The 288,358-nt window shown below is 43.2% G+C and overlaps 1 protein-coding gene across 6 annotated transcripts; it reads left to right on the top strand.

Moving 5' to 3' along the window:
* Positions 1 to 111,140: 111,140 nt before the first annotated feature.
* aifm3 (AIF family member 3) lies at positions 111,141 to 241,602 on the top strand. Of its 6 annotated transcripts, none has more exons than XM_043716016.2 (22): positions 111,141 to 111,437; positions 146,261 to 146,531; positions 182,405 to 182,621; positions 184,292 to 184,401; positions 186,716 to 186,825; positions 190,557 to 190,601; positions 193,040 to 193,136; positions 196,859 to 196,971; positions 199,980 to 200,066; positions 202,288 to 202,379; positions 205,855 to 205,985; positions 208,361 to 208,476; positions 210,268 to 210,339; positions 211,786 to 211,849; positions 212,525 to 212,601; positions 212,972 to 213,089; positions 219,617 to 219,715; positions 225,433 to 225,508; positions 226,935 to 226,973; positions 234,651 to 234,755; positions 236,700 to 236,720; positions 240,731 to 241,602. In XM_043716016.2, the coding sequence occupies exons 2-22, from the start codon at positions 146,501 to 146,503 to the stop codon at positions 240,768 to 240,770; spliced, it is 1,860 nt and encodes a 619-aa protein (XP_043571951.2). In that variant the 5' UTR covers positions 111,141 to 111,437; positions 146,261 to 146,500; the 3' UTR covers positions 240,771 to 241,602. The 6 variants fall into 6 exon arrangements, with proteins under 6 accessions (XP_043571951.2, XP_087856445.1, XP_087856447.1 ...); XM_088000319.1 differs by having other exon boundaries at positions 182,387 to 182,621; XM_088000323.1 differs by lacking the exon at positions 111,141 to 111,437 and adding an exon at positions 180,863 to 180,881 and having other exon boundaries at positions 146,512 to 146,531.
* Positions 241,603 to 288,358: the final 46,756 nt, after the last annotated feature.

Here is a 288,358-nt window from a genome sequence, read left to right as displayed (position 1 = left end):
TCAATCGTCAACTTATTGGACCACACCCTTCAACTGGATGAAATCAAAATTCTCAGCTGAGGGGTCAATTTCTGCTCCACCACTGAAATTGGGCTTGTGGCAGACACAGACAAATTCATCCAAAATGTCAGCAGTGAACCCAATGAGACAACTGACAAACCGGAAAAGTCGTCCGAAGGATTCGTGGTGGAGCAACCAAAGGAGGAGTCGATTTGGACCCCTCTGGAGGGCCAATGCACTGGATTTGACATGTATGCTCAAACCGTCAGGGATCGTGTAAATGTCAGATTCATCAGCCGCACCCACAAGATAGCACAAAACATCACCTGATCACAGCGCAACGCCATCCATACTCTCAAAATCAATCACCACATTATCATCAAATCAGCAGACAGAGGAGAAGCCATCACCATACAGAATAGAACAGACTACTGTGAGACTGTGTACCAACAAGTGAACACCTATGAATACTACCAGCCAGTCTGACCAACTACATCCGTGAACTAAGTAGATTGATCAAGACTTGTGATCCAGTCCTTCACATTACCCTATGCACTCTCATCCCACATAACTCTCGCGCAGGGGACTTCTACTGCCTTCCAAAGATACACAAAGCTACAACACTTGGACGTCCCATCATATTAGACAATGTGACCCTGTGTGACAACCCCTCCGGCTATGTTGAGGGCATCCTGAAACCCATTGTACGTGGGACCCCCAACTTCTGTCGCAACACTGCAGATTTCTTACAGAAACGAAGCACCCACAGACCAGTTGAAGCAGGAACATTCCTCGTCACAGTGGACGTTTCAGAACTCTACACCAGCGTCCTGCATGATAACAGCATCACAGCAACAGCCTCAGTATCCAACACCAACAACTGCCAATCTCCAGGCACCATCCTACAAGTCATTTGCTTCATCCTTGACCACAACGCCGTCATCTCCGACAACCAATTCTTCATCCAGACACATAGAACAACCATGGAGACTAAATTTGCAATGCAATATGCCAACATTTTCATGCACAAGTTGAACAAGGCTTTTTTGATACACAGTATCTCTGACCAATACTATACACCAGATGCATAGATGACATTTTCTTCCTCTGACCCATGGCGAGGAGTTACACAGTGATATCATCCCACCATCAGACTTACCATGGATTACTCTTTAGTATCTGTCTCATTCTTGGACACATGCATCTCCATCAAGGATGGGCACTTCAACACTCACTGTACTTCAAACCCACAGATAATCTCACGATTCTGCACTTCTCTAGCTTTCGCCCTAAACATATCAGAACAGTCATCCCCTATGGAGAAGCCCTACGCATCCACAGGATCTGCTTGGATGAGGAGGAACTTGATAGACACCGGAATGTGCTGAAGGATGACCTCATAAAAATGGGATATGATGCTGTACTCATCCATTGACAGTTCTGACGTGCCACAGCAAAAAACCGTAATAACCTCCTCAGGAGATAGATACGGGATACAACCGAAAGTATGTCCTTTGTTGTCCATACATCCTGGAAGTGGAGAAACTATACCATGATCTTCACAGCCTGCAACTCATTATCGATGAGGATGAACACTTTGCCAAGACCTTCCCTACACTTTCAATTCTTGCTTTTAGGATATAGACAGACTTTAACCCTGCACCTTTAATGCATTGTCTTAGCTGAGAAGTCATCTTTATTGTACACTGATAAAACCTTAAGTTATCACGGGGCCGTGACTTGAAAGAAATTCTGTGACTTATACATTAATCAATTGAAACCTGCATGCCCATTCTAAGTGATTAAAGACTTAACAGCCATCTCAGTTTGTCTAATACATGCATCAGTTGTATGACACTTTGATCTTTTAGAATAAATTCTGTGTCCTATGTATCCTGCCCCACTAATTACCTGACAAAGCCTTCTGAAAGCTTCTACTTCCAAACAAACCTGTTGGACTATAATCCTGGTATCATGTCATTTTTATCATTTAAAAGGCATCTGGATGGCGACATGAATAGGAAGAGCTCAGAGGGATATGGGCCAGTCAGTTTCAGATATCTAGTTAATACAGATGAGATGGACTGAAGGATCTGTTGCTGTGCTGTATGATTCTATCTGTAATATTTACAAAAGGTTTTCTGAGTGGATATAGCATTGCTTTTTTTAAGAATCCCTACAGTATGGAAACAGGCCTTTCGGCCCAACAAGTCCACACTGACCTTCTGAAGAGTAACCCACCCAGACCCAGTCCCCTATCCTATATTTGCCCCTGACTAATGCACCTAACCTACATGTCCCTACGGGCAATTTAGCATGGCCAATTGATCTAACCTCCACATCTTTGGACTGTGGGAGGAAACCTGAGCACCCAGAGGAAACCCACACAGACAATGGAAGAATGTGCAAACTCCACACAGACAGTCACCTGAGGCTGGAATCGAACCCAGATCCCTGGCACTGTGAGCCACCGTGCCTCCTCTGGTGAATCTGACTGTGCAGTTATTGGTTCCTGCATTTGCTTACTTTGGAAGAAGTACTTTTGGCTAAGAAGGGCTTTGAGATGTGCTGAGGATGTGCAACGTCCTATATAAATTCAAGATATCGCTTTTGGTAGTGTCTGTCTTTAAGTTCTTTCCCTGCAATCATTAAGTGATCATTCAATGCTAACTGTTTGCTAAACTCTGTCCTTGATACACAACTGGTTTCTGTCCTTACAAGAGAATAGGTCAAGAAAATACAATACACAAGAAGCTGCTGATGTGAAGCATTTGTGTTTCTCAGTCCTACCCAGCAACATTGAAAGGTTTGTTTGGAATGTGAAAGGTGTGTTTTTCAGGAATGTGAGTTGCTTTGTGAGGTTGCTCAACAGGTTGAGGGGCATACCTGGGACAAGCAGGGCTTCCATGTGAGAATGCACGCGATGGAGATTTAAGTGTCTGTTGCTGCCATGATATTCCATCAGCCTGTGTTAGAAGAACTTCAATGCACTCTCAACTTGGAAATGTTTTTCAAGGTGTTGAATATTCTTTGCATTATGGGTTGCTGATTTAATGAATGCTTCGACCATAAGAAACCCAGGCAGCTGTCTTCTAACTAATGTGGGGTGCGCCCTCTGTGTTCAAGGTGCTGGTTATCCTTCAGCTCAACTTTCTGTTAACAAGGGAGCAGACCTTACCTCCCCCCAACCCCCAATACCCCTCCTCCTGAGGGCTTCACAATTCCCTCAGACATCTCGAGGGATGCGACCTAAAAGCACACTGGCATGGGTACCTATGTTGGAAACAGCTCGGTTATAGCTAGTGTGATGTCACTGACAGCCTATTGGATGATATGACCCTTCTGGCCTAATCCTAACTTAACTAACTAATCCTAACTCAATTTAGGACCATGCAGGTCCATCCATACACTGGCTCATTGCTAACCAATGTCAACCATCCAGCCATAGAAGGGGCTAGGCAGGAGGGCTTTAGAAAGGCATACAACTTTCAGGTAAGGTAGTTTTGAATATTCTGGAAATATTCTTGGGAAATTTGACATTTTGTCAGAAAGCATTTCTTTAGTGGGTAAGGGCACAGTGACCATTTCATTCATAGGACACTACAGGAAGATGACTACAGTTACAGAACCTCTGGGACTCCAGAAAGACGGAGCAGCGGACATCGAGAGGGATATTCCTGCTTGATGCCCTCTGCCAACTAGCAGCTAGACTTCTCCATGCTACTTGACAGTGACTGTAAGGTCAATCAATGCAACCTGTATATTGCTGTTCCTGCTCAACCAGCATTCTCCTATTTACTGCCCAACTGAGGTGTTCAAGTGAGATCACTGGAGGCATAATTTGACTTGGAGAAAGTGAGGACTGCAGATGCTGGAGTGGAGCTGGAAAAGTACAGCTGGTCAAGCAGCATCTGAGGAGCAGGAGAGTGGATGTTTCAGGCATAAGCCCTTCATCAGGAATGTGGGAGGGCCAAGGGGGAGAGATATATAAGAGGGGGTGGGGCTGGGGGAAGGTAGCTTGGAAGGTGATAGGTAGATGAAGTTGGGGGGTGATGGTGATAGGTTGGAGCGGAGAGTGGAGCGGTTAGGTAGGAAGGAAGATTGATAGGTAGGACAGTTCAAGAGGGTGGTGCTGAGTTGGAGAATTGGATATGGGATGAGGTGGGGGAAGGGAAATGAGGAAACTGGTGAAATCAATATTGATGTGTGTTGTTGGAGGGTCCCACGGTGGAAGATGAGGCGTTCTTCCTCCAGGCATTGGGTAGTTACGATTTGGCAGTGGAGGAAGCCCAGGACTTGCATGTCCTTGGCAGAGTGGGAGGGGGAGTTGAAGTGATTGGTCACAGGGTGATGGGTTTCTGGAACGTTTCAGAGAATATCTCCAGGAACAATCCCACCATCCTGTGGTTGACCATGTTAACCCCCCCTCCAACTCTGCCAAGGCTGTGCAAGTCCTGGGTTTCCTCCTCTGCCAAATCCTAACCACCCGATGCCTGGAGGAAGAATGCCTCATCTTCCACCTTGGGACCTTCCAATCACACGGCATCAATGTTGATTTCACCAGTTTCCTCATTTCCCCTCTACCTACCTCATCCCAGATCCAACTCAGTCCCACCCTCTTGAACTGTCCTTCCTGTCCGTTTTCCTTCCCACCTCTCAATTCCACCCTCCCCTCTGATCTACCCCTATCACCCCCCACCTTCGTATACCTATTGATCTCCTAGCTACCTTCCCACCAGCCCCAACCCCATCTATTATCTCTCAGCCACCTTGGGCCCCCCCACCAACATTCCTGATCGAGGGCTTATGCCTGACATGTCGACTATCCTGCTTCTTGGATGCTACCTGACTGGCTGTGTTTTTCCAGCGCTGCACAGTTCGGCGCAATTTGTCTTCACAACCTTGAAGTATGGTGAGCTGGTAAACCAAAAATCTTTTCCCCTGGTCTAGCTGTAACTCCCTCATTCTAAGTTCCCAAACTCAACACACACCTCCAAGGGTAGGTGCAGTGAGACTATCTGGGTTGGTGACAGTGGTCCTCTGTTAGTGCTTTGCTGGAATGTTGCTGTCATTCCTCCTCCTCATTCTTGGGTTGTTCTGAAAGCAGAAATTTGCATTGACAGGAGCAAGTGGTTGGGTGCAAAGAGGTTGTACCATGTGCAGTTTGTTCAGCTTGCCAAATGATAGGGTGAGGTTAAGATAGGATTTGAGAAGGAATGTGAATCAGGAACATCGAGCCATTCTCAAAGTTGTCACAAATGCCAGGTACCCCAGACGCACTCACAGCTGGCCCTGTCATACAGAGGGCGATGCCCTCCAGAAAGCTTAGGAGACTCAGGAATTCTTGTTGCCCAACTCCCCATCAGTTCTCCTCTGTTCTCCTTAATTCCTGAATCACCTTGTCCTAGAAGAGAGAGAGAAGATTGTCAGTGTTGCACTAAGTGTGGGTGATGTCCCTGCCAAACTGATTAGCTGGAGGCTTATAGAGGCAGCCCAGAGATAGATATAAGGCTGATGTTGGTGAGAATGAGATGGATGACATTGGGTATAAGTTCTGAGATGGGGTTGAGGCGCATTTACAGTAGGGATAGCAGATACATTTTCTTGACATTGACCATCCACGTGAGGTCATTTTCTGGAGTACCGTGACCAGGTCCTTGGAGACAAAAGCCAGGAATTAACTTCCTTGCCACTCACTTCTGAAGGTAATTTATTTTCATTCATGTGATGCAGGCATCCCTGGCCATGCCAGCATTTATTGCCCATCCCTAAGTATCCAGAGGGCAGATATGAGTTAACCACATTGCCATGGGTCTGGAGTCACATGTAGATCAGAACAGGTAAGGATGGCAAATGCCCCTCCCTAAATGACATTAGTGAACTTGAGGGTTTCCTGGCTGTTTCTCCTCATATCCACCTCCACCACTAAGGCCTCCAAATTCTTAGTATGGCCCTTGGACTGTCTATTTACCTTAGTGTTTCATTGTCCTTGCTTCCATTTGCTGCAATCATGTTCCGAAGCTTCCTGTGAGTTTAATACACCTTCCCTGTTAGAGGACAGAAGGCGGACTACAGAAAGCATGTAAAAGTACAAGGTGATAAGACATAGGAGCAGGAGTAAGCTTTACAGCCCATTGAGACTGTTCTGCTCTTCAATGAGATCATGGCTGATCTGATAATCCTCAACTCCGCTTTCCTGTCTTTTCCCCATAGCCTTTAATTTCTTTACTGATGAAAAATCTGCCTTTCTCTGCCTTAATGATGTTTTGTTCAGTGGTGTTTGTAGAGGTGGCTAGCAGTCTGGGAAATACCAAACCCTGCTGGGATATGGACATCATGGAACATATATTCGGCCTACCTACACCACAATGAGTGCAGACAGGTTTAGAATTATGACCATCAGGTTCAACAATTAGTGCGGTCCAATTTTTATCCCCTATGCAATCACACCTGGATTACATCCATTCTTTATGAGAAAGGATGTGCTTATGTTAGAGGCAATGAATGAAGGTTCACTAATTTGGTTCCTGTATTGCTAAAGGGAGTTGAATAGAAAGGATTCCCTGCAGTTTGGAAAAATGAAAGTGGATATCATTTGAACATATAAAACGTCTTCAAGACTTTTACAAACTCAGACTTTGTTTCCCCTAGGTTAAGGAGTCAATCATTTAGGACAGAGATGAGGGGATGTTTCTTCTCTTGGACTGTTATTAATTTTTGGTATTCTCTATTCTAGAGGGGGCCATGATTTGTCATATGACTGTGACTTTGGACACCAAAGGAGTCAAGGAATATGGGGATAGTGTGGGGAAAGTGAAACTGAGATGATCTTGTTGAATGGAGGAGTGGATTCGATGGGCTGCTGTGTTTCATATCCTGTGGATGTAACCACTGTACCTTCAGTCCCAAGGATAGGTACTGAGCCCATTGCTAGCTGGGGCCTAGTCAATCAGGAAATACATGCTTAAATATGGCAGATCTGACTCGGGGCAAACTGCAGTAAGCCTGTTTCACCAAGATCTGTAGCATCTCAAAAGTTGTTATCAGACAACATTTTTTTCATGGTCGGGACTGTATATAGGTTCTGACCGCAAAGCTGTTCTATTTGCAGTCCTTTCCCACGATTTATGGCGCAAAGTTCCATTCAGTTTGCTTCCATTTTTAGACTGAGCTGCTGGAAATAGCCTGTCTGAGGATGGCAGGCGACTGCACAGGGCTGGGAGTTGGGAACAGACCTTCTTTGGGACTCACCGCAAGTCAGAAGTTTAATCTGCTGATTTGAGGCCAATTATTTGATTTTTTTTTCAAAGAAAAATTACTCTTTAAAGGGCAAAACGAGCAATCACTTGCACCAGAGATTCCTGCAAAGAAGAGAGACTTCACTTTTAACAGTGATGTTGCGTGTTTTTAAATAAAGCAATTTCTGGAGATACAATTGACAGTCTTTTACTGCAAAGTGATGATTGATCCTCAACACTCTGATACATCAGTGATGGGATTGCAACACCACAGAAGGTGTGAAACTTAAAAGGGTTCAGAAAAGATTTACAAGGACGTTGCCAGGGTTGGAGGATTTGAGCTATAGGGAGAGGCTGAACAGGCTGGGGCTGTTTTCCCTGGAGCGTCGGAGGCTGAGGGGTGACCTCATAGAGGTTTGCAAAATTATGAGGGGCCTGGATAGGGTAAATAGGCAAAGTCTTTCCCCTGGGGTCAGGGAGTCCAGAACTAGAGGGCATAGGTTTAGGGTGAGAGGGGAAAGATATAAAAGAGACCTAAGGGGCAACTTTTCACGCAGAGGGTGGTACGTGTATGGAATGAGCTACCAGAGGAAGTAGTGGAGGCTGATACAATTGCAATATTTAAGAGGCATTTGGATAGGTATATGAATAGGAAGGGTTTGGAGGGATATGGGCCAGGTGCTGGCAGGTGGGACTAGATTGGGTTGGGATATCTGGTTGGCATGGACAGGTCGGACTGAAGGGCCTGTTTCAATGCTGTACATCTCTATGACTCTATGACATTTCTATTGAGTACCAGCTCTCACTTGTGGAAATCTCACTTGCACGTTCCTGTCTTTGAGCACTTACCCAACAGCAGATTTCAAAGTGGGAAACATCGACAATGCTAGGACTGAGCACTCTTTCGATTCCATCATACTTGGCTACAATCCCTGACAAATAAGCACCCCCTAGTAATAACCTCCAGTATCCTCACTTGGAATATACCTTATGTTGTTTTTGAGGCACATCTGATTTTCCAATTTTCATCGCTGCCAGACAGGCAATGACAACTTTCTTTTCTTCATTTTAAGAGAACACCCCTCCCCCACCAGACCCTTCACAGGAGTGTTGGATTTGATTGATTTATTGTCATGTGTAACTTGTTACAAAATAAAGTGAGAAGTGTTGTATAGTTTCACCAGTCTCTGGCGCCATCCGAAAACACGAAAATAAATGAAAACATTGAATACAAAGGTAGAAAAATGACAAAATTTTAAAAAATTTTCCACCTTTACAGTCCTTTTTCTTAAGAGCTCCATTATGGGTCATGGGCCTGGTGGCTGGGTACACGTCCCCTTTCACCATGCCATCACTGGAACAAAAGTCGCCAGTGTGAGTCCTCGCTGGACCTAACCAATGCAGATGCCACCAATGCCACTTGGGTACCAGCGCTGAAAATGTGTTGCTGGAAAAGTGCAGCAGGTCAGGCATCATCCAAGGAACAGGAGAATCGACGTTTCGGGCATAAGCCCTTCTTCAGGAATGAAGAAGGGCTTATGCCCGAAATGTCGATTCTCCTGTTCCTTGGATGCTGCCTGACCTGCTGCGCTTTTCCAGCAACACATTTTCAGCTCTGATCTCCAGCATCTGCAGTCCTCACTTTCTCCACTTGGGTACCAAACTGGCCCAAATTGACTCCACCAATGAGGGCGCTTCAGATCCACCTCACTGATGCAGCCACTGGTGATGCTGCCGGATCTTGTACTGGTCTCAAACTCATCTCCTCCACCACCTCCATGAATCTCATCATACATTGCATCCTTACAGGGCAGAAAGAAACCATTCAGCCCATTACATCTGCATTGACCGTCCAAAGAGCATCCCAGCACTCCTTTCCTAACCCTGCATTTACCCTGGCTAGCTTGTACAATCCAGGACACAATGGGACAATTTAGTAGGGCCAATCCACCTAACCTGCACATCTTTGGACTGTGGGAGGAACCCAATGGCACAGAAAGAGAGCTCAAGCTCCACACAGTCACCTGAGGGTGGAATAAAACCCAGGTCCCTGGTGCTGTAAGGCAGCAATACTGATCACTGAGCCACTCTGCCAACCATACATTACATCACACCAAGCAACACCATGAATTAAGAGGACAGGTGAATTCAGGGCTGGCTTTTAAGAAGCATAATAAAGAAGGAGGAGGAAAGAGTAGGGTGAATAGGTTTAGATGGTGAAATCATCACCTGAAAAGCGAAAGGCATGGCTACCAATGGTGGGGAGGTACAAATGTGGCCCAAGTTGGAAGAATCGTGGTTCTTGGAGGAATCACACCTAGAGATTTTGGAGATAGAGAGGGGCAAGACCTTGGAGGGATTTGAAAACAGGGATGATTATTTTGAAGTTAAGGCATTTGTGGACCAGCGGACAATAATAACACTACATAAATAAGGAGAATTTATACAATAACTTTGAAGTCCCAAAGCCATTAATGGGAGTAAATTAACACCAAACCACATTACGGGATATGAGGACAGGTCAAATCTTGGTCAGAGGTCGGATTTGAGGACTGCCTTTATGGAGGAGAGAGAAGTAGAGAGAGAGAGGTATAGAGGTTAAGGATGACTTTCTAGAGTTTGAGCCCTTGTGCTTAAAGCACAGCTGCCTACAAAAGGGTTAAAATTGTGTAAGCAAAAGACCCAAATTGGAGAGGCACAGAAATCTCAGGGAATGGTAGAGTTAGAGAATGGGTCAGACTTGGCAGCAAGTCCATGACTGGGATTGAAAATAAGGATGAGGATTTTAAAATCAATGCATTAGCAGACTGGGAGCCAGACAGACAGTATGGTTTTGATGGGCGAACGTGACCTTGTGCAAGTTAGTATCCAAGTTTTTGATAAGCTCATGTCTACAGAATGAAAGATAGGAGGTTTAACAGGAGCTATTCTTCTGCTAGTAGTATTTTAAAGTGAGGAGGACACTTGTTACAGAGTGCAGCCTGTGGCAAGACCACTGATGTTTCACAGCTACCAATGTGGGCTTTTAGCTGAGCAGCAGACTCTTGTGCTGTTATTACCTGCTGTAGGCATATTGAAAAGATTTGCACCTAACACTCAAACTGTTAGACCAGAACATTAGCACACCTTCTTTGGTCATCAAGTGTTGGAGTGGTTCTCAAACAAGGCATGTCTAGCTCAGAAGTAGGGACACTACCAACCACCCCACAAGAAGCCTGCGAGTGATTTTACAGCATTAGAGTGAATTGATGTATTTGAGGGGCCATTGAGAATCTATATGGTGAACATTAAAGAACAATAGAGAAGTAATGATGCTGATGCATGTTGATGCTAACCAAATAATGGGAAGAATACAGAGGAACAAAGTTTCAGGAAATTTACAGAAAGATACACAAACTCCAGATTTCCACTATTTTGCCATAGACTAGGATAACAATCAAAAGGACAAAGAAAGGGATAAACTCTGACATATATGTAAACAATCTGTCTTGATTCAGCATGTTTTCAAGCTAATGAGAAATCAAAGCTGTTTTTGGGGTGGAGAATGAAATGGGGCAAATGGAGCATGTCAGAGAACATTTGGGAAACAGTGATCATAATAATGTTTGATTTGAAATAGTTATAGAAAAGGACAATGTTCAATCAAGCATAAAAGTACTGAAGTGGTAAAGCACCAGCTTTAGTGATTGAAAAGAAACCTGAGCTAAGTTGATTGAAATTAAAAATCTGGACGTAAAATTGAAAAGTGAAGCAATTATCCAGGTAGGGAGGAAAGGCATTTCCATGAGGAGAAATGGAAGGGTATTCAATGCTAGAAAATGCAAGATGTCAAGTTTGAAATGAGACATAGTTGTAAGCTTCATTAGAAAACTAAGTTGTAAATAGAAATTACAGAAATAAAAACAATCAAATGATTGTGTCAATTAGCTCAGTTGAGTGGACAAATGATTTGTGATGCTGAGTATTACCAACATTGTGGCTTCGATTCCAGCACTGGCCCTGAAGGACTGTCCTTCTCAATCTCTCCCCTCACCTGAGGCATGGTGACCCTCAGGTTAAACTGACAATCACCTATTTGTCTCTAATAAGAGAATGGGATGATGGTGACTTTATTTTAACATAAATGGGAATGTAACAATAATTTATAAACATACAAATATTTAAACAAAATAGTCCAAACAAAGATGGAGATGATTAAGGATTAAAAATATTATTTTGTGGAGGCGGAGGACAATGTTCTAAAACAGAGGACAATTTGAAACAAGTTTCACTAGAGAAGAGGTTTCAGAAGGAACCAGTCACTGAGGAGGATATCTTTTTTTGTAGAAAAGTTGAGAAGGTTGTGAAAAGAAACATATGGAATCTTGAATTTATTAAGAGAGAAATTAATTACAAAGGCAAGGAAAATATGTAAAGTCTTTATAAATCATTGGCTAGGCCTGGGCTGAAATATTGCAACAATTTATCATATTTTGCAGGGAAATTAAGCATTAGAGAGGGTACATTCAAGAGATATATTGAACTTGTAAGAGTTTAGAGTGAAAACAAAAAATGCTGGAGGTAACAGCAGGTCAGGCAGCATCCTTGGAAAGAAAGCAAGCTAACGTTTCAAGACTGGATGACTTCTTTCGAGCTGATGGCAACTGTGGAAGAGACATCATTTATGCAATAGTGGGAGTGCTGGGAGAGAAACGGTGTTGATAGTTCAGATGATGTGATTGCAATGTGAGAAGGACAGAACAATGGTGTGTCTAACTGCCAGACTGGAAAGAACAGGCAGACCCACTGGAGTGGGGGGAGGGGAGAGAGGACATGGTGACAGAGAAAGTAACAAGTAAAGTTACAAGAAAGGAAAGGAGTTGGTTCACAATTTGAATGTGTTTAACTCAATATTAAGTCCAGAAAGTTGTAAAATGCCGAATCTGAAGCTGTTGCGCATTGCAGCATGCTGAGGACAGGCAAGTGGGCATGTGAGCAGGACACTGTGTTAGAATGACTGTCTATAGGAAGGTAGGGTTCATCCTTGCGCACGTACTGGAGGTGTTCTGTAAAATGGTCATCCAGTCTGTGTTTGAATTCACCAATGTACACATTAGGTGCAACAAATACATAGCCCTAGTCCATTCGTGACCACCAACACCACCCCATCTTCCCACAGCACTTTTCCACGAAACTGCAGAAGGTGCAACACTTGCCCTTTCACCTCCTTCCTGCTCAACATCTAAGGGCCAAGACCCTCTTTCCAGGTGAAGCAGCATTTCACTTGTCCTTCCTCCAATCTTGTGTACTGTATTCACGGTACTGTATTATGAAGAAGCATTTTTTTTGTCTCCTTTACCTAGGCTGGACATGAAACCAGATGTCAGAGAGAAAATAAAGTGCTGTCCCTGCTTCCCATTCATTACTGTCTGACAATCCTTTGTGCGCTGTTGTCTTCGTAAACTCGAATTTCTTGTTTGAAGTCAACAAATTCCTGACAATCCAGAGATTTGAAGTGACAAAGCATCTGTGGAAAAAATAGCATTATTTATGAAATAAGCAAAAGAAGCACTGTGACCATACCAAAGGCAGGCTTGTTCCTCAGAGAGGGGAAACTAAGTGACTTAAGGGACATGTGAAACATTTTTGGAAGTAGCCGGTCAGATTGACATGCTCACATGGTGTTGCTAGCTAGTTCTGAAGGCAAAGGAATACAGATTCAGCCTATTTCCTTTGGCACTTGAATGATTGTATTGCAAAGCACAATTGGACGTCCATGAAGTGCAAGATCTCAGGAGAATCATCAACTCAAGCAGTTTCTGCCCCATGACCTGTTGCTTTTCATCTCACCTCTGCTCTGTTTCTCCTTTAGTCGAGTGTCTCTATCAGCCTACACCTACAGCTCTTCCAGTGCCATCTTTAACCTCTTCCAGCTACCAGGCCCTAACCATCTCCTTTGTATCATGGGTTGTTTCAGCCCACGTTCACCTCCCTTCTCCAGTGAGCTGTTTAATTGTTCACCACCAATCTCGACTGGACATGGTAGGACTGCAGAGCTTATCTGACCTATTATGTCATATTGCTTCACTCTGTTGCACATATGCCATGCTAAAGTCTAGCGCTATAATTTTACCTGGCTGCCACTCTTTTGTCAGGCCCATGAGGTCACACCTGTGAGTTTGGATTCAAAACAAACTGTTCAAGATGAAGACAAGGTCAAGTACTGTCTTCAAGATTAAGCGGTTCAGGTACATAATTCTTTGAAGTATGTGTCAGGTGGTTAAGAAGGTGTTTAGCATGCTTGCCTTCATTGCTCTGTCTTTTGAGTATAGGATTGAGGATGTCATGTTGAGGTTGTACAGGACATTGGAGAGGCCACTTACAGGGTCCAGTTCTGGTTGCCCAGTTACAGGAAGGATATTATAAAGCTGGAGAGGACTAAGAAGAGACATACGGGGGATCTAAGATGGCGGTAATCTGAGAAGATAACACTGCAGAGCTTCGCATCGCAGCAGGAGCAGGACGGTCCTTTAACCCACCCAACCCAGGTCATCAGGATTTCTTGGGGTGTTGGAAAGATTATGGAGCTCCAAGAAACATTTAAAAATTGACTTACCTGTATGTTCAGCTGTCCAGAAATGTCTAAAAAGAGAGGAGGAGCATCTAAGGTTGGACCTGCAGCTCAGCCTGCAGCAGCCTCGGAGCCGATTACTCTCCAGGACCTGGTGAACCAGCTCTCAAAATCTCATGAAATGTTGGGGAAACAGATTGAAGAGAAGCTGGCTCCAGTCTCTCTCATGCTGCAGAAGCATGAGCAGCAGCTGGGAGACCTGGAGAAAAGGACGGATGAGGTGGAGCACAGGGTCACAGTGGTGGAAGCTGATGCCAGTTCATTCAAGGAAGAGGTCCAAGCCCTGAAGATGCAGGTTCATAATTTGCGTGACCAAGTGGATGATCTTTAAAACAGGGGCAGGAGAAAAAACATTTGGATCATCGGTCTGCCTGAGGGTAAGGAAGGTGAGCGGCCTGCGGAATTTGTTGAAGATTGGCTTCTGAAATTCCTTGACTTGGAGACTGGCATGAGAGGATTGAAGATAGAGAGGGCTCACCGGGTCGTAGCACGGAGGTCGGGTCTGGGTCAACGCCCTCGTCCTTTCCTGGTGCGATTCCATCATTACCGGGATAAGGAGAGAGTCATGGAGGCTTCCAGACTCCAGGGGAAGGATCCAAAGGCCCTAATTTATGAGGGGTCTAAGATCATGCTTTTTCAGGACTTTTCAGCGGCGGTGATCCAGAAACGAAAATCATATGATGGTGTCAAGAGAAGATTGAAGGAGCTTGGGATTCAGTACTCCCTGAGATATCCGGCAGTGCTTCGGATCACCTTAGATGGATCCATGCATCTCTTTGACACATCAGAGAAGGCAAGAGACTTTGTGGACAAACTAACCTAATTTAAAGAATTGAAGTTTGTATAAATATCGTTGCTTGGGTATGCGTTTATCATTCTGTAAATGAAATGGAGGAAATCTGGTTGGAGCTTTGTTTTTCCCCTTTTTTTTACCTCTATTGATAATAATTTGGTTCAAACTATGTCTGGCGGTGGTTAAGATGTACATTTTAAATTTCTAAGTTAGGACATACCAAAGGATGGGTGGGGTATTTATTCCCCTTTTTTTTATAAAAGAATGTTTTTTTAATCATATTGATAGTCTATGGGGTGTTTATTCTTTTTAGCTTGTGCTTGCGATGCGGCTTTAGCTGGGAGAAGTGAAGGTGGTTGAGATGATTAGATGCCTATTTATGGGCAGTTCGGGACGGGTAGTTGCCCCCTCCGGGCAGGGGGTGAGTTCCCCTACTCAGCGCTATTGGCGCTTTATATGTTGGTTTGTTTTCTGGTTTTTGTTGTTTTTTATTTTTAATAATTTTGTATTTTTGTTAAATGTAGTGGTTTTAGTTTATGTAGTTTTTATATTTGGTGGATCATGCGATATTCAGGCTCAGTAATTTGTGGTTCAGGTTCCTCCTCTCTGGAATTTAAATGTAATTGCAGAAGATTATGGCTAATGATTTGATTAAATGGTGTACCTGGAATATCAAGGGAAGTCACTCACCAATTAAGAGGAAGAAGGTACTCTTGAGTCTTAGAAAGGAGAAGGTGGATATTGCTTTGTTACAGGAGACACATTTCGATGACAAGGAGCATCTGAAATTACAGCAGATTGGCTTTGACCGAGTTTATTTTTCATTACTTAATACCAGAAGTAGGGGAGTGGCTATATTGGTTAGGAAAAATCTAGCATTTAAATTATTGGAATGTGTTAAAGACACATACAGGAGGTTTGTAATTCTTAAAGCCTTGATAAATGGGGACAAATATGGCATTTTAAATGTTTATTGTCCCCCAGCTCATCCTCTTAAATTCTTGGTAGATGTTTTTTCTAAACTGATAAGTCTCAAGTCTCGGCACATCATTATAGGGGGAGATTCTAACTGCCTCATGGACCCCACTTAGACAGATTGCCTAATGGTCCCTCGATACCCTCTGCACAAACTAAACAGTTATTGGGTTTGTGTGGGGAATTAGGATTGGTGGACGTCTGGAGATGTCTCCACCCTACAGGTAGGGATTTCATGTTTTTCTCCAATCCGCACAGATGTCACATGAGGATTGATTTTTTTCTGACTCCTGCGGTAACCCTGAATCTGGTGGCACCCTGTACAATTGGTATTATTGCCATCTCTGATCATGCTCCAGTGTACCTCATGGTTAAAATTAAGGATGTTACAGTGGATTCAAGGTACTGGCGAATTGACCCCTTTATTCTCATGGACAGCAAGTTTGTGGAGTATTTCTCTCGGGAATTTCAGGCATTCCTAGACATCAACATAGGCTCAGTTGATAGCTCATCTGTTCTCTGGGAAACTGCCAAAGCTTATGCCAGAGGGTTAGTTATTTCATATTCCACAACTAGGAAGCGACAGAAGGGTGAGCAGCAATGTCTCCTTGAAGCACGGTTGAAGGCAGCAGAGAAGGCCTATTTTGACAGACTCTCATTGGTCAAACTACAGAGGATTATGGCACTGAGGTCTGCACTAAATTCTGTGCTCATGCAGACGGCAAAGAAGGAGCTGGCTTTTGCAAAGCAAAGGTTATACGAGCATGGTGACAAGCTAGGCAAATACTTAGCATACCTTGCCAGAAAGAGAAGTGCCCCACAAACCATTACAGCAATTAGGGAAGGGCCTGGGAACCTAACATGTGATTCTAAAAAGATTAATGTGGCGTTCCAGAGATTCTACTCTAAGTTATATCAGTCTGAGAATTGTGAGGAGGGGCAGGCCAAAATGGAATCCTTTTTTAGAGATCTGAAGCTCCCGGGTGTGACTCCCGAACAACAGTCCTTTCTCATTGCCCCATTATCAGAGCAAGAAGTGCAGGAAGCTGTGAGGCAGCTTCAGAGTGGAAAGGCACCTAGTCCTGATGGACTTCCCAGTGAATTCTATAAGGAATTTATAAGTATACTGTCAGGCCCGATGCTGAATATATTTAATGATTCATACAGTCATGTTTGTCTCCCACCATCTCTGAGAGAGGCCAATATTTCACTTATCCTTAAAAAAGGGAAGGATCCGGAAGACTGTGCTTCATACAGGCCCATCTCGCTCTTAAATGTGGACTTTAATATCCTCTCTAAGGCTCTTGCGTTAAGGCTGGAGACTGTGTTACCCTCTATTATTAAAGGGTAACACATAAAGGGTCGCAGATTCTCCAATAATGTTAGGAGGCTGCTTAACGTAATTCAAGCATTCCAACAGCTGTCAATACAGGGGTTGGTGATTTCTTTAGATGCAGAGAAGGCATTTGACCGAGTTGAGTGGCCGTACCTTTTCTATACTCTAGACCGGTTTGGTCTGGGCGAAGTTTTCATAAGATGGGTAAAGGTTCTCTACAGTGAACCTCTCGCTGCAGTCATTATCAACGGTGTACGATCAAGCAATTTTAATATTTCTAGGGACAGCCGGCAGGGCTGTCCCCTTTCACTATTACTTTTTATGTTGGTGATTGAACCATTGGCAGAGGCCATTCGTGGGGATCTCAATATATCAGCTCCAGAAGTGGGGTCAAAATTACATAAGATCTCGCTGTATGCAGATGATGTTCTAATTTTCTTGACAAATCCAGCAGTTTCAGTGCCTTGCCTGATACAATGCGTTCACACGTTTGGCGCTTTTTCAGGGTATAAGATTAATTTTGCTAAATCAGAGGCTATGCCTATGGGTGGTCTTATGAAAGAGTTAGCTCTTGAGAGTGACTATAGATTCCCATTTAGGTGCTCACAGGGGAGTTTTGTGTATTTGGGCATATTCATTACTCCAGTTCTGGATTGGCTGTTCAAAGCCAATTTTACTCAATTATTTGAAAAAATTAAACAAGATCTCCAAAGATGGGAGGCACTTCCAGTCTCATGGTTGGGTTGGATAGCGCTTATTAAGATGAATATTCTCCCTTGTTTGCTATACCCTATACGATGCTCCCCCTGATTTTCAAAGAACAAACACTGAGGAGACTGAATGGTTGGTTCAGCTCCTTTATCTGGCACCGTAAACGGCCCCTCATTAAATTAGCCAAACTGCAGTTGCCTCACAGATTGGGGGGAGTAAACCTTCCGGACGTTAAAAATTACCAATTAAGCTCGCTTTTGACCTACGTAAGTGATTGGGTTTGTGGGGACCCTCTTTCAATATGGCTAGATATCGAAGCCTCCCAGGCAAGGTGCCTCCTTCCAGTTTGCTGTTTTTGGACAAGGTGAGGACAGTTAGGGAATATTGCCATAACCCAATAGTCATCAATACTGTTAAAGCATGGAGAGCAATTCAGCAGAGGGAAGGTAATATTGGCAAAACATCTTTGTTTGCACCTTTCGTGGGTATGCCGAGTTTTCAACCAGATATGATAGATTCAGGATTTAAACGTTGGGCAGCTAGGGGTATATCTTGCATGGGTGATTTATTTGAGGGAGATGTAATGATGTCCTTCAATCAGTTAGTACGGAAGTACGAGTTACCTAACAGAGACTTCTTCGTTTTTTCAAGTTAGGGATTTTATTCAAAAAAGGACCACACTTTTGACTGATCCCTACAAATCTGACATAGAAAGAGGGGTACTAAGGGCTAAGAGTACACTCTTATCACCAATTGGGGGGGGGGGGGGTGCCACCTCAGATGAGTCTGATCGACTCTGCAAGATGTGGGAAAGAGAGCTGGGTGTTGAAGTTTCTTCAGAGGCATGGGAGGATATTGGGGAGAATGCAAGAAAGATATCAATTTGCAATAGGACCCATGCTTTACAGTTGAAGATTCTCCACAGGGTCCACTTAGCCCCAGACCGTTTGTCAAAATTTAAACCAGGGGTATCTTCAGCATGCCCCAAGTGCAAGGTCTGTACGGGCACTCTTACCCATTGTCTTTGGTCTTGTGACAGGCTTCAAACATATTGGTGCGCTGTAGTGGGTGCAATGGAGAGGATTTTAGGTGTAGGGGTGGGGAAGGACCCTATTTCGCTCCTTTTGGGCTTACCCATTGTATTTCCTGCAGACGCGCATAAGGCAAAACTTTTCAATATTCTTACATTCTGTGTAAGGAAGAATATCTTGCTCGGTTGAATATCAGAAAACCCCCCAGGCCTGTCGGGTTGGCGGAATATTGTTATGGAGCATATTCCCCTGAATTTTCTCACAAATACGGTACACCACAAAACTGAGAATTTTTACAAGACATGGCAACCCTTTTTGAAATACCTGGACACAGATTTATCTAACAAGGGTTTTTATATAGCCATAATGATTGTGTTTCATGAGTCCAATATCCAGGGAGGAGGAACTGTGAATGTATGAGTGTTTTTTTTGGCTGGGCTGAGTTATTACTATTTATTTGTTTGTTGTCAGGTATTTATTTGTTAGTTAAATAGCTAGTTTAGGGTTTTTTTAATTTTATACTTCTCTATATATGTTTATACATTCGTATAGGAGGGTGGGTTGGGGAATTATTTTAAATTATTTGGGTTTAGTTTTGTACTATTTTTGTACTGTTTTGAATTGCATTGTTTTGTATTTGTTGTAATATTTAAAAACCTATTTTTTCTTAATAAAAATATATTATAAAAAAAGAAGAGATTTACCAGGATGTTGCCGGCTATGGAAGGTCTGATTTATAAAGAAAGGTTGGATAAGCTGGGACTTTTTCAGTGGAGTGTAGGAGGTTGAGAGGTGACCTGATAGAAGTTTATAAAATAATGAGGGGTCAATAAGGATAATGGTAGTTGTCTTTTCCTAGGATGAGAGATTTCAAGATTAGGGGGCATAATTTTAAGGTGAGAGGAGAGAGAGTTAAAAAAGACATGCTTGTGGACCGAAGGGTTTCCGTGCTGTACATTTTTATGACTCTATGAATCTAATTGTGGTTTTAAGCCTCGGGTCACAGACCACCAAATAACACAGTAGGGTTTGGAACTCCCTCTTCCCAAATGGTTGGTGTGTTTATATATTCTGGCCAATTCCAATGCAATCATTTCAGTTTTTTTTTACACAGAGGGTAATTTGCATGTGGAGTGAACTTCCTGAGGAAGTGCTGGATGTGTGTACAATGACAACATTTAAAAGACATTTCGATAAGTACATGAATAGGAAACGTTTGGAGAGACAGGGGCCAGGAGCAGGCAGGTGGGACTGCATTATGTTGGGATTATGTTCAGCATGGACTAGATGAACTGAAGGCTTTGTCTTTGTGCTTTATGACTCTATAACACTATGACACTTCAATAATTACTTATTACCTATTCAGATTAAAAACAGCAATACATGGTAATCAGATATATGGGGCTCTAATCTGAACATACATTATTGAAAGACTGTTCCATAAACTCTATTACCTGAGGCTAGTCACTCCATTTCACAGGTTTCTCTGCATGTGTTTTCTCTCTCTCTCCAAACTCATCTTATCATACACAACTGACTCTGCCCACCATGTGCTACTTGTGCCCAGTGAGCAACAACTCTGAGACATCATCAATCGATTACTTTGGGGTCCTAAATCCCTTTACTACAGACACCTCTGTTTTACCTATACCTGCTGCTGCTCCAGGCATCTTCTCCTGTATTCTTCATTGAATTCAAGTTGATTCCTAATGATAATGTTAGAGTGGAAGATATTCTGGACCATCACATGTGGTTGAAGACAATTCTGCTACTGATGGCCCACAAGATCTTGTTGATGCCCAGGTTTGAGTTTCTAGCTCTGTTCTAAACAGCAGCAGAAAGTGAGGACTGCAGATGGTGGAGATCAAGTCAAAACATATAGTGCTAGAAAAGCATAGTCGGGGGGTTCAGGCAGCATGCGAGGAGCAGGAGAGTTGACGTTTCAAGCATAAGCTCTTCATCAGCAATGAGGGAGTGGCCCAAGGGGGCTGAGAGATAAATGGGAGGGGTGATGGGGCTGGGAGGAAGGTCACTGGGAATGCGATAGGTAGATGAAGGTGGGGGTGAAGGTTGGAGAGGAGGGTGGAGAGGATAGGTGGGAAGGAAGATGGACAGGGAGGACAGTTCAAGAGGACGATGCTGAGTTGGAAGGTTGGATCTGGCATAAGGTGGGGGGAGGGGAAATGAGGAAACTGGTGAAATCCACATTGATCCCATGTGGTTGGAAGGTCCGACGACGAAAGATGAGGCCTTCTTCCTCCAGGCGTCAGGTGGTTAGGGTTTGGCAGTAGAGGAGGCCCAGGACTTGCATATCCTCGGCAGAGTGGGAAGGGGAGTTGAAGTGTTCGGCCACAGGGCGGTGGGGTTGTTTAGTGGGTGTCCTGGAGATGTTCTCTGAAATGTTCCACAAGTTGGCATCCTGTCTTCCCAATGTAGAGGAGTCCACATTGAGAGCAACGGACACAATAGATGATGTGTGTGGAAGTACAGGTATACCTCTGTCAGATTGGGGCCTTGGACGGAGGTGAGTGGGGGAAGTGTGGGCACAGGCCTTGCACGTTTTGGGGTGGCAGGGAAAGGCGCCAGGAGTGGAGGGTGGGTTGGTTGGGGGGCATGGAATGGTCTCTCTGGAATGCAGATAGGGGTGGGGAGGGGAATAAATCCATGGTGGTGGGGTCTGTTTGTGAAAATGGTGGCGGAAATGGCAGAGGATAATGTGATGTATCCGGAGATTGGTGGGATGGAAGGTGAGGACCAGGGGGGTTCTGACCTTGTTGAGGTTAGAGAGGTGGGGTTCGAGGGCGGAGGTGCAGAAAGTGGAGGAGATATGCTGGAGGTCATCGTTGATCACATGGGAGGGGAAATAGCGGTCTTTGATGAAGGAGACTACATGGGCTGTTCTATGGTGGGATTGGTCCTTCTGATAGCAGGTGCAGCGGAGGCGGAGGAATTGGGAATAAGGGATAGCATTTTTACAGGAGGCAGGGTGGGAGGAGGTACAGTCCAGGTAGCTGTGTGAGTCGGTGGGTTTGAAGTAGACGTCTGTGTTGAGTTGGTCACTGGAAATGGAGATGGAGAGGTCCAGGAAGGGGAGGCAAATATTTGAGGTGGTCCTGGTGAACTTGAGGTCAGGGTGGAAGGTGTTCATGAAGTTCTTGAGCTGGTCAACCTCCTTGATGGGAGCAACAGCTGGCGCTCCCGGCACCTTCCCCTGCCACATCAAGAAGTGCAAAACCTGCGCCCACACCTCCCCTCTCATCTTAATCCAAGACCCTAAAGGGTCCTTCCTCAGCTGACTTGTTTTTCCACACACGTCATCTATTGTGTTCGTTGCTTTCGGTGTGGTTTCCTGTACATTGGAGACAGGGTGCCTACTTGCGGAACATTACAGAGAACATCCCTGGGACACACTCACTAAGCAACCCCACCACCCTGTGGCTGAACACTTTATCTACTCCTCCCACTCTGCCAAGGACATACATGTTCTGGGCCTCCTCCACCGCCAAATTCTAGCAAAAGCAGAATGGTGTGTTGCTTCCCTGGTGCCAGGATCAAGGATGGCTCAGAGAGGATTCAAGAAGAGGGGCCAGCAAGAGGTCATTGCCCACATTGGAACCAATGACATAGGAAGGGGGGGGGGGGGGAGGGGGGTGGGGGGTGGGGTGGGGTGGGGGGGAGGGTGGGACCCGAGGAGATAGTGAGGAAAGAGATCAATCTGAGACTGGTACAGTTGAGAACAGAAGCGAGTCAAACAGTCAGGGCAGGCAGGGACAAGGTAGGACTAATAAATTAAACTACATTTATTTCAATGCAAGCGGCCTAACAGGGAAGGCAGATGAACTCAGGGCATGGTTAGGAACATGGGACTGGGATATTATAGCAATTACAGAAACATGGCTCAGGGATGGGCAGGATGGCAGCTTAATGTTCCAGGATACAAATGCTACAGGAAGGATAGAAAGGGGGGCAAGAGAGGAGGGGGAGTAGCATTTTTGATAAGGGATAGCATTACAGCTGTGCTGAGGGAGGATATTCCCGGAAATACATCCAGGGAAGTTATTTGGGTGGAATTGAGAAATAAGAAAGGGATGATAACTTTATTGGGATTGTACTATAGACCCCCTAATAGTCAGAGGAAACTTGAGAAACAAACTTGTAAGGAGATCTCAGCTATCTGTAAGAATAATAGGGTAGTTATGGTAGGGGATTTTAACTTTCCAAACATTGACTGGGACTGCCATAGAGTTAAGGGTTTAGATGGAGAGGAATTTGTTAAGTGTGTACAAGACAACTTTCTGATTCGGTATGTGGATGTACCTACTAGGGAAGGTGCAAATCTTGACTTACTCTTGGGAAATAAGGCAGGGCAGGTGACTGAGGTGTCAGTCGGGGAGCACTTTGGGGCCAGCGACCATAACTCTATTAGATTTAAAATAATGAAGGAAAAGGATAGACGAGATGTAAAAGTTGAAGTTCTAAATTGGTGAAAGGCCAATTTTGATGGTTTTAGGCAAGAACTTTTGAAAGCTGATTGGGGGCAGATTTTTGCAGGTAAAGGGACGGCTGGAAAATGGGAAGCCTTCAGAAATGAGATAACGAGAATCCAGAGAAAGCATATTCCTATTAGGGTGAAAGGAAAGGCTGGTAGATATAGGGAATGCTGGATGACTAAAGAAATTGAGGGTTTGGTTAAGAAAAAAAAGAAGCATATGTCAGGTATAGACAGGATAGATCGAGTGAATCCTCAGAAGAATATAAAGGAAGTAGGAGTATACTTAAGAGGGAAATCAGGAGAGCAAAAAGGGGACATGAGATAGCTTTGGCAAATAGAATTAAGGAGAATCCAAAGAGTTTTTACAAATACATTAAGGACAAAAGGTTAACTAGGGAGAGAATAGGGCCCCTCAAAGATCAGCAAGGTGGCCTTTGTGTGGAGCCACAAAAAAATAGGGGAGATACTAAATGAGTATTTTGCGTCAGTATTTACTGTGGAAAAGGATATGGAAGATATAGACTGTAGGGAAATAGATGGTGACATCTTGCAAAATGTCCAGATTACAGAGGAGGAAGTGCTGGATGTCTTGAAACAGGTAAAGGTGGATAAATCCCCAGGACCTGATCAGGTGTACCCAAGAACTCTGTGGGAAGCTAGAGAAGTGATTGCTGGGCCTCTTGCTGAGATGTTTGTATCATTGATAGTCACAGGTGAGGTGCCGGAAGACTGGAGGTTGGCTAATGTGGTGCCACTGTTTAAGAAGGGTAGTAAGGACAAGCCAGGGAACTATAGACCAGTGAGCCTGACCTCGGTGGTGGGCAAGTTGTTGGAGGGAATCCTGAGGGACAGGATGTACTTGTATTTGGAAAGGCAAGGACTGATTAGGGATAGTCAACATGGTTTTGTGTGTGGGAAATCATGTCTCACAAACTTGATTGAGTTTTTTGAAGAACTAACAAAGAGGATTGATGAAGGCAGAGCGGTAGATGTGATCTATATGGACTTCAGTAAGGTGTTCGACAAGGTTCCCCATGGGAGACTGATTAGCAAGGTGAGATCTCCATGGAATACAGAGAGAACTAGCCATTTGGATACAAAACTGGCTCAAAGGTAGAAGACAGAGGGTGGTGGTGGAGGGTTGTTTTTCAGACTGGAGGCGTGTGACCAGTGGAGTGCCACAAGGATTGGTGCTGGGTCCTCTACTTTTTGTCAATTACATAAATGATTTGGATGCGAGCATAAGAGGTACGGTTAGTAAGTTTGCAGATGACACCAAAATTGGAGGTGTAGTGGACAGTGAAGAGGGCTACCTCAGATTACAACAGGATCTTGACCAGATGGGCCAATGGGCTGAGAAGTGGCAGATGGAGTTTAATTCAGATAAATGCGAGGTGCTGCATTTTGGGAAAGCAAATCTTAGCAGGACACATACACTTAATGGTAAGGTCCTAGGGAGTGTTGCTGAACAAAGAGACCTTGGAGTGCAGGTTCATAGCTCCTTGAAAGTGGAGGCGCAGGTAGATAGGATAGGGAAGAAGGCGTTTGGTATGCTTTCCTTTATTGTTCAGAGTATTGAGTACAGGAGTTGGGAGGTCATTTTGCAGCTGTACAGGACATTGGTTAGGCCAGTGTTAGAATATTGCATGCAATTCTGGTCTCCTTCCTATCGGAAACATGTTGTGAAACTTGAAAGGATTCAGAAAAGATTTACAAGGATGTTGCCAGGGTTGGAGGATTTAAGCTATAGGGAGAGGCTGAAGAGGCTGGGGCTGTTTTTCCTGGAGCATCGGAGGCTGAGGGGTGACCTTATAGAGGTTTACAAAATTATGAGGGGCATGGATAGGATAAATAGGCAAAGTCTTTTCCCTGGGGTCAGGGAGTCCAGAACTAGAAGGCATAGGTTTAGGGTGAAAGGGGAAAGATATAAAAGAGACCTACAGGGCAACGTTTTCACACAGAGGGTGTTACATGTATGGAATGAGCTGCCAGAGGAAGTGGTGGAGGCTGGTACAATTGCAACATTTAAGAGGCATTTGGATGGGTATATGAATAGGAAGGGTTTGGAGGGATATGGGCCGGGTGCTAGCTGGTGGGATTAGATTGGGTTGGGATATCTGGTTGGCATGGACGGGTCGGACTGAAGGGTCTGTTTCCATGCTGTACATCTCTGTGACTCTATGACTTGACACCTGGAGAAAGAACACTTCATCTTCTGCCTTGGGACCACACGGGATCAATGTGGATTTCACCAGTTTCCTCATTTCCCCTCCCACCACCTTATCCCAGATCCAACCTTCCAATTCGGCACGGCCCTCTTGAGCTGTCCAACCTGTCCATATTCCTTCCCACCTCTCCACTTCACCCTCCTCTCCGATCTATCACCTTCACCCCCACTGTCATCTACCAATTGTATTCCCAGCTATCTTCCCCCCAATGCCAACCCCTCTCATTTATCTCTCAGCCCCCATGGGCCACCCCCTCATTCCTGATGAAGGGCTAATGCTTGAAACATCGACTCTCCTGTTCCTCAGGTGCTGCCTGACCGTCTGTACTTTTCCGGCGCCATACTCTTCAATTTTTAATCTAAACACCAGTTCACAAATAGATCATTTCTAACCTTTGTATTACGATAAGGAAATTGGCTTATTGAAAGCAATGAGTTAAAATTCTACGAGGCATTTGTTGTTGACAGTCTGCTGTCTACTGGGAAGGAAAATATTTGGTACCAGAGGGATTTCTTTTTTTAGTGTTTCTTTGGTTTAGTATTGCTGACTGGGAAAGCTAAAACCTTGACTCGATATTATATTGTCATTCCTTGCCAACAACTGCATTCCCTAAGGAAAGTTTAATCTCTCCACAAGGCTATATCGAGAGGCTGGGTGAAAGGTCTTATTGTCTTCACACATTGCTGGGAGTAAAACAATTGTAGGTTTCTTTTCTGTGACTTGTCAAAAATGTGACAATTCCACTTTGTGTGTGTTTGTGGTTGGGAACTGTGATTTTAAGCCCTGGGTCATAGACAATCAAATCACACAGTAGGTTTGGAGCTCTATCTTCCCAAATGGTTAGAGTGTTTATACATTTTGGCCAATTCTAATGCAATCATTTCCTTTGTATACATGGGGCAGGGGAATTGTTACTTCCATAGTAGAATAACACTTGGGGATAATTTTGATTATTGGGGGATAGCGTAAAGTACAGTAAATAATACTGGAACAGTTGCTGTCTGTCCTGATTTTCATTTCTATTGACTTTGGTGGAACTGACAACCAGGTGGATGGCAGATAATTTCTAATTAAGCTCTTCAGAGATGTGACTGCACACCTCTTATGCAGGTGGGACTTGAACCACAGTCTCCTTGTCCAGAGGTAGGGACTCTGCCTCTACAGGAGAAAGTGAGTACTGCAGATGCTGGAGATCAGAGTTGAGAGTGTGGCGCTGGAAAAGCACAGCAGGTCTAGAAGTATCCTAGGAGCAGGTGAATCAGTGTTTCGGGCATTAGCCCTACATCAGGAATGAAGCTTGTGGGCCCGGGGGTGGGGAGGCTGAGAGATAAATGGGAGGGGGTGGGGCTGGGGGGAAGGTAGCTGGGAATGTGGTAGGTAGATAAAGGTGCAGCTGCAAATGATAGGTCGGAGGGAAGGGTGGAGTGGATGGGTGGGAAGGAAGGAAGATAGATAGGTAGGACCATTCAAGAGAGGCAGTGCCGAGTTGGAAGCTTGAGACTGGGGACAACTACAACAAGGCATCTACTAGGGAAATGTAATAGCAGGCAACTGATTTGATACAATTAATCAATAATGTTTTTCAATTGACCTGGCATTGCCTGTTTGCTTCTATCACCCAAAAGCAAAATTAACCCCACTGGGTAGAGGTTTTTGGGAACTGCAGGAGGGTTGTGGCTGCTACTGGGTTGTTGGGATGTGGTGGGGTGGGGGTGATATTGAGTCAAAAGCTTAATTGTCACTGGGATAGGCTGTTGGACTCAGCCGCAGTATGACCAAACCACCTCTGAGATTCTTTGACTCTTCTCTAGGGACCCTGCCTCAGGCTGTGAGGGCCCGAAGAGAAACACGGTTTCCCATGGACAGGAGGAAGATGCCAGCTTCTTGTTCGAACAGTTGAGGCTGAAAGTTCCGGACTCTGTCAGCAGCAGGAGTGCACTCCTGATTCAGTGCCACCAGACAGTCAGTGATCTCTTGAGGGCAGGTGAGGTGACCGGTGCTGCACTTTCACCCTCACTCTCTAACGTCCCAGCATTAATCTGTAGATCAGCTATATCTTGTCGAGAGCACCTCCTCACATAAAGCCTAACCCTCAGCTCAGGAACATAGGGGTAGGAGTAGGCCAATCAGTCCGTTAAGTCTGCTCCATCATAAAACACAATTATGACTGATTAAAGCCAGGAGAATGGTGAGTGCAGGAGGTCTCTAGTGGCAGCGGCTCACTCCCATCCCAAGGTCTCCCAGTGAACAAGAAGCAGGTAATGTTCGGGCTGAGCCTGACTGCTCCAGGTTGTCACAACTTTTTCTCTATCACTCTCTTTCTTGTGTTTTTTTCCTTTCTCTTTTCTGCATCTTCCTGTTGTTGTGGGGAGGTCAGAGTAGTGTTGACGAGGACCCCTGGCTGCAATAGGCCCAGAGTATGGTCTCCTGGCTTTGTAGGCCCAAAGCGGGGACTCCTGGCTACGGAAGGCCCACAGCATGGACTCTTTGCTACAGTAGGGCCTAGACTGTGGACTCCTGGCTGCGGTAGGGCTGAAGCATGGACTCCTGGCTGCAGTAGGCCTAGAGCATGGACTTCTGACAGTGGTAGGCCTAGAGCGTGCTCTCCTGGCTGCAGTAGGCCTGGAGCATGGTCTCCTGCTGTAGTAGGGCTGGAGGTGGACTCCTGGCTACAGTAAGCCCGGAGTGTGGACTCATGGCTGAGATAGGCCCAGAGTGTGGACCCCTGGCTGCAGTAGGCACAGAACATGACCCCTGGCTGTGGTACGGCCAGAGCATAGACTCCTGGCTATGGTAGGGCCTGGAGTGTGGAATCCTGGCTGCAGTAGGCCTGGATCTTGGACCCCTAGCTGTGGTAGGTCTGGAGTGTGGACTCCTAGCTGCAGCAGTGGGTTGTCAACATCAGTGGTGTCAGTGCCCGAAGGGGGCCTCCTGGCTGCTGTAGGCCTGGAGCGTGGACCCCTGGCTGCAATAGGGCTAGAGCACGGACTCTTCGCTGCGATGGGCCTGGAGTGTGGCCCCCTGGCTGCGGTAGGGCTGGAGCACGGACTCCTGGCTGCAGGAGACTTGGAGTGTGGGCCCCTGGCTGCGGTAGGCCTAGAGCCTGGACACCTGACTGTGGTAGGCATGGGGCGTGGACTCCTGGCTGCGGTAGGCATGGAGTGTCACCAGAGATATGTGACAATAAATAAATCAGTCAGTCACTTCAATGCCTTTTATCTGCACAACCCTTCACACCTTTAATAATTAAAAATCTATCAACCTTGCTTTAAACATTCTCAAAGACTGATTTCCGGCAGCCTTCTGTTGTAGAGAATTCTGAAGATTCACCACCTTCTGAGTCAAGAAATGCCTCCTTATCTTGCTCCTAAGTGGCACCCCCTTTATCTTTGTACGCACAATCCATTCCACACAGTCAGCCTAGACAAATGCTGCCATTGTCCTTCCACATGGTCCAATCCTCTCATGGCCGACTGTCTGCTATCTCTCCTCGCAGGGCAGAGAACTCAGAAATCCAGGCAGAAACAGGGAACAGGAAGACAAAGAGAATACTGGAGGAACTCAACAGTTTTGGCAACATATCTGTAGCGAGAGACCAGAGTTGACATTTTGAGTGCGGTATATCTCTTCTTAACTTAAAAGTGACTATTCTTCAAAGAACGTGGGTGAGTGCTCATGCTCCCAACTTTGCAGAGGGAGCGGGGGACGGTGGAATGTAAGGAAGAATAATCACCTTCCCCATCTGAATCGTTCCTAAAGATCTTCTCGTGACTGGCTTCCAGAATAACGAGGGTGCTGGATTCCAAAATGTGGAAGGTGTATTGTCTCGAATTGAAAAGAGAAACAAAATTGCAAAAAATGTCAGTAAATTCTCTATGTGGCTATTGAACCCAACCCTGTATTCTGCACAAGGAAGCCAATCTGAAACTGCTCGCAGAGATCCCACGGTGATGACTTTTGACCTTATCGCCTGCTTAAAGGTTAATTAATCACTCAGCTGTGCAGGAACAGTACGTAACATTTCAATAGCTTTTGACAGCTACTAAAGGCCAGTGACCCGTGCAGTGAGCAGTTTGTGAAGGTACTTTGGTAAGGTCACTCAACAGTGGGTGGGATTGACACCTGCAATTATCTGAATGTATCAGATGGAGCACATTTCGGAGGACATTCAGCCCATAGTGCCCATACTAGCTCTCCATTGGAGCATGTTATCTAGTGTCACTGCACAGTTCTGCACACTCTTCCTTTTCAGACAATATTCCAATTCCCTCTTGAAAGCCTTAATCGAACGTGTCTCCAACGCAATCTCAAGAAGTATATCCCAGATCCTGACAGTACCATCTTATTTCAATCTGAAACCTCATCTGCTCCTTTTTTTTGAATGGGAAGAAAGCTTACAAAAGTGCAGCGCAAAGGTACATCAAATTAGGAGACTGTCTATTCACTCTTCAGACCATGACTTTGTCGTATGTGGAGAATGTGCCTGGTTAGTTGAGCTGATTTCTTCTCTCTAGTGGCTATGAGACCCTCAGCAAAATGATTTTGGAGTTGTGATAACCCCTTTAAGGTCCTTAAGGAATCAGTAATAAGCCTCCCCGTGGAGCTTGTTGAGTAGGAGTTTTCTTGGCAACAGGCAATTGTCTATGAGCTGGAACTCATCACCTGAGCCCTGGTGCTTGAGGGGGCCCTCCTGTGGCGCAGTGATAGCCTGCAGCGGGTGGCTTGGGTTCAAGTCCCACGTGCTGCAGAGGTGTACAATACATCACTGAACAAGTTGATTAGAAAAATAGGTTAAATTAAATAAAGCAGACTAATGTGTTTACCAGTTACAAAAGGAGTCACAATTTTGATGGTGGGAAGGTCATTCAGTTGTGCATAATAGCACTTCTGGGTAGAGGAGAAAAGAATGAGGGGAAAAAAACAGACTCATGGATGCAATGAGCAGTGGCTCTACTTTACTGTTCAATAATAAATGACGCTCCTTTCCAGTTGGGATTCCTGAGTTGTTATAGTGGTACTCTTGATTTCAGTGCTGGTGGAAATAAGGTCACAGTACAAAATGCCCGATTGTATCGCACGGTTGCAATCATTTGCAACATTTGGAATCATAGTAAAATAATTACAGTTTCTCACTGTAACTAGAAGATAGCTGAACTCCTGAAGAATCACCAAAAAAGAGTACGTCTGCGTCTACGATATCTGGAAGGTGTAAGGACTGTCTGGGATTCATCGTAAACGCTTTCTATTCTGCTCACCCAGCTCTCTCCCTCACGTGGGAAGAGATCAGTTAATTTTAAACACTTGGACAAGGTCCTCAACTCAATAATGTAGATGGTCAGTAGTGCATCAAAACCAACAGCTGTACAATATCTCCCAGTCCTGACTTGTGTCAAAATGCAAAAACACAAAGAGTTGGATTTCATTGAAGCCAGTCTGTGAGTCAAATCATGCAAACCTCTTTGCCTCTGCAAATGCATGGAACAATGTAGACTTTAACATAAGCTCAAATGATGCAACCTTGGAGCTGAGGAGTGAATAAACAGTGTATCTTTGCTCTGCGCATTCTTCCCATTTACAAAACACTATTTAAGAGAGGTGGTAAGGAAAAGCCAGGGACCTATAGACCAGTGAGCCTGACACTGGTGGTGGGCAAGTTATTGGGGAGACAGGAATCACATGTATTTGGAAAGGCAAGGACTGATTAGGGATAGTCAACATGGCTTTGTGCATGGGAAATCATATCTCATAAGCTTGACTGAGTTTGTTGAAGAAATAACAAAGTGGATTGATGAGGGCAGAGTGGTCGACGTGATCTATATGGACTTCAGTATGGCGATTGAAAAGGTTCCTCATGGTAGACTGGTTAGCAAAGTTAGGAGTCATGGAATACAGGGAGAACTAGCCATTTGGATACAGAACTGGCTCAAAGGTAGGAGGCAGAGAGTGGTGGGTGGAGGGTTGCTTTTCAGACTGGAGGCCTGTGACCAGTGGAGTGTCACAAGGATCGGTGCTGGGTCCACTGCCTTTTGTCATTTATTTAAATGATTTGAATGTGAACATAGGGGTATAGTTAGTAAGTTTGCAGATCACACCAATACTGGAGGTGGAATGGACAGTGAAGAAGGTTACCTTAGAATACAATGGGATTTTGATCAGATGGGCCAATGGGCTGAGGAGTGGCAGATGGAGTTGAATTTAGATAAATGCAAGGTGCTGCATTTTGGAAAAGCAAGTCAGATCAGGACTCATACGCTTAATGGTAAGATCCTGGAGAGTGTTGCTGAACAAAGAGACCTTGGAGTGCAGGTTCATAGCTCTGTGAAAGTGGAGTCGCAGGTAGATAGGATAGTGAAGAAGGCGTTTTGTCTGCTTGCCTTTATTGGTCAGAGCATTGAGTATAGGAGGAGTTGGGAGGTAATGTTGTGGCTGTACAGGACATTGAATATGCCACTTTTGGAATATTGCATGCAATTCTGGTCTCCTTCATATCAGAAGGATGTTGTGAAACTTGGAAGGGTTCAGAAATTATTTACAAGGATGTTTCCAGGGTTGGAGGATTTGAGATACAGGGAGAGGCTGAATAGGCTGGGGCTGTTTTCCCTGGAGCGCGGAGGCTGAGGGGTGACCTTATAGAGTTTATAAAATGATGAGAGGCATGGATAGGCTAAATAGACAAGGTCTTTTCCATGGGGTGTGTGAGTCCAGAACTAGAGTGCATAAATTTAGGGTGAGAGGGGAAAGATTTAAAAGGGACTTCGGGCAACATTTTCACACAGAGGGTGGTACATGTATGGAATGTGTTGCTCGAGGAAGTGGTGGAGGCTGGTACAATTACAACATTTAAAAGGATAGGAAGGGTTTAGAGGAATATGGGCCAAGTGTTGGCAAATGAGACTAGATTAGATTGGGATATCTGGTCAGCATGGACGGGTTGGACTGAAGTGTCTGTTTCCTTGCTACACATCTCTATGACTGTTTGACTCTAAAGATCTTCACCAATGATGATCTGGTGAGTGATCCAACTATACAGACTCTGGTGCTGATCCTTTCTCAATCGCAATGATTAACATCCTACAACATCTGTATTGTTCATGCAATGACATCATACCTCCATCACAATTCAGGAAGGGAGACTTTTAAAATTAACCTTGTCACGGCTAACCAAGGGATGGCTGGATAACCAGAGGACCCAGTTCATCGCACCTCACCTTGGAGCTGAAAGGTTTGAGGCATCCTGACAGGAAATCTAGCAAATTAGTAAACAGACTAGTTATAACGTTTCAAAGAGCATGGTTCACCAAGTAAACCATCGCAAGACACCTCACAGGGTTGTAGTCAGGTGGAATTTAATACTGAGCCACATAGGGAGATAAGTCACCAGAAAGTTTGTCAGCTTGGCTTGAGCTCTAGCTTGCCACCTTGGGTTCAGTCCATGAAATTTCCCCCCGGGTAATTTGCAATATGTATATCCATATCGACTAGTCCTCACTGTACCTGAAATCGGACAAGTTTGGAGGAATGAGCAAGTGTCATTGTCGACTGTAGAGATTATCTCTCACTTTAGTCCCTTCCCTGGGCAGATTCTGTTTAGAAAGCTGTACGTAGTGCCTCATAACAATGCTGACTTTGTTAATCATAAAAGGAAAGGCTGAACTGCGGATTGCATGAAGCAATTGAACTGTTTCTGGCAACTTCTCAACTCTCCTGGATTAATGATCAATACTCTTGATGAAGGAGACTCCAAACAAGCAAATAAAGCAGAAAGCAGAATCAAAACTTGGCTTTATGCATCTTTAATGGTGGAGGTTCAACTCTGAGAAGCTGCAGTCAGTTGCTGAGCCAAAGCGTATGAGGTGCTGGAGAAACTCAGCAGGTCTGGCAGCAACTCTGGAGGGAGAAACAGAGTTAACATTTTTAAAGCCTGTGTATGGTCAGGAAAGCTGTAGAGAGAGGTTTGTTAGGCTGGGGCTTTTTTCCCTGGAGTGTCAGAGGCTGAGAGGTGACCTAATAGAGGTTTATAAAATCATGAGAGGCATGGATAGGGTGAATAGACAAGGTCTTGTCCTCAGGCAGGGGAGTCCAAAACTAGAGGTAATAGGTTTAAGGTGAGAGGGGAAAGACTTGAAAGGGACCTGAGGGGCAATCTTTTTACACAGAGGTTGGTGCAAGTATGGAATGAGCTGCCAGAGAAAGTGGTGGAGGCTGGTACAATTACAGCATTTAAAAGGCATCTGGAGGGATATATGAATAGGAAGGGTTTATAGGGATATAGGCTAAGTGTTGGCAAATGGGATTAGGTCAGATTGGGTAATCTGGTCAGCACAGATGAGTTGGCCAGAAGGGCCTGTATGTGCTGTATGACTCTATAACTAGAGACGTCATGCCCATTTTAAGCAAAGATGGCACAAGATTGCTAACTAACCAAGTGGAAAGCCACTTCAAGAAGTCCTTGAATGTTTTTCAGCATTGCATGCTGATGCGTTATATGATATATTGCATCTGTTTGGAGAAACTCAGTTTGACATCCCACCTGATCAAGCTAGAATCCAGTTTCAATCAAGCAAATGTTAAGTGGAGAAGTTGCTAGCTTCAGAGATCTACAAGCACGGGGTTACAAGCCTAACAGAAGACCCCTCACCCTTGTGTATTAAAAGCTGGGAATAGTGATCTGTTGTGGTTCAGTCAGATTGTATCATATGATGATAGTTGCCAGGAAGCTTCGCATTAAGTAGCATCACAAGCATGCCATCCCTATCTTTCTGCATTCCAGAACTCTAGTCCAAACCTTCAGCCAATCCCTTACTCCTGTTCCTACATCTACAAAGCCCTCCCATTTCCAGAACACTCAGATCCATCTCATCATTGCCACATTGAGATGCCGTTCCTTAGAACTCACAGATGCTGAGAATTTATTCCCAATTCTCCTCTGGTCCATTTGCCTCTCCAGTTCTGATATACTGTACCCAACTGGACCAGCCCCTGCATCTAGCCCCAGAGAGCTCCCTATTGTTAGGTTTTATAGAACACATGATGCTCCCCTAGAGTTCAATTGAATCTCTACAAACCAGTCAACAGAAAACTCAGAAACTGATTCGAATTCCATAGCTCAGTTCTAACAAGCCTCTAACTACTTGTTTCCAGCATTGCTAAAGGTCATTGTTCCTGTATTTCAGTGCTTTTCTACACTTACCAGTAACTTGACATCTCTTCCTGCATACCTTTATGCTTATCCTTCACTTTGAAAGGTGCATAAGATGAACTGGACTATTTAACCAACATGTATTAATATTCAAGGCTGGATGATTTACATTTTTAACGAAGAAGGTACAGAATTATAGAAATTAGTTGCCAATGCACAGACTATCAACAGTCATTATAAATCAGGGGTCTTTATAATAATCTGTTGCATGGCATATTAACATTGGAATGCAGGGTTACAGGGATAGGGTAGGTGGGTGGGTCTGAATGAGATGCTCTTCAGAGGCTCAGTGTGGACTCAATGGGCCAAATGGCCTGCTTCCACTCTGTAGGGGATTCTAATCCTGCTGTTATGGAATCATAGAATCGTAGAGCCATACAGCACTGAAACAGACCCTTTAGATGAACCAGTCCATGCCGACCATAATCCCAAACTAAACCAGTCCTGTCTGCCTGCTCCCGGCTCATAAATCACTGGAATCCAGAAGCATGAAGCAGTTGAAAATAAAAAGCTCACCCCCATCTACCCAACTGTCATTCAGATTCTGGCTGGCAAATCCAACCCAGCTTTATCATCTTTCTGCATCGACTTTGAACTGTTAACCATTTGATGGAAAAGACAGTAACATATAGCCCCTCAATGGATCTAACTTTGTTCACAAGATGCTCATATAGTAGAACGTCGATTGGCATGGAAACTGTATGAATGAGGAAGTCAACGTGAAAGAGGTGAAATGCTAACTCTGTTGTTCTTTACAGATGCTGCCAGACTTGCTGAGGTTTTCTCGTTACTTTGTTTTTATTCCAAATTTCTGACATCTGTAATATTTTGCTTTTATGAAAAGGGTATGGATTTGTCAATGGCTGTCAAGTCCAATATCAAGCCTCTAACATTGAGCCACACTGTAGACCTGCAGCTAATATTAAACCGTTTACAGAAAGGGCACATCTCTTATGTTTGCTTCCAAATGTACTGATCTAGTGTTTTTTATCACAATTCCCTATTTTCCTTCATTTACCTCAGGCTGGGTCACTTCCACCAGCAAATTTCCAAATGTTTTCTGTCAGGTGTCAGTTTATGCGATTTGATGGGGCTGTTGTGTCTATTTCAGGAGGATGTGGGATAAAGCCTCAGTTAATGTTAATGTTTGGGGGACATAAGTTCAAAGCCCACCATTTGGAGAAATTTGAATTCAATAAAACATTCCAGTATCCAAAGCTAGTTCAGTGGTGACCATGTAGCCATCATTAATTGTGACAAAATATCCTCTGGTTTACTGAAGTCCTTTAGGGAAGGAAACCTCTCATCCTTACCTTGTCAGGCCAATATGTGACTCCAAGCCCACAGCAACAGTGTTGTCTCTTAACTGTCCTCTGGGTAATTAGGGATGGGACACTAATGTTGAATGATTACATTCCATGAATGATTAAGAAGAAAATCCACAACTTGAGCGCATAACACAGGATATCACTTTAGTACAGTGCAGAGGGTGTCATCCTTACAATGAAACATTGAACTGCAACTCTGTCTACCTAGGGTAGACCACAGGATTTTACATGGTATCGTGACCATCATTGATCCCTCACCAATATAATCAAAACAAAACAAATCAACTGCTCCTTTCTTTACTGGCTAAGGGTGAGACCTTGTCATTTGAAAGCTGACTGCCTGAAAAATGTTGAGTTTCAAGCAAATTTCTTCCAATCAGTCTATGAAATGCCAGGAATGTTTGTCTGTACTGCATGTCACAGTATTACACAAGTCAGATGACAAACTTTGACCATCATTTATGAGGGTGAGATCTAATCTCAATAATAACCCCCACAGGGTGAGAGTACATGTCATGAAAAAAACTGAAATATCTCGAGCACTACAAATGGCAACAAATATAGAATCCCTAAATAAACAAAAATGTGCAAAGGATCTTTTACTCAAACTTGCAGTAGTGTCAATCTCAATTTATCTTATTTTCTCTCTTACCCCTTGGTGTTGTCCTGCATTACGCTTTCCCCCAGAATTTCTTAATGAAAATATAATCATTTTGTTTTCCGTTCATAGTTGATCCGATCTATTCTGGTTCACAGAAGCACTGCCCTGTAAAAGATTTGCGATTAACAGAGTAGCTTCTTTCTTCATGCTCTCTGTTCAGAGAAAGTAGGCAAGATTATTTTTCATCACTGCAATTGTTAACTGGCAACATGGGTTAAGAGGGAATGTGATGAAAATTGTGATGGTGTCCATCGTGAGATGATGGGCTGTTCCTGGAGTGTATGTCACCTTTGGATTGCATGTTGCCTGTTGTGTCAGTAGGGGTGGGTTCATGAATGGCATAGTCTTCCACAACTGGCACAAATGAAGAGGGTTGATCCAAGGTCAACTGATGATCTTTCCTTTCAGTGGGTTCTTTTTCGTGCCATCTGACCATTTCTTTTATCCTCTGCTTTATCTGTGCTGTGCTAGTCTACTCATCTCTAGTCATCTGGTCCTGGGCATGGATCCTATGCACCACCTTCCGGCCTGACCAAAGGGAAGCTCATTTAGGCATCTTATCGAATTGTAGTTGTGGACGACCTGTTGGTCTCGTGCCAATGCCAATCTCACTATGACGCATGTTTTTGGGAGTTAAGCCATCGTCCATTTGACTCAACATGACTTAGCCAAAAGGGTCACCAAGGGGGCAAACACATAGGGGGTCATTGCTTACTATCTGCTTCCTTGTTCTATGTGCTTACTACGTGCTTTGCCTGGAGATGCCTAATACTCATTGAAGTCTTGAGATGGATCCTCTACAGCCTCTCCTTTTAGCTTCAATAGGTTGCCCATGTTTCACTGATATAAGTAGAGATTTTTAAAAAATATCATTCATGGGGTGTAGGCATCATTGGCTGGGCCATCATTTGTTGCCCCACCCCTAATTGCCCTTGAGAAGGTGATGGCGAGTTGCCTTTTTGAGCTATTGAAATCAATCAGTTGTAAATATACTGTGCTATTAGGAAGGGAATACTCCCCTTTTGAACCAGCAGCATGGAAGGAACACCAATATAGTTCCAAATTGGATTGAGGTTTGGTTTAGAGGGTAATGCTCCTGTGCATCTGCTGCCCTTGTTCTTCTGGTTGGTAGAGGTTGATGGTTTTAAATGTGCCGGCAAAAAAGACTTGCTGCGGTGCACCTTGTGGATGGCACAGAGTACTGCAACTGTGGCTCAGTAGTGACGGGAGTGATGCTGAAGGTTGTGCATGGGATGCCAAAAGAGCAGTTACTTTGTCCTGGATGGTGTCAAGTTTCTTGAGTGCTGCTGGACCAGTACTCGTATCAGCAAATGGGGAATATTCCTCACATTCCTGACTTGTATCATGTCGATGGTGAGCAGCCTTTGACGATCCAGAAGGTGAACTATTCACTGTGGACCTAGGATACTACCCTGAGGAACCCCTGTGGAGATATCTTGGAGCTGAGATGATTGAAATCTGACACCCACAACAACCTTCCTGTGTACCAGGTATAACTCCAATCGGCAAAGAGCTTTCCAACTGATTTCAATTCACTCTTGTTTTGCAAGGGCTCCTTAATGCCACAATTGGTCAAATGCTGCCTTGATTCTCACCTCATCTATGGATTCTTGTTTTTTTTTCCATCTTTGAACCAAGGCTATAATGAGGTCAACAGCTGACTGGCCCTGGTGGAACTCAAACCGGGTGTCAGTAAGTAGGTAACCATTGAGCAAGTGCCACTTTGCCAGCACTTAGTGATGGTCCCTTTCATCACTTTATGGATGATTAGGAGCAGACTGATGGAAAGTAATTGACCAGATTGGATTTTTTTAGCTTTTTCTGTACAGAATGTTCTAGGCAGTTTTCCATATTACTGGTAGATACCGGTATTATGGCTATACAGGAACAGTTTGGGTAACGGCATGATTAGTTTTGGAGCACATGTCTTCAATACAATTGCTGGGATATTATCAGAGTCGATAGCTTTTGCAACATCCTCATTTCTTGATATCATGTGGAGTTGCATCAAACTGGCTCATGATGATTTATGACGGTGGGTACTGCTGGAGGAGGCCAAGCTAGACCATTCACTTGGCCGTACTAACTGAAGGTGATCAGAAAAGTTTCTGTCTTGTCTTTCACACTGATGTACTGGGATTTCCTATCATTGAGGATGGGGATATTTACAGAGACTCAACCTCCTGTTAGATGTTCAGTTGTCGACCAAAACTTGATGGTTGAAAGTGGCAGAACTGCAGAGCTTATATCTGATCCGCTGGTTGTGGGATTGGTTAGTATGGTCTACTGTAGTTTGTTTCTGCTGTCTGACATGCACCAGGTTATTTCGGTATACTTGGTGCTACTCCTGGCATGCCCTTCTGCACTCTTCCTTGAGAACTCAAACTTAGTACATGTGAAGATTTGTGTTTCTGAGCAGATTCAGAGTATGAAATCATCCACAGATGCATTTTTTTACAAGTAGCCCCCACCCCCAAAAAAAGCTAAAATTGCCCAAAATGCCCAAAAGGAGAGGGTAATCTTTGGATCTAGGTAAATCTCAGTGAAAAAGCTTCATAACTCAAAATTGCATTTTCCATTCTGAATTTGATGACATGAAAAAAAATCACAACATGTATCTGCTTTACTTAATTCAAAGGTAAACTCAACCACTTTATGGAAGAAGTTAAGTTTAACGGGACAAATAGCCTTTTTTAAAATTACATTCTGTTTATTTTCTTATGAGCCAAGTATGGATTGATGTTGATTTTAAGACTGAACAACTGCAAAAGGAGTAGCTGTTTCAGTCCCTGGACCAGGTTACTCCAACCAATTAGGTAATTGCTAACCTACATCTTAATTCTGTCTTGGATTCATAATCCTTCATCTTCTTGCCTAAGAAACATTTATCAATCTCAGTTTAAAATGTTCAGTTGTGAACTACTAAATGGTAATAATCAAACTAAATGCAAGACATTCAAAGACAATGAATACCTCTTTTCCTTGCACCTATATTTATCATGTTTGATGCATGAACTGTTACCTACCATAAAATCACATTCATCTCAATAAAGCTACATGTTAAGCTGGCAAAATGATTAGGGAACAGACTGAGATTATTGTTGCATCCACCTGCCACTATGACCACCACTGTAGTCCTTCCCAGCTCCCAAAACCTCACCGTAAGTCATTATCTGCTTGCCCATGTCACTGTAAACACTCAGCTAGTGTCATTACATTAAAAGCAAAAGATTTATGACCTCGGAACATCTCAAAGTGCGATACCTTTGAAGTTTGTCACCTTTGGAATCATCTGTCACCATTGGAAAATTCTGATTCATCAGAATGTGAATTATGTCATTTGCACAAGCTTCTTTTACACTTTTGTTATGGCAACAGAAATATTATCTCAGCCAGAAGCTCAGATAATGTTGATAGTTATTATGGTTTGTCTCAGTCAACTGGCTGACATGCTTTTACCTTTATTTAAAATACACCAACTTTCTAACTCATATAAAACCTCAGCTCTCTATTTAAATATCTGCAATTCAAACCACAAAGAAATTTACACAAATAGTGATAAGGAGACATCAAAACAACAGATCCCGGTTATTTACACCTAGAGAAAGTAGACCCATATATGTAAGGCTCAGGTTCAGGTTACATGTGTTCAGTAACACAAATAATGTTTTCCCAGCTAAAAACACTGCCTTGTATAAGTAAGGTTCCTGCATTTTGTTAAAAAATCACACAACACCAGGTTATAGTCCAATTAGTTTATTTGGAAGCACTAGCTTTCAAAGCGCTGCTTCTGTGACACAACCACCTGATGAAGAAGCAGCACTTTGAAAGCTCGTGCCTCCAAATAAACTCATTGGACTATAACCTGGTGTTGTGTGATTTTTAACTTTGTCCACCCCAGTCCAACACCGGCACCTCCAATTCCTGCATTTTGTCCAGCTAGAACTGGCCTACCTATAAATTAGATTGATTGCACAGCAGGTAAACAGAACATTTGGTCCAACTTGTCTGTGCTAATCTTTACATTTCAAAGTGCAGCCCTTGACTTCATATAACTGTAACATTATCCCCATATCCTTATTCTTTCACCTTCATGTATATATCAAACTGTTTGTCTCAACTACTTTATATGAGGTAGTAAGTTGCTTGCCTGAGATAAAGAGATTTCTCCTGGATATTCTATTGAATTCAGTGACTGTCTAACGTTTCTGACCCCATTTGGACATTGAACTGGAAGAACCTCAATCAGGCCAAGCCTGATAAAATATCAACAGCTCAGTGGTGCACAGCGAGCCCGTCTGGCTCAGGTATCAGAGTATTGAGACTGTCACAGAGATCAATTCAGTTCCAGTCTCCCAACACCAGGCAGGTCAGCCAGAAACCAGTTTGATACAAAAGACACAAAAGCAAAATGCTGCAGGTGGTGTAAAGCTGAAAGAAAACAAGAGAAAGTAGGAAATACTCAGCTGCAGAATCTGTGGAGAGAAGCAGAGTTAACATTCTGAGGACCTTTTGTATTTGTCTTTAATTCATTGGCACTTCCCATTCAACAATGGCCACTTTTAAAAAAACTGTGCTCCTCTCTCAGATAGGATTTCTGTATAGCCCTTTTATCTTGCTTACCTCTTTGGTTTTGATTTCTCCTTTTGTGTTTGATCGGGTACCTACAAAAACTTGCTTCCTGTCTCACAACTTCCTCCTTAGTCACCATCTCTGACTCCAACTTATTCCACCTGCATTCTAGCTGAAATTCCACCTCTTCCTGTTTCAGATCCACTCAGATCTCCTAGACGTCCCAGATTCAACGAACAGCAGTGCACGCTACTTTCTGAGGTCATCCATCAATTGGAGATGCTAACTCCTGACCTTTTGAACATTTCCAGCATTTTCTGCTTTGTTGCAAAAAGGTACTGCTTTCCCTCCTACAAGCCTTCTATTTGTGGTATATACTCCAAATTGTTATTTAGTGTGTACCCGTGATTAGTTGGGTCAGAATGGGCAGTATCGTATTATTGCAGCTGACTATATGATAGTTTGGGGCTTATAAGTTAGTTGTTGGTTCAAAGTGAAGTTAATTATTCATTAAGGTGGAGGAATCCATTTCTCTTTTGCAAATCTGTCCAAGAAAACAGAGATGTGCAAGAAGATGTGTAATGTCAATCAAAATGTGTTCTGAATCTTCTAATTCCTCAGATGACGGTGCTATAAACAGCTATAAGGAGGCACCAAAGTTCAGTAGCACCTTCACTGAAATGTGTTGTGCTCCTATTGAGACATAGTTAAGCATCCTTTTTCTCCATTCAATAAGCTCGATTCTCCGACATTTTGACATTTGCAGGTCAAGGATGAGTTCCAAGTGGCAGAAGTGTGAAATTATATTTCATGCAGCGATAACATAGATTGCTGTAATAATTTGTAACAATTCATAAGCACACAGTTCTCATTGTTTGCATGTAGGAATGTGTATGTGGTAACAAAAATGAAAAGCTAAAAAAAAAGTGCCTTTCTTTCGCAAACTAATGCATGGATGCTCTCAGTTTACATCACTTTGTGTTGGAGAAGGAAAATGGATGATAATTTGCTGGTTTTAAACATAAAACCAAACATCTTTCAGAAGCCTGCTAAACTGCTGATTTTGCTAAATTGTGTCAGAGCTTTGGATAGGAATACAAGGGTTAAAAAAATTTGAGGTCCAGGAATGCAGTCAAATTATTTTCCTTAAAGCCACTTGTTTCTGAACAAGATAAACTGGTCGATGGAGACAGTGTAATTGATACCCTGCAGGCAATGGCACAACAAAACAACCAATATTGTGTGGAATGTGACATGAACATAAGGGAACATTTATCAAAGATTGAACAGGGCTGTCACTCAATATAAAAATAGTGATAATTGTCAGCAGAATTTTCATGACACTGCAAAAAAAGTGACTTCACATTAATGTTTCCTTCAGGTTGCTGGATTTATTAACCCTTGTGGACAGAACCTTCTGTCTGACAGTTGTGGTGGGTCAGCTTTGACCATAACTGAAGGAGAATTGGAAATGTTTGGGGTAATGCAAAGTGGATGTTTTCTTCTTTCGCAATTCTAGACAACAAGGGTGATCGCAAAATTGGCTGGACAGCTATACAGTGGGAACAGACAAAGAATGGGAAAGAATCTGCTGAAGTGTCACAGTGGGAGAGAATGGTCAGAATTGGCCAGAATTCATCAGAATCATATACAAGTTAGAAAGTTTTAATTGAGATTCTACTGACGGTTACTTAAGCTAACAGCTTTGCTGGCCTGGCTTATATTGTACAAGGAAAATTAAGAAAACAAGCCATCATAATTATTGTTTCATTATTCATGGTCTCATTTCAAACCCATTTAATTAACATTCCTCCCTGTGATGGTGGAAGGTCTTTTCTGAAGAAAGAAAAAGAGAAAATAAAATCTTTGCATTTATATAATTGTCTATCATGAGCAGTGGATGTTCCAAAAAGCTTTTCAGATGGTGAAGCACTTTTAAAAAGTGCTCACTGTTCTGTCGGAAACATAAGAGCCAGTTTATGCACAGCAAGCTCTCACAAACAGCAATGGCCAGGCAACAAAAGCAAAAATAGCTGGAAAAGCTCAGCAGGTCTGGCAACATCTGTGGAGAGAAATCAAAGTTAATGTTTAGGGTCTGGTGACCCTTCCTCAGAACATTGACTCCACCTGACAAAGGAGCAGCACTCCAAAAGCTTATGATTTCAAATAACTATAAGCTGGTGTTGTGTGACTTCTGACTTTGTCCACCCCAGTCCAACACCGGCACTTTCACATCATCTTTAAGTCCACTATTTTGGAACTAGCAGTAGGCTATATCCCAGTAGCTGGTACTGCAGGATACATCATGTCCGGGAATGAAACTTGGCTTGATTTTTTTTTGTTTAGTCAAATAATGTGATGGTTATTTGCTGGAGCATATTCCAATGATTCTCTTTAACATCGAAACAGAAATGAGAGCAAAACAAACTGTCTAAGTATGATCTTAAACATGCAACACTACAAAGTTACAACCTGCTTTCCAACACTCTTTTACCAACTCAAGTCCAGAGAAATGACATCCTTATTTCAACACTTTAAGTGCCTACTCCAGTGACTTCTTACAGGTTCTTTAACTGTAGACTGTAGATAGAATTTGATGAGTCCTTCTCAAGTCTGCTAATAAGAGCTATTCACAGAGTCTAAACTTTATCGGTGTTAATAAGCTGTTAGTTTCCAACCAACTCTTCTGCTTTGGAAAATTCACAAAACATCCACTCCGCTGAGATCAAACTACCCTGAACACTTTCTAGGAGAGAAACTAAACGTGCTTCTAAATTTAACCCTAGTGCTTTCTGAACTGAGTTAATAAGCCTACTTAGATATCCTCATGTGATTACTCTCCCTGTCATAAACCCAATAGCACAAACATCATTCCATTAGCACCACAGGGGGCTGCTGTCACCTGCTTTCTGGATTGAGGTCACTATTCTTGAAGAACTCTCTGATCTTACTTTTTAAAATGAAAACCCTTCACGGATGTTTTCAGGATATGGGCATCATTGATTAAGCTAAGTATTAATTGCCTATACCTAATTGCTAGAGGGCAGCTAAGAGTCAACCACATTGCTGTGGGTCTGGAGTCACATGTAGCCCAGACTAGGTAAGGATGGCAGTTTCCTTCCCTAAAGAGGGATGGGATTTTGACTTCTGATGATCAACAATAGTTTCATGATCATCATTAGACTTTTAACTGCAGACATTTATTGAATTCAAATGTCACCATCTGCTATGGCAGGTTTTAAACATATGCCCCCAGAACATTACCTGGGTCTTTGAATTAATAGTCTACAGATTATACCATTATGCCATTACCTCCAAGCCACAAGATTCCCCAATTTTGAACAACCAATAATAGACATTAATGCACAAAGTGAGAACAGTCATATGATCTACAATATCTACACAAGAATAGGCTAGGGCTGTTTTCCCTGGAGCGTGGTGACTGTGGGGTGACCTTATAGAGGTTTATAAAATCATGAGTGGAATGGATAAGGTCGATAGGCAAGGTATTTTCCCTGGGTTGGGGGAGCCCAGAACTAGAGGACATAGGTTTAGGATGAGAGGGGAAAGATATAAGAGGGTGGTGCGTGTATGGAATGAGCTACCAGAGGAAGTGGTGGAGGCTAGTACAATTACAACATTTTAAAGGCATCTGGATGAGTTTATGAATAGGAAGTCATGATTTGGAGATGCCGGTGTTGGACTGGGGTGTACAAAGTTAAAAATCACACAACAGCAGGTTATAGTCCAACAGGTTTAATTGGAAGCACACTAGCTTTCGGAGCGACACTCCTTCATCAGATGGTAGTAGCACTACCATCTGATGAAGGAGCGACGTTCCGAAAGCTAGTGTGCTTCCAATTAAACCTGTTGGACTATAACCTGGTATTGTGTGATTTTTAACTATGAATAGGAAGGGTTTAGAGGGATATGGGCCAAGTGCTGGCAAATGGGACTAGATGAAACGATGAATTAAGAGGGCTGAAAGAGGTCATGAAATATCTTTAGCAAACAGAGTTAAGAAAAATGCCAAAGTCTTTTATTTGTATATAAGGAGCAAATATGGGTGAGATTCTTAACGAGTACTTTGCATTGGTATTCACTGAGGAGAGAGACATGATGAATGTTGAGGTTCGGGATAGATGTTTGATTACTCTAGATCAAGTCGGCATAAGGAGGGAGGAAGTGTTGGCTATTCTGAAAGGCATTAAAGTGGACAAGTCCTCAGGTCCGGATGGGATCTATCCCAAGTTACTGAGGGATGAGAGAGAGGAAATGGCTGGGATCTTAACAGAATCAAGAGCAAACCATTTGGTAAATGGAAAAGCCCTGTGGAAAATTGATGTACAGAGAGATCTAGGTGTTCAAGTCCATTGTTCCCTAAAGGTGACAATGCAGGTCGATAGAGTGATCAAGAAGGCATATGGCATGCTTTCCTTCATCTGATGGGGTATTGAATACATGAGTTGGCAGGTCACGTTACCGTTGTATAGGATTTTGGTTCGGCTACATTTGGAACACTGCATACAGTTCTGCTTGCCACATTACCAAAAGGATGTGGATGCTTTGGAGAGGGTGCAGAGGAGGTCCACCAGGATATTGCCGGTATGGAGGGTGCTAACTATAAAGAGGGGTTGAGTAGATTAGGATTATTTTCATTAGAAGGACGGAGGTTGAGGAGGGACCTGATTGAGGTCTACAAAATCATGAGACAGGGTGGATAGCAAGGAGAAAGTGAGGACTGCAGATGCTGGAGATCAGAGCTGAAAAATGTGTTGCTGGAAAAGCGCAGCAGGTCAGGCAGCATCCCAGGAGCAGGAGAATCGACATTTCGGGCATAAGCCCTTCTTCCTGAAGAAGGGCTTATGCCCGAAACGTCGATTCTTCTGCTCCTGGGATGCTGCCTGACCTGCTGAGCTTTTCCAGGGTGGATAGCAAGATGCTTTATCTCAGAGTGGGAGATTCAATTACTAGGGATCACGAGTTCAAGATGAGAGGGGAACAGTTAAGGGAGATAAGCGTGGAAAGTTCTTTATGCAGAAGGTGTTGGGTGCCTGGAATGCGTTGCCAATGGAGGTGGTGGAGGTGGACAGGATAGCCTAGGTCATTTAAGATGCATCTAGACAGATACATGAATGGGCAGGGAGCAAAGCGATACAAATCCTTAGAAAGTAGGCGACAGATTTAGACAAGGATCTGGGTTGGTGCAGGCTTGGAGGGCCGAATGGCCCATTCTGTAATTTTCTTTGTTCTTTGTTGTTCTTAGATTAATTTAGGATATCAGGTTGGCACGGATGGGTTGGACTGAAGGGTCTGTTTCTGTGCTGTATATCTCTATGACTCTATAACTTATAGTCGAACATTCAATTAGAATAAAACTGAAGTAAATATAAGAAACAGATACCACTTGATTGAACACCCCACACAGCAATCACCTAGCAAATCTAGTGAAGCCAGATTCTGTGAACTTCTCAGTAACACACCCTGTCCAGCCAGCGCTCCCTCTAATTGTCTTGCTAGCATTAACCTCCGAGACCTGGGAACATGGCAGCCACTTCTGGATCTGGTTGGAGTGCCATCAACGATCTCCACATACAGGCATCAGATTGGCTGTGCAGAGGAGATTTTTTTAATAGATTCTATACAGTGTGGAAACAGGCCCTTCAGCCCAACAAGTCTACACCGACCCTCTGAAGAGTAACCCACCCAGACCCATTTCCCTCTGACTAATGCACCTAACACTATGGGCAATTTAGCACGGCCAATTCACCTGACCTGCACATCTTTGGACTGTGGGAGGAAACCGGAGCACCTGGAGAAAACACACGCAGACACGGGGAGAACGTGCAAACTCCACACAGACAGTCACTCGAGACTGGAATCAAAGCCAGGTCCCTGGTGCTGTGAGGCAGCAGTGCTAACCACTGAGCCACCATGCTGCCCCACCACCCCTCCACAGATCATAATAGCACTTTGGGCCACCAAATGTCATTCAAATTTTATGAGGGATTCCAACTTCTTCTTTTCCAAAGTCTGAGTTTTCTAACTCCGTCAAAAGTCACTCCATTACAGGCTGTCACATTGACTGCTCACATTCTGATATGATTTGGAGATGCCGGTGTTGGACTGGGATGTACAAAGTTAAAATTCACACAACACCAGGTTACAGTCCAACAGGTTTAATTGGAAGCACACTAGCTTTCGGAGCGACGCTCCTTCATCAGGTGATGGTGGAGGGCTCGATCGTGGAGAGCCCTCCACTATCACCTGATGAAGTAGCGTCGCTCCGAAAGCTAGTGTGCTTCCAATTAAACCTGTTGGACTATAACCTGGTGTTGTGTGAATTTTAACTTTGTACACATTCTGATAGTTCACTTTCCCAAGTATAACTGCGCTCCCCTGAACTCTGGAGACCAGATTCCAGCATCTACACACAGGCACAGTTTCAGCTTTTTGCAGACAGTTAACTTCAGCAGGCTGGTACTGTTCCTGCATTCCTCAAAGCTGTAACTTTGCTCAGCTGCTCAAAGCAAATGCTGCCCGTGGGTTTCCTTCACCCTCACTCTCAGCTACACGGAACTATTGATGACACCACGCTTCCTCCACAACAACTAGGTCCTTTCCTGAACCCCTAACCCCAACACTTAACTGCATTTCCTGCCTCCCTGGACTCAGATGTCTTCTGATTCCTAATGACTCAGAGCTTGCTATTATAGCACCTTTTCAGAATGGAGTCTGTTCTCATTGCCTCTAATTACGTGATGAAACATCTGCCTGAAGATCATAGCCTTCTCCTGTGATTGCCAACTGACTAAGTTGACTGTTTAGTAACTCTTAACCTGTTCTGACCAACTTGATGAAAACCTCTCAACTCGCTCTGTCTTGTCTGTGTTGATTATAACTAATATTATGGAACAGTCAAATGCAGCAACACACATTGGAACTCTCTGATCCCTGAATGAACATGCAAACAAGGAGCTGGTACAAACCATTCAATCCTTGGGGATTGTTCCACCGTTTAGTGAGACCACAGAGTCATAGAGTAAACAGCAGGGAAAACAGGCCCTTCAGCCCAATGCGTCCATGCCAACCAGGTTTCCAAAACTGAACTGTTCCATTTACCTGCTTTTGGCACATATCCCTCTAAATCTTTCCTAACCACTTACCTGTCTGGCATTTAAATGTCTGGTAGCTTGTTCCATACACGCCCACACTCTCTCTGAAAAGGTTGCTCCTCAGGTCCTTTCTAAATCTTTCCCCTCTCACCGTAAACCTAGGACCTCTAGTTTTGGACTCCTCTCCCCTGGGGAAAAGATCATAGCTGTTCACGTTATCTATGCTCCTCATGGTTGAATTGGTTTATATTTAAAAATTTGTATCCCCCCACCGACCTCTGACAACCTTACAGTGTCTTGCTTAATAAGAAACTATCCACCTCTGCATTAAAAATATTCAAAGACTCTGCTTCCTCCATCTTTTGTGGAAGAGAGTTTCAAAGACTCATAACTCTCTGTGAGAAAATATTTTTCTGCATTTCTGTTTTAAATGGATGATCCCTTATTTTTTAAACAGCGATCCCTAGTTTCAGATTTTTCCAAAAGTGAACATATCCTCTCTACTTATACTCTGTCAGGCCCCTTCTAGATCTTATACACTTTACTCAACACTTCTGAACTCAAGCAGATAAAAACCTCGCCTGTCTAACCTTTACTCATAATAATTCCAGGTATTAGTTTAGTACACCTTCTCTTAACTGCTTCCAATACATTTACATCCTTCTGAAAATAAGGAGAACAATACTGTGCATAATACTCCAGATGTGTCTCACCTATGCTCTGTATAACTGAAAATATTTGCAGATTACTGGTAGAATTTGCACACAACAAAGTGTTTTACATCACTATACTCTCTGATCTTCGTTGTTTTACAGGACACTGCTATTTATCCTCCATTCTCCTCACCTCCTGAGCTCACCTATTGTAAAGTCATTCAGATGCCAATTTTTCATAGATTCATCTCTACAGCTCCTTCTTTTATCAGATTCCCAGATCCACACTCCTGTAATGGACGTTCCTGAATCCCTCAGTCTTTCCACAGAGACAATATTATCCAAACCTTTCAATATCACAAATAAAGCTCAGAATTGCATTCATTCAAAAGCAAAAGAGCATTCCCACTGCTCATGATTTGTAAATTACAGGCTTAACTTCCTTATAGAGGTTTGTAAAATCATGAGGGGCATTGATAAGGTGAATAGTAAAGGTCTTTTCCCTTGGGTTGGGGAGTTCAAAACATGTGGACTCAGGTTTAAGATGAGAGGGGAAAAATTTACAAGGGTCTTGATAGGCAACTTTTTCAGACAGAGGGTGAATGGAGAATGAACATTCAGAGGAAGTAGGAGATGCAGGTACAGTTACAGTTTATAATACATTCAAACAGGTACAGGAATTGGGAAGGTTTAGAGGGATATGGACCAAATACAGTCAAATGGAATTAGTTTAGTTTGGGGAGCCTGGTCAGTGTGGACAAGTTGGACCTAAGGATCTGTTTCCATACTCTATGACATAGTAATGTTAATTTGTGAACATTGATGAATCTGCAGATGAATGCATCTAGAAATGGTCACAATCCTTTGGAAAGGAGTGATGGGGGATGGGTGACAGCAGTCTCAGTGATGGACATTACTTAAGGTTTGAAATGATGAAGGCAGCCTGTAGAGAGGTGTGTTTTAAACCAGGTCAAAGAACCAGAAGGTAACAGACAAGATGAAGCGAGATAGAAATCACTCATGCATTGCCAGACGCCTGCCCGTGCCACTATTGTGAGTTGGGATTTGCTATGGCTTTGCTGTCCTTTGACTGTGACGGGTAAGTGAATGTTAACAACCTGCACCTAGATGCCCACATGTTGTCACCTCTGTTGAGGTGGCTTAAACTGCTGTCTGTCGATTTCTGCACGGTCTTTCTGTAAGCTGATATGTCAGCTGCATGCATGGTAAACATCTATCTGAGGTTATGTTGTTTGGAAACAGTGACTGCATTGACTGGCACAGTATAGGTAGAAAACTGCTCGCATCCAATCTTTAAAAGCTGAAGGACTCTGCAACAAAGACAAGGTTGGTACATCTGGTGTAATGTGCTTATGACTGTTCGACCGATGACCACAGAAGCAGGGCATCAGTAAGTTCAAAGACAGATATCGGTGCGCTGTGAAACATTTGCATGCCTGTGTCAAATGGCTTCAATGGTGACCCAGAAATTAAGGCCTCAAAGGGAAGGTCAAAGCTATGTGATGGTATAATAGTCATGCCAAGAGGACAAATGAAGCTCAGAGCCCAACGCAATGGAAGAAGCAAAATCTGTAGTTCCAGAGAGTGGGCATCAAGCAAACTTCACTCACCTCAGCTGAAACAAGCCTAAAACCTGAGCTGGTAACTGCCAGAGAGATTTGTAGCATTTTGCAGTGCAACAAACCATTGAGTCACAGATTCATGCAGCACAGAGGCCCTTCGGCCCATCAAGACTGCACTGAACTGCTGCAGAGTCCCTCAACGAACACAAAGGTGGGTCCAGGGATCTTCCTGGCTTATATCAGTTTGAAGTCAATGAGAATGTTAGACCAGCTCAGTGAGGAGCACATCTGCTCAAACCCAGCCTGGAAGACAAAATGGAAGGGCTGGAAAAGAAAGGAATAGATGAGAAACTGACAACCTCTTTGGACTGGATTAGCCGCATGGTATTGGAGAAAACAATCCCTAGATTATAGAACCATAGAATCATACAGCATAGAAACAGACCTTCGGTCCAACCAGTCCATGCTGACCATAATCTCAAACTAATCTAGTCCCACCTGGCTGCTCCTGGCGCATAGCCCTCCAAACCTTTCTTATTCATGTACTTACCTAAATGTCCTTTAAATGTTGTAAAAATGCCCACATCCACCACTTCCTGAGGAAATTCATTCTACAGGTGAATCACCTTCTGTTTAAAAAAATTGCACCTCATGTCTTTTTTTAAATCTCTCTCTTCTCAACTTAAAAATATGCCCCCAAGTCTTGAAATCCCTACCCCGGGAAAAGACACGTACCACTAGCTCTACTTATACCCCTAATAATTTTATAAACCTCTAGAAAGTCACTTCTCAACCTCCTACACTCCAGTGGAAAAAGTCTCAGCCTATCCAGCCTCTCCTAATAACTCAAACCTTCCATATTTAGCAACATCCTGATAAATCTCTTCTGAACCCTCTCTAGCTAAATAATATCCTTCCTATAACTGGACAACCAAAACTGGACACAATACTCCAGAAGAAGCCTCACCAATGTCCTGTACAGCCTCAACATGACTTGCCAAACCCTATACTCAAAGGACTGAGCAGTAAAGGTAAATGTGCTAAATGCCTTCTTAACCGTCCTATCTATGTATGACTTGCATAAATCCATAGGATCTCAATAAAGACTTGAAGAGATCTTATTACACCATGCCATCCATTGAAGAAATTATGCCATGTCCTGCTAAGGCAAAGGTCTCTGCATAGGCAAGTTATGGCTGTTTTCTGGCCATCATTTGGGAGGTAGAGAGGCTGCACATTATATTTGGCTTCTTCGTGGCTCCAGGAGAGTATCGACACAAACAGTATGAGATAGTCAGTGATCTTTTGAGGTAGATTGTGTATGATCATGTATCGTGGATGATGCATAGGTGGACCTATGATGGTCTATAGAGTCAGGAAACTGCTTCAGAGAGCTCACTCGATAAACATTAGGCTGAACAAGGAAACAATGCATTTGAAGATGCTTGGAGTCAAGTCGATAGGTCAGGCATTGACAAAGAAATGACTTCACCTTGATTCTGATAAAACTAAGAGTTATAATAGAAACCGCAAATCCAATTGATGTCCAATCTGTGCAACAATTTCTTGAATTTGTGAGCAACTTAACAAAATTCTTGCCTATTTTGTCATCAGAGTGTGAACCTCCGAGCCAGCTCAGTGCTCTTTGGTGTTCTTTGGTATTGGGGTACAGAACAAGGGGCAGTTTTCATTTGCATCAAACTACGAGAAATGACAATGGCAGAACTGAGGTACTACAATTGCAGCAATGAAGGCACCTTGCAATGTTATGCCAATGGAACAGAGCATAGAGGAAAGCTTATGCAGCAAGGACAATTATTTTATGAACGAAAACCCAATCAGAACTGCATTCCCCAGAATTGGAGATGAAACATCAACTCGGGAATGATCAGAGAATAGGAGAAAGTGAGGACTGCAGATGCTGGGGATCAGAGCTTAAAAATGTGTTGCTAGAAAAGCGCAGCAGGTCAGGCAGCATCAAAGGAGAAGGAGAATCAATGTTTCGGGCATAAGCCCTTCTTCAGGAGGGCTTATGCCCGAAACGTCGATTCTCCTTCTCCTTTGATGCTGCCTGACCTGCTGCACTTTTCCAGCAACACATTTTTAAGCTCTGATCCCCAGCATCTGCAGTCCTCACTTTCTCCTAGTTGATTTTAACCTACTGCGAATTCTCTTGCAAGGATGCCTTCCTTGAAGAAGCTCTCTTCCTCCCTCTACAAGGATCTCAGTGAGTCCCTCTCTCACTGCACCCCCCAGGTCATCTCATCTGCCCTGAAGCTCTTCAGCCACATCCTCAAACAGACTCGCTACCACAGCCACATCTCCTTCCTCAGCACCTGTCTACGGAACCGACTGACCCCGCACGGACTCTGGACTATGTTCAGACCAACAAAATTTGGACCCAACCAGGACAACCAGTACCTACAACAAATCCGAAGCCTCCGGCAACAGACTTCCCTCCGGATCCTCCGCTCCACGCTTGCAGCCATGCGACACTACCTACATTCCCTACAGTCAGCCCTACCCCAGCGCAGGACAACACTCTCACAGAGCTGCAAAGGTCCTTTACTCTTCTTCATGATCAGAGAATAGCCAATAACAACTCATGCGCGTACCATTAAAAGAGCTGAATACTTTAGAGGTGATAGATGAAATGCATGTAAAGGGACAGATAAAAGTGGTCTAGATTGGAATGAGCAAACATTTTTTGTTCATGAGTGATAATTATCTTTATTAGCTATGTATATTGAGTAACTTGAAGCTGCAAATGATGACACATGCATTTCTTTGTTTTTTAATAGTAAGGAGGATGTCTGGAGAAATGCAATTGTAAGGATGTTGTACACTATGACTTTCCATAATTATGTGACCCCTGCTGTAACTGCTTTCACTTTTAGTGAGAGAAGCCATTAAAGCTGAAACATGAAACAGATTTGGAAGAAGCCTAGGAGACTTCTAAAAAAGAAACATATTCAGTCAATGCAGGGCAACAAATCTAATAGGATATTGGACTACACAACCTCAACAATACAATATAATTTAAAACAGTTAACAATCAATATATACAAAGTTTTGCTCAGATTACACTTTGAATACTGTTTCCATTTCCAATCATCAAAAATGACATGCAGTCCAGAGAAGACCCAGAAGGTGTATTCCCAGTTTCTGGGCTCCAGATTACAAGGAAAGTCTGGGAAGTGTAATTCGATAGGGGGATATAATATTTCAGGATACATCAAACGTTCATCAACAAAATGCATTGGAATGTGAAAGCTGAAAACTGGTTTAAACCAATAAAAGTTAGGACTGATATCAGGAAAATTATTCGCTTAATGAATGAGCAGAATGTGGAATAAACAAAGTAATGGATCAGAAAACAGTTTGGAAACAATTGAATCATACTTTTGGGTTGCACCCGGATCTCTCGGGATCTCTCTGAATGACACAATCGCCCTCCTCGTCTGTAATTATTTCATGATATTGGGGCAACTGAAAACTTGTGTTGAAATTACATAAAGTGGATGTTACACTGTGTGGTGATTGTGTGCTTCCTGGGCTGTGGGCATCACTGGAAAGGCTGGCATTTATTGTCCATCCCTAATTGGCATTTTGGGCCAAATCTGTGGGTCATCACAGTGCAGTGTTATGAGTACTTTGCAATTTATCAAGATGTTCAGTTCACCAGGGCAGGTTGCTCCAGAAGGGGATGAAAAGTTGGCATAGTTTTGATGAACCCTAATAAAGAATAATAATGGGGATGGTGCTCCCAATGTCTGTTTGTTAGCACCAGATCTTCAACATTGATCTCAAGTGACTTTGACATCGACACAAATGTTTCTGTTTGTGGGGAGGTGAAGCAGTCAGCATTCATCCTTGTTTCACTGCAAAACTACCAGCAATTTCTAGCATTTGTACATATGCAATTCAACTCAGAAATCCAGAAGTCATTGCTGGGGATACCCAGTTCTACCGAAAGATGCACTGGTACAATGTTTGCAGAAGCAATCAACACAGATATCATTTACTGACATGAACATCTCTTTTTAAATTATTATTCTATCAGTAAAAGCTACTTAAACTAATGTGTGACTAAAATTCTTGTGAAACATTAGTTCCTGTTAAGTGCCTGAAAAGCAGATTTTTCTGGATTCTCTTCTCTGTATTTCATCATAAAGGTTCAAGATATTTTCATTGAGCAAGCTTAACTTTTATTTCATATTACTGAATGGTCATTTATGATATTTTAACATATACCTTAATTCCATTATTATGGCCAGAACTTTGTTTTGTTGTCCGTAAAATGGTAAGTAAAGGATAGTCAGTGCCATCTGTGGGGATTCTTCAAGCTGATTGGCTACTCGAGCTATTTGATGACTTAACTGTTCTCGATGCCAGAGATATCCTATAACTGACACCCAAATGAAATTGACACCTAAATAGGGGAGAGCAATTCCACAATGCTCACTAGATGCTTATAAACAGACTTAACCTAATCAGCAGCACCAATGTCCCTTTGTTTTGAATCGCAAAATCTGAGATATTAATCTGTCGGCATTCCTGTTTGGAATTCTGATAAAAGATATTGACTAGAAATGTTAACATATGCTGAAAAACACAGCAAAAGACTTTCAGAGATTTATATATTTTTTAAATCTCTTGTTTAGCACAAACACCAGCTTTGACCTTTATCTTCTAGACACTACCCCTGTTCGGAAGGGGAAGTGCCCAGTTTTATTTTAGTTTGAAAACACATCACGAACTCACTCAATCAATTAATATTAATAAGTGTTTTTCTATTTTAAACACCCAATCAACTAGTCAAAACAAAAACAAATAGTAGGCACTCTCCATCGCTCTTCAGCAGTGCAACCATAACAAGACATAAAACAAAACAAGGGAGGGAGATACATCAAAAATGTATTGGAGGGGGAGATATTATACTTCAGTTCCCATGGTGCTCACTGAAGTGACTCCACAGAGCCAGCTGTCAGAGTGAACAGGGTGTCTAACACTTCTATTTTTTTCCCCTCAAAGCTACATTTATTCACAGGAAGGTTTGCAATGCAAAAATGGGCATAGAATGGCCTTCAGGTCACGTATGGGATCCTGTCAGCTCCTTACCGTAACACTCAGCACCATCCTCAAGCAGCAAAGCAGAGGCACAAAGAGGTGGGTGGGGAAAAGACTGGAGAATGTAACAGTGACGTAGGACAGCACTTCTCAGGTATTGGAAACACAAACCAACACCAGTCTTAGCTCCTTGTCAAATCAAAAATACTCAGGATACAGGCTGCATGTTTTGCTCAAGGATTGATTTATTGAGGTGCTTGCAATTGGTCTTTGCTTTTGATTATAGAGATGGCCACTCAGCCCATCATGTGAGGCACCAGTGCTCTTTTGAGTAAAATGTCTGTGACCTCATTCATTCATTCTTTACCTAAATCTGTCCCATTTATGATCCACTATTTAAAAGCTGACAACTATACCTTAAGTATGTGACTTGCCTGACTTCTTCCAGGATATTCATTTACTCACTCGTTGGTATTCCCACTGAGTGGGAATGTGGTGAACTCGCTCCACTCCTATTTTTAATCTGTCACCTGGGACACCATAATTGGACCAGATTAACAACTCCCATCAGGGTACTCCTATTCTATGAGGTCCATCTGGCTAACCTTGTTACAATCACTACACTCACCCCTCTCTAAATGTTCTGTAAGTAGAAACCCAGCTCCTAATTGAGCATAACTGCTCTCAATCAACTCAGGAACTCTCCTATTTGACCTGAGTGACAGTTTACTTAATTTCATTGGAACCCTCCACATTCTCTTTTAAGTGAGTATCTTTTGGAGAGTTGCAAGCCAAGAGGAATTGTGTCAAGGAGTATGTAACAATGGGGTTCTGCCCTGCTCTCAGGACAACTCCATACAACCCTGTCACGGTGGATGCTGCAAAACGTGTCAGATTGTGGACATAGATACCACTATTACGCGTGGGAACACCTCCCACCGTGTACATGGCAGGTACTCATGTGACTCAGCCAACATTGTCTATCTTATACATTGCAGGCAGGGATGCCCGGAGGCATGGTACATTGGGGAAACTGAGCAAAGGCTACGACAACGGATGAATGGGCACCGCACAACAATCAACAGACAGGAGGGTTCCCTCCCAGTTGGGGAACACTTCAGTGGTCCAGGACATTCAGCCTCGGACCTTCGGGTGACCATCCTCCAACGTGGACTTCGGGACAGGCAGCAGAGGAAAGTGGCCAAGCAGAGGCTGATAGCTAAGTTCAGTACCCATAGGGAGGGCCTCAACCGGGACCCTGGGTTCATGTCACATTACAGGTGATCACCATTGCACTACACACACACACACACAGATATTCCTACACACACACACTCTCACATACACACGGACACAGATACACACAGACGTGCACACAGACACCCACACACACCCTTATAGACACACAGACTCCCACACATGCACCCCTCACAGACTTAAGACACTCTGCACTCACTACACACACACTTTCTCACACTCACAACCCCCACCCCAGACAGACACACAGACAGACAGGCAAAGACCCACATGCACACATATATTTTGTGTGGTGAATTTTTATGGTACTTTCAGAGTTACATTGCACTTTGCTCAAAAACCACATACATTCATGTAGAACTCTGAGCTCAAAAACTGCATGAATTTATGTAAAACTCTGTTATCTCACTTTTTAGATTGGAATCAATCTAAACATCAGGTCATAGACAAAGAACACAGGGGGCTAACACCTTCAACATATTGTCTAGCTATCACCATTGTTAACAGCTAACCCGAGAACTTTAAAAAAAAAGGGTTTTGTGATTTACACATGAAAGAAGTGAAACTATCACTGTATTCTAACAGATGAAAGGCTTAACAGACAATCAATTCTTCAATGTATAATTTCAGTTACATCACACTGCAAATTTTTGCTATAAATTCTGTGTTACGATCGAGCCCTCCGCAATCACCTGATGAAGGAGCGTCGCTCCGAAAGCTAGTGTGCTTCCAATTAAACCTGTTGGACTATAACCTGGTGTTGTGTGATTTTAAACTTACTGTAGAATTCAATCTTATTTTGATCACTATTTTGCAGAGAACCTTTTCCTATGACATTACTAACCAGCCCTGCTTCTTTACGCATTGGCTGATTTAGTTGTATCCCTTACCCTTTCACAATGTATTGCTCAAAGAAACAATCATAAAAATATTCTACAAACTAATCTTCCAGAACACTTTTTTCAATTTGATTGTAGATGTGAGGGACAGCGTAATGCACACTTGTTGAGTAATATTTTCAGTTCAGTTAAAAATAAAAGGTAGACATTATGTTCCATAGTTTAAACAGAATTTGCCTACAAAATTATCATCTTGACAAAAATACTTTTAGTCTGTTTATTACATTAAACATCTTTTAGATTAGATTCCCTACAGTGTGGAAACAGGCCCCTCAACCCAAAGCAACCCTCTGACAAGTAACCCAGCCAGACCCATTTCCCTCTGACTCATGCACCTAACACTATGGGCAATTTAGCATGGCCAATTCATCTAACCTGCACGTCTTTGGACTGTGGGAGGAAACCCACGGAGACACGGGGAGAATGCGCAAACTCTACACAGTCGCCTGAGGCTGGAATCAAACGTGGGACTCTTGTGCTGTGAGGCAGCAGTGCTAACTATTGAGCCACCATGCCACCCTCATCTTAAAGCTGAAAATCATGTTGTGTCATCTTTTTGCAAATCTGAAAGAAATGTACCTCCTAGGACAATACACAGCTGATGTAAGAAGTCTGCTGAGGGGTAGGAAACATTCTGAAAAGTAAAATTAAAATGTTTGCATACCTCCAAATATCACTGTTAGGTGTTGTACTGTGATGTCGATATATTCTAATGTAGTGGTACATCAAAGGGCTCTGTCCCACAAAATAAATTAACCACTCAAGTGACCACAATTGTGTAATTTGCCACCAGAGAAAGTGCTATAATGTATTCAAAAATCAGAAAAGTATATTAGTAAGTTCTCCTGCTCAGTTTTTTCACTGCGATTTTAATGAAAAACCAACTCAGATAGGTACAGTCCCTCATAATGACTGTGTCTATTATGATTATTTGTGTAAATGAGTAAGCATGAATATATATGGGATTATAGAATTCCTACAATGTGGAAACAGGCAACTTACCTCATCAGGTCGACACCAACCATCCAAAGAGCATCCCACTCAGAACTACCCTATCCTTGTAACCCTGCATTTCCCATGGCTAATCAGAATAGATTGGAATATCCTTTCATTGTCATGTGTAATCCAATACAAATCCACCCAACTTGCACATCCCTGAACACTGCAGGCAATTTAGCATGGCCAATCCACCTAAACTGCGCATCTTTGGACTTTGGGAGCAAATGGGAGCACCCAGAGGAAACCCACATGGATACAGGGAGAATGTGCAAACTCCAAACAGGTTGGAATCGAATCTGGCCCCCGGCGCTCTGAGATGGTAGTGCTAACCATTGAGCCACCCATGGATGTACACGAGAAATTAACATAAATTTTACTTTTCAGCAAAGCATGCAGCAAGTTGCATTTTCCTAAGGACAAAAATTACCAGTATGGCAAGATCATCTCTCTTCACAGCATTGTGAAATATCTGACAAAGATTACTCCCACTGTCTTTGGAGTCCTTGGATGATAGCTCATACTAATCCGCAAGGCCAGTTCAAATAATCAAAACCACAATCTAATAAAAGCACACTAATCTTAATATCTTACTTAAAGTGTACCTTGACCAAACAGATTGACCAATGTGATTCTTAAATATAAATTTGAAAAGGATTTCTTGGAGATTGAGAGGGCAACCTAATTACAATGAAGGCCCTCTCACCTAATACGGGATAATGATTAGAGAATGATGATTATTGATCGAATGAGTCTCTGCCGTGCCAGCATTTAATAATGCAATACTAAATATCATTATTAATATCGCAACATAACGAAATAATTAGATTCATTGAGGAGACACAGGTATTAGAAATCTTCACATCAGAGTCACCCTGAACCTATCGGGTCTCATACTGTTGGGGATCAAGGTAATAGGATGGTTATATTTGATGGATATCCTCACTTTCTTTTAAAGTCTGTATTCATAGGAAGTGGAGGTTGAAATTTGAAATCTCTCATAGAAATAGGAGCCAGTTATTTTCTCTTTTCAGCATATTATTTTCCTTTGCAAAACATGCTCTTTGTATAGCTACCAAAATTGCTCGCTTTCTTAAAATAATATCATAGAATCTCTACAGTGTGGAAGCAGGTCATTCAACCCATACTGGCCCTTCGAAGAGTGTCCCACCTAGTCCCTGTAATCCTGCATTTCCCAGGGCTATCCAACCTAGCCTATGTAGCCCTAGATGCTATGGGCAATTCAACATGGCCAATCCACCTAACTGAAAATCTTTGGACTGTCGGAGGAAGCCAGAGCACCCGGAGGTAACATGGGGAGAATGTACAAACTCCACACAGACAGTCACCCGAGACTGGAATTGAACCAAGGTCTTTGATGCTGTGAGCCACCGTACTAACCATATATCTCATATATTTGCTTAAAATTTAAATTACTCATCTATTCTTCTCTATCAAACATTCAGTGAACCCAAATCCTATTCTTTTTAGTGTCATAGAGTCAAAACAGCACAGAAATGAGTGGAGGAATATTTTCTGAGGATTACCACCTGTCCCTCAGAGTATCAGATAAGTACAATCTAGTTAATAAAGAATTGTATTGTTGACTATCAGGAAGAAGTTAACAGTCTTGAATGACCTTTGGGGTGGGTGATATTTGGACTCTTTAGGCCTAATGTACATATCCTGGAGTTTAACTTTCTTTGGCTGAAGTTGAGGGAGATTAATTGTGAGATACGTTGAATTATGAAAGCTCCAAGTGAAGGATTTGTGATCCTAAAAGCATGACAGCTGAAGAAAAAAGACCAACCAGCCCACACCTGCACTTACGCCCCTTGTAGTGGCTGGAAAAACTGCATTTCCAACTTCACAACAAAATAAAAAATTCTGGGCAAAGTCACTTTCCATAGAAGTTATCATAGAATCCCTACAGTGTGGTAACAGACCATTTGGCCCAACAAGTCCACACTGACCTGCTGAAGATTATCACACCCACACCCATTCCCCTCCATTTGTCCTGACTAATGCACCTGGCCTAGACTTCCCTGAACACTATGGGCAATTTAGCATGGCCACTTCACCCAACCTGCACATCTTTGGATTGTGGGAGGAAACCTGAGCGCTTGGAGGAGACCCACACAGGCACGGGGAGAATGTGCAAACTCCACACAGACAGTCGCCCGAGGCTGGAATTTAACCCAGGTCCCTGACGCTGTGAGGCAGCAGTGCTAACCACTTTTTTGGTTTGTATGCAGTTTGGAAGCTACTAAAATGTGCCAATTGTTTATTTCCCGAATCAAAAATATTTGCTAAGGTTATTACGAGGAATTTATGATGGTCCCTATTTTCTGTGGCTAATTATGTACATTTGAAACCAATGTAGAGGTAGAGTTTCCCCTGACATGCAGTCTCAGAAAACAGCCCTCATGGAGCAGGTCCCCAGATCAGTCATCCCTCTGGGATCTCTTAGCAAGAAAATGCTCAGTATCGTTCCAAATTGGCTCAGTTTCCTTCGTTGGATCCATGCCCAGCAAGAACTGGCCCGAGGCTGCACAAAATGATTTCACATTGACCTTTAGAAACAACACAGAGCGCTTTCATCAAATTAATTGCTATCTAATTCAAGCCCCTATTGAAGAAAACATTCTGTTAGAAAACCCTTTTGAAAGAGGCAAGCTCAATGTGAGTCTGCAGGATGCCAGCAGGGAAACTGCTCAAACTCTCACAATGTGATAGGAGTCTATGGATGAGGTGTTAGTAGTGGATGGGAGAGATTGGCGGAGCACAGTTTCCTGGCAGTGCATCCCTTTTGGATCAAGAGAGCAGAGTGAATGGAGGACTGTGAAAAGCAGCAATAGACACTGTCTCATTTTCTTTGCTCATTACTTTAAATGGGTAGTAAATTGCCTGCTCCATTATGAGTGTTCACTTCTCCATAGGAATGCTACAATGCAGTAAGATGCCCATCATGTCTGTGATGGTGAAATAAACTAGCCGCCCAATCTAATCCCATTTCCCGGAATGGGTCCGTCACCTCGCAAGCTCCAGTGCTTCAAGTACAGATCCAGGTTCAAGGTTTCAGCCTCAACCACTAATCTGGGCAGTGAATTCCAGTCACTCACCACCCTCTGGGTGAAAAAGATTTTTCTCATGTCATAGAACATCTACAGTGCAGATGGAGGCCATTTGGCCCATTGAGTCCATATCAAGCTTCTGAAGAGCATTCCAGAAACTACCCCCCACCCCTATGCCAACACTATAAGCATGCATTTCCCATGGCTAATCCACGTGGCCTGTACATCCTGGACACTACGGAGCAATTTAGCATGGACAATACACCTAACCTGCACATCTTCGGACGGTGGGAAGAAACAGGAGCACCTGGAAGAAACCCACGTAGACCAGAGAGAACCCATGCAAACTCTGCACAGAGAGTAACTCAAAGCTGGAATTGGATCTGGGTCCCTGGCATTGTGAGGCAGCAGTGCTATCCACTGTGTCACCCAATGTCCCCTCTAATCTTTCTATTGAGTGCCTTAAATCTGTGTCCCCTGGTAAGTGAACTCTTGGCTAGGGATGGAGGTCTTCCTTTCCACTCTATCCAAGGCCTCCTTATTTTATACACCTCGATAATGTCACTCTTCCTCTGGTTGAAGGAAAAAACCCCTCACTTTTCAATCTTTCCTCATTGCTACAATTGTCAAGATCTGGCAACATTGTTGTAAATCTCCTCTGTACTCTCTCTGCCTTGACTAATTATATCCTTTCTGTAATGTGGTCAGCAGATCTGTATACAAACCTGCAGTGGTGGCCCAGCTTGTGTCTCAAACAGTTCTAGCATTGCATCAATATTCTTGTCTGAAAATGTGTTGCTGGAAAAGCGCAGCAGGTCAGGCAGCATCCAAGAAGCAGGAGAATCGATGTTTCGGGCATGAGCCCTTCTTCAGGAATTCTGAAGAAGGGCTCATGCCCGAAACGTCGATTCTCCTGCTCCTTGGATGCTGCCTGACCTGCTGCGCTCTTCCAGCAACACATTTTCAGCTCTGATCTCCAGCATTTGCAGTCCTCACTTTCTCCATCAATATTCTTGTGTTCAGTACTTCAACCAATGATGGAAAGCATCCTATTTACCTTCTTTCCCACCTTCTGTACCTGTTCTGCCACTCTCAGAGACATGCACTTCAATGTCACTCACTTCCTCTAGCCCGTCTCAGTACTCTCCTGTTTATTGTGAATGCCCCCGTGTTAACAGGCCATCCCAAACACATAACCTCACACTCATCCAAATTGAATTCCATTTGCCACTTTTCCAACTACTCAACGCAAACCATAGTATCATCCTGCAGTTATCTGCCATTCTCTTCTTTATCATCTATCCAGCCAATTTTTGTGTTCTCTGCCAATTTGTCAATTGTGCCTTTCATTTTATGTGTAAATCATTAACACAAAAAGCAAAGGATCCAACATTGACCACTGGAAACTGCTGTCCATTCACCCACCAAATCCATTGATGTCTACACTTTGTTTCCTGATTTTCTCATAGCACCATTTTCTCCAGTAATTTTTATGACCAGTCTACCATTTGGGACATTGTCAAATTTCTTCCTAAAATCCAGACAAACAACATCCACTAAATTACACACATCTGACTTTTACATATCTACAATTCAGTTAGTATGATATGGCCAACCCTAAGCAAAACATATTGACTATCTCTGACCACTCTGTGTCTTTTCTAGTAACAGTTCATCCTATTTTGCAGTGTGAACCCTAGTAAATGCCCACCATAGAGATCAGACTGGCCGGCCTACAGTTATTTGGCCTATCTCTTGGAGTTTTTCTGAAACAAAGTACAATGTATGCAGGCCTCTGATCCTCTGGTACCTCGCCTCTATCTCGTAAGGATTAGAAAATGATTCTCAGGCCATCACTATTTCCTCCTTGGCTTCCTTTAACAGACTAGAGTATAACTCATCTAGCCCTGGTGATTTATCTACTTGGAAGGAGGTCAGTTATTCCGGTGCTTGTACTTATATTATCTAATATTTCACATTCCTCCTCAATGTCTGCATCATCCCTCTTCTTTGTGAAGACAGAGGCAAGATACTCACTGAAGACTCATTGCATGTCTTCTACATCCATGTACATGTCTGACAGGCCAGCCCTTTCCTTAGTCGTCCTTTTACTCTTTATATACTGACATGTTTGGATTTTCTTTAGTTTTAATAGGCAATTTTTTTGTATCCACTCTTAGTTTTCCTAAATGCCTTTTTCACTTCCCTCCTGTAATTTCTATGGACCTCTAAGCTTCCTGTAGTATTACCTTTCTGAGGTTGTTAAAAGCTCAACATTTCTGCTTTATCTGACCCTGCATGTTTCTGGATAACTGGGGCCTCTAGATTTAGAATACCTCCCTTTATCTCTGTAAAGATGTGTCTACATTCTGCCCATAGAATCTCACTTTTGAATGCTTGCCACGGATTGATCAGTGACTTTCCATTCAAATTTAACGAGTCCACTTTTGCCTGATCATCCTCTCCTGCAGTTTTTAAAAATTCATTCACAAGATGAGGTAATTTCTGTCTAAGTCAGCATTCAGTGCCCATCCCTATTTGTCCTGAGTGCAATTAAGAGTCAACCATGTTGCTGTAAGTCTGGAGTCACATGTACACCAGACCAAGTAAATATGGCAGCCCCCTTCCCTGAAGGACGTTAGTGAACCAGATGGGTTTTCCCAACAATCGTCAATGGCTTCATGGTCATCGTTAGACTTCTAATTTGAGATTTTTATTGAATTCATATTCCACCATTTGCCATGGCAGGATTTGAACCTGCGGTCCAGAACATTACTTACATCCCTAGATTAACAGTCTGGCGATAATACCACTAGCCATTGCCTCCCCATCCAATTGTTGGATAATCTGATATCCTGAGTTGGAAAATGTGAAGCTACTACAGCTAACAGCTACACTAGTTCCTGATTCTCAAAGCCCACCGTTTTAAATTCTCATTCTTCTGTTTAAATACCTTGATGGTATTGCCAGTTCCTATTGCTGCTCCCTATCCCTCTCCCTCAATCCTCGATTTTTCTGACCATGACTCCTGAACATCTTCGCCCTTTGACTCAACATTTCTGACTCTGCCTTCAGCTGCCTCATTTCCACACATTAGAGTACCTTCATCAAAATTCTCCTGTCTCTCTCCCCAGAAAGACCCTCTTTAAAGCTCACCTTTAGCCTACAGTTCTCATGCACACCAAATGTTAGTCACCATCATCTCAGTTCTTACTGACTTCATTTGATTTCTGATTCTCAAACCCTATGCTTACCCCTCCTTCCTTCTTTGCCTCAGAGCTCTTTTTGTTTCCGGTTCACTCACTTCACTGTTGACTACCTTTTATTTACATTTATATAAATGCAGATGTCATTTTCAACTGATATTGAGCTAACTGGTTTACAATTCCCTGTTTGCTCTTTCCCCCATATTCGAGAATAGTTATGTTTGCAAAATTCCAACCCACAGCTACTGTTCTCAAACGTAGAGCACGCTGGAAAGGCAAAGCCAATACTTTCATTGTCTGCTTAGCCAAGTAGGTTAGACCATGGAAACCCAGTGGATGTTATCTACCTAGACTTCCAAAAGGCCTTTGATAAGGTGCCACACGGGAGGCTGCTGAGCAAAGTGAGGGCCCATGGTGTTCGAGGTGAGCTACTGGTATGGATTGAGGATTGGCTGTTTGACAGAAGGCAGAGAGTTGGGATAAAAGGTTCTTTTTCGGAATGGCAGCCGGAGACAAGTGGTGTCCCGCAGGGTTCAGTGTTGGGGCCACAGCTATTCGCATTTTATATTAATGATCTGGATGAAGGGACTGGGGGCATTCTAGCGAAGTTTGCCGATGATACAAAGTTAGGTGGACAGGCAGGTAGTACTGAGGAAGTGGGGAGGCTGCAGAAGGATCTAGACAGTTTGGAAGAGTGGTCCAGGAAATGGCTGATGGAATTCAATGTGAGCAAATGCGAGGTCTTGCACTTTGGAAAAAAGAATACAAGCATGGACTACTTTCTAAACGGTGAGAAAATTCGTAAAGCCAAAGTACAGAGGGATCTGGGAGTGCTAGTTGAGGATTCTCTAAAGGTAAACATGCAGGTTGAGTCCGTGATTAAGAAAGCGAATGCAATGTTGTCAATTATCTTGAGGGTTGAAATATAAAAGCACTGTTGTGCTACTGAGACTTTATAAAGCTCTGGTTAGGCCCCATTTGGAGTACTGTGTCCAGTTTTGGTCCCCACACCTCAGAAAGGACATACTGGCACTGGAGCGTGTCCAGCGGAGATTGACACGGATGATCCCTGGAATGGTAGGTCTAACATATGAGGAATGGCTGAGGATCCTGGGATTGTATTCATTGGAGTTTAGAAGATTAAGGGGAGATCTAATAGAAACTTACAAGATAATACATGGCTTGGAGAGGGTGGACGCAAGGAAATTGTTTCCGTTAGGCAAGGAGACTAGGACCCGTGGACACAGCCTTAGAATTAGAGGGGGTAAATTCAGAACAGAAATGCGGAGATATTTCTTCAGCCAGAGAGTGGTGGGCCTGTGGAATTCATTGCCACAGAGTGCAGTGGAGGCCGGGATGCTAAATGTCTTCAAGGCAGAAATTGATAAATTCTTGATGTCACAAGGAATTAAGGGCTACGGGGAGAATGCGGGTAAGTGGAGTTGAAATGCCCATCAGCCATGATTGAATGGCGGAGTGGACTCGATGGGCCGAATGGCCTTACTTCCGCTCCTATGTCTTATGGTCTTATGGTCTTTTAAAACCCTAGAGGGCAGTCCATTGCATTCGTGGGCTAGTTAACTTTTAACCTGATTTCTCCAGCATTATTTCTTTACTCATAATGATTAAATCCCTTATTTTCCATCGGTTCTTGGATCTCTATCACTGCCAGAATGTGCTTTGAGTCTGCTACTCTGACACAAAAATTGCTTGTTTAATACAAAAACGAAATACTCCGATATTGGAAATCTGAAATAAACACAGAGAATACTGGAGAAACTCAGCAGGTCTAGCAGCATCTGTGAGGAGAAAACAGTGTTTATGTTTTGAGACCAGTATAACTCTTCAAAAAACTTCATACAGTTTTGAGCAGGAGTCATAATGGATTTTAAATGTGAACTCTGTTTCTCTCTTCACAAAAGCTGCCAGTCCTGCTGAGCTTCTCCAGCAATTTCTGTATTTGGTTGCTTAATATTTCAGCCAATTCTTTACTATTCACTGTAATATCATCAGCTTCTTCATTTAAGGGACCTAGATTTACTTTCAATAATTGCTTCCTTTTCACACAATGTTTTTAGAGTGATATCTCTAACAAGTTGACATTCACGTCCTATTTTCTCTTTCTGTACTAGACTCTTTGCCATCCTTCGTTGAAGTTAAAATCTTTCCAGGACTTGAATAACAGGCTGAGGGTGAGGTGGAAGGACTACCTAGATCCTTGACCTTATAGAGTCGTACAGCCCGGAAACAGACCCTTCAGTCCAACTCATCTGCACCAACCAGATGCCAAACTGACCTAGTCCCATTTGCCAGCATTTGGCCCATATCCTTGTAAACCTTTCCTATTCATATATGCTTCAGATGCCTTTTAAATATGGTAATTGTACCTACCTCCACCACTCTGACACCTTACAAATTAACAATAAGATTTATGTTAGCAATTCACAATAAAGCTTTCAGCCCCATCCCTAGCCCCAATGCTATGAGAAGAAAAGGGCAGGGTCTGCAGCACACCAGTGGACACACGATCAGTTTCCCATGACGAAGGACTATAGATCTCAGAATTACTCTGTCAAGGACCCAAGTGCAAAATAACTTGTTCTCCAGAGGAAGGAAAATTCAAAGTGATCTTTATTCCCAATGGCTTTTATCAGTCAGATCTAGCCAATCTTAGCAGCTCCATCAGATTTTGTTCTCCAATACCCAAACTGCCTACTATTCCAGAATCGAGCTAGAAGATACATACATTCCAGTAAAATGGCGGTGGAGTAGCACTTTTGAGGTTGTGGCTTGTCTGCTCTGCCTACTTTTCATTTCTTTACTTATTTTTCCTCTCTCTTTTCCCTTTTCTTTACTCTTTTATTTTACCCACTTCTTGTTGAAGACCTTGTTCGAGGTGACGGCATCGATGGCAGTGAGCGAGGCTAGCATAGATTCGAGTGGGCGCAGCATAGACTCGAGTAAGCCCAACAACGTGGACTCAGGCAGGCCCTACAGCTGAAAAGATTTCTTCAGAAACGACTGGGGTTATTTTCCCTGGAGCGTCAGAGATTGAGGAATGACTTTATAGAGGTTTATAAAATCATGAATAGAGTGATGGACAGAGTGAATAGTCAAGGCCTTTTCTCCAGGATCGGGGAGTCCAAAACTAGAGGGCAGAAGTTTAAGGAGAGAGGAAAATCTAAGAGGGACCTAAGGGGCAACTTTTTCACACAGAGGGTAGTGCGCGTATGGAATAAGCTGCCAGAGGAAGTGGTGGAGGCTGGTACAATTACAACATTTTAAAGGCAGCTGGATGGGCAAATGAATAGGAAGGGTTCAGAAGGATATGGGCTAAATGCTGGCAAGTGAGACTAGAGTAATTTAGAATACCTGGTCAGCATGGACGAGTTGGACCAAAGGGTCTCTTTCCGAGCTGTACAACTCTATGACATGATCTGGTGAGAGAAAATAACTGGCTTTCTTCCGACTTCAGTCTTTATTGAAGACAGAGAGGGAGAGAGGGAAAAAGAGAGAGAGAGAGGAGACAGAGGAGAGAGAGAGAGAAAGAGAGAGATGTCGCAACCATTGGAAAACAAGTTGCCACTCTTCAGCATCATCTCTCCTCTACCAATGCCCTCGCCATAATGAGCCATCACCAATGCTGACACCACCACTGCTTCTGGCATCCCAAACCCGACTCCACCACCACCATGAATCTGCTTCAGGGCCGCCTCACCGATGCAGCCGCTGCTGATGCTGTTGAGTCTCACAAAGCCCCTCCTCCGCTGCCTCCATTAATCTATGCTAGACACAAACGCTGCCAAGAACCCAAACTCACCTCCAATGGAACAGCCATTAAATAGCACAAGGACTGCCTCATCAATGCAGAAGTGCCGGGAACCCAAATTCACTTCAGATGCTGCTGCCACGAGTCAGCACTGCCATGTCTACCCGAGTCCGTGCTGTTGGGCATACCTGATTCCATACTGTTGGGCCTACCCGAGTCCATGCTGTTGGGCTTACCCGAGTCCGTGCTGTTGGGCTTACCTGATTCCATACTGTTTGGCCTACCCGAGTCCATGCTGTTGGGCCTACCCGAGTCCATGCTGTTGGGCCTACCCGAGTCCGTGCTGTTGGGCTTACCCGAGTCCATGCTGTTGGGCCTACCTGAGTCCGTGCTGTTGGGCTTACCCGAGTCCATGCTGTTGGGCTTACCCGAGTCCATGCTGTTGGGCTTACCCGAGTCCATGCTGTTGGGCCTACCCGAGTCCATGCTGTTGGGCTTACCCGAGTCCATGCTGTTGGGCTTACCCGAGTCCATGCTGTTGGGCTTACCTGATTCCATGCTGTTGGGTCTACCCAAGACCGTGCTGTTGGGGCTACCTGAGTCCGTGCTGTTGGGCTTACCCGAGTCCATGCTGTTGGGCATACCTGAGTCCATGCTGATGGGCCTACCCGAGTCCATGCTGATGGGCCTACCCGAGTCCATGCTGTTGGGTCTACCCAAGACCGTGCTGTTGGGGCTACCTGAGTCCGTGCTGTTGGGCTTACCCGAGTCCATGCTGTTGGGCATACCTGAGTCCATGCTGATGGGCCTACCCGAGTCCATGCTGTTGGGCCTACCCGAGTCCGTGCTGTTGGGCTTACCCGAGTCCATGCTGTTGGGCATACCTGAGTCCATGCTGTTGGATCTACCCAAGACCGTGCTGTTGGGGCTACCCGAGTCCGTGCTGTTGGGCATACCTGAGTCCATGCTGTTGGGCCTACCCAAGTCCGTGCTGTTGGGCTTACCCAAGTCCGTGCTGTTGGGCCTACCCAAGTCCATGCTGTTGGGCCTACCTGAGTCCATGCTGTTGGGCCTACCCGAGTCCATGCAGTTGGACCTACCTGAGTCCATGCTGTTGGGCCTACCTGAGTCCATGCTGTTGGGCCTACCCAAGTCCATGCTGTTGGGCCTACCTGAGTCCATGCTGTTGGGCCTACCTGAATCTATGCTGTTGGGCCTACCCAAGTCCATGCTGTTGGGCCAAACTGAGTCCATGCAGTTGGGCCTACCCAAGTCCATGCTGTTGGGCCTACCTGAGTCCGTGCTGATCGGCCTGAGTCCATGCTGTTGGGCCTACCCGAGTCTACGCTGTTGCGCCTACTTGAGTCTGTGCTATTGGGCATTCTTGAGTTTACACTGTTTAGTCTACTCTAGTCTGCAGTCTTGCACCTTCTCGAGTCCACTCTGCTGGGCCTACTCGAGTCCGCGCTGCTGGGCCTACTCGAGTCCTCACTGATGGGCCTACCTGAGTCCCAGCTGTCTGAACCTTTTCAAGTTTCACAACATCTTTCCTGTACAAGAGAGTCTTGAATTAAACGTAGTATTCCAAAAGTGGCCTAACCAATGTCCTGTTGCCCTTAACTAGCAACTAGGAGACTTTGCAGTTAGTATAACAGTATTCCGTGTTTCCTCCGAAAATGTGAAGGAACCTGGAGAAAAGAACTTGAAGTATAAAAGCCTTTGCAAATCAAAAGCACCATCACTGGACTAGACTCTGTGTAGATTATAGAAAAGTGAATGGCATCACGAAGACAGACCGGTACCTAATTCCACAGCTGGAAGACTGTATTGATAGAGTTGGTAGTGCCTCACACTTTTCTATGGAGGAATACTGACAAATGCCATTCAAGGGCTATAAAAGTATCCACTTTTGTGGATAAACTACTAGCATAGATTGAGGTTTGGTAAAAATGCAGAAGACAGAGCTAGGATTAATAAGTCTTTAACAGATTGGTAAGACATTACTAGAGTAATGCCACAGGGATCAGTCCAAGGGTCTCAATTATTTACTATTTATATTAACATGGGGGCAGAATGTAATGTATCTACATTTCTGATGATACAAAATTAGGTGGGAGGGCATTTTATAATGGGGACATAAGGAATCGGCAACAAGTTACAGTCTAGCTAGGCTGAGTGAATGGCCAAAAATTTGATAGATGGAGTTGAACATAAGAAACTGTGAGGTCCTGCACTTTGGTAGGGAGAATCAAAAGGCAGACTATAATTTAAGTGGATTAAACAGATTTAAATTCCATTTCCAATAAGAACATAGAATACAAGAAATAGGAGCAAGAGTAGGTCATCTGGCCCTTCAACCCTGCTCCGTCATTCAATAAGATCGTGGCTGATCTTTTCATGGACTTTGCTCCACTTACCTTCCTGATCACCATAACCCTTAATTCCCTTACTGCTCAAAAATCCATCCAGCTTTGATTTAAAAGCACTCAACAAGTTAAGGAGACAATCTAACCTCCGCCCCTTGACATTCAATGGTGTTGCCATCAATGAATTCTCCAACTGCAACATTCTCGGGATTACCATTGACCACAAATTCAACTGGACTTGCCGACTAAATACAGTGCCCAAAAGAGCAGGTCAGAGGCTAGGAACACTGCGGCTAGTAACACATCTCTTGATCTCCTACAGCCTGTCCACCTTCTAGAAGGCACAAATCAAGAGTGTGATGGAATACTTCCCACTCACCTGGATGGGTGTCGCTCTAACAACACTCAAGAAGCTGGACACTCTCCAGGAGAAAGCAGTCGCTTGATTTTCACCACATTCATTGGCATCTATTCCCTCCACCACCATTGTTCAGTAGCAGCAGTGTGTACCATTGACAAGATATAACGCAGAAATACACATTTTCCAAACCTAGCACTGTTGATGACTCCTTCTAAATCTTTGCTGATGATCAAGTGTAGAGTGATGGGAAGCTAATTTGTCAGATTGGATTTGTGCTGCGTTTTGTACACCAATACACCTGGACAACTTTACACATTGTCAAATAGATGCCAGTATTGTAATCGTACTGGAACAGCTGGCTTAGGAAGCAGCAAGTTCTGAAGCACAAGTCTTCAGTTGCTGGAATGATTTCAGGGCCTAGAGCCTTTCCAACAAGTGGGGAATATTTCATCACACTCCTGAGTAGATGGTAGACTGGCTTTGCGAGACAGGAGGTGAGTTACTGTTTATAACTCTAACTGTTTATATATGTTACATGGAGTAAATCAAATTGGCTGAATTGACATCATGGTTGTTTTTGATTGAGTGCGGTATCAAGGAGCCCTAGCTAAACTGGAATCAGTGGGAATAGAAGAACTTCTCCACTGGTTGGAGTCACATCTGACACATCGGAAGATGGTTGTGGTTGTTGGAGGTCAGACATCTCAGCTCCAGCACACTTCTGGAGGAGTTCCTCAGGGTAGTGTCCTCAGCCCAACTATCTTCAGCTGCTTTGTCAATAACCTTCCTTCATCATAAGGTCAGAATTAGGAATGTTTGCTGATGATTGCATAATGCTCAGCACCATTTGGGACATCTCACAGTCCCTGTCCATATGTAGCACAACATGGATAACGTCCAGTTCTGGGCTGCTAAGCAGCAAGTAACAACTACATCACACAAGTGCCAGGCAATGGATATTTACATAATGGAAAAATCTGACCATTGCTCTTGCCATTAAATGGCATTAGCGTCGCTGAATACCCCTATCAGCATCTTGGGGGTTACCACCGATCAGAAACTGAACTAGATCTATCATATAGATGTTGTAGCTACAAGAGCAGGTCAAAGGCTAGGAATACTACAGTGATTAACTCACTTCCTGTTTCCCAAAGCCTTCTACCATCTACTCAGCAGTGTGATGGAATATTCACCACTTGCCTGAGTGAGTGACAACTGAAATAACTTGGCACCATTCAGGACAAAGCAGCCTTCTTAATTGGCATCACCTTCCCTATCCCCTGCACAGTGGCAGCAGTGTGTGTTCTGCCTGCAGTAAGGCTCACCAAGGCACCTCTGACAGTGGCATGCGTGATGCTGGGGACCTCTGGAGGTTATTGCAAATGCTTTAGCTTCGTATTTTGTAGTGACACTCTGGACTCGTTGAAAATTGATTTATTTGCAGAGCTTCCACCTCCTGTTCATTGCTTCAATTATTTGATGTACTTATTTAATGGTCCACTATCATTTACAGTTCCACCACTACTCTGTGTAGAATGTAAGACATTAGGTCTTGTACTCAGCATCATGCAGTTTCATGTGTATGCATTTCTCAAGAAGTAAACCATTGAAACAGATCAAAATCTACTTGAAATGATCTGCTCTAACTAGTGCACCACTATTTATTCAGTGTTTACTGGTTCAAGGTCCAAGGAAAAGAGTTGGAAGTGAGATAGAAGATAGATACCAGGATGAAGAGAGCTAACACACTGAGCAGATTATCCAACCCATACAAAGACTAAGATATTCCTCTTGACCCACACAAGGATTCTCCATATTGCAAAGTTTAAGTTGTTTCCAAGGTTGATGTGTTATACTTTGAGCAGAGCCTGGGTGAACAGTTACAATGTGGTAACAGCTGAAGATGAGCTCCAAGTGTTACAAAAGGTCATTATCCAGGAATGACCCGGCAGTAATAAAGAAATACCTGAGAAGATTTATTCATTTTGGCCATAAATGTCAGGCGAACTTGATATTTCACAACAAGTCAATTTCAAGGGCAATAAATTCTGATACTAAAAGCGTTATGTCAAAATATTATGACCATGTTACACCAGGGGCACAGAGATACTGAACACACAAAAAGGCTAGCACAAGACTCTGGATACTGACCAGGGATGAAACAGGATATGCAATGACTTGTGAATACATGTGAGACATGCCAAACATCAACCTCAGCAGCGGATTGAGACTTTACATTTACGCAATATTCATCCATTCCTTGATAGGATCTATTTGCACTTTGTAGCGAAGATGACATCCTTGTAATGGATTGCACTCTAAGTTTCCTATAGTTTGACCACTTAGCATCGAACCAGTGCAACAGCCATTGATATGATGATTTGGAGATGTCAGTGTTGGACTGAGGTGTACAAAGTTAAAAATCACACAACACCAGGTTATCGTCCAACAGGTTTAATTGGAAGCACTAGCTTTCGGAGTGCTGCTCCTTCATCGACCTGATGAAGAGCAGTGCTTCGAAAGCTAGTGCTTCTAATTAAACCTGTTGGACTATAACCTGGTGTTACGTGATTTTTAACATTGCTATGATGAGCACCAATTTCAGTTAATTTGGCATCAGGATCAAATGATGTCCACTATTGGATCACAGTACAGTGGCATCTCATTGCAAGACAAGTTTACTCACGAGGAGTGACCCTTTTCACATCATCACCCCACTGCAAATGCTCAATCATTCTAGAACCTATGATGCTACAATTAATTGATTATCAAGCAACAAAGCAAGATTGCGTTGCTTCATTTTTGTGCATCATTGATGGAGAAAGGATTATTATCCCAACATAAATGATTCTGGGAAAGCAAGTGTGAACAACCTTGCCAAATATCTAATCTTTTCAAAATGCAAGATGCTCTTCTTCAAAGATAGAAGTGAAAGAAAGAGATACACAATGAGTGACCAGATAGAGAGATAACAGAACTATGCACTGGATAGAGAGTGTAATGTAGAAATCTAAATACATATACTGGGAGGATACCAGTAAAAGTGTCTGGAATATTTAACCACCTCAGATCATACAAAATCATTACTGAACATGGTGCTACTTTGCAAAGGGACTGGAATCAGCTTAGCCCAGTGTACGGCTCACCACTCATGTATCAAGGGGGTGAGGAAGAACACTCTGCTGATGGTGATTATTCAGCAACTAGTAGCAAGATAACCAAACTGTCAAACAAGTACAATAGAGAACAGTGTGTCCCTCTCCAGATGGGTATATGATCACCAGATCAGGTTGAGTTGCCCAACCTTGAAAGCATTACATTGAAATTTGGAATTTTTGTCTGTTATAAGAAGGATATTATTAAGCTAGAGAGGGTTCAGCAGAGACATGCCAGGATGTTGGGGATATGGAAGGCTTGAGTTATAAAGAAAGGCTGGGACTATTTTTATCTTGAGTTTAGGAGGTTGAAAGGTGACCTTATAGAAGTTTATAAAATCATGAGGGGTGGAGATAGGGTTAATGGTAGGAGTCTTTTCCCTAGGATAGGAATTTCAAGACTTGGGGGTATATCTTTAAGGTGAGAGGAGAGAGATCTAAAATAGCCATGAGGGGCAAATGTTTTACACAGAGGGTGGTTTGTCTGTGGAATGAACTTCTTGAGGAAGTGATGGATGCAGGCACAGTTACAACATTTAAAAGGCATTACATAAGTATATGAATAGGAAAGGTCTGGAGGGATATGGGCCAGGAGCGGGCAGATGAGACTAGTTTAGTTTGGGATTATGTTTGGCTTGGACTAGTTGGACCAAAGGGCCCATTTCCATTCTGTATGACTGTATGACTCGAAAAGCACTTTTTAAAAACCTTATTGTAAAATTATTGATTTATCAATATGTGTTTATTTAGTTAGGATAAAATTTTATTTTTGGAAGAAAGGAGATGTTGTGTTATGACTTATAGTCAGTACATCAGTATACCTTTAAGAGACATATTCATGATATCAGAACTGAATCATAGTATTTGATCCGAGGATATAGAAGTCTCATATCCTATTTTACCTGGTGTTCATACTATGGCAAGGATGCCACTCTGTGTAACTTAGTAGCTTCATACTAGCTCGAATACAATGGGCCTGAGAAATGGAATGTTGCTATATCATTGTTAATTGTAATAACCATCGGTCAGATTCTTCAATACCATGGTATCCATGCCCAGTTTCCTATGTGACTGGAGGCAACAAAAGCATTGCCAGATTAACTAAAACAAATTGCTGGACACAAAATTGAACATAAAAGGAGGGATGTACTTTGAGGCTCTATAAAGCTTTGGTCAGACCACATTTGGAGTATTGTGTACAGTTTTGGGCCCTATATCTCAGGAAGGATGTACTGGCCTTTAAGTGTGTTTTCAGGGGAGATTTATGAGAATGGCCCCAGGAATGAAAAGCTTAACATATGAGGAATGTTTGAGGACTCTTGGCCTATACTCAATGGAGTTTAGAAGGATGAGGGGGGATTTAATTCAAACACACAGAATACTGAATAGTCTGGACAGAGTAGCTGTTGGGAAGCTGTTTTCATTGGTAGGAGAGACTACGACCCAAGGGCACAGTCTTAGAGTAAAGGGAAGACCTTTTTAGAACAGAGATAAGGAAAATCTTCTTTAGCCAGAGAGTGTGAATCTATGGAATTCATTGTCACAGAAGGCTGTGGAAGCCAGGTCATTGAGTATATTTAAGACTGAGAAAGATAAGTTCTTGAGTATCAATGGGATCAAGGGTTACGGGGAGAAAGCGGGAGAATGGGTTTGAGAAACTTATCAGCCATGATTGAACTGCAGATGCTGGAACCCAAGGTAGACAAGCAGGAGGCTGGAAGAACAGAGCAAGCCAGGCAGCTTCAGGAGCTGGAGAAGTCAACGTTTCGGGTGTAACCTTTCTTCAGGACAGGGGGGTGAGTTTGGGGGGAGCTCCAGAGAAAGTGGGTGGTGGGGGCAGGGTTGTGAAGTGGGTTTAGCTGAAGACAGGCAGAGGGTATGACCTGTATGGTCAATGGGAGGAATGAATGTGGTGGCTGGGAGCAATGAAAGGGAAGGGGAGGGTTTGGGATTGGAGATGGGGGAAGGGAAGGGAGGTTATTTGAAATTGGAGAAGTCAGTGTTGAGTCCTCCATGCTGTAAACTGCCCAGGCGGAAGATGAGGCGTTGTTATTCCGATTTGTGATTTGGCTTGTTGTGGCAACAGAGGATCGTGTCAGAAAGGCAGTGGGATGGGGACTTAAAATGAGCAATGACTGGGAGGTCCAGTCAGCCCTATGGACACGGCTGTGATGCTCAGCGAACCATTCCCTGGTGTAGAGAAGACCATACCGGGAGCACCTGATGCAGTAAACTAGGTTGGAAGAGAGGCAAGTGAGCCTCTGTCTCACCTGGAAGGAGTTAGGGGCTCTAGATTGAGGGGAGGTGGGTGGCGTGCCAGCAGGTTTTGCAGGGTACCTGGGGGTTCTGGAGTGTCGGTGGGGAGAGTGGCACAAACCAAGGGCTGGCGAGGTTAACAGTCCTTGCAGAAGACAGAGAGGACTGTGGAGGGGAAGATATTCTTGGTGGTGGGGTCTAATTGGAGTTGGCAGAAGTTTTTAAGAATGATGTGTCGGATGTGGAGACTGGTGGGGTGGTAGGTGAGGACTAGGGGGGCTTTGACTTTATTGCATTTGAAGTGGGGCAGCTTTATAGTAGTGGTGGACTGTCTGGATGACAGAGGAGGTGGGTGGGGGAAACCGAACTAGTCCTCACTCTTAATATCTTTTCCTTTAACTCCTCCCATTTCCTCCAAACCAAGGGGGTGGCTATGGGCACCCGCATGGGCCCTAGCGACTCCTGCCTCTTTGTTGACTATGTCGAACAGTCCCTCTTCAGTACCTACATAGGCACTGTGACCCAACTCTTCCATAGTTACATCGATGACTGCATCAGTGCAGCGTCCTGCACTCATGCTGAACTGGAGCAGTTCATCGACTTCATCAACAACTTTCACCCTACCCTTAAATTGACTTGGTTCATCTTGGACACCTCCCTCCCCTTTCTTGACCTCTCCATTTCCATCTCCAGTGACAGTCTCCAGATAGACGTTTACTAAAAACCCACAGGCTCCCATAACCAACTGGACTACACCTCCTCCCACCCAGTATCCTGCAAGAACTCCATCCCCTTTTCCCAATTCCTCTGCCTCTACCTCATCTCCGCAGATGAGGAGACATTCCACTCCCAAGAATCCCAGATGTCCATCTGTTTTGAGCAACATGCTTTCCTCCCCTCTGTCATCCAGACAGCCCTCTGCCACACCACCTCCATTCCCCATTCCATTGCTCTAACATTGCCCCCCCCAACACAATAAAGACAGGGACCCCTTGTCGTCACTTACCACCCCACCCTTCTCTGCATCCAACGTATCATCCTTAAACATTTCCATCAGCTCCAACTAGACCCCACCACCAAGAACATCTTCCCGTCCCCACATCTCTCTGCCTTCCGCAGTCTTTGGTTTGTGCCAGTCTCCCCACTAATGCCCCTGAACCCCAGGTACCTTCCCCTGCAACTGGAAAAGATGCAAACCTCCTCCCCTCCATCCAAACAGTCCTTCCAAGTGAGACAGAGGTTTACCTGCCTCTCTTACAACCTAGTTTACTGCATCAGGTGGTCTTCTCTACAATAGGGAGACCAAATGTAAACTTAGGGAACAGTACACTGAGCTTCACAGCCGGGCCCACAGGGGCCGGCCGGAACTCCCAGTCACCGCCCACTTCAATTCCCCATCCCACTCCCTTTCTGACATGGCCATCCTTGGCCCCCTCCATTACCACAATGAACCACACCGCAAATTGGAGGAACATCTTCTGCCTGGGCAGCCTACAGCCCGATGGACTCAACATTGAGTTCTCCAATTTCAAATAACCTCCTTTCCCATTAACTGACTCCCTTCCCAGCCCCTCCTCCTCCTCCCTTCCACTGCTCCCTGCCACCAACCAGATTCATTCCTCCCATTGACCAACCAGGTTGTACCCTCTACCTGTCTTCACCCATCCCCACTTACACCATCCTGCTCCCGCCACCCCCTAATCTGCAGTTCCCCCCAACACCCACCCCCAGTCCTGAAGAAGGGCTACACCCAAAGCATTGACTTGTCCACCAACTGATACTGCCTGGCTTGCTGTGTTCTTTTAGCCCCATGACTGAATGGCAGAGCAGACTCAATGGGCTGAATGGCCTAATTTCTGCACCTATGTCTTATGGTCTTTTGATCTTAAATCACACCAGAACCAGGTAGCACAGCCTCGGAATATGAGGTAGCCATTTAGGATTGAAATGTGGAAGAATTTCTTCACTCAGGACGTGGTGAATCTTTGGAATTCTTTGTCCAAGAGGGCGGTGGAGACTCAGCGATGTGTATGTTCAAGACAGAGATCTATAAATTTCGACATATTAAAGACACCAAGGGACTTGAGAGCAATGCAGGGAAATGGCATTCAGGTAGATCATGATTGAATGGTGGGGCAGACTCAAAGGGCTGAATGGCCTACTGCTGCTCTTATTCCTTATGTTCTTATGCTTCAATGGGATTGCCTCTCCAGTTTGAAAATACAGACCTAAACTCTCCTTAGAGACAACTCCCACTCTCCCAGGATTCAGGTGATGGACCTGCGATCCACTCCAGTCATCTTATCCACAGCACTCCCTCAATTCTGTTCCCACAAAACCACCGGCCAGCTTCCTTTCCTATCTGCATTCTGGGATTCCAAGTGAGGGAGTCCTGTAGGAATGCAGACAATAAGAATATGATCTCTCTCCTCTCAGATCTGAAGCAAATCTGGCCCTAAACAGGAGCAGCAGCATGTGATTGTATGAAATCAGAGCTTGTTCAGTAAGATCCTGGCTGATCAATTTCCTCTCTTGAATATAACATTGTGAAACCTGCAAATGTGACCCTCAGACAGATGTGAACAGACCTCCAGATTCTATGACAACTCAAATGAATGCACGCAGATCCCACTTGACGTTATTCTGCAGCACAAAATTGTCACCACTGATGTCCAAAACAGCATATTGTCTCTTTAAATATTGATAGTGGAAAAACCCAGCGATTATTCAATGATGAAAACCAAGCGGTAGCCTTCATTTGGCACCGGTTGTTATTTCACACTCCTCTGCTGACATAAGCGGTGTTGGGTTCCCTGTACTGAGACTTCGTTTCTCTGTAATGGCCACTACAACTCTTGGTCAACTCCTCAGAAGTTCCAGGTATGTGTGTCCTGATCAACCAGACAATGCTATGTGTTGTTGTGTAATCAAATACTGGTTATTAAAAGTCACAAGTTAATCTGCTCTACACTGAGAACACTTGTTTGTAGCTCTCTGCAAGTTCATCTGGAAAAGGAGTTTCAGAAGTGACTGTTACAGAGGAGCCCCATTTCTAGAGAGCTTCTTCCAGCATCACTGTTCTGCAAATGAATAGCAGCAGTCTTCCAAGTGTTATCCAATACACTCATTCAGTTAACTTATTTCCCTTTCTATATGACATGAAGCCCACAGACAACAAGGCCTCCCAGTCCTTCCTGTCCTCTATCATGGAGGTCTTAGAGGACAGCACCTGGGAGAAGCTGGACCGGCTGTTACCTTGGGACGAGCTGACCGAGGCCCTGGAGTCCTTTGAGGAGAGTAAAGCTCCCGGAGGTAATGGATTACCAGCCGGGTTCTATTTTGCTCAGTGGGACTTGTTTGGCCAAGACCTGCTGGAGGTGGACAGCATTATGCTACTAGGTAAAAACAATGACTGCAGATGCTGGAAACCAGATTCTGGATCAGTGGTGCTGGAAGAGCAGGCAGCATCCGAGGACAGGCAAAATCGACGTTTTGGGCAAAAGCCCTTCATCAGGAATAAAGACAGAGAGCCTGAAGCGTGGAGAGATAAGCTAGAGGAGGGTGGGGGTGGGGATAGAGTAGCATAGAGTACAATAGGTCAGTGGGGGAGGAGATGAAGGTGATAGGTCAGGGAGGAGAGGGTGGAGTGGATAGGTGGAAAAGGAGCTGGGCAGGTCGGACAAGTCCGGACAAGTCAAGGGGACAGTGTTGCTGGAGGTTAGAAACTAGGATGAGGTGGGGGAAGGGGAAATGAGGAAGCTGTTGAAGTCCACATTGATGCCCTGGGATTGAAGTGTTCTGAGGCGGAAGATGAGGTGTTCTTCCTCCAGGCGTCTGGTGGTGAGGGAGCGGCGGTGGAGGAGGCCCATCACCTCCATGTCCTCGGCAGAGTGGGAGGGGGAGTTGAAATGTTGGGCCACGGGGCGGTTTGGTTGATTGGTGCGGGTGTCTCGGAGATGTTCCCTAAAGCGCTCTGCTAGGAGGCGCCCAGTCTCCCCAATGTAGAGGAGACCGCATCGGGAGCAACGGATACAATAAATGATATTAGTGGATTTGCAGGTAAAACTTTGATGGATGTGGAAGGCTCCTTTAGGGCCTTGGCGGATGATTTGGTTTATGTGAAGGTTGGTAGGGTGGAAGGTGAGCACCAGGGGCGTTCTGTCCTTGTTGCGGTTGGAGGGGTTGGGACTGAGGGCGGAGGTGTGTGATGTGGACGAGATGCGTTGGAGGGCATCTTTAACCACGTGGGAAGGGAAATTGCGGTCTCTAAAGAAGGAGGCCATCTGGTGTGTTCTATGGATGAATTGCTCAACCTCCTCGTGGGAGCACGAGGTGGCGCCAATGCAGTCATCAATGTAGCGAAGGAAGAGGTGGGGAGTGGTGCCGGTGTAATTACGGAAGATCAACTGCTCTACGTAGCCAACAAAGAGACAGGCATAGCTGGGGCCCATACGTGTGCCCATGGCTACCCCTTTGGTCTGGAGGAAGTGGGAGGATTCAAAGGAGAAATTGTTAAGGATGAGGACCAGTTCGGCCAAACGAATGAGAATGTCGGTGGAAGGGTACTGTTGGGAACGTCTGGAGAGGAAAACACAGAGGGCTTGGAGGCCCTGGTCATGGCGGATGGAGGTGTAGAGGGATTGGATAACCATGGTGAAGATGAGGCGTTGGGGGCCGGGGAAACGGAAGTCTTGGAGGAGGTGGAGGGCGTGGGTGGTGTCTCAAACGTATGTGGGGAGTTCCTGGACTAGGGGGGATAGGACAGTGTCGAGGTAGGTAGAGATGAGTTCAGTGGGGCAGGAGCATGCTGAGACAATGGATCGGCCAGGGTGATCAGGAGATCTCCCACCCACAGCTTCCAACCTCATAGTCCGGGAACCCCGCACTGCCCGGTTCTACCTCCTTCCCAAGATCCACAAGCCTGACCACCCTGGCCGATCCATTGTCTCAGCATGCTCCTGCCCCACTGAACTCATCTCTACCTATCTCGACACTGTCCTATCCCCCCTAGTCCAGGAACTCCTCACATACGTTTGAGACACCACCCACGCCCTCCACCTCCTCCAAGACTTCCGTTTCCCCGGCCCCCAACGCCTCATCTTCACCATGGATATCCAATCCCTCTACACCTCCATCCGCCATGACCAGGGCCTCCAAGCCCTCCAGACGTTCCCAACAGTACCCCTCCACCGACACTCTCATTCGTTTGGCCGAACTGGTCCTCACCCTTAACAATTTCTCCTTTGAATCCTCCCACTTCCTCCAGACCAAAGGGGTAGCCATGGGCACACGTATGGGCCCCAGCTATGCCTGTCTTTTTGTTGGCTACGTAGAGCAGTTGATCTTCCGTACTTACACCGGCACCACTCCCCATCTCTTCTCCGCTACATTGATGACTGCATTGGCGCCACCTCGTGCTCCCGCGAGGAGGTTGAGCAATTCATCAACTTCACCAACACATTCCACCCTGACCTTAAATTTACCTGGACCATCTCTGACACCTCCCTCCCCTTCCTGGACCTCTCCATCTCCATCAGTGACGACCGACTTGACACTGACATTTTCTACAAACCCACCGACTCCCACAGCTACCTGGATTACACCTCTTCCCACTCTACCTCTTGCAAAAATGCCATCCTGTATTCCCAATTCCTCCGCCTCCGCCGTATCTGCTCCCAGGAGGACCAGTTCCACCATAGAACACACCAGATGGCCTCCTTCTTTAGAGACCGCAATTTCCCTTCCCACGTGGTTAAAGATGCCCTCCAACGCAACTCGTCCACATCCCGCATCTCCGCCCTCAGACCCAACCCCTCCAACCGCAACAAGGACAGAACGCCCCTGGTGCTCACCTTCCACTCTACCAACCTTTGCATAAACCAAATCATCCGTCGACATTTCCGCCACCTCCAAACAGACCCCACCACCAGGGATATATTTCCCTCCCCACCCCTCTCCGCCTTCCGCAAAGACCGTTCCCTCCGTGACTACCTGGTCAGGTCCACGCCCCCCTACGACCCACCCTCCCATCCTGGCACTTTCCCCTGCCACCGCAGGAACTGTAAAACCTGTGCCCACACCTCCTCTCTCACCTCCATCCAAGGCCCTAAAGGAGCCTTCCACATCCATCAAAGTTTTACCTGCACATCCACCAATATCATTTATTGTATCCGTTGCTCCCTATGCGGTCTCCTCTACATTGGGGAGACTGGGCGCCTCCTAGCAGAGCGCTTTAGGGAACATCTCCGAGACACCCGCACCAATCAACCAAACCGCCCCGTGGCTCAACATTTCAACTCCCCCTCCCACTCTGCCGAGGACATGGAGGTGCCGTGCCTCCTCCACCGCCGCTCCCTCACCACCAGACGCATGGAGGAAGAACGCCTCATCTTCCGCCTCGGAACACTTCAATCCCAGGGCATCAATGTGGACTTCAACAGCTTCCTCATTTCCCCTTCCCCCACCTCATCCTAGTTTCTAACCTCCAGCAACACTGTCCCCTTGACATGTCCGGACTTGTCCGACCTGCCCAGCTCCTTTTCCACCTATCCACTCCACCCTCTCCTCCCTGACCTATCACCTTCATCTCCTCCCCCACTGACCTATTGTACTCTATGCTACTCTATCCCCACCCCCACCCTCCTCTAGCTTATCTCTCCACGCTTCAGGCTCTCTGCCTTTCTTCCTGATGAAGGGCTTTTGCCCGATTTTGCCTGTCCTCGGATGCTGCCTGAATTGCTGTGCTCTTCCAGCACCACTGATCCAGAAGAGAGCATTATGCTACTGGCAAGGAGCATGTGCGAACCTATGAGGAAACCCAGTGGAAGGGGAAGTGAGAGGAAATTAGAAATTGGTGATTAGTCTCATGGCTGAATGCAGATTACAGAATCCTTTGACAGGATGTTGCATACCTACATGTGGGACATGCTCCCAAAATGGGCTTTGGGGAGCGAATTTGCAATTGAATCCAACTACGCTACACCAGCATTGTCAGTGCAGTTCTCAATCTATGTGTGGGAAGCAGAAAGCTTCCCGATCTGATCTGGAGTCAGGCAGGGCTGCCCACTCTCTCTTGGTTTTTGTAGACTTTTTGCTGAGTCCATCAGGAAGGATGCAAGCCTGAGAGGGGTGACTATTCCTGGCAATGGGGGCCTGCAGGTCAGAGACTCCCTGCACTCGGATGACGTCGCTGTTTTCTGCTCAGATCTACTGTCAGTGCACAGACTCACGTTCATCCGTGACCAGTTCGAAGTGGCCTCAGAAGCCATGGTAAATCAAAGCAAGAGCGAGGCCATGTCCTTTGGGAATCAGGCTGACCGATCCTTTATGCCCTTCACTATCAGGACCGGTTACCTGAGATGCTAGGAATATGGTTCAGAAGGGCTAGGATATGTGCTAAAAGGAGCATACCACCAAGGTGAGGCAGAAAATGGGCTATTGGGAGCACCATTCCCTCTCCATTGCAGGTAAAATGGTGGTCTTCAGGTACTCTCACCGGTGTTGTACAATGCGCAGGTCTGGCCCATCCCCCAAACCTGACCCATTGCAGAACTTGTACTTCATCTGGAGGTCTAAGGTGGACCGTGTCCACAGGGACTCCATGTACAAAGCTCTGGATAAGGGGGGGGTGAACGTACCCAACGTTGTCCTCATCCTGATAGCCACCTTTGTGTGCCGGCTACGTCAAGCTGTCCGTAAACTCTTGGTACACAAACACCAAGTGTCGGTACGCACTGAGGGTCTACCTGTCCCAGGTGTAGTGAAAGGTCGGACTGGCCTCATTGCGGTGGAACGCTGCAAGTAGTTGGACCTGTCCCTCATGGAAACATTTATAAAGAACACCACCTTTGACCACAAATCCATCAGGCAGCTCATAGCTTTAACGGGAATGTAAATAGTTTCCTTTCATGATTAGAAAATGTCTTTTTTGTTGCAACTGGATTGAAGTTGTAATGTGGAATGTCAAAAATTGCACTGCACTTTCTGCATTTTCTGTGAAGTGCCTGTTGTAGTTACTTACTTATGAATAAGGTATGGCATTCAAATAAAAGGAATTTTCCCTTCCTTTCTGAATGTCCTGATTGATATGAGCCATTGTCGGTACCTTGCTGATGTAGTCATGATTCACACAGTATGACGAGATTGTCAGCAACACTGAGGATACTGGATGCCATTGTCTTCATCCACTGTTCACACATGCGCGCCAACAATCCAACACTGCACTGCAAACCCAGAAAGTGGAAACCTTGGCTGATCTGATCTTTTCCTGCTCTTACCACAGCGATATAGCATCAGCTATTACACTGCTGAATCTGGGATCACAGACCTCATTAACCACACTTTAGGCACCTTTCTGGCTTCATGGCTCAATTACACTTGTGGCCTTTCAGGCAGCTTCTAATGTGAACTTTACTAACCTAGATTAGTTCAAAAGGGTGTACAGTGAGGACCTCCTAATGTCCTTAAATGTCCTGGAAGTGGTTAGATGTCTTTGTGAAATAGACATGGGAGTGTGAGAAATGACTGAGCATTGAGGAATGTGGCTTTGAGATGTCTGTTGATGTTCCTTTATGGAGATAAGCGAGACACAACAACTTTATGACTATCAGCAGTTTTACAATAAAAGAAGCCTTTGTCATAACCTGAAGTTGTTTCAAAGCATTTCTGATTTTTAATGTGTTACATTAATGTGTAATTTAGAAATCGGGGAAGGTCAATTTGTACACAGCTAGACCCCAAAACTATATATTACAGTAACTTGTTCTTTTAAAAAAATAATTTCAGTGGCAAGATAATAATTGGTGAGGCCATTGTTGAGAATTCTAACACTGTCATCGAGTCAAGGAGGTCTATAGAATGGAAACTAGCCATTTGGCCCAACTTGTCCACGCCAATCTGTTTTCACAATAAACGAGTTCCATTTGCTCTGTATTTGGTCCATATCCCTCCATGTACTTGTCTAAATTCCACCACTGCCTCTGGCAGCCTGTTCCAGACACTCACCACCCTCTGTGTGAAGAGCTTGCCCCTCCAGAGCCTTTTGTATCTCTCCTGTCTCAGTTTAAGCCTATGCCCTCTAGTTTTAGACTCCCCTACCATGGGGAATAGCTATTGGCAATCTACCTTGTCTGTGCCTCTCATGATTTGATTGACCTCTATAAGGTCACCTCTCAATCTTCTACACTCTAGCGATAAAACTCCCAGCCTATTCAACGTCTCCTTATAAACCTGTTCATCAGAACAGTATCATGAGATCTTATATCTGGCTGGGTGGACAGACAAGGACTCTGTCTAAAACCTCATGTGAAAGATGCTGCCTCTGAATGCATTGCTCAGTTGCTGGAATCTAAGGCTATATTTTATACTCAAGTCAATGGACGGTGTGGGGGTGGGAGTTTAAAAAGGAGGATTTGTATTCAAGACAACCATTGTTTTTGTGTTACGATTTTACAAACGAAATGATGCAACATCTAAAATCACTTTTTCTCAGTTAAGAAGAATCTGAAGATTTAATTTTCTCATTTCTTCTGTTTCTTTGCACAGCAGTCAGGTTGAATGTTTAATAAAGATGTTTAGCCAATATTAATGGAAATCTCAATTGCTCAGTGAATTTCAGCCCCGCTGTTTTGACTGGACAAAAGGAATGCAGGTTTGAGCCACTGGAGATTAGCTACATATAAAATAAATCCTCTTTCTTCCTTCTCATTGTCCTGGGCATTAATCCTTCTCCTGCCTGCTTGATTCAAACTGAAACTGAACACAGTGTGGAGCTTAGCTTCTGATGTTAATACTGTGGCTGAGCCAATGAATAACAACATATGAACTAGGAACTGAAGTAGGCTATTCGATCCATCAAGGCTGCTCTCCCAATCATGTCTGATCTGTTTGTGTTCCGTTCGATTCTTTGCCTGACAAGAGTTGATTTACCTTTATATATGCAAATGGAATATTGTGCTTCATTGCTAGAGGGATGGAATTTAAAAACAGGGAGGGTATGCTGCATCTGTATAGGGTACAGGCTACACCTGGAGTACTGTGTATAGTTTTGAGATAGGATGTACTAACACTGGAGGGGGTGCAGAGGAGTTTCACTAGGTTGATTCCAGAGGTGAGGAGAGATTGAATAAACTGGGATAAAACTTAGTGGAATTTGGAAGAATGAGGGGGGATCTTATAGAAACATATAAATTTATGAAGGGGATAGATAAGATAGAAGCAGAGAGAATGTTTCCTCTGTTGGGTGAAACCAGAACGAGGGGGCATAGACTCAAAATAAGGGGGAACAGATTTAGGACTGAGCTGAGGAGGAACTTCTTCACCAAAAGGGTTGTGAATCTGTGGAATTTCCTATCCAATGGTGCAGTTGAGGCTACCTCATTGAATGTTTTTAAGGCAAAGATAGATAGATTTTTGAACAATGAAGGAATTAAGGGTTATAGTGAGCAGACGGGTGAGTGGAGCTGAGTCCACAAAGAGATCAGCCATGATCTTATTGAATGGCAGAGCAGGCCCGACAGGCCAGATGGCCTACTCCTGCTCCTAGTTCTTATGTTTTTATGTATTCAATGAGCCCATCTTTACTGTTACTGTGGCCGAGTTCTGAAGTCACACAATCCTCTGAGAGAAGAAACATTCCCTCTATTTCTATCCTAAAAAGGTGACTCCTATGTTTAAAACAGTGCCCCCTTGGTTCTGGACTCATCCATTAGAGTAAACATCCTTTTCATGCTCATCTTCTGCAGAACCATTCAGGACCTTTTGAACTTCAATCAAATCACCCCCTAGATCTACAAATTCCAGTGAAGCCAAACGCATTCGTCCAACATTTTCTTATTTGGCAACCTACTCTTTCCTGTAAACCACCTCTGAACTGCCTCAGAAAGATATACATTCTTCTTTCAGTAATAGTATTCAATCAGCTTGCTTACCTGCATACTAATTGTAGTGATTGGGACCAGGATTATTTCATTAATTATGTTAAAAATCATACAACACCAGGTTACAGTCCAACAGGTTTATTTGGAAGTACCAGATTTTGGAGCACTGCTCCTTCATAAGGTAGCTGTGGAACAAGATCATAAGACACCCATATACTGCTCCACAGTTACCTGATGAAGGAGCAGCACTCTGAAAGCTACTGCTTCCAAATAAACCTGTTGGACTATAACCTGGTGTTGTGTAATTTTTAAATTTGTCCACCCCAGTCCAACACCAGCTCCTCCACATCATGATTTCAGTAACTGTGATGTTCTTGTTTGGAGTTATTAACCTTGGTCAGTCAGGAAAGCCTTGGCTGACCAATATAACCAGGAGATCAGAATCTCCTCAGTGTGGCTTGACTCTGAGCTGGCTAGTGTACTATGCACAAGTAAATAAAGGGTGATTTGGTGACAGGACCTGGCCTCTGTGTAGTTATTTCACTCATGTTTTGTTCACTAGAACACCTAGATCCCTTGGAATTCTTCTCCTAAATAACTTGTTCGTTGTTTTAAATTCACTCATGATATGTGGCTTGGCCAGTTTCAAATTGCCCAGAAGGCAATTAAGAGTCAACCACATTGCTAAGGATCTGGAGTCACATGTAGGCCAGAACAGGTAAGGATGACAGTTTCCTTCCCCGAATGGCATTGGTGAACCAGTTATAACCTCTTTAAAGATCATTTCTAACAACTTCGCAATGACAGGTGACCAGCTAACTATAACTTCCCATTTTTTTGCCTCCATCCTTTCTTGAAAGAGGAGTTTATTTCTTTCCTGGGGCATTATGCTGAGGTTTCGTGGTGCATGGATAAGATCACAGATTACATTGAGTTCAGTTTGAGTCGATACACCATAAAATATAATACCTCAGAAACAGTATTGTAGAGAGCAACAGGTCTGATCCCATGAATTTTCAGGCTAGAATAGCAAGTACAATCTAGAAGGACATGAAATATAAATCAAATGTTTAAGTGTAGCTCAGATAGTATCAGGAAAGCAAGGTGGAAGGGGATAACATGGAAAGTGATGAAATGCAAATTTGGTTCAAAATAGGGTGGCACGGTGGCTCGGTGGTTAGCACTGCTGTCTCGCAATGCCAGGGTGATTCCAAGTTTGGGTGACTGTCTGTGTGGAGTTTGCATATTCTCCCTATGTCTGCATGGGTCCCCTCTGGGTTCTCTGGTTCCCTTCCACAATCCAAAGGTGTGCAGGTTAGGTGGATTGTCCATGCTAAGTTGCCCATAGTGTTCAGGGATGTGTAGGTTAGGTGCATTAGTCAAGGGTAATTGGGTTTGGGTGGGTTACTCTTTGTAGGGTCAATGGGGACTTGTTGGGCTGAGAGGGTTTCATGATTCTAACTTACATGCTCAAAGAAAAAACTTACATTTATTTTGCACCTTTTACATCTTTATTTCACCCCATACATTTGCTTTTGAACAGTATTTGCTACTTTTTCAAAGGCAAACTTACAAGCAGCATGATACCACAGAACACAATGAGATAAGTGATCGAAGATAAAATGAATTGTAGTTATTTAAAATGCAGCTAAATGCCATGACAAGCAGATTAATACAACAGAAGGCAAATACCAACAGACCACACATCTCTTTTCCTTTTTCCCTGACTTTTAAAATGGGCTGACAATAGTGAATTATGCTCCTGAGTCCTTTAACGGTCACAACACTGACTCCTTAAATTGCTAGTTCACTTCAAAGGCCACCATTTTCAACAGAATTCCAAAAATCACATAATTTGCGATTCAATCTATGGAATAAAAATGATGAATAACTTTCTTGAAGCTTCTCACTTAGACTCTATCACATTAAGGAGAATGAATATATTAATGATGTTGATGTACGTGCTGAGGTAACTCATTCAAAAATGTTACTGAGACTTTAAGTAGAGATGAAACATGCTAGAGAGTTGTAATCAGTATTTTGTATTCTAGAATGTAAATGAAGCATTTATAGGATCTGCTTACAGTCAGATCCTCACTTTTAGATAAGGCGGAGACAGAAATGCAATGGACCAATGTGTTAAGTTCTGGTTGCCACATTAAGGAAGAATGTGGAGGCTTTGGTGAGGGTTCAGAAGAGGTTTACCGGAATGCTGCCTGGATTAGAGGGTATAATGAGAGGCTAGAAAAACCCGGGTTGTTTTCTCTGTAGCGGTAGAGGCTGAGGGGAGACTTGACAGAAGTCTGTAGAATTAAACAGATAGGGTTGACGGTAAAAGTATTTTTCAAGAGTTGAAATGTCTAAAATTAGTGGGCATGCATTTAAGGTGGAGGGAGGGGGAAGTTCAAAGGAGGTGTGAGGGGTAAGTTCTATTTACACAGAGAGTGTTAGGAGTCCGGAACATGCTGCCAGGTGTGGCGATGATGGTAGATACGATAGGGGTATTTAAGGGACCTTTCGATAAGCACATGAATATGCAAGGAATGGAAGGATATGGACCATGAGCAGACAAAAGAGATTAGTTTAATTCGGTGTCATGTTCTGCACAGCATTGTGGGCCAAAGGCCCCATTTCTGTGCTGTACAGTTCTATGTTCTATGGACTCAGGGTAGAGACAGTTTAGATAAGTAGAGCAGCTTCAGGCATGTAATATAGACACCCAATACCGAGATCTCATGGTAGGCAGAGCCCATGGGGGTAAAATAATACAGGCTCAAGTTCATGGGAGCAGCAAGTTCAATGGAGACAGAAGATGGAGCACAAATCATTGTTAAATCTGAACTTCCTATGGCCTTTACAGGATATCCACTAATCCTGATATACAGGTACATTTTCTCTGACATAAAAGCTTTTCTACTAATTATTTTAGCCAATGGATCAATTCCATGTCTCCATGGAGATTTTCTGTCTGTAGAATATAAGAGTAACCCATCAGACCATGCTTTAGGCTATTAGCAATCAAAATGGAATTTATTGAATAAAAGATGAGCAAGCAAGTATATGAGAGTGATAAAACACAGATATGTTTCAAATAGAAGTTGCATTATCAATATTTTCAGAAAGAAAATAACAGAATTCATGTATTCTATAATTTAACCATTCTATTATCTAACCCTATGTTAGCCTTAATTTTTCTTAAGCGTTGCTATTTTAATTCACTTTTAATCTCCTTTTGGTCATCACCATTTTAGAAGTTACTGAGGTCTGAACTGACCCGAGAGGATTCCAATGGAACATCTTTGAAGTGAACAATTAAGTGACCCTTAAGCTCCTCAGACTTAAATAAGTAATACTACAGAAAATAGCTCCCTTCGTTAGAAATGTAACTGAACTGAACTGTTAATGTCTGAATTACAGCTCCTCAGCCAACCTCTAATCCTGGACATAACTAACCAAAACTGACCAATTTGCTGTTCCCATGAACTCATGCCTGTGATTGTTACATTTATGGGTTTCGCCTCCTATTTGTGCCATCTAGACAGGATACAAACAAGAAGATTAGCTAATGTTCTGAAATTGTTTGACATGGTATTGTCTTGCAGCACACCTGCAGAAACTATCACATGGCCAGCAAGAAAGAACATGAGGAACTACAGGTTTTTGCCTTGAAGCTCAACAGAGGCCAAATAGATTGGCTTGCCATTTTCATAGAGCTATGGAAACTTCAGAAACCTAGGCAGACATTTTAACCAGCTTTGGCACTCAGCAACCTCAAATCTGGGTCTGTAAACATGACTCTATTCCACTAGAATGAATATCCCATCATTTGGGCCAGTGTTTCATGAGGGAAGGCTGGTGAGGGGAGGAATTTACCAACTCTGCCTATTTGCCTGAGGAATGCAAATCCAGCCAGTTAATTGTACAAGTTGCTGATGAGCATTAAACATTGGATACTGTCAAAAACATCCAAATGGGTATAGGCAGCCTCACAAATGGCAATGGGAGAGATCTGGGAGCAGGTAGAACCATGAAGAATTTAAAATACAAATCAGCTTTGATCTATTTGAATGGTCGAACAGGCTTGAGAGGCCTGTTCCTGTGTTCCAATACATCCATACAAAAGCTTACACACATGTACCAACAGATTCAAGAACAGCTTCTTCCTCGTTGTTATTAGACTTCTGAATGAACCTCATCAAATTTCAAAGTTAATGTTGATCTTGTTCTTTGTGCACATTCTCTGCAGCCGTAACATTGTATTCCTTGCCCTGTTCTATTACCCTAATGTACTTGGTATGTGATGATTTGCCTGTACTGCACTCAAAACAAAACCTTTCTCTGTATCCAGGTACACATGACAACAATAAAACAAATCAAATAATCCTGTCTTGCCAATAGATGGTTCATTGAGCCTGACAATTACAATTAGCAATTTATTCATTTATTTATTTACAATTTCAAGACTTATTTATAATTAAGTCTTAAAATTAACCTCCAAAAAACATAACCTAAACCAAAGGAGATCAAAATAATTCTAATTGTGTTGAAACAGGAAAGGTTTGGCATGATTGTTACAAATAATTGTCAGAAATGGCCAGAAATAAATTTAGAATAAGTCTATGCAGCCTGCTTTATTGTCTAATATATGAATTTGGTGGGCCATGCCGCAGTAATTCTAATCCCTGAGTAAAACTGTAATTGTATCGACTGAACATTGAGGAAGACTGTGCTGTACAGAATCACTTGACCTTAACAGAGAAAACCACTTCAGGATAAAGGCCTCAGCTGTAAGTTGTTGGAACAACTGAAAAATCATGGATTTCACTGGGGGTGGGTTTATTGGTGGCCCCACCTCAGATTACAGTTTTTCAGACAGGTCTCTTTTATCGCAATCAGCCCATTTTTAACACTGTGCTGCCATGCTGCCTTTGTTAGCTTTAGCTACTGCTGAACCAGTGTTTGTATCTGCCTGGGTGCAAACCTTTCAGGCCATGGTGACCTTCTGTGCTGGAAAACCGTTTGGGGGGGGGGGGGGGGGGGGGGTGGTTTCTGTTTCCAGGCAGCAGGGGATGGGAGGACACTTCAGACAGATTTGGTTCCTTGTATTGTCCATCACAAGCCAGTTTGGAGCTGGTCTCCAAAGGCAGGATATAGAAGCATAGGAGAGACAACAAAAAGTGGTAACAACATTGACACTTTAAGCTAAATCTTCACCATTGCACATTGCAGCTGTGCAGCTGAGGTGGTGGCGTAGTGGTTTAGTCAGTGAGATAGCATTCTAGAGACCCAGACTGATGTTCAAATCCCACCATCACTGGGAACATATGGAATTAAAAGCTGGTAATCACATAATCATTATTAATTTTAGTAAAAGCCTTTCTGATTCATTAATGGCCTTTAGGGATGGAAATCTGCCTTCCTTACCTGGTCTGAGCTACATGTGACTCCAGACCCACAGCAATATGGCTGACTCGAAGATGGCCCTGGTGAGCCACTCAATTCAAAGGGCAATCAGGGATGGGCAATGAATACTAGTCCAACCAGCAATGCCCATATCCGATCAATGGATGAATACAAAAGCTTTCTAAGTGGTGGCTCAGTGGTTAGCACTGCTGCCTCACACAGCCAGGGATCTGGATTCGATTCCAGTCATGGATGACTGACTGTGTGGCGTTTGCACATTCTCCCCGTGTCTGCGTGAGTTTCCTCTGGGTTCTCTGATTTCCTCCCTCAGTCCAAAGATGTACAGGATAGGTGGATTGGCTATGCTAAAGTGTACAGGGGTGTGCAGTCTAAGTGAGTTAGCCATAGGAAATGTGGGGTTGGGTTGAGGAGGTGGCTGGGGGTTGTCCTGGGTAGGATGCTCTTTGGAGAGTCGGTGTGGACCTGATGGGCTGCAAGGCCTGTTTCTACAGGGTCTCACAGTTTTATGATCCTCTTTCTACATAGGGATCAGTGTGGTTGAGGAAAACCACTTGGTACTCGAACAAGAAAAAGGTCTTGTCTTGTTGTTATTGCATGATAGCAACTGTGTGCAAGTTACATTAATATGATAGACATAATTATAGAGACTGAGGAAGGTCTCAGACCTTTAAGATCCTGAGCTATTCTCCACCAAGTTTGTATGACATTGTCATAGTGGATACTGCTTAAGGCATTAACTCTTCCAGACCCTTACACCTTATCACCCCTCAAGTTTTTTCTCTAGTTTGAATATTCCTACATGTGCGTATATAATTATTTTGATGACACTCACCTCCCTCCACCTCTCATGTCTCCACACATTGAGGGGTCTAGAGGTCTCATTTTTCTTCTAGAATACATTCTCCTCAAACCCTGAAGATTGATTAGATTAGATTACTTACAGTGTGGAAACAGGCCCTTCGGCCCAACAAGTCCACACCGACCCGCCGAAGCGCAACCCACCCAGACCCATTCCCCTACATTTACCCCTTCACCTAACACTACGGGCAATTTAGCATGGCCAATTCACCTAACCTGCACATTTTTGGTTTGTGGGAGGAAACCGGAGCACCCAGAGGAAACCCACACAGACACGGGGAGAATGTGCAAACTCCACATAGAGAGTTGCCAGAGGTGGGAATTGAACCCGGGTCTCTGGCGCTGTGAGGCAGCAGTGCTAACCACTGTGCCACCGTGCCACCCATAAAGTCTGCACTGTCCCCGAGCCAGATAGGATATGAACCTACAATCTCCTGAAGACTGTTGACTTTGATAGTTAAAAATCACATAACACCAGGTTATAGTCCCACAGGTTTAATTGGAAACACACTAGCTTTTGGAGCGGTGCTTAGAAAGCTAGCGTGCTTCCAATTAAACCTGTTGGACTATAACCTGGTGTTGTGTGATTTTTAATTTTGTACACCCAGTCCAACACCAGCATCTCCAAATCATGACTTTGATAGTGTGAGTGTCTTTAACCTTTCGATCTCTTGGATTTCCTTTGAAGATAATGTATTTTTCTTCTTAAACTGATTGCTTCTTTATAATCTCTGGAGGAATCTCGTGACATTTTTTGCTTAAGATGGCTGTCCTGTTGAAATAGGAACTTGAATTTTTTGCTGTAGCTGAGATCTCTGGACTAAGCTATGTTGAAGGATAAACCCTCACCACTGCTCACCATATTGTAGGATATCAATCTTATACGGAGACTATGGGGAAGACCCAGCTAGTAAGTCTCAATCCTTTGAGGCCCTAAGCTGTTCTCCCCCCAAGTCTATATAATATCATCTCAGTGGCTGCTGCTCATCGCACTTCTCAAAATTAAACCTTCCACACCTTTACACTTCTTGACAATAATTGCCACCAGAAAGGAGAGGGTGTAACTAGCTGAAAAGGCAATTGGTCAGGGCTGCTTTCTCCAGAAAAGTGCTGGCTGAAAGGTAATCATGAAGAGGCTTAGGACAGGGAGAAGATGTTTCCAGGAGTCACAGAGTTGAAAAAAAAGGCTTGGTATAAAAAGATAGGTTCTGACCAGTACCATTATTTCCAGGTGCTAGTTATTGGGGTCCATAAAAAACTGAATATTCCGAGAATTTGCTGTGTAGAATGAGATTTTATTCAACAGCAGTTACAACCGTATTTAACTATGGGAAAACAAAAGGGAAGAGTTAAAGAATCACAGAGGTCACGATGCTCCATTGAACTAGTGTTAGCAGCTCATCTCGTGCCAAAAGTAACCTACTCTCAATTTATTTTTATTGAAACTGAAAAGAGTTTGTTCTTAGAAGGAATGAAAACTAACCTTCAAATGGAAGTGGGCAAGGGATAAAGGTCATCTGACGTTATGTGTAGTTGTCCCACAGTATTGGGTCAAAAGGATTCAGACAATTCAGAGAAAGTAACCTATCCATAGAAGGGTGACATAACAATAAGTGTTCAGAGGCAGAGAGATCTTGTAGGGAGGAGTCAGTCCTGAGAGAGCTATCTTCTCCAGATAGAGTCAAAGACCACACGACACCTGTTGTAGTCCAAAAGGTCTATTTGAAACCGCAAGCTTTTGGAGCCCCCGCTCCTTCCTCAGGCAGAAGATGGACCAGACGAAGAGGAGAAAGACTGAGGGAAGAGTTCTCTAACATCTTGACTGGACAGCAAGATGCTGGCACCCCCACCATGTTTAAAGAGACTAACACATTTCTCGCCAACAGTCCTCTGGTAACAGTGAACCACCATCATGGTTATATACATTCTTTATCTAATTAACTAAATGTATCAATATCTCAATTGCTGCTCCTTAACAAACTCAATAAACTGTCAGATAATCACTTGTAAATTATCGACTGCCTGGATTAGGTCACTGTAATTGCGAACCTCCTAAAACCATACAAAATTCATATAGTGGAGAGTGGGGCACTGGAAAAGCACAGCAGGTCAGGCGGCATTTGAGGAGCAGGAGAATCGACATTTTGGGCATAAGCTCTTCACCAAGAGCTTATGCCCAAAACGTTGATTCTCCTGCTCCTCAGATGCCGCCTGACCTGCTGTGCTTTTCCAGCACCTGACTCACGACTCTGACCTCCAGCATCTGCAGTCCACACTTTCTCCCAGGATTGATACAGTCACCAATAAATCCAATAGGGAATAAAGGTAAAGCATCTCTACTCAAAGAATTGTAGGAATGTGGAAATGATTACAGTTGAGATGGAAATATAGTTGCATTTAAGGAACAGCTTGATAAATACCTGATGAAGAAAGGGATTGAAGGATATACTGGTCCGATTAGACATAGAATGGGGAGCAGCAGCAGATGGGATGCCAGTTCCTGCTCCGTGATTTTGTAAAACAAAAGCTGGATCTCTCCTGCAGCAAACACCAGACATTTCTGAAGCTGGAAATCTGAAATAAAGCCCAAATGAGTGGAAACATTCAACTGAAGTCCTTTTGGTTGTGAGAGCAGGTCATCGGCCTTTCCTGTTTTTCTTGTTGGAGTTATCTTGCAGATGGTACAAACTCCGAACTATGTGAGTCAGGCTGCGGGAGAGGCTACCATCTGAGATCTCACTGTTCCCAGACATCTCTCCTCAGATACTGTCACTTCATGCTGATGTGAACCACAAAGCTGGATTGCTGTCACGCAGCCTAAAGGTTTAAGAGAGAAAAACCCTGACATCTATCCGGGCCTTTTCACAACCTTCAGGCCCTCAGAAAATAGTTGACATCGAATGAAATACTTTTTGAGCACAGCCACTGTAGTCATGTAGACGGCAGCCAATTTAGGCACAGCAAGCTCCTACAAACAAAACCCTCTGACCAGATCATCTGTTTCAGTGATGTTGGTTGAGGGAAATTGGCCGCTTCATGAGGTGAATTCCCATGTTATCCTGTGAATTAGTGCCAGGTGACCTTTTCTGTCCCCAGGAGAAGGCAGATGGGGCTTCAATGTAACTTTGCCTGTGAAAGACAGCACCTCAGGTACAGTAGCACTCCAACGGCTCTGCATCGAAGTGTCAGCCTAGAGTTTGTGCTGATGTCTCTGCAATGAAGAGTCAAGGAAATCCCAATTAGTAATCTTTTTTTAAAAAAATCCAATTTGGTATCATACTTATAACAACTGAATCAGCTGACATATGTAGAAGACCATTCCCTAAATGCACAGTGGGGAATGACACACTTTACTCCTGGGTGAGTGTGGCTCCAACAGCACTCAGGACACTCGACAATATCAAGATAAAGCAAGCCCACTTGATCAGGACCCTTTCCACCACCGTCAACATGGACTGTCATAACAGCATCTATTGAAAACAATGTGTACCATCTACAAGATGCACTGCAGCATCTCAACATCCCTCCTTTGACAGCAACTTCCAATGCCTCGATCACTACTACCTTGAAGGACAAGGGCAACAGATACTGGGCCACATCACTACCACCTGCAAGTTTTCCTCCAAGCCATTCACCTTCCTGACTTGGAAATATACCGCTGTTCCTTCAGTCTCACTGAATTAAAATTCTGGAACTCACTCCCTGATAGCGCTACCTGTCCTTGCACCACATACCTTCATGGGTCTTACCAGTTCCAGAAGTTAGCTCATCATCCCATTCCTTCGGTCGGTTACAAACAGGCAGAAATATTGACTTTGCCAGCAATGCTCACATGAACAAACTTATAAAAAGTGTCAAGACGTATTCAGGAATTGATGGGAATTTCTGCTGGATCTCCGTATCCTTGTGCTATAATTCTTTAACACACGCCAGAAGGCAAAAAGGTTTGGGTGGCATTCTTGACCTTTTTTTTAAAGAACATATAAATAAATGTAGGCATACTTAGCTCCTCAAATCTGTTCCACTCCAATCAATGAGACCATGTGACCTGACTCCATATCCTCACCTTTGCCCCCATCTTTGCTAAATAAAGATCTATCACTGTCATCTTTAAGATTAAACAACAGATCCAGCTTACATTCCATTTGTGAAAGAGAGCTCCACACTGCCATGCCTCGTTTTGAGTTGAAATATATTTACTTGAAGCTCTAACACTGGAGTGAGGACAGAGGAGCAGGCAAATTCCATGCAGATTGCAGAATAGGGTGGGCATTTATTCTCTCTTACTGTAATTTTGTGTGATCGTGTGCAGCTCCTTCATAAAATCAAACAGAAATTAGGCAAATTCTGTAATGGTAGCTGTCTGCTCTCCAAGATGTATAGCCCATCAATAAAACGAAGGTTTTGTTGGTGCACTGAAAGTATTCTGAAATACTTAATAAAATTCATTGCTTAATTCAGGTTTACAAATAGTGCCTAGAAAATGGGAATAGAAAACCTCATACTTATTGGGATCTTGAAAGACAGTGCACGACTGAGACTGCAGAAATCTTTGGTCAGGCACTCGAGAAGGAAAGGTATGTACTGCCAATTTTATCAGCAGGACTTGCTCTTAATTTCCATCAAGGCCCATTGCCTTATAGAATTGAATTGAATTGAATATGCTTTATTGTCACACGTACTCACATGAATACAATAAAACGTTTACAAGTCACTACTTACGGCGCCATCTTAGGAATGCTTGAGGACTCTGGTTCTACACTCTATGGAGTTTAGAAGGATAAGGAGGGATTTAATTCAAGCATACAGAATACCGAATGGCCTGGACAGAGTAGATGTTTGGAGGATGTTTCCATTGGTAGAAGAGATCAGGACCTGAGGGCACAGCTTTGGAGTAAAGGGAAAATCTTTTAGAATGGAGATAAGGAGGAACGTCTTCACCCAGAGAGTGGTGAATCTATAGAATTCATTGCCAGAGAAGGCTGTGAAGGCCAGGTCATTAAGTATATTTAAGACGGAGATAGATAGGTTCTTGAGTATCAAGGGGATCGGGGTTACGAGGAGAAAGTGGGAGAATGGGTTTGAGAAACTTATCAGCCATAATTGAAAGGTGGAGCAGACTTGATGGGCTGAATGCTTTAATTGCTGCCCCTACGTTTTATGGCCTTATGCTCTTAGGTACAAAGGTGCCGAGGTACATATTCTTCAGTAAGAATAGTCAGAGCAAAAAGAATTAGCAAAATAAAAAAAAGGAATCCAGCAATACAGACCATAGGAATAAATTAGAAAATAGAGAAAGTTTAGAATAGCAGTTATTCCAGTCGGCACCTAACCTCCAGTGTATGCTGCACCTTGATTCACTTTGAGGCCAGACTTCCACGCTGAGGCCACGCCAGGCCTGGAGACCACCATGCCAGGCTGAGAGATTGCCACCTCAGGACAAGACATTGCCATACCGGGCTAAGAGACCACCATACAGGGGCAGGAGACTGCCACACAGGGTCAACAGGATGCCTCGCCAGGTACATACTTCAGATACCATGAGGGTCTGACATAGACAGAAGTACTAATATCACAGGCAATGTTTGACTTTGTGCATGCTTCAGACATTCTAGGGGCTGCAGCTGATGTGGATATCGCATGGGCTATGGGTATTGTGTAGGTCTAACCTTGGGGTACAAACATCACAGAAGCAGACTCTAATAAAGGCATCAAAGGGAATGCAGGTGCTGTGGAGGGTAGGAATATTAGGGTGAAGGATATGATGGGGCTTCTCACCGGGGTAGCTGATATTGCAGGAGCCAGTTGATTGAGGAGCCAACAAAGTCAAGGGAAGCTTGTTGATGCTTTGAAAGCACCAGTCCTCCTCCTGGCCCACACGCAGTGCCATAAAACTATTTACCTCATGGACCTATTCACCTCCTTCTACCCTTAACTGGATCCTCAAAGCTCCGGAATCCTCTTTGTTTTAAAAAATAAAAATTCATTGTAAGATTGGAGTGGTCAACTTGTCTCCTGAGCAAGTCATTCATTCGCTCCTCAATTCACTTCTCGTGAAATCAGAAGGGTTTGACATAGTGAGTCTTTTTTTTAATGTCTCATCCATCTGCAACCCAGCTATTCTGCTCAATGTTGTAATGTAGCCAATTTCCACACAGCAGGGTCCAACAGCCAACAATGCCACAATGAGAAACTGATCTGTTTTCAGTTATTCTGTGTGTGAGGGAGATTGTTTATTGTCCACAGCACTGGGAAAACTCTGCACACCCCACTTACAGAAGCAAGCTTTTGATTGCAGGCTATAATACTGACAGGAACACACAGCAATAACTAATGTGAGTGATCACTAGCATTATCTGCAGCTCCATTGGTGGAGGGAAGGCAGAATGGAAGGTCTGTCCTGTCAGATGCCTGCAGCAAATTGCCACAAACAGGAATATGAACACAGGATAGAAGTGGGAGGAGATCATATTGTGGATTAAACCTGCTTTGTATTCAATACAATCATAACTATTCTCAGGGATTTCAAATCCACCTCGCAGACAATTCCTCACATCCCTGAGATATCAACAGGCTGTTTTCCCAGCCTTAAATAGATCAAATGATGAATGGTCCACAACACTCCAGGATTGAGAATTCCATGGATTCATGTGTGAAGGAATGCCTACATTTCTCAGTCCTGTCTGAATGGTCCCTTATCTCAAGACTGTGCTGTGGAAATAATCTCTCGGTGTCTATCCTATCAAGAAAATGAAAAGTTTGCATTAATGCAGCATCTTAAGATGATGACATTTTGTGCTCAAATCTCTAGAGCAAAATATGTTTTCAGAACTATCTGACTGAGCAGCAAGAGTGGGCCTGAGCCACAGGAGAGGAACTCTAGGGTGATGAATAGGGTGTTAATTTGTGGGACCAAGCTGAGTAACATTTTAACTGACTGGAGAACAGTGATCAAAAGATTTCAGAGGTTCTGCACAATCTAAATGGATAAACAAACTCCTCCTCATCTGCTCTAAAGGTATTTATATGGATAATCTTGGCTACAAACTAGAATCCCATGAGAACCCCTCTTCTCACTGATCTGACCCTGGAACATTGACTGCCCCACCCATCCCAATTGCACAGGCTATGCACTATAATATACAATACACTCCTTTCTTCTGCTTATCTATAACAGCACATCAAGGCTGAATGCCACAATCAAAATATTGTCAAAGCATTCAAATTATATGTAGTTAGCGGGCATGAGGGATTTGCAGAACAAATGAAGATTGTAACAAGCTGCCTTTCATCTCCGGTGGGGAGTTCTGAAGACCAAGTCCTCTATTGAAACTCTATGGGTGCTCGAACCTGCTTTCGTTCATCGCGTTTTCTCCTGGTGAACCAAGTGTGTTCTCTCAATCCCAGCCAATCGAATTGGAGCCTTTGCTCCAGATCTGCTAACCTTCTTTCCTGTCATGATCTTGACACCAGAGAGTTCAGTGAACCTGCTCCTTTACGGGGGCTATAAAGAGTGAATGGTTAACTCTCAAAGCCATAAAACCGGAACCGTGATAACGAGGAAAGTGGCTGAACTTCGCTCGAAGCTGGGAAAGTGTTGCCATACCTCCCTCCATTATCACATGGGAATTAAATCTGAGCTGATATGTCGCTCTATAAAGCAAATCCATCAATATATAATTCAGTGACCCTACTTGTTGAGAATTGTAAAGGCAATATCTTTATTCTGGACCTATTGGGAGTAATGGATCCGTAGCAAGAACTGCAGCTGGTTTCCTTATTGGTTGGCAGGTAGGAGCTAAACTATTGCTATCCTGCTTTGTGGTTCTCAGGTTGTCTGGCTCTCTAGTTGAATGGGTATTTCTCTGAATATAACATGTCACAGTACAGATGTTAAAAATCACACAACACCAGGTTATAGTCCAACAGGAAGCACTAGCTTTTGGAGCGTTGCTCCAAATCATGACAGTGCAGACAGTTCTCCTTTAGCTCACATGAACTGGGTGATTGTTACAAGGAGGTTGGATATGCTCAAAGGAAATTTGGCTTCTCTTAGATGAATTCATGCTTTCTGTTACCCTGATACAGTGGGGATATACTAGCCACTAGGCTGCATTGCTGTTATTCACTCTGCTCACTCTCAACAACTGAAAGGACAATATGAGATGGGTTGCAGTGCTTGAGATTGTCTCTCCACATTCAACTGTGGAGCATAATCCAACTGAGCAGATAAGGCAGCGAAATTCCTCAGGCCACTTGGAGTTTGTAGCGCTGGAATAGTATGCAGCAAACTCCTTCAGGCTGCAGGCTGTAGCATCTCCAACAGTTTGAGCAAACTGTGAGGTGGAGTAATTAGGGTTTTGGGTATTCTGCAGGCTAGCCTCCCATTGATCTGCAGGAAGAGTGATCCACTGTTTGGTAGCAGGGAAGGAAAGAATACACCATTCGTCATGATAATAGCAGATCCGGCGCTACCTGAAACTTTGAATCAATGCCAAAAAGTGAGCCACTCTGTATTACCATAGCAGAAAGCCTTTTAGGATTGAGCTCCTTGAGTAGACTGACTGTGAACATCACAGCTTCTCTTGAGCAGCTGCCTTTTGGAGGTCACTCAGCTCGAGAAGAAAATACTTGAGACAAACACAACACTGGGGTAATAATGAACATGCAAGTATTTGAGTAAGTCATAAAAATTATGACCCATGCTAAACTCTTTGCTTGTGAGTGTGTTCCTGTGGGGATTCTGCAATATTAGTTGATAGCTGTGGGCAGGCATAGTTACGTTGAGGATGGAAAACTGGGACGGGCATTGGAAATGAACTACAAAAGCATAGGAAACTGGAATGTTCACCTGGAATGCCCAAAGGGCTACGACTGATCGACAGTATGTGCTGCTGGTGATGATCCACTGGTGGTCACACATGAATGGAATGGCCATCTTTGCGATTCATAGAGGGAGAGGGGTTGTTTGAATGAGGCTGCAAAGGAACGGGTTTAGACATCAACTCCCTGGACTCGGATGAAGGCTGCAATCTGGACAAAGCCTTGAGTCAGGTCCTTCAGTTGCTGTTCACCTGCAGAGGAAGGAAATGGGTCACCTACTTCATGTCAACATCAGCCAATGATTGACTGATGTTAGTGATATCCCCAGTGGCAGATTGGAAGGAGGTGGTGGAAGCAATGGAGTTCAGACCCATGGTGGTACGGACTGCCAAGGGCAATGTGGCATTGACTGGTACTCCTCATGTGGCATTGACTGGTACTCCTCAGTGCACTGTTCGTCATAGAACTGCAGCCATGTTGCTTTATCTTCTGATGGGAAGGTAAGAATCCCTTTGAATACAATGCCCTTCCCTCTGCTCTCCTGCTAACTCTCCAGAGTCTCTGCACCTGCTTCTCTTCTCGACAGAGTACAATTCCCAGAAAGGTACCCAGGAAGAAAAAATGTGATTATTTCAGTACTACAGGTGTCTGAACATTATCAATTCTGATGCTGTTACTGAATTTATTTATTTCTACCCATTAAATTCAGCCAGTAATGGTCAGATATGTTTCTGTTAGTGTTCTTTACACTCATGAATGCCATTTTGAACAGGTTAATGTCTGTGTTAAAACACTGCTGACAGAAATGTATATGAATACATTGCATGTGTTCAAACTGGAACATAATAGAGGTAAAACTCACGACTGATTAATCTTTAAAAGCTGCTTTATTTTATCTTATTTGTGAGATCTACTATGTAATATTGTTATAATATTGAGTATCAAAGGTTATTTGTCCCTCAACAGCACCACCGCAGGAGACCTGCTGCAATTTTCCTACATTTCAACCATTGGTTTTTAAGATAAGGTGCATTGGTACATCCTGAAGCTGCTGAATCAATCTAAGTTCTTGCTTTCTTCTTTTCAAAGATGCAGTGCTTTTGATTTTGGAATGCTACAATTTTAATTCCACAATCACAAGGCATCCTTAATAACATACAAAACGCAAGTGAGGAGTGGGCAAGTGTGAAATTGTCCATTTTAGCAAAAAGAATTTTTAAAAAGCGTATTATCTAAACAGTGAGAGGCTGCAGAGATCTCAAAGCAAAGGTGTCTTAGTACATCATTCGCAGAACGTTCGTGTGCAGGTTCAGCGTGTAATCAGCAAAGCTAATAGAATGTTCAGTTTTATTGTGAGGGGAATTCGAATGCAAGAGCAGGGAGGTTATGCTTCAGCTATACAGAGCATGGGTGAGACCACACCTGGAGTACTGTGTACAGTACTCATCACTGTAGTTACGGAGGGATGTTAATGCATTGGAATCAGTTCTGAGAATGTTTACTAATATGGCGCTTGCCACACAGTAAACAAATTGCGAGTCGAATCTTAATAATATTACATGATATTACATGATTATTTAACACAATTAATATAATAATAATTAAATACTCTACAAACTAACAGTGTACTCTATAAATCTAATCAAATATTTTGTGCTTTAATTAACTCTGGATGATCATATACCAACACATTAGATCTTAGTCTTGATTCACGTGGCAATGATCATCTGGTCTTATTTTCCCAGTGATCCCAGGGGTGTCTTCTCTTCACAGTGGTTAGTCCTGGGTTACCATTCCTGAGGGTGGTGTTGTGGTGATTGTTAGAAGTCTTCACGCCCTTTTGGGAGGGTCTTTGATGTCCACCAATAGATTAATCAGGGTTTGATCATTCTGATTGATTTGACCCAACCAGATGTTGACATTCTGACATTCCATTTCTAGAGGTGTTGGACGCACATAGGTCAGGTAGCCCTCTCCAAACAAGGGTGTGAGGTGCTCCTGTGTCTGGTAAACAACTTGGTGTTTCTGATTGTCCTGGGGATGTCATTCAGGTCCATTCCGTTCCATTCAAGTTCAAGCATAATGTCTCATTTGTTGTCCACTTTTCATAAATCCATCATTTTGAGCAGCCCGTCTGGCCACATTAGATTAATACTAGCAATAAACAGATTGCCTAATGAGGAAAGGCTAGACAGGCAAGGTCCATACAATCTAGAGTTTAGAACAATCAGAGATGACTTATTTGAAATGTAAGACTGGGGAGATATAGAAAGCATGTTTCCTCTTGTGAGAGGATCTAGAACTAGGAGTCATTGTTCAGAGTCTCAGAATGTTTTGAATCCTTGGAATTCCCTTCCTCAAAAGGCAGTGGATGCAGAATCCTTAAATATTTTTAAAGCAAAGGGACAAAAGATTATCAGTGATATACAGGAATGTAGAATTGAGGTTAAAGTCAGATGAGCCATGATCTTATTGATTGGCAGAGCAGGCTGAAGGGCCAAGTGGCTTTCCTTTGTTTCTTATTCACATGACTCACCCCAACTTCCCTTCAACTGTCAGTTGATTCCCAGTCAAGCAATGCCTTGATTTAAAAATTCCAATTGTTGCCTTCAAATCTATCGCTAACCTCACACCTCCCTCCGTTTGCGATTTCCTCCAAGGTATCACAATTTCTCCAAATCTGTTCTCGTACACACTCCTTGGTATTATCTCTCCATCACTGGTGACCACTCCTACGTCTGCCTCATTCCCAAACTCTGGAGTTCCCCTACTGGACCCTCCCTTCTCCTCATTCTTTCTTTTCTCCATTAGATGCTCCTTAACAACCTACCTCTTTGACTAATTTCAACTTTTAATGTCTCCTCATGTGGATAAGTGTCAAATCCTGTTGAAAATACTCTTATCAAATGCTATGAGATATTGTATTTACTGAAGGCGCTGTGTAAATACAAGTTGTTGTTGGTTTAATGTATCATTTTACTGCTTGGGTGAGTATTAGTGATGAATTCTAAAACAGTGTTTTGAGTAAAGACGTTGGGAGGTCATGTTGCGGTTGTACAGGACATTGGTTAGGCCACTTTTGGAATATTGCATTCAATTCTGGTCTCTCTGCTACAGGAGAGATGTTGTTAAACTTGAATGCATGCAGAAAAGATTTACAAGGATGTTGCCAAGGCTGGAGGGTTTGATCTGCATGGAAAGGCTGAATAAGCTGGGGTTATTTTCCCTGGAGCGTTGGAGGCTGAGGGGTAACCTTAAAGAAGTTTATAAAATCCTGAGGGGCATGGATCGAGTAAATAGCCAAGGTCTTTTTCCTATGATATGTGAGTCCAAAATGAAAAAGCACAGGTCTAAAGTGAGACGGCAAAGATGTAAAAGGGACCTAAGGGACAACTTTTTCACACAGAGGGTGGTGTGTGTATGGATTGAGCTGCCAGAGGAAGTGGTGGAGGTGGGCATAATCACAACATTTTAAAGACATCTGGATGGATACAAGAATAAGAAAGGTTTATAGGGATATGGGTGAAATGCTGGCAAATGGGACGAGATTAGTTTATGACTTGGAGGTGCTTGGACTGGGGTGGACAAAGTTAAAAATCACACAACACCAGTTTATAAACCTGTTGGACTATAACCTGGTGTTGTGTGATTTTTAACTAGATTAATTTAGGACATCTGAGTTGGACTGAAGGGTCTGTTTCTGTGCTAAAAAACTCCATGACTTTAGAACTCTGGTCATAGAGTCCGGTATATCCTCTAGTTGAAGGATATTGGACTGGAGAATATACACAGATTTACACACGGGCTGAAAGCTGCACTATGTAATCAAAGTGTTGGAGTGTTGCCACAAACTGCAGTGGTGTTTCAATCTTGAAGAGCATTGATTCCTTAATGTATTGCAATTTATACAATATATACAAATGGATTCATTCACTATGAGAGGTTTTACCAGCAAGAAGTAGTTGAGGAAACAGCTTGAGATAAGCTTTTGTAGTTATATCACATGACTTGATAAGATTTATTCCAGTACAGACTAGAGTGATGCATTGTAATTATGACGAGAGATGAGGTACTGGGCAAAGATTGAAACATCAATGCAGCATGAGAGTGGGCTTTTTGAATAATTCATACATTCTGGGCTGTTTATAAAATGCTGATATGTGTGGGTGCCAAAGTATTTCTAATGCAGACAGAATTCCTGGCTCCCCAGGTTAAAACAGGAGAAAGGCAAACACTCAGAAAGAGTCATCTGCACACCCTTTTTTCCTAAGCTCCGTTTTATCATTTATTCCAGTGGTTAGTTGCACTGTCTCCAATCTCAGTTTAATTCACAGTGTTAGCTGTGCTGCACTGAGGACCACATTCTCCCCCTGACTCAGCAGGCTGTAGATCCAGATTTCCTTGCCTGGACCTGAGCCAAGACTCCAGTACAAGATTAGAGAAATGGAGATGTCATTTTTCAATTGAGAGGTTAAACCCAAGTCTCATCTGTTCACTCGGGTAGGGGTAATAGATATTTGAAGAGGAACCATAGAATCTCTAAAATGTGGAAGCAGGCCATTCAGCCCATCAAGTCTATGCTGACCCTCCGAATAGCTTTCCACCCAGACCCAACCCCTGCCCTCTCCCTATAACCTGCATTTCCCATGGTTAATCTACTTAGCCTGCACATCCCTGGACACTATGGGCAATTTAGCATGGCTAACCTGGGCTGTGAGCGTAAATTGGAGCATCTAGTGTAAACCCACGCAGGCACAGGAGAATCAGAAAACTCCACACAGACAGTCGCCCGAGAGTGGAATCAAACCCGGGTCCCTGGCACTGTGAGGCAGCAGGGCTATCCACTGAGCCACCATACTGCTTGGAGAAAGGGAGTAGGGGAGTTCTCCCTGGTATCATGGGCAGTACTTATTCCTCAACTTGAGAATTACTATTGGCTTTAAAGTGCTTTAGTACATCCTGAAGTTATTAAAGAGCTAATATAATGGAAGCTTTTCCTTACATGTGCTTCCATATTCTTCATTTTGCCTTTCTTCACTCTAAATGCGGACTCCATTTATTTTGGCTATCAGTGTCCATGTGACTATCTGTAATCATGTTGGACTTTTCCTAAATATCCTTTCTCTTTGTAGTCTCTGATAGAAACATAGACTGATCTAGCCAGATGAAAGCCATTTGGCCCATCATATCAGAGTATGGTCTTGATCCTCTGCCCTTTCACCATAACTCAGCAATCCTTTCCATTCCAAGTATTCATTTTTTGTACAATGTATTCCAGATCCTAACACTTCATCTGTTAACAATTGGTTCCTTCATGCCTCCCCTGAATCTTACACCACCCACTTGAAACTTATGTCCTCTTGTTAATGACTGTTCTGAACAGTTTCAACTTATTTATTCTGTCAATGTCATTGAACATTTTTGGAAATCCTGGACATTGTCCCCTAGTTCTTACCTGAGTTTGAATCCATTTTTAACTTAAACCTGATTAGTTCCAAATGCAAACAAGAAGGGCTGAGTGTTGCCTTCAAACGTTTTCCAACACCAGACGTTGTATGGGTCCTTATCCAAATGGTGTTCAAGTTCTGCTCGACTGTGTAATCTTCCTGGAAGTGGCCGTTTAGTCAGCGAATTAACAGCTCGCCCCCATCCCAGTATTTCTGTCCAATTTGGGTTGGTGGGTCAGGCTGTGCAGGTAGAATGGGCCAATCAGAAAGTTCAAGATTGTGAATAGTCGCAGTTCCACTGGAACAGGTGGGTGTTGCCAGTGTGGAAATGTTTCTTCTGTTTTTTTCAGTAGCTGCCAAGCCATCATTTCACAATTGCGGGACACATCGATGGACCTCTGGCAGCCACAACTCCAGGTCAGGAGGAACAAACTGATGGATTTATTCAGGGCCTTGCCAGATTTGGTGGTAATGATGGTGGTAGTGGTGGGAAACATTGGTCATGATGGCATTATCAATTTGTCCCTGAGTCATCATTAACTTGTTAACTTAGCAGTTACAGGATGCATTCAAGTATACTGAGAGAAGTGAAAGGGGATTGAGGAGCCACTCCCTTAAGGTATGGTGCCAATGAATGTGAGAATTGCAAATATTATAGTTTAGTTCAAAATAAGTCCAACAAGTCCTGGCCATTCGGTGTATCCGTGGTAGCATTTAAGCTTTTAGAAATGATAATGCCAACTCTAATAGGCCCTTGGTCAAATATGGATTTAATAAGGAAAATCAAAATATATTTGTTCAGGGCAAATTGAGGATGGATAAAGGGAATGCTGTTGATGTGTTGTACATGGATTTCCAAAAGGCATCTGATACAGCGCCACACAAGAGACATGTGAGCTCAGTTATAATCCTCATAATGAAAGGGCAGTTGTGACAAGGATAGAGAATTGGCTGACTGACAAGAGAAAGAGTGGATCATGGATATGTGTTGGACTGGGGGGAGATTTGTTGTGGAGTTCTTCAGGTGTTGGGTCCCTTGGTCTCCCTGATCAATATTACTGACTTTTCGTTGGTGTCTGGGGTGCAAGTTTAAAACATGCAAGTCATATGAAACTTGGATGCACTGTGACCTCCGACTAGAAACTGTGTGGAACTTCAAAAGGATGTAGATAAACGGGTGGTAACTGAACCCTGATGTAGAGTGATGCAAAATGACTTACTTTAGTCGGAAGAATGTAGAAGGATAAAATAAACAGTACAATTTTAAAGGGGGTTGTTAGAGAGGGACCTGGATGAATATGTGCATAAGTCATTGAAGGTGGCGATTCAGGTTGAGAGAGCATCCTAATATCATAGACTTTATTAATATTGGCACAGAATACAAGAGCAAGTATGTTCAACTTCTATTAAAAACTGGTTCGTCCTCAACTGGAGTATTCTGTTTAGTTCAGGGCACCAGATTTTACAGGGAGAAAGTGAGGACCGCAGATGCTGGAGATCAGAGTCAAGAGTGTGGTGCTGGAAAAGCACAGCAGGTCAGGCAGCAGCTGAGGAGCGGGAGAATCGACTTTTCGAGCATAAATCCTTCATCGCATTCCTGATGAAGAGTTTATGCCCAAAATATCGATTCTCCTGCTCCTCAGATGCTGCCTGATCTGCTGTGCTCTTCCAGCACCACACGCTCAACCAGATTTTACAGAAGATGTGAAGGAGTGAGAGAGACTGCAAAAAACATTCACAAAAAATGGTTCTGGGGATAAGAAACTTTGGTTGCATGGATATATTAGAGAATTCGGACTGTTTCCCTTGGAGATGCAAAGGTTGAGAGAAGGTTTGATAGAGATGTGCAAATCATGAGGTGTCTGGACAAAAAAAAATGAGGGAGAAACTGTTGGCACTGGTGGGAGAATTGAAAAGGTGAGAGCACATATTGAATGCAATTGGCAAAGGAAGCAGTGGGGACCCACAGTACTTTTCCATGCAGTGAATGGTCAGGAGCTGGGATGCGCTGCCCCAGAGTGTGGTGGAGGCAGGGTCAATTCAGACATTCAAGCGAGAATTGGATTATTTACTAAAAAGGACAGAGAGAGAGAAGGCAAAGGAGTGTAACGGGTGGATTGCTGCATCAGAGGGCTGGCACTAATATGATAGGCTGGATGGGCTCCTTTTACAATTGCAACATTTAAAAGCCACCTGGATGGGTACATGAATAGGAAAAGTTTAGAGGGATTTGGGCGAAATAGGACTAGATTAATTCGGGCATGGATGAGTTTGACCGAAGGGTCTGTTCGTGCTGTACATCTCTGTGAGTCTATGACAGTCCTGTGATTCTGTGGCATCTCTCTGCTGTTGTGGGATCCCAGTTCCCTTCAATCATAAATCTGACTGCAAATCCATACGGAAACAGGCAGGAACACTGACTGACAGTTGCCCAAGATTGGTTCAAATCTTCTTCCCCTCCAACTTTTGTTGCTAACTGTGCAGTACCTTTCCAAACCTCCCCAGAGCCTTCGACAAGAAGGAGTGAAGGAACTGGAAAACATAGAAGGGAATTTCCCATCTCAGAAATGACAAACAGGATTCACTTGCGCTAGATGAAGGCAGTACCTCAGGGCTGTAGGGGAGAAAGTCTGAGTCAGCCTTCCTGAGGACAGTGTTCACAGAGAGCGAGAGAGAGAGGTGGAGGGGGTGCGGGGGGAGGGACAGAGAAGAGGAGGAGGGCTGTTTCTCAATCTGTGCTGCGCTAGCATCCTGCCCCTTCACCAATGCTGTTCTGTTGCTGCTTGCCAGAGCTCCCCGCTGCAATCCACTCACTGTTTCTTTCAGTTCTCCTCTGCTGCAGAGGCTTCGCTCTCATGTGATTACCACTCAGGAAATTCCTTGGCAAACACGCTTACAACCAGTCAGAGCGGAGGAAGACGGAGAGCCTTTTTTATTTGTATTATTTACAACAGCAAAGATAAAGGAATTCTGTATCTTGGATCGGTTTGAGGAAAAAAAACCCACAAAACCTCACTGGGAAGTATCAGTCTGCATCAGCTGCTTGAGCCCAGGTAAGCGTCACTGTGCCCGCATCCCTGCAGAAATCAGGTAACATTCTCAGCTGTTCTGGCTGACCCAGACCTCTGTTAAGGAAGAAATGCCTAAAACCTTGGTTGGCAAAAAAAAACCCACCTTGCTCGCTTCTGTCTGCATGCAGGCAAGAGCAGCATGAATTTCTGAAATAAACATTTGCAGTGTTGTGAGCATCTGACAACTATATGTCACCCTGACTGAACATGCAATCTCTAGCAGTCTGTCTTTAGGTTTTGCCTTATACTGGAAGTACAGTGCTAGTGATATTGAAAGGCATAACGCAGGGTGTAAGCTTAAATTGGACTTGACTGTCTATTTGATCTTTTTGGCACATATTAATTACTGCTCAGAGTTTGTGGTGAACAGGATCCTATGGGCGATTATTGCATGAAAAGGACCTGATCGGTTGTATTTTTGAATTGCTCCTCTCCTGAAATGATTGAGTTACAGAGCTGACCTGTACTTTCAGAGATCTGCATTAACCCTTTGGTTGCTGACAAACTTCTCTGACAAAGGGTAATTCATCAATGACAGGAGATAAGTGGATAACTCATATGAAGGCAGACATTAATGGGGCGGAAGTTATATAGAAAATAGTACATAGCCAACAATATTATAAAAAGCAGATAATCTGTGTTGTAGTCAATGTTGTTTGAGGAAGCGATGTAAACCAGAGGACCTCGTTGATTAGTGCAAGCTTGTAAGGAGATAGAGGGGATGACTCCAGGTGAATTGCTTTGTTGGGTGACAGGCGAACTGATGTCCTCGTGTTCTGCAACAATTCTGCAAGTCTACAGTCTGAAACTGCTATTGTAGGAAGACAAGCAGTGGAAAACCCCTCTTTAACCATAAGTCTGAACACAATTTGTACAGGAAAAGGCAGGAATGGCGACTGACAGCTGTCAAAGATTGAGTTAATCTTTTCTCTCCACTTTCGTTGCTGTTTCACAGTTTCATAACTGTTTCACACTGTGGTATCTTTCCAAACCACCTCACACCCCCTACCCTCTCTGTTACAAAGAGGGCTGAAGGGACTTTAAAGATAAGGCTCTAAGAGGGTCTCAATTAAACATTAAACAATAATTTATTACTGAAGATCGGCAGAACCGCTGGTGAAATTTCAGAATGATTAGGTAATGAGTTACATGAAAAATAAGTCCATACAATAAGGTACATTGAAGATGTGCAGTAGTAGGGAGCATATTACATGGAAAATAACTAGTGGATGAATTCTGAGATTAAAAGATGATCATTTGGGTTAGAACGCAGTTAAACATGGAAAGGATAATAAACATTTGGAAGTGAGTTAGAGATAGGGAATGCCAATGAATTACATGGAGGACAATGGGTGACATGACAAAGAAGCTGCCATCAGCTGTACATGTCACACAGTTAAATGATCAGTAGCAGCCCCTTGACAGTGAATTAAATAGCAGGGTAATAAAAACATGGCAGTGGCAAATAATAATAGACAGTAGCAGTGAGTTGAATCACGAGCAATAAATCAATTGAGGTGAATGAAATGGTCGAAACCTGGCAGTGAATTGTGTAGACAGTTAACAGCATATATTGAAACAGTGGCTACAGATTGCAGATATTACACCCTGTCCAAAGGAAAGAAGAAAGGGTTAAACCTGGTGGGTACAAGTGAATCAGTGCTGGGAATTTGACCAAGTACCATTTCCAAGGATATTTGAATGTATTGTACTGAGGTAAATGAGCACTTGGCAATAAATTTCAAAGAGGATAATGTTGTGCTATAAAGAGGATATCAACAGCTGGCTGTCACTTACAATGCAGGAGCTCAATACATTGACACTGGTGATGTTAAGTGTAGAATTCTGGGTCTGAGAACATGTTTTTCAACAGCGAGGGGTTATTATTCAACAACCTGCCAAACATCCTTAAATGTGTTTGGACCAAGAATCTCAGAGGGAGCAGTGAACAGGAATAAGTGAAGAGCTGAGCTGTTCATTACTTTGTTGGTTATCAGCCACATGAAGTGACTGTTGGTCAGGAGACAAAATCAATGAAATAAATTCCAGTGAAAAATCACACTTTTATTCCATATGGATTGTCTGGATTTGAATGTTTTTCTCATAATAAAATTGACAAACACTGTGACAGCTTCCTCACTTCCTCTGTTTTCACTTAAAATCAATGCAATGCACCCAGCAGAAACTGGGGATATGTGTCAAGCTGTCTCTGTAAAATTAGTCACCAGGAATCTGTTACAAATGACCGCTTGCAATGTTAGCTTTTATTTTAAATGGGTTAGAATAACGGAGGGTTTTTCTCAAAGGTTGAAGAATTATTAAGTTACAAAAAGATTAAACAGCTCCCTCTGATGGCGTAGTGAGTAAATACAAAAAGGGACATAATCACTGAACCATTCAAATAATGATGTGAAGAGCTAGCTCATTGAAAGCACAGAATGAAGGCAATTGTATCTTTACCAAATTCACCAAATTCATCAATGATCCTTAGACTGTACCTTCCAAACCTAGGACCACTGCCATCTAGAAGGACATGGGCAGCAGATACATGGGAACACCACCACCTTCAAGTTCCCCTCCAAGCCACTCACCATCCTGACTTGGAAATATATCGCCATTCCTTTACTGTCGCTGATTCAAAAACCTGAACTTCCCTCTCAGTTGGCATTGTGGGTCAACTCACAGCAATGGTTCAAGAAGCTAGCACACCACCACCTTCTCAAGGGCAACTAGGGACGGGTAATAAATGGTGGCCAGTTAGCAACACCCATGTCCCATAAATGAGTGGAAGAATAACTATTGAATCTGTACAAAAGGACATTCCTGTACAAGTTGACATTATGGACCATTGACGTGTGTCTCTTTGTAAGCTATCATCTCTTACCATCTTGTTTACATAGTTTTATTCAATAAAGTCTTCTTTATTACTCAAAAGTTCACTCACAAGTAAATCCCACATTGGTGGAAATGGCCACGGTAGCTTGGAATCAGAGGAAGATGGTAAGAACCTAATATGAAGTCCAGTGACTGGAAACCACCAGCCCCACTCAGTACTGCAAATCCAGAGGCAGGGAAATGGCCAAAGTAAAGTTCAGCAATGGTGGTGCCCAACTAGACATCAGCTTCAAGGCACATCTTGGCACTGAACCTTAGAACAGGAAAAAACACCCAAAAGGTGAAGAAAGGGCAGGGGAAGCCCCCAAGGCAGGACCCACGGTTAGCAACAGTAAGAAATCACTAGGCTGCAGTGATCAATAGATTTCCACATGCCAGACACCCCGGGAAGAGACTTATTCGAGAGAACACCCCTGTAGCATGAGGACAAAGAAATAATTCAGTTGTCTGGATAATGGGAAAAACTTTCCCTTTAATTGACCTTCTAGATTAGGTGGAGGGTGCTGTCAAGGCTGTGTATTAGCTAAGTTAGTGACAACGGTTCAGCCGGTATCATGTTGCAATAGCAGGTCTCAAAAAGAAGCCAGACAAGGGACAAGAGTGTATTGCATGTGATCAGCAACAGTGCGGACACCATTCTCAAGGAACAAGGTATTGTAGAAGAAAATGCGTTAAGGAATTATGCTGTTAAAGCATTCATCTTCCATTAGAGTTTGAGAAGAAATCCTATGTTAGACCTGGCAAAAAGTTAATACTGTAAGCAAGAGTCGATAAGAACATAAGAACAAGGAGCAGGCGCAGGTAATCCTGGCAATTCTGCTCTGCCATTCAATGCGATCATGACTGATCTCATCTTGGCCTCAACTCCACTTTTCTGCCCAATCCCCATAACCGTTTTGTAGCTGTGACTAGGTCAGTCGGATGGACCTCATAGAATATGAGTTCACTGATTGGGGCTGTGAATCTGGGAGCCTTGGCTGACAGATAGAAACAGGAGTGTCAGAGGTTCTCCTTACTCTGAGAACTGACTTTGAGGAAATTGGACCAATGTCCAGTACTATGTATGTGTAAATAAAGGGTGACTTGGTGATAAGCTACTGGCTATGAGGAGTTGTTCCACTTCTAACCTGTTACCAATTAAAAATCTATCTATCCCCTTCTCAAATTTATTCAGTATCCCATAACCCACTGCTCTCTGAGGTAATGACTTCCTTTGAGAGAAGCAATTCATCCTCATCTCTGTTTAAATCTGCCAGCCCCCAGCGTAAAACGTTGACCTCCCATTCAAGATTGCCTTGCAAGGAGAAATATCCACTGTGTGTACTCTGTCAATCCCATTAATATCTTATAAACCTGGATTAGACCTCCTTCCATTCTTGTAAACTCTAAGGAGTATCGGCTGAAGCTGCTCAATCTCTCCTCGTGAGCCGCATCTTTTATCTCTGGAATTAATCTATGAATGAATTCTTCTTGGATGAAATGATAGACTGCAAGATGACTTTTGGCAAACAGAGGTTAAAGAAATGGCAGACAATTAATTTTAAATTGGATTCTGGAGCAGAGCTTTCGATCCTTTAAGATGCTCTGGTTGAGACTAGGGATCCACTTTGAGACTTGGAAGGATACAAAAATCAGAGTAAGAAGCCAGATGCATGCTATATTTTGCTGCAGTGAAAAGGAGATCGCGAGACCTTATACATAATTCCTAATCATTTCAGTTCTTTATTGAGTGAAGCTGCTTGTGAAGTTTTAAATAGCCTTTGGTTGGCAAACACCAAAGACATTGGAGGAGGCTGGGGAAGAAGCCCACCTTCCACCATTTCTCCCAAAACAGAAACTGGAAATAGAAAGTAAAAGAAAGAGGTGGCCAGCACCCAAGGGTATTCCAAATGATTGTGTGGTTTTTCAGGTTTAGTTACAGAGAATGAACCCAGCCCACAGGATGCTCATTTATTTGAAACTAAAATTTCAGATGTTCCTGTACTGTCAGAGTCAGGGGACACAGTTCCTAGTCGCACAATGGTCTCTTTCAATCAGAACCAGTCCTCTCTTGAAGAAGGTAAAGAATAAATAAAATGATTTACTTATTCCACAGAACCTGCAGCAACATCAACAGTAGTCACCATTAGTTAGTGAAGTTTAGATAGTCAGATCACCTCTGGGAAAGTAGCCTTGTGTTGGTTCAGTCTATAGTGAAAGCAAGTGTTGCTTCAGAAATTGCTACAGCCGGTAAAGTCACCACAAAGTCTCAGCTGCTGGCAACAATGGAGTTAGCAAGAGCTCTGCGGTCATACCAGACTCAGAACTTGAAAACAATTGAAGCTTCAGTCAGGCTGGATGGAGCCACAGAGTCACAGGCAGAAGCCAATTGTATACAACAAATTATAGCAATGGTGCACAGAGAGCATCACTGTAAGTGTGGCGTGTTTACAGAAAAAAACTTCAAACCGCAGCAAAGGCCCATCGACGGAAAATGCAACAACTTCTAGTAACTAATAGGAAGCCACCCAGACAGACAGAGATGTTCAAGTACAAAGTGGATCTTGTAAGTATACAATGCGTTGAAATTGTTGATCATAAGAATATAAGTAATAGGAGCAGGAATAGGCCATCTGAGCCTGCTCCGTTATTCATGGATTCCACCTGCTCACCATAAACCTTAATTCCTTTAATGTTCAAATATCTATCTATTTTTGCTTTAAAAATATTCAATGAGGCAGCCTCAACTGCTTCACTGGGCTGAATGCAGATGCAGGGGAGCTGGGAGTCAGCCCAATGACCAGTCATTGGAGAAATGTCAAGGACATACACACATCCTACAAACTCTCTGAGAACCAGGTGTGTTGCTGGAAATCAGTCCCTGAAGCACAAAAGACACGTGGGGTTCCAGCAAGGGCAGTAGCAGTGTTAAATGTTCATGGCTGAATAATAATGGGAAAAAGAGATACAATAAAAGAACTTTGGGGAAGATGCAGAATGAAGAGAATTGTATCTTCTACTCTAAGTACAGCCACTGAACTGCAGTATAGGTCATGGTGACCTCAGTTCACATGGAGCTGGAGGCTGAGTCTGCAGGGCTCCAAGTCTGACTTTCTCTTTTACCATCCTGATATAGTCTGTTCAATTAAACCTATTGCAGTTCACTCACAAGAATGTAGATCTCACATTACTACATTTATAATTGATCCATATTCTTGCTAAGCTGAGTAAGTGCATGACCATGCAGCACTCTGCAAGATATTATGCCCACCTTGTATTCTGATAAATAATATGTCTGTATAGACACATGCAAAAAATATAATAGAACCATACACTCAAACAAAGCTTTGACAAAGGATCAGTTACACTAGAAATGTCAGCTCTTTTCTCTCCTTACAGATGCTGCCAGACCTGCTGAGATTTTCCAGCATTTTCTCTTTTGGTTTCAGATTCCAGCATCCGCAGTAATTTGCTTTTATTCAAACAAAAGGATGTGCACAATAACAACATTTAAAGGGAATATTGCTCCTGACCCTAGAGTGCCCCAAAAGATCTCACAGCCAATGAAATGTTCTTGAAGTGTAGTCATTGTTGTTTTCAAATTTCTCCAATAGCCTTGCCCTTTACTATCTCTATGAAACCCTCCAGCAATCCTCTGCAATCTCTGAAATCGGCCAATTCTTCCTGCCTCTTGTACATCCCTGATTTCATCATTATACCATTGGCCTTCGCCTGCCTAGGCCCTCAGCTCTGAAATGTCTTCTCTAAACCTCTCTGCATCTCTGACCCCCTTTTATATATGGAACCAATCTCTTCAAACACACACCTTCCCATCCGTATGTGGCTCAGTGACATCGAGTCATGGAGTTATACAGCTTGGAAACAGACCCTTTGGTCAACTCATCCATGCGGACCAGATATCCTAAATTAATCTAGTCACGTTTGCCAGAATTTTGTCCATCCCTCCAAACCCTTGCTATTCATATACCCACCCCGATGCCTTTTTAATGTTGTAGTTGTACCAGCTCATTCCATACATGCACCACATCTTTCCCTCTCACTTTAAACCTGTGGCCCTCTCTCTTTGGACTCCCCTATCCTCGGCAAAAGACCTTGGCAATTCATCCTATCCATGCCCCTCTATAGGTCACCCCTTTGCCTGCAACATTCCAGGGGAAATAGACCCAGCCTATTCAGCCTCTCTCTATAGCTCAAACCCTCCAACCTCAGCAACATCCTTGTAAACCCTTTCAAATTTAACAACATCCTTCCTATAGCAAGGAGACTAGAACTAAATGCAGTATTCCAAAGTGGCCTAACCAATTTGTTGTACAGTTGCAACTGAGCATCCCAATTCCTATAGTCAATGCACTAAGGGGAACAGTAATGGAGCCTCACCATATTGTTTATGTAACATGGGAACTCAAATTGATAACTTCAGTAGAGGCTGTGGCATGGTCTAGATAGACTGTGGTTGTGATGTGTAGCTGCTACCTTGGCTTGTTCCTTTAAAATTATGGCTCCAATAGACACCTCCATGGAGCTATTGTAGGCTGAGGTCATTCACAGAACTGTTACAATTGAATGGTGATATGAGGATCCAGATCAGTGACTCACTCTCCATTGCAAACCTTCTGATGAATGCAATGCAATGTTAGGAACAATGTGACATTGAAAAAGTGATTTCCCTGAGTGGTTTTAATTCTCGTAATTAACCACACTGTGGTAGTTCTATGCCCTGAGTCTCATTCACTAATTGGGAAGACCTTGGGAACCTGGAAGAACACAAGATTTAAATCTCCCATATTGATAAAAGGAATTTAATTCATAGTAAATGTTATCATAACGGTACATTTAATTAATTTACTGTAAACCTTGACCTCTTAATATCCTTATTGCGAAACTAATTTTCAGTAGCAAGTAGCAACCGTAGTGGGAGACTTATAACAATGGCCTGGACAAATTGCAAACATATTTTGATCTAATTGATTTTAGCTTTTGCTTTATCTTCAACCGTGATTTGTCACTTTCATGTATCCTTACTATGTCATGACATGATCCTTCTCACATCTGACTCTGACTAAATGTGATTCAAAATCTCCCTGGCAATTCAGTTCTGATTTTGTCCTTCTGCAGGGAGATGAGGTTTGACTCAACCCAATGCATTGTGAACCAGGCACTAAGAATTTGTACAAAGTATGACACAAGAAGTGTGACTGACAGAACTGTTAATACAAGCAGACTTTTGCACTCAGCTTTTAGCTCTGACAAGATCCAGATTGATGCTAAAAATAGTGTCTTGTCCCGCATGCCTCTCTCTTGCCCCCACCCTAAGGGATTTTTGGGGAGGAAAGATAGGGGCTATTCATCACACATGGTGGTTAGCTGATCTGACGTAAGGTTACCTAAGGTCAATTGAAAAAAGCTGACTGGCATTTTCCAGTAAGCCTCCAGGCTCCCAAAGGCAATAGAGGCAAATTCGGATGCTGGAAGCAGACCTGGCTTCAAAAGCTATCTTTCACGTCAGATGTTAAAGGAGATTGGAGAGACTGTTGCCATTTTCAAGTATCTCTCCCTTACTCATCTTCCAGCGCAACCTACAGCTGCTTTCAAGTTGTAAGGCCGCAGATTGACCTTCCCATTTCCAAAGCCCACTGACCATCTTTAATTGGACAGACATTCTGCCCTCTGCCCATTAATTGGACTCCGTGGGGAAGATCCCAATGAGAGCCTGTCTCTCACTCAGTCCATCAGACCCACTTGTCAGACCAAAGAGAAAGTTGCACTCTTTGTATCATATCTCCTGCACACACTGAGTCAGACATTAGAGAGTTGAACAGTGGGAAGAGGGATATATGCTTGCAATTTTTGAGAAGATTTGTAGCTCAGGTTGAGGTTCTGGTTGTAAGTTTGCTCATTGAGCTGGAAGGTTTGTTTTCAGATGTTTCATCACCATGACAAGGTAACATCATCAGTGAAAGCCTCTGATGAAGCGCTGGTGTTATGTTCCGCTTTCTATTTATCTGCCTTTGTTTCTTAAGGTAGGTGATATCATTTCCGGTTCTTTTTCTCAGAGGATGGTAGATGGGGTGCAAATGGATGCGTTTATTGATGGAGTTCTGGTTAGAATGCTAGGCCTCTAGGAATTCCCATGCATGTCCCTGTTTGGCTTCTCCTACGATGGATGTGTTGTCCTAGTCAAAGTAGTGTCCTTGCTCATCTGTATGTTAGGATACTAGTGATAGTGAGTCATGTCTTTTAAGTGGCTAGTTGATGTTCATGTATCCTGGTAAGGATACTGTTAATAGCAGAAGCAGTAATGCAGAGACTTGAGCAAATAGCTCTCCCAACTATTCAACCCAAATTTTGGGTCCGCTACGTGGATGACACCTTCGTGATTACAAAACGGAACAAATTAGAGGAAACCTCCAAGACCACCAACAATACCCTGACTGGCATAAAATTCACAAGCGACAGGTAGAACGACAACAGACTCCCATTCCTAGATGTCACAGTAGAACAAACATTTAACGGAGAACTTCAAACCAGCATCCGCAGAAAAACAGCACACAAAGACCAAATAGATTAGATTAGATTAGATTACATTACAATGTGGAAACAGGCCCTTCGGCCCAACAAGTCCACACCGACCCGCCGAAGTGTAACCCACCCATACCCCTACATTTACCCCTTACCTAACACTACGGGCAATTTAGCATGGCCAATTCACCTGACCTGCACATCTTTGGATTGTGGGAGGAAACCGGAGCATGGGCGGCACGGTGGCACAGTGGTTAGCACTGCTGCCTCACAGCGCCAGAGACGCGGGTTCAATTCCCGACTCAGGCGACTGACTGTGTGGAGTTTGCACATTCTCCCCGTGTCTGCGTGGGTTTCCTCCGGGTGCTCCGGTTTCCTCCCACAGTCACAAAGATGCGCGGGTCAGGTGAATTGGCCATGCTAAATTGCCTGTAGTGTTAGGTTAAAAGGGGTAAATGTAGGGGTATGGGTGGGTTGCGCTTCGGCGGGTCGGTGTGGACTTGTTGGGCCGAAGGGCCTGTTTCCACACTGTAAGTAATCTAATCAAATACTTAACTACAGAAGCAATCATCCCAACACCCACAAACGGAGCTGCATCATGACATTATTTCAATGAGCCACAACACACGGCAGCACCCAGGAACTACAAACAGCTGGAAAAAAAACTATACAGTGTATTCAGGAAAAATGGATACCCAATCAACACAGTCCATTGATTTCTCAACAACAAACCCAACAACAACATCAGACACAATGTGCCCAGAAACTCTAGCCTGTTACCTTACATCAAAGACATCTCTGAAATGGCTTCCAGACTGCTCAGACCTCTTGGCATCGTGGTAGCCCACAAACCCACCAATATACTTAAACAGCAGCTAATGATCCTAAAGGACCCTATACAAACAACCAGCAAAACGAATGTCATTTACAAAATACCATACAAGGACTATAACAAACACTACATTGGACAAACAGGCAGAAAACTAGCAACCAGGATACCTGAATATCATCTAGCCACCAAAAGACATGACCCATATCACTAGTATCCTTGCATACAGACGATCAAGGACACTACTTTGACTGGGACAACACATCCATCGTAGGACAAGCCAAACAGGAACATGTATGAGAATTCCTACAGGCCTGGCATTCTAATCAGAACTTCATCAATAAACGCATCGATTTGCACCCCATCTATCATCCTCTGAGAAAAAGAACTGGAAATGACATCACCCACCTTAAGAAGCCAAGACACATAAATAGAAAGTGGGACATAACACCAGCGCTTCACCAAAAGTTCTCATGGATGATGTTACCTAGGCATGGCATTGAAACATCTGAAAACAAACCTTCCAGCTCAGTGAGCAAACTTACAACCTGTGGGATATATGCGCTCACCAAAAGAATTTGGAGAGAAGTTTGTCAGAGGTCTTGCCAGAGTTTGGGAAACAATTATGTTAGTTTGATCGATCCAGTTGACAATAATAATACATGTATAAATCTGAAAGGGAAGTAAAGAGGAAGTTAACTTTCTGCTCTCTATTCCACTGGGGTTGGATCTTTAAAGTGAAGCCCATAGAAGCTTCAAAATCTTCATTGTTTAACTTCCCTCTTTGCTCATTTATCAATGAGTTCGGCACTGGTACTCAGTACACTGATGTAGAGACCTTTGAAAGAAAAAACATTCTTTGTGAGATTTTTGTTCAGAACTTAAGTTTCCCCAAAACTTAAACAATGATATCATTCTTTGCGAAATTGTTAATGCTCAGCAATACAATCACTAGCTGGAGAATAAATATATCTCTAACTGTTTTGAATCATGTGATTACTCTCAAGATGAGCTATTGATTTGTCAAACTTAGAACATAGACTTGTACAGCAAAGGAACAGGCCCTTCGGGCTATGATGTTGTGTTGAACATGATGCCAAATTAAACTATTCCCTTCTGCCTGCCCTTGGTCCATATCTCTCTATTCCTTGCATATTCATGTGCTTATCCAAAAGACCCTTAAACATCCCCATTGTGTCAGCCTCCATTCACCACCCTTGGCAGTGTGTTCCAGACTCCTACCACTCTCTGGCAAGACCTCTGACAAACTTCTCTCCAAATTCTTTTGATGAACGCATATATCCCTCAGGTTGTAAGTTTGCTCGCTGAGCTGGAAGGCTTGTTTTCAGACGTTTCGAGCCATGACTAGGTAACATTATCCGTGAGAACTTCTGATGAAGCGCTGGTGTTATGTTCCACTTTCTATTTATGTGTCTTGGCTTCTTAAACTTGCCCCTCACATCTCCTTTGAACTTTACCCCTCTCACCTTAAACGCAAAGCCCCCTAATTTTAGATTTCAACTCTGGGAAAAAGAATTTGACCGTCAACCCTTTCTATGCATCACATAATTTTATCGGCTTCTATCAGGTCTCCCCTCAGCTTCTGCCACTCCAGGGAAAACAACCTGAGTTTTTCTAGCCTCTCCTTATAGCTCTAATCCAGGCAGCATCCTGATAAAACCCTTCTGCACCTTCTCCAAAGCCTCCACATCCTTCCTGTGATGTGGTATCTGGAATTGAATGCAATAATCTGAGTGTGGCCTAATCAAAGTTCTATAAAACTGCCTTGCTCTATCTCCAATCATCCTTCCATTTCCCCCTCCCTTTTAAAAGCAACACCAATTCTCTTTTTAAGGTATCTCTGAATTTATTTCCACCCCTTTTTCAGGCAATGCATTCCAAACCATAACAACTCTGTTCTGTCCTGGTTAATTACATTCCTGAACAAGGTTGTGAAAGCAGTTTTCAATCTAGCTGTATTAATATTTTCCCATTGTCTCACTAGCTGTAAAATGGACGCCTTAGCTTCTTTCAATACTTTGTGATACGTATTATCAAACCTGAAGGATTTATTTGTTTTAAACCTTTTAACCCTGTTGAGGACTTTAGATTGAAGACTTAAGTTTTAGGATGACGGGTGCTGTAAGTGTTCTTCTTTGTGAATGTTTTAAGACAAGAGTTCTTCAGAGTTGGAACTATTTCAAGCACACCCTGAGTTTTAAGCTACATAATTGATTCTTACAATGATCTCATACTTATTAGCCGGCCTCCACACTATTGCAGAAATGAAAGTGTTCTATTATACTGTAGTATTTCACTTCAACAGAAACACATTTTCCTCGATCATTATTCTTTTTATTTCAGTTGGAATTTGTAAAGTTTGATCTTGCTAATGTGAGGAATGGATTTGCATGATCCATATTTTTTTTGTTGAAATCTTGTTGGAACTCCTTTTCCAATTGATTAGTTTTAATGATTCCCTCATTAATCAGGCATTCTGGTCTTTATATAAGCTCATCTCAAGGACTATTGTGGTGCGGTGGTATTGTCCCCTACCTCTGGTTCAGGAGGTCTGGGTGTAAGTGCCACCTTTCAAAGCTATTGGGTTCAACCATAGAATCCCTACAGTGTTGAAGCAGGCCATTCAGCCTATCAAGTCCACACCGACCCTCCAAAAAGCATCACATCCAGATCCGCCTCACCCCGTTACCCTGCAAATGTCATGGCTAACCCATCCAGCCTGAACATACCTGGACACTGTGGGGCAATTTAGCATGGCCAATCCACCTAACTTGCACATCTTTGGACTGTGGGAGGAAACCGGAGCACCCAGGGGAAACCCATACAGACATGGGGAGAATATGCAAACTCCACACAGTCACCCGAGGGTGGAATTGAACCCAGGTCCCTGGCTCTGTGAGGCAGCAGTGCTAACCACTGAGCCATCGTGTGGCCAAATCTCACCATTGTAGAAGGTCTAATTTGAATTTAATTAAAAATCTGGAATCAAGTGTTACATGGGGAGGCCATGAAGTAGCGTTACTGGATAGGCATTCCAGAACCCCTGTGGACATGGGTTCAAATCCCACCATCCCAGGTAATGACATTTGAATTCAATAATGAAGCTGGTGTAATGGCATCAATGTAATTGCTGCCAAGTGCAGTAAAAACCCTTCTGGGAAAGAAATCTCTTGTCCTACATGTGACTCCAGACCCACAGCAATGTAGCTGACTCTTAGGTGTACTGTAGGAAGTTAGAGGTGGATAATAAATGCTGGCCTGACCAGTGACACCAACATCACATGAATTAATTTTAAAAAATGTAATTTCCACATAGCTTCTCTGGGATTTCTCCATTGCTTCATGGTATTGGCTGTTTCTCTAGAGCGTTTTACTAATCCTCCACTGAGGGTGCAGCAGACGTTCAGAATATTCCTGGCAGAAATTCCACCCCAAGGTATTTTTATCCACTTACTAGACAGGTTATAGCAGTGTGTCCCGTATACATTCATGGATTATGCCTCTATCTTTACAAAGTATGCTATCAGTATAAATGTACATTTAATCTATGTGCACGCACATGTATATATTTTTGTGTTGCACCTTTATCTGATTTATTCAGATGGATTATTTGATCTATGTCTTATTTTCAGATGCAGTTTGTTTTCTTCCACGATATTCTCCTTCAATCTTGACACCATCTAGTATTGTTTCCTGTTATTAATATTCCTTTGCAACTCAATCACTTGGTCAATGACAGCTGCAAACATGCGAAACGAAAGGCAGTTTGTATTACACCAAGTAATGATTTGCCTGTGAGGAATTATAGATGTACTCAGTGATGGGCAGTCTGTTTGTCCTTGCATGAGGTCTATTAGATTTCAAGCCCTGTGCAACCTTCTCAGTTAATCTGTGATCATTTACCCACTTGTACATAGGCCTTGAAGACCTGCATTTTAGTATTCCAAAGTCTCCAAAATGTGTTTTTCTTTCCTTATGGAAGACGTTCAGAAAATCTCCATTTCTGCTTCTGATTCTAACTGGAGTGTCTCACTGGTGATATTATTGATGAAACTTTTGAGCACATTGTTACCTTCAAAGTTTGAACGATGGTGACCTGTGAGAGATGGTTGGTTGAACAGGATGAAGATTGAGTGAGTTTAGGATGGTTGGGCGTTGTTCAGAGAATGTGAAAATTAAAAGAATACAAAGTAATGTCATTAAAATGTATAGGGTTTCTTAAGGGGCTTGACAGGGTAAATATTAAGAGGATGTTTCTCCTCATGGGAGAGATTAGGACCACAGGGAATAGTCTCAGAATAAAGGGTGCCATTTTAAGACTGAGAGGAGGAGGAATTTCTACTCTCAGAGGATTGTGAGTCTTTGGAACCTCTTGCCACAGGGAGTTGTGGAGACAGAGTCCTTGTGTATATTTAAGGCTGAGATAGATAGATTCTTGATCAGTAGGTGAAATAACTGCAGAGGCTGGTCTCCCATCACCAAATCACCTTTATTCACATGTGCACATATACTGCCTGTGGCCAGCCAGCACAGAGTCAGTCCTTAACTGAGGAGATTTTAACCTCCTGTTTTTTTCTAAACATAAACCCCCACACTACCACCAAACATTGGTAGTACAATCCCCTGGTTATATTTTTTTCCTGTTTATTTATTTATTTCAACAATACAGTTTACGAACAATTAACATTAACAGCTGTACACAGAGAAACAGCAACTTACAAGGGAGAGGGGCTGCAAAGCCAGGCTCAACCAGGGAAATGAGCACAAACCTGAAATCCCACCTTCAGTCATCACAAAAGAAGCAGTAACAAATACACACAAGACAGTCCAATCAGATTAAAAAACAGTGCATAGAATGCAGACCCAGCCCCCCCCAAGCCCTGCGCCCCCAGCAACCAGCAAGCCACCCACCCATCCATCCCTCCCACCTTCCAGCCACTCTGAGGCAGCCTGCCCCATAACCCTTCCAACTCTTGGTCCACCCTGACACACCTTCTGGTCACCTCTAGGACAGCCCATCCTGCTTCCCTAATCCCCTCAGGACAACACGATCAGGATGGCCTACCCACCTTCTGGCTTTCCTAACCGCCCTTCACACCTTCTGGCCACCTCTAGGACAGCCCACCCCAGTTCGTGCCCGGGGTGACAGCGCTGAGGACGGCCTACCCACCTTCTAGCTCTCAGTCTACCTCTACATACCATCTGGCTCTCACCCACCCCGATTTATCATCTGGCCTGTGGACTGCCCTGACACACCTTCCTGTCACCTGTAGGACAGCCCGTCCCCTTCCCTGGGACAACGGTGCACAGTGCAGCCCACAAGCCTTCTGGATCTCGGCCTGCCCCTACCCACCTTCTGGCTCTTGGCCGCTCTGACACACCTTCCCACCACCTCAAGGACAGCCCGTCCCAATTACCCCTTTTCGGGATGACAGCGCTCAGAATGGCCTACCCACCTTCCAGCTGTCGGGGCGACTAGCATCAGGGTGGCCTGCACACCTTCCCCTGGTTATTTTTTTCCTTTTTTTTCTTCAGCGAAAGACACAAGGTGTACAAATCTTTATTCAATTTCCACCGCCAGGAAGAAAAGAAGCTCCCAAGTGGCCAGTGACAAACACTGCCCTTCACATCAAAGGGCAATGCTGTGTGATCAAACAGTGAAGGGGAGGGCAGGGACTAAATCAAAATAGATTTGGAGGGGGAAATAATGCACTCCACTCCCCGCGGCACCCACCTCTCCCTGAACAACTCCAGGGTGTTGGTGGACACCGCGTGCTCCTTCTCCAAGGACACCCGGGCTCTAATGTAACCGCGGAAGAGGGGCAGGCAGTCGGCCCTAACGACCCCCTCCACGGCCCGTTGCCTGGACCTGTTGATGGCCAGTTTGGCCAGGCCCAGGAGCAGACCCACAAGGAGGACCTTCAGACCTGCCCTCCCTCCTCCGTACCGGGTGCCTGAAGATCAGGAGCGTGGGACTGAAGTGCAACCGAAAACAGAGAAGGAGGTTTCTTCCCCTGGTTATATATATATTTTTTTCTTTTCTTCTTTTTTTTTCCAAGGACACCCGGGCCCTAACGTAAGCCTCTGTTTAATTTTTTTTTTTGTAACCCCCACACTACCACCTAAGTGCGGTAGTGCTTATTTTATCCCCAGCACCCATGGTGTGTGCGTGCAGGTGTGAGACACAGTGAAAGACACAAAGTGCACCAATCTTTATTCAATTTCCAACACCAGGAAGATAGGAAAACACCCGGGTGGCCAGTGACAAGCACTGCCCTTCACATCAAAGGGCAGTGCTGTGTGATCAAAACAGTGAAGGGGAGGGTAGGGACTAAATCAAAATAGAATTGGAGGGGGAAATAATGCACTCCACTCCCTGCGGCGCCCACCTCTCCCTGAACAACTCCAGGGTGTTGGTGGACACCGCGTGCTCCTTCTCCAAGGACACCCAGGCTCTAACGTAACCGCGGAAGAGGGGCAGGCAGTTGGCCCTAACGACCCCCTCCACGGCCCGCTGCCTGGACCTGTTTGGCCAGGCCCAGGAGCAGACCCACGAGGAGGTCTTCAGAGCTGCCCTCCCTCCTCCGTACCGGGTGCCTGAAGATCAGGAACGTGGGACTGAAGTGCAACTGAAAACAGAGAAGGAGGTTTCTTCCCCTGGTTATATTTTTTTTTTTTTTCTCTTTTTTTCTGCTTTTTTTTTAATTTAACCCCCACACTACCACCTAAGTGCGGTAGTGCTTATTTTATCCCCAGCACCCATGGTGTGTGTGTGCAGGTGTGAGACACAGTGAAAGACACAAAGTGCACCACTCTTTATTCAATTTCCACCACCAGGAAGATAGGAAAACACCCGGGTGGCCAGTGACAAGCACTGCCCTTCACATCAAAGGGCAGTGCTGTGTGATCAAAACAGTGAAGGGGAGGGTAGGGACTAAATCAAAATAGAATTGGAGGGGGAAATAATGCACTCCACTCCCTGCGGTGCCCACCTCTCCCTGAACAACTCCAGGGTGTTGGTGGACACCGCGTGCTCCTTCTCCAAGGACACCCAGGCTCTAACGTAACCGCGGAAGAGGGGCAGGCAGTTGGCCCTAACGACCCCCTCCACGGCCCGCTGCCTGGACCTGTTTGGCCAGGCCCAGGAGCAGACCCACGAGGAGGTCTTCAGAGCTGCCCTCCCTCCTCCGTACCGGGTGCCTGAAGATCAGGAACGTGGGACTGAAGTGCAACTGAAAACAGAGAAGGAGGTTTCTTCCCCTGGTTATATTGGTCAGCCAGGGCTTCCTGATTGGCCAAGGTTACCAACTCCAATCAAGGATCTTGACATCAATGGGATCTGCCTGGTTCCAATCACTACACAAGGGTGACAGGGAAAGGGGTGGAAAGTGAGGAGTATCAGATCCTATTGAATTACAGGACAGGTTCAAGGGCTAACACCGTACTCCTGCTCTTGTTTCTGCTGGGCCTGTCCTGACCTCCACCCTTCAAATATAATTGTTAAAGCTCAGCAAACAGCAGTTGGGCAATGTTTGAGGATTTGAGGATGCTCAGACTCAGTTCTTCCCTGTATAAATTTAGGTACATGGATGGAGTCACACATCAATCACTGGCCTTTCACCCCAGAATCCTGCTTCTAATCTGACTCAGGATCAATGACAACCTTGTCTGCATTGGAACAAAGGGACAGGAGGAGACTACTCAGCCCCTTGATCATTGTGATCATGGCTAATCTGCAGCCTACTTCTATTTACCCACATTCATACCATTTCTCTTCATACTGTTGGATAAGAAAAATACACTAAAGATTTACAATAGTTGATGCTATTTGCAAATGAGAGTTCCGGTTAACTGACACACGTTCCATTGAATAGTTGAACTATTTCCTAATTTCACTTTGAGGCACTGGTTCTAATTTTTAGACCATGCTTCCTGATCCTGGCTGAATTTGCAGAAAGTAGCTCCGTCTGAGAGTTACTCCACAGCCACTAGTTAGTTTGAGCTGTAGGCTTGGGCATTGGAAGAGAGTAGTTCGTGGAATATGTTAGTCTTACAGTTGCATGTTTAGCTAAATTTATTTGCCCCCAGAACACCCACTGCTGATTGGGTGGGAGGGTTTAATTACCCTTAGTGGACAGTCAGGGTTGTCTTCTCCTACTATATGTAGTTCTGGATATCTGGTTGGGTTTGTGAGAGCATGCAGCAGTCTTTATGTCTTTCAAGTTAATAATTTAAATTTAGTTTGAATGTTAAGTGCAGTATGTAACGTTCAGTTTCTATAGCAAGGTGAGTAAGATTGAATGCGAGAAGATATTAAACATGTTCTTTTGTAACATAACTGAATTGAGAAAAGCTTTCATCAATTTATTAGACATATTGTTGTGTCAAAGTTTGTTGCGTGAATGGAGTGATGTAAATACAGGGTGCTGAATATGGAGATCTCTCACTCCATCACAATCTGCTGAGAATCATAAATAAAAAGCTGCTGACATGCTGTAGGGAGTTTATTTCATTTATCACTGTTTCTGACAATCCTACTGCTTACTCTCAAATTCATCTCCATAGGCCGATGGATGGAGAGAAAAATGATGGCATTCGGTATCTGTTGTATTTTTGCTCATTTGTATTGAAAACACTAACGGAGGGAGAGAGAAAGAACTGACTGGACAGAAGAGGAGCATCTGGAGCGAAAGCAGGCTGACTGCTCACTCCCATTACTGTAACTGGAGCCTTGCTGAGAACAAACCAGCTGCTGAATCTAACTACAAAGGCAATCACCATAGTGTCTCTTAAATATTGAATTGGGCTGTATCGGATTTTGAGACATGCAAGGTGCTATTTAAATGTTAGATTGGTGTGATAGTGTTGTCACAGACAGCGGATTTTCATGATTTCAATGGACATGAGCATCTGGTTGGGTTTGATAATCAGTTGGACAATCTCCTTCACCTTTTTACAGCCCAGGGAGCTGGGGATGGAAATCCCAAATTCTTTCTTTCTTAATTCCTCTGCCCAGTTTGCTGCTGATCATTGCTCCTGCAGTTCATGAGGTTGGTCTTCATCTCTCCACGCTTCAGGCTCACTGCCTTTATTCCTGATGAAGGGCTTTTGCCCGAAACTTTGATTTTGAAGCTCCTTGGATGCTGCCTGAACTGCTGTGCTCTTCCAGCACCACTAATCCAGAATCTGGTCTTCAGCCATTGCCCCACCATGTACTCCAACTCTGCATTCTTCAATGTTCTTCCTGTGACCTCTCTGATGCTGCCGCTGCTGCCCCAGGGAGAGACATTCCACTTGGGATGGGCATTCTCGGTATATCTTAGCCTGTATTTGAGTGGTGGGTTTAGGAGATGGTGAAATAAGCAAGAACCTGTGCTTTTTAATAGCACATGTTGTTAGTTTCTTTGAGTTCTTTCACGTTCCATAGATGCATGTACTTTATTTGTTCCTGTAATAGAGCATGGGCTCCTCATGCTGTTGGATATAGTTTACCTTGGGCAAGTAGCTGGTTCTAATTAGGTGTATGCCCTGTTAGCAATTACATCACCCACTGATTCCATGCTCCTTGTCTTATAAAATGGCAAACAAATGTATCCCTCGGACAAAGTCAAGCAAATTAACAGCAGAAACAGAGTAATTCATGCCAGCTTCTTAAATATGTTAATACACAAATCACAATAATATAATTTTTATTCCTATTTATTCATGGGATGGCAGCATCATTGGCTCGGCCAATATTCATTGTCCATCTTTAATTGCCCAGAAGGCAGTTAAGAGTCAACCACATTGCTGTGGGTCCCGAGTTACATGTAGGTCTGACCAGACAAAAATGACCATTTCCTTCCTTAAAGGATATTAGTGACCCAGATGGGTTTTTCCTGACAATCGACTATAGATTCATGGTCATCACTAGATTCTTAATTCCAGATTTTTATTGTCATTAAGTTCAAGTGCCACCATCTGCCACTGGCAATATTCAGATGTAGGTCCCCAGTATATTACCTGGGTGTCTGGATTAACAGTCCAGCGATAATCCTTTCCAGGCCATTGCCTCCCCTAAATAGGCTTGCACAGGTAATACATCTAGAGTATAGTCTATATGTATACTCCTGAAGTAAAAATATAAGGAGACAGTAAGTGATTGGGATTAATTGATAATTCTTTTGAAGAGGCAATACTGGTAAGAAAGACTGAATGGCCAACTTACATACCGGAAGGTTTTAAAAATTACTATATGGTCCAGAGCTTAACTTGTGACCAGGCCGTGGATTTGCTGAATGTTTCAGTAGTGGACACAGTGATCAGCCCTGTTTAAAAGCATTCCTTAAATGTGAGGTGCATTGAGGATGCAGCAGGCATGCAGAAAGTGACTGTAAATTAAGACACAATGAGAAATGACACCACATGGGTGTGAGCTGTGAGCTTTATGGACACAAGAGACATTGAGGAGAAGATAAAGAGGAGAAAAGATGTCCTGTGTCCACAGGGAGGTGTTTCGGGAGGCCTCTCACAGGTGTAAAGCCACAGGACCTAGACACCACACGCCAGAAAATCCATTGACCTCACACAAGTAGCTGAGGTCACTGAATGCTACATCTGATCAGCTGCACTAACCTTCTATCCTGCTCAATTTACCACACACCCCCATCGCTCTTTCAATCAGAATGCATACCTGACATTCTCGTCCTCCAGCATACCCTCACACCCACATCTCACAGCTTGCACACTCTGCCAACTATTCAGCCATGACAAATTCCTCAAACATACAGTGAGCAACGCTCACTGACACACTTCACTCGGTCTGGCTAGAAAAGGTGGCGCGCAACTGAGAAGGCAACAGGAACTAACTGGAGTGGGACAGACACAATGTGTAGCAGAGATGCTGCTGGGCACAACCAAAACCATTGCAGCTGGCAAGACCCCTGTACACAATGCTCCTTCTCTCATCGCACAGTTTACAAGCTGCAGATAGTTCAAATCTGTCTCACATCCCCACTACACTCTGAAAAGCACAACGTTAGCCTTTTCACTCTCTTCTTTCAGATACCCAGGAGGTGTCTCCTCGACACACAGTGGAAAAACACCATGGAGACAGCGGTGAGGAAGGTGGTCAGCTTTAAACTGGCAGATAACTGTTGACGCAGAATAATTAAAAGGATAGATTTGAGGCGGGATCTGTATGTGGTGAGACATTGGGTACAAGTGACCTGCTGCTCAGTCAGGGGGCAAGATTTAGGTGCCAGTCTGAGTTCCACTGCAGTGGTGTAGGTGCCAGTCTGAGTTTGACTGCAGAGGTGCGTTTTGCTGGGAAACCCTCCAGCACTGATAGGAATGCCAGCATGTATACTTATATCCACCATTACAAAGCTGTTCACTGTGCCGTGTACTCATTCATTAGCTCCTTTTCCTCTGCTGCTTGCTGATTGGCTGGCACCAAGAGCTGAACATTGACAATGTGCCCTCTGGTGTCCTATGCGATGGCTTCAGAGTGATCCAGGCAATTGGGGGTCGGGGGGTACTGGGTTCAAGCAGCCTGTGGTCTGCATTATCGTATTTCAATGTGCAACCTGGTTTCCTCATTATCTGCAGGCTGTGCAGTTCTGAAGGGCTTGTGAGGGCCCTCTTGTGGCACAGTGGTAGTGTGTGGGATAGGAGGCCTGGCTTGATCCAGAGTTGTAGAATAACAACTATGAATAGGTTTATTAGGAAGTAAATCGGTGTGAGCCCAGAGTGTGAACAGGCAGGGCCACAAGGGGGAAGGTAGGGGAGGGTGTGGCATTGGTTGAGAGGTAGGGGTGGGGGGTGAGGGTGAGGGCCAGGAGTTGCAACACTGCATTGAAAGCTCTGAATTCTGTCTCAGATTCACCACCATCAACCGAAAGAGAATTCTTCTGCCTTTCTAGGATAACAGAGCTCTCTTCCTCACCTCCTCCAATTGCTGCCCCCCTCTCTACACGCATGTTCTGCTACTCAGTCCTTCACTTTCCCAGACCCTCGGCTCCAATAGATCTCTGAATAGCCAGCCAGACTGCCTCCGTCGAATCCAATGAGCAGCTGGCATTGTTTCAGAGTTGAAAGAGTAGCATCTCTTGAGGAGGAAGGAGTCAATAGGAAGGAGTCACCATGCAGCCCCAGCTTCTGAAATTCTGCTCTTTCCACCATAATGTTGTCTATCAATGAGAAGGGGTGGAGATTGGTGAGACTTCAGGGGGACAGGCATCAAGATGTACCAGGAGAATGGCCGGAATGGAGGGGTTGAGTTATGAAGAGAGTTTGGATCAACTGGGACAGTCTTCACTGGAATGTAGGATGTTGCGAGGTGACCTTATTAAGGTCTATAAAATCATAAGGGCCATAGATAAGGTGAATGACAGGTGCCTTTTCACTGGAGTTGGGGGATTTTAAAACTAGGGGGCATATTTTTAAAGTGCGGGGGAAACATATTAAAGGGGCAACGTTTTTACACAGAGAGTGATTCGTGGTGGAATGAACTTCCAGAGGAAGTGATAGATGCAGGTACAGTTAGAAGTCATTTGGATAAGTACATGAATAGGAAATGTTTGGAGGGATATGGGCAGGCAGGCGGTGCTAGTTTAGTTTGGGAACATAGTCAACATGGATTGGTTGTACCGAAGGGTCTGTTTCCATGCTGTATGATTCTATGATTCGAAGCATTCTATCTGGAGATTGTAAGAATGTCCAGTGTATTTCAGGGCCTGTCTATTAAGGGCTGTATTAAAACCTCCTGGGAGCAAAGAGAACAAATGAAGCTAATGCTGTCTAATTGACAGAAGACTCTGAAGATTTACGATCATTGCTTCTGAGCAATCAATGGTTGGCCATTTTGAAACTCTTACATGGGATGTAGTTATCACTGGCAAGGCCTTCATTTGTTGCCCATTCTTAATTGGCTTTCTAGACCACTGCAGACATCAGTTAAGAGTCACAAGTAGCCAAGGTCAATATATTCCTTCCCTAAAGTGAAGCAGATGGATGAATAAAGTTAGTGTACATTTCGATGGCACAGTATTTGCAGGGTGTGCTGACACCTCCCAGCGTCTTATTTTAGCACGTCTCGTGCTTTTAATTAATTCCTCAGCAGCCACAGAAACTGTGGCTTATCTCACTGTCTTCAGAGACTCCAATTGGGTCATTTTTCTCCAAACTCAAAGCACTTATTTGCATAACTTCCGGCGAAACTCTCAGGAAGACATGAATCTGGACAAACGCAGCACATTTGCATGTGAATGGGTGACTTGGCTCATCTAGCATTCACACAGCTGATGTCCATTTGAACAACAGACACAATATTGTGCAGATTGCTGCCGGGGCCATGGGCCATGATACTCTCCAGGAAGTCCTCTCTCGATTCCGAGGGAGTGCAAATCCTTCAGGCGGAGATCCTGCATATACTGGCATTTTCTCCATTTGGCTCCCAAAGCTATGTCGGGACAGCGAGAGAATTTCCGGACCAGCTATTTGAAAGTGGCTGTTAATTACTAAAGGGCTTTAACAGAATTAAATAATCTGACTTGCTACCCATGTCCTGTCTGAGTCTGCTTAATGCACCATTTGCATGCATGTTGGAATAAGGGGTGTCATCTTTTATAGGGGTCTCAGTAATGTGAGCTACAGCGAGATGCTGTGGTGGAATCGGGTGTTAAGTGCAACAAAGCCCACCTGGATACTGAGATTATCCCACTCCATCTATTCACAGGTGGCATAGCGAGATGCCTGCCAGGAAATGGTGAGATATCAATTGAAGGGGATTAACAGTAGTCAACCCTTCTTTCTGACCAAACAAACTAAAAATTGGGGGAAACTTGATGGGGAGATCAGAGCATGGAACTGGGGGAATTCAATGCCCACTTGCTGCCAACAACCTCTATCTTGGGCACTGGGCAGCAACTGCCATCACACACATCCATCGTCTGTGGACAGAGGCATCTGGGCATCTCCAAACCCATTGCAACCATCCTGTCACCTTCCTCATGCACTGGCAACCTGCTCACAAGACATAGGCATACATTGCAGGGCACAGCAGCATTGCGAAGCTGCAGTGAGGAGCACTTTGCGTGGAAGAGCAGAATGTTCCAGACTGCACCTCACGGCTGCTTCTTCCTTCACACTCACTTATTTTGTGCCTATCTGCATGGCTTCCAACATGTAGGCCTTGTGTTGTATTGCATTGATTTGCCATGCCAGGTCATGCCTGTTAGCAAACTAACCATTAACTGCCATCTTTGCTGTTCAAAGGGGGCTTTTAGGTGCAGACACATAGAATGTCCTGGGGGGAGGGGGAGGGGTCAGGTTGGGGGTGGGGGGGAACATGGGGATGATCTTGCTGGATAGGGCACTGAGACATCAATCTGAAATCGACAGCATGTGCCAGCTGCCTGTGTAGCAAATGCACTCCTCTTCATTCAACCACATAGACTGGGCAGAAACTGCTGGAGCTGGGCCTCATTCAAGTCAAGAGAGATGTTGCTGTCTGTTGAGGAGTATGTATACTGCAGTGACAAGCACAATTCACATACAAACCAGGGACTAACATCTCTGAATTGTTGGATTAGAATTTTTTTAAAAGTAAAAGACCAGTGCTAAGGCGCTTTTGTGGGGCAGTAGTAATGTCCGTACCTCTGAGCCAGGGGTCACAGAGATAATGTCCATAGGTCTTAGCCAGGAGCTCCAGTGGTAGCATCCATACCTCCGAGCTGGGGAGTCAGGTTAAATTCCCACCTGCTCCAGAGGTGAGCACTAACATCTCAGAACAGGCAGATTAGGAAAATATAAACAGGGCTTCAGCTGGATGAAAGCCAACCACAATTGATGCAGCTCCCAAGGGTTCTGTGTGAGTGTTCCATCATAATCAAAGTACTGAACACAGTGTGAGTTTCAGTGATTGAAGTGAGTATAGGTTGGGCATCCCTCAGCCAGCACAACTCCTTCTGCAGGGGACTAAACCTGCTGACACCCAGTGCAAACCTGTCTCCCACTTTCCAATTTTGAAAGGCACAGCATGGCAGGATGATGTGGCACATTCTGTCTGGACAATACTTCCAAACTCATGAATGGTCCAAGCAGAGGAACCACATCTTCAGCAGCCCTTTACTCTGCTCTACCATGGCGCAGGATGGGCATCATTCAACCTGTGCTCTGCATCAGTCTGTGCCTGGCCCTCACTTGCAGGTCTGTGATCTAAGAGACTCTTTCAGTCCTTCTGCACCCGACAGTAGGTCCTTTTGACTGAGTGTGATGGAGCTTGCTGCTGGTCACTGTGGTGGCCTACCAGACACAGTGAAAATGGAGGCCCAAGTAGCAGAGGAGCAGCCGGGAAGGGATGGTGAGATGTATAGGCTACCCAGAGGTTCCCAACCCAGACTAATTTGCTAATCTGCCTGTTCTGAGATGTTAGTGCTCACCTCTGACCTGAGTGAGCTGCAGCGCGATGCATGCCCTGGGACCCGGTGCCAGATACTACAGTGGGACCTGAGGGCTACAGCAGTGGGAGGCCACAGTTTGCAATACGGGCGGCACGGTGGCACAGTGGTTAGCACTGCTGCCTCACAGCGCCAGAGACCCGGGTTCAATTCCCGACTCAGGCGACTGACTGTGTGGAGTTTGCACGTTCTCCCCGTGTCTGCGTGGGTTTCCTCCGGGTGCTCCGGTTTCCTCCCACAGTCCAAAGATGTGCAGGTTAGGTGAATTGGCCATGCTAAATTGCCCTTAGTGTTAGGTAATAAGGGGTAAATGTAGGGGTATGGGTGGGTTGCGCTTCGGCGGGTCGGTGTGGACTTGTTGGGCCGAAGGGCCTGTTTCCACACTGTAAGTAATCTAATCTAAAAAAAAAATAAAAAATAAACTAGCTCCTTTCAGGGAGTGATGGCTGCCCGGGTGTATGATCTCTCAGTCATGCTTCCACTAGTGCATCAGGACAATGCCTGATTCCATCCGTGCAAGGTCACATCAGTTCAGTTCACTCCCCTAAGACAAGGTTCCACACTGCAGCCCTGGTCAGGAGGATTCAGGAACATAGCTGGCTTCCCCAGGTGTAGGATACCATCAACCAGACACACACGACACTGACAGACCCAAGTCACAAAGCTGCAGAATTCACCATCATTTCTTTCCTTGCATGTTCAGGCAATCTGTCATCACTGTTACCACTTCCTGGAAGTGTGTGCCCACTACCCCGTGACGCCAACATCCTGGAGCACTCTCATGTATCTGCTGGGTTTGAGAGACTGACTGCCTTTCAAGGCTGGTTACTGGGACAAGGCTACTCCCCGTGACCATGGCTCATGACACATTTGTGTAAGCCCTGACTGATGCAGAGCACAGGTTGAATGATGCCCATCCGGCGCCATGGTGGAGCAGAGTAAAGGGCTGCTGAAGATGTGGTTCCTCTGCTTGGACCATTCATGAGTTTGGAAGTATTGTCCAGACAGAATGTGCCACATCATCCTGCCATGCTGTGCCTTTCACAATTAGAGCAGGCAATGCAGCGATGTGCTGGATACTGAGGAACTGGGGAAACAGGAGCAGTCTTCCAAGGAGAGGAGGAGGAGGACGGCAAAGACATCAGAGGAAGCTGTCATTGTCCACAACTGAGCACAGTTGTGGCGGGTGTTACAATCCAGACAGAACCTCACTGACCCCCTAGATGAGAGCTGGCTGGAGCAGTCAATTGTTAACTCCAAAGTAATCTTGGTTGTTGTGTTAAAATCTGGTTTGCATGGCAGAGACAATCTCAAGTGCTCAATGAGTTGTGTAACAGTGCAATGTCGATTACAACAGGGTGTTGCGCTTTGAGTTTGAAAGACAACTTATAATGATATTTAAAACAAACATTGTTATTCACTGGTCTAGTGGTTCTATAACGTGTCCCAGTGACCTCTTAGCCAGCACTTGGCGATCAGCAGACTATCAAAGCAACATGGCATCAATAGCTCTCTCAGGAAGCATGAAAAAATGGGGGGGGGGGCAAGGGGCCTGAAGCTTAAAATGAGGCTTTGCTTGAACAGGAGCCAATTTAGACAGGCAAACGCATGGTAATAGATAACAGTACTTAGTATGCGTAAGGGCACAGGCAGCTTAATTTTGAATGACCTCAAGTAGGTAGAATGGCAGTTGTATTGAGACAAGCAGCAAAGTTGAGTCTTTGGTATCTCATTTGCACATTTCAATACTCTTCAAGATGATAAAAAAAACGTAAAATACAATTAGACATATTAACAGGGAAAGTGCTAGGGTCACCTGGTAGATCTGTTAGCATCTGAATGCCAAAGCAGAGGCTACAGTACTGGGTAGGAATATTCCATCAGATAGGGGATTACATTTTATAGAAGCAAGTGTTAATCATGACCCCACTGCTTTCCTTCATCATGTGACATGTCCCATAGCAACCACCCCACAGCAACCAACCCCTGGAATGTGCAGTTAACCACCACTTACATATAACTGAATAGAGAATTCCAAGCTCATTTCATCTGGATTGCAATTTCTGGTTGAAGGTCTTCCTGGAGATTTTGTCTCATGAACTCCTGTCTCCCATTGCCCCTGCCTCCACACTCCTAGTCTTGGCTGTTCAATATGTTGCCTGACAGCGCTAGGGACCTGGTTTCAATTCCACCTTTGGTAACTGCCTATGCGGAGTTTGCACATTTTCCCCCATCTGTGTGGGTTTCCTCTAAAGAACAAATAACAAAGAAAGCACAGGAACAGGTCCTTCGATCCTCTATCTAAACTCATCACCTATTTTCTAAGGATCTGTATCCCTCTGCTCCCTGCTCATTCATGTATCTGTCAAGATACACCTTAAATGACACTGTCGTGCCCACCTCTACCACGTCCGCTGGCAACACATTCCAAGCACCCACCACTCTCTGTGTAAAGAACTTTGCACACATATCTCCCTTAAATTTTTCTCCTCTCACCTTGAACTTGTGACCCCTAGTAATTGAATCTCTCATTCTGGGAAAAAGCTTCTTGCTATCTATCCTGTCTATACCTCTCATGATTTTGTAGACCTCAGGCATGTCCATCCTCAACCTCGGTATTTCTAATGAAAATTATCTTAATTTACTCAACCTCTCTTCATAGTTAGTGCCATCCACACTAGGCAACATCCTGGTGAACCTCCTCTGCACCCTCTCCAAAGCATCCACATCCTCCTGGTAATGTAGCGAACAGAACTGTACGCAGTATTCCAAGTATGGCCGAACCAAAGTCTGATACGACTATGACATGACTTGCCAATTCTTGTACTCAATACCCCCTCTGATGAAGGAAATCATGCTGAGTGCCTTCTTGACCACTCTATTGACCTGCATTGCCACCTTCAGGGTACAATGGACCTGACCACCCAGATTTTTCTGTACATCAATTTTCCCCAGAGTTTATCCATTTACCATCTAGTTCACTCTTGAACGGGATCTTTCAAAATGCATCACCTCGCTTTTGCCAGATTGAACTCCATCTGCCATTTCTCCGCCCAACTCTCCAATCTATCTACATTCTGCTGCAGTCTCTGACAGTCCCCTTCACTATCTGCTGTCCACCAACCTTAGTGTAATCTTCAAACATAATAGTCCAACCACCTATACCTTCCTCCAGATCATTTATGTATATCACAAACAACAGTAGTCGCAATATGGATCTCTGTGGAACACCACTGTCACAGTTCTCCATTTTGAGAAACTCCCTTCACTACTACTCTTTGTCTCCTGCTGCCTAGCCAGTTCACTATCCATCTAGCTGGTACACCCTGACCCCATGAGACTCCACTTTCTCCATCAGCCTACCATGGGGAATCTTATCAAATGCCTTACTGAAGTCCATGTATATGACATCTACAGCCCTTCCCTCATCAACCAACTTTGTCACTTACTCAAAGAATTCTATTAAGTTGGTAAGACATGACCTTCCCTGCACAAAACCATGCTGCCTATCACTGATAAGCCCATTTTCTTCCAAATGTAAATAGATCCTATACCTCAGTATCTTCTCCAGCATCTTCCCTACCATTGACATCAGGCCCATCTGTCTATAGTTACCTGGATTTCTCTAGGTGCTCTAGTTTCCTCCCACAGTCCAACAATGTGCAGATTAGGTGGATTGGCCATGAGAAATGCATGGTTACAGGGAAAGGAAGAGGGGTTTGGTCTGTATAGGATGGTCTTCAGAGGGTTGGTGTGGTCTTGATGGGCCGAATGGCCTGCTTCCACACTGTAGGGATTCTATGATTCCATATCCACCTCCTGGTTCACTGCTTTCTGAGGTTAATTGGGAACCACAAAAAAAACTCTTCAATGCTCAAGTGGATGATTTAATTGTTGGAATACAGATCTTAATCCACAATTATTTCAAAAGCATAAGCTTTCAGAAAGCCTTTGCCCCATCAGCGATATAAAGAAAAAACAAGAGTATATAAAAAATGGTACACACATGGTTCTTGTGATCACCACTGTAGGTTTTCTCCAGGGTTTCCCGCTACCACTTCCAGGAGATCGCTTTTCTATTCCAGGGGACTCCAGGCCCATCCTGGAGAGTTGGCAACCACATGTGAAAACCCTGCACGAGCTGGCTATATCGAACACAGAAGTTAAAGACTTATGCCTAGTCTAAAGGTCTGCCCATCAGCACGCTTCCTGCACTCTCTTCACAGTGGTGCCAACTCCACAGATAACTCCTGCAGTGATGATAAGGAGTCAAATACTTCATAGCCACAGCCCCACACACTATGCTGCAGTCTAACAGATACAATGGTGGGACTCATAGTCATTTGGTAGCATCAGCACTATTTAACACCATTGGTGCCAACCTCCATACACATTACAGTGCCAATTATTTCACCTACGGCATGGTACAACATGGTATCAAAGCCACGTTCTTGAACAAAGAAAAGAGAAAGACAGCCCTGCATTTATACTCTTTTTTGTTAATGACCATTTGAAAGCACTTACAGCCAATGAAATACTTCTTTAAAACTGTTGTCACTGTTGCAGTCGGGAACTCAGCAGTTCTGAGTAAAGGTCAGTGGACCCGAAACGTTAACTCTGATTTCTCTCCACACATGCTGCCAGCCCCGTTTAGGTTTTCCAGCAATTTCTGTTTTTGTTTCAGCAGCTAATTTGCCTTCAGCAAACTCTCACATGACGCGATCGTTTAGTTTTGTCATGTTGCCTGAGGGACACATATTGAGCAGAATATCAGGAATAACTTTGCGGGTCTTCTTCGAAACATAGCCATGGGATCTGTGCCACACATTAAGTTACAGGCAATCCCTGATTTACACATATCTGTCTTACATATGCTTGTATTTATGAATGAGATCTCATATCAGGCTGTATTAATATTCATTTTAAAGATCCAACATGTGAATGTTTCCTTGTACTTACAATTGTACTGTGTTGTGTTCCAACTTAGTTTACAAATCAGATTTATGATTGGAGGGATATGGGCTGGGCACTGGCAGGTGGGACTAGATTGGGTTGGGTTATCTGGTCGGCATGGACGGGTTGGACCAAAGGGTCTGTTTCCATGCTGTACATCTCTATGACTCTATGCTGTTGGAGATAATATAATAGCATGGACAGAGGAACAGCTGACTAGTAGAAGGTGGAGAACTGGCATAAGGGAGATATTTTTGGATTATCCCAATAAAAGATTGGAAGGCTAGTGGGTGAAAATTTGGATGGAATAAAATGTGCGGAAATGTGGGGTTAAAGGAAGTGGTTGATGCTATTACAATTGTAACATTTAAAAGGTATCTGGATGGGTATATGGGTTTGGAGGGATATGGGCCAGATGCCAGCAAGTGGGACTAGATTAGGTTGGGATATCTGGTCAGGATGAGTGAGTTGGACCGAAGAATCTGTTTCCATGCTGTACATCTCTAAGATTCTATGACCCTATGCACTTTGACATGAAGGGTAGAGAGCTGAATATTATTTAAAAGGAGAAAGTCTTCAGAAAACTACAGGGCTGAGGGATTTGGGAATCCTCATCTATGAATCTCAAAAACGAATCATCCACGTTCAGCGAGAAATAGGAAGGCAAATGATGTGTTTGCTTTGATTTCAAAGAGACTGGATTTTCACAATAGGGAGGTTTTGCTAAAACTATACAGCACACTAGTCAGACCACAATGGGAATACTGTGCACAGTTAGGCTTTTTATTGATGGTAAGATATACTGGCATTGGGGGCACACCAGAGAAGGTTCACTAGGCAGATATAAAGGGATTGGCTTATGAGGAGACATTGAGTCATTTGGGCCTGTGCTCTGATTGGTGGGCAGCTTCTGCAGTGCCAACGGTGTCAGAAGAGAATGGTGAACTGAAGGAAGTTCACACAGAGGTGCCATGGACATCGGAGATAGTGGGTCTTGACAGCAGAGGGATTGAGCACTGTACGGAACGGTTGGGTGGAGGGATAGGTGGACAAGGTGGTGTGTTTTCAAGGCCAGGCAGATAGGCACAAAGGGGAGGGCTTATGGCTTTAGGGCATGCACAATACACCCATGTCGTCCAACAAAGCAACACCCCCTTCCTTCCTGTCCTTGCACCAACTTTGTTGAGAAAACGGCCTTCATATTCTTGCCTACTTTCAACTCCCAGCAGCAAGTGGCAGTGGATGTGGATTAATTAATTTCCACAGAGTTGGGTCTTATCCATGACTGACCCCTCACTGTTATAGGGACCATTTCAGGGTTTGGTACGATGGGGTGAGCCAGCCACCTGATCTATTTTATAAAGATTAATGAGATCCCATTTTGAAGAAGAACAGGCAAGCTATTCCTAATATTTATCCCTCAATCAACATCACCAGAATAAACGATCTGGTCACTTAACACACTGCTCATCCACTGAATACATTGCAATAGGGTTAGAGGTAAGGTTACACTACTACCCCCTTCCACAGTGAGTCGACAAAATACAATTACTTTCACGCATTGAAATGCCAGCATCCACTGACTGCTCCAAATTCACAGACACCCCACAGGTACAGCTCATAGCATTAAACTCCTAAACACTTGTCTGTCACTGATAATGGGGCATGGCATTGGAAAAGGTACAGCAGGTCAGGCAGCATCCAACAAGCAAAAGAGTCACCTTTTTGGTCAGGATCTGAAACTCTGATTTCTCCAGCATCTGCAGTCCCCATTGTCTCCTTGTTGTCAGTTCTGAACACGCTTGGCCATTTCAGTGACTTCCTATTACACAACATTGTTTATACAGCTCTCTGAAATCTGTGTAATCCTGTAAATCAGGCTACGATAGATATTCTAGCTGTATCCATTCTTCAAATGCTCTCAAACTGTCTCTTTTTTGAATTTTCAGCAGTGTTTCCTGTTCAAACCGTGTTCTAATGATTTCATTCATATTCAATATATCCTCAAGATTTTCAGTGTTCCTCTCACCCAACCGGTCTCCGTAGTTATCACTGTTTGTCGAACATCTTTGCTCATGTTTCATATATCATGGGCAGTGCATTGAGTACAGGAGTTGGGACATTATGTTGCAGCTGTATAGGACATTGGTTAGGCCGCTTTTGGAATACAACATTGAGTTCTGGTCTCCCTGCTACCGGAAAGATGTTATTAAATTCGAAAGAGTGCATAAAAGATTTACAGGAAGTTTGCAAGGATGGAGGGTTTGAACTGCAGGGAGAGGCTGAATAGGCTGGGGCTAATTTTCCTGGTGTGTCGAAGGCTGAGGGGTGACCTTACAAAGATTTATAAAACCATGAGGGACATGGATAGGGTGAATAGACAAGGTCTTTTCCTCAGGGTAGGGGAACCTAGAGGACTTAGGTTTAAATTGGGAAAGATTTAAAAGACGCGTAAGGGGTAGCTTTTTCACACAGAGGGTGATGCGTGTATGGAATGAGCTGCCAGAGGAAGTGGTGGGAGCTGGTACCGTTACAACATTTAAAAGGCACCTAGTTGGGTACATGAACAGGAAGGGTTTAGAGGGATATGGACCTAATGCTGGCAAATGAGAGTAGATTAATTTGCGATATATGGCATGGACAAGTTGGACCGAAGGGTCTGTTTCTGTGCTGTACATCTCTATGACTCTATATCCCTCTATATCCCTGTAATACAAGTCTAAGCAACATGAGACGCATAAACTGCCAAACGTACAGGTAGAGTAGCTTCTCCTTCCTTCAAACAGATACATGGTGCCACCTCAAAATGAAACAATAGCGCTAACCATTACCTGCCAATCATGCGTAATCTGACCCATTTTGCTCTTAAGAACCACCATCAATTTCAATTCACTGCAGGAAATGATGATGGGTCTGTGTTTAACCACGATCCTCAGACATTGATTATGCCCAAAGGAAAACAGGCTAGCAAGAGAAACAGAAATAAAACCAATGGTTCAATCGAAAACAAAAGCAAAATACTGGGATGCACAGACACTTGAATTAAAAGCAGAAGAAGCTGGAAATACACAACAGGTCAGGCAGCTCCTGTGGAGAGAGAAGCACAGTTAAACATTTCAGATCTGAGCTAGTTTTCTGAAGCTTTAATCTGTACTCCACCATGAGTAGAGCGTGAGCAAAGAAGGATAGTGAACCAACCACATTGCCAGGAGTCAAAAGTGGAGGTGGAAAGGTTGCAGATGACTCTTGAACTACAGAACTGTGGGCTCAATGGTAGCATGCTCAAATGGTTGCAGTTTCCCAGCCCCACTCTAGAGAATTGACCACAACATCCAGGATGACATTTCAGTGCATTACTGAGGGAGTGCTGTGCTGTCAGAGATGTTAAACATACAACCACTCTATGCAACAGTTCCAACAACACTTCGGCAGCTTGACACAATCCAGGATAAAGGAGTCCATTTGATTGGCACCCCATCTAACACCTTCAACACTCACTCTCTCCACCATTGATACTCAGTAACAGCAGTGTGCACCTTCTCAAAGATGCACTGCAACAACTCACCAAGACTCCTGAGTCATCACCTTCCAAATCCATGACTTCTTCCACCTCGAATCACAAGGACAGTAGATACATGGGAACGCCAGTAATTGCAAGTTCCCCCCCAAGCCATTCACTATCCAGATTTGGACATATATCGCTATTCCTTCAATGTTGTTGGGTCAAAATCCTGGAACTCTCTCCCTCAAAGTGATATGGCTGTTCTTTCTCAACATGGCTTGCAGAGTTTCAAGACAACAGCCTGGCATGCCCTGCACAAGGGCAATTAGGGATGGGTAAGAGATACTGACCCAGCCAGCAATGCCCATATTTCATGAATGAATAGGGAAATGCAGCGTATAGACACATAAAGAAGGCTGTCTTGTGGCACAGTGGTAGTGTCCCTATCTCTGAGGCGGAAGGCAAAAGTTCAAGTCCCACCAGAAGTGTGTCTAAACTAGTTGTTAATAAAAATATCAAAAGTACTGTAGGAAACTATATTGGGATGTGAGTTGAATGTTTATGCTTTGGTTTCAGTTTAGCTATTGTGCAAAATAGTTTGGAAAGAATATGAATATTTCCTCTTTGTTACTGGTGTTTTTCTTAGGCTGTGACAAGTGGACATTCACTGGCCCAGCATGGATTGGTCATTATCATGGATTTGTCTGAACAGCCACATCTAACAAGCACGGGCCCTACAAACATGGCTTTCTTGTAACGACCTTCCATCTGACGTAGACAACACTCGGTGACTCGAAACAGCTGCTCATCAGCCACATCAAGATACAGCGGTTCTTTGTTCCTCAGTTTCTATAGCAACGCGCCAACCTTTTCGCTTGGCCCAGTCATGGGAGGATGTTTCTCTAAGCCAAAACCAGGTGACTACCCTTTCAAATGCTACATTAATTTCTCCTCATAATTAAGGAGGGTTCAATACATTTTGAATAATTCTGACTGAAGTATGTCAACATGCTGAGTGAGGGGGGAGCTCAGAGGAATTTTAAATCTCTTTCATCCATACTCATTGCAGCTTAGGGAGGCTTTGAAAACTTGTTTATCCCTGAGAGCACCAAATTTCCACAACAGCTTCCAACACAATCCTATTAAAAAAAACATTTCTCTCACTGATCATGAGAGCTCTCAATTTCTCAGTACGCTTAAAGCTGCACTGTGTTACTGACTTTATTTATTCAGCTTGATTCTCCACAAGAATAATCACACTCATCAAGACTAAAACCAATTTTGACACCTTTAAAAAGAAATCATTTGCAAAGTCAGAGAATCCCTACAGTGTGGAAGCAGGCTGCATTTGACCAATTGAGCCCATACTGACCCTCCAAAGAGCATCCCTCTACGTGTCCCCTACCCTACCTCTGTAACACTGCATTTCCCATGTCTAATAGGGCGGTGCGGTGGCACAGTGGTTAGCACTGTTGCCTCACAGTGCTAGAGACCCAGGTTCAATTCCCGCCTCAGGCAACTGTCTGTGTGGAGTTTGCACATTCTCCCCATGTCTGTGTGGGTTTCCTCCTACAGTCCAAAAACGTGCAGGTTAGGTGAATTGGCCATGCTAAATTGTCCGTAGTTAGGTGAAGGGGTAAATGTAGGGGAATGGGTCTGGGTGGGTTGCTCTTTGGAGGGTCGGTGTGGACTTGTTGGGCCGAAGGGCCTGTTTCCACACTGTAAGTAATCTAATCTAATCCACCTAGTTTATATATTCCTGGACACTATGGGCAATTTAGCAAAGCAAATCTACCCTAAACTGCACATCTTGGGAGGAAACCCATGTACACACAAGGAGAATGTGCAAACTCCACATAGACAGTTACCCGAGAGTGGGATCAAACCCAGATCCCTGGTTCTATGAGGCAACAGCGATAGCTACACAGCCACTGTGCCACCCTGTTTTATTTCTGTGCAATATTCTGCATCCTTTATACTAAAATTATGAAAACTGATATAATTTGGAGAGCTGGCTGGGTCAGATTTATTAATTTGGAAAGTTCAAGGATACAAACTAAGAAATTATTGCTGTCAGTATTATTGATTGGCTGCTCAATATGGTCATCTAACATTTCACGGTGCCAACCAATTTAAAATAAACAGATGAGTGTTTCGGTTAAAAGGGGAATGGTGGAATGTTTTGTGAATAGATAAAGCCCTCATCCACTTTCTAGGCTGCAGATATGCATACAATGTGCTGACCAGGTGGAATTACTGAACCAAGCAATGCAGGCGAGAAGTTTTAATATCAGTAAAACACAAAATGCCCAGCTTATAGAATCATAGAGTTATACTGCATGGAAACAGACCCTTCGGTCCAGCCAGTCCATGCCGACCATAATCTCAAAATAAACTAGTCTCACTTGTCTGCATTTGGCCCATATCCCTCTTAACCCTTCCTAATCATGTACTTATCTAAATGCCTTTTAAACTTTGTAACTGTACCCGCATCTACCATTTCCTCTGGCACTTCATTCCATACACGAACCACCCTCTGTGTAAAACAAATTGTTCCTCGTGTCTTTTCTAAACCTTCTCCTCTCACCTTAAAAATATGCTCCTTAGTCTTGAAATCCCCCACCCTAGGGAAAGGACACCTGCCATTCACCTTATCTATACCCCTCATAGAGTCATAGAGTCATCCACAATGGAAACAGACCCTTCGGTCCAACTCGTCCATGCTGACCAAATATCCTAAATTAATCTGCCATTTGCCAGCATTTGGCCCATATCCCTCTAAACCTTTCCTATTCATATACCCATTGTCATTATTTTATAACCATCTGTAATGTCACCCCTTAACCTCCTGCACTCTGGTGAAAAAAGTCCCAGACTATCCAGCCTCTCATTACAACTCAAACCCTCAATTCCCAGCCACCACCGAGAAAATTCTTTCTGAACCTGATATGGAGTGATAAACGCATCAAATGGTGTTGTATTAATCTTCACAAATGTCAAAGGTGGTGGTGAAGGTATCGGGTACTGCAATTAATATTAGCACTTATGGATGAGACATCCTACTTATGACTCTTAATTGCACTTAATTCCAGATCTGTTACCTGATTATGCTGGTCCTTATGTGAAGTAAAGCTAGTGGGGAATGAATCAAAATCACATCAGGATCCTTTCTAGTTGGACCATTTTCTCCTCAGGTTCTGCTGGACATGCAGAAGAAGGTTGGGAAATTCCCCAGCAGAATTTCAGGACCATTGTGCAGTGAGAGATGTAGACCCGATCAATATGATTCTGTACCTAGGTTTCTTTGTACCTAAGATGGCCCCATAACTGGTGACTTATAAGCTTTTCTTTGTACTCATCTGAGTATATGTGACAACCCATTCAGTTCAATGTATATGTTTTAGAACAAGATCTAGATAAAATATCCTTACTTCTCTTCATTTGTGTACTGTGACTGGCAGCCACTGTCCACTCAGGCTCACAAACTGAACTATTTATGCACTAAGTTTGGGGCCAGGTTCAAGTGCTGAGAGTGGAAGACTTAGGAGTTATTGCTTGGTCCAGTAATGGTGTTGATTCAGCACTGGAAGCAAAATTAAGCTGGAGTCACTCATTCATTATCTAGGTGCCTACTAAAGTGCAAAGGAAGGAGAGCTACTCAGCAAAAGCAGAGAATCTCGAACAAGGTACTTTGTGTATTATGAGTTACTTATTGTCACATATAGCTAGAAAAATACCATGAAAAGTGTTTTATTGCCACAATCCAATGTCATTTTGAGTTACAAAAAGATGAAAAGAAATTACATAAATAGAGTTCATCCTCTGCTGCATCTGCTCCCAGGAGGACCAGTTCCAATACCGTACAACCAGATGGCCTCCCTCTTCAAAGACCGCAATTTCCCCCCAGACGTGATCGACGATGCTCTCCACCGCATCTCCTCCACTTCCCGCGCCTCCGCCCTTGAGCCCCGCCCCTCCAATCGCCACTAGGACAGAACCCCACTGGTCCTCACCTACCACCCCACCAACCTCCATATACATCGTATCATCCGTTGTCATTTCCGCCACCTCCAAACGGACCCCACCACCAGGGATATATTTCCCTCCCCTTCCCTATCAGCGTTCCGAAAAGACCACTCCCTCCGTGACTCCCTCGACAGGTCCACACCCCCCACCAACCCAGCCTCCACTCCCTGCACCTTCCCCTCCAACCGCAAGAAATGCAAAACTTGCGCCCACACCTCCCCTCTTACTTCCCTCCAAGGCCCCAAGGGATCCTTCCATATCTGCCACAAATTCACCTGCACCTCCACACACATCATTTATTGCATCCGCTGCACCCGATATGGCCTCCTCTATGCTGGGGAGACAGGCCGCCTACTTGCGGAACGCTTCAGAGAACACCTCTGGGACACTCGGACCAACCAACCCGTGGCTCAACACTTCAATTCCCCCTCCCACTCCACCAAGGACATGCAGGTCCTTGGCCTCCTCCATCGCCAGACCATTGCAACACGACGGCTGGTGGAAGAGCGCCTCATCTTCCACCTAGGAACCCTCCAACCACAAGGGATGAACTCAGATTTCTCCAGTTTCCTCATTTCCCCTCCCCCACCTTGTCTCAGTCCCAACCCTCGAACTCAGCACCACCTTCCTAACCTGCAATCTTCTTCCTGACCTCTCTGCCCCCACCCCCACTCTGGCCTATCACCCTCACCTTAACCTCCTTCCACCTATCGCATTTCCAATGCCCCTCCCCCAAGTCCCTCCTCCCTACCTTTTATCTTAGCCTGCTGGGCCCACTCTCCTCATTCCTGAAGAAGGGCTCATGCCCGAAACGTCGATTCTCCTGCTCCTTGGATGCTGCGCTTTTCCAGCAAAACATTTTCAGCTCTGATCTCCAGCATCTGCAGTCCTCACTTTCTCCCCAAAATACTTCAGAGTTTAGTTTGATTCTTCCTTTTTTGTTTACTCATGGGACTTGGGCATATTTGGCTGGACCAGCATTTATTGCCCAACCCTAGTTGCCCCTTGAGAAGATGAGAATGAGCTGCCTTTTTGAACCATTTCAGTCCACCTGCTGTGGGTTGACTCACAATGCCCTTAGGGAGGGAATTCCAGGATTTTGATCCATCGACAATAAAGAAATGGCGATATATTTCCAAGTCAGGCTGGTGAGTGGCTTGGAAAGGAACGTATAGGTTTTGGTGTTCCCATGTATCTGCTGCCCTTGTCCTTCTAGATGGAAGTGGTCATGGATTTGGAAGGTGCTGTCTGAGTATCTCTGGTGAATTTCTGCAATGCATCTTGTAGACAGTACACACTATTGCTACTGAGCATAGGTGGTGGAGGGAGTGGATGTTTGTGGATGTGGAGCCAATCATGTCACTGCTCTGTCCTAGTTGATGTTAAGTTGGACCTATACTCAACCAGGCAAATGGGGAGTATTTCTTCACATTCCTGACTTGTGCCTTGTAGATAATGGACAGGCTTTGGGGTGTCAGGAGGTGATTACTCACTGCCGTATTCCTATCCTCCAACCTGCTCTTGTAGCCATTGCGTTTTTTAGCGAGTTCAGTTCAGTTTCTGGTCAACAGCAACACACGGGATGTTAATAGTGGGACATTCACTGATGGCAACACCACTGAATTTCAAAGGACAATGGTTAACTTGTCTCTTTTTGAAGATAGTCATTGCTTGGATTTTGTATGGTGTGAATGTTGCTTTTCACTTGTCGGCCCAAGTCAGGATTTTGTCCAGACCTTGTTGCATTTGAAAATGGACTGCTTCAGTATCTGAGGATTTGCAAATGGCACTGATCATGTAATCATTAGCGAACATCTAACTTTATGGTAGAGGGAAGGTCATTGCTGAAGCAGCTGAAGAAGGTTGGACCCAGGACACTATTCTGAAGAACTCCTGCAGAGACGTCCTGGACGTGGGATGATTGACCTCCAGCAACCAAAACCATCTTTTTATCGGCCAGGTATGACACCAACCAATGGAGAGCTTGCTCCATCCATTCCTGTGGATTCCATATTTGCTAGAGCTCCTTGATGCCACACTCTGTTGAATGCAACCTTGATGCCAGGGGCATCACTACATTGTGCTTTGCTACAACACCACCAATCTCATTAAGTTGCTTTTCCCTTGTCAAACTCACCACCTTCAGGAGGAGAGGATTCTGCCCTGGAATCCATTCCCTGGGATCTTCCCAAGAGCTGTCAAGTGTCCTGGCTCACCATCCAATGATGGAAGTTGAATGGAATCTAAAAGCTGGAGTGGGTGAAGGCAGGTGTGGGGGAGGGGAGGAGGGAACAGAGAGGGTGGGTGGCATTCCCTACCAGCCAGCAGGAGGCCACCTCCAGACTAACCCTGGCTGCCTTGAGGAACTGAAGACTGATCAGAAGGGGGTGTCAGTGCCTGAAGATCTAGCCTAATGTTTCAAAGATCTTCATGACTTTGTAGGAAACAGTAACCAAATTCAATTTTTATGAATGGTTTTGAAAGGATATGTAGATCGCAAAAACAGCACTAGCATCTCTCTCCATTAGAGACAGACAATGGGTTATGTATAACATAAGAGTAGCCACTCTACAGGGTGAAGAGACAGTGCCTCCATTATTCCCACAGTTGGTATGGGGACTGAACCCACACTACTGGCTTAATTCTGAGTCACACCATAGTCATCTAAGCTGATTGACCTTCCCATTTTACAAACACATTCGTATACCACAGAGTGATTAACTGGAAATTCAATTTGGAAATTCAAATGAAACACTAATTGCAGGAACATCACTCTTCGTGTTCTTGATGTGAAGTGGTGTAGAAGGAAATGGATAGTCAACACATCCATGGTATCCGATTCATTAACGATCAGAGTAAAGGGAGAAATCTTAATTTAAAACAAGAAGAATATTGCAGATGCCAACCAACTGAAATAAAAGCAGAAAATACTGGAAATGCTCAGCATGCTTTCAATGAAAGGGCACTGATGTGAAACATTGTCTGAACTATGGAGTATTTCCAGAATTTTGTGATTTTGTTTGAGAAGTTTTACTTCTATTTTACAAAACTGCAACAGTGAGTCAGTCAGACTGCACTGAACTCATTCTTTCCATTCAAAGTGGACAACTTGGCAGACGGGAATGTCACACCAGTAGCAATTAACCGCTATCCTGTAAAATCCAGGCGGATGCGTTATTCAATAATGCATCCCATAATGCAATCTTGTTGCTGTAAGCTGTGCCAACAACTCCCACCCCTACCCCCTGAGGAACGATTTGCATTTTCTGGAAGGATTTGACAAATCCATTAACTCTGTGCCTCAAACTTTAAATTCCCTCAAAGAGATTTCATTCCACTTGATCATGGCTATTAGCTGGATTTAGAAATCAAAAATTCTTTTCCCTTCTGACCTATGGGCCTTGCTGCAGCTACTTAAAACCAAATGCACTCTTCAGAGTGCAGCAGTGCTATAGTGTATACCAGTGGCTGATGACTGAGTCCTTTGCTATGTACAAAGTCCTTTGCTAAGATAATCTTCCACCTTTGTTTTCACCAGCATTTCTCAACCTGGGATGTGTTTAAAATTGTAGAATTCAGGTCAATGCCTGACCTGAGAAAAGCAGCCTTTTGTCAAAGATGATAAGTCATCTGATTTTGGTACTGCATGTTCCCCGCTTGTTATTGTTTCCCACAGTGATTGAAGTCGAGAGTGTGGCGCTGGAAAAACACAGCTGATCAGGCAGCATCTGAGGAGCAAGAGAATCGGCTTTTCGGGCATAAGCCCTTCATCAGGAATGAGAATTCTGATTCCTGATGACAGGCTTTTGCCTGAAACATTGATTCTCGAATGCTGCCTGACCTGCTGTGTTTTTCCAGCACCACACTCTTGACTCTGATCTCCAGTATCTGCAGTTCTCACTTTCTCCACAGTGATTGAAGTCAGGCCTAGACACAGATATAGAAACCAAGAGCAGGAATATACCTTTCAGTCCTTTGAGCTCACTTCGCCAATCAATATGATTGTGGCTGATCTCTATCCCAATGCCATAAAGAATCCTTCTTTATCCCCACACCCCTTGATGCGATTAAAATTTAAAGACGTATCTATTTCTTTCTTGAATCTATTCATTGACTTGTCTTCCATAGTCTTCCAAGTTCACTACCCTTTGATGGAAAATAATTTCTTTATCTCTGCTGTAACAAGAATGTAGTGAAACTTGAAAGGGTTCAGAAAAGGTTTACATGGATGTTGCCGGAGTTGGAGGATTTGAGTCAGAGGGAGAGGCTGAATAGGTTGGGACCTGTTTTCCCTGGAGCGTCAGAGGCTGAGGGATGACCTTACAGAGGTTTATAAAATCTTGAGGGGCGTGGATAGGATAAATAGCCAAGGAGTTCAAACTAGAGGGCATAGGTTTAAGGTGAGAGGGGAACAATTTAAAAGGGACCTAAGAGGCAACTTTTTCACGCAGAAGGTGGTGCATGTATGGAATTAGCTGCCAGATGGAGTGGTAGAGGTGGATACAATTACAACATTTAGAAGGCTTTGGATGGGTATATGAGTAGGAAAGGTTTAGAGAGGTATGGGCCAAATGCTGGCAAATGGGACTAAATTAATTTAGGATATCTGGTCAGCATGGATGAATTGGATTCCGTTCTTACAATTCTATGACTGTATGAATATATGACTTAGTCCTAAATGGCTATGTCCCCCAGCAGTGAAAACATCCTTCCTGTATCTCGTCCATCCAACTCTGTTGAATTTTATGCATTTCGATCAGATCCCCTCTGATCCTTCTAAACTCTACTGAATTCAGGCTCTGTTGAACCATTCTCTCCTCATACGATGCTAGTCCCATTCACACTCTGAACCTCTGCTGCACTCCCTCTGTGGCAAGTATATCCTTTCTTAGGTAGGGAGACCAAAACAGGATGTAGTACACCAGATGTGGTCTCACAACTGCAGCCTGGTGCATTAGTAGTTTGATTGTCTGTGTGTTCCACCAGTGAACTAATCCTCTCAATTAACAAGCCATGAGAAGCCATTATTAAGTGAATGTGTTTTATAGATGAGAAGATTTTCAGATTCTCCCCTAATCTTCCCCATTGAGTGTCATCTGCTCTTTGTTACCATAGTGACACCGTATTTGCAACATTAACAACCATGACCAAGGATAACAAAATCCTCCTGGTCTATCTCACAGTTGAATGGTAGAATCCCTATAGTGTAGAAGCAGGCCATCTGGCCCACACTGACTGTCCGAAGAGCATCCCATCTGGACCTACACCCATTACCCAATCACTGTAACCCTGCACTTTTTATGACTAATTCACCCAGCTTCCTCATCCATGAACACTATGGGTAATTTAGCATGGCCAGCCACCTAACCTGCACATCTTTGGATTGTGGGATTTCCCAGAGGAAACCCACATTGACACAAGGAGAACACGTAAACTCCACACAGTCACCCGAGGGTGGAATCGTGCTATGAGGCAACAATGCTAACCACTGAGCCACCCTGCCATCCTGCCACATATATGTATAAGTAAGAGTCATTGCAGCCAAACGTATAATTTTATGAGAGCTACATATACAAAACAACAGGGAATTTATTCCTCCCAATATGATTGTCACAACTGGAGAGTTCCATCTTCATCAACTTGAGCTTTCAAAGGTCATAGCAGAGGATTATTGTTCTTTTATTCATTCATGGATGTGGGAGTTGCCAGTAATTATTGCCCATTTCTAATTGTCTGGAGGGCAGTTAAGGGTCAACCACATTGCTGATAGCCCTGAGTCACAGAAAGGGCACAGCAGCCGGTTTCTCTCCCTGAAGGAAGGACACGAGTGAACCAAAGAGGTTTTTAAACAACAACCAACATGGTCACCACTAGGCCATCATTTTATTCCAGATTGTACTGAAATCAATTTCATCATCAGCCCTAGTGGGATTCAAACCCATATCCCCAGAATACTGACCGAGAGATTCGGGATTATTGGTCCAATGTCATTACCATGAAACCACTGCATCCCCTACTGCTGGGAGGAGGCTTTTTTTTTAACCAACTTAACAAAGTTGGTATTCCTTTTCCTGATTAGTAACCCATTCAATGTGCCAGACATTGTGGTAAGGGTTTTAATATTTACTCTAAAAGAGACAGCTTTGGTCTGAGAGCATGGAACATTCAATGGGGATCCCTCTTAATCTTTTGTTGTGGAAAGGAGTGGTAGAGTGGGCTTGATAGGCCGAATGGCACACTCCCATTCTTATCTTTCTATGCTTCTAAGTTGCATTTATATGGCGTCTTTAATGTCATTTAAAAAAACATGCAAAAGCAGTTCAGAGAACTACAATCAAACAAAATGTGAGACTGCATAGGAAGATATCAGGATTAATGATAAAAGCTTGCTCCAAGAAGTAAGTTTTGAAGATTGTCTTAAAGATGGAGAAAAAGATAAAGAGACAAAGCGATTTGGGGAGAGAATTCCACCAACCGAAGACACAGTCACCAATGGTAAGGTGAAGGAAATGGAAAATGTGAAAGAAGCCAGAACTGGAGCACCCACTAGTGGATGTGACAGAGATATGAGAAGGGGAGGCCACACACACACATACACTTATCATTGTTCACAGCCCAAGTCTGACGGTCTGACTTAAATCTTTCTGATTGTCAGTGGCACGGAAATCTCTGTTTACCCCAGGAAGGATTTGCTGATTGCTGATGGAAGATCGTTTCAAGAGAACAACAGTTTCTGTACCAGTCAAAATCCCCATTACCTTGAATTTCTGGATGCTACTAGGCAACGTATGTGGAGTTGATTTGGGAACTTTCTCTGCCCCGTCATCATAAACCCCAGTTTTATGCACAAACAGGTGTGTGAAGGAGCTGGAGAAAGCATTGGTGGCCTCTGGAACATGAGTCAGACTGTGGTTAACCATCTAGATCAAGAAAGTGACTGAGGTTGGACTTATGGTACTCTACTCACCTCCTTCTCAATGAAACCCGAGAAACAAAAGGAACTAGAGAAGCAAATATACAAAACACCCAGACTTTGGAAAGCCAACATCTAGTCACAGTCAGTGGGATTTTTGACTACCATGGATGTGATGGCCCCAAAGGGCCTTTTTCTGTGCTGTAGATATCTATGACTGGTGGATGAGGTGCCTATCAGGTTGGTGGTTTTGTAATGGATGGCATTGAGTTTCCTGAGGATTGTTGGGGTAAACTAGGTAAGTGAAGAGTAAGTCATCACTCTCCTGAAGTGAACCTTGTACATGATGATAGGCTTGGAGGAGGCAGGAGACAAGTTACTTGCTGCAAAATTCACAACCTCAAAGCTGCTCTTGTTAAAACAGAACTTATAATGCCTGGCTCAGCTAATTTTCTAGTCAATGATAAGCTTTAGGTGGAGAGGGATTCTGCAATGTAATGTGTCAAAGGGAGATTTGCTTTGATTCTCTCTTGCAGCTGGTCATTGCCTGGCATTTGCAGAGCGCAAATTTCATTTGCCACCGGACAGTCCAGCCTAACTGCTGTCCAGGTTGTTCCACATGCAGTTACGAGCTGTTCAATATGTTAGAGTTTCCCAGTGCCTTCAAGAGCAAAGGAAGTTCCTGTGCTAACATCGGAAAGTCTAGAAAGTTCCAAACACAGACAGTAATGAACTCAGAACATGTACACTTTGCATAAACTTTTCACCCTAAGATTGCATAACACCCATTCAGGCCATCCACGGAGATTCCTGACACCCTCTGTATCAGCTTTCTTACTTCATCAAGCATCAGGTCAACTATAGAAGCTTTCCAAATGTGAATTGAGCTTCAGTGATCTATGACTGGGGTAGTTTCCTTGAAGGTTTGTTAGCCAGATATAACATCAGTCTCAGCAAAATAACAGTCCCATTGGAACTGGCTTCTGATTGCCTTCCTCTGCTCATGACAAGCAATTCAAGTGTGTGTATGTGTGTGTATGTGTGTGTGTGTGTGTGTGTCTGTGTGTGTGTGTGTGTGTGTGTCTGTGTGTATGTGTGTGTGTGTGTGTCTGTGTGTGTGTCTGTGTGTGTGTCTGTGTGTGTGTGTGTGACTGAAACTCCCTCTAATGCAATCAGTGTTGGAGGCCTTAAGGAAACAATATGAGGGCCATCCTGTGGAGAAACTTTGACATTTACTGGCTGAGTACTGGGGCTGGACACAAAGCTTAACTATGCTGGTGGTTCATGGCATCACAGATTAAATTATCACAGTTAGATCTGAGAAGCTTTATGAATATTATCTGTTGAAAGCACCCAAGGTAGTGCCAGCAGATGCAGAAGGCAGAATCCTTTGGAGTTGTTCGTCTTAAATCTCCTACACAGTTCCAGTCTCCAAATTTCTGCAGCTGGATTCCTCCCACTTCTCCAATGTTTCAACCATGCATTGTACATGGAAATACTGTCAATAGCTGCACATAAGAAGAACACTGGCTCTTATGAATACTGAAGATCTAGGTCCCTAAATTCCTCAGCTGAGGATGGTCATTCCCCTGCCTCTGTGAAGGAACAGGAAGTCTCCTCATTTCCACAATTTATTCTCAGTAGGGCCCAGTGTTTTATACAATAAGAACTCTCCTGATTCGCTAAGTGCTTCATCTCGTACTCATCAGCACAGATATATACCCTGAGAGGAGTGTGCTGATTGGTTGGCGAGAGGATTCTGATTGGTAGCAGCCTTGTCATGGAGTGTGCAGCAGTTAATGACAATTGACAGTTAACTGCCAGACTTCATTCAGATTTTAAAGCAGGCAGAATAACTCCTGAAGAACGGCTTATGCCCGAAACGTCGATTCTTCTGCTCCTCAGATGCTGCCTGTCCTGCTGTGTCTTCAACTCTGGTCTCCAGCATCTGCAGTCCTCACTTTCTCTCAGATTAACTCTGATTGCTTAGGGCATTAGCCTGAGAAATAAACCAGAGAGTGGCTGTCACCTATTTTACTGAGTTGAAACAAGCACTGTGCATGTTCATGTTCTTTCTTTTTACAAAGCGCAAGGCCCTATGTATATGAACATGCACATCAGGAGCAGGAGTACATGCAGCAAGTACTTTACACAAAGGGTGGAACGCGTTGCTAGTAGAGGTAGTAGAGGCAGGCACAGGAGATTCATTTAAGATGCATCTGGACAGATGCATGAGTAGATGGGGTGAAGAGGGATACCGATGCTTAGGAATTGGTTTAGACAGTGGATTTGAATCGGCTTAGGCTTGGAGGGCCGGAGCCTGTTCCTAGGCTGTAAATTTTCTTTGTTCTTTGTTCTATTCAGCCCCTCAAACCTGTTCTGCCATTCAATAAGATCATGGCTGATCTGATTGCAGCCTCAAATCTGCGTTTCTGCATACCCCTAATGACTTTTCACACCTTCACTTCACAAGAATCCATCTATTTCTGCTTTAAAAATATTCAAGGACATTGCTTCCATCATCTTCTCAGGATGAGAGCTCCAAAAACTTAGAATTCTTTGAGAGAAAGAAAGAAATCATGTGGGATCAACGGCAATGTGGCAAATTGGATCCAACATCGGCTTAGGGGGTGGAGGTGTTGTGGTAGAAGGCTGTTTGTGTGACTGGAGGCCAGTGTCCTGTGGCACACCACAGGGATCAGTGCTGGGTCTCTTTCTGTCCATGATATTAACCATTTGGTGAGATGTGGGAAGGATAATAAGTAAGTTTGCAGATGACTGGGCACAAAGATTGGCTGGGCACTTGACAGTGAGAATGGAGGTGTTATGTTACAGGAGGAGATAGACAAGTTGGTCAGATTGTTAGATCAGTGGCAGATGGAGTGTAACACTGAAAAGTGAGAGATTATATACTTTGGAAGAAATAACAAGACAGGGAGTACTCAATGAATGACAGGACACTAGGAAGCTCAGAGGAACACAGGGATCTTGGGATGCTTAACCATAGGTCCCTGTAAGCAGCAGAAAGGTGAATATGGTGGGTTAAGGCACACAGGACAATTGTTTTTATCAGTTGTGGCTATAGATTATAAGAGCAGGGAGGTTATGTTAGAACTATTTTTAGGCCAGAGCTTTGGAAGGAAAGAAGACGATGCAGAAAGCTTTGAATGCTATGCATACTTTCCCCCATGAGCACAAGGGTTTCATGACAATAACAGTCGAAGATGCTTTGGGATAAATTTTCATCCTCACCCAACCACTGGCTTTCACACTGGTGGTCTGATACAATCTTTCCATTAAACACCTTGGAATAAAGACAAAGCTTATTTCCCTATCTCTATGTGCAGTTTGCACATTCTCCCTGCGTCTGTGTGGATTTCCTTCAGGTGCTCCAGTTTCCTCCCACAGTCCAAAGATGTGCAGGTCAGGTGAATTGGCCAGGAAATCTTGTCACAAAGAACGAGAATACCAGAACAGTATCTAGCATCATCGATTCCCTACAGTGTGGAAGCAGGCTATTCAGCCCATCAAGTTCACATCAACCCTCCAAAGAGCATCCCACCGAGACCCACCCTATCCCTGTAACCTTGCATTTCCCATTGGCTAATTCTCCTAACCTATACATTCCTAGTCACGATAGGGAATTCAGCATGGCCAATCCACCTAACCTGCACATCTGTGGATTGTAGGAAGAAACCAGAGCATAACCATGCAGACACAGGGAAAAGGTATAAATGCTACACAGACAATTGCCTGAGGGTGGAATCAAACTGAGGTCCCTGGTGCTGTGAGGCAGCAGTGCTAACCACTGAGCCACCTTGGGTCTAATGCTACTTTGTACAGAGGTAACTTATCAGGACACCCAAATGTGATTAGATTAGATTCCCTATAGTGTGGAAACAGGCCCTTCAGCTCATCAAGTCCACACTGACCCTCCGAAGAGTAACCCACCCAGACCCATTCCCCTACCCTATATTTACCCCTGACTAATGCACCTAACACTATGGGCAATTTGTGATGGCCAATTCACCTGACCTGCACATCTTTGGACTGTGGGAGGAAACTGGAGCACCTGAAGGAAATCCACACAGACGCAGGGAGAATGTGCAAACTCCACACAGACAGTCACCTGAGGCGGGAATTGAACCCAGGCTCCTGGTGCTGTGAGGCAGTAGTGCTAACCACTGAGCCACCGTGCCACCTCACTGGCTAGGAAGGAGCTGAGTATGCGGGAATGTGAGTAAAGGCAGTGAATCAATGAGCCTTGGCTTTTCTTGGGAACCCTTGAGAGATCATTAACTCTTGTCCTCGGGGGGTGGAGGCCCTATGGTTTCTACACTGGTTTCTACACCCCCTCACAGCATCAGAAATAATCATGTCATCTGAGACCCTAGCTTTGACCAGCAATAGCTCCACATGTCTCTGAACAGCTGGAAGCCCTTCTGAGGGCTGCTTTCCCACCCAGAGCCATCTCCTTTGGCTGCTCCACCATGAAACAGCTGAGACTGGCTGCTGCAGAAAACATAGCCAGCAGCCTATAAGAGGGCGCAACTTTTAAAGGTCGCATTAATACTGAGGCAATTTCTCTTCCTTTCCAGTACATCAATGCATTGTCTTCCTCTTGAGGTGACCTGGCCCATTACATTGCTGTAGCACATTGACTCCAGCAGTTCCAGAGATTGGCTGGAAGTCAATCATCTCAGCTCCAGGACACCTCTGCAGAAGATCCTCAGGGCAATGTCCTGGGCCAAACCACCTTCAGCTGCTTCAACAATAACCTTCCCTCTATCATAAGGTGGGGATATCCATCAATGATTGTACAATGTTCAGCACCATTTGTGACTCTTCAGGTAGTGAAGCAGTCCATGTTCAAATGCAACAAGATCTGGACAATATTCTGGCTTGTGCTGACAAATGGCAAATAACATTCGTGTCACACAAATGCCAAGCAATTACAAACCGCAATAAAAGACAATCTAATGACCTCCCCATGACATTCAATGGAGTTACTGTCATTGAATTCCCCAATATCAACATCCTGGGGGTTATCACTGATGAGAAGCTCAACTGGAATCATCCCATAAATACAGTGGCTATAACATCAGGTCAGAGGCGAGGAATACTGCACCGAGTAACTCACCTCCTAATTCCCCAAAGCCTGTCTTCTATCTACAAGACACAAGTCAGGAGTGTGATGGAATACTCTCCACTTGCCTGGATGGATGCAGCCCCAATACTCAGGAAGGTGGATGCCATCCAGGACAAGCTGCCCGGTTGATTGGCGCAACATGCACAAACATCCACTCCCTCCACCACTAACGCTCAGTAGCAGCAGTGTGTACTATCTACAAAATGCACTGCAGAAATTCACCAAAGCTCCTCAGACAGCACCTTCCTAACCCACAATCACTTTTATCTAGAAGGACAAAGGCAGCAGATACATGGGAACACCATCTCCAAGTACCCCTCCAAGCCACTCACCATCCTGACGTGGAAATATATGAGTGTTTCATCACTGTTGCTGGGTAAAAGTCCTGTAATTCTCTCCCTAATGGTATTGTGGGTCAACCTGCAGCATGTGGACTGCAGAAGGCAGTTCAAGGGCAACTAGGTACAGGCAATAAAACGCTGGACATCCAGCAATGCCCACATCCTATAAGTGAATGAACATAAATTGCTAATTCCTGACGCTGTCATTCCCATCCTCACAATTGACAACAGTGGGGAGTTCCCAAGCACAGACAATAATATCAGCACAAAGTTGCTAAAAATACTTAAAAGTGGGCTTTCCCTGGCAGTTTGGGGAGATGGTGCTGCAGGTGGCAATATCACTGGATGGGTAATCCCAAGAACTCAAATATGGCTCTGTGACCATTGGGTCACATCCCATCATGACACTTCCAATTCAATTAATACATTCAGAATAAACAGTGATCTGGGCACAACAACGATCACTGATCTCGTTCACTAATGTCCATTGCCACCCTTACCTGGTCAGGCCTACATGGTGACTGCAGACCTACTGCAACATCGATTCTTAACTTCCCTCTGAAATCGCCCAGCAAGCTACATGGTTCCAGACCAGCCCGGGATCATCAGTGAATGATAGCCTTGCCAGTTCATCCCATTGAAGATTAAACAAGAGTTTGTGTCAGACCATGAGGGAAAGGAGAAAGTTCTGTCCCAGCAAATTTCCAGTGGTGACTGCAGAGGAGAGAAAAACGAGACAGGAAAAGTTTCTTTAATATAGCACCTTATATGACCTAATCTGACCTTGTGATATTGATTCAGGGAGAGATATCGCTCCCAAGACACTGGGTAGATCTCATAATCTTTAAACAGAACAAGGATGAGCTCTTGAAATGCCATTCAAAGTTATTTCCACCCTTCTGGAAAGTGAAACTAGTGTAAATTTAGTGCAAATTTGATGTGACCAACTTGATGGGCTGAAGAGCCTCTTCCATATTGCATGATTCTATATTCGTCTGCTGAATAGAACCATAGGATTATATTCCATGACTGACAGGGCAGTCAGGGTCTCAGTTTAACACCTCACTCAAAAGACGGAAGCTCTGACAGAGCAGCACTTTGTCAGTACTGCACTGGAGTGTCAGCCTACTGTGTTGAGCCAAATCTTCTAGAATGGATCTTGAATGCACAATTGTCTGTCTCTGGGATGATTGTGTTACTAATTGGAACTCAGAGGAAAAGGAGGAATCAAGATGGAAAGCTGTGCAACATTGGCTCAGTGGTTAGCCCTGCTGCCTCACAGCACCATACTGTCTGTATGGTGTTTGCATGTTCTTTCCGTGCATGCATCTGTTTCTTCTGATGCTCCAGTTTCCTCCCTCAGTCCAAAGATGTACAAGTTCGATGGACTGGCCGTGCTAAATTGTCCATGGTGACCAGGATGTGCAGGCTAGATGGGTTAGCCATGGAAAATGCAGGATGATAGGATACGGGATGGGGGCTCTTCAGAGGGTCAGTGTGGACTTGATGGGCCGAATGGCCTCATCCCACACTGTAGGGATTCTACGTGGATGGCATGTCACAGGAACAGTGAGAGCAGATGACAGTTCTTGCTCAGTAACCCAAGGAGAACTAATCAGCAGCTAAAAGGTTTGTTACTTGAAGGATTACAGAGAGGGATTATTGAACACAGCACGGCCCAGGAAGTCAGAACAAAGTTACCACTGTATACTTTAATTTCAAACTTCTTAGCTGCAGAGGCATCGGAGAATGAGTTATAAGAATCCCCTTTGTGTTTATTCAGGGAATAAGGGCAAGAAATAATTGTGCACAGTTACTCAGCCCTATTAAAGGGACAGGCTCTTCACCACAGACTAACAAGTTAACAACACTTTCAGCACTTCGGGTCCATCTCACTCTAACATTTATGTTGCGCTTCAATGTTGTGCTACTCAAGGTAACTAGAATCACCCCGGGCAGCACTGTTGCCACAGACAGCAGCTGTTGGACTCAGGTCACCCCTCAGAAACTTAAACCCAGGCTGGTATTGACCAGCAACGTTGAAGGGGTGCGACACAGTCAGAGTGCGGCACCGTCTTTCAACTGAGATGCTAACCAAGGTCCTCAAATAACCTAGTCCTCAAATAAAAATAGAAATTGCTGGAGAGACTCAGCAGGTCTGGCAGCATCTGTGGAGAGAAAACAGAGTTAATGTTTCGAGTCCAGTGACCCTTCTTCAGAACTGATAGCAGCTAGGGAAAGGTGGTCTATAAAGCTGGTATATATGCTGAAGACGGGGTGGTGGGAGGTAGGAGGTGAATAGGTGGAGACAAAGCTCAGAGGAAGAAAGATAATTAGGCAGATGAAGGGACAGATTATGGTAAACCAAGGAAGGAGTAAAGCTGATAATAGGGACCATGAAGTGGTGAAAATGGGTTGGCTATGCTGAAAGCGGCCCATGTCATGAAAGGGCGAGGGGTGTTGGGGTGGGGTGGAATGAGGTGTTCAGATTCTAAATTTATTGAACTCCATATTGAGCCCTGAAGGCTGCAGGGTCTCTCAGTGTAATATGAGATATTGTCCATCTACTTACTGTGTGTCCTCTTGGGTCCCACATCACTCTTCGAAGTGAGGGAGTTCTCTGGCGTTCTGGTCATTATTTACACCTCAATCACAATAACAGATTATCTAGTCATTAACTAATTTTCAACTGGGTGAGCCTCCTGTGTGTAAATCAGCTTTGCATGCACTTCAAAAGTAGTTAATAGGCCATAAAATGTCTTGGGATGTCTGGAGGTTATGAAAGATGTTAAATAAATGCAATTAATTATTTCTTTCTTAGTGCTGGGGAGCAGAGTTGAGAAAATCCACCCATCACGGGCAGTGATGCAACATTTTCCTCACAAAGGCCTGAATGAAGCAATAGTAGAATCATACAATCCCTACAGTGCAGACAGAGGCCATTCAGCCCACCATGTCTGCACCAATTTTCCGAAGAGCATCCCACCCAGACCCAGTAACCCCACATTTACCACGTCTAATCCACCTAGCCTACATAGCCCTGGTCAACACGGGGCAACTTAGCATGGCCAATCCACCAAACCTGCCATATAGAATCCCTACAGTGTGGAAGTTGGCCATTTGGCCCAACAAGTCTATACCGACTCGGTATAGATTTGCTCGGAGGAGCATCCCACCTAGAGTCACCCTCTACTGTATCCCTGTAACCCTGTATTTCCCATGGCTAATCCACCTAACCTACATGGCCCTGGACACTATAGGCAATTTAGCATGGCCACACTTTGGAGTGTGGGAAGAAACCCGAGCACCCAGAGGAAACCCAAGCAGACATGCGGAGAATGTGCAAACTCCACACAGGCAATCGCCTGAGAGTGGAATTGATGCTAAGAGACTCCTTGAGATCATATCACTTTCATTAGTGTCAGAGTGAGATGAAATTTATCTCATTAACCATAACGTGCATTTAAATTGCATCTTTAATGTGGAAAAATGGCCCAAGGTGTTTCACAGGAATGTAATCAAGCTAACAAGTGTCTTGTGACAAAAGCCATCTGGTGAATGGCAGGGTTTGAACTCCTGTGGTGACAGTGCAGCTAAACATGTTCAGGACAAGCTGTGCAGCCGGCCTCCGTCATTGGGGTCTCAGTATAAACCCCTGTGCACTCGCAGAGACACACAGACAAACACATAGACAATCGTGTACATCACTGACAGCTCAGAGTCCCCTCTACATCTTAAATTCAGCAACAGAGCTGAGATGTTGCTTGTACTTAGGGATTTGCATTCACTGAACAATAAGTAAAATCAGATAGACAGAGAAAGCCAGCTAAAGACTCAGACCTCAGCTCAAGCGACTAAAAACACCGTGCATTTTAACAGCTGTCTCACAGGAGAAGAGAAATTCATGTTGGATTGTGCTGACTTCATTGTTATCCTCTAAGAGGTTGGAATTAATAGCAACTTATGAGGGAATTGATGAATTGAAGGAAAGCAAAGACAGGTCACTTATTTGAAAGATGCAAATGGCCCCATTTATTATGCAATGACTCTTTTCCACACTGTATAGCACAGACCGTTAAAAAAAACAGGTTAACAGCAATTTCTAACTCTGCAAAATGATTGAAGGCCCTTCAAGTCCTGTGACCGTGCTCTGCCATTTCTCCTAATTAAAATTTCACACAGTGGGTAAAATCCTGAACAGCAGATTGCAGCAGCTTCACTTTTACTGGTCAGCAGATTTGTTCATCTGTGAGGCACAGCAGGCTCCTCTCTGCGTCAACCTTAAAGCTGAACAGCATGGTTTCATATCAAGATTATCATGTGGGAACACATTGGTACTTTACAATTACATAGAAACCTTTATGATCATGTTGAACACTGCCATTTTCAGACTTTACTGAGAAACTAGAGTTTGAATTAGACGTCTTTCAGACCAACTGGTCAGTGTTGGTGTTTAACGTCCAGCTGAACCCTCGACTATTAGAGAACGTCTACCTATTCTATCCCATCCTTTCATAATTTCAAACACCTCTATCAAGTCACAATTTCTGCTCTAACAAACAGCAGACCAATTTTTCCAAGTCTCTGTTCATATTTCCACTTCTCCAAATCATTCTATATCTCACTGTATCTATACTGTAACTATTCAATTACGGACAGAGGCTCAGTTGGCTGGATAGCTGGTTTAAAACACAGAGTGACGCTAATAGTGTGGGTTTAATTCCCTTATGGCCTAAGGTTACAACAAAGGAATCTCAACCTTTACCCTCCCCTGAGGCAAGGTGATCCTCAGATTAAACCACCACTAGTTGCCCCTCTCTAATGACAGAGCAGCCCTATTATCTGCTAGGACTATATCATCTTTGTAAGATAAGTCCGAAAAATAGAGCTTATGACAATCTCAAAAAAAATTAATACTTTAGGAAGCTTAGAGGAGTATAGGAAGAATAGAGGTGAAGTGAAAAGGGAAATTTGGAAAGCAAAGATAGGATGTGAAAAAATACTCCTGTTAAAATAAGGAAAAATCCAAAGATGTTTTATTAGCAGTGAAGCCTGGAGCGAGACTCTTGCTTCTGCGTGGAGTGGACCCCTGACAATGACATGGTGTGGGCTGGTGAAGCCTGGAGCAGGACTGTAGCAGCAGAGAAGGAAACGTTGGACTCTCTTTAAAGTTATCTTTCTTTATTTTTTGTTTTGAGTTATTATGTATGGTGTCTGTGCATGGTGGTAGTACACACGTTTCAACGTATTTTATATTGTATGTATGTGACAATAAACTATTCAATTGAAGTGAATTCACTTCAGTACATTAAGAGCTAAAGGAAAGTGTTGGACTATTACAGATGTATGTGATAACTTGCGTATGGATACAAAAGATGTGGACAAGGTTCTAAGGGAGTATTTTGTCTCTGTCTTGAAAAGGACAGGGATGATGGAAACATAGATCATAGAACAGTACAGCACAGTACAGGCCCTTCGGCCCTCGATATTGTGCTGACCTTTTTATCTTACTCTAAGATCAAACTAACCTACATACCCTATATTTTACTATCATCCATGTGCCTATCCAAGAGTCGCTTAAATGTCTTTCAAAATTCTGTTGGGATGTAGGAAATACGGCAGCCGATCTGTTTGCAATTTCATTGCATAATCAATGAAATAAGCAGAATGAGAAGGGAAATACTGGATGGAATTAGCTCCTGAAGGTAGATACGTCATCAGGGATGGATAGGCTGCTACTGCAAGCCAGGGAGGAAATGTTGGATGCTCTGAGGATTGAAGATTTGTTGGTTTGTGAGGCAAATATACAAACGTCATACCATTATTCAAAAAGTGTGTGCGAGGAATAAGCCAAACAATTTTCCACCAATGCGTCTGACCTCAGTCATTGGCAAATTACTAGAATCAATATTGAGAGATAGGATTAACTGTTACTCATAGGAGCACAGATTAAACAGGGACTGACAGCACGGTTCTGTTAAGGGAAAGTCATTTTAATTCAATTAAAATTTTTGAGAAACTAACAAGGATTGAAAAGGGTAATGCAGGGGATGTTAGATACACATGGATTTTAGCAAACCCTTTGACAAGGTCCCATATGGATATGGGGGAGTGTGGTGAGTTGGAACCAAAATTGGCTCAGTGGCAGAAGACAAAAAGTAAAGGTTGATAGATGTCTTTGTGATTGGAAATTCCAATCACAGTGGCATTCCACAGGGGTCCCTTGCTGTTATTGGTGTGTGTTGATGATTCAGGCATAAATGCTGGGGCATGTTTGGGAACTTTACAGACGACATCAAAATTGACCGTTTATTTGATAATGCAGAGGATGGTTACAGACTGCAGGAAAATATCAATGGTTTGGTTGAGTGGGCAGAAAATTAGCAAGTGGAATTCAATCTGGAGAGGTGTGAGGTTATGCATTTGGAAGGGCAAACAGAGAAAGGGAACATAAAGTAAACAGGAGGATGATGGGAGGGGTAGAGGGAATGAGAGACCTTGGAGTGTGACTGGTAATGGTTTAAGCAAGGATACAATGCCTTACAAACATACAAAGTAGGTCCAGAAGTAAATCATTTGACCTCTCAAGCTTGCTCTGCATTCAATAAGATCATGGCTGATCTGGTTATGTCTCAAATCACACATTTTCATCTCACCCCTGGACATGCTCGGTTCCTCTGCCTGAAAAGAATCTGTCCATTTCTGTCTGAAAGAAACATTCAATGTGCCCACCTCCATGACTTTCTGAGGCACAATCCTCTAAGAGAAAAAAAAACCTCCTCATCTCTGTGCTGAAAGAAGGACCCCTAGTTTTACAACAGCGCCTCCTCATTCTAAACTGACCAAAAAGCAGAAACATCATTTCCACATCCACCTTGTCAAGACCATTCAAGATCTTGTACACTTCAATCAAGTCACCCCTCATCCTTCAAAACTCCAGTGAAAACAAGCCCAGCCTTCCCAACCTATCTTCATAACACAACCCACTCATTCCAGGCATTAATCTAACAAATCCCTTTTGAACTGCCTGCAATGTATTTACGTCCTCCCTTAGATAAGGAGACTAAACCTATACACAGTGTTTGAGATGTGCTGTCACTAATGTCTTGTATAACTGAAATAAGACAGCCTTACGTTTATGTGCAGTTCGTCCTGTGATAAAGGATAACAATCTATTGGCTTTCTTGATTACGTGCTGTATCCAATCACTAACATTTTCTGACTAACACACTAAACAGGCAAACCTGTGTGCACCTCAGAATTCTGCAGTCTTTTTCCATTTCAGGAAGGCTATGCTTTTTTATTCTTCCTGCCAAAGTGAATGACATCACATTTTTCTATGTTATAACCCATCTGCCAAATATTTCCTGACTCATCCACCTGTCTCTATCCATCTGCAACTTCCATATGTGTTCTATGTAACCTACTTTCCGACCTATCTCGGTGTTGTCTGTGAATTGAGTTCATGACTTCATTCTTTTTATCTGAGCCACTGATAAATTGTAACGGTTTGAGGTCTCAGAACTCAGAACTCCACTCATCACATCCTGACAAAGGTACATCGTGCTTACTCTCTGTTTTCTGACTTGGATGAAGTGGACATGGAAGACTTATTTCTGCTAGCAATGAGGTCAATTATCAGGGAGCACAGATTAAAACTGAATGGTGGAAGGATTAAAGGGAGCACAAGAAAACTCTGTTTTGTCCAAAGATTGGTGGGTGACTGTAATTCACTCCCCAATTTGGTGTTTGAGGTTGAAATCATCACTTCATTTACAAAGAACCTTGATGTCCACCTGAAATATTGCAACCTGCAAGGGATGGTCTTCCTCCTATCGGAAGGATAGGGTTCAGAAAAGATTTACAAGGATGCTGTCAGGGTTGGTGGTATTGAGCTATAGAGAGCGGCTGAATAGGCCAGTGCTGTTTTCCCTAGAGCCTCGGAGGCTGAGGGGTGATCATGTAGAGGGTTATAAAATCATGAGGGGCTTGGATAGGATAAATAGACAAGGTTTTTTCCCTGGGGTGGGACAGTCCAGAAGTAGAGGATGAGAGGGTGAGAGGGGAAAGATATAAAAACGACCTAAGGGGCAACTTTTTCTTGCAGAGGGTGGTACGCATATGGAACGAGCTGCCAGAGGAATTGGTGGAGGCTGGTACAATACAACATTTAAAAGGCATCTGGATAGGAAGAGTTGAGAGGGATATGGGCCAAGTGCTGGCAAATGGGACTAGATTAGGCTAGGATATCTGGTCGGCATGGAAGAGTTGGACCGAAGGATGTGCTGTACATCTGTATGACTCTATGACAAATACTGAAAAGTGAGATTAGAAGGGTTGTTCATTTATACAGCAATCATAGACACAATGGACTGAATGGCCTCTTTTCATGCTGTAACTTTGCTAATGGTTTTAATGTTGAACCAAATTCTATGTACAGTACTCAAGCTCAGGTATGACATTATAGTTAACAATGCATTTCATTTTTTATACACTATTGCTTCCTGCCATCAACCCAGAATTCAATGAGTTGTTTTATGGATTTACCCACTGCAAGGTGTCACTTTTTTTGCTTTTTTTTAATTTTTAATTTTCTTTTACCCCCACACTACCGCCTAACTGCGGTAGTGCTTATTTTTTCCCCAGCACCCATGGTGTGTGTGTGCAGGTGTGAGACATAGTGAGAGACACAAGGTGCACAAATCTTTATTCAAATTAGGTGTTGCTTTTCATCTGAACTCTCACATTACACCGTAAGTTTCCATATCAACTGATTTTATCCCTGTAAAATTCCTCTTCGATATCACCCAATGACATCAAATTTCAACTCCCACTTTCTGTCTTTCCAATAACCAATTGTAGTTTCTTATTCTCCTCAGAACTAGTCACTGTGCCTCCTGTTTTAGTATCACCTGCATCTTCTTACTGTTTGATTAGCAGAGCCTAATCAACTTGGCCATCTGTACAATTTGTTGAGCCTGGTCAATTGGATTTTCTTCAAGATATTTCTGGAAGGTTTTCAATGAGTGAGTGTGGTTTATAATCCCAAACCTGGGAATCACAAAGGGCAACTCACTTGTTCCTGATGTTGGTCTGCTCTTTGCGGTGAAATTAATCCTGAATGCCAGCAATCTGAAGAACAGGGTACATTTCAGTTTTGGGCTGGACACAATAATGATGATAAGATCTTCAAGTCAACCTGTCCCAATCGCCTTCCAGAGGTCACTGTTGTTATGTGGTGAGGCTAAATACCATATTGTAGGTGCTGCTACCAATACCTTTTGGGTATACTTTTCTCCAGGGCCTATGTAGTCTAAATGGGTGAGGATAGACACGTTCTGGTCTCATTAGGAGAATGTCTTATCAGAACTAGCATTATTTACTGCAATCGTTTACCTGTGAGTCAGCAGTGCTAACTACGGAGCCACCATGCCACTTGAATTTGTGGTTTCGCGAGCTCGACTTGAATCTGACATCATTACTTATTATTTAAAAAGAAGTGGGCATCACAGGGTCCATCCGTTCTAATTGCCACTTGAACTTTGTCAGGGCCATTTCAGAGTCAATCATGTTGCTGTGGATCTGGAGTCACATGTAGGCCAGACCAGGTAAGGCCAGCAGATTTCCTTCCCTAAAGATGGGTTTTATGGCACTCAGCCATGGTCACATGGTTGTCATTGGGGTAGCCTTTCTTTAGTTTCGTTGGTTTCAAATTTTGCCATCAGCCATGGGATTTGAACCCATGCTACAAAATCACACAGTCATGGAGTCATACAGCATGGAAACAGACCTCTTGGTCCAACCAGTCCATGTTGACTGTGTTCCAAAACTAAACTAATCCCACCTGCTTGTGCTTGGTCCATATCCCTCCAAATATTTCTTATTCATCTACTTAATCAAATGTCTTTCAAACATTGTACCTGTACCTGCAGGTACCGTGTGTGGAAGTTCATTCCACACATAAAGCACTCTCTATGTAAAAACATTGCCCCTCATGTTTTTTTAAAATGTTTCTCCCCTCACCTTAAAAATATGTCCTCTAGTTTTGAAATCCCCCACTCTAGGGAAAGTCAATCACCTGTCAATCACCCTATCTACACCCCTCATGAATTTATAAACCTCAATAAAGTCACTTCTCAAACCCCTACACTCCAGTGAAAAGAGTCCCAGTCTATTCAGTCTTTCCTTATGACTCAAACTCTCCAGTGCCAACAACATCCTAGTCAATCTTTTCCGAACCCTCTCCAATTTAATATTATCCTTCCTACAGCAGGGCGACCAGAAATGTAATGTAACATTGGCCTCACCAATGTCCTGTACAACCTCAACATGATGTCCCAACTCCTATACTCACTGGTCCGAGCAATGTCTAAAACAAGTGTGCTAAGCGCCTTCTTAGCCACCCTGTCTATCTGTGCTGCAACTTTCAAATATCTACATACTTGAACCCCTAGATCTCTCTGTTCAACAACACTACCTAGGCCGGACCATGAACTGTAGAAGTCCTGCCCTTTTTTGCTTTACTAAAATGCAATAGCTCACATTTAGCCAAATTAAACTCTGCCAACCCTCAGTCCATTGGCCCAATTGATCAAGATCTCTTTGGCATCTTAGATAACCTTCTTCACTGATGACTGTACCACTAATTTTGATATCATCTGCAGACTTACTAACCATCCCTTCTGAGATCTCATCCAAAACATTTATATAAATGACACACAACAGTGGACCCTGTACTGATCCCTGTGGAACACCACTGGTCATAAGTCTCCAGTCCAAAAAGAACAACCTTCTGTCTCCTACTGTCAAGACAATTTTGTATGCAATTGGCAAGCTCACCCTGAATCCCATGTGATCTAACTTCATTAACCAGTCTGCCATGTGGAACCTTGTCAAACGCTTTACCAGAGTCCTAGTGACAACTTCTAAAGCTCTGCCCTCAGAAATCCATTTGGTGACATCCTCAAAAAACTCAATTGAGTTAGTGAAACACGATTTCCCATACACAAAACTGTGCTGACTATGCCTAATCAGTCCTTGCCTCTCCAAATGTGTGTAAATCCTATCTCTCAGAATACCCTCCTACAACTTACCCACCACTGATATCAGCCTCACCAGTCTATAGTTTCCCTCCAAGGCTTCTCCTTACTGCCTTTCTTAAATAAAGGCACAACCTTAGCCACCTTCTAGTCCTCCAGCACTTTACCCATGGCTATAGATGATACAACAGAACATTAGCCATAGTTTCTGGATTAATAGTCCAGTCAGAATAACAGTGCTACCACCTCCCAATATTCAATTATCACATGTTGAGTACACAATTCTTTGCCTGTGTTATTGTTTCGGTGAAAAGTGCACGAGGGCACACCAACAGCAGCACCACAACCATTAGATCAGATCTAAGCTCCACAGTCCTGCCATAGTTAGTGGTGGTGAACAGTAAAATAACTCACTGGGTGAGGTGACTCCACAAATATCCCAATGCTGGACGAGCCAAGCACATCAGAGCAAAAGATAAGCCTGAAGCGTTCACAGCAATCTTCAGCCAGAAGTGCAAAGTGGATGATCCATCTTTGCCTCCTCCAGCATTACAGATACCAGTCTTCAGCCAATTCAATTCACTCCACATGATATCAAGAAACAGTTGGAGGTACTGGATACTGTGAAGGCCATGGGCCCTGACAACATGCCGGCCGTAGTATTAAAGAATTGTGCATCAGAATATGCTGCTCCCATGGCCAAATGCTTCTAGTACAGTTACAACACTGGCATTTACCTGACAATGTGGAACATTGCCCAGGTATGTCCTGTATAGAGAAAGCAGGAGAAATCCAACCTGGCCAATTATGATCCCATGGAGAAAGTGAGGTCTGCAGATGCTGGAGATGTGTTGCTGGAAAAGCGCAGCAGGTCAGGCAGCATCCAAGGAGCAGAAGAATCGACGTTTCGGGCATGAGCCCTTCTTCAGAATTGAGGAAAGTGTGTCCAGCAGGCTAAGATAAAAGGTAGGGAGGAGGAATTGGGGGAGGGGCGTTGGAAATGCGATAGGTGGAAGGAGGTCAAGGTGAGGGTGATAGGCCGGAGTGGGATGGGGGCGGTGAGGTCAGGAAGAAGATTGCAGATTAGGAAGGCGGTGCTGAGTTCGAGGGATTTGACTGAGACAAGGTGGGGGGAGGGGAAATGAGGAAACTGCAGAAATCTGAGTTCATCCCTTGTGGTTGGAGGGTTCCTAGGCGGAAGATGAGGCACTCTTCCTCCAACTGTCGTGTTGCTACGGTCTGGCGATGGAGGAGTCCAAGGACCTGCATGTCCTTGGTAGAGTGGGAGGGGGAGTTGAAGTGTTGAGCCACGGGGTGGTTGGGTTGGTTGGTCCAGGTGTCCCAGAGGTGTTCTCTGAAACGTTCCGCAAGTAGGCAGCCTGTCTCCCCAATATAGAGGAGGCCATATCGGGTGCAGCGGATGCAGTAAATGATGTGTGTGGAGGTGCAGGTGAATTTGTGGCAGGTATGGAAGTATCCCTTGGGGCCTTGGAGGGAAGTAAGGGGGGAGGTGTGGGTGCAAGTTTTGCATTTCTTGCGGTTGCAGGGGAAGGTGCCGGAAGTGGAGGTTGGGTTGGTGGGGGGTGTGGACCTGACGAGGGAGTCACAGAGGGAGTGGTCTTTTCGGAACGCTGATAGGGGAGGGGAGGGAAATAAATCCCTGGTGGTGGGGTCCGTTTGGAGGTGGCGGAAATGTCGGCGGATGATACGCTGTATATGGAGGTTGGTGGGGTGGTAGGTGAGGACCAGTGGGGTTCTGTCCTGGTGGTGATTGGAAGGGCGGGGCTCAAGGGCGGTGCAGCGGGAAGTGGAGGAGATGCGGTGGAGGGCATCGTCGACCACGTCTGGGGGGGTATTGTGGTCTTTGAAGAAGGAGGCCATCTGGGTTGTATGGTTTTGAAACTGGTCCTCCTGGGAGCCGATGCGGCAGAGACGAAGGAATTGGGAGAATGGGATGGCGTTTTTACAGGGGGCAGGGTGGGAGGAGGTGTAGTCTAGGTAGCTGTGGGAATCGGTCGGTTTATAGTAAATGTCCGTGTCGATTCGGTCACCCGAGATAGAAATGGAAAGGTCTAGGAAGGGGAGGGAGGAGTCTGAGACGGTCCAGGTGAATTTGAGGTCGGGGTGGAAGGTGTTGGTAAAGTGGATGAACTGTTCAACCTCCTCGTGGGAGCACGAGGCAGCGCCGATACAGTCATTGGTGTAGCGGAGGAAAAGGTGGGGGGTGGTGCCAGTGTAGCTGCGGAAGATGGACTGTTCCACATATCCTACGAAGAGGCAGGCATAGCTGGGGCCCATGCGGGTGCCCATGGCTACTCCTTTCGTTTGGAGGAAGTGGGAGGATTGGAAAGAGAAGTTGTTCAGGGTGAGGACCAGTTCAGTCAGTCGAAGGAGGGTGTAAGTGGAAGGGTACTGGTTGGTACGGCGGGAAAGGAAGAAGCGGAGGGCTTTGAGTCCTTCGTGATGGGGGATGGAGGTGTACAGGGACTGGATGTCCATGGTGAAGATAAGGCGTTGGGGACCGGGGAAGTGGAAATCATTGAGGAGGTGGAGGGCATGGGTGGTGTCCCGAACGTAGGTGGGGAGTTCTTGGACTAAGGGGGACAGGACCATGTCGAGGTATGCAGAGATGAGTTCGGTGGGGCAGGAGCAGGCTGAGACAATGGGTCGGCTGGGGCAGTCAGGTTTGTGGATTTTGGGCAGGAGGTAGAAATGGGCGGTGTGGGATTGTGGGACTATGAGGTTGGAGGCGGTGGATGGGAGATCCCCTGAGGTGATGAGGTTATGGATGGTCTGGGAGATGATGGTTTGGTGGTGGGAGGTGAGATCATGGTCAAGAGGGCAGTAGGAGGAGGTGTCCGTGAGCTGGCGTTTAGCCTCAGCGGTGTAAAGGTCGGTGCGCCAAACTACTACTGTGCCTCCCTTGTCTGCCGGTTTGATAGTGAGGTTGGGGTTGGAACGGAGAGAGTGGAGGGCTGCACGTTCCGAGGGCGAGAGGTTGGAGTGGGTGAGAGGGGTGGAGAAGTTGAGGCGGTTAATGTCGCAGCGGCAGTTGGCTATGAAGAGATCGAGGCCGGGTAAGAGGCCAGCATGGGGTGTCCAGGTGGATGGGGTGTGTTGGAGGCGGGAAAAGGGGTCGTCAGAGGGTGGGCGAGAATCTTGGTTGAAGAAGTAGGCGCGGAGGCGAAGGCGGCGGAAGAATTGTTCGATGTCACGCCGCGTGTTGAACTCGTTAATCCGAGAGCGTAGGGGAATGAAGGTGAGGCCTCTGCTGAGGACTGAGTTTTCATCCTCAGAGAGAGGTAGTTCTGGAGGGATGGTAAAACACGGCAGTGCTAGGAGCTAGGACCTGGTGTGGGGCTGGAGCTGGGTGTGGGGGAGGGGTTGGGCGTGGAGGCGGGGACGGATATCGGCATGGGGGCTGAGTTGGGTGTGGTGACGGAGATTGGCGTGGGGGCGGGGTTAGGCGTGGTGACGGAGATCGACATGGGGGCGGGGTTAGGCATGGTGACAGAGATCGGCGTGGGGGTGGAGTTAAGCGTGGTGACGGAGATCGGCGTGGGGGCGGAGACACATGCGCCGTTGTGGTCGTGCAGGTTAGTGATGTCACTGGGGGCGGAAGTGGCTGCAGCGACGGCAACCCAGGGGGCGGAAGTGGCTGTGGCGACGACAGAAACAGTGTTATTCCCGATAGCCGCGGAGGCTGCGAATCTGTCGGCGATGGTCTTCCTGGTGATCGTGGAGGCGGTTGTCTGGGCGGCAATCGTGGAGGCTGCGAGGTCGGTGGGGGCGGAAGTGACGTCATGGTCCGCGGCGGCGGTTGTTGCCGCGGGCGCTGTAGTGGCCGCGTGGTTAATGGTGCCGGACTGATCCCATGACTACTTTCTTAGCACTGTGCAAGCCTCCACTGTAGCTGAAATGGAAGGATCGTGGCCTTTACAGCCTCATTGAAGTTTCCTGGAAAGTGTCCCTGTTAACCCAAAACTGCTCACATTTTAACTTGCCCAACACTTACCCGCTTCTAATTACTGCGTTTTTTGAGGCTCCTGACTTATTGATCCCAGATTTCAAGTCTATATCTTGGCCCTTGGTATCTCTGTGCTTTGCTAATCTGTTGGTATCTATATGTTAACTGAGCTGCAAGTTATTTTGCTGTTTCAGCCTAAATTACTGCACCAATTAAAGTTTTCCTTTGGCCCAGAGATGTTATAAAAGTGTAAAATCGCCAAAGTCTGCTTACTCAGTGACTGTACTCAATAATCAATAGACAATAGGTGCAGGAGTAGGCCATTCTGCCCTTCGAGCCTGCACCACCATTCAATATGATCATGGTTGATCATCCTTAATCAGTATCCTGTTCCTGCCTTATCTCCATAACCCTTGATTCCACTATCCTTGAGAGCTCTATCCAACTCTTTCTTAAATGAATCCAGAGACTGAGCCTCCACTGCCCTCTGGGGAAGAGCATTCCACACAGCCACCACTCTCTGGGTGAAGAAGTTTCTCCTCATCTCTGTCCTAAATGGTCTACCCTGTATTTTTAAGCTGTGTCCTCTGGTTCGGCACTCACCCATCAGCGGAAACATGTTTCCTGCCTCCAGAGTGTCCAATCCTTTAATAATCTTATATGTCTCAATCAGATCCCCTCTCAGTCTTCTAAACTCAAGGGTATACAAGCCCAGTCACTCCAGTCTTTCAGTGTAAGGTAATCCTGCCATTCCAGGAATTGACCTCGTGAACCTACGTTGCACTCCCTCAATAGCCAGAATGTCTTTCCTCAAATTTGGAGACCAGAACTGCACACAGTACTCCAGGTGTGGTCTCACCATGGCCCTGTACTGCTGCAGAAGAACCTCTTTGCTTCTGTACTCAATCCCTCTTGTTATGAAGGCCAGCATGCTCTTAGCCTTCTTCACTACCTGCTGTACCTGCATGCTTACCTTCATTGACTGGTGTACAAGAACACCTAGATGTCTTTGTACTGTCCCTTTACCTTAATTGATTCCATTTAGGTAATAATCTGCCTTCCTGTTCTTGCCACCAAAGTGAATAACCATACATTTATCCACATTAAACTGCATCTGCCATGCATCTGACCACTCACCTAACTTGTCCAGATCACCATGTAATCTCCTAACATCCTCATCACATTTCACCCTGCCACCCAGCTTAGTATCATCAGCAAATTTGCTAATGTTATTGCTAATACCATCTTGTATATCATTAACATATATTGTAAAACGCTGCGGTCCTAGTATTGATCCCTGCGGTACCCCACTGGTCACTGCCTGCCATTCTGAAATGGAGCTGTTTATCACTACTCTTTGTTTCCTATCAGCCAACCAACATTCAATCCAAGTTAGTACTTTGCTCCCAATACCATGCGCCCTAATTTCGCTCACTAACCTCCTATGTGGGACTTTATCAAAAGCTTTCTGAAAGTCCAGGTACACTACACCTACTGGATCTCCTCGTCCATCTTCAGAGTTACATCCTCAAAGAATTCCAGAAGATTAGTCAAGCATGATTTTCCCTTCATAAATCCATGCTGACTCTGATCTATCCTGTTACTACTATCCAGATGTGTCGTAATTTCATCCTTTATAATAGACTCCTTACTCAGACTGGGAGTCCCTGCCACTGACCACTGTATCATGGTGCAGCCTGCACTTCTGCCAGAGAGCTGTTTTGAAAGTGGGTCTGGAAGGTTTTCCATAATTCTTTGAAGCAGTCTTCAATGATGGGTTTTGTTCTCTGGGGTTGAATAGATCCTCAGATCTTAACTAATAATTTTCATACAAGGTACATGAGCAGTTTACCACTGCTGATCGCCACTACATTGTTGGTATACTTGTCTCCAGATCCACATATTCTCCTGTGGATGAGAATAGACACCTTCTCACCTTAACCAGAAGTGTCTAGAAGATACAGCTTATTCCACCTCTGCTAATATCTACATGCTGCAGTGAACATGAGACACATTCTTACAGGCACTGATAGGAGGCAAGCTCGACCATCTTCACGATCCTTAGTTAGTCTTCTCTTTAGTTCTCATGATGACATCATTGTGGGTGGAACTCAGACAGTACGAACACTTTCAATCAAACAGTATGAACACTTTTACACTCATAGACAACCACTGATGTAGGGCTAATGTGGGCTCCTTAGCTCAAGCTGTAAAAAACTCCACAACTTCATTGATAGGCCCATGAGATTGCATATGAAGCATCGCATGTGAAGTTAGGACAGCTGAAAAGTTAAGCCATGGCTGAACTGTGCCTGAATTCCAAACACCTGCCTTTTGTGAACTAACAAAAATCTTCCAATCTCGGTCTTGAAAGGTCCAATTGTCTCAGCATCCATGGTCTTTATTTTTGTTAATTCATTCACGGGACGTTTACACAATAGTAAAGGTCACCATTTATTGCCAATCCCTAACCATCGATTCACAAGGTGGTTAGGAGTCAACCACATTGCATGGAGAGTCTAGGTCTGAAGTTATAGGTGTTCCAGACCAGGCAATGAGGGAAAACGTTCCTACACTAAAGGGTATAGTGAACCAGATGGGCTTTTCCACCAGTTGATAATCGCTGAGATCAGCTGGATATGATTTCAAGTTCCCTTAGCCACAGTGCTGGAACATGGACCCAATTGTTCAGAACATTGGCTGGGCTGCTGGATTGTTTATCCAGTAACATCACCATTATGCCACGACTACAATAATTCCAGGGTACTATTACCATTTGTCCTTTCTAAATGACCTCAGTCTACTTAGAAAATTAGGTCACTTTGCTGTAGATTGTTCCACCAGAAGAAGTCATTTCTTTGTGTTTACCCAATTAAATCCTTTTAACATTAAATACTGTGATCAGACCATCTCTCAATCTTATTTTCTAAGTAATACAATCCAGGTTTATATAATCTGTTTTTCCTAATTTTGTAAAGTCAAGGGAAGTATACCTTTGTTATAAATACAGCATGTGTGAACAGTGCTGTTGTCATGGTCTCAGATCACATGGTGATGGCACCTGATTCAACAGGGCTCCCGGTGAGATGTCCTCGCTTAGAGTCATAGAGATGTACAGCACGGAAACAGACCCTTTGGTCCAACCCTTCCATGCCGACCAGATATCCCAACCCAATCTAGTCCCACCTGCCAACACCAGCCCATATCCCTCCAAACCCTTCCTATTCATATACCCATCCAAATGCCTCTTAAATGTTGCAATTGTACCAACCTCCATCACTTCCTCTGGCAGCTCATTCCATACACGTACCACCCTCTGTGTGAAAAAAGTTGTCCCTTAGTTCTCTTTTATATCTTTCCCCTCTCATCCTAAAGCTATGCTCTCTAGTTCTGGACTCCCCGACCCCAGGGAAAATATTTTACTTATTTATCCTATCCATTCCCCTCATAATTTTGTAAACCTCTATAAGGTCACCCCTCAGCCTCCGTCGCTCCAGGGAAAACAGCCCCAGCCTGTTCAGCCTCTCCCTATAGCTCAAATCCTCCAACCCTGGCAACATCCTTGTAAATCTTTTCTGAACCCTTTCTGGTTTCACAACATCTTTCTGAAAGGAAGGAGACCAGAATTATTGCAATATTCCAAAAGTGGCCTAATCAATGTCCTGTATAGCCGCAATATGACCTCCAAACTCCTGTACCATCCTCTGTAGAGATTCATGTTCAGTAAAGGCTGTTGCTATTCAGTGACAACAGTGTAGGTCTGACATTACGACAAATTTAACCTGCTATCATTTTGGTGAATTTACATTGCAGCCATTTCTAGGTGAAGGAGGTGCGCTGTGGTGTGGTGGTGTGGTGTGGTGGTGTGGTGGTGGTGTGGTGTGGTGGTGTGGTGTGGTGTTGTGTTGTGCTGTGGTGGTGTGGTGAGGTGGTGTAGTGTTGTGCTGTGGTGTGGTGGTGGTGTGGTGTGATGATGTGGTGTGGTGTGGTGTGGTAGTGTGGCGGTGTGGTGGTGGTGTGGTGTTATGGTGTGGTGTGGTGGTGTGGTGTTGTGGTGTGGTGGTGTGATTGTGGTGTGGTGTGGTCTGGTGTGGTGTGATCTGGTGTGGTGTGGTGTTGTGGTGTGGTGGTTTGGTGTGGTGGTTTGGTGTGTTGTGGTGGTGTGGTGTGGTGTGGTGGTGTGGTGTGATGTGGTGGTGTGGTGTGGTGTTGTGGTGGTGGTGTGGTTATATTGTGTGGTGTGGTGTTGTGGTGGTGGTGTGGTAATATGGTGTGGTGGTGAGGTGGTGTGGTGTGGTGGTGTGGTGTGGTAGTGCAGTGGTGGTGGTGGTGTGGTGTGGTGTGGTGTTGTGGTGTGGTGGTGGTTTGGTGTGGTGTGGTGTGGTGGTGAGGTGGTGTGGTAGTGTAGTGGTGGTGGTGGTGGTGTGGTGTGGTGGTGTGGTGTGGTAGTGCAGTGGTGGTGGTGGTGTGGTGTGGTGTGGTGTTGTGGTGTGGTGGTGGTTTGGTGTGGTGGTGAGGTGGTGTGGTAGTGTAGTGGTGGTGGTGGTGGTGTGGTGTGGTGTGGTGGTGAGGTGGTGTGGTGTGGTGTGGTGTGGTGTGGTAGTGCAGTGGTGGTGGTGGTGTGGTGTGGTGTGGTGTTGTGGTGTTGTGGTGTGGTGGTGGTTTGGTGTGGTGGTGAGGTGGTGTAGTGGTGGTGTGGTGTGGTAGTGCAGTGGTGGTGGTGTGGTGTGGTGCCAAACTCCAAATTCAGGAATAAGGCCCTGTACAAGCGAAGCACAATGTCCTTCCCTTTGTAATCTTAGCCCTTGAGATGATGTTCCTTTACAGCAAGAGGAAGTAAAGTAAATGAAAACATATAGGAGCAAATTACTGCAGATGCTGGAATCTGTACTGAAAACACAAAATGCTGAAAATTAAAGTAGGACAATCAGCATCCATGGAGAGAGAGAGCAAGGTAATATTTCGAGTCTCGGAGATTCTTCACAGAGCTGATGTGAGCTCTGATGAAGGGCTATCTTGACCCAAAATATTGACTTGCTATGTCTCACGGATAGTGTCTGACCAGCTGTCATTTTCAGCATTTTTTGTTTTCAATGAGAATATATTAATGTACAATGCAAACTATGTGAGCTTCCAGGCACAGCAAACAGTTTATCAGCGAACATTTTAAAGACTATATAAACGTTTGGCACATATTCTGTCAATGATTGAACATGCTCAGTTATGATTTGGAATATTCTGGAATTTGCTGCAATACTAGTACACATATTGATGTATTTGCAAGACATGTGAATCTTATTCCAAATAATATGCCTCAATGGTTTTAGCATTTAGTAGTCACTGTCTATTTTTCAGTTGAAGTCAAAGTTGAAGTGATGGCTCCTGACAAGGAGAAAGAGAAAGAGAAGGAAAGCCTATCACCCAATGGCAAAGTCAGCCCCATGCCCACGTGCAAGGCCAATGGGAGCACCAAGCACATAGATGAACGGCCCATCACAGTCGACTTCTATCAGAATCCAAAGGACATGGTGGAGGTAGCAGTGTGTCACGTCAATGAGCTCCAGGATGGACAGTAAGTATTAGGGCCTGAGCAACAACTGAGATTACTGTGTGACAGGATTAACATTGGGCCAGGGAAACCACCATAAATTAGTTCATCTAAAGGACCAAGATTGCAGTTGGAGCCCTCGTTTCAGACAATTCTTAATGCAACAGAGACATAGAAATATAGAAAATAGAAGAAAAGGAGGCCATTTGGCCCCTCAAGCCAGCCCCACCATTCAATATGATCATGCCTGATCATCCAACGCAGTCCCTGTTCCTACTTCCTCCTCATAGCCTTTGATTTCCCGCTAGCCCTGAGAACTATATCTTAACTTTTCATTGAAAACATTCAATGTTTTAGCGTCAACTGCTTTTTGTGGCAGAGAATTCCACAGACTCACCACTCTCTGGGTGAAAACATTTCTCCTCATCTCTGTCCTAACTGGTCTACCCCATATCCTTAGATTGTGATTTCTGGTCCTGGACTCTCCAGTCATCTGGAACATCCTTTACCCTGTCTCGTCCTGTTAGAATTTTACAGGTTTCTATGAGATATCCCCCTTACTTGTTTACTTACATTTAATGAAATATTATTAATCTATTGTTTCATGTACGCCACTACTCAAGGTCAGAGAGTAGCTAGGAGATTTCCTTTGCACAGTCATTGGCTGTTTTCAAACAAGTGACCTCAATCTGAAATTCAGGGTTCAATCTGTTTGTTGAATTGAATTGACACTGAGCTAAAGTCTCTGAGTCAATAACCTACAAAATAGAATAGCCGGTGGTACCAAACTAGAGATGGCACGGTGACCTAGTGGTTAGCACTGCTGCCTCACAGCGCCAGGGACCTGGGTTCAGTTCCCAACTTGGGTGACTGTTTGGCATTTGCACATTCTAGCTGTGCCTGTGAGTTTACTCCCACAATCCTAAGATGTGCAGGTCAGGTGAATTGGCCATGCTAAATTGCCTGTAGTGTAAGGTTCATTAGTCATGGGTAAATGTAGGGGAATGGGGCTGGGTGGGTTACACTCCAGAGAGTCGGTGTGGACTTATTGAGCCAAATTGCCAGTTTCCACACTGTAGGGAATCTCATCTAATTTAGCCTGCTGCATGACTGGTACCTACCTCGGGTAAATAGTCAGAAGGAAGTGCACCTTGGACACAACAGTGTTTCCTTCTCATACTGTCAGGTTAATTCAACCTGCCCTGCGAATAGAGTGAAACTGACTAGACCCTGAGGAGTCAATCAGCAAAATGGCATAAGTGACCCAGCAGCGCCACCAACAGGAATGTAGCCATATTGCAGCTCTTTCACAACTTCAAAAGGCAAGTGAATCTCTGTCACAATACCTAGTAGAGGAGGGCAGTGGAGATGGTTGTTCATACACAATTGGGAATGGACAGCAATCGCAGAGGGTTTTCAGGGCTGGGAGAGGCTACAGAAATGGAGAGAAATGGTCAAACCTATTTGAATGAGATTTTAAAGATGAGCCATTTGCACATTACAGGAGGCACAGAAGTCTGTTTCACAGGGTACACCTCCTCCATTGTGTCACCAAGTTACAAGACCAGGCAGGCAGTACCAATTGCAGAGAGTTCCTACTTGTGAGTGAGGTGGGGTGGAGTGAGGGTTAGGGAAGTGTGAGTAAAGCCTAAAAATACTAGACTGTGATTGAATGAAGTGTTTTTCACCCACAGGATGCGAGAAGTGGATGTGGCCTGTGGGAAGGCCCTGCTGATTAAAGAGAGAGGAGAATACTGTGCGATAGGTCATAAATGTCCCCATTATGGAGCTCCCCTGGTAAAAGGTCAGTGGGCAGAGTTACATACAAACATATGAATTCAGGCTATTCAGCCCATTGAGTCTGCTCTAACATTCAATGAGATCGTGACTAATCTAATAGTAAAAGCAACCCACATTCCCACCTAACCCCAGTAACCTCTTACCCCCGTGCTGAACAAGACTTGATTTGTTTTATTATTGTCACAAAACCTAGGTACAGTGAAAGGTTTTATTTTGCGTGCAGTACAGGCAAATCATACCATATAAAGTAAATTCAGGTAATAGAATAACAAGAATCTAATTACCTCGGCCTTAATAAATACTCCAAGACTCTGCTTCAGGAACAGAGTTCCAAAGACCCACAACCCTTTTCTAGAAAGGATTTCCTCTCATCTCTGTTTTAAATGGATGACCCATGTTTTTTAAGCAGTGACTCCTAATTCTGGATTCTCCCAGAAGAGGAAACATCCTCTCCATATTCACCTTGTCAGGATCACTTCAGGATTTTACATGTTTTATACAAATCCAACAGACCTAAGCTCCACCTGTCCAACCATTCCTCATAGAACAAACTGCCCACTCCAGGCATTCATCTGTACTTGCCTCCAATGCATTAAATAAATTGACCAAGAAGGAATCTCCTTCTCAATCTCTCTCCTTGCCTGAGGTGTGGTGACCTTCAGTTTAAACACAGCACCAATCCTCTCTCTCTACTGAGCCCTATGATCTGGTAGGACTATGATGACTTTACCTTGATCGTACTCCAGATGTGGTCTCCCCACAAACTGAAGCAAAACCTCACTACCTTTGTATTTAATTTCTTTTTTGATAAATGATAACTTCTTATGAGATTTCCTAATTACTTGCTGTATCTGCAGACTAGCCTTTTGCATTTCATGTCCCAGCATACCAATCTTGGAGTTCTACAATCTCTGATTTAGATAATGTGCTTCTCTCTTATTTATCGTGCCAAAGTGGACAATTTCACATTTTCCCACATTATACTCCATTTGCCCACTCACTTAACCTATCCATGTTTCTTTGTAGACTCCTTATGTCTTCTTCACAATGCATTTTCTTATCTAGCTTTGTGTCATCAGTGAACTTAACTATCATTCCCCTTCACCAAATCATGGATATAAATTATAAACAATTGAGGCTCTAGCACCGATCTGTGTGTCATCCTGTTAGTCTAGAAAAGACCCATTTCTGCCTACTCTGTACTTCCCTTTAGCCGGTCAATCATTTATCCATGCCAATATGCTACCTCAAATACTATATGGGGTATGTTGAAAAAAACTCATCCAACAAGTTGTTGACTGATGCAGGTTCAAGAGGCAGAGGACAATAGTTAACAAGCAAAGGACATGAGGGGCAATGCAGGGCTCAGGTCCACAATTATGGATGTTGGATCAGGAATCCTGATGAAAGGCTTTTGCCCAAAACGTCAACTCTCCTGTTCCTCAGATGCTGCCTGACCTGCTGTGCTTTTCCAGCACCACAATCTCGACTCTAATCTCCAGCATTTGCAGTCCTCACTTTTGCCTAGTTGATTCACCTTAGGGGGCCTGCTCTTAGCAATAATGGCCAGTCCCTGTGCAGTGCTTTAATGAAGGAGGCATTATGGTGCTATACATAAGATGTGACAGTGAAAATGGCTGCTGTGCTGCCCTCAATTTTCTACTGATTAAAGCTGATGATGATTGAAGGCACCCTGTTTCTCTCTGTTGCTTGACAAACTGGAAATGTTGGCCCATTTGTGAACATCGGCCAAACAGGAGGATGAAGTGTGTACCTCCTATAGGTTGCACTGCAGTGAATTGCCAAGGCTTATAATGTAGCACAGTAAGCTGTCCCATCCAGACCATCCTCAGTTCCAGATGTGTGGGGACACCACAAACTGCAAGTTCCCCACCAAGACACACACCATCCCCAATTCAGGGTCCTTCAACCTTCACTGTCGCTGAGTCAAAATCTGCAAGTACTTACACCATTCCTGTCACCACCCCCTTGTTCAGGGCAATTAGAGAGGGGTGAGGGATGCTGCCTAAGCCTAGAGTAGGAATAATTTGACAGAATGCGGTACACATTAGCTGTACAGACTCAGATGAGAGTGAATGTTTCCCATTTGTCCAGGCTGTGGTGCGCAGGGACATACACTGACACAAGAACACCAACCAGCTGGACGAGAAGACAGAAATGATTTATTACCCATATTTCCCACGATCCATTGCATCCATATTGGTGACAATCACAAGGTGTAAACAGAATAAAGCCTCTGTGTGGTAACTGTGCCAGTGATTTTACTCATTCTAAGTGGCTTGACTTTCTATCCTCAGGTGTTCTGACCAATGGGCGGGTTCGGTGCCCCTGGCATGGAGCCTGTTTTAATGTTGCAACGGGGGATATCGAAGACTTTCCTGGACTGGACAGTCTACCTAGGTTTCAGGTAACTGTTGCCGTGTCCCCTGCTGCTACAAGATCTCCACACCACCCACGCACCCACCCACCCCCAGCCCCAACCTTGGCGCTGTCCATTGCTTCTCTGATGTAGCCAGTCACTGACCTGGGCACATTCCAAAGGCAGCAACTGCTCACAATATCCCCCTCGCCCCATCTACAGACATTGACACCAGACTGGTGCCACATTAGCATGGCACATTGGAGCACATTGGCACCTTTCACATTTTCTTACCTGCCAAGTCATGGTTGGACCGTGCTGTATCTCAGGATGCTGTCTCATCACTCACTCCCTCTAAGCCTACTTGGGCACAGCATCTCTGCCTTGTCTTGCCTTTTTGTTTCTAGGCCCCTCAGCTGAAGCCTGCAGTCCTCCTGTCCTGACTTACCCTTTATCAGGCAGCTAGTCATGGTTGTCAGTGGTCATCAGTTAATGACTGGCCATGGTGTTGTAAGGCACTGTGCCACATCAATCTCACACCTACACCACACCTACACCAGCAGCCTACTTGGCAACCATAATCTCCGTGCCTCAATTGAATGGCCTGGCTCAAAGTCTAAGGGGGATAGTCCTCGATCAAGTCAAGACACCCACCCTTCAGCTAGGGCTCCCTGCATAGTAAGTCAAGGGCAGCCTCCAGTATCAGTCCAGGGGCTTGGATACAGTCAGGTTGAGGTGGTCAGGGTGCCTGTATCTCTACCATCCGGGGTGCCTGTATCTCTACCATCCAGGCAGTGGGTCATGGTCAGCTCTTTGGTTCCTGGGGAACCAGGGGTATGTCTGTGTGTTCTGAGGAAATGTTAACTTTGATTTCTCTCCACAGATGTTGCCAGATTTGCTGAGCTTTTCCAGCAATTTCTGGTTTTGTTTATGTCTGTGAGGACGGGGGCTTCAATTATGTCCAATGAAAGGCCGTTCAAAGGGCAACAGCATCAAACATACACCTCCCCCACCTCCTCCTCCGACCCCACACAGTACAGGGAAAAGATACCTACCTGCAGGATATGAACCTGAGGCATTTACTCACTGAGTGGAATCAGATCCTGAACCCAGGCTCCCTTCACCACATCAAGCAGCATCAGGAACCAATTCCATTGACAGCTTCGATGCACAAGCCACTGTGTTGCTGTCTGGAAAGATTCACCCTAATTGCCAAAATCGCAAGTACCTTCCAAGGTTCACACAGTTCATCTCCACACTTGGAACAATGAAACCTCGTGTAGTGCTAAGGATTGTGAGACTCTGTTCCTTCAATCTTTTAGTTGCTGCTGGACAGACATTCACTCTCACAGACATTCACTCTCACAGACATTCACTCTCACAGACATTCACTCTCACAGACGATGATGAAACGTGAACATATATTTACAAATATGAGAACGAATTTCCAAAGAAGTATTACACATGGCATTTCTATGCTCTCAGAAGATTATCTTCTTCCTTTCCCTCCTACTACATCCCTGACCCTGACTTAACCCTAACCGGAACGCTAACCTTAACCCTAACCCAACCCTGACCCTAACAAGTAATCCAAACCCTAACCCAAAACTTGAGGCTAACCCTGACACTGGCACTGATCTTAAACCCAACCCCAATCTTAACCCTGATCTTGACATTGACCCTAATCCTAATCCTGGCTTTAACCCTACCCCTGAGCCTAACTGAAACCCTGACCCTAAACCTAACGGTAATCCTAACCTAATCCTGACCCTAATCCAATTCTAATCCTGACCCGAACTCCGATCCTGACACTGACACTAACCCTAACCCTGACCCGGACCCTAACTCTGACTCTGACCCTAATCCTGACACGAACCCTAGCCCTGACCCTGAACCTAATGCTAATCCTGACCCTAATCGTAACCCTAATCCTAACCCTAACCTCGACCCTGACACTAACCCTAGCCCTAAACCTAACTTTAGCACTGACCCTAACTCTAAACCTGACCCTAGCCCTGACCCTAACCCTAGCTCTGACCCTGATCCTAGCCCTGATCCTAACCCCAGCACTGACTCTAGCCCTAACTCATACCCTGATCCTGACTCTAACGCTGACCCCAGCCCTGACCCTAACCCTAGCCCTGAACCTAATCCGAACTCTAACCCTGATCCCAGCACTGACCCTAACCCTAGCCTTGAGCCTAACCCTAACTCTAATGCTGACCCTAGCCCTGACCCTAACCCTAACCCTGAGCCGAACCTTAACTCTAACCCTGACCCTAGCCCTGACCCTAAGCCTGACTCATCACCTCTACATCCCCTGACATTCTCACAAATAAAGGGTTAAAGATCAGCAATGTTAACAGTACATGGACAGCAGCAGTAAAGGGTCTGTAGTACAGCAGTAGACAATGACTCTTATTTCGTTTTGAAACATAAGCAATTTAGTCATCACGAGTAGTCTCAATCCTCATTGGACAGTGTAATTTCCCTGTCCTTGGCGGGGGGCGGTGAGGAGCCGAATATCAGGGAGTCACTGCCCATCGTCACACTCTTCACCGTACTGTCAGCTGTTTACTCCTGGAATTAAACAAATAGATGGACTGAGTGAGATAGAAGAGGGTGGCACAGCTGTTAATGCTGGTGTAGGTGGGAGAGAGATGGTGAGGTGCCCCAAGTGAGCATGGGGCACCTCACCCCCAGAGGGCATGCAGGGTTAGTGGTGTGTGGGATTTAGAACGGTAAGATTGAGTGAGAGAAAGCACATAGTGAAAATGGTGGAGCATGGTGCTTGGTGGCAGGTGAGTGCAGGAGCGGAGATAGAAGGAGTGTGAGGATGCAGAGGGAAGACGGAGCTTTGACTGCTGTGCCATACACTGATGGACATTGAGACAGCTGGTGACGTCAGACTAAACTGGCAAGCTTCCTCTGCCAGTCCTGGGGGTAGAGAGTGGGCCTCCTCTGCAGCATCCTGTCCACCAGAACTTCCAGGAACCCTGTCCACAAAGCAGGAAACCAATTCCTCTTTATGGGCCACACCAGGCAGCTCTGGACTGGCAGCACTTGACCAGTTGCACAGTGGCCTTTTAAAGTTGGATACTGGTGCCAGGAATCCCAGGATATCTGGGCAGTGGTGTGGACAGTGCAGGGGCATTGTTGACAAAGTGAGTTCGGGACTGTTCAGGGTCCAGCTTCACCGTTGGAGCCTGTGCCCTGTCCTTCTTGTCAGAATGGGTCACTAGGGAACTTTACAACAAGCCACTCCAAGCAATAGTGGGTTAGGGCTATGTTACACAATTGTAAACTCTTAGTTACCACCTGACCATCAGCACTGAAAGCGGCACTGGTTGGCAATGTTGGCATTATGCACTGCCTGGGAGGACAGTAGAGGCAGGAAACCTCACCACCTTTAAAAATTTTCTGGATGAGCATGTGCAGTGTCATAATAATCAGGTAAATGGGCCAAGTGCTGGAACTTTGGATTAATGTAGATAGGTGTCGTATACACCCGATGGACCAAAGGGCCTCTTCTGTGCTTTCACCTTTTGGTTGCAGATGGTCTGTGTTAGTGCTAATCTCCACATCAGCCTTCCTTGCACCCCTTCACTTCATCGGCATGTCCTTCTGCTCTTTTCTCCCTCGTGTACTTACCCAATGTCATTGTAAAACTGTCAAACATGGCTGCGATCTCACTGTATTGCTGGGTCTGGGGTAACTGCACATCCATGTTAGCTTGTTATGTAAGCAGACACTCTAACCACTTCTGTTCATCTTCGCAGGTCAAAATAGAAAAGGAGAAAGTGATGATCCGAGCAAGTAAACAGGTAACAGCGTCTTTATGAGGTTTGTCCTTCGATTTGTTCTTGGGGTGAATCCAGGCTCAGATTCTTGAAATGAAAATCTCACCTTACTACCCTTTAACTGGAATACATCAACTGGGTTTGTGTGGGATCACCTCACACTGAGTGCCCTCAGTTCCTCAGAACAAAACCTATTCCAGCTCATTGCATCTGATCATCAATTTGTACAGTATAGCCTAAAGCCATATCGTCCATGGTATCTGTGCCAGCCCCTTGAAAGGAAGTATACCCTTGCCCCACCCCTCACTCTTTCTCCACAATAACTTTTCTCTTTTTTAAGAATTTATCCAATCCTGTTTACTGAGTGCCCATTGAACTTGCTTCCACCACTGTCCTTTCAGATAGCACCCTCCAGGCCCTAGCTCGCTTAGTAAAGGAATCTCCTAGAAGAAAAGCAAAGTACTGAGGAAGCTGGAAAACTGCACCAAAACCTGAAAGTGATGGAGAAGCTCAGCAGGTCTAACAGCATCTAGGGAGGGACGGAGAGAAAGACACACACACACACACACACACACACACAGTTAACGTTTTGAGTTCAACATGGCTTTCCTCTTTTACTTGCAACTAACCTGACCAGAAGGTATTGGGTATTCTTCTCTTTGAGAGGGGTGAAAACACACCATTCAGAATAACGCAGTGGTTTTTCCAATTTAGTGTTGGTGTTCTATTTGTGCAGCACCTGTTCCCACACAATGCTGCGGCTGAGTTGAACCTCCAGCCCTCTGCCCCTCAACTCCTTAAATGCTCAATCTCTCAACTCCTCCATCCCTCCACCACTCCTCCACTCTCCAACCCTCCAGCAAAAGGCTGTGGAGACCAGTTCATTGAGTATATTTAAAATAGAGATCGATAAATTCTTGATTGCCAAGGGGATTAAAGGTTATGGGGATTAAGTGGGAAAATGGGATTGAAAAACCTATCAGCCATGATTTAATTGGGGAGCAGATTCGATGGGCCAAATGGTCTAATTTCTGCTTCTATGGTATTATGGTCCACCACACAACTCTTCCATTCCCCAACTCCTCACCCTTCCGTCCCTCAACCCCTCAACTCCTCCAACTCTCAACTCCTCCATTCCTCAACCCCCTCACCCCAATCCTTCCACCCTTTTAACTCCACAACTCCTTGACTCCTTAATTCTTTCACCTCTCAACTCTTCCACCCCTCAATCTCTCAATCTCTCTACCCTCAACCCCTTCACCCCTCAATTCCTCCTCGCTTCATTAGGGCTGAAACCTCCAAGCTGCTCGTACTGTCAGACTCAGTGATGCCCACTAGTGGCTGCACTGTGTCACTAACTCTGACCAAAAGTAACATTCTGCACAGCAGATGTGGGAAAGTTGAATTTCAAAAGAGAAAAAAAGAGATGAAAGGGCAACTTGAAAGGTTAACCCTCTTTATTACTCCAAACCCGTTGAATGGTTGCAATATCTTCTGTTTTTCTGACATGCTCTAAATGTACAGCACACTTATTCTGTTACTTGCTGCTTTAGTCTGTTACTGATTTGAGAGGCTGTGGTCTCAATCGAAATCCAGAACTATTTGAAATCTTGATTTTGAATGTTCCTTCAATAAAAGTTCAACCCTCAGTCCAAATTGCACTGTTACCAGATATGTTATTCATTGAGGTTTTTTGGTGTGATACTGGGTTTTGAGGAGAAAAGGTGCATTGCTCAGAATACTGACAGCTGACTGTTTCTGGTGGGATTGTTTTCTTATACAAGACACATGTTACAGCTCAGCTGGAGTACTGTGTACAATTCTAGTCGCCACACTGTAGGAAGGATGTGGATATATTGGAGGGTGTGCACAAGAGGTTAATGGGAATGTTCCAAGGATAAGGAATCTCAGTGATGAGGATAGATTGGAGAGTGTGGAACTGTCCTCCTTGGAGAGAAAAAAAGCTCACGGGAGATCTGATAAAAGTTTTCAGAATCATAAGGGCACTGGACCGAACCTACAGGGAGAAACTGTTCTGGTTTGAGAGGGGATTACAAGAAGGCACAGATTTAAAGTGATTTGTAAAAGAAGCAATGTTAATTGGAGAGAAAGCATTCTGACAGAATGTGTATAAAGGGTCTGGAATGCACTGCCCTGAAGTATAATGGAGGTAGGTTCAATTGAGACGTTAGTGAATGCTTATTTGAAGAGAAGCATTGTGCAAGGGTTATGGGGGCAAGGCAGGAGAATGACACTGAGACATGCTCATTTGGAGAGCTGGTACATATACAGAATGGCTTACTGTTGCACCACAACACTTCCGTGATTCTTCTGTAGGGATTGGATTCATGCACAGTACTGTCTCACCACATTGTCGGCTCTGATCAGCACAAAACCAGCTGAAGCCCTCCATCCCAGAATTGTTGCCATTGTGATTTTGTCATCTGTCCTTTCGCTCCCAGGCTCTTCAGTCACAAAAGAGGGTGAAACGGATGTCAAGGTGTGCAACTCTGAGTGACAGTAGCTTCAGCAACACCAGTGTGCTCATCATTGGCTCAGGTAACTGTGCAAGAGTGTGTGTGTGTGGTGGGGTTGGGGAAAATGAAAGGATTGAGAACTTCAGTTTAAAAGAAATAAACATTTGCATTTATATAGCATCCTTCATGACCTAAGAAAGTTCCAAAGACCAACCCCCCATGACCAATTGAGTACTTTTTGAAGAGCTGTAACTGTATGACATTGGCTAACCAGGAACACAGCAAGTGCCACAAAAGGCAATGTAATAATGACCAGATATAATCTGGTTTTTGGATGTTAAAGAGAACATTGAACTTAGGGGGAAAGTATATAAATTGTGTAAAGGTGAGTGACTGGTCAAATGACTGGTTAGAATATAAAGAAGGGTAGAGAATGACTAAACATTATTAATCAGGAGGAAGAAATTATAGTATGAGAGGAAGTTAGCCCGGAATTTGAAATCAGGTAGCTAGACTTTCTATAGGTATTTAAACAGGAAAATAGTAGGTAAGGTGAGTGTTGGTCCTCTGGAGGGTCAGAATGGGGAAGTAATAGAAGATAATAAAGAAAAAGCAGATGCAGTTAATAAATGTTTTCCTACTGTCTTCACTAATCCAAACCATCCTAGTGATAACTGTAACTCAGCAGTTTGAAGGAAGAGAGGAACCTGGTGAAATTAGAATCTTTAGGGAAGCAGTACTGAGTAAATGGATAGGGGTTGATAAATCTCCAGATCCACAACAACTTCATCCCAAGGTCTTAAAAAAGATAATTAATGAGCCATTTTGTCTGTTGTTGTCAACTTCCCAAAATTCGTTTGTATCTGAAACAGTTTCATCAAACTGTAAAAGTAGTAAGTATAACTTTCACCAAACATTTTTTTTTCAGAGTGGGAGGACATGATGAAAGGTTCCTTTAGGAGTCTGTGCTGGGGGCTCAACCTTGTACAACTTATATCAATGAGTTGCAAGAGGGGATAAAAGCTAGGGTGGCTACATTTGCAGAAGACACCAAGATTGGATGGAATAGGTTGCATAGGTGACATAACAAGGATGCAGATCAATATAGTTGAGTGGGTGAGCAAAAATCTGGTAGGAGGAGTACAATGTGACAAAATGTTCACTTTGACAGGAAGAAAAAAAAAGTACTTTTAAAAGGAGAATATTTGCAGAATTCTGAGGTGCAGAGGGATTGAAGTGTTCTAGCAGATGAGTCACAAGTAGTTAGGATTGTGGAGCAGCAAGTGATTAAGAAATCTAATGGGATGTTTTCCTTCGTTATGACAGAGATTGAACATAAAGGTAAGGATGTTATGCTTCAATTATACACATCATTGGTAACACCACATCTCTCATGCTCACCTTATTAAAGGAAGGATAGCAATGCATTTGGAGGTGGTTCAGAGGAGGTTTATTGGATTGATACCTGGTATGAATGGGTTGTCTTATGAGGAAAGATGAGACAGACTTGGTTTGTATTCACTGGAGTTTAGAAGAGTGAGGGGATGATTTGATTGAAGTTTACAAGATCCGGAAAATTCTTGAAAAGGTGGATGTGGAAAAGATGCTTCCCCGTGTGATTGAGTCAAACCATTTCAAAATTAAGGGACAAAAATGAGGAACTTTTTTAATTGAGGGTGTTTGAATTTTTGGAAGTCTCTGACTCAGAAGGTGGTGGAGGCAAAGTGGCTGAATGGTGTTTAAGCCGGGTTAGCCAGATTCTTATTGGAGACGGACCTAGGGTTCTTGAGGTAGAAGGGAATGAGGAATTCTGAACATCAGCAAATCAGCCATGATCTTAGTGAATGGCTGAACAGGCTTGCAGAGCTGAAAGGCCTTCTCCTATGTCTATGTCATCTGGTCATACTGAATCATAGAAACCCTTCAGTGTGGAAACAGGCTATTTGGCCTATCGAGTCCACACCGACCCTTGAAGAGCATCCCACACAGACCCATCCCTCGACCCTAACCCTGTTGCCCTGCATTTCCAATGGCAAATCCACCTAAGCTGCACATCCCTGGACACTCTGGACAATTAAGCATTGCCAACCCAGCTAACCTGCACATCTTTTGACATTTATTCATGTGTTGGTTAACAGATAAATATTGGTATGTTTTTCTATAAAATAGTGCCACTGAATCTTCCACATCTGCATGCAGGACCTCAGTTTAGTGTCTGGTCTGAAAGATGTGCTGTCAACATCTCAGAAGCCATGCACTGTAGCATCAGCCAAGGGGTTATATGTTAATCTCTAGAGTGAGGCCAGAGCTTCAAGGACAGAATGTTACCATTGGATCTACAGCTGATATTCGAATCAAAGACAAGCCACAGTGTGATAACAGACTTCAGATCAATGTGCCAAAGTGTCTCTGTCCATGAGAATATTAAAACACAGGGAGCATCTATCTCGATCAAGGAAACAGATTTGGGATCTTTTCTGTACTGAATCAAGGCACAAGCCCCATGAGGCAAGGAATGACAAGAGAAACAATCAGTTAAATGTAATGCAAGGAGTAATAGGGTCACATTCAGACTAGTTGTCTTATGAAAAATACAGCATGCAGTGCAGAGAATGTAGATTCTATGCAAACAGATTAGGAGATAACATAAAATAGTGTAAATCTAGCTGAATAATGACAAACAGCAAAGAAAGAGTAAAGATGGCTTGAGAAGCAAAATGGAAATATAAAAATAAGCTTACTGAGATTATTACAAATGGAAAAAAGTATAGTTGGGGTTTAATGGAATCCTTAAGAAGAGATCAGGGTAATATTGAAAATTAAAATAAGCAAATGACAGACCTCTTGAATAATTACTTCAGTTTTCATAATTGATGAAGAGGACAACATACCTGAGCTTCCAGGGAAATGAATAATATGTCAAGAACAGAGTTTGTGGAAGTTAGTGCTGCTAACTGCTGTCTGTTTCTAAATTCGGAACAATTCCCATTCACCCTGACCTACACTGGATCTCAGTAGACTATCATCTTGGTTTTACAGTTCTCAGGAACTTTGCATCCTCACCTCTCCATACAACTGGAGCCTCAAACATCCTCAAACCTTAGCATCCCTGATGAATAACCTTGTTAATTTCCATTGCCCTGCATTGACAAGTGGCAGTGCCTTTAGCCATCTTACTCATAAACACCTACCTAAACCTCACCACACACTGTCTCTCACCTTGTTTAAAACATTCCTTAAAATCTATCTCTTTTGACCAACATTTGATTTCCTGTCCCAAAACCTCCTTCACTGGTTTAGCGCTGATTCCATCTGTGTTTTGTGAAATGCCATGCTATAGTTTATGAAGTGAAAAGTGCTCTATAAAGACAAGCTGTTTTTAAATTCATTCACAGGATGTGGGTATCACTGGCAAAGTCAGGATTTATTACCCATCCCTAATTGCCCAGAGGGCAGTTAAGAGTCAACTATATGCACCCTATAGCAATATCCCATATCACACATAGGCAGATTTCCTTCCCTGACAGGAGGAGAGGCTAAAGGACATGAGTGAACTAGGATTTTGTTTTTGGGGACAATATTGATTACAGTAGGCCAGTCCTTTATTCCAGATTTTATTGAATTTACATCTTGTGGCCTACCATGGTGGGATGTGAACCCGTGTCTCCAGGCCTGGGGCTCTCAATTGCTAGCCCAGTAACATTACCATTACACTGTCACTTCCCCTTAGTGGGTGCTACTAGTATCTCGTTCATGGCAGTGAGTGGAGCTAATTGTTTGTTTCTGTTCAATCCCCTCCCTAAGGCCCTGCAGGACTGGTCTGTGCAGAAACACTGAGACAGGAAGGCTTCACAGAACGCATTGTCATGTGCACCATGGAGACACACCTGCCTTACGACAGACCTAAACTAAGTAAGGTTTGTATCTGTATCTAAAACCCACCCCAGCCTAATGTGATGGCACATGCGAACAAACACAACCAACTCTTGTTTGCGAATACTGGACTGTGCTGGATAGCTGGTATTTCCAGACAAGAATCTGTAACAGTCAAAGAGATGAATGTTTTGACCCAGGAGGCTGTGCAGTGTAGATACACAAGAATGAGTCCGGGATTAAAAAGGATTAAATGAAGTGGGTGGCCTGCATAAATTTGTCTTGCATTCCCTTGAAGGTTGAGGCTGGTCTAATTAAAGTTTTAAAGTGATTTGATAGGCTACTTCGGCAGAAACTATTTTGTCTGGGGTAGGAGTGCAGGAAAGGAGGATATAATAAAATATGAACTGGGCATTTTAGTAGTGGAATTTTTCTGTATAGCTATTTTAATTTGAAATCTAGAACTCCCTTCCATCAAAAGGCCACTGGATTCTGAGATATTTGGAACTTTCAAGACTGAGTTGAATAGGCTTGTAGTAGATCAGCATTCTGTGCGATCCGGAGCTATGGTAAGGCAGTCCAGATCTCATTGAATAGCAGAATAGACATGAGGGCCTGAATGGTCCAATTTTATTCCCATATTCCAAGCAGTGCACTAACAGTCAGTCACAGAAGATGACAGGGAATTGGTCTCCAGTTGCACACTGTGCTAATTTAAGCTCGTTTATAAAGGCTGAATTGTGTTGATTATTCCTCCATCTTGTCACATTTATTCCTTTTTATGAACAGCTTAGAATCCCCACAGTGTGGAAACAGGCCCTTCAGCCTAACAGGTCCGCACCAACTCTCCAAAGAGCAACTCTATATTCTATATTCACCCCTGACTAATGCACCTAACCTACACACCCCTGAACACAATGGGCAATTTAGCTTGGCCAATTCACCTAATCTGCACATCTTTAGACCGTGGGAGGAAACCAGAGCACCCGCGGGAAACCCAAGCAGACACAGGGAGAATGTGCAAACTCCACACAGACAGTCACCTGAGATTGGGATTGAACCCAGGTCCCTGGTGCTGTGAGACAATGGTGCTAACCATTGAGCCACCGTGCCACCCTTCTTTTTATTATTTTTATTTCCTCCTGTCTGGAAGTGACAGAGTTTTGTGGAGTAGAAATTCACAGCCTTGGGTCATCCATATTATCAAGGAGCCTTTCTTTATGCATTATCTCTCTCAGAAATTACCGGCAGGTTATGAACATAAGACAAAACAACAGGAGGAAGCTGTGTGGCTCATCGAGCCTTTATTCCTATTCAATAAGATTGAATCTTGGCCACATTTCCACTTTGCTGTCTGTTCCCCATAAATCTGAGCCTCCCTTGTGGATCAAAGATCTGTCTAACACAGACTTCAATACATTCAGTGACGCAGCTTCCAAAACTATCTAGGGTAGAGGCCTCCACAGATTCCCGGAACTCTGAGAAGTGAAATTCCTCCTCATTTCCATCTTAAATGGGAGAGCCTTGTTCTGAAACTAAATTCTCTGAGCATTCCCCCTTGACTACTATACCACTGGGTGCCCTGTAATCCAATTCTCACTCGATGGCTGTGCCATGGGAGCCATTTTAACCGTAGGTGATAGTGTAAAGCGACCATTTGCTGCACATTATATACTACATCTGAGTTTCGATTGAAATCAAAATAAAGGAAAACGACATCGCAGAATTTGGGCAGAGATTTTAAAATCATCTACATTGCACCATTACCCATGGTTAATCCCCATGGAATTTTCAAGGGAAGCAGGAACCTTGGTGGAGCTTAGTCCCATGTGGATCCTAAGTTGCTGAGGCCTTTTTAATGGAAGCAGAGATGAGCTTATAGCTGACGCACAAGAAGAGAGACCAGTGGATCAGAACAGAAACTACCCGTGGAATTAAAGCTTATTGGTTTTTTCCGCTCAGGTTCCAAACAAAAGCACGCCAGAGATTTAGAGGCTGAGTTGATAGTGATTCTGATGAGTAACTGTTTGCCCAGGGGCTGTACTTCTGATTTTTGGTGTGTGCCTGGAAACAGAGGAGGTTTACTTGGGTTATCTGACAGGGAGACCAAGCTCCTCACTCTCCTCTTCCATTGGAACCAAAAGTGAGAACTCAACTTTTAGGGTCTCAGAGTGATCATCGCTCCACTCGAGCAGTAAATCCAAACCTGCTAGCATTTTCAAAACAATCATCCTTGATGTATGGATGTCACCAAGGAATCTAAAATTTATTGTCCATTTCTTTATGGCCATTCAGAAAGTGCTGGTACATTTTCTTCTTGAAATGCTGCAATCCCTGTGCCGAAGGTACACAATAGAGTGCTACTGGGACACAGAAATACAGAGTTGTTACAGAGCAGAAAGAGGCCATTTGGCCCATCATGTCCACACTGATTGTAGAAATAGGCAACTCACATAATGCAGTATGCCTACCTTCTCCGCATAGCACTACACATTCTTCTTTATAAGATAACAGTGTAATTCCTTCGATTGAACCTGCCTCCACCATAGTCTCAGGTTCTAAACTCCAGACCTCAACCACCACTGCATGAAAAACACTTTTCTTTATGACACTTACTTTAAATCTGTGCATTTTTGTGCTCAAGTGCAGACAATGTCTCCCTGTTGAATCTGTAGGGAGGTCCAGGATTCCGACTCAGCCACAATGAAAGGGCACTGATATGGGTCTAAGTTAGGATAATGTAACATTTGGAGAGGCAATTACAGCTGATACACTTACTGCTTGTCATTCTAGATGGTGAAAGTACAGAGTTTGAGCAGTATTATCAAGTTCAGCGTGAGTGCACAGTGTCACTTTGTATATGCGTCTTTCCCATGGCTCTTTATAAATCTTGTTTTAACAAAGAAAGATATCAGAATTGTACATTACATAATTCTTCATCTTGTGGAAGGCTGGACCTCTCATGTCTGTGAGAGGAGTAGTGAGCTTTGCACCATTGGCATTGAATGCTTGTTTGTGTCACAGTGTTCATAGCCGTCTCCTGTGTTTTCAGTCCCTCGAGTGTCAGGCTGAGCAGATAACACTACGTTCCAAAGAATTCTTATCCCAATATGACATCGAGGTGCAAACAGAGAGGGAGGTGAGTGAACAACAGAGCTGACCAAACAACCGTTTCATTTCTTTCTGATAATGTAGTCCTTCCTCAGCATAAAACTCAGTAATACTCTCCGCCCTCATTACAATTCTCAGCTATATCCTCCACCCTCATTACAATTCTCACCCATAACCTCTACCCTCATTACAATTCTCAGCCATATCCTCCACCCTCATTACAATTCTCAGCTATATCCTCCACCCTCATTACAATTCTCAGCCATATCCTCCACCCTCATTACAATTCTCATCCATATCCTCCATCCTCATTACAATTCTCAGCCATATTCTCCATCTCATTACAATTCTCAGCCATAACCTTCACCCTCATTACAGTTCTCAGCCATAACTTTCACCGTCATTACAATTCTCAGCCATATCCTTCACTCTCATTACAATTCTCAGCCATAACCATCACCGTCATTATCATTCTCAGCTATATCCTCCATCCTCATTACAATTCTCAGCCATATCCTCCGCCCTCATTACAATTCTCAGCCATATCCTCCACCCTCATTACAATTCTCAGCCATATCCACCACCGTCATTACCATTCTCAGCTATATCCTCCATCCTCATTACAATTCTCAGCCATATCCTCCACCCTCATTACAATTCTTAGCCATATTCTCCACATCATTACAATTCTCAGCCATATTCCCCACCTCATTACAATTCTCAGCCATAACCTTCACTCTCATTACAGTTCTCAGCCATAACCTTCACCGTCATTACAATTCTCAGCCATATCCTTCACTCTCATTACAATTCTCGGCCATATCCTCCACCCTCATTACAATTCTCAGCTATATCCTACACCCTCATTACAACTCTCATCTATATCCTTCACTCTCATTACAATTCTCAGTTATATCCTTCACCCTCATTAGAGTTTTCAGTAACATCCTGCACCCTCATTACAATTCTCAGACATCCTTCAACCTTATTGTATTCTCATCTATATTCTCTACCCTCATTACAGTTCTCACATGTAACCTCCCCCCTCATTACAATTCGCAGGAACACTTCACCATTTTCACAACATGCGTCCACTTTCACAAACATCCCATCTTTTAAATAATCCCTGATAATACCATCAGCCATCATGATATCATCACTTTGATTTGGTTCTTAAAGATCATGTCCACCTTCTTTTTAACAATAATGCTTGTAATATGCTCTCATAAAATGCATTCATAGACCACTGTAACGAGATGTCCTGCTATTCTGAAAGTACTTTTCATCCTTGAATATTGCTGAAAGGAGGAATTTGTAGCTGAGGGGTTTGCCTTGCACTCATCAGGATCCGTGCAAGAATGCCAAGTATTCATAATCTATACCTACAAGAGGAAAGAATGTCAATTAGTTGCCATGTCAACTCCGATTCGCTGAGACATTGCCATGGAGAGAACAACAGGGAACTATAAGTTCCAAAGTTCTCAGATATTTTGAAAAAGGCACAAGGCTTGAATGTATTTCTGTTGTTGCAGAGAAGGGATTTCTGCAAATGAATACACGTCACTTCGAGTACGTGTAAATGAGCCATGGTATGAGCTAAACTGATGTTATTTGCTTGGTGCTTTCCCGACGTGGCGAGTCCCTGGCCAATCAGAGATTACTCAATAATCAATCAGCAACTTTATTTCCTGCAGTATAAATTGTAGTGACAATTTGATTTGGTGTTCTTGCATCTTGTATAAGATTTGATCTGATTTGATTTGATTTAATGTCATCACTTGTACCTAGGTAAAGTGAAAAGCTTTGATTTGTGAGCAGTACAAGCAGATCATAGATGAAAAGCTTTGTCAATATGTCTCCACTTCTAATAATATTCAAACTCTCATTCTTAGTATACCCCTCCTGCAAAGTACCATACACTTAATAAGCCATCCCTTGCCATCCCTTTCCCAGAGGTGCTGGCCTGGAGCTCCAGAGACACCAGACTAGCCATTCCTCCCTTCTGAACCATGACAATCAGAAGCTATTTGGCTGCAGTAGCATCACAAGCAAGTCAGTTCCTGTTCCAACTCTCACTTATGAATAAGTTGAAATGCTGGGACCTATGGAGCTGCTCTTAAACCTCGTGTGGGGCACCCATATAAGGAGAAGGTGTGAAACCATGGAACTGATCCTTGCTGTAAAGGAAAGTTGTAATTCCCTTTATAACAGTGTACACCAAACTGACCTTCAGCTGTCCTTTGTTGCAGGTTCACTCAGTGGATGTGAAGAGTAAGGTAGTTCACTTTAAAGATGGACTCAAAATGGAGTACAACAAATTGCTGATCGCAACTGGGAGCAGGTGAGTTTATGGTTTTTTGACATTTTGCTTTTCCCATTTACCTCATGTGGTGGAGTGGGGGGGGGCGGGTGTAGTGAAGAAAGCAGAAGATGGAGCACAAAGCTAGCGTTCCTTGATACACCAATGATAACTTGACTTCTGAAAACACTCTGTGACAGGAAATGGGGCCTTGCCCCAAGACCTGACCCCATTATCCAAACTTAGGTTGCTGTGTCGTTGGAGTAAAGCTGCTTGGAGGTGTGGTTCAAATCAACCTGTGGTGGCAATGAACTTGCTGCTCTCTCAATCAACACCAGGAAATATTGGTGAACTAGATACTCGATGTTTATGGGGATGTTGATGGTGCAGAATGGCTGCCAAAAACAATACCCTATAATTTGATTTGAGGAATTCCCTATCTGTAGAATGATATGTCGAGGCTGGGTCATTAAGTATATTCAAGGCTGAGATAGATACATTTTTAATCAGTGAGGGGATAAGGCAGGAATATGTCGTTCAGGATTACTAGATCACCATGATCTCATTGAATGGAGGAGCAGACTCGATGGGCTGAATGGACTACTTCTACTCCTCTGTCTTACAGCCTTATAGGTAATTTCAATGTGGCAGTGCACACCATCCATATGTATTTTCAGCCTCTCTTTTCCATCCCCTTCAGTAAATATGCTACAAATCCATTTGGTTATGTGCTGGGGAGAGGGAAGGGCAGAGAATGCTGAGGAGTTTACTTTTTCTTTCATTTGGATTTGTACAGAGGTATGTAACTTGTGGTGAGCAAGGGGTACAAGTGTATAGCTCCTTGAAAGTGGACTCTCAGCTTGGTGAAGGTGGCGTTTAGCACGTTTGCCTTCATTGGTCAGAACATTGAGTATAGGACGTTATGTTCCGCTGTACAGGACATTAGTGAGGCAACTTTTAAAATCCTGTGTACAATTCTGATCACCCTTCCACAGGAAGGATGTTGTTGAACTTGAGATGATGCAGAAAGAACTTACAAGGATGTTACAAGGATGGAGAGTTTGATTTATAGAGAGAGGCTGAAAAGGCTGAGGCTATTTTCCCTGGAGCATTGGAGGCTGAGGGGTGACCTTATAGAGGATTATAAAATCATGAGGGACATGGATAGGGTGAATAGCCAAGATATTTTTCCTAGGTTGGAGGAGTCTAAAACTAGAGGGCACAGCTTTAAGGTGAGGGGTAAACTTTTCATAGAAATGGTGGTGTGTGTATGGAATGAATTACCAGAGGAAGTGGTGGAGGCTGGTAAAATTACAACATTTAAAAAGTGCCTGGATGGGTATATGAATGGGAAGAATTTAGAAGGATATGGGCTAAATGCTGGCAAATGGAACTAGATCAAATTGGGATAGCTGGTCGTCATGGACAAGATGGATTGAAGGATCTGTTTCGGTGCTAAAGATCTTGATGACTCTATGACTGCCCAATTATATACCTCACTCCTAACTTCTCAAACTCTACAACTTTCTCTTTTTATGGCCTGGGCTTAGCAGCAGTTACACAAGTGAGAATTAGGATTCTGCTTCAATCAGTGTGATGTTTGATAGGCTGCTAAGAGCTGGTGGGGAGTTGGGATAGTGATATCACAGACAGTGTACATCCACACCAAGTCTTACACCAACTGCAGACTCCAATCACTAATGTCTGCTTTCAAAATTACTGTCCCCTCTGTTTATTCACACAAATATTACACTATCACCTCAATTTATTGGTTCAGTGATGTGGAATGGGTTTGTCAGAAATCAGAGGTACCGTGTTGCTGAAAGATGCAAGGTTTGATGTCCACACTTCATTCCTTTTGCCCAGATTCCCTAACTGAAAGTCAGCCTAAAGTGCAACCTACCAATTAGGGGAGACTTGCTTAAGGCCAGGAGGAGGTGGTAGAGATTGTGGGGAGGTTGTGGCAAAGTGTGATTGGAGGGATGGCTTTGTGATTATGAGAGGAGAGAGCGAACTGATTGTGATGGATGGCGACGGAGAAGCTTGGGGAGATCAGTGATCACAGAGTGTGGTTCAGATGTGGGGGAGGGATTGACAAAGTTGGCAATGATTGTTCAATTGCAGGGTTTGGAGTTACATAGGAGCTTGTGGTAAACACTCCTGGTCCTCCTGGCCCACAAGCAGTGCCGTAAAAATCATAGCGTTATGGATCAGGACCAATGTCCTTTTTATTTCAATTTGGATTGGGTAACTTTATGTTGCACCATGTAGTCTTTCTAAGCATGTTGAGCAGCCACATTTGTGCAAATCTGAAAGGAACTGCCTCTGCTCTGAGACTTGGTTGTTACCATAATGTTACATTTGCACTGTTATGTGAGCATGCATCCACACAGCTCAGGGAGATCTCTGATCAGCACTTTCTCATCTCCTGGTTTTTCCAAGCTTGAGAAACCTGGCCCAGGTGAGTTTATGAATAGAGACTTTGATTAATTGAAGACACACTGCCTCATACGAAGGTTTCAGGGACTGATTTGCTTCCTGCCAGTGAGTTCTTTGTCCATCCTTGTCCTGTCAGCATTAATATTGGAAATGACTGGAAGCTTGGGTTCATGATTCAAAGGTTGAAAATTATTTACTGCAACTTGACCCAACTCCCTGCTCTGGGAGGTTAATGTACTTCCCTCCCCTCCCCAGAAGAGACTTACAGCATCAAAGGAAGCCATTTGGCCCATTATGTCCTTGTCAATGCTTAGACCTAGCCAATCAGTTACCTTTTGTGCTTTCCCCAAGGCCCAGCAATGTTTTCTTGTCAAATATTTATCCAATTCTGCTTTGAATGTTATTGAGTTTACTTCCATCATAAGACATTTCACATCATAAAGACAAGCTGCTCAAAAAAATTATTTTCTTGTACCCTGTTTGTTTTATTAACTTTAGTCTCAAATCTAGTTTCCAATTCAAATGCAAATGGACAGCAGTTCTCCTCATTCACTCTTTCAGTTTGTTGCCTTGACTATATCTCCCCAACACCCTCAGCTTCTCTAGCATCTGCACATTGTTGGGTTCCTCATCCTTGGTATTATTATTGTTAATCTCCACCATATTCTTCTAAAGATCACGATTGGCCTTATATTGTGGCGAATGGAACTGGACATCATCTTGAGCTGAGGCCTAACCAACGATTTTTAAAACAACAATCTGCTGTCCGATGTTGGACGAGAGATACATGGGCTGATCTTTGCCTTATTCTCAAGGATGAATCTGCGAAGGGGGAGGATAGTTTGCCCTGTGTGACTTTGTGTCTTTAAATGGAGGAGACAGAGTGGGAGACCATGCAAAAACATCATAAGACGCCATAGAAATCAGAGAAACTTCTTGATAATAGAGGAGGCCATTCAGCCCTTTCTGTCTATTCCAGTTGGCAAAGATCTGCCCAGCTTAATCCTGCCTTCCTGCTCTTCTCTCACCACATGGAGGCCTCATCCCCAGAGTCACAGCCTCATTCCTTATGTTTCAGACCTAAACCACTTCAGTGCCAAGGGGCAGACTTGGAGAACGTGTACCAGCTCAGGACACCTGAGGAGGCAAACTGCATCGCAAAACTGGCCAACGACAGGAACGCTGTTATAGTGGGAGCTTCCTTCATAGGTACGGCTTTTTGAATAATCCTGCCATCCAGTCAATCAGGAGCAAACTTATTACAATATTTCCCAGAGAGTATTTAAGTCCACGATTTAAAACTGCTGCTTGTTAGAATTTCAGTTTCAAATTCAGGACTTGCAAAGTTAGAATATACAACTCTCACTTCTGACACTAACTGTTAGAGTTGCTATAAATGGCAATGATATGATAGATTCACTGTGTTAAAAAAACAATACCTAAGTTATCACCATGCTCAGTAGTGCCAATGTCTGAAGCAGAGTGGTATTCAGTACTTTAGCTCAAAAAAGCAGCACACAAATCAAACTTCAAATGCACCTCCCACCTTACCCACAATACAATCAGCTCCATCTGTCACTTCCAGTTTAAGTACAACACAACGAAATAAAAACAGCAAGTGCTAGAAATACTCAGCAGGTCTGTGGAGAGAGAAAGAGCAAATGTTTCAAGTTGAAGATGATGATTCATCAGAACTGAAGGAGGTAGAAATGTTTACATTGTGGAATTTAAAACATAAACAGTCATGATCTTATTGAACATTGGAACAGGATTGAAGGGCAGAATGGCCTACTTTTGCTCCTAATCCATATGTTTGTATGAAAGGATGGTGACGGAGAAGAGGAAAAGGGGAAGCTCAGGGTTACGGTGGAGGGTGGGAGAGATTAAATACCAAACAAACCGTGAAAGAAAAGGCAAAGAGAGTGATCATGAAAGAAACAAGGCATTTGTTCAGATTAACTGTGAATAGCAGAACCACTAACAGCTCTGTCTGAATGCTACAAACATGAAGAACAAGATTCAGACTCAACATGTGTCCAGAAAACATGTGTCCAGAATCAAAATGGGGGACAGGTTTGATCTGAAATTGTTGAGCTTGTGTCAATCACAATGCTGTGACCAAGAAGTTATTTCCTCCTGGTGTTTTTTTGAAGAGAAGTTGTAAGGCAGAGGCAGAGAGCAGTCTACCAGAACCACTACAGTAAACAGGTTGGGAGACCTTGTTTTTTTTAAAAAATCAGCCTGAATGGGCGTGGCCAACTCTCATAGATCAGGATTTCTGGGTTTTTAGGTTTTAGCTTTAAGCAAACATTATTGGGGTCTCAAAAGAGTTGGAACTTTAGTGAATGTCTCCTGGCTGCTACTCTCTGAATTTACTCTTCATGTGTCTCCCTCCTGGGTGGGAGAACTGCATGTAAGAATCTGTATCTGAATATTCTTTTTCACCAGAGGGGTGTGTTTATGGAACAGTTAATTAGTATTGGTACTGCATCTATTATTCTGTTCAGTTACTTCTGGTCTGGTCCATAACAAACTTAATGTTGAGTCTAGGAGAAAGGATTGCACATGCTGAAGATCAGAGTTGAGAGTTTGGAAAGACACAGCAGGTCAGGCAGCATCTGAGGGGCAGGAGAATCGATGTTTTGTCAACTCTGAGATGTCAATTCTGCTGCTCCTCAGGTGCTGCCTGACCTGCTGTGTCATGCCAGCACCACACTCTCGACACAAGTCTGTAAAGTGGCCAATTAGGGGATGGGGTCCTGTTCCTCAAGCTTGTGTTGATCCTCACTGAAATGTTGCGGCAGACCAAGCACAGAGATGTGAGTGTGAGAGCAAGCTGCTCAATTCAAATGTCAAGCAACCAGGTTTACGCTTGCAGACTGAATTGATGTGTTCTGCCAATGGTTACCCAGTCTGTGTTTGTTGTCCTGACTTGCAGGAAACCATGTGGCAAGCAGTGAACAGTCAGCGAGATTGAAAAAATGTACAAGCAGTGACTCTGTGACACATGAGGAAGAATGTGTCATTCAGCGAGTGGTAACGCTCTGGATTCATTGTCAACAGGGAATGCGGAAGTTAGGGGCAGACAATAGTTTTGAAAGGGAATGGAAAGTACTTGAGGCAATAAGCTTACTGGACTATAGGGATAGAGCAGGAAAATGAGACCAACCGAACTAGCACAGGCGTGATGTACCAAATGGCCTCATCCTGCGCTCTCATGATTTTGGTACCTGTTCACATATCCTATTCAAACCATATCTGCCACCTCTCTGAGTGCCATTGCCAACTAATGCTGAAAAGCATGTTCAGTTCATATTGTGGTCTAGCAGCCACCCAAACCTGGTCCTCAGTGCATCTTCACAGACAGCAATGTGAAGACCTCCATCATGACGATGCTGGCTTGATTCAGTCTGCCACACACGTTGTGAAGTCACATTAATCAAAGGCAAGGGAACATCTCAAACCTGGTTAATTCAAAAAGAAACTCAATAAGAATTCAGCTTTGGTAAAATACAAGGGAAGTTAAACCTTATCTCTGAGGACAAGAGTGGAGATTGCAATACAGAATGATTTGTTCTCCTCAGGGATGGAAGTAGCAGCCTACCTCACTGATAAAGCCCACTCAGTGTCCGTCGTGGGGATCGAAAACATTCCTTTCAGGAAGGTGCTGGGAGAGAAGGTTGGACGATCAATCATGAAGGTAAGCAAGAGAAGGCAAAGGAGAAATAATTAGCAATGAGCACACATTGAAGGCACAGGTGAAGCTTGCTTGTAGGAAGATATCTTCATGTAGACTGATGCTCAGCAGCGAAAGGTATCTTGAAGGACAGAGTTTGATTGGTTTTACTAATGAAATGATTCCCAGTTAATTTGTTCATGCCTTAATTGATTTACAAGGGTGTCAATGGTGGAGGCATGATTCAATGGTAAGAGTGAGATTGGTGGATACATGGGGATACCCTTACCTGCCAGTTCCCCTGCAGGCCACTCACTGTCATGATCTGGAACTACCATAAATACTTGAGTAATAGTTGATTATTTTTCACTACTTTTTCAGGTTAAATTTATGGGGTTGACTATTACATGGATACTACTTTTGAGGGGCTGAAATTCATGCCATATCATTAACAGTAGCCCAATTGATCTATGAACGAATGAAGAAAAAAAATTACAGTAATTCTGAAAACCCAGAGCGGGACTGGAAGACTGGGAATGGAGCAGAACAACTGGAAGACTGGAATGGGACATGATGGCTGGCACACTGACTCATGAGCATTGATCTGTTATCTGTGAAGAACTAGGGTTGACTTTTACCCGAGATATATGGAAAATTCCAGATTATTTGGCCAAAAATAGGAGGTCAACTTTTACATGAGATCAACTATTACTTGAGTATATACGGTACATTACTGTTCCTGTACTGTCACTGGGTAAAAATCCTCATTCACCACCAGCTTCTCAATTATGGATTGACAATAATTGCCCATCTAGCCAGTGACAGCCAAATCCCATGAATAAACAAAAATGAAATTGTGACCCACTCTTAATAACCAGCACTTCTGTGCAATGTTGAGGGAACACTATTCTCAGAGATACCATCTTTCAGACAGGATCTACAATTGGCGCCCTGCAGCCCTCTCAGGTGAACATTAAGACTTTTTTTTCTGCCTCTTATAGAGTCATACAGCACAGAAACAGGCCCTTCGGCCCAATTTGTCCATATTGACCACGTTTCTGAAACTGAACTAATCCCATTTGCCTGCATTTGGGCAATATCCCTCCAAACCTCTCATATCCATGTACCCATCCAAATGTTGTTTAAATGTTGTAATTGTACCAGCCTCCACCTCCTCTGGTTCATACCATCCATGCACCACCCTCTGCATGAAAAAGCTGCCCCTTAGGTCCCTTTAAAATCTTTCCCCTCTCATCCTACACCTATGCCCTCAAGGTTTGGACTTCCCTACCCTGGGGAAAAGACTTTGGCTATTCTATGCCCCTCATGACTGTATAAACAGCATGGCTAAAATCGATGATTGTGTGGGTTTCACATTGCTGCTATTGGTGAGATCTTGCTGTGTACAGATTGGCTCCCATGATTACCATATTACAACAGTAATTACATGTCAGGAGTATTTGAATGGCTGAAAAGCATTTTGGAAGGTCAGGAAAATTGCTGTTTCTGTACAAGTTGTTTTCTCTTTAAGCCTTAAAAACATTTGACGGAAATGTGAAGGGAGTTATGTTGCCAACTCCACTATTAAAATTAATTCAAAAGGTACTGGTCGTGCTATTCCAGATCACTCTAGGTGAGGTTCGATGTCATTTCCCAAAGAGAATGTTCTGGAATTGTCCTGCAAATGAATAAAGTAAGCAGTTAGCTCCCATGATCCTCTGTGAGGGTGACTGATCTGGACCTTCAAGCTATGAGCAATGATGTTACTCACATATTGATTCTACTCACTGGCTGCATTTGTTTTCTCTGATGCAGATGTTTGAGACCAATCGTGTGAAGTTCTACCTGCAGAACGAGGTCTCAGAGCTGCGGGGTCGGGATGGAAAGGTACTGAAATGTTGCATTAAGACTTTGCTGTAGAATGGTTCCCTTTAACAGAGAAACCTAGAAAACAGGAGCAGGAGTAGGCCATTCAGCCCTTGGAGCCTGCTTCTGCATTCAATATGATCCTAGTTGGTCATCCAACTCAGTCTCCTACTTTGTCCCCTGATTGTTAGCTGTCCATTATTGCAATTAGCAGTGGCTCTGTTTGCAATGTTTTCTGATGGAAATGTCACTCAGGTTGTTGGGTGGGAGACGGCTGATTCACAGAGCAGTAAAGCACAGAGACATCTAAGGGCTCCGCTACATCATTCGATAAAATTGCCTCACAGGGTGGTTAAGAAGGTACTTGGACACACCTGCCTTCGTTGCTCAGACTTTTGAGTGTAGGAGTTGGGATGTCATGTTGAGGCTGTACAGGACGTTGGTGAGACCTCTTCTGGAATACTGTGTGCAGTTCTGGTCATCCTACAATAGGAAGGATATTATTAAACTGGAGCCGGTTCAGAAAAGATTTACCTGGATGTTGCTGGGAATGGAGGGTTTGTGATGAAAAAAAGACTGAAAAGGCTAGGACTTTTTTTTCACTGGAGCATAGGAGATTGAGGGGTGACCTTGTTGTTTACAAAAGGCTGTGGATAAGGAGAATGATAAGGGTCTTTTCCCAAGGGTGGGGGAGTTCAAAACTAGGGGGCATTTTTTAAGATCAGAGGAGCAACTGTTTTACACAGAGAATGGTTCGTGTGTGGAATGAACTGCCAGAGGAAGTGACAGATGCAGGTACACTTGAAATGTTTAAAAGACGTTTGGATAAGTTCATGAATAGGAAAGGTTTGGAGGAATTTTCAGGAGCAGGCAGGTGGGACTAGTTTAGTTTGAGATTATGGTCAACATGGATTGGTTGGACCAAATGGCCTATTTTCCTACTGTATGACTCTATGACTATAACTCAGTCGTTCTTTGGGGTGAAGGTAAGTTGACACTCATCAGGCAGTGATCATGTCACTCAGCATCCCAGGGAAGCAATGGGAAGGTTGGCAGTAGTTGTAAGTCAGACACCCATGTGAGATATTGGGTTTAAGTCTGAAGACAATGGGATGTTCCCAGTCAGACTGGCATCTGTGGGAAGGCACAACATGACAAATGAATGAGTGTGAGCTGGCACTTAGTGCGGCTGGATCAGCACAGGGGGAGACACCAGCTACAGGCTCATGAATAAAGGAGCACTGGTTATAGAGCTGCTCAATACCAGAGATCTGAGAACAGATTAGTCTTACACTCCATTCTGTCTTCACTGAGGGGGGGGTGGGCAAGGGTGGTGTTTGTCGATGACACTGGGTAAGGAGGGAAAAGAACAGATCTGACATTCCCCAAAACACAAACTTTTCCCTGGAGTGGTTTGCAATTATGAAACGTCTAACTGCTGACACTTCCTGTTTTATCTCAATAAAGGTGAAAGAAGTTGTTCTGAAAAGTGGGAAGATCCTAAGAGCAGATGTTTGCATAGTGGGAATTGGTAAGTGCCTTTCTTAGAATTATAGGGGCTTCTAATTAAACAGCGTAGATGCTCTGTTTAGCCTTGGTCCAGGGTGAGGACAATGAGCTCACTCCTCTCCCGTGGCTGTGCCATGCGCTATGTGCAGTTCTCGGTGTAATATATTCAGAAACCGCCCCCTTTCATGGTTGAGAATGCCCTGAGATATACCTGGGGCATAAGGAGAGAGAACGCGCCATCTAGAACTTTGGGGAGGTTGCCTTTAACTTAGTCCATCTAGTGACAAACTAATGGGTTCAGATTTTCCTCTCCATTCCCTGCAATCACGGTAAAATGGGTGACTGACCCGACCGTGTAACATTGATTCAGGTTTTGTTAGGTTGTAGTGACCCCAGTGAAATAGTGATGGGATAGTCTCATGCTGACTGCAGGAGACAATCAGTGAAAGGACATATTATAATGACGAGACAGTGAACAGACTGCACAATCTGACAGATACTGGTGTAAAGTACTTCTTAGTGATTAAAGTGATTTCAAGATGACCCTTTTTTCTCTTTGGGGCTCTAAAACCCAGCTATTGGCCAGTCATTTGAAACAAGGTTAATTAAATTCCCTATTTTGGGGTGTGGGCACTTGCCATGTACATTACTGCATCATCTCAGCCCATGCATCACGCTTCTTAATCTTCTCCTGTAGGCGTAGTTCCAGCTACATCATTCCTAAAACAGAGTGGCATCAACATGGATTCGAAAGGCTTTCTTCCTGTCAATAAGGTAATGTGCATACAACAAAGACGTGGCTTGAGTTTTGTTACACATTTGCACCCTTACACCACAAGGATTGCAGTGGCTGGAAAAGGCAACTCTTCACCACCAGGGTAATCAAGGATGAGTTATAAATACTGGTCCAGCCAGGCACATCCACATCCCACAAAATAACAAAAAAATATAAAATCAAACAGTTCTATTAAGGACAAAGCCTCACTACCTTTTCCAGGTGACTAGGGAAGGGAAATAAAGTCAGCTTTGCCGATAACACACACCTCCTAATAATTCATTAAAATGACTTGTTTACAGCTTAGCATCATGCTATAGGAAACTGGAAAGGAAGCTGACAAGCTTTTCCCTTCTCTTGTGCCTGCAGCTCATGCAAACGAATGTACCTGGGGTCTTTGCCGCTGGTGATGTTGTTACTTTCCCACTGGCCTTTCGCAACAATAAGAAGGTGAACGTGGGTCACTGGCAGATGGCGCATATGCACGGTAAGTGACACTCCCCAATGGCACAGTTGGGCAAGAGGGCAGTTAGACCTTTCTGCATCCTAGTGCTGTGGGTGCTACCTGTCCACATCCATCAGCATGGAGCTTCATATTCAGTCACTAACCAGAGGAGTTATAGAAAGGGTTAACAACACCATTCACAGACTGTGTGAATGAAGATCCTACACAGAATTATTATTTTGCTATCCTTATGACATTCCCATGATGAAAAGATGCAAGGGGATGGCTCAGAATTCTGCAAGGATTCTTCCTGCTATAATCATGATGGAAGGTCAGCAGGTTTTTGGGAATCCTGCTGATGTCCAGTCAAGATTGGAGTGGGAGATGAGGAAGAAAGTAATTGCTTGTGCTATCTAAATGCAGCATGAATGAGGTACATGGATTCCATGGACTTGAAGATTTCTAATGGGTTTATTTACAGTTCAACTAGTACAGAGAATAAAGAATAACATCCTTTGGGTGCTACAATGCAGAGTGACTTTGGTCATGTGATGACATCCAGGCTTATCTGCATGATGAGTTTCTTAAAGGAACATCACTCATAATATATTGAGGAGAAACTGTCCAGAATTTCTGGGCCAGTAAAACATGGAGCTTGAGAATGGAGTGAATAAGATGGCAATGAGGAGAGGGGATAATTTTTCTGCCTGCCACTAATCTAAAGAAGTAGATTAGCCATTATAGAGCTAATTATATTTTCATTTCATTCATTCCCTCTGCTTTGGTTCCTGTCAATGTTAATAAGCAATATATTACAGTGGGGCACTTGATTACACCTGGACCACACTCTGAACGGGGAAGATCACCATTAGTAAAATGACAAGTAATTGGAAGATTGGTGACGCATTTGTGAATTGAATGGGGGTGCTGTGCAAAGCTATCACCCAATCATCATTTGAACTCCCCTATATCAAGGAGATATTGTCATCAGTGGGGAGTTAAATATACTACATTGAAAGCAATGTAAATCACCATGGCACCTGGAAGGAATGTTTGCACAGTGGGAAAGGTGGGGGAGTATAAAGGGGCAAGTGTTACACCTGCATGGGAAGGTGCCGTGGGTAGGAGAGAGGGCATATTGTGGGTGATGGTGAAATGAAGCTATGCGTCACAGGGGCAATAGTCACTTCTAAATGCTGAAAGTGCCGGGGGGTAGGGAGAGGTAAACTTGATGACCGCATCATTCTGGGGGTGGCAGAAATGCCAGAGGAGGATCCATTGAATGTAGAGGTTGGTGGTGTGGAAATTAAGAATAAAGAAAACATTATGGTGGCTTTTGGGAGGCACTGGAAGAGGTGAGGACAGAAGTGCAGGAAAGAATGGACATTGCCGTTGTTATCCAATGATGGGAGAACTTAACTGAAGTGTATAAGATCCTGAGTGGTCTTGGTAAGGTCGCCACAGAAAAGGTGCTTCCTCCAGTGGCTCCGTCCAGGATTAGGGGGCATTTTTTAAAATTGGGATTCTCTCCTTCAAGACAGAGAATGAGGAGAATTTCTCTCAGAAGGTTGTGTGACTTTGGAACTCTTTGCCTCAGAAGGCAGGGTCATTAAATATTTTTAAGGCAAAGGTGGATAGATTCTTGTGAGACATGGGAATCAGGGGTTATTGGGGCTCAATAGGAATATCAAATTTAAAACACAGCCAGATTAGCCATGATCTTGCTGAGTGGTGAAACAAACTCAAGGAGCTGAATAGTCTGTTTTTTGCTCCTGTTTGATATGTCCGTATGTATGACGGGCTAGCATCCTCAGTTACGGAGAAAGAAAGATTGATTGCAAACACTGATAAGGATGATTCATTTTGGATCTGGTAAGGGGAAATGAACCAGAAAAGATAAGGGAAGGAACCAGAGGGTGATATCTTAGCAATAGCATTCATTTCAAATAAGAATTGGGAAAGATAGAAGACAAAGACTAATGTAATAGATTGGAAATAAAGCTGAATTTGAACAGATGAGGTGGGAACTTTGAAAGAAAAATTGGAGAAGGATGTTAACAGAGAGAAAATTGGGAAATTTGAAAACAGTGATTAATAGAGTTTGGGAGAATTGTACTTGGCTTTAAAAAAACATTAAAACAAACACTCCAGCACTGAAACCCATGAATGAATAAGGGAGATAAGGGCAAAATTGATACTGAAGAAGATGGCACATAATAAATACAGACAATAAAGGAGGATGATAAATAAGCAATATGAATAGGTTAGAAAAGAGGTCAAGAAGTAATTGAAAAAACAAAGTCGGACGAGAAAATGTAATTATTACATAATATAAAAAGCAATAGTAAAATATTTATAAGCATCTGAATAATGTGCAAAGGCTGTAGTCTAAATAATGATGTTCCATGCAAAGACTATTCATTAAAGACTAACGTTAGCAGGTTGATAACCATAAGCAATTATACACTGTGGTCACCGTGGAATTGCAAACTGATTGGTAAGGTGGGCGACTCAAACACTCTGCGTTCAAAAGAACATGCATTTCTACTTTGATTATGTACCCAGTGGCCTTGCTTTAAATGAAATTCTGCTGCTAATTACCCATAATCTATAAATGTCTGGCTCTTGCAGCTACAAGTTCATATGATGTTAGGCTGGGCAGGATGGGAAGGTTGTCAAGAATCACAAAGCAGAGATCCTAAATCTTCCTTGTCTGTAAGACTGGTTCTGTGCTGGATAAATTTGCAGAGGGAGTGATCAAGGGAAGACATTCTTAGATTGGCTAATATTTCACAAGGAGTGCACCCTGTCCAAATGATTTGATTTAATTTGATTTGACTTATTATTGTCACATGTACTGAGATACAGTGAAAAGTATTGTTTTGCGTGCTAACCAGACAAGTCAGATCTTATATAAGTACAACAGGGTAATACAACAGAATGCAGAATATAGTGTTACAGCTACAGAGAAGGTGCAGAGAAAGATCAAATCTAATTATGAAAGGACCATTTGTAAGTCTGACAATGGCGGGGGTGGGGGGGGGGAGCTATTTTTAAATCCATTGGCACATGTTTTTAAATTTCTGTATCTTCTGCCCAATGGAAGAGGGTGGAAGAGAGTATAACCAGGATGGGAGGGGTCTTTGGATGTGTTGGCTGCTTTCCTGAGGCAGCAGGAGTGTAGACTGAGTCAATGGAAGGTTGGTTGGTTTTCATGATGGACTGGGCTGTGTTCACAACCATCTGTAAATTCTTGCTGCCTTGGGCACAGCAGTTGCCACACCAAGCTGTGATGCACCTAGATAGAATACTTTCTACGGTACATCTGTAGAAATTGATAGGAGTAATTGTCGACATGCCAAATTTCCTTAGCCTTCTGAGGAAGTAGAGGCATTGGTGTGCTTTCTTGACTGTAGCATCAACATGGAAGAACCAGGATAGATCATTGGTGATATTTACTTCAATGAACTTCAAGCACTCCATCATCTCCAACTCAGCACCATTCATGCAGACAGGGTGTGCTCTCCTCTTCGCTTCCTCAAGTCAATGACTAGCCCCTTCATTTTGCTGACACTGTAGGAGAGATGATTGTCTTTACACCATGCCACCACTAAGATGTCTACCTCCTTCCTGTACTTTGTCTTGCCATTGTTTGAGATCCGACCCATTACTGTGATGTCAACAGCAAAGTTGTAAGTGGACTTAGAGCTGAATTTGGCCACACAGTCGTGAGTTATAGGGAGTCTAATAGGGGATGAGTATGTAGCTTTGTGGGGCAAAAGCATAAATGGAGAGTAAATGAGATAATAGCCTTTTTAGTGCCAAGTTACACAATAGTAAAGGGACAGATGTCTCTTTGAAACCCATAAAAGAATTGGGCCAAAAGTATATAGCTCAGGTCAGAACTAGTTCAAATTTAGATTCAACAAGACTGAATGTCATTTAAATTCTTATGATTTGAGCTGACCCTGGTGTCAATCAAAGATTTCATACAGCTGTCTCTCTGATGTTAAAAAAACATTCTCTTACTTCTGTAAGGAAGCAAAACTGCTCCAACTTGCAAAGGTCACATAATCTCCTGGAGGGGCAACTCAGGCAGTCTGGATCTGTCAAATGTAATTGAGTAGAAATGAAGGCAATTGACCTGAAAATCAAGACTGAAAGTACAGGAAACTTGATTTAAAAAAACCAAAATTGATTGACTGCATTGACAGGGGACTCGAGGGTACAGGCAGGAAAATCCAGCTAACCCATAATTAGATCCGTCATGATCGAATAATAAAGCAAACTCGAAAAGCTGCCCCTTAGAGCCACCAGAGATGTGAGGACTGTTCTCAGCTCTCCATACCAACCATCAGCTGCTTCTACAAGCATGTGTTGAAGAGCAGGGGCACTGAGCAGAAACACAAACTAAACTCACAAACAATGACCACAGAATGGCAAAAATCCATATTGGATTCTGTAAATCCCTTTTTAGAAATAGAATCAGTCTGAACATTGGGGTACAGACAGCCTCACACAGGGCACCTCCCACCTTCAATGCATTATCTGAGCTGACATGGCACCTATTGTTAAAGTTCACTTGAGAATTAAGTTAAAAAAGTTTTGGAATTTATATATGAAAGAACTGAAACCAACACGGTCATTCTAAAAGATGAGAGACTTAATAAACAATCCAGATCTTTTTCAATATATAATTTCAGTTGCATCTCACTGTAAACGTTTGCTATAAATTCTGTGTCTTACGATCTTATACTCCATGACCACCTGATGAAGGAGCAGTGCTAGTGTTTCTGAAAGCTAGTGTTTCCAAATAAACCTGTTGGACTATGACCTGGTGTTGTGTAATTTTTAACAAGGTACCTGAATACATTAATAAATTTACAGAATGAGTGTTAATTGACAAATTCATGTCTGTATGCATACACGAGAGAGGGAGCTTAGACAGCGAGCTTGTGATCTAGAAAGAACCTGCCAGATTCAATTCCCATTCCAGCTGACATAGTCACCCTGACCCTGCGAATGAAAGGCAATGACAAAACCACCAATGATTAAGAAGCTGCCAAAGAAACTTCCTCAGAATGAACCATCAACAGACAATGAACCAAGGACAAGATTTTGACCGTGGAACTCATAGAATGGAAGAGAATATACATGAGAAGGTGCATTTTTGTAGGAAGAATAAAGAGACAGCATATTGTTGGATAATAACAGTCCGAATGGGATCTAGGAATACAAATTATCTAAATGTAAAAAAAAAATGAAAATAAGTAGCAGAAAGTAATAAATCAATAACAAAGAAAACCAAGAACTGGGGTTAATTTCTCGGTATGTTTGAAAAACATGAAATCATGCTAAACTGCTATTGTACTTACAGCTGACAACTGCAAACTATGATCAGTTCCAGTTTCCAAATTTTAAAAAAGGCCTTCAAGGTGTTGGTGTAAATGTAAGTAGGTTCATAATGATGATGGCAAAACTGAGAGGTTGTAAATATCATGAAAGATTTAACTAGTTGGGGCTCTGTTCCCTCGTGAAGGTGGCTTAGTGGGTGATCTAACAGCTATTTAAGAAAATGAAGCGGTTTGATAGGATACATATAAAGTAGAAGCAGCATTTTCTAAAGGCCATAAATCTAAGGTAGCTACTCAGACAAGAAGAAAGGTCCCGAACTGAAACATCGATTCCCCTGCTCCTCTGAATCTGCTTGACCTGCTGCGCTTTTTCCTGCTCCACACTTTATCGGCTCTGACTTTCCATCATCTGCAGTCTTCACTCCCTCCAAGCTACTCAATAGGAAATTCAAGAGAAATTTCTTTACCGACAGACGAGTGTGAATGTGAATGTAGAGGGTTCCAATGGATTGGATTGATGATTAGTTGGAAGTGGTTGTAAATGGATCATTTTCAGATTGGCAAGATGTAGCGAATTATGTACCATGGAGTCGGTGCTGGGTCCTCAACTGTTTACAATTTATATGGATGATTTAGATAAGGGACCAAAGGTAAGATTCAAAGTTTGCTGATGGCATAAAGAGAGGTAGGGTCGTAAGTTACAAAGAGGAGTATTGTGGGCAGTTTTGGTTTCCTTATCCATGGTGGGAGTGCAGTGAAAGTTCACCAAACTAATTCCTACAATTTCTGGAATTTTGAAAAATGAGAGATAACCTTGGGGTAGATGCAGATCAATGGGGTAGATGCAGAAAAAAATATTATCACCTCGTTGGATGTATCTGGAACCAGGAGACATGGCCTCAGAATAAAGGACTGGCTATTGAGGACTGAGATGAGGAGGGATTTCTTCACTCAGTACGTGGTGAATCTTTGGAATTCTCCATTCCAGTTGAATGTGTGGGTTCAGTCATCGAGTATGTTCAAGACTAATAGATTTATAAATATTAAAAAATTTAAGGGATACAGGAATAGTATAGTAAAATTGTGTTAAAGAAGAAAATTATCAATGATCTTAATGATATATGGAGTAGACTTAAAGGCTGATTGGCCAACACCTGTTTCTATTTCTTATGGTCTTGCACTAACTGATTGTCCCTTTGTTTATGTCCTTCCCAGGTAGAATAGCTGCTCTCAACATCCTGGGGAAAGGAATTGAGATTAACACAGTGCCGTACTTCTGGACTGCTATGTTTGGGAAAAGTATTCGCTACGCAGGTAACGCCACACTAATTTTTTGCCTTTCAGGAATATTTACATAGTTTGGATGGGTGTCAAACCATTGCAAGGATTTCAGAATTCCACTGAAGCAAAATCAGATTGCAGTTCCAACAGCAATAAGTTATCTTTTCCTTCTTATAAATGATCAGGAAATTGTAGTAAGGTTTCCACACGGTGGACTAATTAGTAAATTAGATCATGTTGGATTCAGGGCGAGCTTGCGAATTGGATAGAAAATTGGCTTACTGGCAGGAGACAGCGAGTAACGGTGGAGGGTTGATTTTAGGACTGGAGCCCTGTAACAAGTGGTGTTCCACAGAGATCAGAGCTGGCTCCACTTTTGTTTGTCATTTATATAAATGATTTAGATGGGAATATAGAAAGTGTAGTTAGTAAGTGTGTGATGACACCAAGATTGGTGGTATAATAGAAGTGAAGAAGGTTATCTAAGATTATTAAGAGATTTTGATCAATTGAATCAATGGGCTGAAAAGTGACAGATGAAGTTTAATTTGGATAAATGTGAGGTATTGCATTTTGGTAAAGCAAACAAAGGCAAGAGTTATACAACTAAAAGTAGGGCCTTGGGTAGTGTTGTAGAACAGAGATATCTAGAGGTCCAGCGACATAATTTTTTGAAGTTTGCATCAAATATAGATAAGGTGGTTAAGAAGGCATTTAGCATACCTTCACTGTTCAGAGCTTTGAGTACAGGAGTTGGGACATTATGTTGAGGTTGTACAAGAAATTGGTGAGGCCTCTTCTGGATTACTGTGTCCAGTTCTGGTCTCCCTATTACAGGAAGGATATCATTAAGCTGGAGAGGGTTCAGAATAAATTTACCAAGATTTTGCCAGGAACTGATGCTTTGACTTTATAGAGAGGCTGGATAGGCTGGGCTTTTTTTCACTGGAGCACAGGAGCTTGAGAGGTGACCTTTTGGAAGTTTACAGTATAATGAGGGGTATAGATAACATGAATGGCAGGTGTCTTTTCACAGGGTGAGGGATTTCAAAACTCGGGGGCATGTTTTTAAAAATGAGAAGAGAAAGATTTTAAAAAGACATGAAGGGCAATTGTTTTTACACAGAGTGGTTTGTGTGTGGAATGAACTTCCAGAGGAATATAATGCATGCAGGTACAGTTACAATGTTTAAAATACATTTAGATCAGTACATGAATAAGAAATACTTGGAGAGATATGGGCCAAGTGCAGACAGGTGGGACTAGTTTAGTTTGAGATTACGGTCAGCATGGACTGGTTGAACTGAAGGGTCTGTTTCTGTGCTGTATGACTCTATGACTTGTAAATAAGAGTGAACATGTAGGAAACATACAGAAGATCCTTTCGCCTCTGAGTAGATAGGTCAACGGCTTAGAGTTTGCAGTCAGCAGTGAAGAGATTCAGTTTACAGATCTCTGAGCTGAGAGCTACCCAAAGAATTTTCATAAGCTTTTCAGCTGCAGGCAACTGTGATTGGAGTGTTAATGCTGTAGCTGGAGGCCTGTATGGGAGATCCGCAAGATGGTTGAGGAGGATAAGCAATGTTGGCTTTTGAATCAAGCTAATTGAAGAATGCCATTGAGACAAGCAGATTCTAAATCAGTAAGTATACATTAGATTTAAATCAGGCACAGGAAGCAAAATAAAAAAGGGGGAAGCAAACCCGAATTATTTAAAAAAATCAGAAGAAATGATACAGAATAATAATCTTTATTATTTCAACAACTTTCCAATACTAAGTTCTAAGGAATGAGTGAAATTCCACACTTGTAAAATAAAGTTTTCACAGCTAGAGAGGCGCTTCAGCATTAATTATGAATGACTACATTCAACATTTACATACAATTGAAAGCATTAGCATTGTCTGTTGTGTTAAGCAAAGAAGCAGAGCAACTTCACAACCTTACAGTAATTGCAATGTCAAGCTGATGACCTTAGTACTGTTACAGCACAGCCTGTGGAGCAGCATGTTAATCAGGGCTACAAGTTCCAGATTTCCCTGTTTCATAATGGATGTGCAGACACTGGCAGTTATTGTCTGATTTAATCTGCAATAATAGGAAGAACAGAAAGAAATAATGGGCAATTGAGAGAAGGGTCCAGCAATAATGGCTCCGTTAGCCCTACTGTTGTTCTCAATGCAAAATCCAGACCAATGTTTCAGTTGTTACATAGAGGGTACAGTTGTTGAATTTATATTAGAACTGGAAAGAAGAACATCATTTAAACTGGGATAGAACCAAGTGAAGTGGAAGGAAAATAAATTAAGATTAGATTACCTACAGTGTGGAAACAGGCTCTTCGGCCCAACCGGTCCACACTGACCCTCCGAAGAGTAATTCACCTAGACCCATTTCCCACTAACTAATGCACCTAGAACTATGGGCAATTTAGCATGGCCAAATCATCTGACCTGAGTTTAGATTAGAGAGGTGCTGGAAAAGCACAGCAGGTCAGGCAGCATCTGAGGAGCAGGAAAATCGATGTTTCGGGCAAAAGGCCTTCATGGGAGGGAACCCACACAGACACAGGGAGAATGTGTAAACTCCACACACACAGTCGCCCGAGGCTGGAATCAAATCTGGGTCCCTGGCACTGTGAGGCGACAGTGCTAACCACTGAGCCACCGTGCTGCCCCAAAAGGATGTTAAAGGATGGCCCCAAAATTGAAGGGTGATTAAAGGAAACTCGGTGAGAAGGATGTTCAGGTTTTTGAAAAGGTGTTTTGAAGATTGACCATTGTGAGATTTCACAATGTGAAAGCTATTTTTAATCCTCAAAAACATTTGTTTTAGATGAAGTGGGTGAAATTAAAATATTAAAAATTTGAAACCTGTGCTCAAACTCCTTCAGTCCATCCATATTTTTTGTAACAGGTGTGGGATAACAAGTAGGGATTAATGGGCTCTTGGGAGCTGAATCTGTCATTCAGTTATACAAACTTCCTGTATTATTTCAAGTCAGAATAGCCACAGGAAACCTGGCAGCTAAAAGGAGGTAAGGAGGGCTGGATCCGTAAGGTAAATTCCGCCAGACCCTCAAACTTGCCTGTGTTAAAGAGAACTGTAAATTCTGTGAAGGTGCTGAGCAAGATTGGCAGGTGAGGTGAGAAAAGGTGCATTTGTTCAAGCTTCACTGAAACACTGCAAATAGATGGTGACAAAGAGCACAGAGGGGACCAACTCAGGGAATTAAAATGACGTGCTGGAAGCTTTAGGTCACATGATCAGATTGAATGGTGGCAAGGGCATGGAGAGAAGTCATGGCCCATGGTGCTTCTCCTGCTTGTCGGAGAAATTGTGGGGAAATGTGAGAAGGGTATGGCTATAATCATGGGTGGTCTTAATCTAGATGTAGATTGGTGAAGTAGTTGATTGGCAAAAGTGATCTGGAGAATGAATTCATAGAGCATCAAGTTCTAGGATCAAACAGTGAGCAGGCTATTCTAGACCTGATCCTATGCAATGGAACAGGAATGATTAATGAGCTTACATTAGAAGCACCTCTATGGAACAGTGACCATAAAATAATTGTTCCTTTTGAGGGAGAGAAGTGGGTCACAGGAAAAATCAATGAGCTCATATTATAAACAACTCTAGGGAACAGTGACCATATCACATTGAACTTCATGTTCCATTTGAGGGTGAGAAGTATGTGTCTAAGACCAGTATTTTAAACTTAAATAAGGACAAGAATGAGGGTATGAAGACAGAGCTAGCTAATGTAAACCAGGAATTAGGTAAAGGGGTAAGTCAGTAGAGATGCAATGGCAGACATTTATGATGCTACTTTACTTGGCAAAAATATATCCTCGTGGGAAAAACCACATTCTCGAAAGTACACACCAACCCTGGCTAAGAAAGTTAGAAGTGTGGAATTGAAAAAGAATGCATACAATTCTGTGAGGATTAGTAGCAAAACAGACAATTACATAATATAAAAAAAAGACTGACTAAATAAAAGGGAGAAATTAGAGCATGAGAGGAAACTAAGTTAAATATAAAAACAAATAGTTCAAGTTTCTACAGTATGTAAAAAGGAAAAGAGTAACTAAAGTGTGTGTCAGATTTCTAGTAAGTGAGTCTGCTGAATTATTAATTGAAAGGAAAGAGATGGCAGGAGAATGGACCAGGTATTTTGCATATGTTTTTGCTATGGTAGACAAAATGACATTCTAGCAATAATTATAAATCAAGAGGGGAGAGACAAGGAGGAGCTTAAAATAATTATAACCACCAAGGAAAAAGTATGTAGAAAATTATTAGAACTAAAGACTGGCAATATTCCCAGGTCCTAATGGACTTCATCTTTGGCACTTGAAAGAAATGATTGCTGAAAGACTGAATACACTGGTTTCAATTTTCTGAAACTCGAGAGCTTTTGGTAATGTCCCAGAGATTGGAAAATTGTGAATGTAACTCCTTTCTTCAAGCTAAAGAGGGAAATGGAAATCAGAAAACTACAGACTAGCTGGCTTAACATCTGTCATGGGAAACATCTGGCATCTCTTATTAAGGAGGTTATGACAGAACACTTATGAAATCATAATATAAATATGGAAGGGATATTGTGTTTGACTAATTTATTAGTATTCTTTAAGAAGGTAATAAACAATGTGAATAAAGTGGAATCCATATATTTGTATATTTCTTGAAGACATTTGACAAGAAGCCACATCAAAAGTTATTACACAAAAGAAAAAGATTTTATGGTGTAGGGGAGAAGATATTAGTGTACATAGAAGATTGGTTAGCTAACTGGAAGCAGAGAGTAGGGTTAAATTGTCATTTTTGATTTGGACAAGAGGTGACAAATAGAGTGCACAGGGATCAGTGCTGGAACCTCAACTATTTATAATCTACATCAGTGGATAATATGAACGGTTGCTAAATTTGCTAATGCCACAAGATAGGTAAGAGAGTTAATTGTGAAGAAGACATAAAGAATTTGCAGAGATTTAAATAAGTTAAATTGGTAGGTGAAGCATAAAATGGGAAAATGTGATCGTGTTCATTTTGGCAGGAAGAATAGACAAACAGGATTTCACTTAGTTTGCAGAATACTGCGATACAGAGAGATCTGGGATCTACAAAAGTTAATATGCAAGTCTTCTTTAGCAGCTAATTTATGTTGCTTTATTATATAGAGTGAGGGTATCTTTAAGCTGATAACTGAATAAAGTGAAGGCAGAAAGAACATTGTTGTTCACTACAAGGAGAAAGGAAGCTAAAAGTAGTGATGCTTTGCTACAGTTGCATAGGACATTGCTGAGATCACATCTGTGTGCAATTCTGCTCTCCTGTTTCAGAAAGGACACGAGTGGTCAAAGCAGAGCATTGAACAGTTGCAAGGCAGTATTTAATAGATTCTTGTCTAACAAAGGAATCAAAGGTTATGGGGTCAGCAGGAAACTAGAGTTAGATTAGCTCTGATCATATCAAATGGTGCAGCAGACCCGAGGGTCTGATTGACCTATTCCTGCTTCTAATTTAGATGATCATATTTAATCTCTCCAGCCTTGCACCCTATCATGTCACCCTTTCCAAAATGGATTTCAGGAGAAGCAACATATAATCATTATTAGAAAAATCAGCCAGTTTCTTCAATGAGTGACATACCACACAATGAATCCATGCCATTTATCAACATACTTCTTAATCTTTCTGATATAGAAAAACTTTCAGTCTTTACAATTCATTGGTTCTTGCAGGTCACGGGGAAGGGTTCGATGATGTTATCATCCAGGGTGACCTGGACGAGCGGAAGTTTGTGGCTTTCTACACCAAGTAAGTGACTGTCCTCTTTGGCAGTTCATTCATGTTGCTTTATTGTATATGATAGGGTGTTTTTACGCTGATAACTCTGAATCAATTGATCATTTATCAGAGAGCTTTGACTAACAAAGCATTAGCCAGAATAATTTCCCAACATGTGGTGGTAAAATATCACCATAGTATCATCAAACACTGCGTTTTCTTTCCTCTGACAACCTGATAAAGGACTTTCTACATTGAGTGGCCATACTAACTTTAGTAGCTGATGACTAACAAGCAACAATTCTGTCTCTGAGTAATTATAATGACTCCATTGAGGAACATTGAGGTGGGGGCAGGGTACAGGAATCCTATGATGATCCAGTCTGTTCCTGCAATGGAATACCTGACCTCTGACTTCTGCTATCCCAATGGACCTTTGACCTCACTCCAGCGATGTGGGAAATGTGGGTGCACAACAACATCCAAACATGGTGTTGTTCCATATACCCACAAACCATTCGAATATTGAAAATAGTTCTATTCAGTAACAGTGACAAAGTTCCTCAGGCATCTTGCTTTCTGCACCGATCTCTGCTAATACCAACACCAGTAAACAAAGCCTTGTCAGAAGATGACTCAGGGATATCCAGGACATTCAGTAACCAGTACATCACTCACATGGTTCAACATTTTCCTCTTAAACATCATAATGTTTTGGGGCAATAGTATAAAGCTGATGTTACAAGATCTGTTGCCTATTATAAGGGTACCCCTGCTGCATGCACCCTCAATACCTTCCTTTCCTCCTATAATACATTGCCTCAGACTTATCCACATTAAATTCCAGCTCACACTAACCTGTCTGTGCGCACTCCACTGACCTGTCTTTGTCTTCCTGATGTTTTATTGTCTTCCTTGTTGGCTGCCAACCACTGTTGTTTCATCATTTTTGTGAAGGCAGGTGGAGAGTGGGGAGAGGGCAAACTAGTTGATGGCCATGATGAGACCAGTGAGATACTTTAGGGGCTCACACCGTTGAACCTTCCAAACTTTCATGGAAGTGGATGGACTTTGGGTGGTGCCTAATGCAGAACAACTTGAGACGGTGAGAAGTATGCTGACTTTCTGCATTTCCTATTTGGGGGCTGCACCAAAAATGGAAGTCCCTTCTACTTTTAGCATATTTTAGAACAGACAATTCCATGGAAAGGATTCACAGAAATTGTTGGACACCACCACTGCAGAGGATGGCAGGATCATGATTACAAAATGGACCTCAATAATTCTGCTTGATAAATTATAATAAGAGGTCTTTTATCATCCATTGAACCAAGCAGAATGGACCTCTCTAATGCATTATATGCACATATTTGACTCTTTATAAGTGTTTCTTTCTATATGAAATAATGCTTGTGTGTGTGTCCAGTGATAAAACTTAAATTATTTTACAATTTAGGAAAGCTACTGGAATGAACAACTGCATCCAGACCTGGAGGTAATACCAGAGCGTCGAGCTCACTGGTGGTGCAAACCATCAGAACAACAGTTTTTCTCTCTGTCTCTCACAATCATGGTGCTGACAGCCACTCCTACTCACACACGCATAGCCTAGTTTAACCTCTTCTCTATCCACTGCTGGCCACTCACTCAGTATGGGCCAAAAGCCTTGCAACACTGGCAAATCTCTCTCCAACGGAGTTCAAATGCCAACTGATTTATCAATCATTGGTGGGAAGCTAATATTTGATCAGTTAGAAAGGATGATCTTGCTTTTACATTGCACCTTTCACAACCTCTGGATGTCGCAGTCAATGAAACACTTTTGATGCACAGTCTCTGTTATAAAGCAGGGAAATGCAGCAGCCAATATGTGCACAATTATGTCTCACAACTAGTATTAGGATAATAGCTAAGTGTCTAAACAGCTTTTGTGCAGGTACAGCAAGTGATCAGGCAGCGCTTTGACATGTTGGCATTTACTACAAGGAGAACTGGATATTCAAGTCAGGAAGATGTCTTGTAGTGTACTTACAGCTTGGTGAGACCATATCTGGAGCACTGTGTACAGGTTTGGTCTCCTTATATGAACTAGGTTATAATTGCATTAGAAGCAGTTCAGAGACAGTTCATTCAGTATATTCCTTACCATGTGAAGAAAGCTTGGGCCTTAACCATTGAAGTTCAGATGACTGAAAAGTGATCTTATTGAAATTTATATGATCCTGACAGTATCTAACAGGATGAGTACTGGGAGATGTTTCCTCTTGTAGGAGATACCAGAACAGTTTAAAAATAAGAAGTCTCCCTTGTTAAGATTGAGTTGAAGATATTTTTTTTCTCACAGAGAGTTAAGAGTCTGTGGAATTCTTTTTGCCTTTAAACAGTGGAGGATGGATCATTGAATTTATTCAAGACTGAGTTGGAGTTTTGATAGACAAGTGAAGCAAGAGTTAAAGCATGCAGGCAGGAAAGTGGAGTTGACACCACAACCAGATCAGCGTTGAAGGGCCGCATGACCTACTCTTACTACTAAGCCCTATGTTGCTATGTCCTGTGAAATCTGTTTTTAATCATATTGGTTCAGGGACAGGTATTGGCCAGGACACCAGAAAAACTTCCTTTTTCCCTTGAAAGGATGAAGATAATAAGCGAATTTTAAGATAACTGGATTAGGAACAGACAATTTATTTTATATACAGCGAGCTGTTGTGATCTGGGATGTGTTGCTGAAATGGTGCTGGAAGAAAATTCAACAATAATTTTCCCAAGTGACAGATGGAAAGGAAAATCACAGGACTGTGGAGTAAGAGAGAAGAATTGACTATAAGCTGGTAGTTCCTGCAAAGATCTGGCATTGGTACCAAGGGTTAAGTGACCTCCTTTTAGAACATAGAACATAGAAAAGAACAGCACAGAACAGGCCCTTTGGCCCATGGTGTTGTGCCGAGGATTAATCCTAATATAAAATAACTTAAACTATGCACCCCTCAATTCACTGCTGTCCATGTGCATGTCCAGCAGTCGCTTAAATGTGCCTAATGACTCTGCTTCCACCACCACCGCTGGCAACGCATTCCATTCATTCGCAACTCTCTGCATAAAGAACCTCCTCTAACGCCCCCTCTATACCTTTCTCCTAATATCATAAAACTATGACCCCTCATACCAGTCAATCCTGCCCTGGGAAAAGTCTCTATACATGCCTCTCATTATCTTGTATACCTCGATCAGGTCACCTCTCTTCCTCTTTCTCTCCAGAGAGAAATTCCGAGCTTAGTCAACCTCTCTTCATAAGGCACAGTTCAGGCAGCATCCTGGTAAACCTTCTTTACACCCTCTCTAAAGCCTTTGTTTCCTCCCTATAGTAGGGGGACCAGAACTGGACACAATATTCCAAATGTGGTCTCACCAGAGATTTGTAGAGCTGTAGTAAAACCTCGCAGCTCTTAAACTTGATCCTCCTGTTAATGAAAGCCAAAACACCATATGCTTTCTTAACAATCCAATCCACTTGGGTGACAACTTTGAGCGATCTGTGTCCTTGAACACCAAGATCCCTCTGTTCCTCCACACTGTCAAGAATCCTGTCTTTAATCCTATATTCAGCATGAGAGTTCAACCTTCCAAAATGCATCACTTCGCATTTATCCAGGTTGAACTCCATCTGCCATTTCTCAGCCCAGTTCTGCATCCTATCTATGTCGCGCTGCAGCCTGCAGTAGCCCTCTATACTATCAACGGCACCTCCAACCTTTGTGTCATCTGCAAATTTACTAACCCACCCCTCAACCTCCTCATCCAAGTTATTTATAAAACTACAAAGAGCAGAGGCCGAAGAACAGAGCCCTGTGAGACCCCACTCAACACTGACCTCCAGGCAGAATACTTTCTATCTACAACCATGTGCTGCAAAATTATATGATTCCATGAAATAATGTCATAGGAATGCAAATGTAGAGCTGATAGGTCACTAGAGCACATATGTAACTATACAGCCAGAGTTGTAGGGGCATTGAAATACAGGATCATAGGGTTAGAAACACAACCTATAGAGCTTTGGAGGGATGGTCATATAGGTGGAGGTTAGTAGGGAACACTGTAACCTATAGATATACAAAAATGTAGCATCATGTGTGTAGATGTATGGAGTTAAAGATATATGTTATATTAAAGTAACTAGTGAAAGAGAGAGTATGACTATAGATGGTTAGAGGTTTGGGATACACTGTGATGAAGAACAAATATGGAGGTATAAGGCATCTATAGATACATGGGCATTGAGGTATAGTTGTGTAGTGTACAGGTATTAATGTATAGGGACATGCACTATTATATAGAGGTATAGGGCAGCGGTATTGATGTATGAATTTCTGGAGAAAAAGGAGGCATTGATATATATACGTATAGGGACATGTGTATATGTATAGATATATATATACATTGACAGCTTTCTGTTTACCTTATTTAATTTGCCGTATGCAAAGCATGATCCCTGACTTTTAAAACATATTACTTAACTGACATGAAACCTAGATAATCAGTAACTCTCTCACATAGCTTCCTGTGTGTGGCCAAGTACTCTGGCAGTGAAGAGATTAAACAGCTTTGTCTTGAATTATAAAGCCAGCAATGAAAATTGAACGTATTCCCAAATCCTTGATTACACTGGCCACTGTTATCCAATAGAAAAGACTTGCTGCTTCACAAGAGTTGGTATTCTGAGAGTCCTCTGTATCCTGTACACAACACACTCCAACATAAGTATTATTCTTAGCAAATTTTGAAGCTGAGGTTGAGATTCTGGATGTAGGTTTGCTCGCTGAGCTGGAAGCTTCATTTCCAGATGTTTCGTCACCATACTAGGTAACATCTTCAGTGGGCCTCCGGGCGAAGCACTGCTGATAATTCCTGCTTTCTATTTATTTGTTTGGCTTTCTTTGGGTTGGTGATGCCATTTCCTGTGATGTCATTTCCTGCGGTGATGTCATTTCCTGTTCTTTTTTTCAGGGGGTGGTAGTTGGAGTCTAACTCAATGTGTTGGTTGATAGAGTTCCGGTTGGAATGCCATGCTTCTAGGAATTCTCGTGCGTGTCTTTGTTTGGCTTGTCCTAGGATGGATGTGTTGTCCCACTCGAAGTGGTGTCCTTCCTTATCTGTATGTAAGGATAATAGTGAGAGAGGGTCATGTCGTTTTGTGGCAAGTTGATGTTCATGTATCCAGGTGGCTAGGTTTCTGTCTGTTTATCCAATGCAGTTTTTGTGAAATAACATCACCATAGGAAATGACACCACCAAACCAAAGAAACTCAAACATATAACTAGAAAGCAGGAATTATCAGCAGCGCTTCACCTGGAGGCCCACTGAAGATGTTACCTAGTATGGTGACAAAACATCTGGAAATGAAGCTTCCAGCTTAGCGAGCAAACCTACATCTAGAAATATTATTCTATAAGATTAGATTAGAATCCCTACAGTGTAGAAACAGGCCATTTCGCCCAACAGGTCCACAGTGACCCTCCGAACAGTAACCCACCCAGACTCATTTCCCTCTGATTAATGTATCTAACACTATGGGCAATTTAGCAGGGCCACTTCCCCGACCTGCATATCTTTGGACTGTGGGAGGAAACTGGAGCACACCCACATAGACACAGGGAGAACTTGCAAATCCCACACAGACAGTAGCCTGAGGCTTGAATCAATCCCAGGTCCCTAGCGCTGTGAGGCAGCAGTGCTAATCACTGAACCACCATGCTGTCCCTATAAGGCATGCATGAGAAGATAAAGTCTAGAGGGAGTAAATATTAATGGGCCTTCCAAGCCTTTGCAGATGGTCGGTAGATTCTGTGGCTGTTTTGAAATGCAAAAGGGTCAACTGAACCTAACTCTCCCAATAGTTGGAATCAGATTGTCTGCCCATTTTTTTGGAGTTACAGCCTGAGATCAGCTATGACCGTACAGAATGGGAGAGAAGGCTCGATGGACTGAATAATCTCCTCCCGCTCCTGCCTATTGTGTTCACTTTACACTTCCAATGATTTTACCTATCAGACTCCTGTCAGCTGTAATAGAAATGTTGAAACATTAAAAAAATAGAAACAAGGCTTGAAAGGAACCTGCCGCATCACTCAATATGATCGTGGCTGATCACCAAATTCAGTACCCTCTTCCCTCTTTGTCCCTGCATAAAATGATTCCTTGAGCAACAAGAACTTTATCTAGCTCCATCTTGAAAACATTCAATGTTTTGGGCTCACCATTCTCTGGGTAGTTCTGGACTTCCAGTTGTTGGAAACATCCTTTGTGCATTTACCCTGAATTTTATAAGATTCTATGAAATCCTCCTCACTCCAGTGAATGTAGTTTGAACTGATTAGATTCCCTACAGATTAGATTCTCTACAATGTGGAAACAGGCCCTTTGGCCCAACCAGTCCACACCGACCCTCCGAAGAGTAACCCACCCAGACCCATTTCCCTCTGACTAATGCACCTAACACTATGGGCAATTTAGCATGGCCAATTCACCTGACCTGCACATCTTTGGACTGTGGGAGCACCTGGAGGAAATCCACGCAGACACGGGGAGAATGTGCAAACTCTACACAGACAGTCACCCGAGGCTGGAATCGAACCTGGGACCCTGGTCTCTCCTCATATATCAATCCTGCCAGCCCAGGAATCACTCTGGGAAATCTTTGTTGCGTTCCCTCCATAGCTAGGACATCCTTCCTCAGATGGGGAGACCCAAACTGGACACAATATTCCAGACAAGGCTCTGTACAATTGCAGCAAGACATCCCTCCTCCTGTCGACAAATCCTCTCTACAGTAGGGCCAACATACTCATTTGCCTTCTTCATACCAACTGCATTTGTCTGCTTAATTTCAGCAACTGGTGTAAAAGTCTCCCAAGCCTCGTCGCATCTTCCCTTTTCCCATTCTATTGCCAGTCAGAGTTAACCACATTAACAATGTGGATCTGCACTTCCAATAGGATTATAGGAATGATGTGGAGGTGCCGATTTTGGACTGGAGTGGACAAAGTCAGAAGTCACATGACACCAGGTTAGAGTCCAACAGGTTTATTTGAAATCACAGGCTTTCAGAGCATAGCCTTATCGTCAGGTTCAATAATCATAGGAAGTTTAGGAACAGACTATTCAAGCCATGAAGCTTTCTCTACCATTCAAATAGATCAAAGTTGACCAGTACTGTGCCTTTGCTTCATATCCATATTGATACCTTGATCTGATATAAATTAATTGCCCTTGGCACTTAAAGCTTAAATTGCTGTTCTCCATTATATTTCGGTTTAGCTGCTGTATATCTTTCAACGCACACTTGTCTCTGCAGGGAGGATGGTTCTTTCTAGAACCTTCTTGGAGTCAGTCACTTGCTCCGCCCACATTCTCAAGCACTTTGCATGAGGCTGTGATCAGATCATTGATTACGGGAAGGATGAAATCGCGAATACAGTATGAGACGTGGGATTACAGAGCATCAAACTACTCACCCTACTCATTCCCAAAGATAGAAAAAAGTCCTGGTTTACATTTGGTTCACTAACATCCTTTAGGGAAAGAAATTGGTTATGTTTACCTAGTCTGGCCTATACATGACTCCAGACCTGCAGCAATGTGGTTGACTCTTAACTACCCTCTTAGAATGCCTAGCAGCTCATTCAGTTCAATCGGAAGAAAGAATGGGTAATAATAGCCCATGAATGAATTTTTAAAAACCTTAATTATAAACAATAATCTTCTCACTATTGATTTCCTAATATATTCTAAAACCCTCTAGGGGAGCTGGAGGTTAAGAAGTGGGCACACAGTTTAGATCCAGACATTGAAGATGGAAGTTATAAACCTCCTTCATCAGAAATGATGCAAAGAATCAATTAAGGATACCTGCCATGTCCTGTCAGCTGGCTTTACCCGATTTATTCCCTGACAGACTGAGCAGTAAAACTGCTGCACCAACAACTAATACAAGGGAGCATCATTATTCTGCTGCACTCGAATCAGTGACTGCCCACCACATCTACAAAACTATAAGATTTATATAGTTTCAGCTGCCAGCAAAAATAACTCAGCAGCAATATCTTGATCGCTGGCTGCCCTGTGCCTCTGGGAGCTGAAGTTCTAGACGATCTCCAAAGACATCAACTTCAGAGGTGTGTACCTCAGTGGTTAGCACTGCTGCCTCAGAGCACCAAGGACCCAGGTTCAATTCCAGCCTTGGGTGACCGTGCAAATTCTACACAGCCATTCTCTTGTGTCTGTGTGGGTTCCCTCCAGGTGCTCCAGTTTCCACCCATAGACTGCAAATGGACTAGCAATGCTAAGTTGCCTTGTCGGTCCAGGAATGTGCAAGCTAGGTGGGTCAGTCATGAGAAATGCAGGGTTACAGTGATAGGGTGGGAAGCTTTTCAGAGGGTCAATGCAGACATGATCTGCTTAATGGTCTCTTCCTGCACTATAGGAATTCTATGATTCTCCTCTGATTCTTTCACTCCCCACCCCCCCAAATCAACAGCCCTCAGCACACATGGATCTGGCTATGCATTCAGGTGACCACAAAACAGATCAGGATAAAAAGAAAGATGACTCAGGGCCACTGTGGTGCAGCGGTAGTGTACCTGACTCTGAAAGTCTAGGATGTTCAGATTCAAGTCTGACCAGCTCCAGAGGTATGTCATAACATCTCTTAACAGGTTGAATTAAAAAAATCAGTGAAGTCGTGAAATCTATTGCTGTGCCTCTAGTATGAATCACAAATGTCAAGATAGATGTTTACAGAACATATTGACAACATCTAGGGATATAATCTGAACGCTTGAACAAACAAAAAATTCTGGAATACAGACACTGGTGTCCGATAAGAATAAGAGTTTTGTAATCCAAAATTTAACCATTTCCCATACTGACAAAGACCAAACTTAACAAGTTCACTTTCAGCTGGATGAATTTCAAAACTAACTTTGCTGCTTTGATCTTTTCTTTCCTTTTAAGTTAACCTATGTAGATGGGCGACCTGCTTAGATAACTGGAGGTGGCTCTTGTTTCTTCTTTAGTAGCATTTTTGATCTTCCCTCTACCTAATGCAAAATTCCACAAAAAAATATTTACAATTGAAAGAACGATACCTTATTTTGTGTTCATGTTCTCTAGGAGCGATGAGGTAATTGCTGTGTCGAGCATGAACTATGACCCCATCGTGTCTAAAGTAGCAGAGGTCATGCAGTCTGGAAGGACAATCAAGAAAAGGGATGTTGAGTAAGTGTCACTAGTAGGCTGGTGTGTGTGTGTGTGTGTGTGTGTGTGTAGGCCATACAGTGAGATATTGCCCTCATTGCATGTTGTGACAGGAGCAGGGACTTCAGTAAGGTAGGGAAGGTTGCACATATGCACAGTTAGGATGATCACTCATCTCATGTTGAACCTAGTAGTGGAACAGTTTCCCTCACATTTTAGAATAAGTCAATGCAAGACCAATCAGCATGTTAAAGAGAACAGGACTGAAATATTAATTATCCTTTGTTCTGAGCACTCTCCATGTTGCTGGAAAAGATTAGCATAGGAGATTGACAGCTCTTGAGAAATCATATTCAAATAAAGGAGGCATCTTCCATGTCCATTGCTAATTTCTGGTCCAAAATTGCTTCCTGTCTGAGATTGAATTTAGTCATATTTTGTAGTCCCAATTTGGTCAAGTTGGACAGACACTTTTTAATTTAATTTTTCACTTTTATTTTCCTACTTCCACCTGTTATAAAATATCCTAAGCCAGGAGAGAAGCAAAACAGAATGGTGTGAGAGATTTTCCTGTGTCATTGTTATGGACCAAGCCAAACCCCCTCAAAACATATCAAAGTGATAGCTTACACTCTAGCTTTTATCCTATTTAAAGGCACTGCATTCCAGAGGTGATTTGATTGGTCAAACCACTAGGCTTTAATCAAATCACATTTTATTCTTAGCCACAGTTGAAGTACAAACAAATATAGAAGAATTGGTATAAGTTTAACAATATTGAAATATTTAACAAAATAATATATTGTTTAACTATTATCATCAATTGTTCCAATATAGCAGCATCTCATTAACACACCCTTGGTAAAGGCAAATTCAGCAAAACGGGTTTCCCTCCCTTACTATTTTGTCCAGCCGAGGAGAAAGGAAAGCCCAAAAGCATGAATCTAGCAGCAGACAGAGCCCGCAAGCTTTTTACAGCAGCAGAAAGAGAGCTGCATCAACTCCAATAACCACAAATTCAACAAGTGAAAGCAGAACTAAAGCCTTGGGTTTGTGTGAGCCTGACTCTACCCAGTCACGCTTCTTTTGTCTAAAAATAGGCTCAAAGCTATTCACCTGCTTTCCATAGAGCAGGCAGACATTTACAACACCCCGCTTCCAGAGAAACAGGACAGAACAAACCTCTCTTAAAGATGCATTTTGTCACAGAGAATTTTCTTACAATGAGAAGCATATCATTTTTATGCAGTGAGGTTTGCCTGAGAGCTTAGGATATAACATTTCTTGACACTTTACTCCTCAGTTAGCTTTGGTTTTTTGATCTGCTTTTTCCCTGCCTCTCCTAGTTGACTCCATGGATCCTAGTGAATGAAGCGTATGAGAGACCATAATTATATAGGGCAGCTTGAATGGACTACGTACCATTTGCAGTCTACTGTACATCCATATGTCTGTTCATCTATACTGGGAAGGAGAAAGAGCTAATTCACTTTGAGCAGTGGAATTACAGAGCATCAAACTGCTCATTCTACCCTTTTCTAAAAGAGAAGAAAGATCTGCTTTACAATATAACAGTATCCACTCAGAGGTTTACCTTTCCTCCCCTACTTTCTGAATTATCAAAACACTTGACTCAATTTTGAGAGTGTCTCTAATCATTCTGTTCAGAATTGCCTCACAAAGAAGATTGAAAATAGGTGGTTCGTTGTGGGAGGTCTCCTCACCAAAACCCAATAATACTGCTGACATCGTCCTATCACTTCTACTGTAATACCTGTCATGGGAAGACAAGAACTGATAGTATACTGCAATTTTCAGAATGCATAAGTCATGTTTTATCAGCTACAGCTTGCATGCAGACTGTGCACAAGGGACTAGTGAAGTGGTTCAACAATTATGTACATAGTCTCACAATGTTCACCTAAGAGTATCTCTCTCTTTTCCTCTTTTGCTCTCGATCTCAAGGATGTTTGTACATCACGAATGGTAGGTATTTGGGAGTTTTGTTCTCCATTAGCTATTTACCTGTTAACATAAGTGGGATATCTGTGATCTTTTGGATTCATTTCAATCACTTTTGTGTGGGGGGGTGGAGGGTGGGTTGAAGAGGAATGTTCCACATTATTTTCACCCTTGTTAGAGGAAAGAGCGATAGAAGATTGGCTGACTGGTAGAAGGCAGAGAGTGGGGATAAAGGGGTCTTTTTCAGAATGGCAGCTGGTGATTAATGGAATTCTGCAGGGGTCAGTATTGGACTACTATTTACATGAGATATTAAATGATCTGGACAAAAGAATTGGGCATTGTTGCTAGGTTTGCAGCTGACACAAAAACAGGTTGTGAGGGCACAGCGTCAGAATGCAGAGATGAACCTTTAGAACTGAGATGAGGAGGAATTTCTTCAACCAGAGGTGGAACCCATTGCTGCAGAGGGTTGTGGAGGCCAAGTCATTGAATGTATTTAAGACAGAGAGATATAGATTCTTGATTAATAAAGGGATCAAAGGTTATGAGAGAAGGCAGGAGAATGGGGCTGAGAGACATATCAGCCATGATTGAAGAGCAGACCTAATGGGTCAAATGGCCTAATTCTGCCCCTATTTCATATGGTCTTACTGTTCCTATTTTTTTAAACTTGTGTTTTGCCACTCCCAATAACAGCTGACACCAATATACATTTATGCAGCATCATTAACATAAGTAACGTTTTCCAAGCCATTTTAAAAGAATATAATTTGACACCAAGGCACAAAAAAAGCAGATTTGGTTAGTAAGGAGTGACTTAAGGCAGGAATCAGAGATGGAAATATTTATTGAAACAGGGAGGGAACCCCAGAGCGTATGCCCAAGTAGCTAAAGGCACTGCCGTCAGTGGTGGGACAATTAAAGTTAAAGCAGCACCACATGGTCTGATCCCTGCCAGTCCTGGGTCAAGAAGAACAAGGACGGATAGTTCAGCTTTAGCGCAGACATAGGAACAGAAACTTGAATTGGAATGATTCAGACACCGAGTTGCGGAAAAGATGGAGATGGATTTGGGAAGTGACAACATGTTCAAGGACTTTGGAAAGGAATGGAAGGTTAGGAATATGATGGTAGTTTTCCAGAATGGTGGTTATAGCAGTTTGATTTTGAAGGGGATGATTGAAAGGAGAGAGAGAGAGAGAGAGAGAGAGAGAGAGAGAACACATAAAGATAGTGTCTTTAACAATATCAGCTAACATGGAGACCAGGGATGAAAGTTGGTCTCCAGCAGTTTATTCAGAATGGGTTTGACAGAACAAGCAGTAGGACTCAGGGCTTAAATGGAGCTCAAAGACTGAAATGTGGAGAAAAACCAGAGAGAGATATACATTCAGAGCTATGGTACGGAAGGATTCTTTTTACAGAAAATTGCGTGTCACTGGGGTTAGGAAGTATCAAATCACATTTTCTGGGTAATCAAGAGTGCAGGGCAGGCTTGTTGGACTCGCTAGTATTTCCTGCCTGTGATTTTTGTGTATTTGTAAACATTTTATCTGGCCATAATCTTTGACATATGTTTCTCCTTTAAGTAATAACTGACCATCTGACTGGATGTCAACAGTTGGTGGGCTTTTTCTTGGCTAGACGGTTAATCGTTTCAACAGATTGTACATTTTGGAGAGCATTATGTCTTGTTTTCCATTTTTTTTTACTCTGGTTGTCTGATTTTGAGCAGATATCTGTGCCTTTGGGATTGAAGGGTTCACACTGAGATATCAGAGCAAGACTATTAGAATTGTTACCAAGCAATAAAACTCACTGAGAGCTCAAAGTAAAGTGCAGTGCTTTCAGAAACAAGAAGGATCATACTCAGTGAATGTAACCCCTCATTAACACAACACCAGTAGAACAATGAATACACCCATATAGCTCTTAAAACGAAACTGCCTTCACATTATTACTTAGGTTTCCTCAATTCCATAAGACTTTGCAGCAGATGTAGGCTGTTCAACCCATCGACTCTATTCTGCCACTCAGTGAGATCGTGGTGGATCTGATAAACCTCAACTAGACTTTCCTGCCTTTTCCCCATCACCCTTGATTCCCTTACTGATTAAAAATCTACCTCAGCCTTGTATACACTTAATGACCCTGTGTCAACAACCCTCTGCAGTAAAGAATTCACTCCCCTTAGAGAAGGAATTCCTCATTGTCTCTGTCTTAAAAGGGAGGCTCCTTCTTCTGTGATGATGCCCTCTAGTCCTAAGATCTCCCACAAGGGGAAACAACCTTTCCACATCACAAATGTCAAGTCCCCTGCAAATCTAATATGTTTCAATAAGGTTGCCTCTCATTCTTTTATATTCGAATGATGACACATGATACCAACACCACTCCAGCCTCTGGGCCCTTTAAATAAAGATTGGATACAGCAGCAGTGGTTAGGGAAGTAAATTTAATCTGTCACTTGGATTTTTAGGGGTAGTTTATTGTCATGAGCAGATGTCAATCCATCACTTACAGGAAAAGAAAAGCAAGGTGAAAAGTTTTCAGATTAAACCTAGTTTAGGAATAATAGATGGTGTGTTTGGTGACAATCAGCAGGAAACAGGCCGAGATTCAAAAGCCAAAATTCTTGGCCAAGGTAACTCCAACCTTTGTGCTGATTGCACAAACCCAGTGGAGTGTGTCTGGTTTACCTGACGATTGCTTTCAGGGGCTAAACGGGTAACAGGTTAGTCTTCACCCACTGGGTTTTCATAGCACTGCAACCAAGGTCTGAGCAAGGGCCAGGTAGATCCCCATTAACTGCCTCCGTGTAGGGTCAGAGCAGAGAGCAGGTTAGGACTCCGGATTGGGGTCTTAACCACCTTCACTCAGCCACATAGAATACAGTATTTAATTCTAATCTCCCTGCTATAGAAAAATGATGTGAAACTTGAAAGAATTGAGACAAGATTTACAAGGATGTTGCCAGGGTTGGAAGGGTTTACAGGGAGAGGCTGAATCATGAGGGACATGAACAGGATGAGTCATTAAGGTCTTTTCCCCAAGGTAGGGGAGTCCAAAACTAGAGGGTATAGGTTTGAGGTAAGAGGGGAAAGATATAAAAGTGACCTGAGAAGCAGCTTTTTCACGCAGAGGGTGCTGAGTGTATGGAATGAGCTGCCAGAGGAAGTGGTGGAGTTGAATCCTATACAACCTTTAAGAGACATCTGAATGGGCACATTAATAGGAAAGGTTTAGACGATATGGTCCAAATGCTGGCAAATGGGACTAGATCAGCTTAGGATATTTGGAAGGCATGGACAAGTTGGACTGAAAGGTCTGTTACCATGTTATACATCTTTCTGACTCTATATCTGAAGTGCAGCACGTGAAGCAGAATAAAAGTAATAGAGATCATTAATAAAGGTAGTCTAGCTATTTATTTTTTAAAAAGTAAAAGACTTGCATTTATACAGCATCATTCCTGACTGCAAGTTCTTCCAAAATGTTTTACCAAGTCCAAGGAGGTGTTTTTGGAAATAAGAAATAAAAAGTGCTTTTGAGGTAGAAAACACGGCAATCAATTTGGACATAGCTATTTTACATGAAGAGGAATTTGAACTCACCCAGCCCCCTGTTTTGGCGATGTTGTTTGAAGGAATTATACTGTTGGGGACTCTGTGCAGGACTACCCATTACTTATTCAGACAGTGCCCTGGAATGTTTTATGTTGTCCTGCGAGGGGGGACAGAACTTGCTTGAACATGTTATCCCCTCTGACAATGCAGCACTGTGTTGGAGTGTCAGTCTAGAATATGTTCAGATTCCTGGAGTGGGGCTTGAACCCAGAATCTGCTAACCCAGAGGTGAGAGTGCACCCCAGATTAAATCAGTCCTTCATAAAATTTGAGCCAAATCATTACTCATTCCTGAATCCTGATGGGTTGCTGACTTTCCCGTACATTAGCCTTTGGCTGGGTTTAAAGCAATGATTACACTGTGTAAACTCTACAACAACCTGTGGGATCTCTTCTGTCTTTCAGGACGGGTGACATGTCCTGGCTCTTTGGCAAAGGTACATAGTGGAGGAAGTCGCCAGTGGGCCCTGGGCCATTGGCATCGCCGCGGTTCAGAGCAGACCTCAGCAGCTCAGTTGGGCAGTCCTTTCCAAGGAGGCACGAGGTCACCGGCAGTAGGTCGTGCTGAGGGGGGATGGTGGAGCGGGGTGGGGGGAGGCCGTGCACTTTAGGACAAGGCGGTGATCAACCCTCCCCCTCCGTCTTGGCGGCTGCTGCCACGTTGACCAAAAGGTGCTCTGGCTCCCATTTTACACAGCAGGAATGCCCCCCACCTCCACTCCCCGCCCCAGTGAGTGGTGAGGCTGCCTCGCAGCTCCTCATAGTTTCAGGCTGCGTGAGGTTCCGAACGATATCTACCTTTCAATGTCGGATGCAAACGAAGCAGCTCATTGTGCAAAGGTGCCAACCGAAATGAAGGGCAAAGCAGGCCTTCTAACCCGTGCCCTTACCAATGCACGCCGCTCATAGCTGGATGCCACACCTGCTGCATGCTTCACCCTGCAGTCCAGCGACAGGAATGACTGACTGTGGGCATTCTCCCTGCATCTCACATTCCCATCGACCAGACCTTTTCCTGAAGCTCACTGCTCTGAGAGAGGGGTAGTCGCAGAATGAGTCAGACAAGACTCTCACATTGATCTTCAACGACAAAATAAAAGGCTGGTGTGGCTTCTGCTAAACGTCTTCAGCAATAATGAGAAAATGTACTTTTCTTTTGTTAAAAAAAAGTAATTCTGGTTCTCTCAAATGACTGTTCTGTCTCTTTGGCTTCCAACTCTGGTGGTCCTGATCACATGCTTCAGCATCTGATACAATAAAAGGAGGAGTGGCCAAAGGATGATCTGCGATTTTGTAATGATTTGGAGGGGCGGGGGTTGGTAATCTGATTTGGGTGGCCTTTGAGAGCAGTCAAAAGCCTCAGTTTGACATCCCTATCATCGCATCACTGCACTAGAGTCTCAGTTTGGATTATCTGCCTAAATTGCTGGAGAGGGACTTGAGAACATGACCTTTAGCCTCAGAGGTAAGAAACCACTGAACCACAGCTAACAACAACATCATATGGTGGAGTATGGTTAGCTGGATTTAACTCAAATGATGCTCACTGTATCCTCCTTTCTACTTATCCACAGAAAGGAGAGAAGCCAGTTGCCTGGGGAGCACTTGAGGGCAGAGTGTAATTTTTGATTGATTTACCAATGGTTGAAGATACAGCAGGAGATCACTGGTCATTTTCAGCCCCTAAATTTCCTAACCCAGCTGTTTCCTCAGACACTGAAAGAGGGATACAAACCTGACAAGTACTGGAATCACTGTCACAGTAAAGCTTCCTGCAAGGTTGGAGTCATTACATCCTTAAGGCCAAGTAACTACAATGATGGAGACATTTTGAGGACATTTTTGCTGGCCATTTGTAAGTCAATATATAAACCGGTCATTTCAATAATAATTGAAATGGTGACTATTTTCAAACACTGGATTTACACTTTTCAACCATAAAGTCCAGTTTCCATTTCTAAATTCAGTTTGGCAGAGGTTTAGGGACGTGGCCAAGAATTATGAGAGTATACCTTATTGTTTTCTCTCTACAGAATTTGTTAAAATGATGACCAAAGCTTCCTAATCTCCCCCGTGTTTATGCTGCTGTTATGGTTATATCAAGTCCCAGGGAGAGGCTTCTCTGAGGTCGAAATGGTGGAGATTGTCAATCAGCCTTCTATCACCAGTATCATTGGTTACACAGAAATGGCAAACCATCTGAACTTCTGCCTTAATATCCTACATGTACATCTTCAGAGATGGGTCTGGCCTGATGCAGGCCTGAGTACTAAAAATTCCTTCAACAGGAGACTAGTGGAACCTAGAGTGACTACAGAACATGCCTTTAGACCCCCCATCTACTCATTTCCCTAGCATCTTCTGCCAATCAATGAGCAATCAGGAGGACTCAGTCATAATTTCCAGGCCCAATTATATTTATAAATCAAATCACAACAATGAATCTCATTATGCACTGGCATCAATGGTTTTATACAGGGCTATTTAGATAGTACAGAATTACAGACTAACTAGTCTCAGATCAGACTGTGTCTTCAAACAATAGAATCATTTTCAATTGCTAGACTTTCCAACCTTATCAAACAAGTTGAGGAGTTCTTCAAAGTATAACATTATTGACAATCTGCAAGCTTGGCTAGTTCACACCACTGGCATGAATTGGGCTTACTGTGTGGGTAAGAATCTTGAATAATGAACAGGAACAGGTTCAGAACTAAGTGTTTGGACTAAAGTTGAAATGTCTCCATCCAGTTTACTTCAGGCAAACAAAGTGAAAGGAACCAATATCAATGTAGGATACCATAAAACACCCAACACACCTAATTATATCTGTTAAATGATCTTGTGTCTGAAATAATCTCAACCATTCTCTTCCATCATGACAGTTCTATCCAAGTCACATAGGCCACTTTTTAAATTACTGTCAACATATTAAAGATGTTGGCAGGTCCACATCTCATTCCCATCATTGATCGCCTTGAAATGATGGTGTTGGTGGGCTTTCCCTTCAAGACAATACAATCCTTCACAACGGGACATATAAGGATGGAAGCAGGAAAGATTCTGTTGAAACTGCTCTCACAATGGTGTTACAGTGAGAATTCTGGAATATTGGCTGAGCAAAGATAAAAGAATCATAGTTTTTATCATTTATTGTGCCTTTGAGATAATCTTCTTTCCTATCCCACATTACTTCAGCACCATCAGATAAACATAACCCTTGGCTTCCTTCTTCACCATCTCCTCAAAGGCCCCTCCTCTGGCTTCTCATTTTCAATATGTATGAGAAGGTGCCCACCAGGTCAAACCTCCACCCAGAAACCCCTCTTTCCCAGTATGGTCCTGAATACATGGGCTATATGTTCCCTGCAGAGCCAGAGCTTTTCCAGTCTTTCGTCTAGTGGAAAATGATTATCACATGAACAAGTCCTTTACTGACATGGTGACAGGTCCCTGTCAATTCAGGCTGGTTCTCAAAGCAGGAGGACCAATCAGAGCAAACATCCCAGCTGGTAACAAGGGAAGGAATGGGGAGGCTGCTTCAAGGTGATAATGTCTCCTCTGGCACTTGTTAACAACTTGAATTAAAAAGAAAGGGGAGGGGGGGATGATGAAACCCATCCACAATGCAGCATTTAGCTGCCCATCACCAGTGTTGGCAGAAAGGATCTGCAGACCTTGCTCAGACTGTTGGCACCCCAGCTTGCTGCCTGCTGTACAGGCAGTTGATCAGCTCCCCCTTCCCCCTGCCCCACTAACTACTGTCCCCAAACCGAATCCCAGTTGATCTCATTCCCTACTCTTAACAAGTCTCTTAGTGAGTTTAATCACCCATCAACCTTATGGGAGGTGGGCAATTTTTTTTTTAAGGACAGAGCCAATTTAGTTGAAATTTTTGACTCAGCCTTATCTATTCAATTTCATTTACAGTTCTGTATTATGTCGTAAAGAAATAGCTGAAATTTTACCAAATATCTTCCCTAAGACATTAAAAATGGCATGAAAGGGATTGACAAATGCAACAGTTATTTTCTCATCTCAAAATCCCTGTAGCTAAGCAATTGCCTCCTCATTTGCTGAGTTTGAGGTGATTCAACCACTACATTGTCTGAAGAGGCCATTCTCACCGATAACAATGCAACATTGTTTGTGTCATTCCACAAGAGTTTAAAGGATTTGTACAGAGGGGAAAGGGGCTTCTCAAGGGCCCTGGTGTGTCCTCAACATGTCTAATAAGGGCCACCCTCATCATGTTGGTCAAAGCCCAGCCATTGGACAAATGGGATTTATCACAAGCAACACAAACAGATATTGTTGGAAATCAGAAACAGAAATTACTGGAAAAAAGCTCAGCAGGTCTGCCAGCGTGTGTGGAGAGAAAGCAGAATTAACGTTTCAGGTCCAGTGACAAAACAGAGTTCTCAAGAAGGATCAATGGACCTGAAATGTTAACTCTGCTTTCTCTCCGCACATGCTGCCAGACATGCTAAGCTTTTCCCCCAGCAATTTCAGTTTCTGATTTCCAGTAACCACAGTTCTTTGTTTTTCTTTATCACAAGGAACTTGTTCATGACTTCCATCATTCCCAGAGACACAAAAATTAAAATGAGCCTATGGGTTACATTGGGCCAAGCAATTCTATTTCTTGCTGGCCCTCAAACTAATTTTATCCAAGGTGTTGGCAATTGGGTCAGGAAGCTGGAACACTGGCTGGCCACGTAACTTTTTGGCATTGTCCACCCCTGCTCCTGGAGGGTCACAAAAATTCAGTCCTGAGTTTCTCAGATATGCCCTTGTGCCTCTCAGCCCATTTTGTCCAAAAGACCACCTCTTGTTCTCTCAATTTCTACATCCCTTAATGTCCCCATGCTAGCTAATGTTGGCAATGGGCTCCTTCATCTCAAAATCTACCCAACTTTCGTCTTTTCAACTTCCCTTCTCTCTCCAAGGTCCTTGCATTTGCTCTCACTGAAACAACTTTAACAGGACTCACAGAAGACAGTCCCTGTGACTACACACAAGATACATCAACAATGTGCTTCCTTTGACTTTAGTAAAGCCTTTGACAAGATTCTAGTTAGTAAAGTCAGATCACTTGCCGATTGGAATCAAAATTAGATGCTATAGAGTACATTGTTAAACCACAGATGAATAGCTTGATGGCAGTGGAACTCAAACAAATCTAAAGGGAAAGGGGAAAGCTTCTTCCAAATTCTACATGGATAACTTCAAAATTGATTCTTGTTGCTATTAACACCAGATCCCTCTCTCAACTCAGGTTCCAATGGAAATACACCCTACATTAATGGATGTCTTACATTTCTGCACAACTTATGCTAACCACCACTTCTTCATGTCAAAGTTGTTCATGTTACAACACAGATATTTTGAGAACTTGTTCGACTCAGTTGAAAGGATGGTTCCCTTGTGGGAGAGATTGGAACTAGGAAAAACATTTTCAAAATTAAAAACTTGACAGTTAACTGTCAGTCATCGTCCAACTGGTGTGTTGTCCATGGCAATGTGGTTACCAATCAGAATCATTTGTGAATCAGTCAGCATACTGCTCTCATACAGTACAAAACATTGTTTCCTTTTAGTTCTTGCAAAGGTCCTGATGAGTGGAAGATGAAAACCCTCAGCAAAATGTGTCTTTCTTCCAATCCTCACATTTAAAGTAAGGGGTTTCCCATTGAAGATAGAGATGAGGATCTCTCATAGAGTATGAGTTGGTGCAGCCCTCTCCCCTCAGAGAATCGTGAAGGCAGGATCGCTGAATATTTAAAAGCAGATGTAGATAAATCCTTGACTAACCAGGGCTGTAAAGGGTAACAGGAGTAGGCAATAAGGCCACCTATCAGATCATTGTGATTTTACTGAATGACAGAGCAGCCTATATGTTTACCTGAGAGGATTAGGTGGGGGCTTGATTAAAAATTCTCATTCAGAAGATGTCTAGTCTTGACAACACTGTGCTGAAATGTTTGTCTAGATGATGTGGTCAGGCTAGTGAAGTGGGGCTTGAATCCAAGCTGCTGAGTCAGGATTGAGAGTGTTACTGCTAGAGACATGACTGATACCAAAGCACCACAGTTCAGTGAAAGCAGTGGAGCTGTTTAGTTCTGGCCAATCACAATATCAGAGGCAGACTTTCCACAAAACACATAATCCACCAGCAAAGGATAAGAATGTGCTCTTGATAACCTTGAGCAAATCTGAACTCTTGGGATCAACCGTTTTTTAAAAAGCAATTGGCCCTCTAGCTGTAAATGTCTAGTCATGTCGGCTGAGGTGGTGGTAGAGAGATCAGAAACACTTGGCATAGTGGCTGACAGCTCAAGGACAGCAAGTTACAGTCAACAACAAAAAATCCATACTTCCAAAAATTCAACAGGCTCAGCCCTAAGTGATATAATGAGACATGGGAATGTCAGACAAAGACAGAAGACAAAATGCTGACTCATCTTGAGTCTTTACATGCCATTGACCCTATTGTACATCCAGTCAAATCCACTGCAATAACAGACATTGCAGAACAGGACTCAGCTAACTGTAGGAGAATGTTCTCCCAGTTTTGGGCAATTGCTGTTACCTTAGTTTATAACTCGCTGCCAGAGGACTGCTGTTTTAGATATAAATCCAATGATTAATCAGCCAGGTATTCATTGTATATAAACAATCCAAACCTCCTGAAATAAATCTTCCTTAAAAATTACTTCCAGCCAGCCATCACTTTATATCAAGTCAACCAAAATCTTCCACAGAAAGATTGAGAGATACAATGGACATTCATTCGTCTTTGAACGTAAATCCACCAGATGACATCCTCGTTTAAGATCCAAGTTGTACGACTGACAATGGGACATCCTGCATTTACCTGCTCAGTAAAACTGCCATCCATTTTTCTAACCAGAGACAATCTAAACTCCTACAGCAGAATCATTGCTGGTCTATGAAATCTGTGCTGGTTCTTTGTCAGCAATTCAATCAGACCCACTGTCCCACTCAATCCCTATAGTTTATTGTGCTCAAAACGCCATCCAATTTTCTTTTGAAATCTTTCATGGTTTCCATATCCGTTACCTTCACAGACTGAGAGTTACAGATTCATTTGTCATATAAATAGTTCTTCCTCATATTCCCATAAGGTGTAGGAGCAGAGAGTGGCCATTCAGCCCATTGAATTTACTCCAGCCTTCAATGGGATCATGGCTGATCTGATAATCATATTCAGGTGTAATCTCTTCAGGTCCAGGCTACTTATCAGCCTTTAGCCTTATTAGTTTCCTTAGTACGTTTTCTCAAGTGAAAGTGATTGCATTTATTTGCTATGAGTATCTTCTACTATGAAGACTGATGTATTCTGAGCCCTGTGTGCACTTCAGGAAGAAGTCATTGATTTTGCCTTTTGCCATTTTCACCCTTTGACCCTTTTTCCTGTTTTACTTTATGTTTGTATACTATTTGCCTTCCTGTTCCACTCTGGTAATCTGTATCTAAATAGCTGTCCTGCAATACTGTCAAGTCTTTTTACTTTGTAAGCTTACATATCCCCTTGTCAGAATCCTCCTCCCACTACTTAGTTTAAATACCTCTCTACAACCGTGATCATTCAATTTGCCAGGACACTAGTCCCAGCACAGCTCCATCCCACCAGAATAGCTCGCTCCTACCCCAGTATTGGTACCAGTGCCCCATAAACTGAAACTCATTTGTCCCACGCCAATCTTTGAGCTATGCATTTTAATCCTTGACCTTATTTACCCTATGCCAGTTTGTCCATGTCTCAGGTAATAATCCTGTGATTGTCACCTTAGAGGTTCTGCTTTTTATTTACGCCCCTAATGCTCAAAACCTTTCAGCAAAATCTCCTTATTAGTCCTACCAATGTGGTTGGCACAAAGGTGAATGACAACTACTGGACTGCCTCCCTTCCCATTCAAAGTTCTTCTCCAGCCTTGAGGAGATATCCTTTACCTTGGCACAGAGCAGGCAACACAGCCTTCAGGATGTGTGCTCACAGCTGTACAGAATAGTATGTACCTCCGAAACTACAACTACTACCTATGAACAACTCCCTGTATGAAGGTGCTGTGGTCAATTCACTCATCCTGTCTGCCGTACCTGCTCTCATCTGGTTGGAAAGAACCTTGTAACTGTTAGATGATTGAAGGAGCTGAAGCTCCCCAAATACTACCTCTTAGTCCCTATAACTGCCTCACCTGCAGCCATCACTCCTGTCCCTGATCATAGAACAAGCTGTGTCTGTCTGCTGGAGCAGAGTGTGCTGTTCACTTTCCCCCTTTCTGATCTAATGTAAGGTCTGCAGCTAAGACTCCAGCTCCTCAATATATATCTGAAGTTGCTCAAGCTACAAACATTCACCTTAGATCCTCTTGGTGTCCAGCAACTCCCACAAGCTGCAGCAGCAGTACGTCACCTGGTCTGCCATCTCTATCATATCATATTTAATTTATTAATTGCTACGGTTATAGTGTTTTATGGCAAGGCACCCTTCAGCCTATTGTGTCCACGATGATCATTAAGCATTATCTGTTCGAATCCCACATTCCAGCACTTCGTCTATAGTCATACATGCTTTGGCATTTCAAATGTCTTTTGAAAGACTTCAGTTTCAGAACTTTGGACACTTCAGTTGGGTCCCTTCTCAGTCTTCTCTGCACTAAACAAAATGAACCTAACTAGTCTCTCTTCATTGCTGATTTACTCCATTCAAAGGAACATCCTGGGTCAATCTCCTCTGCAACCTCATTAGTTCGCATCCTTCCTATAGTATGGTGACTAGAATTGCACATAGTTCGCCAGCTATGGTCTAACTAATGTCTTAAACACATCCATCCTAACCTCCCTGCTCTTGTATTCAATGCTTGACTAATAAAAATAAACATCCCTCAGGCCTTCTTAACAACGTTATCCACCAGTCTTAAAGCCTTCTAGGGTCTGTGGATATGCAATTCAAAGTCCCTCTGATCCTTTGCATTTCCTTGTGGTCCTACCATTCATCGTGTACTCCCTAGCCTTGTTAATCCTCTTAAAATGCATCACCACATATTTATCAGAATTTGCCACTGTTAGATCTCAAGAGATAAGAACAGAAGGCCATTTGACCCCTTGAGTATGCTCTGCCATTCAATAGGATCATGGCTGCTCCAACATTCCTCACCTCTACTTTCATGCCCTTTCCCCATAACCCTTGATCTCCCCTAATAATCAAGAATTCATCTATCTCAGCTTTGAATAAATTTAAGGACTCTGCTCTCACAGCTTACTATGGCAAGGATTCCCAAAGACTCTCAACCCTCAGAGGAGAAATCTCTCCTCATCTCAGTCTTAAATTGGTGTCCCTTTATTCTGAGACTATACCTTGTAGTCCTAGACTCTCCCATGAGGGGAAAATTCCTCTCAGCACTTTTCCTGTCAATCCCCTTTCGAATTGTATTTGTTTCAGTGAGATCACCTCTCATTCTTCTAAATTCCAGTGAGCAGAGTCACAACCTGTTTAGCTTTTGCTCATGAGACAATCCCTCCATACCAGGCAGCATTCTAACATACCTTCGCTGATCTGCCTCCAGCGAGATCAAGGGTCATGAGAGAAGGCTAGAGAATGGGGTTGAGAAACATATCAGCCATGATTGAATGGTGGGGCAGACTCAATGGGCTAAATGGCCTAATTCTGCTCCTATAGCTATAGTCTTATGATACCTTTCCTTAAATAAGGGAACTAACGCTGCTTACAGTACTCCACATGTGGTCTCAACAGCACCTTGTACAGTTGCAGTAAGACTTCCCTACTCTTATATTGCATCTCCCTTGAAATAAGGGCCAACGTTCCATTAGCCTTCCTGATTACCTGCTGCACCTATTTGCGAACTTTGTGTTTTGTTCACAATTATTGCCAAGTCCCTTTGTGTTGCAGCTTTTCTCCATATAAATATTCTTCTTTTCTTCCTTCCAAAGTGAACAAGTTCACATTTTCTCACATTATATTCCATTTTCCAACTTCTTGCCCACTTAACCTATCAGTAATTCCCTGTAAACTGTTTGCATGCCTATCACAACCTGCCTTTCCACCCGTTGTGCCTGTCTGACCAACCTGTCAATATTGTCCTGGAGTTTAAGGCTTGCCTTTCATTGTTTACCACACCACCAATGTTCGTGTCATTTGTAAATTTACTGATCATCCCTCCTACATTCTTAATCTGGATCATTCATATGTCCATGATCCTGGTTATGGAAGGCTTTGTTGTTTTATGAGGAGCGGTTGAGTAGGTTGCGCTTGTCGTCATTGGAGTTTAAAAGAATGACAGACCATATTTATTGAAACATTTAAGTTTCTTGGGGAGCTTGACAGAGTAGATGTGAAGAGGTTGTTTCCCTTGGGTGACAGTCTAGGACCAGACTGCATAATTACAGAATAAGGAGTTGCCCATTTAAGACAGAGATGAGGAGGAATTTGCTCTCTCAGAGGTTAGCGATTCAGTGGAATTCGTTATCACAGAGAACTGTCAAGGCTGGGTCATTATTCAAGACTGAGGTAGATTTTTAATCAGTATGGGAATCTAGGGTTATAAGGAGAAACAAAAAAGTGAAGTTAAGGATTATCAGATCAATCATTTTCATTGAAAGGTGGTTCAGACTCAATGGACCAAAATACCTACTTCTGCTCCTAAGTCTTATGCTACTGGATACATCCCGTCATTAAGTCACAAACCACCCATCAACCATCACCTTCTGCCTCCAAGCCAAATTTAGATCCAGTTCCCCAGTTATCCTGGATCCCCTGGCTCTTACCTTCCTAACCAGTCTCCCAGGTAAGATGTTGTCAAAAGCCTGTCAGACATGTTCTCCCTCTGACAAAGCCATGATCTATCCTCGATTAATTAAAGTAAAGATTAATTCTGTCCTTTTTCTTTTTCCAAAGGTTTCCCGAGGACTGTTGCTAGACTCACTGGCCTATAGTTCTCTGGTTCATCTCTATCACCCTTCCTGATTTAATGGTACCATATTAGCTGACCCCTGACCCTCTGGTATCTCTACTGTGTTCAAAGACCATTTGCAAATGATTGTCAGGGCCAGTGCAATCACCTCCCAGAGTAGCTTGGGATACGTTTCACCTGACCCTGGGAACAAATTGAATTTTAAGCCCACTAAAATCACTAATTCCTCCACCCTCTCAATTGTAATTTGTTCAAGTCTATCATAGCACTCTTCCCTCACTGTAATATCCCTGCTCTTTATCCTTGATTGTAAATATTAGTTTTTACACCAATATATCTAACAAGCTATATTTAAGAATAGAGGCACAAAAGGCTAGAGGTCTAAGCACAAAGTAAAGACCTTACTTGAACTACTGAAAGTATTCACCAATCAGTTGCTTTGATTAGAAAAAAACAACCAAATACCTCTGTTCTTCCACCAATTAACTCCATCAGACACTCAATTCCAGGATTGTATTTTAAGCCACACTTCAGTGCTTAGTCACATTAAGTTGGCTACTACTCTATGCTTCCATCACAAAGGGTCAATCTGACTCAGGATCCAGTTTCAGCTGGTTCTTAATGAATTTGTTATTTCACTGCAAGATTTGGGGGAAAAAAACACTTAAGGCACACGCCTTCAGAATTTAAACAATCGATTTCAGTTTAATGCCAACTACAAACAAAATTAGATTGGTACAAATTAAAGATTTAGATTTTCTTCTCCAGCAAATGGACGCACTCAGTCCGAATTTGAACTGAGTTTGCTAACTGAATCATATACACCTGACACAGTCACCTCTATCAAATCTAAAATCATTGCTCAATATTGATACCTTACACGCTGAAAATGTGTTGCTGGAAAAGCGCAGCAGGTCAGGCAGCATCCAAGGAGCAGGAGAATCGACGTTTCGGGCATGAGCCTGAAGAAGGGCTCATGCCCGAAACGTCGATTCTCCTGCTCCTTGGATGCTGCCTGACCTGCTGTGCTTTTCCAGCAACACATTTTCAGCTCTGATCTCCAACATCTGCAGTCCTCACTTTCTCCATTGGTAACTTACAGATAAGATAGTAGGGTTTCTAACAGATTTGGAATGCAATCAGCTACAATATGAGTGACAAACACACAATATTTGTTAAACAAACATTTATTAGTAAAACTGTAGTACAAGTTCAATTGAGTAGTCAAAGGAGGGACTGAATGTAAGAAAGTCTCTTCACAGTTTGAGTACCTTAATTAAGTGTTCATACAAGACATTCGTCCACTGAAAAGGGAGAGGAACGTCCTCTTGCTTATGGTGGGGATAAAGGGTTGTCTGCTTATTGTTCTACCGGCAGAACTGGTCATTCCTCACTAGATTGGATACTGCAGAATTAACCTGAAGCAGAAGAGGAGCCTAAATTGCTTGCACCAAACACATTTTTCCCATTCTTGTGACCCCTCTTCACACTGAAAGGTCATGAATATTGAATGTGATTTGATTTAAAAATAAATCCTACTAAAAAGAAAATTGTTAGGATCATTGAGATCTCAAATCATCAAGCTTTTCATTATTTCAGCATCATAATTTACTTGCAATGCTGGGGGTTTTTCTGGGGTGGCTTCAGCAGGGCTTTTGCCCGAAATGTCGATTCTCCTGCTCCTCGGATGCTGCCTGACCTGCTGTGCTTTTTCAGCACACACTCTCGACCCAGGTCACAGTCTAACCCCGTCCCTTCCTTAGACCTGTGGTTTTTGTTTGAACTCTGGGAGGGAATGGTGACTGCTTTGGCTCAGGATACTGCTGCAGCACTCCATAACAACCCAGCTGAGATGAGCTAACTCAAGCTGAATCTGAGACATTTCAGGTCTGTGTCTCATATGAAGAGAACTTGATCATTGTTGAGACATTTTGTTGAAGAGGACTTATATACTTAATGGTAAGGTCCTAGGGAGTGTTGCTGAACAAAGAGACCTTGGAGTGCAGGTTCACAGCTCCTAGAAAGTGGAGTCGCAGTTGGTAGAAAGTTTGGTATGCTTTCCTTTATTGGTCAGAGTATTGAGTACAGGAGTTGGGAGGTCATGTTGCGGCTGTAGAGGACATTGGTTAGGCCACTGTTGGAATATTGCATGCAATTCTGGTCTCCTTCCTATTGGAAAGATGTTGTGAAACTTGAAAGGGTTCAGAAAAGATTTACAAGGATGTTGCCAGGGTTGGAGGATTTGAGGTATAGGGAGAGGTTGAATAGGCTAGAGCAGTTTTCCCTGGAGCGTCGGAGGCTGAGGGGTGACCTTATAGAGGTTTATTAAACCATGAGGGGTATGGAAAGGGTAAATAACCAAGGTCTTTTCCCTGGGGTGGGGGAGTCCAGAATTAGAGGGCATAGGTTTAGGGTGAGAGGGGAAAGACATAAAAGAGACCTAAGGGGCAACGTTTTCACACAGAGGATGGTATGTGTATGGAATGAGCTGCCAGAAGAAGGAGGCTGGAGGCTGGTACAATTGCAACATTTAAGAGGCATTTGGATGGGTATATGAATAGGAAGGGTTTGGAGGGATACGAGCCGGGTGCTGGCATGGGGGAATAGATTGGGTTGGTATATCTGGTCGGCATGGATGGGTTGGACCGAAGGGTCTGTTTCCATGCTGTTCATCTCTACTGGCTGATACACATTAGCTCCATTTACCCACATTGATCGTGTAATCCTTTACAACTTTGCCTAACAAAAGTCTATCAATATCAGCATAAGCCCAGGCAAAGGCCATTCTCCTAGATTCAGAGCTTAGAAATTGTGATGAATGGTGACCTTGATCTATAGGTCTAAAACCAGTATTAAGCACCGAACAAGGAAACTGCATAGAATGCTGATCATTTGTTCACCTCTTATAGCTTTACAAAGTACCAGGAAACATTTGTTTAGCTAAATTGGCAGGACATCCTATGAGAAAAGAATGATTTGACTGAATCTAATTTCACTAGAGATTAGAAGAAAAGATGAGTCTGATCGAAACATCTACAATTCTAACATGGCCAAACAGACCAGATGCAAGGAGGATGTTTTCCCAGGGGAGTCTAGAACCAGGGGATAGCATCTCAGGGTACAAAGTAGACCATTTAGGACTTAGATAAGGAAAAACGCCTTCAGTCAAAGGATAGTGAACCTATGGAATTCTCCACTATAGATGGCTGTGAAGGTCAAATCAATAAATATACTCAAGACTGAGAAAGATAAACCTTTTAATTTTAAAAGCATAAAGGGATATGGAGAGAAAGCGGGAATATGACATTGAAATAAAACATCCGAGATGATGATACTGAATGGTAGAGTAAGCGTGAAGACCAAACGTTCGACATCTGCACCTAGTTTTACATTTCTATGTTTTTATGAATAAGTGTCCAGGGACTACACTTTTGATTTTATGTTTATCTGTGAACTTTTTCACAGAAACTAGGCAACTTTGGGACTGGAACAGCTTGGAAACAGGCAGAGAGAGAGGGTGACTGCAGCAGTTAAGTTGTAGCCCAGGAACAGCTTTAAGGTACAAAGATGGAATTTTGTCAGATGCTACAGATCAGAAGCAAAAAGATCATCAGAACCAAAGAATGACGTCAGATTTTGGAGTAATTGAGCAAGGAAGTGAAGAGGTCCATGTTTGCGCTAGGATGTTCTCAATCATCAGGTGTTGAAGGGTTGCTTAGCTGAATGCTAGTGGAAGGATACCACAAAATCCCAATGCAGTAAATAGCGGAATACTGAGGGCAATCAAAGAGAATTTCTGAGAGCTGTGGCACACCTTTGTTTCAATCCAGATGAAGTGAAGGAATCCTCAAGATCTCATAAAGCGCAGGAGAGCTCCTTGGTAGAGATAACAACAGAACAAACGATGTGCTATCGAGACTTTCAGACTTAAATCAAACTTTTATGCAATATGAAACATTGAATTTATAGTACTTTATTTGCTTAACTCTTACACAGTAAAAGCTTTTGTTAAAATATGACACATTTGTAGCATAATTCTTTCAGTTAATAACTAAAATTTCTTTTTAGAAGTGAATGGTATCCTCAAAATCACTACAAAATTCAGAAGGAGAAGGAGAAGGTTATAAAATACAAGGCCATTTAGTTGATTATGTTAGTGCTGGCTCTTTGAAAAAGTGATCTAATTAGTTTTGCTCTCTGCATTGCCTTGTGATCTGCAAAGCTTATGAATTTGACCCAGAAACGGTAAATGGAGTTACAGGGAACAACAGGTGCCCCATTGACTCAGCATTGTTCCAGGTGGGCTGTGATTAATGACCTGGCATTAAAGTTAAAACTAAAATTTTATATTAAAACCTTGTCTTGAATAGCTAAATCAATGACTAATGGGATTAAAACCACTATAGTGGTTACATAAAACAGTAAACAATCAACAAAGTAGTCATAACAAACCTGTGGATTTGGCAGTTCCTGCAACTTGACATCCTTAATAGAAGGTCAACATATCAGCTGCTGAACGAACAAGCCTTTCCTGATAATGACACCGTACTATATTCCTATAAACCTACAGCCCTAACTAACATTTAGGCATTTTGGGAAGGTAACACAGTGACAATCTTTTTAAATGAATAAATGAGAATTGTAAACTCAACCCCATTGCAGCACTTTGAGAATTTGAATTCAGCTTAAAAATATTCTGTAATAGACCTGATAGCTGTAAAAAAATTACCATGAAGCTTTTGGACTATCTTAAAAAGAAACTAACTATTTCACTAATCATAGAATCTCTACGGTTTATAAAGAAGCCATTTGGCCTGTTGAGTCTGCACCAACTGTCTGAAAAGCATCCAACCCAGTCCCAATTCCATCTTATCCCCCATAACCTTCCTGATGAAGGGCTTTTGCCCGAAACGTTGATTTTCCTGTTCCTCTGATGCTGCCTGACCTGCTGTGCTTTTCCACTATCCTCCATATACCTATCCAATGCCCGCTTAAATGCCCATAAAGAGGGAGAGTCCACCACTGCTACTGGCAGGGCATTCCAGGAACTTACGACTCGCTGAGTGAAGAACCTACCCCTAACTTCAGTCCTATATCTACCCCCCCTTAATTTAAAGCTATGCCCCCTTGTAATACCCGACTCCATATGCGGGAAAAGGTTCACACTGTCAACCCTATCTAACCCCCTAATCATCTTGTACACCTCAATCAAGTCACCCCTAAACCTTCTTTTCTCTCATGAAAACAGCCCCAAGTGTCTCAGTCTTTCCTCATACGATCTTCCTTCCATACCAGGCAACATCCTGGTAAACCTCCTCTGCACCCGTTCCAGTGCCTCCACATCCTTCCTATAGTATGGCGACCAAAATTGCACACAATATTCCAGATGCGGCCGCACCAGAGTCTTATACAACTGCATCATGACCTCAGGACTCCGGAACTCAATTCCTCTACCAATAAAAGCCAGTACGCCATATGCCTTCTTCACTGCACTATTTACCTGGGTGGCAACTTTCAGAGATCTGTGTACATAGACACCAAGATCCCTCTGCTCATCCACACTACCAAGTATCCGACCATTAGCCCAGTACCCCATCTTTTTGTTATTCTTCCCAAAGTGAATCACCTCACACTTAGCTGCATGGGTAATAAATGCTGGCCTTGCCAGTGAAGCCCACATTCCTATAATGAGTAAAAGAAAAAAATTATTCATTTTATTCACTGCAATTTACCACTTTTTGATCTCATTATCTCTTCTATAAAAGTTCTCCCTTCACTCCTCTGTCCCCACTCCTTCCTTTACAGGGTTGGGCACATCTAAAGAAAAGAATACATAGAAATTGTACTGGCATTCCAAGACAGTGTGCTGAACATCTCATTGTGGGGAAGATGTGACAGTATTGGAGAGAATGCAGAAACCATTTACAAGATTGGCTCCAGGAATGCGAAACTTCAGTGATGAGGGTAGATTGAAGAAGTTGGGCCCGTTCACCTTGGAGACAAGAAAACTGAGAAGTGACTTTGATGAAGGTTTTCAAAATCCTGAGTGAAGCAGATAGTGGAGATAGGAACGAGCTGTCCCTGCCCATATAAAAGAAGAAGAGGGTATATATAAAGTAATATGAAAAAGAAGCAAAGATGATGTGAGAAAAAAAAACTTTTTCACACAGTAAGCAGATAAGGAATGCAATGTAGTGCCTGGAAACATGGTGGAGAAAGGTTCAACTGAGGCATTCAGGGAGGCATTGGATGAATATTTGGATACAAATGGTGTGAAAGGGTGTGGGGAAAAAGGCAGGAGATTGGCACAAGGTCATGATGCACATTTGAAGAGCTAGTTCAGGCACAATGGACCAAAAGGCCTCCTTCTGTGCTGTATGAATTCTGTGACACTCAGGTCCCTCATTCATTGGTCGAAGAGCTTCTCTCACAACTGGTCCTTGCTGTCTTACTGTAAAACCAGAGATGGGTAAAGGAGATTATAGGATTATCCATATTCTCAACCAAGAGCTAACAAATAGCTATGCATTTTACAGCAAACATTTCTGATTCAGACAGCTTCATTCATTGTAGTTTAAAGGAGAAATATAATGCATGCAGTTAACCTTGTGCGTTAGTGCCATGTTTAAATGGCTTGACCTTGCTGTAATGTAATTCTGGGTTTGAACAAGATGAGCAATGGGAGAGGCATGAGAGGATTATTGGGACTCACAGACGTGGCAAACAGATGGCAAAGAGGAGGTGTAACTTTAAAACTGACGCACTAATATGTTCAGCAGTGTGTATGCAGAAACACATTCACACAAAGTATAGTGAAAATCTAAAACATATTTTCACAAAAGGCTGTTGATGGTAAGAGGTGAGTGGTATGGTTCAACTGGAAATTTTAAATTTGATACCTTTTTGTGAAGTATTAGAGGATATGAAACCAAGATGAGTAAGTTGGAGTTAAGGTACACATCATTCATGGCCTAATTTAATGGCCTACACTTGATCCATGCTCCCAAAGTTAAAAAAAAAACAGAAATTGTCAAAGATTGTGAATTTGCCTGTATCACTGTCCAGTTGTCAAGAAATAGCCTGAGATAGCTGGGTCTCTTTGATAGAAACATCACTTTTATCCTTGGACACTGTTCTGAGCAATTATTTACCCTATAGCCCTATACCAAATCAAATAAATGGCTAATACCCTGTTAATTCACATTGGGCATTGATGCTAATAGTTGAGAGTGTGGTGTTGGAAAAGCATAGCAGGTCAGGCAGCATCTGAGGAGCGGGAGAATTGACAGTTTGGGCATAAGCCCTTCATCAGGAATGAAGAGCTTATGTCTAAAACATCCATTCTTCTGCTCCATTGATGTTAATATGCCATTTTTGTAAATTGTATATCAAGCCTTCCAAGTACCATAATCCAGCAGAATGTTTTATACATATTACTGCTAGTATCAATGCTTGCAGCAGTTAGTCTGCAATCTGGAGTTTTTAGGTTAGGTTAGTTTCTAGGCTGCATGATAAGATGTTTCAAGTTATAATAAATCAAGCTGTTGCTGCTTTATCATTTGAAACTTGATAATTAAGAGCCATAAATAAAATAAAAACAGCAAAAATAATGATCTTCTCCAATAGGTGACACACATTTAGCTCCCTGATATACTAAGATACAATGTATAGTGTAGTGTGGTTTGGTGGGTGATGGACTCTCATAGCTTGAATCGGATCCAGTTTGCAGAATGAACAGGGCACAGACTGCTGCACGCAGAACCAGCATTGTGATGATGCTGCTCCTTGAACAAGATTATGTTGTCCTTGGCTGTTTTTTTCAGGAGGTCGTAAAAGTCTAGGTTTGAAGGGCTTCTGGGCCAGTTTGATTATAGCTAACAGGTGCTGCCTCAAACAAAAGGCTTTTAAATTTAAAACAAACACTTGTACTTTGAAAGGGGAGTGGCCAGTTCTCCCAGCTCAGCTTTTCACTGGTTTGGTCTGATGATTCACTGAAAGCAGTGGTGAATCTGCTGCACCCAAGAGAAGCAGGTCTACACTGACCCTTTCTGACCTCTCACCTGTAAGACCCTGTGTTTGATTTTACCTTTTGTGCCAAGGGGTGTTTATGAGGATTGTTGCAAGTATTGGGAACAGCATCATTAAATTGGGGGCTCATTCGGGATTTATTCTGTAGTTGCTAATTGGGATTAGGGTTGTTGGACTCAAAGGCAAGTGAGTGTAGGTGCTAAGATCCTTTGTTCCGGATGTTGAATGCAGTTGGTTTAAACAGTGCTTGGGATGGCAATGGCTCTGTCAGTCACCAAGAGTTTTCTGGTGGAATAAGTGACTTTCAGGGTTTTATAGAAGGTGATTAAGGCTAAGATGCTGGAATTAGCAGACAAACTGGAGCTGGAGCTGCCTCTTTCTGTGAGGAAAGGAGAGATATTTACAGCAATAGCTCAGCATTTAAATTTGCTGGAAATGTCATCAGGATCTTGGCTAAAATTCAATTGAAAATGAAGGAGCTTGAGTTACAGGCAAAAGATAAGGAAAGAGCAAACCTATGACGCTCTTAGAGAGATGATTATTTTAGAGGAAGTAGTGAAAACTCATGTGGAAGAGTAGAGAGTTAAAATGGCAAGATTAGCAGCTGAAATGGCTGATGATTATGAGTTGGTCCATAAATAAAGTTTGGCTTCCAACATCAATTTCAATCTGTGAGGGATAGAAATTGGGGAAAAGAGAAATCCTCATGTGGAAAGGGAAAGGTAGATTGTGATGAAGATCATAAGGATAACTTCCCACAGGGTAAAAGGGAAAGCCTTGAAGGGGAAAGAGAAGTTAAAAAAGCTCCGGTGTTTTCACTGTAATAAAGTAGGCCGCATGAAATCACAGTATTGGTATGTCAGAAAAGCACTGGGAAACCAGATGTAGGAAAACAGGACAACCTGTGAATTTTATTGGAGTGGTAATGGAAAGCACAGTGAAGGCTAGAAAGCTGTACCAGAATGTGTAAGCTGATTAAGGAGGAAGTGCCAGACCTTCTTAAACCATATACCTGCGAAGGTAAAGTTTACTCACACAGGCCAGGAGCAGCAAGTAAAGAGATTACAAGAGAAGAGATACAGGATCCTCTTTGACTGTAATGTTGAAAGATGAGGAGATATGTATCTCCGAAGGACTATTGCCAGAAAAGGTACTAGTAACAGGAATTCGCAGTGAGACAAGAAATGCTCAATTATGTAAATTGAGGTTAGAGAGTCCAGTGAAGAGTGGAGAAGTCATGGTAGGAGTACTGGACAAACTCTCAGCTCCAGAAAAACAATTTGTCCTTGCTAACGATAAAGCGAGTTCATAGGTAGGCATGCTCCCTACTGTGGTTGAAAAGCCAGTAGAAACTCAGGCAACTGCACTATTAAAAGACACATATCCTTGGATTTTTCCTGACTGTGTGGTAACGAGGTCACAAAGGCACCAGTTGAAATAGGAGAGATCAAAGAGTACAGATAAGAAAGATGCAGTGGAATTAGCAGAGAACCTGTTTGATAAAATGGCTGACACAAAACAGGAGCAAATAGATGACAAAATAGACAGCTTTAGTTCAGAGAAATTAACTGAGTTACAGCAGAAAGGTGAGAAACTAAACCAATAGTATCAAAAGGCATATGCGGAAAAAGAATCCAAATGTACCCCTGAATGGTACTATCTTAAAAATGATGTCTTAATGAGGAAATGGAGACCATCACATATTCAGACAGATGAGAAATGGGCAGACGTTCATCCAGTCTTATTCCCAGTGGGTTAGAGAAAGGGGTGTTGTGGGTAGCACATGAACTACCAGTAGGAGGTCATTTAGGAGTAAGAAAATTTCAAGCTATAATACAAAAACATTTTTAACTGCACTAGACTGCACGAGGATGTAGATAAATTTTGCCAGACGTGTTACATGCCAGGTAATTGGAAAATCACAAGCAGTAATAAAATCCACACTTTTACTACCGTTTCCTGCATTTGAGGAACCTTTTACAATCGTCTTAATTGATTGTGTAGGACCTCTACTTGAAACAACAAGTGGGAATCACTATTTGTTAATAATAATGGATGTGTTCACTAGATTTCCAGAGGCCAGTCCATTACGCAATATCACAGCTAAAAGGGTTGTAGAGGAGTTACCCGAATTTTTCACCAGATACGGACTACCCACAGAGATACAATCAGATCAAGGGTCAAATTTCACATCAAAATTATTCTAGGAAGTTAAGGACAGTTTAGGAATAAAACAATTTAAATCTACTGCATACCATCCAGAATTGTGAGGAGAGCTAGAAAGGTGGCATCGGACATTAAAGATCATTTTGAGGGCTTATAGTCAAGACTATCCAGATGATTGACATAAGGGATTTCCGTTGGTACTTTTTGCAATCAGAGGTGCACCAAATGAATCAACTAAATTCAGTCAATTTGAATTAGTTTTTAGGCAAGAAGTGAGAGGACCGCTAAAATTGATTAAGGTCACGTTGGTAAGTCAAATTCAGAGACCACATATTTGGACTATGTGTAGATTTTAGAGAGCGGTTAAATAGAGAGGGGGAGTTGGCTAGACAGCATCTAAAAGTATCCCATCATACAATAAAACAGGAAGCAGACAAGAAATCAAAAACTCGTAATTTTGCTTTCAGAGATAAGGTGTAAGTGTTACTTCCAGTGTTAGGTGAAACTTTAAAAGCAAGATTTAATGGACCTTATCAAGTTGAAAGTAAATTAAGTGAGGTGAACTATTTGTGATAAGGACTCTGGACAGAAATAAATCTCACATTTTGTGTCATGTGAATATGCTCAAAAGGTATGTGGATAGAGAAGGAAAAACCAAAGAGATTGTGTTATTGGTCACAACATAGAGTGAAGAACCAAGTTCAGAGGATTCTTAATTGGACATTCCTCAAATTAAATTGGACAACGATGAGGTTGTCAAAAATTGGGATAAATTATTGAGTTACCTTCCAGAGGAAAATCAAAATCACCTGAAAGAGTTATTGGAGAGATGTGGAAATAAGCTGTGAAGTACTAACTTAATTATGCATGATGCAAATATAGGAGATGCTGTTCCAATTAAGCAACACCCTTATCGGCATAACCCTCTAAAATTGCCACAGGTTCAAAAGGAGATTGAATGCATGCTCCAAGATGGCATAATCGAAGTTACAGTGACTGCAGCTCACCCATAGTAATGATACCAAAAGCAGATAGTACCCAACAGTTATGTGTGGACTATAGCAAAGTCAACGCCGTTACAAAGACTGATGCATATCTGATTCTGTGTTTGGAAGACTGTGTTGAAAAGGTGGGACAAGCAACTTATATTTCTAGGTTGGACTTGCTACAAGGATACTGGCAAGTACCTTTGTCAGGAAGGCGAAGACAATTTTGGCTGTCGGAACAGTGAATGGACTGTATCAATTTAAAGTTATGCCGTATGGAATGAAAAATGTACCAGCCACTCTTCAAAGACTAACCAATCAGGTCATTGCCGAATTACCCAATTGTGTCGTATATATTGATGACCTGGTGATTTTTAGTCACACATGGAAGGAACATTTGTAACATTTATCAGAATTGTTCAATCAACTTTGGGAGAGTGGCTTGGTGGTAAACCTGGCTAAGAGTGAATTTCCCAAATCATGTTCCTGGGCCATGTTATCGGACATGGACAAATGACCGACAGAATGCAAAAACAAAGGTAATTGGGGCATTTCCCACACCATCAACAAAAACAGCAGTACTACAGTTCCTGGGATTGAGTGGATTTTGTCGGAAATTCATACCAAATTTAAGCAGTGTGGGTGCTCCACTCACTGAGTTATGAAAGAAAGGCACAAGAACTTTCAGTGGATAGCAGACTGTCAAAAGGTATTTGACAGCCTGAAAGCTGTGTTAACCACTGCCACACCTAATTATGCAAAGCCATTCTAGGTGGCTATCGATGTGAGTGATGTGGGTGTCGGTGCTGTGCTCTTACATGAAGACGATGAGAAGATAGAAAGACCTATTTGGTACTTCTCCAGAAAACTGAACATTCATCAGCAGAAATATTCAACACTTGAGAAGGAGACTTTGAGCTTGGTGTTGGCATTACAATATTTCAATGTTTATGTTACCATTAATGTATCTGAGACAATCATATACATTGATCATAACCTATTGAAGTTTGTGGAGAAATTTAAGGACAAAGATGCCAGACTGTTTAGATGCAGCTTGTTATTACAGCCATTCAAGTTGACAAATGTGCATGTGGCAGGACAGGAAAATGTGATTGCCGACGCTTTGCCAAGACTTGGATAAGAAATGAAGGCGTTCGGTGGCAGGAGTAAACAGACTGAAACAGAATGTAGTCTTGCATGTTTACAGTCAATATAATGTTTCTGTGTAAAAGTGTAAGATTAAGGGGTTTTAAACAAGCCATCTTTGGATATTGATGGATCTTTTTTTCAATGGGGAGGAATAATGTTCCTGCTCCTTTCACAAGGTTATATTGTCCTTGTTTCTTTTCAGAGGGGTTGTTAAACCAGAGGTTCTGAAATGTCTGGGTTTCCCTACTTGAGAATGCTTTTAAATCTTTCTTTTAAAACACTTGTACAATGAAAGGGGAGTGGTCAGTTCACCCAGTTCAGGGTTTGGTTTGTTTTTAGCAAGCTGTTTTCTTTGCAGCTGCTGGTCAGGTTTTAGCTGGGAACCCAGAGATGCTGCTTGATTAAAGAAGCAGCTCTATGCTGACTCTCTCTCTCTCTCCAATCTCTCTCCTGTGAGAACCTGTGTTTGAACTTACCTTTTTGCCAAGGAGTGTTTATGGGGATGTTGCAAGTATTTGGAACAGCATCATTAAGTTGTGATAGAATCGACTGGGTTTTCAAATAGCTATGTTATTCTAAATTCGGTTTTCTTTTGTTCATGTATAAAATAAATCCTGTTTTGTTTGAAACTGAGTGGTTGGGCCAGCTCCATCACTCCTAGAATATCCACCATACACCACTAGAAAACCCGAGGTTTTGGGATACCCTCTTGCAATGTTTTGAGGGGCTCTGGCCTGGTCCATAACAACTTGTACTTCTATCTACTTAGTCTACTGTATTGACTGCTCACAATGTTGTCTCCTTTACATTTGCAGAACACCTCAATTCTGTCTGTAAGAATGAGTCTGACAATCCAGTTGCTTGCTGTTCCATCTCTGATTGCCTTATTGGGAAAGTCCTGTGTCAGGAATATCCTAGTTTGGTTGTCCAGTTAATGTAACACAGAGACTCACTGGCTATAAAGATTTAAAAGTCTGTCAAATGAATGTTTAATGTGGTTCTTCATGGATTGTGCCAAATATGACAAAAGAAAATGGGAAGTGAATAAAACTCATTTAGAAGATTAGATTACCTACAGTGTGGAACCAGGCCCTTCGGCCCAACAAGTCCACAGCACCCCTCTGAAGAGAAGCCCACCCAGACCCATTCCCCTATGTTTACCCCTGACTGACGCACCTAACACTATGGGCAATTGAGCGTGGCCAATTCACCTGACCTGCACATCTTTGGATTGTGGAAGGAAACCGGAGCACCCGGAGGAAACCCACTCAGACACAGGGAGAATGTGCAAACTCCACACAGTCGGGTGGGAATCGAACCCAGGTCCCTGGTGCTGTGAGGCAGCAGTGCTAACCACTGAGCTACCCCTCAGAGAGAAGAGAAGGCTCTACAAATACCTCCATCCTCAATGATGAGGGAGTCCAGCACATCAGTGCAAAAGATAAGGCTGAAACATTTGCAACAATCTTTAGTCAGAAGTGCCGATTGGACAATCCATTTCAGCATCCTCCAAGGACCCCAATATGGTAAGATCCTGGGGAGTGTTGCTGAACAAAGAGACTTTGAAGTTCAGGTTCATAGTTCCTCGATAGTGAGTAGATAGGATAGTGAAGAAAGCATTTTGTATGATTTCCTTTATTAGTCAGAGCATTGAGTATAGGAGTTGGGAGATCATGTTGCAGCTGTTCAGGACATTGGTTAGGCCACTTTTGGAATATTGTGTGTAATTGTGGTCTCCCTGCAATAGGAAGGATGTTGTAAAACTTGAAAAGGGTTCAGAAACGATTTACAAAGATGTTGCCAGGTTTGGAGGGTTTGAGCTATAGGGAGAGGCTAAATAGGCTGGCAGTGTTTTCCCTGTAGTGTCTGAGGCTGAGGGATGACCTTATACAGAGATTTATAAAATCATGAGGGGCATGGAGAAGGTAAATAGGCAAGGTCTTCTCCCTGGGGTGGGGTAGTCTAGAATTAGAGGGCATAGGTTTAGGGTGAGAAGGGAAAGACTTAAAAGAGATGTAAATGGCAACTTTTCCATGTATGCCAGAGGAAGTAGTGGAGGCTGGGACAATTACTATACTTAAAATGCATCTGGATGGGGATATGAATAGTAAGGGTTTAGAGGGATATGGGCCAAGTGCTGGTAAATGGGACTAGATTAATTTAGGATATCTGGTTGGCATAGAGTCGAAGGGTCTGATTCTGTGCTGTAATCTCTATGACTCTATGAGAGATACCAGTCTTCAGCCAATTCAATTCACTGTACGTGATATTAAGAAAGGCTGCAGGCACTGGATCCTGCAAAGGCTATGGGCCTAAACAATCTTCTAGCAATAGTACTAAAGACTTGCACTCCAGAACTTGATGTGCCCCAAGTTACATTATAGCTACAACACTAAAAATCACCTGGCAATGTGGAAAATTGTCCAGATATGAACTATTTACAAAAAGCAGGAAAATTCCAACCCAGTTAATCATTAACCTATCAGCCCCTTACTCTGAATCACCAGTAATGTGATGGAAGGAGTCATCCATATTGCTATCAATCAATATCTGACAGCAGCACTTTCCCCTGATTCCCAATTTCTCTATTTTTACTTGGGCTCCTTGATATTAGTCTTGGTCAAATAGTGTATTGACGTTAGGGACCTTCAATCAAGGGGAAAACTTTCCACTGGTTGGATTCATAGCCATTAGAAGTACATAGCTAGTTGTGATTGTCGGTGGTCAATCATCTCAGCTCCAGGACATCTCTGCAGCATCCCTAAGATTAGTGTCCTTAGCCCAGTCGCCTTCAGCTGCTTCATTAATAATCTTCCCTTCATCATAATGTCAGAAGTGGGTATGTTTGCTGATAACTGCATAGTGTTCAGCAGCATTTGCAATTCCTCAGATATTGAAGCAGCCTCTGTCTAAAGGCAGCAAGACCTGACAAAATCCAGGTTTACGTTGACAAGTGACAACTTACATTCATACCACACAAGTGCCAGGCAACAAACATCTCCACAATGAGAGAATCTAACCATTGCCCCTTGACAACCAACTGCATTACCATTGCTGAATCCCCTAACTCTGAACATCTTGGGGGTTACTATTAATCAGAAACTGAACTGGACCAACCATATACATACAAGAACAGGTCAGAAGCAACAAACCTTACAGGATGTAGCTTACCTCCTGATTGCCCAGAGCTTATTTACCATCCATAAGATACAATTCAGAAGTGTGATGGAATACTCCCCTTATGCATGGATGAGTGCAGCTCCAACATTCAAGCAGCTTGGCACTATCCATGACAAAGAACTCGTGTGACTGATCTCGCACTCTCAAATATTCACTCCATCCAACACTCAGTAGCAGCAGTGTGTACAGTCTACAAGATGCACAGCAGAAAAGGTTCCTTCTTCAGCAACTTCCAAATCCACAATCACTATCATCTAGATGGTCAAGCCCAGCAAATTCATGGGAACACCACATCTGTAACTTCCTCTCCAAGCTAATCCTGTCATTGGATAAAAATCCTGGAACTCCCTCCCTAACAGCTGTGTAGTTGTATCTACACTAAATTGCGTGCAGCAGTTCAAGAAGATAGCTCACCACTTTTTCCAGGGTGATCAGGGAATGGACAATTAATGCTAGCCCAGCAGCGAAGCCTACATCCCTGAATAAGTTATAGATGGTATTGCCTTGTGTTATTGTTAATGTTGATGTTTACACCTTTTGCTCTAATGTACGTAAGACAGTATCAACCATGATATGATAAAGAGTGACAAAGTTTGTTTAATGTTCTCACAAACATTGGACTTGTTTTATCTTTATTTGCTATGATTACAGTTGTCATGTCTGTGTATGCATTTGTAAAAACATTTTTTCATTTTATTACACAAACTTAGAAACCTTGAAGGATCAATTTATGACCAATCAAATCAAAACAAATTGAAAGGTGACATCCCCCCCCCCCCCCCCCCACACACACACACACACACAAGCACAAACACACTCTCTCCCTCACACACACAGACATACTCACTCACTCACTCTCTCACAAACACACTCTCCCATTCTCTCTCTCTCTCACACACACTCTCGATTGGTCATAATTGCAAGTTCCACAGCATTTTAAGGAAATTTGCAGTCAGGTCAATGTTTTCAATACATTTAGCTGTTCTTGCAATAAAGTCTTGTGCATAGGATTATGTTAATAGCAATGGCCAATTTTTTGTGATATGTTGATAAAAAATCTTATTAAAATTGAACTATTTATTAAGATACATCATATTTAATAATAATTTAAAGATGTCTTCTAAAGGATTGTGAAGAATGGATTCAAGTTCTCTGGATCTGAATTCATTTTTGAAAAAAAGCTTAATGGAGAGAGACAATCCAGCTTTTTGTTTTAGAAAAGTCAGAAAAAGTTACAGGGAACTTAGTAATAGGGCAGTATTGGTATTGGTCAAATGTAGTAACGTAGCAATAGCTTGGATCCTAGCTCTGTGAAACTAGGCTGTTCCCTCGCAGCAAATTCAGAAGCTTTCTTGGTTGGTTTCATAAAATCCCTACAGTGTGGAAGCAGGCCATTTAGCTCATTAAGTCCACTCTGCCCCTCCGAAGAGCATCCTACCCAGACCCACTCCCTAACTTATCCCTTTAATTGCCATGGCTAACACACCTAGTCTGCACATGCCTGGACACTGTGGGCAATTTAATATGGCCAATCCATCTCGCCTGCACATCGTTGGGAGGAAATCAGAGCACCCAGAGGAAACCCACACAGACACAGGGAGAATGTGCAAACTTCACATGGACAGTTTCATGAGACTGGAATCGAACCCTGGTCCCGCCACTGTGAGGCAGCAGCACTATCCACTAAGCCATCCTATTTCCTATTCCCTGAGCAAGCTGCATTTGCAATGATCACAGAGATATTGCCTATGTTGGTGACACGCTTCTACACATTCGAGAATGCCAGACCAAAAGCTATTCCAATTTGCCAAACTGTGTCCTTTTTTTTGTAACCTTTCAACACTGAAACTTATTGGCAATACATTGGGTCCTAGCTCTATTGGATAGCATGGTGGCTCAGTGGTTAGCACTGCTGCTTCACAGCATCAGGCACCTGGGTTTGATTCCAGTTTCTGGTGACTGTCTGTGTGGAGTTTGAACATTCTCCCCGTGTCTGCATGGGTTTCCTCCAGGTGCCCTGGTTTCCTCCCACAATCCAAAGATGTGCAGGTTAGGTTGAATTGGCCACGCTAAATTGTCCATAGTGTTCAGGGATGTGTAGGTTAGGTGCATTAGTCAGGGGAAATGTAGAGCAATGGAATGGGTCTTGGTGGGTTACTCTTCAGAGGGTCAGTATGGACTTGTTAGGCCAAATGGCCTGTTTCCATACCCTGGGGATTCTTTGAAAATTGCTTTTCTTAAATTTGCATCTTTGCAGAGACAAATCCACTTTTCCTTTTTTTTGTGTGAATGGACATGTGGTTGAGATTATTTGAGACGTATACATTTGTATTTCCATATTGAAACCAAGTGTATTCACCATTTTTGCATCTTCATTGAATAAATTTTGGTTTACAGTAAATGATCAATTTTGTGTTTATTTTTTTTATAGATATTTTTATTAGAAATTTAACATTTTTACAAGTTTACAAAAATAAACAAAACTCTCAGATATAAACATTGATATACAATTAGCTCAAATATACAATAGCCAAAATTTGACAAAAAAAAAACAAAACAACAAAAAAAACCGAAAAAAAAAAGAAAACAACAAAAAAGAACAAACAGACAAAACTCAACTATCTACTAATCTAACCTACAACTAACCAGGGTGTATATTTAAGTCTCTTACATGCTCGGGATGTGTTAACATCAGATATGATAAAACCCGTATTCGTGCGGGATTCCTCCCCCGAGGGGCCGCGGACCAGCCAGGTCTGTAGTCTCAATTAAATAAAAGCCCTTGTTAGGATAGCCGAAATATCTGTATTTATGTAATTCAAAAAGGGCTGCCATATTTTATAAAATAATTCGGTCTTTCGGTGCACCATGTTTGTAAGGAAGTCAAGGGGAATACATTCCATAATTAGTCTGTGCCAATTTGAAAGTCCAGGGGGGCCCTCCGCCACCCAGTTCATCAAAATATTTTTCCTTGCACAGAAAGAAAGAATAGAAAATAGTCTCTTCCCGTACGTGTCCAGGGAGGGAAAGTTCGAAAAGCCCAATAGGAGAGATACGGGGTCCACTTTTATTTCCGTTCCTAAAATTTCTGTCAGGGTACTTGCTACTTTAGTCCAATATCCACGGATCTTATGACAGGTCCATAAGCAATGTACAAGAGTGCCCACCTCTATTTTGCATTTAGGACACATTGGAGATGCTCCTGCTTTAAATTTTGCCAATCGAACCGGTGCTATATGGGCCCTATGAAGTATCTTCAGCTGGATAGCCTGGGTTCTGTTACAAATAGTAATTCTTCTAGCATTTTCCCAGATATCATTCCACGTTTCTGTGGAGATTTCTAGTCCCAGATCCTGATCCCATGTTTTAAGCAGATTATCCATATCTCCCGATACTTCATCATGTAGCAAATGATAAATATTACTGACGGAAGATACCCCCACTGGTCGTAGGACACTACATTCTCTATCGGATTTATAAAGACTATCTAATAACGTAGTCTTCTTCTGTATAAAATCTCGAATTTGGAAGTATCGAAAGAGGTCTCCATTGGGTAATCCGAATTTCTGACGCAGCTGTCCGAAAGACATCAGGACCCCATCTTTAAATAAATCCCCGAGACATGAGATACCCCTGGCTCTCCAGAGTTTAAAAGTGGCATCTGTTAACCCCGGTTGGAATCCCCATGCTCCCACTATCGGTGCATAGGGGGATGTTTTATGTGAATTACCCTCATTTTGCCGCATTATATTCCAAGCCTTGATTGTATTCAGTATTATAGGGTTTTTACAGTGATCTGTAATGATTTTCCTCTTGTCTGAGAATAAAAGGTTAATAAGTGGGTATTTTACTTGAGAAGCCTCGATGTCCAACCAGATTGATTGTGGATCAGACAAAACCCAATCAGCTATATAACTTAATAGGGAACTTAATTGATATTTCCTAAAATCTGGGAAGTCCAATCCACCCCTTGCCTGTGGAAGCTGTAGCTTCTTCAGCTTAATGAGGGGCCGCCTATGGTTCCAGATAAAGGAACTCAGCCAGCCGTATAATTTACATAAAGCTGTCCTCGGCAGCATCACCGGAAGCATTCTCATAGGATATAGGAGACGGGGCAGGATATTCATTTTGATTAATGCTATTCTACCCAGCCAGGAAATTGGCAGGTCTCCCCATCGCTGGAGGTCCTGCCTTATCCTTTCCAATAAATTCACAAAATTAGCCTTATACAACTGACCAAATACTGGAGTAATAAAAATGCCTAAATATAAGAAACCCTCCAGGGACCAGCGAAAGGGAAAAAGGGAACCGTCCGCTAAGCGGGGTATCACAGCAAGGCCACCCATTGGCATAGCCTCCGATTTTGAAAAATTAATTTTATAGCCTGAGAATGCACTAAATGTATTAATAACTTGGATTAAGCGGGGTATGGACATCAAAGGGTTACTGAGGAATAGAAGAACATCATCTGCATAAAGGGTAATTTTATGTTTACCTGTACCAATCCTTGGGGCCACTATATTAGGATCAGCTCGTATAGCTTCTGCTAGTGGTTCAATTATTAGCGTGAATAACAATGGTGAGAGGGGACATCCCTGACGGCAGCCCCTACCCACACTGAAGCTATCCGAGCCTAATCCATTGGTAACCACAACTGCTTTGGGATCACTATACAATGTTGAGATCCATTTGGTAAACACCTGTCCAACACCAAACCTCTCCAATGTGTAAAACAAATATGACCATTCGACCCTATCAAATGCCTTTTCCGCGTCTAATGAAACCACTACTCCTGGTATCTTTCCCTGATGACAAGCTTGAATCATATTCAGAGCCCTTCTAACATTATTGGATGATCTACGGCCCTTAATAAACCCCGTCTGATCCTCCTTTATAATATGTGGCAGTATCCTTTCTAATCTCAGTGCTAATGTTTTAGAGAGGATTTTAAAATCTACATTTAGCAAGGATATTGGTCTGTATGATGTACAATCTTCTGGGTCCTTTCCTTTTTTGAGGATAAGAGAGATATTTGCCTCTTTCAGCGAAGGCGGGAGACAGCCCTGACTATATGTATAGTTATACATGTCCATAAGTGGACCAACCAGTATTTCTGTAAATTCTTTATAGAATTCAGCTTGAAAGCCATCTGGGCCCGGCGTCTTACCATTTTGAAGGTGCCTAATTGCATCAACTATTTCTTGGGGTGTAAGAGGAGCATTTAGGACCGATACTTGTTCCGGAGTTAGGTCTGGAAAAGTCAAATTTTTAAAAAATGACTGCATCCTCTTCGCCCTATCTTCACAATCCTGTGATTTATATAACTCAGAATAGAATTTTCTAAAGGTCGCATTAATCTTTTTATGATCATGAGTCAAAATACCCGTACTTTCCTTGATAGACATAATAGTCTGAGGGGCCTTTTTTTTCTTTGCAAGAAATGCTAAGTATCTACCCGGTTTGTCGCCATATTCATATAATCTTTGCTTTGCAAATAATATTTCCCTCTTAGCCGTTTGAGTAAGTGTAGTATTTAGAGTTGTCCTAAGAGCTGTAATCCTTTGCAATTTAATAATAGAGGGTCTATCAATGTATGCTGTTTCAGCCGCTTTTAAGCGGGTTTCAAGCAAACGCTGTTGTTCTCCTTTTAATTTCTTCTGGGTCGCTGAGTAGGAGATGGTCAAGCCTCGCGTGTAAGCTTTGATGGTCTCCCACATCATTGACGGGTTGCTAGCTGTACCTGAATTAATTTCTAAAAAAGTTTTAAATTCTTGAGAGAAGTACTTTACAAATTTACTATCTTTCATTAAGAAGGGGTCCATACGCCAATGCCGAGGGGATGTCCCACTGTTCTTCGCCTTAGTTTCCATATATACAGCAGCGTGGTCAGAAATTGCTATATTACCTATTTTACAGGATGATATGGAATTTAAAAAAATTGAGGGGGCAAAAAACATATCAATTCTGGTATGACATTTATGTGGATTAGAGTAGAAAGAAAAATCTCTACCCTGTGGATGAAGACATCTCCATACATCTACTAATCCTAATTCCTTGTTCAGATCCATCAATTGTCTAGATCTGGGAGATACTCCTGCAGTACTCTTGGGAATCCTGTCTATTTCCGGATCCATAATACAATTAAAGTCTCCCCCTATAATTATATGACGGGCATCAAAAGCCATCAATTTTGAGAAGGCTTCCGTTATAAATTTAAAGGGGTGTGCCGGGGGGCAGTACAAATTTAAAATCCCATATTCCTCTCCATTTATGAGAGCTTTAATCAAGATATATCGTCCAGATTCGTCTTTTATCTGCTTTAGGATTTTGAAAGGGAAATTCTTCCGAACAAGAATAACAACTCCCCTGCTTTTTGAGCTAAAAGAAGAAAAAAAGGCCTGATCAAATCCGCCCTGTCGTAATTTCAAGTGTTCTTTATCTGACAGATGCGTCTCCTGTAGGAGAGCTATATCAACTCTTTCCTTCTTAAGATTTGATAATATTTTCTTCCTTTTAAGTGGCGAATTACTCCCTTTGACATTCCAGGTGCACCACTTAACCGATTGATCAACCATAATCCTCTGGGCCAATCCGAGACCCCTCGGGAGGGGGAACCCCATCCAGAACATCCCGGGCATGGAACATGTAAAATTTACAAAAATAAACCCTCTTTAATACACCCACAACAATACAGTAAAAAACTATTTCTAAATAAAAAAAATATAAAACGTATCTAAGTGGAGACTTTCCCCCTTGTTCCCAGGGGGCATCACTTCCTCTCCAAAAATCCCTCATATCCTCTCCCAACCAATGCCCCACCCTTGACCCAGGCACTCCTCAATAAAGTGAGGAAAATTCAAATATAATACAAAGCTAGAGTTAACAGTGAGCACCCCACCCCCACCCCTACCAACACCTGGATATATTTGGTAATGTTAATACCACATATAAACATATAACTATAAAATTACCAGTTCAACAAATAATAATTAAATATGATAATACAAAATAACGAAGGGAAAAACAACCCCGCTCCTAAAGACAGAGGTAAAATCGAATAAGGTAACCACCTCCCCCCACCCACATTAACCAAATCCCCCAGCTTATATATACATATATATACATACACATACATATATATATATATATATATATACATACATACACACACACACATATACATACACCCCTCATATATACATAAAATAATAACAGAAAACAACTCCAAGGGGGGGGGGGGGGGGAGAAAGTCAAATCCCTCTCCCCACCCCCCATAATAATATTAAGCAATAAGGTAAGAAAAGAAAAAAAAAGGGAGGGGATATAAACCAAAACGGGGGGGGAAGGCAGACCAACATCCATTATGTCCTACAGTTTATCTAAGAGAGTCCAAGAATTCCTTAGCCTTTTCTGGTGATCCAAAGTTATATACAGATCCTTCATGGTTAAAGCGTAACATCGCTGGGTAGCGTAAGGAGTACTGTACATTTAAGTCCCTTAAACGCTTCTTCGCCTCGTCGAATGCCTTCCTCTTTCGAACCAGAGCCGGGGAAAAGTCCTGAAATAGCATGATCTTGGATCCTTTGTAGATCATAGCTTGGGGGTCTTTTCCGAGATTTCTAGAGGCTTCTAGGAGTATCTGCCTCTCCCTGTAGCTCTGCAGCCGGAACAGGACCGGGCGCGGGCGCTGGTTCGAGCCAGGCCCGCGTATTGCTACCCGGTAGGCCCATTCCACCCTTACCTGGCCTGATCCAGCTTGCAGATTTAAAAGTTGTGGCAGCCACTGCTCCAGGAATGCTGTAAGCTGGCCTTCCTCTTCCTGCTCGGGAAGGCCCAGCAAACGAATATTTTTTCGACGACCTCGATTATCGAGGTCGTCAATATGATTTTCCAAGGTCCGGACTCGCTGCTCGAGAGTCCGGACCTGATCCACGGCCGATTGAGCGGTTGTCTCCGAGGTCGCGGCCTTTAACTCCGCCCCTCCGACTCGGCGTTGAATTTCATCAATTTCACGGTCGTGCTTCTTCAGCGCGGCCGAGAGCGACTCCCAACGATTCCTGGATTCGACGATAAAGGCATCAATCTTCGAGTCAAGCTTGGAAAGCATTTCTGCAAGGCTTGTTACTGTTGGTAAGTCCCCCGGGGCGGCTGTGGACGCCTCTGCTGCAGCTGGAGAGTGTGGGGGAGGGGTTCCTGCTTGCTGAGAGCTGCGGGCTCCCTTCCCTTTAGTCATTTTAACTTAGGATAAAGTTGCTTAAATATAATATTACACCACTAATTCAGTTACTAAACTATTATAAATGATTTATAAATGATTTGGTAAGCTTGGTAGGGGGTAGGTGACCCACTGTGCCCAAGTCTTGGGAGGAGCACTATAGACTCAGTCTTACTGGGTCGCCGCCATCTTGGATCCCCAATTTTGTGTTTATTAAAGAAACCTGATTGATGGTTCTTTTCATTTAAATCTTACATAGAAAAAGCATACAATTGTTTTGACAGGAATCAGGTAAAACAATTAAATTTATATTGTGACGCTTGGATGAGTGGAACGAGAGACAATGCACTGGTCCCACATCAGTTGTAACATCAATCATGATGGGTCTCCACAAATGATCAATATTTCTAAGAATTTCCAGGTCATCTGACTTAAGGCCTGAAACAGTTCAATATATTTGAATAGCATAAGGGATCATACAAATCTTTAATCATAGGGTAAATATTCTGGTTCGTACGCAAAGTTTCCTGTAATCTGCATAAATGCATGGCCAAGTAACAGCTGAAAACAATTCGCCATCACTCTTGGCTGTATGGCTTCAGCTCTGCTTTAAACATATAATTTAGACAATTCAGAAGTCAACACAGACACAACAGAAGTTACAGGGAATTTAGTAGTAGGATAGTATTGGCATTCTTCAAATGTAGTAATGTAGCAATACCTTGGTCCTAGCTCTGTCTAGTTTTAACTCAATCAACTGTTTGTTTTTTTTAAACTCTCCTTAATCTATTTGTTCCCACTGTTGAGCTTTATTGGATCTCTCCTTACAAATCACCCAATGTCAGCCTTATCGACAATGAATAGTTCGTTCCTCAGTAATTTCCAAGTTCCTTTATATCAAGTGGGTACTTAATCTGATCTAATGCATCCATTATCTTCCAAACAAGATGCCTGTTTTTAAACAATGCCTGTATAATTAGATGGTATCATGTAGATATTTCGACATTAATTTTGTTGTCTGTTATCCCAAATGCTTCGTGACTGGGTAGAATAATATTTGCATAAATTGTTCAATTAAGGTTTGAATCAGCATGTCACTGTCTGGATGTTTTGCTTTATCAATGAGTTGCTCAGTAGAGTTGATGAAGCTGAAAGGATCTGTTGGACTATTAATAGCATTTTTAATTTCTGACGTAAGCGGGACTGCACTACTATCAGATGAATCAACTTTTCCTTCTTCCTGTTCTTTTGTCCTTTCATTATTGGAAGCTGTTTCTGACATTATCACACTGGACACTGAATTGGAAATGCTTGGAGATCACATCACTCCTAAGATGTACAATTTTATTAAATTTATGTTTATCCAAAATCTGTTTTTCTTGTAAATACCTTAGCAATGTTCACATTTATATTTTTAACATCACGGTACTCTTTTTGGGCATAAGCTGCATAAACAATGTAATCTTTGCTTTAACAAGATTGACTTTTTAAAAAATCGACTACCTTCTGAGGGAAAGTAACTCTTCTTTTGGTATTCCTAACCTCTTCATGCTGAATACCTCATGGTGGTTCTTGAACTTTTTATCACAGACATTACATGAAATAACTCCCTAGGTTACAATGTCCATATTCTCAGCAGACCACTTAGTGGAGTGACATGCTATGGAGTGATTGCCACTTGCCCCACTCTCACATTTGTTACACACGTTTAAAATTCTGCACATAGAATGTTTATTTTTCAGATGTGCGCAAATTATAAATTTCATTACATGATATGAAAGCAAAATGTTCATTCAGTTGGTAGATTCTGACGTCAATTCAACTGGGAAGGTGATGGCCTAGTGACATTATCACTGGATTGTTAATCCAGCAACCCAGGTAATGACCTGGGGACCTGGGTTCAAATCCTATCACGGCAGATGTAGGAATTTAATAAAAGAAGATTTGGAATGAAGAGACTAATGATGACCATGAATTTATTGTCAGGAAAAACACATCAGGTTCACTAATGCCCTTTAGGGAAGGAAACTACTGGTCTGGCCTACATGTGACTCCAGACCCACAGCAATGTGGTTAACTCTTGTGGATGGGTAATAAATGATGGCCGAGCCAGTGACATCCTCATTCCATCAATGAATAAACAAAATGCTATTTTTGCACCAAACATTGGTGCTGACTTGGAAGGAACCACAATGCCTTCATTATTGGTGTCTTTTTCTTCATATGGGTTAATAAGTTTCAATTTACTAATATATTTGAAAATACTAAATTCATTAGCAGTATTAAAAGTATTAATTGAATCCCTTTACATAAACTTCTCATGCTCAAATTATAAAATGTCAAATTAAATCTGACAATGATAATGATAGCTTCATAATCTTACTTTGGATTATCGTTCTCCTGAGATACATTATCTACACTGCTAGATAGTAGGCGGGTCTCAGTTTCTTCCCAGTCAATAATCTTCATGACCTTTTTAGAAGGTCTTATGAAGTCATCCTGTTCAGTTTGAGAACAAGAGGATATTAGAATGGAAACCCCTATATTGGCAGGTGCAGTTTCAACTATCATCTGACAGGACAACTTAAAGCAGTTATTCTTCATAGCTATCAGGGCAAATAGAAACGTACTAGGATGGGGATGTTGGCTGTGTCCCAATTGGAGCAGATAATTCCTGAAGGACTAGCCCTTTTCTTTCCTAATGCTCGTTAAAATCCTTCAATGTGTGAGGAATTCAATTTTGCAAACCAGGCCACCCGAAATGATTATATTTACCAATCATTTTGCTGTCACACAGGATCTGGTCAGGTCAGTGGAAGCAAATCGGAAAACCAAGTAAATCTGAAGTAAGTTTTTGATAAAACACAGTTAAAACCATGATCCAGATTTAACATCTGCCCAACATTACAAGCAAGTCCACAGGGAATAAATCGGAAATGATTTCAGACTGTCCCTGCCATAAAATGTTTAGATCCATGTTCTCATTCAATTTCAAATGCCTTTGAGTTCTGCAGTGGTATTAAGGTTTGGCAGACTGTATGTGAGGTCTGACATTCAGTTTCTAGCATTAGACTGCACTAAAGGGAGGACAGATTGAATAGACTTGGCTGAGTAGAGAAGATTAGTGGATGATATAATTGGGGTGTTATGATGATGAGAGGGATTGATAGGGTTGGACAGAAATTGTGATTGAGATGTTCAGAATACCCAAATACCTCCATCTAAATGAGTCAAAGAGTTAAGTGGGGCTCATAGATTGAAGTAGAAGGAATTGGGTTTCAGTTTGTGGGACACTGGTGCCAGTACTGGGGTGGAAGGGAGCTGTTCTGCTGGTAGAGGCTTCACTTGACCTGTGCGGGAACCACTGGAGTGGGTTGGGAAAGGAGTTTAGCAGGAAGGTTGCTTGGCGAAGAATGAAAACACTTTTAACAAAACCGTTTATGACTCACAACAAAGATATATCTGAGTGAGGAAGAACAATTCTAAGAAAGGGAAAAACAAAATCGTGGTTTACCAAGGGAATTGTGATGATACTAAATTGAAAGAAAATTCACAAAGTGGCAAAGATTATTGGAAAAGCTGAGGATTGAGAATGTTCCACAAAACCAACAAAACATGAAGAGGGAGAAAGCAAACATTGAGTATAAACTAGCAAGTTGTATCAAACAATGGTAAGAGCTTCTTTAAATACATAAAAAGGAAGAGATAGGCCAAAGTGACCCATTGAGACTAATGGGAGAAGCAGAAAATGGCTGCTGTGTTGATTTATATAAATACTTTGCATCACTCTTAATGGTAGAAGATGCTGAAGGCATTCCAAAACTACTAAATCAATCGAGATGAAAAGGGGAGGAGAGAAACTAAATATACGTATTACTAGGGGTAAAGTATTAGGAAAACAAGTGGTGCCAAAGGTTGATAGGTATCCCTGGACCTGATGGATTATACTCTAGGATATTAAAGAAAATAGCAACAGAGATGGTGGATGCAATGGTTGTAATCTCCCAAGAATCCTTATATTCGGGAAAAGTCCCAGAGAATTGGAAAACTGTCAATGTAACATTTCTTCAAAAAGGAAAGGAATTTAAAAAAACACAAAGCAATTTAGCATGGCCAGTTCAAAAAAGCTGCTCATCTTTCCAACTTCACACGAATGTCTGTGCGGAGTTTGCACATTCTCCTGTGTCTGTGTGGGTTTCCTCCGGGTGCTCCAGTTTCTTCCCACAACCCAAAGATGAGCAGCTTTTTTGAACTGGCCATGCTAAATTGCTCATAGTGTTCAGAGATGTGTAGTTTGGTGCATTAGTCAGGGGCAAATGTAGGAAAATAGAGTAGGGGAATAGGTCTGGGTGTGTTACTCTTCGCTGGGGTCAGTGTGAACTTGTTGGACCGAAGGGCCTGTTTTCACACTGTAGGGATTCTATGATTCTATGGTGTAGGCCAGTTAGCTTAAAAATCTCTAGTTCGGAAAATATTAGAATCTATTAAGAAACTACGTAATAGCAGAACACTTAAAATTACATAACAATCACAGAGAGTCAGCATGGCTTCATGAAAGGATAATAAAGTCTGACAAATTTATTTAAAGATAATAAGCAGGAAGGCCAAGAGAAGAGCAGTGTGTGTAATATTTTTGGATATCCATAATTAGTTCAATAAGGTACCACACATAATGCTATTAATTCTTCACTGCAGAGCACGGTTGAGGCTGGGGCATTAACTACATTCAAAGCTGAGACAGATTATTTTTATCAGGAAGGAATCAAGGGTTATGGGGAAAAGGCCAGAAAGTGGAGTTGAGGATTATCAGATCAGCCATGATCTCATTGAATGGCAGAGTAGACTCAATGACAGACCACTGCACGTCATCCTACAACTTATGGTATTAGACTGTGTATACCTGAGCAAAGGTTGAGATTTTGTGACAAAACATTTAGTTAAATAGTAAGTTTGATGTGAGTAATGTTATTGAGGAATTGAAATCCATGCTAATTCTGGGGAACTATCGACAATGACATGACCTCAGCAGTCGCTGACCGTGGTCCTGAATTCAGCCAGGAGCTGCTGCCTCAGGCTATTCATTTCTGAACGTTTATGCAGTAAAAAACAATTATGAAAACAACTCACCAGATTGTTTTGGCCAACCTTGATCCCAAACTTAGCACAAGGTAATTGAAAAACCATGAATCTTGGGTCCAAAAGACAAGAATCAACATTTTTGTATGAGTTTGACATTTACTCGAGTTTGTAAGGTATCATACAAACATACAAATTGACAAAAGTTGGACCTTGAGCCTGCACTACCAATTGGTATGATCATGTCTGCTTTGACTTTCACCTCTACTTTCCTGTCTGATCAGGTTAACTTTGACTTCCTTTACAATCTAGAATCTGTACAAACAAGTCTTAAAACTAATCAATGACCCTATCTCTGAGGATCAGAATTCGACAGACTTCTGACTCCCTGGGAGAAAAACAATCCTCCTTGTAAGAATGATTTGAAAATTAGAGACTGGCCGTTCGGGGTGTTGTCAGGAAATGTCCAATTCTCTCCCTCTACAAGAGGTGGAGATTGTAAAATTCGAAACTGAGGCAGATTTTCATTAGGTCAACATATTGAGAATATGGAGGAAAGATGGGGAAATGGCCCAAACCTAAGTACACCTAAACACAACCTGGGTTTGGGTGGTGGAATAGCCTATTCCTCTTCTCACCTCGAACTAAACAGACCTTTGTGCCCCGATGCAAGAATCCATCTATCAATGACATACAGTTTTGAATGAAACCCTCAGATGTGCTGCAAGCATGCAGCATGAGGACATACAGAGCAGGGTTGGGTGGAGTTTAATGCTCTCACGGAAGGAACATTCAGATGCCTTGAAACTCATTAGTGACAAAATGACAACATTTATGTACACTGCGCATTTGAAGACGTTTTAAAAACATGAATCCATGGGATGTGGCCATTGCTGGTTAGACCAGAATTTGCTGCCCATCCCTAATTGCCCGGTGAGTTGAATAGTTTGCTAGAAGCAATTAGCAACCAACATTGCTGTGGGGCTGGAGTCACGTGTAGAGCAGACCAGTTAAGGATGGAAAATTTCCTTCCCTAAAGGGAAGTGAACCAGATGGAATTTTACAAAGAATCAACATTAGTTACAAGGTTGCTATTGGGTGGCTTTTAATTCCAGATATTACCATTGATTTCAAATTTCACCATCTGTCATTGTGAGGTTTGAACCCATGTTCCCAGAGCATTAGCCAGAGTCTCTGAATTACTAATCCAATGATATTCTCATTATGATGTTGCCCTCCCCCGACTAACTGCTATAATAAGCCAATATTTGTTGGACTGTGTGTGACCACCTGGATAGTAACAAGCCAACTAGGTGCACTGGGGTCTTTATTTGTGCAGCAATTTCCATGTTCTTCCAAAATAAAGAACTCACTCCTGCAGGGAATTGAGCTCTAAGCAGTAACTGAACCTGCTGTAATTCTTTTGCAATGCTTTACAGCAAGAAGCATATTGCCACTGGGCATTGACCCTCACCCACGAGTGCCAGTGTTATTGCATAATAAAATCCTAACACTCAACTGGTGAAGGGGATGATTTCCTCTTGTCCAATATAAAGCATAAACTCTTCTAATGTCCCCATTCCTCTAATAATAGCCACCAAGTGAAAACTTTCCCTTTATGTTTATGGCAATCTGAGGAGATCTCCATCACTGGTATTTGACATGTGACTGAGGTTAACTGTTGTAGCTGTTAGCTATTCCTTGCCACAGACTTGACTGAAGTAGAACAGGAAGTTGTGCAATGTTTTAGTGTGTGTCACATAAATACAGTACATGTCAGGAAGTCAGCCAGAATTCTCTCATTACCCAGCTTCTGGAGTATGTGTCTGGATAGAATGGTGAGTACAAAACTTAGTGTGATAATATAATTGGTAATAAAGCCAATGATTTAAAAATAAAGGCTGGAGTCCTGTCCCTATTGGCTGTCGGAACCAAGGCAAGCATTGCCCAGAAGGTGAAATGTCAGCTTCCTGATGGAAGTATTAAGGTTGCTGCAGATCTTTTCAATGGCAAGCAGGCATACTTTGAATGCATTAGCATTTTATATAATCTCATTAAAGCACCATTTTGCCAGATTAAATTGTACCTGTAAAATTAGTTCTGCAGGAAATGTCTTCAGATTTATGACTGGTTAGATGTGACATGCAGCAAACGAAGTAATTCTCTTGGTAGTTGTGAACTGAGCAGGAGCCACCTTTCTTCTCCTGGGAAACTTTCCTGAAACCACAGGCAAGTAGGCATTGGACTACTGAGATTGAGTGGTCGCGGAGGAAGGAAGGAATTCAGCTGACTGACCAAGGGAGGGAAGATCTTGGGTAGTTGCTTGTAGATGACAGAGGGAGGAATCTGGACTGCACAGATCTGAACTGATCAATACCTGCAAACTAGAGATGAAGCATGATTGTGGGGAGATTCAGGGTTACAGAAGGAAGCTCAGGAAGATGGAGGGATGTTTGAGGCAGATGGAGGAAAGATCAAAGGTGATTGAATAAGGCTGCAAGGTGATGGATTCAAAACAAGAGGTCAACATCAGAGTATCTGGGGACATAGTTGTGACAACAGAGAGCGTTCTCACAAGTACAGGTAGAAGCTGGAGATGTTTAGGATTAGGTGGGTGGAGACTAGCATCACATAGCGCTCTCCATTTGTCAAAACCTCTCAGTTCAGAAGACAGGGCTCCCTGTCTCCATCATTGGGTGCCAGGACCCCCTGCTATTCCTGGACAGGCTGCTGTGAGGAGAACTCCCAGTAGCAGTGGTGGACTCTCCCTCATTATGGGCATTAAAGCGGGCATTGGATAGGCATATGGAGGATAGTGGGCTAACGTAGGTTAGGTGGGCTTGGATCGGCGCAACATCGAGGGCTGAAGGGCCTGTACTGCGCTGTATTCTTCTATGTTCTATGTTCTATGTTTTATATATCAGTCCCACCCGATGCTCAAAAAGATTCTGGCCAATGCTTCCCCAGTCCAACTCTCTTCCCTTTTGCGCTACTTTTAGGGTTGTTAACTCTAGTTGAAAATGTTCCAGGAGTTCAGCTTGCATTCATTGTCAGGTGCCCACTCTGACTGCTAACTCTGTTATCCATGAGCAACAAAGAGTGAAATTCATACAAGGGACAGGGAATGTAATCAGCCAGGATTCAGCCACTGACCTAAAACATTTTCTCTACAGATGCTGCCTGATCTGCTGAGTATTACCAGTACCAGCATTTTCTGTGTTTCTTTCTAAATTTCACTATTTAGCCTCTTACCTGTCAGTTGACCAGTCATCATCAGTGGTACAGACTTTGGTGCTAAAGTTTCATTAATGATTAAAAATGTGTTGCTGGAAAAGCACAGCAGGTCAGGCAGCATCAAAGGAGAAGGAGAATCGACGTTTCAGGCATAAGCCCTTCTTCAGGAATGAGGAGGGTGTGCCAAGCAGGCTAAGATAAAAGATAGGGAGGAGAGACTTGGGGGAGGGGCGTTGGGAATGCGATAGGTGGAAGGAGGTTAAGGTGAGGGTGATAGGCCGGAGAGGGGGTGGGGACGGAGAGGTCGGGAAGAAGATTGCAGGTCAAGAAGGCGGTGCTGAGTCCAAGGGTTGGATCTGAGATAAGGTGGAAGGAGGGGAAATATCTGGGATCTTTTATTTCAGGTGATTCCAAGACAACTCATGCTAGTTTGCCAGTCTTCCTGAAATCTTTTGAAAGCTGAGATTCACAATGGGACACAGTTCTATAAACCATGGCAAGCATCCGTTATTTCAAGCAAATGGTGATTCTTCACTGCTATCCTGAAGCAGTAACTGTAGGTCAATTATTAAATTACATGGGGCTTCACAATTAATGCCTATTCCACATCCACATTTTCATGGAGGTCATTAGTTAGTGATAAGGAAAGCACTGACTGAGTTTGTTCTCGCCTCCCTGTCAATGAGATCAATCGGAGCATTTCTGTTGAGATCAGCTAGCTGAGCTCTGGCTGGTGGTTGAACTTACAATCTTCCTGGTTCTGTACAGACTTGTCAGTCATCAGGCTGCTCAATGAACAAGCCAGCAATGAATGTCAGTGACATGCCGGAGAAGAGTATTTGAAAGGGCCTGGAGCAGTCTGAAAGAAAAATAAACCAAAACAAACAGAATAGCAAATAAAACAAGGGGTACAGTTTATGATCTGAATTGTTGAATTTAGTGTAAGGCCTGGAAGGCTATAAATAGCCTAACTGAAAGAACAAGTGTTCTTCCTGGGGCTGACATTGAATCTCACTGGAACAAAGCCACGGGCCAGCATGAGGTGAAGAATTTAAGTGACAGGCCACCAATAGTTCGGAATCACACTTGCAAAGAAAATGGTGGTGTTTTGAAAAGCTATTACCTACTCTGCATTTGGTGTCCCCAGTTTGGAGAAGACCACATTGCGAGCAGTAAATACAGCAGACTAGACTGAAAATAGTACAGTAAATTGCAGCTTCACCAATGTCTTGGGGCTTGGACAGTAAGGAGAAAGGTTTATTTACAGGTTAGTCCTGGATTTTTTTTTTAGATGCTTGGGATGTTTCCTATACTCGACTAAAGTTTGAATAGCATCTGGCTGGTCTTTACTTTGTTTATTGGGTCACTTGAAATCATGTGCTGAAAAAAGATGCTTTGAGGTACTGGTAATCTGGAAGAGCTTCCTCTGGAAATGGAGCACTATAAGGAGAATGATGCCTGTGCTATCCTTTCCCCCTGACCATGTGCAACTGGTGTTTCAGATCTTTCATCTTCTGTAGCCTCTAAAGTGTGAACTGTATCAGTCTCTAAATTGTAGGTGTTTCTTCTTTTTTGCAGTCTTCTTACTTTCCATCCTCTGATTGAGATAGCTTAGTTCTTAGGTACAGTATATGATTTTTATTTTTATTTTCATTTAGGGATGCAGGATCTAGCCACTCATGACATTGGGTTCCCAACTGATGCACACAGCCAATGAACAGCGGGGATAGCCTCTGGTTACACTTAAAACAGCATGATCATATTGCAGTCATCCCCATGCCAGGAGCTATCCAATCAAACCTCTTGGACTTTGCAATGGAAAGCCACAATTATGGCACATTTCACATCCTCCTAATTCACTCATAATAAGCACCATGTTTCATTTCATTCACTTTCATTTCCTTCACTGTAAGAATTAAGTGATTTTTAAAAACTTCTTTCATGGGATGTGAGTGTCAATAGCAAGGCCAACATTTATTGCCCTTGAACTAAGTGTTTTGCTCTGTAACTTTAGAGCCAACCACATTACTGTAGGTAAAGACGGCAGGTTAGTGAATTAGAAGCATCTTTATGACAGTTGATAATATTTTCATGGTCACCATTACCGAGCCTAGTTTTCATTTCTTGATTTTACTAACCAAATTCAAATTCCACTTCTGCCACGATAATTTAAACCCATGCCCTCCTAGCATTACCCTGAGATTCTGGATTACGATTCCAATGACATTACCATTATGCAACCCAGATCTCAGAAATTAGCCTTGTCATGTTTGTTCTGCACCTTAAGAAAAAAAAAGGCAGAAAACAAAGGCTGACAGAAACTGAACAACAGAAATACATAAGATGCCAATGATACCACTGAGTCATGGAACATCATGTGAAAGAAAGGTACCTATTGGCTTGTTAGCAATCCTCTCTGTGATCAAACTGCAGTTCTTCTCCGGCTCGTTCAGAATGTTTTGTACAATCTTTTTTAATTGTTTTCTCAATGCTCTTCCACATTTGACCAACCTGATTCCTGCTAATGACCTGAAATATAGAGGAACAAGAAAGACAAACGAAAAGTTAGTGCAGATCCTTCATCTATCCTAACCTCTAAAGTATGGTGGTACACTACAATAGTTCTAGAACCTTCCATCTCTTCCTTACCGAGCTTCCTCTTAAATGAATCGATGCTATTTACCTCACCTATACTTTGTGGTAGTGAATTTCACTTTCTAGTCAGTTGTGAATTAAGAGGTTTTCTCTCCTTTTCCTATTGAATTTAACACTGACCATTTTGTATTAATGACACATCTTCATACATACTGTCTTCACTGTCAAAGAACAACTATAACATATGGACTCATCTTCATAGCTCTTTTCCCACTTTGTGTGACACTAGATTAATTATCAGTTACAACTGTAAGCACTTTCACTTTGACCCTGTCAGAGATTCTGTTAACTTGACCTTATAGTTCAAAACAGCTTCATCTCAGGTCATCCATTAGCAGCTTTTTATTTCTGACTTTTGAAAATATTGTTCCTCGTAGAATTTCAGATAAAAGCATTTCAATGTCTCAAATTTTAAAGATAAATAAGCCCTAGCCTTATTCATTGTACCAACATACTTAGTATCAAATACAAAGAGTCTATCACATCTAACTGGTTTTAAAACACTCACACTAAAGTTAAAGATCATCTCTTAGGAACCTAGGAAGACTCTAAAAAGTGAATCTGAACAACTGGGGTGGAATCCAGTCCAGATTGATGGGACTAAAGTCTCCTTTCTCAGACAGCAACAAGAGTCTTGAGTAAAATGAGTATGGCCCAGTTACAAAACCTTAGCACTAGAATTTAAAGAGAGGCAATGGCCTAGTAATGTCCTTGCTGGACTGTTAATCTTGAGACCCAGGTAATGTTCTGGGGAAGCCAAGTTCGAATCCTGCCATGGCAGATGGTGGAATTTGAATTCAATTTAAAAACAATTAATTAAGAGTCTAATGATGATCATAAATCCATTGCTGATTGTCAGAAAAACACATCTGGTTCACTAATGTCCTTTAGGGAAGGAAACTGCCAGCCTTGTCTGGTCTGGCCCACATATAACTCTAGACCCACAGCAACATAGTTGATTCTTAACTGCCCTCTGGGCAATTAGGGATGGACAATAAATGCTGGCTTGAATGAATAAAAGGAAATGCCGTAATCCAGCAGATTAAAGTAAATTTGTGTGATATGGCATGCACCGAGAGCAAAAACACTAGTCAACTCATTGCAGTTCATGGCAATAGCAGAAATCCTATGAAAACATGCAAAAGCTTACAGTCTCTCCACCCTTGTCACTTTTCAATATAAACACGGAGGGGAAATACTTCAATATTTTAACTTTAGACTGATAACATTGCTATTTGACATTGTAGCAGTCATATTGGAGGGGATATTGGAGATTCCAGTTGATGTGGTGCTGGATAACGTGCATGTTACTGCACTTGGGTAATTTCACACAGATGGGAAATAGGGATACCAAAAGAGCTACTCCTCAGAGATGCGATTTCAAAAAGACTGATAAGCTTCTCTAAAGGTGAGCAGCAGCAAACAAAAGCATACTGAGGGTGCTCATTCATAGATTCCATAATGCAGGACGAAAAGTTGAAGAAACTCAAGACAATGTTCTTAAATTGCTCCCATTGTACACTTACAAACAACTTGCTGTATTAACATGATATATTTAAGTAGCATAGAAACTTTCAACATATCACCTTAAAATATCTGATACCACTTCTTACCTCTGGGGTTATAGCAGGAGCATTCAGGGATATAATTAAGTTGTAAGATGCATTATACTTTACTCTGAAATAGCTTCTAAGCCTGAATAACGTGCATGAACAACTTAGACTTTAATATTATTTCACATTATATTGCACCTTCTCAAAAAGGGAGGAAGGTAAAAAGCAGGTAATTATAAGCCCATTAGTCTAACATCTATTGTTGGAATCAACAATTAAGGAAGTAATAGCAACACATTTGGAAAATCATAATTTAATCAAGCAGAGTCAGCATGGGAAATGAAAGGGAAATTGCACCTGATTCATTTATTAGAGTTTTTCGAGGAAGTCTCAAACACAGCAGATTGAGGGGAACTAGTAAATGCATTGTAGTTGGACTTCCAGAAGGTGTTCGACAAGGTACCTCACAAAAGGTTATATCAACAGATAAGACCCCTCAATGTTGGAGGTATATTGGCATGGATTGAGAATTGGCTAATGGGCAGGTCACAGTGAATGGGGATAAAGGGTTCACTTTCAGGTTGGCGACCTGTGATCAGGAGGAGTCCACAGGGATCAGTGCTGGGACCACAACTGTTCACAATATATACTGATGACTTTGAAGAAGGAAGCGAATATACTGTTGCCAAATTTGCCGACAACACAAAAATAGGCGAAAAGGGAGGTTGCCACAGAGATACAAACAGTAAGTGGGCAAAATGTTAGCAAATGAAATATAATATGAGAAAATGTGAAATTGTTCATTTTGGAAGGGAGAACAAAATAACAGAGTA

Source organism: Chiloscyllium plagiosum, unplaced genomic scaffold (assembly GCF_037043375.1).
Source record: "Chiloscyllium plagiosum isolate Xiang-an unplaced genomic scaffold, Cpla_swu_hap1 HiC_scaffold_24, whole genome shotgun sequence".
In the NCBI taxonomy this organism is placed as follows: domain Eukaryota; kingdom Metazoa; phylum Chordata; class Chondrichthyes; order Orectolobiformes; family Hemiscylliidae; genus Chiloscyllium; species Chiloscyllium plagiosum.
Note: the sequence above shows the minus strand (reverse complement) of the source record. Positions and strands in the feature narration are given on the sequence as shown.

Coding starts and splice junctions, on each gene's coding strand:
- aifm3 (XM_088000319.1), top strand. CDS start 146,501: ATGGGAGGATGTTTCTCTAAGCCAAAACCAG. Junction 212,602..212,971: donor GCTTTCTTCCTGTCAATAAG/GTAATGTGCATA, acceptor TTGTGCCTGCAG/CTCATGCAAACGAATGTACC. Junction 236,721..240,730: donor ATGTTTGTACATCACGAATG/GTAGGTATTTGG, acceptor TCTGTCTTTCAG/GACGGGTGACATGTCCTGGC.